This window comes from Schistocerca serialis, chromosome 7, assembly GCF_023864345.2.
Source record: "Schistocerca serialis cubense isolate TAMUIC-IGC-003099 chromosome 7, iqSchSeri2.2, whole genome shotgun sequence".
In the NCBI taxonomy this organism is placed as follows: Eukaryota; Metazoa; Arthropoda; class Insecta; order Orthoptera; family Acrididae; genus Schistocerca; species Schistocerca serialis.
In genome coordinates, this window is record NC_064644.1 from 492,503,163 (window position 1) to 492,791,520 (window position 288,358).

Sequence of the window (288,358 nt, forward strand, 5' to 3'; positions counted from 1 at the left end):
CGCGCCACGGAGATTTCCTTGTTGCTCCACGCCAGCCGACCAACTGGTCGCACACAACACAGCTGGAAACAATAAGCGCCAGGCCAAAGATATTACAAGGTGCGAATATCGATACACACTGCTGGTACCACTTGTGGAGAGAGAGGATAACAGCATAATCGCGATATCCGCGGGAGACCTAAACACAGGATAGCAACCAAGATTTAATCCAATGCGTAACATGAGCCAGCCACTGCTCATACTGTAGGCAGTTTTAACCCGTTAAACTTTTATTGCCAAATTGTGATAACTATACATTGTCAAGTTGGTATACAATGCAAAGACAAACAAAACAAACACAGTAATCAAAATAGTGAATTGTAGAAAGCGACATTTGTGAGACGTGTTTACAGCTGTACTTCTCCGAAATCTCACGATGTTAACAAAAGAAGACAGAATTTTTCGCGTTAAAAACATTTTATAAAAGTGTTAACGAAAGGGGAAGACACTTAAGATCAAAACCTCCGTCTAGTCAAACAGAGTACGACTCACGAGATAGATTTGAAAAACATGTATTTGTTATCGATGCACCAAGATCTGACCTCCCAATAACATTCACAATTGAAGAAAATTAATTTCAGGTATGTTTAGCTGTACCCCAAAGTGCACAAAAATCAACCAGTCTATTACCAACTGCGTTGGATTTGTCGCCAAGGTCAGTGCAAAAATCTTGCACAAACAGAAGTTTAAAGCTTGCATTCCACATTCACGATCTGGGTTACTTGAAGATGATAGGTATCGACGGCTTCAGTTTTGTGAACTGATATTTGGCCAACAGAAACACGATCCTAACCTGTTCAATAAAATTGTGAGGTCTTATGACGCCAATTTTAAGTTAAGTGAACAAGTTAACAGACATAACTGCACTTACTGGTATGCTGAAAATAATCTTTTGCTAGAACAACCACTGAATCAACCTGGTGTGTTTGGGGGGCGATATCATCGTCTGTCATATTTGGGCCATATTTTCTGTAGGTATTGTGACAGGAGATAACTATTTGATTATGCTTCAGAATTATGTGGTGCCAGGACTTATGACGTACGCTGAAAACTTTCAAGAAGTTTACTTTCAGCACGATGGTCCTCGACCACATTATGTCACTGCCGTCCCCGATTATTTAAACGAAACTTTCCAAAGAAAAGTGATTGATTGAAGGACAGATATTGACATGACTCCACGATCACCAGATATCACGCCCACGGATTTTTTCCTATGGGGTGTTGTCACGGTCTCTCTTTATTCTCAAAAGCTTCAGACCATTGCTTAACTAAAGGACTACATAAACGACATATTTCATGATTTGGGCAGTGATACCGCACTATGCCGTAGAGTATGTAGCAGTGCTGCAAAATGACTTCGAAGATGTGTTAATGAAGACAAAATCGTTTGAATATAAAAAATAATTGTAAGCATTGTTTGTATTTGTAGTGAAACATATATTCAATCTTTTATTTATATCAGAGCCCAGCGTCCATTGACTTCTTCGCCACCCTGTATAGGCCTTTAACGATAGCAATTGCCTACATGGCCATATTATGCCATTTAGCTTCTTGCCAGAACCATTGCCGTTTAAGAACATCTTTTCTTTCCTCCTTTCTGGCACAGTGCACCTTTCACCTCTGTCACCACTGATTCGATGAACTTTTTTAAACATCCCATAGGTTTTTCTTCTTCTTTAGTGTGCGACGAGTTGAATTCATTATTTACTTCAACGTTATTCCAGCACCCAGTTTAAGTTTGGCATGCATTGCCTTATCAACCACAAATGCAGCAATGTGTAGTTCTATACCAGTGTTTTTCTTCGACGTATCTGTCTAGCATTATCAGCTAGATGTTTGCATAAAATATGACGATCTTTACATGTAGTGTAATAAAGTGGTCGTACTTGCATACGTTGTGCAGGACATTGCTCAACCTCCGTTGATATGTCTCCCAGCATTCATGTCAAACTACTGTATAGTTTGAGGTTTGCGTTTCCTATTATATAGCAAATTGCGAGTGTTCCCGCAACTGTTGTGCTTTGTGTGCTTTGATGAGAAGATGGGCCATTTCATGAGAACCTTGCATTCAATGTCTTATGATCTTCTCACTGAGGACCACATTCGGTTAAGAGCTTTTCTGTAACTCCACTATGTAAATTATAAATATCTCTGTTGACCAGTTCAATAGGACTTCTCAAACATTGTTTTTATAATGAATGAAACAACAACATTCTCTCATTCGAAAGCAAGTATTGTCGAACAGTTGAACAATATGATCAAAAACTGGATGTAGAAACGATTTAATTTTCACAGAATGTACAAATTGCTAAGCATCCTACCGCAAGTCACTGACGCCTATAATCACACTACTCGGTACACAATTAAGAAGAGACCTATTGATGTCCATGATAATGGACTTCTAAATACAGAATACAACCAAATGAAAATGGTGACTCTGCGAAAGCAGAAGTTGAATATAGCTGATTTTGTAAGTATTTAGAAACAAAAAAACAATGAAACTTACTGGCAGATTGTTTATCCCATATCGTTTCAATACTGCATTCAAATTCCTGCTGTAAAATTCACCTCCATGGTTGGCCCGAAGATTGTTGGGCCTGCGATTCATTCCAGTCTGCGACATTCGTTCAAAAACCACTGAAACATCCTTCCTCATCTTTACTTTCACAGGCAAGATCAAAGCAAATTTGTAATATGTATCTATGACTATTAGAATGTACTTGAAACCGTTTTTCGATTGTGAGGAATCTTGCATATCTATGAGTTCAGCCTGCCATAAATCATCCAGTCCTAGTATGCAGTGATGCGTCTTTCTTGGAGATCTGATATCATTGATAATATTTCTTTTGTGTTACCTGTATTACCCGTGACAGCTCATGAGGTAAGCAGGCGTAATCAGCCTAGCAGTCTATCATTTTATTCAACTCATATATTAGTCATAATGAGTCTATGATTTCATTCAGATGATATATATATACAGGGTGGTCCATTGATAGTGACGGGGCCAAATATTTCACGAAATAAGCATCAAACGAAAAAACTACAAACAACGAAACTCGTCTAGCTTGAAGGGGGAAACCAGATAGCGCTATGGTTGGCCCGCTAGATGGCGCTGCCATAGGTCAAACAGATATCAAGTGCGTTTTTTAAAATGGGAACCCCCATTTTTATTACATATTCGTGTAGAACGTAAAGAAATATGAATGTTTTAGTTGGAACGCTTTTTTCGCTTTGTGATAGATGGCGCTGTAATAGTCACAAACGTATAAGCACGTGGTATCACGTAACATTCCGCCAGTGCGGACGGTATTTGCTTCGTGATACATTACCCGTGCTAAAATGGACCGTTTACCAATTGCGGAAAAGATCGATATCGTGTTGTTGTATGGCTATTGTGATCAAAATGCCCAACGGGCGTGTGCTATGTATGCTGCTCTGTATCCTGGACGACATCAAGTGCCTGGACCGTTCGCCGGATAGTTACGTTGTTTAAGGAAACAGGAAGTGTTCAGCCACATGTGAAACGTCAACCACGACCAGCAACAAATGATGATGCCCAAGTAGGTGTTTTAGCTGTTGTCGCGGCTAATCCGCACATCAGTAGCACACGAACTGCACGAGAATCGGGAATCTCAGAAACGTCGGTGTTGAGAATGTACATCAACATCGATTGCAACCGTACCATATTTCTATGCACATGGCGACGACTTTGAACGTCGTGTACAGTTCTGCCACTGGGCACAAGACAAATAACGGGACGATAACAGATTTTTTGCACGCGTTCTATTTAGCGACGTAGCGTCATTCACCAACAGCGGTAACATAAACCGGTATAATATGCACTATTGGGCAACGGAAAATCCACGATGGCTGCGACAAGTGGAACATCAGTGACCTTGGCGGGTTAATGTATGGTGTGGGATTATGGGAGGAAGGATAATTGGCCCCCATTTTATCGATGGCAATCTAAATGGTGCAATGTATGCTGGTTTCCTACGTAATGTTCTACCGATGTTACTACAAGATGTTTCACTGCATGACAGAATGGCGATGTGCTTCCAACATGATGGATGTCCGCCACATAGCTCGCGTGCGTTGAAGCGGTACTGAATAGCATATTTCATGACAGTTGGATTGGTCGTCGAAGCACCATACCATGGCCCGCACGTTCACCGGATCTGACGTGCCCGGATTTCTTTCTGTGGAGAAAGTTGAAGGATATTTGCTATCGTGATCCACCGACAACGCCTGACAACATGCGTCAGCGCATTGTCAATGCATGTCCGAACATTACGAAAGGCGAACTACTCGCTGTTGAGAGGAATGTCGTTACACGAATTGCCAAATGCACTGAGGTTGGCGGACATAATTTTGAGCATTTATAGCATTAATGTGGTATTTACAGGTAATCCCGCTGTAACAGCATGCGTTCTCAGAAATGATAAGTTCCTAAAGATACATGTATCACATTGGAACAACCGAAATAAAATGTTCGAACGTACCTACGTTCTGTATTTTAAGAAACCTACCTGTTTCCAACTGTTCGTCTAAAATTGTGAGCCATATGTTTGTGACTATTATAGCGCTGTCTACCACAAAACGAAAATTGGTCCAACTTAAGCATTCATATTTCTCTACGTATTACACGAAAATGCAATAAAGATGGGGGTTCCTATTTAAAAAAACGCAGTTGATATCCGTTAGACCTACGGCAGTACCATCTAGCGGGCCAACCATAGCGCCATCTGATTTCCCCCTTCAAGCTAGACGTTTCGTTCTTTGTAGTGTTTTCGTTTGACGCTTATTTCGTGAGATATTTGGCCCGGTCACGATCAATGGACCACCGCGTATTTATTGTCCAATCTAACCTTCACCCACTCTACGTGAAGCTGCTACTAATGGTTTCATGTTTTAATTGTACTCTTGTATTTATCATCCACTGAGGCTTTCATTCATCCTTTCGGGGTTAAATGTGCATCGACCATGTATAATATTTGACTATACGCTTTCAGTATGCTTTCGTATCCTTCAGGGTATACTTTTTTATACTAAGATTTTTTAAAGTATATTAGCTCTAACAAACTACACATTCTTTGAAATTCTTCATCCACAGCCCATATTGCATTCTTGACTAGTATTGGTGCTTACCTAGCACATATGGTTTCATCCTGCTAACACCGTATGTTCTGTCTAATTGAACATTACTGATACGACTGATTGAGTCATTTGCTCCATCATCTCCTTCTACTACTTGTTCTGCTTTTCTACCTCCGTCAGTAGGCTCTAGCAGTCCCTTCAAACTGTAGGTTACTGACTTAAACATTTCTGATAGATGTTGATCTCATTGCAACTCCCCTAACTTCGTATCTTCCGTTGAATAGCCTTCCACACCTCAGTAACTTTACACATTGTTGACGACATGCTGCCGTATATGAAGCTTTTTTTTTTTAGACAGTTTACAATTTATATATACTTTGAGACTACTGTTCATGATGGGAGTCAAGTGCTTGAGCTATCGCCTTGATACATCCATGCATATCAATCAGTTTTGTGTTGAATTCTTGAATTTCTTCATTGACACATAGTTCACATTGCCGTATTCTAGCATTCCAAGCATTTACAGCACTAACTCGATAAGACTTTTCACTTCTGAAGTGCCTCCCTTTTTCCGTCAAACAGATGCATGTGCTTTACACTCTCTGGAGGTCTGTGCGACAAAACCGCAAATCTTCCCGTAGTCTACAGTATATGGATATAGTTTTATCCTGATACAATGCTTTTTATGCAGAGTCTCATTGAAGATTTATCTACATCGATCCTGATGCAATTTCTTAGTTTTATGTGTAACCAAGAAGCCATACTGCAAGTTATTCCAGCAATCCCCCTGTACTGCAACGATTCATTGAGTGACATGTCAATTCCTAAATGTACCTGGTAAATATGGTTTAAATCCAGACTGTTCTACTAGAAAGCGATAATAAGGTTCGCATTATCCTGAACCAACTGCTTCAGGATCCTTGACTATGCCTGGCTCAAGTAAAATATATTGACTTTCGAATGGCGACCTATGCAGAAATATCTGCAGATCTCATCCTGACCTTGCGCTGCGACATCATCAATCACTAGTGCACTGTTTGGTTTTACTTTTCCAGGTGGAAGAAAATCACTGCTTTTGGTATGTTACTCCCTCAGTTCTGTGCAAAATCTCCTGCAATATCTGATATTTTGACTGAAACAGAGTTTCCGAAGAAAAATATGTACTTGCTCGAAGCAGATTCCATTAGGATATGTTGGCAGTGGAAGAACAAGTTTTGTTTTCCCGCAGCTCGAATGTCTAGTAACCAAAGCACGTGTAATATCAGGAAGTAATGATCCATTCGTCTTGTTCTTCTGGTTTCCAGCTTCATCAATGCAGGACCAGTCGCTACTATAATACCCTTGTTGTGAGGTTGTTTCATCCAGTCGGTTACGGTGGTAACTGTTCGTTTACATTAAATGCAGGAGATGTGATAAACACTTGCATACAGATAGGTATATAAATAAGATTGTATTTCAGTGTTCACATCTGGTAGTGTTGGTTCATACGCTTCCACCTACATCGATGCACAAAATGCATTGTAGTGTTGAGCTATAGTTTCTTCCGGTGGATGTATAGTTTGACGCTCTAACTCCACTAGATTACTCTACAGTGTGTCATAGAATCTGTAGACATACGACTGCTACTTTTTATTGCATATCTGAGATTCATTAAACTCTTAAAAGATGTATGCATTCTCTGTTGTTAAATATTGTACCTGTACAGGGGGAGCCTTCTACAGAGATTTTATGTTCACTCAGTATAGTCAAGAGAGAGTAAACGTTTCCGTGAAATAATTACTCTGATGTCACTAAATCGAGGGTTTTCAAATACTACCGCTGGGTAGAGCTCCCCGTTCGATATCATACCGACACTGACACACTTACACCCACTGGTGTTTAAAAAGTAGGTTTGGTCGAACAGTATCATGTTCACATCAAGAGGCTGCCGCTGCAACGACTTCCCCTAGCCTTATTAGTTAAAGTTACTTGCCTTTTTTTTTCTATTCATCACCGCCGGCATTTCTATCACAAGTGGGTGAACTACTTACCACTCTTTTGGTAAACATTTTTGGAAAGCAGTGATCAATTAATTGTTATATTTTGACTAAAGTTCAGTATAAAACATGTGATCAAGACTGAACTTTAGTCAAAATACTTACCACTCGCTGTAAATATATTTTCGCTACCTCTACTAACATTGGTATTATTATCGTATGTATGTCTGTGCTTGTATGGTTAGGACTTTAACGTAGTGTGGCTGATAAGCACATCAGAGCCAGAGGTGACACGCCGACGCTATTCTCATCACAATTTCTAGAATAACACAGAGACAGCAGCAAGTAGCTTCAATATCTTTATCAGCAACACTCCCATCGTATCATACTGTGAACAAAAACAATTTAATTTTATATAGAAAATTGATTACTTATCAATGCGATTTAAGAATGTCGAACTTTTTTAAAAATACTTACAATTGACGTCTTAGTCAGCTGATTTCATTCTTAAGACGCAAATGCAGTGAGAGAATGCTGTGCATAGATATTTAAAAAAAATCTAAAACCTGCTGCTGCTGTTATAGTAGCAAAACATAATGACAATGACAAGTAGATCAATAATTATTCGCTTCTTGCGTGGACAGGCATTTTTAAACAGTTATAAAATATGCAGCACTTCGTACATATTAGCTATAGTACCGTGGCATCAAGGGCATGGAAGAATGAGACGAGCAGAAGCACGGGCGCTCGAAACGTGGGCTACAAGCTGCTTCATGCAAGTTGCTAAGAGAAGGGCACGGGGCAATAGGGCTCCTTGTGGCTGGATACTGCTGTCAGCAAAATACGAATACATGTACAAATGCCTCAACTGTAGAATGACACCATAGAAAGGGTAGCACCGATACTGACGTTAGCGAACTCTCGACCAATACAGACAGTGCCCTGCTATCTATATATGCTAGTTGAGTACCTGGCGTTGTGCGGGTACATATTTATTTCAATCTTCTATTAGCCCCTCCACCCTCTCTCCGTCCACCTCCATTGCCCCCCCCCCCCTTTACTTCTACTTCTACATTTATACTCCATAAGCCACTCAACGGTGTGTGGCGGAGGACACTTTACGTGCCACTGTCATTACCTCCCTTTCTTGTTCCGGTCGCGTATGTTTCGCGGGAAGAACGACTGCCGGAATACCTCCGTGCGCGCTCGAATCTCTCTAATTTTACATTCGTGATCTCCTCGGGAGGTATAAGTAGGGGGAAGCAATATATTCGATACCTCATCCAGAAACGCACCATCTCGAAACCTGCACAGCACGCTACACCGCGATGCAGAGTGCCTCTCTTGCAGAATCTGCCACTTGAGTTTGCTATCACGCTTACCAAATAACCCTGTGACGAAACGCGCCGCTCTTCTTTGAATCTTCTCTGTCTCCTCTGTCAACCCGACCTGGTACGGATCCCACACTGATGAGCAATACTCAAGTATAGGTCGAACGAGTGTTTTGTAAGCCACCTCCTTTGTTCATGGACTACATTTTCTAAGGACTTTCCCAATTAATCTCAACCTGGCACCCGCCTTACCAACAATTAGTTTTATATGATCATTCCACTTCAAATCATTCCGTACGCATACTCCCAGACATTTTACAGAAGTAATTGCTACGAGTGTTTGTTCCGCTATCATACAATCATCCACTCCCTGCACCAAGTGCCTATCCGCTACAGATCTCCCTGCATTTCTCTGCAATTTTCTAATGCTGTAACTTTTCTGTATACTACAGCATCATCCGCGAAAAGCTACATGGAACTTCCGACTCTACCTACTAGGTCATTTATATATATTGTGAAAAGCAATGGTCGCATAACACTCCCCTGTGGCACGCCAGAGGTTACTTTAACGTCTGTAGACGTCTCTTCAATCCAGCCAAACAGCTGGTCTTATATTCCGTAGGGTCTTACTTTGTTCATCAGGCAACAGTGCGGAACTGTATCGAACGCCTTCCGGAAGTCAAGGAAAATGGCACCTACCTGGGAGCCTGTATCTAATATTTTCTGGGTCTCGTGAACAAATAAAGCGAGTTGGAAATAAACAATTTTTTTTTTCAGCCTTCACTTGCAAGGTAATTTTACTCGTTTACCTAGGTTTCGATTCCAGTAATGGAATCTTCCTCAGAACCTATAAATTAAACCACATACGGACATATATTACTCACTAAAATGCATTATCTGTCTAATTATTGAATATTAAAGAAATTGTGATACTTACAAAAAATTAAATTATTTTGTGAGCTAAACCCTGGCCTTGTCACAGATTAAAAATTAAAACAATAACGACGCATAATCATAAGATTATGTCAGTCAAAATTAAAACCATTAAGGCGAACGTAGACGGAGCTACGCCGGCCAGAAATCAGGACCACACGTAAGCGGCTCGAAAACTAGGCGTTGTGAGCAGTTACGCGGCGAGGCTCGGCCGCGGCCAAGCGCATGCGCAAGCGCAAGCGCCGGGGCGAGAGACAAACTGTCTCAAAGTTACTTAGAGCAATATACATATAAACAAAATGTGACTAAAGCCGTCCTGCAATTGGACAAACCTATCTATTGGTATAGCAACATTAAACAATTTACCTGAGGACAAACTACAAAGCCAATATATATTTTTTTTCCTCTTTTAAATATTATAGTAAGAGGGCGTAGCCCCGCTACAGTAACTAAAAATTAGTGTCAAAACCATGCGTGTTAAGCATAAAATGTCTTTAACATAAAAACGCCTTAGCAACTATGTGTCATTACCAAGCATATAACGACATACAAAGACACACATGTACAATCGCATTATAATAAAGGGACAAAGCAGATAAGGAAACAGCATCGGCCATTCGAGGCGGACTTTTGGTCAACTCCACTGGAGTAAAGGTTGAAATCCTTCGAAATAACTTCTATTTTTTAATTGCAGCTGATCATTAAGTAAGTTGTCTCTATCAATACTAAGATGTTTAAAAATTTGCAATTCTTCGAGGGTGTCTAGCCTACATCCCTTTACTTCATTATGCAACAGCTCTGAGTCTTTTAGAGGCTTGGGAGCATACGCCTTTTGGACCAGATGTTCAGCAAATGTAGATCCTCGAGTTTCATCACCGCTTTTTGTCGGCAGATCCTCTTTAAACCTAACAGACGGGGCCCTTCCTGTCTGGCCAATGTAATAAGAAGGACATTCAGCACACGTGATTTTATACACACCTGACAGCGATGATTTATCATTACCTTTATCCAGGGAATGAACTAAGTTCTTTTTGAGGTTGTTGGTGGTAGATTATGAAACATTACACCCTAGGTTTTTTAATAAACGACCTACCTTATAGGATATGTTACCTATAAAGGGAACTGATATGTATTTCGTTGCCTGGTGTTGATTGTGAGTATCTGAACTGGAAAGGGTGGTAGTCTTCTTTCGTGTTTTTTTATTGAACAACTGTCTCACTATATTGGGATTATATCCATTATTCTGAGCGACGTTTTCGAGGATTTTTAATTCGTTCTGTAAGTTGACTGGCGAAAGTGGAATGGAAAGAGCTCGATGGATACTCGAGTGAAAAAAGGCCATTTTTTGGGCCTGAGGATGGGTGGAATCAGCTGGGATGATGATGTCGGAATAGGTTGCTTTCCGAAAAATTTTGAAATCTATTTTGTTGCCAATAATGGATAGAGTCAGATCGAGATAGTCTAAGGTCCTATCAGCTGTCTGATTTTCTTGCGTGAAACTGATTTTTTCATGTAGGTTTTTGAAAGTGGTAAATAACAGTTCTAGCTCTTCATGGGAACCTTCAAACACAAACAGCAAGTCGTCTACATATCTCGCATAGAATATTATATTATTTGCCAAATCTGGATAATTCCGAAAAAACATCTGCTCCATTGAGTTTATAAAAATATCTGACATGATACCAGCTAACGGGCTGCCCATAGCTAGACCACAGGGTTGCGAATATATTTTATTATTGAAAGAGAAATAATTGTACTTGAGGGGGGTGCGTAGTGAATAAGACTAATATTTGTTTCTCCAAAGCTGAGAACGAGCTTTTATGTAAAGGTTTCAAGTTTAATGTTTAACCTAAATGTACTTCTCAAAGTGTAGAAAATTTAATTGTCGACCTCAAAGTTGGGCTTGATTGTTCTAAAATAGCAAAAAATGCGCAAACAAGAATAGCTTATGACGCCTGTAAAATCGTCCACAAAGATTACTCTGTTCAAAATCCTGTTTCTACTGTACATCAAACGTTGGAGAGCATTAATCTTAAGCTTAAAAATAATGAAGCACTAATTACTAAGGCCGACAAAGGCAATTCCCTAATTATCGCCCACAAAAGCGAATACATCCGTAAAACGGAAATGTTTTTTGAGGAAAATGGCATCGTGCCAATCGAGGTGGACCCCACACCCGTGATCCAAAAAGAGATAAGGTCGGCTCTTAGCAGTACAAAAAAGTTAATCGGCGAGTTTTATAAAAAATGCCTTATAAACATGAATCCGAAACCACCTATTTTGAGAAGCCAGTTTAAGGTTCATAAAATTTCCCATCCTATCCGTCCGATCGTTGACAGTACCAAAAGTGCATACCACAAACTAGCTAGGTTCCTACATCGTAAATTGAAAGAGAATTTTGTGTTTGAAAAAAATTTCTCCGTCAAAAATTCGGTAGACGTGGCCAACAAACTTAAAACTTTAGCCTGTTCTGACATCACAAAACTCGTATCATTTGATATCAAAAATTTATACACTAATGTACCCGTTGAACAGACGATGGACATTATAGAAACCAATTTGCGGTACCATAAAAAATTATCGGCCCCTGAGATCGATGAACTAATGGTTCCGTTACGCACCACCCTCAAGTACAATTATTTCTCTTTCAATAATAAAATATATTCGCAACCCTGTGGTCTAGCTATGGGCAGCCCGTTAGCTGGTATCATGTCAGATATTTTTATAAACTCAATGGAGCAGATGTTTTTTCGGAATTATCCAGATTTGGCAAATAATATAATATTCTATGCGAGATATGTAGATGACTTGCTGTTTCTGTTTGAAGGTTCCCATGAAGAGCTAGAACTGTTATTTACCACTTTCAATAACCTACATGAAAAAATCAGTTTCACGCAAGAAAATCAGACAGCTGATAGGACCTTAGACTATCTCGATCTGACTCTATCCATTATTGGCAACAAAATAGATTTCAAAATTTTTCGGAAAGCAACCTATTCCGACATCATCATCCCAGCTGATTCCACCCATCCTCAGGCCCAAAAAATGGCCTTTTTTCACTCGAGTATCCATCGAGCTCTTTCCATTCCACTTTCGCCAGTCAACTTATAGAACGAATTAAAAATCCTCGAAAACATCGCTCAGAATAATGGATATAATCCCAATATAGTGAGACAGTTGTTCAATAAAAAAACACGAAAGAAGACTACCACCCTTTCCAGTTCAGATACTCACAATCAACACCAGGCAACGAAATACATATCAGTTCCCTTTATAGGTAAAATATCCTATAAGGTAGGTCGTTTTTTAAAAAACCTAGGGTGTAATGTTTCATACTCTACCACCAACAACCTCAAAAATAACTTAGTTCATTCCCTGGATAAAGGTAATGATAAATCATCGCTGTCAGGTGTGTATAAAATCACGTGTGCTGAATGTCCTTATTACATTGGCCAGACAGGAAGGGCCCTGTCTGTTAGGTTTAAAGAGGATCTGCCGACAAAAAGCGGTGATGAAACTCGAGGATCTACATTTGCTGAACATCTGGTCCAAAAGGCGTATGCTCCCAAGCCTCTAAAAGACTCAGAGCTGTTGCATAATGAAGTAAAGGGATGTAGGCTAGACACCCTCGAAGAATTGCAAATTTTTAAACATCTTAGTATTGGTAGAGACAACTTACTTAATGATCAGCTGCAGTTAATAAATAGAAGTTATTTCGAAGGATTTCAACCTTTACTCTAATGGAGTTGACCAAAAGTCCGCCTCGAATGGCCGATGCTGTTTCCTTATCTGCTTTGTCCCTTTATTATAATGCGATTGTACATGTGTGTCTTTGTATGTCGTTATATGCTTGGTAATGACACATAGTTGCTAAGGCGTTTTTATGTTAAAGACATTTTATGCTTAGCACGCATGGTTTTGACACTAATTTTTAGTTACTGTAGCGGGGCTACGTCCTCTTACTACAATATTTGAAAGAGGAAAAAAAATATATATTGGCTTTGTAGTTTGTCCTCAGGTAAATTGTTTAATGTTGCTATACCAATAGATAGGTTTGTCCAATTGCAGGACGGCTTTAGTCACATTTTGTTTATATGTATATTGCTCTAAGTAATTTTGAGACAGTTTGTCTCTCGCCCCGGCGCTTGCGCTTGCGCATGCGCTTGGCCGCGGCCGAGCCTCGCCGCGTAACTGCTCACAACGCCTAGTTTTCGAGCCGCTTACGTGTGGTCCTGATTTCTGGCCGGCGTAGCTCCGTCTACGTTCGCCTTAATGGTTTTAATTTTGACTGACATAATCTTATGATTATGCGTCGTTATTGTTTTAATTTTTAATCTGTGACAAGGCCAGGGTTTGGCTCACAAAATAATTTAATTTTTTGTAAGTATCACAATTTCTTTAATATTCAATAATTAGACAGATAATGCATTTTAGTGAGTAATATATGTCCGTATGTGGTTTAATTTATAGGTTCTGAGGAAGATTCCATTACTGGAATCGAAACCTAGGTAAACGAGTAAAATTACCTTGCAACTGAAGGCTGAAAAAAAAATTTGTTTATTTGCTGTACATTTCACAGTTGCTGACACACTGCAATATGTTAAAGATTTGTAAAAGCGAGTTCGGTCTCACACGATCGCTGTTTCCGGAATCCATGTTGATTCCTAAAGAGAAGATTCTGAGTTTCCAGAAATGACATGATACACGAGCAAAAGACATGTTCCAAAATTCTACAACAGATTGATGTCAGAGATATAGGCCTATAGTTTTGCGCATCTGCTCGACGACCCTTCTTGAAAACTGCAAGTACCTGTGCTCTTTTACAAAAATTTGGAACCTTCCGTTCCTCTAGAGACTTGCGGTACACGGCTGTTAGAAGGGGGCCAAGTTCTGACCACCTCCTCTCCCCACTCTCTGTCCATCACCTCCAGCCCCTCTCACTGTCCATCTCTTCCTCTTCCCATTCCCTGTCCCTTTCATTTTCCCCACCTCTCTGTCCATCTCTTCCACCCCCTGTCCCTGCCCAACTCTTTCTTTTTTCTGTCTGTCTCGTCTCCTCCTCTCTCTCTCTCTCTCTCTCTTTCCCCCTCTCCCTCCCTCCCCCCTCACTCTCTCCCTCCCCCCCCCTTCTCTATTTTCCTGTCTCTGCCATCTCCTCCTCCTCCTCCTCCTCCTCTTATATATGCCTATCTTCTCCTTCCCCTCACTGTTTTTTTCCTCATCCTCGTTTCCCTCTCCCCATTGTCACACTCACAATAGGAGGCCAACGGTTCTTACCATTACAGTATTTCTTTCCAGAGTGTAGCTAATATGTCTACCATGTTTGACTGAAACTGCTCCAGGGGTTTATGATGAGATTTTTACTTGTGGCTTTCCCCACATATGCACATGTCAAGTCTTCCATGCGTATTGTAAACTTTTTCACCTATATATCTAGCGAATTTCACCGTGCTATTTCATTTCCATGCAGCTCAATGCTTATGACGACTTACCTTCTGAATTATGTGCTGTACAATGACATACCTTTGCTGTTACATCCAGTGGTATATGTGTCTGCTTTATGTGAAATGTGTTGTGGATAGTATTAGTAGTAAGGAAGCAATAAATTAAAATGTCATGCTTGGTGCAGCAGCGGGCACACTACATTGAATACTATAAATGGCGTGTCAGCACTACCAACAGAGATGTTTGGCGATGCGTTTGTTATCTGTCGATGATCTCAAACGAGTGCGTCCGCACAACACTGAAGGAGTCACAGCTGTGTACGGCCAGCTACCATAAGGGAGAGCGGACAGGTTGGCGCGATCTTGTTGTCACGATGGCAGACACCTCGTCCAACGACTCACCGTGTTTTTGTTCACTGCCAAGTCTCATCAGCCAAAAGAACTCTATAGCAGTCTCTGCATGGAACACGTATTCGTTACAGATACTAGACGCCATTTTGAAGGTTGCATATCACGCCACCATCTATCGGAACTTCATGAAACTGTAAGCGCAGAAACGTGAATATTCCGCGATGTCACACAACAAATTCCGCATTTTTTCAACCGTAATTGGCCGAGAAAAAAAGTGATGCATTACTTATTGAACGCTTCTCGTATTTTCCTAGTTAGATTCAGTGTTGCAAATAGAAGTAGTAGCAAGGAAGTAATACATTTAAACATATTGCTAGATGCAGTAACCTTTCACGTATCTGAGTGTTTCTGATGTCGTATCTCCTGAACTAAGTGTCATATAATGATGTTATTTTCTGGTACATTCAGTGATATATGTTAATCCTGTCCAGAACATATGTCACGAATACAGTTTGCAGTAAAGGAGCAACAAATGAAGACGCCGTGCTTCATTTGGAAGTTTTACTGCATGAATAGCGAAAATGTAGTAAGTGATTAACTTTTTTCCTTTTGTCATTTGGTGGGGATCGTCAGCGAGAAAAAGTTACGTAAAGATTTGAAATTATATGTAAAGTTGGAAGTTTCTAAATGCTCTCATTCTCAGATATTGGGTCACTAATGCATGGGTGTCTCGCGTAGTGGCATACATTGCCCTTTCATCCCCCACCCTCACCCCTTTGACGGATGGATGGTTCTATCCCCACAGTGATTCTTTTCAGACAGTAAATGATATTTGTACGAAGTTGGGTTGAGACTAGTCCAGTGGTTCAGTTCTTCTAATCCTCTATTAGTCCATCTCATGCTCCACCCCCCTCTCTGTCTATGACCTGCTTCCCCCTTCTCTGTCCATCCCTCTCTTCATCCCCCACTGTCCATATACTCCACTCCCTCTTTCTGTCCACCTCCTCCATGCTTCACCCCTGTCGGTTTCCATCACCTCCTCTCTCTGTCCATTTCCTCCTGACCCTCCGTCTGTCTGTCTGTTCCTACTCCTTTTGTCCATCTGCTTCTTCCCCATCTGTCCATGTCCTGCTCCCGTGTAAGCTCATCCCCTCTACCTCTATGTCCATCTCCTCTTCCTTCTTCTCTCCATCCAGTTTCCTGCTGTTTCCCTTTTCTGGCCACCTGCTCCTCTCCTCTTCGTTCGTCTGCTCCTTCCCCCTCTGTCCCTCTCCTCCTCCTCTCTCTCTTTGCCCAGGTCCTCTCCCCTCTCCGTCCATATACTCCTCCATCGTCTCCTATCCACCTCTTCCTCTTCCCTTTCTCTGTTCATTACTACTTTCTCCTGTCTCTGCCGCTCTCTTCCTCTCTTTCCTTATCTGTGTCCATCTCTTCCTCTTTTCAAGTTATCACCCCCACACGAACAGTAGGAAGTTTTCTTGTTGTTGTGGTCTTCAGTCCTGAGACTGGTTTGATACAGCTCTCCATGCTACCCTATCCTGTGCAAGCTTCTTCATCTCCCAGTACTTACTGCAACCTACATCCTTCTGAATCTGCTTAGTGTATTCATCTCTTGGTCTCCCTCTACCATTTTTACCCTCCACACTGCCCTCAAATGCTAAATTTGTGATACCTTGATGCCTCAGAACATGTCCTACCAACCGGTCCCTTCTTCTTGTCAAGTTGTGCCACAAACTTCTCTTCTCCCCAATTCTGTTCAATACCTCCCCTTCAGTTACGTGATCTACCCATCTAATCTTCAGCATTCTTCTGTAGCACCACATTTCGAACCTTCTATTCTCTTCTTGTCCAAACTATTTATCGTCCACCTTTCACTTCCATACATGGCTACACTCCATACAAACACTTTCAGAAACGACTTCCTAATACTTAAATCTATACTTGATGTTAACAAATTTCTCGTCTTCAGAAACGCTTTCCTTGCCATTGCCAGTCTACATTTTATATCCTCTCTACTTCGACCATCATCAGTTATTTTGCTCCCCAAATAGCAAAAATCCTTTACTACTTTAAGTGTCTCATTTCCTAATCTAATACCCTCAACATCACCCGACTTAATTCGACTACATTCGATTATCCTCGTTTTGCTTTTGTTGATGTTCATCTTATATCCTCCCTTCAAGACACCATCCATTCCGTTCAACTGCTCTTCCAAGTCCTTTGCTGTCTCTGACAGAATTACAATGTCATCGGCGAACCTCAAAGTTTTTATTTCTTCTCCGTGGATTTTAATACCTACTCCGAATTTTTCTTTTGTTTCCTTTACTGCTTGCTCAATATACAGATTGAATAACATCGGGGAGAGGCTGCAACCCTGTCTGACTCCCTTCCCAAGCACTGCTTCCCTTTCATGCCCCTCGAATCGTGTAACTGCCATCTGGTTTCTGTACAAATTGTAAATAGCCTTTCGCTCCCTGTATTTTACCCCTGCCACCTTTAGAATTTGAAAGAGAGTATTCCAGTCGGTTCTTACCCCCACAGTATTCCTTTCCATATAGTAAGTGACATGTGTATCAAGTTTGGCTGAAATCGGTCCACTGGTTTAGGATGAGACGTGGAACACACATACATACATATGTACATACACCCAGTTTTGTAATATGGATGGATATATATATGAGGGGCTGAACAGCAAGGTTATCAGTTCCCATATTTGCACCAAATTTACCCGATTGTGGTAAAAATCTATTCAACAGTAATAATAGACTGGAAAATCAAATTGTATGCACACACAAGGACTGAAAAGACCGTCCTGAGATTGTGAGATTAATAAAAGAGCAACAATGTAGGTCAGAAAAAATACACCAGAAGAACTAGATAAAATTAAGTATATAACACCAGCACGAACATGTTTAAAAAGGGAACAGATGACAGTGACAGTGATTTCAAAATAATTTGTGGACGAGCCACTCAGTGACACATCGAAATCCAACACACTTTATTCTGTGAAGAAGTCTGGAAATGACACGAAATCTTAAAACATGAACCATATTCGCTCCAGTGTCAGTTAAAACAGAGGGGCAGAAATCCATTCCAGTACGATTATGCCATAGGTGGTAAATCATTGGAAGCGGTAACGACCGTAAAATACTTGGGAGTTACTATCCGGAGCGATCTGAAGTGGAATGATCACATAAAACAAATAGTGGGAAAAGCAGGCGCCAGGTTGAGATTCATAGGAAGAATTCTAAGAAAATGTGACTCATCGACGAAAGAAGTAGCTTACAAAACGCTTGTTCGTCCGATTCTTGAGTATTGCTCATCAGTATGGGACCCTTACCAGGTTGGATTAATAGAAGAGATAGACATGATCCAGCGAAAAGCAGCGCGATTCGTCATGGGGACATTTAGTCAGCGCGAGAGCGTTACGGAGATGCTGAACAAGCTCCAGTGGCGGACACTTCAAGAAAGGCGTTACGCAATACGGAGAGGTTTATTATCGAAATTACGAGAGAGCACATTCCGGGAAGAGATGGGCAACATATTACTACCGCCCACATATATCTCGCGTAATGATCACAACGAAAAGATCCGAGAAATTAGAGCAAATACGGAGACTTACAAGCAGTCGTTCTTCCCACGCACAATTCGTGAATGGAACAGGGAAGGGGGGATCAGATAGTGGTACAATAAGTACCCTCCGCCACACACCGTAAGGTGGCTCGCGGAGTATAGATGTAGATGTAGATGTAGATGTAGGGGTGAGCGCATGGGAGACGCCCTCAGGCCATCAGCATATAAAACATTCATTTGAAATATGTCGTATAGACAGCTACGTCCCACTTAAGTGGAGGATGCTCGCGACGTGAGAGAAAGCAGTGGGCAGTGTCCCAGTCTGAGCTTCGTAAGAGCTCCTTCTTCAACTCATCGTGGTCGGGTGGAGGTAAGCCACATCCGCACTGAAGGTTTCGGTGACCGTAGCTTATTGCTCCACATTGGCAGCCACTGAGCCTCCCACCAACGCATCGTCTTCCGGGTCACATGTACGATGACCTCCTGCAGAGGGACCGAACACCGAGCAGGAGGAGGAAGGGAGCAAGCCACCTTGGCAGCCGCGTCAGTGAGTTCATTTCTCAAGGTCCCTGTGTGCCCTGGAACCCAGCTAAACATTACATCTTTTTCTTACCTTTGTGAGAGGAGGAGGGCGTCCTGCAATTACTGCACCGTTCCATCCGCTGGATACATCTCACCAATACCACTTTGGTAATCGGAGTAGATGAAGAACTTCTTGCCACGCAGATAACTCATTTGCACCAGTGCCCTCAGGACAGCAAACAATTCCGCATAATAAACTGAAGACTGCTCTGGGGGTCATATCCTGATTACAAAGTCACAGAACAAGACCAACATCTACATCTACATCTAGATGGTTTCTCTGCAATTCACACTTAAGTGCCTGGCAGAGGGTTCATCGAACCATTTTCATACTACTTCTCTACCATTCCACTCTCGAATGGCGCTTGGGAAAAAGGAACACCTAAATCTTTCCGTTCGAGCTCTGATTTATCTTATTTTATTATGATGACATTTCTCCCTACGTAGGTAGGTGTCAAAAAAATATTTTCGCATTCGGAAGAGGAAGTTGGTGATTGAAATTTCGTAAATTGATCTCGCCGCACAGGAAACCGCTTTTGTTTCAGTTACTGCCACCTCAACTCGCGTATCATATCAGTGACACTCTCACCCCTATTGCTCGATAACACGAAACGAGCTGCCCTTCTTTGCATTTTTTTTATGTCCTCCATCAATCCTACCTGGCAAGGATCCCATACCGCGCAGCAATATTCCAGCAGAGGACGGGCAAGTGTAATGTAGGCAGTCTCTTTAGTGGGTTTGTCGCATCTTCTAAGTGTTCTGCCAACAAAGCGCAGTCTTAGTTTCACCTTCCCCACAATATTATGTGTGTGGTTTTTCCAATTTAAATTGCTCTTAATTGTAATTCCTAGGTATTTAGTCGAATTGACAGCTCGATTTATCGTATACCCCAAATTTATCAGATTTCAAAAAATGGTTCAAATGGCTCTGAGCACTATGGGACTTAACATCTGAGGTCATCAGTCCCCTAGAACTTAGAACTAGTTAAACCTAACTAACCTAAGGACATCACACACAGCCACCCCAAAGCAGGATTCCCACCTACGACCGTAGTAGACGCGCGGTTCCGGACTGAAGCGCCTAGAACCGCTCGGCCACCTCGGCCGGCTATCAGATTTCTTTTAGTGCCCATGTGGATGACCACGCACTTGTCTTTGTTGAGTACCAACTGCCACTTTTCGCTCCATACCGAAATTTCTCTCTAGATCATTTTGTAACTTGAACTGATCGTCTGATGATTTTACTAGACGGTAAATTACAGAGTCATCTGCAAACAATCTAAGGGGGCTGCTCAGATTATCACCTAGATCATTTATGTAAATCAGGAACAGCAGAGGTCCTATGACGCTACCTTGCGGAACGCCAGATCTGTTCTACTCGATGATTTACCGTCTATCACTAAGAACTGTGATCTCTCTGAGAGGAAATCACGAATCCAGTCACACAACTAAGACGATACTCCATATGCACGCAATTTGATTAATAATCATTTGTGAGGAACTGTATCAAACGCCTTCTGGAAATTCATGAATATGGAACCGATCTGAGATCCCTTGTCGACAGCAATAATTACTTCATGGGAATTAAGAGCTAGCTGTGTTGCACAAGAACGATATTTTCTGAATCCTTGTTGGTTATGTATCAATAAGTCATTTTTCTTCAAGGTGATTCATAATGTTCGAGTACATTATATGCTCCAAAATCCTACTGCAAATTGAGGTCAGTGATATGGGTCTGTAATTCAATGGGTTACTCCTATTTCTTTCCTTGAATACTGGTGTGACCTGTGCTACTTTCCAGTCTTTAGGAACAGACCTTTCGTCAAGTGAGCGGATGTATATGATTGTTAAGAAAGGCGCTATTGTGTCTGCATACTCTGAAAGGAACCTGATTTGTATACGATCTGCACCGGAAGAAGAGATAAAAATCCCCCTGCTTCGATCCATCCATATAAACACTAACAAAATCCAAGAACCTGTGTAATATCTAGTCAATCTGGTGCACAGGTATTCCAAAATTTTGAGGTACAAAGACTTTCCACATCCATAAATCTGGAGTCCACATTCCAGGCAGGGTTGGGCGAAGGCTTTATAGAGTTGGAGAAGACGTACCCTGTCAGCTAACGGAGTTAAGGATGTTCAAAGCTTTGATGCATCTTCTCCTCAGTTCTTTAAGGTGTGACAACCACTTCAGTCTCTCATCAAAACTAAGGCCTATATGTTTCATTACTTCCCTAAAACTGAGAATAGTACCCCAGATCAAAAACAGGTGAATTAAAAAGAGTGCGGGAGCGATTAAACACACACATAGTTTTCCCCAAACAGAATTTGAAACCTAATGTGTAAGAGCATATCTCGAGCCGCGGGATTAACAAACTCAGCTGCCGTGGAGCCGTTGCAAAGATTTTAAGAGGCACAGAATATGGAGGTCTACAAAAAAGGAACATTGCACAGGACGCCTTACTGTGGACGTAATATGTTAATCCCAATGGCGAGCGCCGTTGCACTTAAAACACTTCCTTGAAGGACGTCGTTCTCCTACTACCGGCGTGACAGGACATTCCCGACCCCGTACCGAAAATACCTTTCTGACAGAGAATACTGTATGTATATTTGGAGACACCATTCGTACAATTGGAACAAAATATTGCCTTCAGGTAGCATCGTAGGTCTTTTCCGAATCAAAGAATACACCGAAAAGCTGTTGCTTACGGAGGAAAGCTTCTTGAATTGCCACTGTGGCAGGGTCAGGCTATTGAGCGTAGAGCGATTCCTCCTGAAGCCACACTGGGAGCGACTGAGTAGTGATCTGGTTTCAAGGACCCACACTAGTCGCTGGTTGACCTTACGCTCCCGTCTTCTTCCTGCGTAGTTTGTCCGGTTAATACTACGATAAATAACTGAGTCAGTCAGATCCTTCCCTTGTTTAAAAATCGGGAGTTGGGAGTGTCTACTGTTATCCCAATTTCATTACGCTGTTGCGTGCCACTGCGCACTTACTAAGTTTCAACGAGGATAGACTGGGTGAATGGGGATTGAACATTATTCATTACAAGAAGAATACTGATTAGACAATTATTTCAAAATACATCTTTCATTCAAACACAGATACGCACAAGTTTTACGACAATAATTATTTTTTTATGCTAAAGATGACAGAAATTAACTTGATTAAGACGCAATAAGAGTATAGGGGCAACCAGTTAAAACTTAAATTGGACAGCAAATCTCAAGAACTGCGCAAAGGCTGACTAATAGATAAGTTCATTTTGGGAAGGGGTGAAACTCACCGAACAGGAATTATTATTAAATACTTTAAATAAGGCATTAAATTTTGAAAACAGTAAATGTCGTACATTCGGGCATTAAATTCCTGTAGTAGCTCCGGAAGTGGTCGTGCCTGAACAACATCGGCTCTTACGTCACTGCGAATTGGGACACTTCACAACAGCCCGCCCCAGCTACTCAGATTATCTACCTCTAAAATGCACATAAAATACAATTTTAAAAACAAGGGGAAAGATACACATAGTCATGCAACAGTGGTATGCCAGCAAAGGAATCTATCTCTCCCTAAAAAAATCCAAAATTGTAACTGTTAAGAGTGCTAAATGACAGTCACAAACAGAACACTTCCTTTATTTAAGAAAAGCAACGGCTACAGGCAATTACTCAGTAAATACTTCCCGTGGAAACAATGACAGACAAGTAGTGAAATTCAGAAGCTAGTTACGAAGGCCATCAATAACCCACGTTAAATTTATAAACCATTAAGTATAACTAACAGCGCTGGGAGAGACATGACATGGTAACTGAATTCTAGCGCATCATTCCAAAATTTGTCACACATCGGGATGTTGCTTGTTTTTTTCCCCTGTATTTAACACTATTCCTTCAAACACATCACAAACTTTACGACCTGATGTTTTCTGCCCATTCGTAATCTGCACCACTAAGTGGACTCCACCTGTCGGTATAGAGTAACCATTTTGCTTCCATGCATCCACATCTCAACAACTGACCTGCTGCCCAAAGGAAAATGAGCATTAGTGGGTTGCTATTGCCACATGGACTTGGAGGTACTACCCAACCTAAAAACATATGACCTGTAATAGGTATAATTATCAGTCTGCAAAAGACGTAAATGCTGATTTCACGGGTTGTCCAGAACACCGTCCTCAGTCACCAACAGAAGTATCTGCAGTTTACCCTTTACGCTCTGCATACACTGTACATAGGATATCCCAGAAAGAATTGCCAATATTAACGGAGATGGCGTCCGCCGCCCATAGATGAGTTGTCAGCGCGACAGACTGTCAATCCTAAGGGCCCATGTTCGATTCCTGGCTGGGTCGGAGATTTTCTCCGTTCAGGGACTAGGTGTTGTGTTGTCTTGATTATCATCATTTCATCCCCGTCGACGCGTACGTCGCCGACGTGGCGTCAAATCGAAAGACTTGCACCCGGCGAACTGTCTACGTGACGGGAGACCCTAGCCACATGACATTTACATTTTACAGATATGACAGGAACGATCATTCTAAGCAAAAGAAGTTCAGTAAACATGCGCTCTGAAAGGCCTTAAGAACTATGAGCACCTCTTTGTCGCTGGGAAACAAATCTCTCCTATTCCAAGTTCTTTGCATTCCATATTTTGTGGGGGTAGTACGGGTTGAAACATAAAATACTGTTTGTTAAACATTGTCTCTAAGACCCATACCTACAGAGCTATGAGTACTGGTTGAGCGGAAGAGATGTTCCACAGTAGCGAAGATGAGCAATTGATCATAGCTCTTAAGCTATACAGTTCAGAATCGCTCTTCGTCTTGTTTTGGTCCGTACTATCTCGTAGCTGTCAGTAGAAAAGATTTGTTTCACATTATCGAAGATGAAGAAGTGCTCAGAGCTCCTCAGGAGTGTATTTTCGAGCCCCTGTATACTAGCCTGTTTCGCTTCGAATGGTCATACCTGCCTTATCCCTAAATGTTTCCCATTACTCCTGGTACGCCATATATACGGTGGCCTTTCCAAATGTGTAGCAAATTAGATAGAGAAGCTGATTTACACAGAAACCAAGACGAACAGAGCTGTCGCTATTTTATTTTAACTCACAAACGATAATTCGGAACGTAAAACTAATTTGGAGGAAAAGTAATCACATTATTAATATATCACGGAGCTACTTAATCTAAACGAAACAGACTGGTCGCAAAATGAATAAAAATTTCATCAACGGAACAAGTACAAAACAGTCAGAAAATATGCAAACACCGCACTTGCTGTGGGCTTGGCTGGTAGGCCTACTCGGTGAATGTCTGTCTGTCGCGAGTGGCATATCCTTGGACGTATTCACTGCATACTATCCACAGGAAACAGAAAAATTACCATACAGTAGATTCTTCTGACATCGTGATGCTGTTGCCTGTCTGGTCACTGGCGCTTTCCGAACGTCATACTTACAAAATAAAAACATTGATGTTACTTCTTGACTAAACTTTTGACCAAACAAAAAATTCTTTGTCTGCATATTAGTTATGCTTCCAGCAGGCTACATTTCTGTGCACATAAAAAATCACAACATAAAACGCCAGTTCGGCGATATCAACTAAACAATCATCATGAAAATTATTGTTTCCATATTTGCGTGGTGGTACATTAACCTTGTTATTGGTACTAATTAGGAGAAAAAACAGGCTCAGACTGCACAGTGTTCTTTATTAACTTAACAACGGCTTCATTCACCCTGACAAGCCATCATGTTAAAAAATCAGAAATATTCTACGAAAGAGCAACTGTCAAAGAAGGTGTAATACCGAATAAAATGTACTAAAAACAAACTCATTGAGATGACGACAGGCATAGCACTACAGAACAGGACCTCGTGAGCAATCTGTAAACACAGCCGTGCGCTAGAAAGGCACTGGAAGCACATTCATATGCGCTTCATTAATACAGTCGGGCCTCTGGCGCTGTTCTAGTGCACGGCTGTGTTTATACACTACTGGCCATTAAAATTGCTACACCAAGAATAAATGCAGATGATAAACGGGTATTCATTGGACAAATATATTATACTAGAACTGGCATCTGATTACATTTTCACCCAATTTCGGTGGATAGATCCTGAGATATCAGTACGCAGAACAACCACCTCTGGCCGTAATAACGGCCTTGATACGCCTGGGCATTGAGTCAAACAGAGCTTGGATGGCGTGTAGAGGTACAGCTGCCCATGCAGCTTCAACATGATACCACAGTTCATCAAGAGTAGTGACTGGCGTATTGTGACGAGCCAGTTGCTTTCAGTTGGTGAGAGATCTGGAGAATGTGCTGGCCAGGACAGCAGTCGAACATTTTCCGTATCCAGAAAGGCCCGTACAGGACCTGCAACATGCGGTCGTGAATTATCCTGCTGAAATGTAGGGTTTCGCAGGGATCGAATGAATGATAGAGCCACGGGTCGTAACATATTTGAAATGTAACGCTCGCTGTTCAAAGTGCCGTCAATGCTAACAAGAGGTGACCGGGACGTGTAACCAACGGCACTCCATACCATCACGCCGGGTGATACGCCAGTATGGCGATGACGAATACACGCTTCCAATGGCTAGAAGACAAATGTAAGGATGTAGAGGCTTATCTCACGAGGGGTAAGATAGATACTGCCTACAAGAAATTAAAAAGACCTTTGGAGAAAAGAGAACCAATTGCATGAATATCAAGAGCTCAGATGGAAACCCAGTTCTAAGCAAAGAAGGGAAAGCAGAAAGATGGAAGGAGTATACAGAGGGTCTATACAGGGGTGATGTTCTTGAGGACAATATTATGGAAATGGAAGAGAATGTAGATGAAGATGACATGGGAGATACGATACTGCGTGAAGATTTTGAGAGAGCACTAAAAGACCTAAGTCGAAACAAGGCTCCGGGAGTAGACAACATTTCATTAGAACTAATGACAGCCTTGGGAGAGCCAGTCCTGACAAAACTCTACCATCTGGTGAGCAAGATGTATGAGACAGGTGAAATTCCCTCAGACTTCAAGAAGAATATAATAATTACAATCCCAAAGAAAACAGGTGTTGACAGATGTGAAAATTACCGAACTATCAGTTTAATAAGTCACAGCTGCAAAATAGTAACGCGAATTCTTTACAGACGAATGGAAAAACTAGTAGAAGCCGACCTCGGGGAAGATCAGTTTGGATTCCGTAGAAACGTTGGAACACGTGAGGCAATACTGGCCCTACGACTTATCTTAGAAGAAAGTTTAAGGAAAGACAAATCTACGTTTCTAGCATTTGTAGACTTAGAGAAAGCTTTTGACAATGTTGACTGGAATACACTCTTTCAAATTCTGAAGGTGGCACGGGTAAAACACAGGGAGCGAAAGGCTATTTACAATTTGTATAGAAAGCAGATGGCAGTTATAAGAGTCGAGGGACATGAAAGGGAAGAAGTGGTTGGGAAGGGAGTGAGACAGGGTTGTAGCCTCTCCCCGATGCTATTCGATCTGACTATTGAGCAAGCAGTAAAGGAAACAAAAGAAAAATTCGGAGTAGGTATTAAAATCCACGGAGAAGAAATAAAAACTTTGAGGTTCGCCGATGACATTGTAATTCTGTCAGAGACAGCAAAGGACATGGAAGAGCAGTTGAACGGAATGGACATTGTCTTGAAAGGAGGATATAAGACGAACATCAACAAAAGAAAAACGAGGATAATGGAATGTAGTCGAATTAAGCTGAGGGAATTAGATTAGGAAATGAGACACTTAAAGTGCTATTTGGGGGCAAAATAACTGATGATGGTCGAAGTAGAGAGGATATAAAATGTAGACTGGCTATGGCAAGGAAAGCCTTTCTGAAGAAGAGAAATTTGTTGACATCGAATATAGATTTAAGTATCAGGAAGTCGTTTCTGAAAGTATTTGTATGGAGTGTAGCCATGTATGGAAGTGAAACATGGACGATTAATAGTTTGGATAAGAAGAGAAGCTTTCTAAATGTGGTGCTACGGAAGAATGCTGAAGATTAGATGGGTAGATCACATAACTAATGAGCAGGTATCGAATACAACTGGGGAGAAGAGGAGTTTGTGCCACAACTTGACTAGAAGAAGGGATCGGTTGGTAGGACATGTTCTGAGACATCAAGGGATCACCAATTTAGTATTGGAGGACAGCGTGGAGGGTAAAAATCGTAGAGGGAGACCAAGAGATGAATATATTAAGCAGATTCAGAAAGATGTAGGCTGAAGTAGGTACTGGGAGATGAAGAAGCTTGTACAGGATAGAGTAGCATGGAGAACAATATCAAACCAGTCTGAGGACTGAAGACCACAACAACAACAACAACAACAATGAGCGTTCACCGCGAAGTCGCCAAACACGGATGCGACCACCATGATGCTGTAAACAGAACCTGGATTCATCTGAAAAAATGACGGTTGGCCATTCTTCCACCCAGGTTCGTCGTGTGTACACGATCGCAGGCGCTCCTGTCTGTGATGCAGCGTCAAGGGTAACCGCAGCCATGCTCTCCGAGCTGATAGTCCATGCTTCTGCAAACGTCGTTGAACTGTCCGTGCAGATGGTTGTTGTCTTGTAAACGTCCCCATCTGTTGACTCAGTGGTCGAGACGTGGCTGCACGATTCGTTACAGCTATGCGGATAAGATGCCAGTCATCTTGACTGCTAGTGATACGAGGCCGTTGGGATCCAGCACGGCGTTCCGTATTACCCTCCCGAACCCACCGTTTCCATATTCTGCTAAGAGTCTTTGGATCTCGACCAACGTGAGCAGCAATTTCGCGATACGATAAACGGCAATTGCGATAGGCTACAATCCTACTTTTATCAAAGTCGGAAACGTGATGTTACGCATTTCTCCTCCTTACACGAGGCATCACAACAACGTTTCACCAGGCAACGCCGGTCAACTGCTGTTTGTGTATGAGAAATCGGTTGGAAACTTTCCTCATGTCAACACGTTGTAGGTGCCGCCACCGGCGCCAACCTCGTGTGAATGCTCTGAAAAGCTATTCATTTGCATATCACAGCATCTTCTTCGCGTCTGTAGCACGTCATCTTCGTGGTGTAGCAATTTTAATGGCCAGTAGTGTACATACATTCGAAGTGTTTCGAATGTTTTCTAGCGCATAAAAATGTGGGAGCCGTCTTCAGATTTGCTTCAAGTTGCAACAGTGTAATTAAGGATGTAAAACACAGGCATAAAATTTCTGTTGTTTCTGTTGTCGGTGGAGGTACCTCTCTTAACAGCTCAGTAACACTTTTGGCCGTGTGTCTACATCAGGAACCCGACGCCGACGCCGGTGGGCGGCGTGACGTGGCAGCCGTACAGCAGCGACGCCGAGCGCAACTACCTGGTCATCGACGCGCCCATGGCGGCCGCCCGGGACGTTTACGGCAGCAGGATGGACTTCATGCACTCGCTGCTGCCTCTCACCTGGCCCTGACGCAGCGTGGGACACTGTTGCTCCGGGACTGATCGACTGCATTCACTTAGAGCTCTTTCTCTCTGTCTCTCAGCAGCACTGTGCAAAACCGTTTTTCTTTCCAGATAAATAAATAATGTGTTGCCTCACTTGTCTATCACATAGCACTCTTAGGTTTCCACACACCAGTTTGTTCGTTTTTATGGCAGCTTACCAGAAACAGTAAAAACGGAACCTTTATGGGATCACTTTGTTCTCTGTCTCTCTGTCTGTCAGAATGTTAAGACTCCGTTCCCTCAGACACGAGTACAGGTATCAAGTTGAAACTTACGGCTTATACTATGTGGTCTAGGGGTAGCGTCTTTGATTCGGTCCCGGGTTCGATCCCCGCCACTGCCTAAATTTTGATAAATAATCAGCATTGGCGGCCGAAGACTTCCAGCATAAGAAGTCAGCCTCATTCTGCCAACGGCATTGTCAAAGAGGGCGGAGGAGCGGATAGAGGTTCAGGGCACTCTCTTGTCTTAGGGATGGGAAATTGCCTCTAAAGGCGGAAGAATCAGCAATGATCAACGACATGAGGATGCAGAAGGCAATGGAAACCACTGCATTAAAGACATGTAACGTGTATCCACAGGACATGTGGCCTGTAATTGAAGAAGTGTCATGATGATCTCTCCATTGGCAAAAGATTTCGGAATAGTCCCCCATTCGGATTTCCAGGAGGGGACTGCCACGGGGGAGGTTACCATGAGAAAAAGATTGAATAATCAACGAAAGGATAACGTTCTACGAGTCGGGGCGTGGAATGTCAGAAGCTTCAACGTGGTAGGGAAACTAGAAAATCTGAAAAGAGAAATGCGAAGGCTCAATCTAGATATAGTAGAGGTCAGTGAAGTGAACTGGAAGGAAGACAAGGATTTCTGGTCAGATGAGTATCGGGTAATATCAACAGCAGCAGAAAATGGTATAACAGGTGTAGGATTCGTTATGAATAGGAAGGTAGGGCAGAGGGTGTGTTACTGTGAACAGTTCAGTGACCGGGTTGTTCTAATCAGAATCGACAGCAGACCAACACCGACAACGATAGTTCAGGTATACATGCCGACGTCGCAAGCTGAAGATGAACAGATAGAGAAAGTGTATGAGTATATTGAAAGGGTAATGCAGTATGTAAAGGGGGACGAAAATCTAATAGTCATGGGCGACTGGAATGCAGTTGTAGGTGAAGGAGTAGAAGGGACGAGGAATGAAAGAGGAGGAAGACTAATTGAGTTCTGTAACAAGTTTCAGCTAGTAATAGCGAATACCCTGTTCAAGAATCACAAGAGCAGGAGGTATACTTGGAAGAGGCCGGGAGATACGGGAAGATTTCAGTTAGATTACATCATGGTCAGACAGAGATTCCGAAATCAGATACTGGATTGTAAGACGTACCCAGGAGCAGATATAGACTCAGATCACAATATAGTAGTGATGAAGAGTAGGCTGAAGTTCAAGACATTAGTCAGGAAGAATCAATACGCAAAGAAGTGGGATACGGAAGTACCAAGGAATGATGAGATACGTTTGAAGTTCTCTAACGCTATAGATACAGCAATAAGGAATAGCGCAGTAGGCAGTACAGTTGAAGAGGAATGGATATCTCTAAAAAGGGCCATCACAGAAGTTGGGAAGGAAAACATAGGTACAAAGAAGGTAGCTGCGAAGAAACCATGGGTAACAGAAGAAATACTTCAGTTGATTGATGAAAGGAGGAAGTTCAAACATATTCCGGGAAAATAAGGAATACAGAAATACAAGTCGCTGAGGAATGAAATAAATAGGAAGTGCAGGGAAGCTAAGACGAAATGGCTGCAGGAAAAACGTGAAGACATCGAAAAAGATATGATTGTCGGAAGGACAGACTCAGCATACAGGAAAGTCAAAACAACCTTTGGTGACATTAAAAGCAACGGTGGTAACATTAGGAGTGCAACGGGAATTCCACTGTTAAATGCAGAGGAGAGAGCAGATAGGTGGAAAGAATACATTGAAAGCCTCTATGAGGGTGAAGATTTGTCTGATGTGATAGAAGATGATTTAGAAGAGATAGGGAGATCCAGTATTTGAATCGGAATTTAAAAGAGCTTTGGAGGACTTACGGTCAAATAAGGCAGAAGGGATAGATAACATTCCATCAGAATTTCTAAAATCACTGGGGGAAGTGGCAACAAAAGGACTATTCACGTTGGTGTGTAGAATATATGAGTCTGGCGACATACCATCTGACTTTCGGAAAAGCATTATCCACACAATTCCGAAGGCGGCAAGAGCTGACAAGTGCGAGAATTATCGCACAATCAGCTTAACAGCTCATGCATCGAAGAATAATATACAGAAGAATGGAAAAGAAAATAATGCGCTAGGTGACGATCAGTTAGGCTTTAGGAAAAGTAAAGGGACGAGAGAGGCAATTCTGACTTTACGGCTAATAATGGAAGCAAGGCTAAAGAAAAATCAAGACACTTTCATAGGATTTGTCGACCTGGAAAAAGCTTTCAACAATATAAAATGGTGCAAGCTGTTCGAGATCCTGAAAAAAGTAGGGGTAAGCTATAGGGAGAGACGGGTCATATACAATATGTACAACAACCAAGAGGGAATAATAAGAGTGGACGATCAAGAACGAAGTGCTCGTATTAAGATGGGTGTAAGACAAGGCTGTAGTCTTTCGCCCCTACTCTTCAATCTGTACATCGAGGAAGCAATGATGCAAATAAAAGAAAAGTTCAGGAGTGGAATTGAAATACAAGGTGAAGGGATATCAATGATACGATTCGCTGATGACATTGCTATCCTGAGTGAAAGTGAAGAAGAATTAAATGATCTGCTGAACGGAATGAACAGTCTAATGAGGACACGGTATGGTTTGAGAGTAAATCGGAGAAAGACGAAGGTAATGAGAAGTAGTAGAAATGAGAACAGCGAGAAACTTAACATCAGGATTGATGGTCACGAAGTCAATGAAGTTAAGGAATTCTGCTACCTAGGCAGTAAAATAACCAATGACGGACGAAGCAAGGAGGACATCAAAAGCAGACTCGCTATGGCAAAGAAGGCATTTCTGGCCAAGAGAAGTCTACTGATATCAAATACCGGCCTTAATTTGAGGAAGAAATTTCTGAGGATGTACGTATGTATGGTAGTGAAACATGGACTGTGGGAAAACCGGAACAGAAGAGAATCGAAGCATTTGAGATGTGGTGCTATAGACGAATGTTGAAAATTAGGTGGACTGATAAGGTAAGAAATGAGGAGGTTCAACGCAGAATCGGAGAGGAAAGGAATATGTGGAAAACACTGATAAGGAGAAGGGACAGGATGATAGGACATCTGCTAAGACTTGAGGGAATGACTTCCATGGTACTAGAGGGAGCTGTAGAGGGCAAAAACTGTAGAGGAAGACAGAGATTGGAATACGTCAAGCAAATAATTGAGGACGTAGGTTGCAAGTGCTACTCTGAGATGAAGAGGTTAACACAGGAAAGGAATTCGTGGCGGGCCGCATCAAACCAGTCAGTAGACTGATGATCAAAAACAAACAAAAAACTACGGCTACAGTGCCAAGGCAATGTAAAAAATTAAGCTTCTAGGTCAAGACAATCAGCAAACACTACCATTTTTTTTTATATTCACAGACTCACTCGTCAAAACCAGCAGGATACTTCCCATTGACCTAGAATTATGAAATTTGGCATGAAGCAAGGTTTCACGGTACAAGTAAACGGAAAAATACCAAAATTGTTGATTTGTAATTATGTCACATAAGAAATAATTTTTTGCCGTTACAAAGTTACATTGGATTCGTAGCCCGTCAAAAATCTTAGGAACGACTCGACGGATTGTCATCAGGTTTCCAGTAATAAGTTGAGTGATTCACAAGGATGGTTTCTGTGTACAATTTATCATACACTCCTGGAAATTGAAATAAGAACACCGTGAATTCATTGTCCCAGGAAGGGGAAACTTTATTGACACATTCCTGGGGTCAGATACATCACATGATCACACTGACAGAACCACAGGCACATAGACACAGGCAACAGAGCATGCACAATGTCGGCACTAGTACAGTGTATATTCACCTTTCGCAGCAATGCAGGCTGCTATTCTCCCATGGAGACGATCGTAGAGATGCTGGATGTAGTCCTGTGGAACGGCTTGCCATGCCATTTCCACCTGGCGCCTCAGTTGGACCAGCGTTCGTGCTGGACGTGCAGACCGCGTGAGACGACGCTTCATCCAGTCCCAAACATGCTCAATGGGGGACAGATCCGGAGATCTTGCTGGCCAGGGTAGTTGACTTACACCTTCTAGAGCACGTTGGGTGGCACGGGATACATGCGGACATGCATTGTCCTGTTGGAACAGCAAGTTCCCTTGCCGGTCTAGGAATGGTAGAACGATGGGTTCGATGACGGTTTGGATGTACCGTGCACTATTCAGTGTCCCCTCGACGATCACCAGTGGTGTACGGCCAGTGTAGGAGATCGCTCCCCACACCATGATGCCGGGTGTTGGCCCTGTGTGCCTCGGTCGTATGCAGTCCTGATTGTGGCGCTCACCTGCACGGCGCCAAACACGCATACGACCATCATTGGCACCAAGGCAGAAGCGACTCTCATCGCTGAAGACGACACGTCTCCATTCGTCCCTCCATTCACGCCTGTCGCGACACCACTGGAGGCGGGCTGCACGATGTTGGGGCGTGAGCGGAAGACGGCCTAACGGTGTGCGGGACCGTAGCCCAGCTTCATGGAGACGGTTGCGAATGGTCCTCGCCGATACCCCAGGAGCAATAGTGTCCCTAATTTGCTGGGAAGTGGCGGTGCGGTCCCCTACGGCACTGCGTAGGATCCTACGGTCTTGGCGTGCATCCGTGCGTCGCTGCGGTCCGGTCCCAGGTCGACGGGCACGTGCACCTTCCGCCGACCACTGGCGACAACATCGATGTACTGTGGAGACCTCACGCCCCACGTGTTGAGCAATTCGGCGGTACGTCCACCCGGCCTCCCGCATGCCCACTATACGCCCTCGCTCAGTCCGTCAACTGCACATACGGTTCACATCCACGCTGTCGCGGCATGCTACCAGTGTTAAAGACTGCGATGGAGCTCCGTATGCCACGGCAAACTGGCTGACACTGACGGCGGTGGTGCACAAATGCTGCGCAGCTAGCGCCATTCGACGGCCAACACCGCGGTTCCTGGTGTGTCCGCTGTGCCGTGCGTGTGATCATTGCTTGTACAGCCCTCTCGTAGTGTCCGGAGCAAGTATGGTGGGTCTGACACACCGGTGTCAATGTGTTCTTTTTTCCATTTCCAGGAGTGTATTTCGTGCTAATTGGCTGAGCAACGATGAACGAAAGTCTCGTGCCGATGTGGAAACGATGCATTTGCCATCTAGCGGTGACAGGGGTAGAGCCATCCGACTACTGTGCATCACAGATCCATTACGAATATCTCATTTTACTTAAGAACTGTCTCTGACGGTCTACGCTTACCATATATACAGCATCTGTAATGTTGCAGATCAAAGTAATGTTGATAGTTGATGGAGGATTGCACTTCCACTGTTTGGAATGAGATTCCGACATCGAGTAAAATATCGGCAGAAGCTTCTCACAGAACAATTGGACACTTGCGCACCAAAAATAACCCTATTGTAAATTGTACCGTCTTCCTCTCTGGAGATTTCCGTCAGATCATATCAGTAATCGCAACAGGGACAAGAGAGCAATCCGTAATTTCCAAGTAGCATATCAAGTTAATATAACTCCAAAATTAATAAAGTAAATAAAAAATTACAGTCGAGGATGCGAAATGACACACAATATTTAATTTTAAAATCAAATCCTTCTCGAAAGGCTTCGAAATCCTAGAATCAAAATCTTTACGGTATCAACGTAACAGGCAAAAATCGCCGAGATTCACGATTCCAGGGAGGGATGAACCATCTATCTACTTGGATACGTTTGCACGGAATCCTCTGAGCGTGGTTCCTATTTGCATTGCATAACATTGAAATGTACATTCTGTTTTGAGGCTTAAAATTTACATAACGTGTAATAACGTTTATTGCAGTAAAACAGTGAAACAATTAGTAATGAATCTCAGAATCCTGTTACTACACTAAACAAAACAAGTAACTTCACTGGACAAAATATCAATCGCCCTGTTGCAAGGTAAAGAGTGCCCACATGTTGCCAACGTTGTTTCGACAACGTTGAATCACTTACACAGCCTTCGTACTGTCTCGAACTCTCTCCACGTAATTTACCCATTTTTTGGAGCCCTGGAGAACGACATTCGGAGCCGTCGAGCAGCCTTCGGACGAACAGGAGCACACCTGGGTACAATAATGGTTCCATAGGTAACCGCAAACATTTCCCCATGAAGACATTGACCGCCTTGCCTCACAGTGGGATAAACGTATTATCGGCTACGACGATTACTTTTGAAATACTAAATAGTTTACTTACTTTTTGCCATCTGTCTTGTTTTCATTTGACTCCCCCTTACAGCTTTAGTGCTTTATTAATTCGGTGGGAACTTACCTCGCAGTCAACAAATTTTTGTTATACCGATGAAAACTGTCTAGGTTACTGTGTTTAGACACGTCTTCGCAGTTTTGGTAGGCAGTACATGTTGAGAAAGCCGTCGGCTTTTTACCTTGATACGCACAAATATTTGCACACACACACACACACACACTTGTCGCAATACACGTTTTGTTCTGATAGTGTTATCCCAGGAACCAATTAACATGGTTGAAATCTACTGTTTATAGCCAAGAATTTCAAATAAGTTTCCCCCGTTATAAATCAAATGTCGGCATTGAACTGTAGGTGATTGTCTATGTCATTCATAAAGAAATCATTGTAATGTTTGTCTTATGTGATGTAGGGAAATTACAGAAAATTTTAAACTGGATGGTTAAAATGGTTCTGAGCACTATGGGACTTAACTCCTGAGGTCACAAGACCCCTAGAACTTAGAACTACTTAAACCTAACTAACCTAAGGACATCACCCACATCCATGCCCGAGTCAGGATTCGAACCTGCGACCTTACCAGTCGCGCAGATCCAGTCTGTAGCGCCTACAACCGGTCGGCCGGCTAAACTGGATGTTTGGAATAATATCGTCACAAACGAGAATCAGGTGCCTTGGAATTGGAAACTTCGATAGATGCCAGTAGAAGAAATAAAATACCGGAAAGTTGCTAACAAGCATGATACTTACCAAGATGCAGCTTCATGGAAAATATCATCATTAAGGAAAATATAAATAAAAACGGTAAGTTGTGATGGTATCCTTGTCAATGCCAGAAATAAACTCAACAAAATCAATTTTTTTTCATTTCACGAACTTAATATTATTCGAAAGAACGAAGAAAGATGTGACTTAAATGTCCCGTTGACAACTAGGCCGTTCGCCCCAAGTTCGGACTGGACAAGAATGACGTAGGGCACTGAGAATGTCCTTTCTGAATTAATCGTCCCAGTTTCTGCTATTATTTACACTGACAGTATACGAAGAGCATACAGTCTACGTCCAGTATCAGTACAGTGTTAACCACTGCACCACCTACATCTAATAATATTAAAATTTTACTCACCAAAAGTTAGTTGCTATTTTGCAAGACTCCAAACAGCTTCTGGATAGCTTCTGATTGTTTATAAAAAAGTTAAATGTATCTCATATCATGCATAATATAAAGGATTCATGACTAACATTACTCGTGAGCATATCAGTGAAATATGTAACTGAAATATACATGAATCAAAACTAGAAAAAATGTCTTATATGCCCGGAAGCAAATACAAAACAGACATTCTGCCCTTTGACAACTACCAGTCAGCTGTGATTGGAGGAGGCTCTCAGTGTAAATATCAATCATTATACTCCATTCCGCCCTCCTCCTGAAAGAAACAATCGTAACTAGCTACGGCACACTATAATAATTCTTTGACCTGTGTAATAAATTAATGAACACAATCTAACTGTAGCAAGACGAATGAAGTTTAGTTGAGCAGAACGCACATTAAGAGCGCAGTGAAAAAATAGAGGCATAACGCAGAAGAATTAAACAGTGGTGAGCCTGAAACACACCTCTAATATTTCAGGAATAGTGAGTACATGTTAACGATGCGACTTGTAACCAGTTCCGATGCAATGGGGTTTTCAAGTCAGTTTCTATGATTAAAACAGTCAAGTATGAAACTGATCAGCCGGCCGGTGTGGCCAAGCGGTTAAAGGCGCTACAGTCTGGAACCGCGTGACCGCTACGGTCGCAGGTTCGAATCCTGCCTCGGGCATGGATGTGTGTGATGTCCTTAGGTTAGTAAGGTTTAAGTGTAGTTCTAAGTTCTAGGGGACTGATGACCTTAGAAGTTAAGTCCCATAGTGCCCAGAGCCATTTGAACCCGTACAGCGTCTCTTCAAGTAGCGACAGCGCGATGAGCTACCTCATTTCCTTCGAAATTCATACAACCAACTGGAAAGCGTAATGTTCAAAATACGGGATAATATTTGTGAGAGGAAAATGTAACTAAATTTACCAAGCGCAACTGTTAGATGATTCAAAGGTAGCGTCTCTTAACACGCGAACATTTAATATTGGCAAGATAAAGGCTGTGTCAAATTCTACTCAGATGTCATATACAGGAGGAATCACCTAAAACTAGCACGTAGATATCACAGAAATGGAAAATGCTACTGATGTACGGTTTTCATAGAATGAATTAGTTGTCAGAGGCTCGTGTTGTTAACCAATCAACAGATTGCAGTAATAGTTAGAATGTATACTTTTTGTGCAAACATGCAATTCTTAAATGGAACAATGCCTATTAAAGCTAAAAATTAAAAATTGGGTGATTTACAATGTTAGTGGTGTTTGTTGCAGGGTTCTAGTGCGAGTCGTTTACTGGATATCGTATTTTGACACTTGTTCGCGTCGTTCGACCAGCGTAGTTGCAAGGTACAATGTTGTCATGTTAGCTTATAGTGTGCTTGTGTGTGCTTTGAGTGCACTGCGACTTGCTAGTCAGTTAGTGTGTGACGGTCTAAGCAGTATGTTGTGAGTGGACGATGAGATTTACGAGAGCAGAAAAAGCCGACGTGTTCATGGTGCATGGAGAGTGTAGAAAGGTTGCAGTTCGTTCTTGTGCGATGTATGCAGCAAGATATCCCAATAGACGTCAACTGTCTCGGTAGTTATTTATCAACCTCTTCAACCAGTTACGCGAACGTGGTAGCATAACACCTAGACAACTAACAGAAGGAAACAAGAAACTTCAAAACAGGGGGAATGTAACGCTCTTGTTACTGATGCAATTGATCGGCACGTTAGCTCCCACGCAATCGCACGAGGAAGTGGCATGAGTCTGCCAGGTGTACTACACATTCTCAATTGACAGAGTTTCCATCACTATCACATCACTCTCCATCAAGAGCTGCATGGAAACGGTGGTGAGAATCGTGTTAACTTCTGTACATGGGCACTGAGACAGGATACTCCAGACGTATCATGTATCTTGTATAGTGATGACACCACATTTACCAACAATGGGCAGGTAAACCGCCGAAACAAGCACTGTTGGTCTGTTGACTATCCCCATTTGTTTCGTCAGCAGGAACGTCATCGTCCATCGAGTGTAAACGTGTGGTATGGGATAGTGAACCACCAGTTGATAGGACGCTTTTCATAGACGGAACACTGAATGCGTACAAGTTCTACAGCCTCCTAAGAGACCATCTTCCACGGATGCTAGAGGTCGTTCCTCTGCAGACTAGGGTGAATAAGATGGCTGTCCAGCCCATAGTGCAAGAAGTACTACGTCTTCACAAATTGTTTCCAAATCGTTGGATTGGAACTCAGCGGACCTGTACCTTTGCCAGCCTATTCTCCGCATTTGACTCCTGTAGAGGTTTTTTTTTTTTTTTTTTTGCGATGGCTGAGGACGTTCTGTACAGGGACACACCAGTTACTCCGATGATATGAAGCGACGTATTACTGCAGCCTCTCGGACATCACCGCTGAAATGTTAGTACGTTTGCAGTAATCGTTTCATATCAGACTGGAAGCGTGTATTGCCACTGACAGTGGTCATTCCCAACACAACCAGTGACGGTCAGTTGTCTCGTTACTGGTCAGACTCCACATGACTAGTGTATGCACTTGTGTTGTTCTTTATTGCGTCTGCCACAGGTATTGTACATGGGTCAGTGTGGGAACTTTTCAAATTACGATATCTCATAGACGACTCGCACTAGAATCCTGCAACAAACACCACTGACATTCTAATATTCCCTACTTTTAGTTTTTTGATGTCAACAGGTCTTTTTCATTTGAAAAAGTATTTTGGCAACAAAAATACACTTTCTAAGTACTATTACAATATGTTGATTGGTTGACAATACGAGCCCATGACTAACAATCCATTCTGTGAAAACCGCACACTAATAGCACTTTCCATTTCTGCAGTATTTACAGCGAAAGTTTTAGGTGATTACCCCATATATGATCAGACAAGTTAAATGAGGACTACTTAAGCTTGTAAATAATACAGTATCAAGTGAATAGAGAAACACATGACTTCATAGCAGTATAAATACATGTGATGTAAGACATTATATAAATCCTGTTCAATTTACAATACAAAATATTTAAAGAGCTAAACTGAATGGAAGAGTGAATGAATTTGTTTTCTGTACTACCCTGTTGCCAACTGATCTCATAAGACGAAGACTTACCAGCAACACGAAGAGTATAAGGAACTGATACCAATTTCGCTGCATAAATCAGTAAAACTTGACACATGAAATTCAAATCCCTCATGAGCGCTTAACAAACTCACTTTGCTGATAGGCGATAGTAGTTTCGTTGATCTGTTTGATAGATTGCCATACTTCGTCCCTTCTCTTTCCTTATGATATTATCAATGACATCATGCATTGTTATCAGATTCCCCCTCCCTCTTCTCTCTGCCGCCACAGAAAAATTTCCTTGTGTGTAAAACGGTGGGAAATTACAAAATTCGTGGAATATTCAAATCAGTCCGATAGTGCTATAGGATTTTCCGCCAACTGTATGATGTCACTAAATTATCCTAAGTGTAAAATGACAGGGAATTCAAAAAATCCAATATGAAGCATTGTCCTGTTAGTCCAGAATACGACAGATTCAAGATTGTGATAACCGGCTGGAGTGACCGAGCGGTTCTAGGTGCTACAGTCCAGAACCGTGCGACCGCTACGGTCGCAGGTTCGAATCCTGCCTCGGGCATGGATGTGTGTGATGTCCTTAGCCTTAGGTTAGTTAGGTTTAAGTAGCTCTAAGTTCTAGGAGACTTATGACCTCAGCAGTTGAGTGCCATAGTGCTTAGAATCATTAGAACCAAGATGGTGATCCAAGATAGCTGACCTGACGATACTGTCAGATTTTTGGGATTTGTCCAGCCCTATGATGTCACATCCCAAGGTGGTAGACCTGAGGATACTGGCACAGCCTACATGGTTGTGATATTTTCCAGTTCAGTGGCACAACCTACATGGTTGCTACGTCACCTGTTTTCGAAATTTAGAATCCAATTCTAAGAATAAATTGGTAAGATATTTAAAAATCATACGTTTTCCCTGATGCTACAGTTATGTTATGTTAAGTTGAAAACAGTATAGCCTGCGTGTTTAAATGATTCCCCCGTCTGTCTTACACGTTTAAACACCCTGTTACAAGCCCACTCATGCAAATTAAATCATTTATGGAACAACCGACCTTACTTCTTCTAATTGAAGTCCACTTATCCTATGCTCATGCATAATGTGTAAGCACTTACAACACTGTAGGAATATTAGGTCTTTATTTAAACAAAAATGCTAGAGAGTCTAAACCACAGATACTGAAGGCTCATATCGGCACCTATTTGCCACCTGTGAGGTCCATGTTACCAGCCACATCATACCGCTGCATTAGCTGCTGCCTATACTGCTGGCAGAGAGGGCCCCTCACATTTTGCCCTGATTATACATTTTTGGAAAACAGTTTGCAGCTGATGTACTTTAACCACAGTTAACATAAGATATTTACATATTCTTGTGAGGCATAATAGCAAAACAAAATACAATCTTCTGGATATTGCCATCAGCAGAGAAACTAAACCTTGCGTGCAGACCATGTATGTAATCTGACTCACAAACATAATGTGCAGTCTAACCAGCATAAATAGTGTGCTCTCACACACAAAGTGTGTAAACAATATAACTTGCTCATATAATATGCAAAACAAACTAGCTCACACAGATAGTGTACAATCTATCTTACGTAGACAATATGACATCTGTCACTCAAACACACATGCTCTGTCATACACACTTACAAATACAGAAATATATACCCCTAAACACATGCTATGATAAGCTGGTCGTACAGTTCCACAAACATACACACATTTCCACTACATATACAACACAAACATACATGCTTATGCCATATCACTCAAGTGGTTCCAATACCAGCCATGCAAATGACACACTTCTCATCATGTCTTGAAGACAGACTCTTAAATGTGATACAGTATGCACTTCATGTCTTTGGTATTGAGTACTGACTTGATGCACCACACATGGAGGGAGCCAGCACCCTTGCTAAGGCACTTGAAGCGATTTTCAACCAGAGCTGCCACTCAGATTGCACACCACACATCCTTAGCTTGTCTAAGGGTGTCACCTGCATCCATGCATTATACATATAACCCATCTGCATTGTCATTCATCAAGCTAGTAACATTGTTGTTAGCCATCTTTATGCCATAAGGATTAACAGATTCATATCTAGATGTGTTGAAGACATCAGAGTGTAGAGTTATTACTTCATATGGATTGCAACCCTTCACCCAATACAAAAATCTGTGTGCGACCCTATGAAATGACTTTGGGTCTGCAAAAGACATTTTTATGAGCGCGTAATGGAACAGGTATATGTAGATTTTAGATGGGTCTAATGCATATATACCTACATAAACAAGTATTAGGAACTCTACTACATGACGTCAAGAATGACGAATTATTTATTTAATACTGTGACTCATTTAAAATTTGACCTATTGACGTCAAAAGCCTAAAAGTAGGTTAAATTAGAATGTGAGTGGTGTTTTGCAGGATTATAGTGCGAGTCGTCTATGAGATATCGTATTTTGAAAAGTTCCCACACTGACCATTGTACAATACCTGTGGCAGACGCAATAAAGAACAACACAAGTGCATACACTAGTCATGTGGAGTCTGACCAGTAACGAGACAATTGACCGTCACTGGTTGTGTTGAAAATGACCACTGTCAGCAGCAATACACGCTTCCAGTCTGGTATCCTGAGGGATAAAGCTCCTTCCAATGGGTGACTAAGCGAATTTCGCAGTGGCCTCTAACATTCTACATAGTTTACCTGAAACATGCATTACTCATATTTATAAAAAAAATTCTAAAATAAACACATCAGGAAACTTAACATTTGGTGTTTACATCAATGTATTCTTCAACCACGGATGCTGATTGAATGAAACAGTGTGGGTGACTCTATGCAGTTTCAACGCAAACTTGAGGCACCGCTGAATATTTCGAAATATACTAACGCAAAAAAAAGGTCATGACACGAAGAAGATATTGCACAACATAAACGAAAGTCGGTCGTCGTCCTACTATGAGGATGCAAATCAGGTTTTCTTAAATCCACGTTCGTGAGCGTTAGTTACCTTTGAGACTGCACATTGTGAATTGATGTTAGAGGATGCCTTTAAGGCTACAAAGACGCCATTGTCGACACCTCACAGTTTAAACGAGGTCGGGTAATAGGGCTATGAGAAGCTGTATGTTCCTTCTGCGATATTGCAGAGAAACTTGACAAAAATGTAGCCACTGTACATGACTGCTGGCACCAGTTGTCACGAAAGTCTATGGCCGCAAGAAGACTAGGCTCTGGATGGCCACGTGGCACTACCTAGAAAGAAGGCCACGTAGCACTACCTAAAAGGAAGACCATCGTGTTCGGTGTATGGCTCTGGCGGATTGTACTTCATCTGCATCAGCAATCTGAGCAGCAGTTGGCACCACACTGACCCAACGAATTGTTAAAAATCGTTTACTTCAAGGACATTTCAGAGCCAGATACCCTGTAGCATGCATTCCATTGACCCCAAACCACCACCATTTTCGACTTCGGTAGTGTCAAGTGAGAGCTCACTGGAGGGCAGTATGGAGGTCTGTTGTGTTTTCTGATGAAAGCTGGTTCTGCCTCTGTGTCAGTGATGTCCATGTGCCGGTTAGGCGGAGGCCAGCTGAGGACCTGCAACCGACCTGGACTTATGCTCTGGGAATCGATTTCGTACAACAGCAGGAACACTCTCGTGGCTATAACTTGGACAGGATTTGTGATTGGTGTAAAGAATGGCAGCTAACTCTAAATATAGATAAATGTAAATTAATGCAGATGAATAGGAAAAAGAATCCTGTAATGTCTGAATACGCCATTAGTAGTGTAGCGCTTGACGCAGTCACGTCGATTAAATATTTGGGTGTAACATTGCAGAGCAATATGAAGTGGGGCAAGCATGTAATGGCAGTTGTGGGGAAGGCGGATGGTCGTCTTCGGTTCATTGGTAGAATTTTGGGAAGATAGGGTTCATCTGTAAAGGAGACCGCTTATAGAACGCTGGTGCGACCTATTCTTTAGTACTGATCGAGCGTTCGGGATCCCTATCAGGTCGGATTGAGGGAGGACATAGAAGCAATTCAGAGGCGGGCTGCTAGATTTGTTACTGGTAGGTTTGATCATCACGCGAGTGTTACGCAAATGCTTCAGGAACTCGGGTGTGAGTCTCTAGAGGAAAGGAGGCTTTCTTTTCGTGAATCACTACTGAGGAAATTTAGAGAACCAGCATTTGATGCTGACTGCAGTACAATTTTACTGCTGCCAACTTATATTTCGCAGAAAGACCACAAAGATTAGATGAGAGAGATTAAAGCTCGTACAGAGGCATATAGGCAGTCATTTTTCCCTCGTTCTGTTTGGGAGTGGAACGCTGAGAGAAGATGCTAGTTGTGGTACGAGGTACCGTCCGCCACGCACTGATGGTGGATTGCGGAGTATGCATGTACATGTAGATAACACGTACCCTGACTGAAAATGTGTTCGTCAGTCTGCTGATTCGACCTGTTGTGCTGCCATTCATGTATAGACTGTGTGATCAAAAGTATCCGTACGCCTGTCTGAAATGACTTACAAGTTCGTGGTACCCTCCATCGGTAATGCTGGAATTAAATATGGTGTTGGCCCACCCTTAGCCTTGATGACAGCTTCCACTCTCGCTGGCAGGTACTGGAAGGTTTCTTGGCGAATGGCAGCCCATTCTTCACAGAGTGCTACAGTGTGGAGAGGTATCTATGTCAGTCGGTGAGGCCTGGCACGAAGTCGGCGTTCCGAAACATACCAAAGGTGTTCTACAGGATTCAGGCCAGGACTCTGTGGAGGCAATTCCATTACAGGGTTGTTGTCGTCGTGTAACCACTTCGCCACAGACCGTGCATTACGAACAGGTGCTCGATCGTGATGAAAGATTCAATCGCCATCCCCAAATTGCTCTTCAACAGTGGGAAGTAAGAAGGTGCTTAAACCATCAGTGTAGGCCAGTGCTGTGATAGCGCCACGCAAAACAACAAGGGGTGCAAGCCCCCTCAATGAAAAAAAACGACCACACCGTAACACCACCGCCTCCGAATTTTACTGTTGGCGCTACACACGCTGGCAGATGACGTTCACCGGGCATTCGCCATTCCCACACACTGCCACCGGATCGCCACATTGTGTACCGTGATTCGTCACTTCACACAACGTTTTTCCACTGTTCAATCGTCCAATTTTTACGCTCATTACACCAAGCGAGGCGTCGTTTGGCAATTACCAGAGTGATGTGTGGCTTATTAGCATCCGCTGGACCATGAAATCCAAGTTTTCTCTCCTCCTGCCTAACTATATTAGTATTTGCAATGGATCCTGATGCAGTTTGGAATTCCTGTGTGATGGTCTGGTTAGATATCTGTCTGTTAAACATTACGACTCTCTTCAACTGTCGACGGTCTCTGTCAGTCAACAGACGAGGTCGGCCTGTACGCTTTTGTGCTGTACGCGTAACTTCACGTTTCCACTTCACTATAACATCGGAAACAGTGGACCTAGGAGTGTGGATATCTCGCTGACAAACGTATGACACAAGTGACAACCAATCACCTGACCACGTTCGAAGTCTGTGAATTTCGCGGAGAGCTCCATTCTGCTCCTTCACGATGTCTAATGAGTACTGAGGTCGCTGATGTGTAGCAGCTGGCAGTAGGTGGCAGCACAATGCACCTAATACGAACACCGTATGTTTTTGGGGATGTCAGAATCCCAGAGGGTATTTTCCAACGGGAAAACGCTAGCCTGTATAACGCTGTTGTAACCCAATGTCACAAATAGCCTTGACCTGCTCGATCACCAAATCTGTCTTCAGTGGAGCACACATGGGATATCATCGGACCACAACTCCAGCTTCATCCAGAGCGAGCATTAACGGTTCCTGTATTGACCGACCAGTTGTAACAGGTATGGAACTCGATTCCACAAACTGACACCCGGCACCTGTGCACGTCTGCGTGCTTGCATTGAACATTCTGGTGGTTAAACTGATTATTAATGTACCATCATTTTACATTTACAATGGTTTATCTCACGATTACATTATCACGTGATCTTGGCATGTTAATCACCTAAATATGTTACCTAGAGAAATGTATTCCTAAAGTGTCATTACTCTCCATAAATCAATTTTTGTGTTGTGATTTTTTCCGTCAGTGTAATATAATGCACCTTGCTTTTCCCTCCAGTGTTGTCAGGAGTTTGGGGTGGGAAGTGTTTTGCAGATTTTTGTACTCTGGACAGAATTTTAAATCACTGTGCACATTATGCAAACTATGAGGATACATTAAAATTACCCCTGAAACGTATCCCACTTCACAGTCGCCTCAACAGATAATAAATCACACTATATGACGATGTCATCATCAGACAGCCTTCCAATTTCTCCAGTAGGTACAGATTGTCGTATGGTATGTCCATATAATTTTTGTTCAGGTAAGTGCGTCATTTAACTTAAATATCTGGAAGCTGAATCGAATTGGTTATGCATTTGTGTTATTTCCCTTCACGTGCCTATGGTCAGATTGACAAAATCGCCCACGAATTCCTTTCTTGAAGAACAATAGCGTATAGACACCAGCTAAGATTTCAATATTGACACATGTGAGTTTCAACATGGCATCCCACCACGTAAGACCTGGTAGTGTCTAGTAAAGTGCAAATTCCAGAGAGAATATATTTCCAGGCTTACACTCTGCAGCCGTTCAAAAATGTCACCAAGTATGCATACGTCTGTTTCCATGTGCTACTATGCATGTTCCCCTAAGTGAGAGACGTTAAACTATTGCCAAACACCGACTTTATGCCATCACTCCGCATCCAATGTGGCCGTTTCTCTAAATTTATTGGGGAATGTGAGTATGCTGGGCAATTTGGTTTTGTTGAGCTTCTCCACTGATTCCAGATATACGTATTGGAACACCCCATTATTCATCATGAGCTGAAACATCACAGGGAAACGCAGCTTGAGTGTGATGTTGTGGTGTCACCGCCAGACATCACACTTGCTAGGTGGTAGCCTTTAAATCGGCCGCGGTCCGCTAGTATACGTCGGACCCGCGTGTCGCCACTGTCAGTGATTGCAGACCGAGCGCCGCCACACGGCAGGTCTAGAGAGACTTCCTAGCACTCACCCAGTTGTACAGACGACTTTGCTAGCGATGCTACACTGACAACTACGCTCTCATTTGCCGAGACGATAGTTAGCATAGCCTTCAGCTACGTCATTTGCTACGACCTAGTAAGGCGCCATGACCAGTTTACATTGAGATTATATAAGTATCAACAAGAGCGATGTTCACCAATTGTGGATTAAAGTTAAGTATTCTTCCAGTTACTCTTGTTTGGCTAGTCTTATTTCTCTGACCTGTTCCAGACCTCACGCCAGCCTGCGTGAGCCTAATCGCGTGCTATTCGGCTACAAGTCATAGTGGATTTGCTGTCGGGTCAGTCCACTACAGATGTAAATCCTCCTGATGCGTTATTCGAGCAATTTTCTGTAGTGGCGTCTGCATGAATCTCATCAAGTCCAGTACGTTCAGCGTAACTTTTCTTGGTGATTCTCTTCGAAAACGAAATATATTTCTCTGTGCTGTCAGGCTGGAACAAACCTGGCTATTGGGTAGAGTGAAATCAGCAAGGGCTCTACACGGAAATGAGTCCCATACCCACATAAAGTGTGGATGAAAATAAGTGTGTGTCGATAGCGTTTGTAATTCACATTGTATTAATTATGTGTAGCAGGATCGAATTTGCTGATTAGATGGCAACGATCACTATACAGTGTTTCAGCTGTATTAGATAATGTCTGCCCACAGACATGGCAATCAACTACATTCTTGTAGAGTGTACTGTTTTCTTGCGCGTAAATTGTAGGAATGCATGTTCAGTAAACTTTCCTTTCAAGCTCGTCATACACAGAGATAACCATCTCGCACGATCATTTCAAATATAGGACCCAAAATTTGTACGACTAGTTTACTGCCCCAAAACATAAGTGCCGTTCTGTAAAAGTAATCTGTGAGACAGTGTCGTCACCCCTACATCCCACCACAAGCGAGAAGGCACTCAAATTTGGTGTGTATAGCAAAGGGTGCTCGCTCCTTATAGAGAAATTTCTTAAACTTTAAGAATTTGGTCAGTGGACATTTATACATATACCAGGACTCGGGAAGTGCGTCCTAGCTGATACTGTACTAATTGAGTCCAGGCATCTAGGACAAATATTTCGTTTGTTTGGTGTGTTTACTGTAAGACCTTCGGTACACACACCATCAGGTTATTTGACTTGTCGCTCTAACGAAGTAGGCGAGTGTCAGCAATATGTCTCGTGGTCTTATCGTGGCGTGTTTATCCTCTGCCGTTAGGTCAGACGATAGAAATGCCACTTACACGCTTAGAGTAGCAGATTGACGGTGACCAACTTTGAACAGAACTTGATTAATTTTCACACACATTTATCAAAATAATAAAGACATAGATATTACGTAACTTGATTCTGGATGCTGTTTACAATTGACAATCTGAAGTTCCTTTGGTCTTGGTACGTTAATCTTATTCTCACATATCTCTGATACTTGACAAAGTGTCTATACATTTCTCTTCATGGCTATGTACAGGAATATGATAATCTTATTAGGCGCAGACTGAAACTTGATTATAAACTGATGCAGACTAACATAGACTGACTAATCGGAGGTCTGTACACTCGTTATAATACCTCGAGCGTTCAGGTATCACTGCGCGAGTGTGATCCGCGAGGAGAAAAGGTTCTACGTTAGCAGCAATCTCATTGGCTGCGTTACATATTAATACACAGATCGGAGGAAGCAGAATTTGGTCCTTCTCTAAGACAGCACCATCTCGTAGTGCGGAGACAGACGAGCGCTGCGCCTGCACTGTTGTGCTTAGCGGGGCGCGCTCTGTTGGGAAAGTTGTGTACGCGCTGACTATGCGGAACTATGTACACAACAGTTTGTAACATGTTTTAATCATTAAGTGGAAAAGAAGGATTCTCATGTTTCTGACCCAGCAGTAGCGTTGTTTCTCATCCCTGGATATCAACAACAAATCTGCCTGTGACACAATCTGTCTAGCTAATATGAAGAAGTGAAAAGATCCAGTAACTTTATACAAAACATTTCCAGCATTTTACTTGCATTCCTTCAGGCTGTCTGTATGAAATGATACATAGGGATTCTCCCTCTCAAATTTACCTATGTCCTTAAGGCTCGTGGGGAATTCAACACCATCATATTTTTAATACTAATGAATATCCACTTAGTATTCATTGTAAGCTTTGTACGTTAGCAGACAAAGCAATATTGTCTATATTTTGGACATTAATAACGCTCTTCCTTGCCGCTACATGCTTTGGGAGAGGGATATCGGAAGACCGCCCATGTATTGGACCAAACACAAGCACATAACGTCCAAATACAGGACTCTCGTAAGATCATTTCCAGCATCACTTTCTTGGCATTCTGAGTCAGCGTGTGATGGTTTCAGGACGAAGTCCTGACTCTCTCGGTAACTAAGCTGCCCCATAATTATTTCGAAATTATCATCTGCTTAATGCAACGGCGGCTTGGAGATACACTCCTTTGGTGGGAGAACAAACACGCAGCATCGTGTTGTACTACATTTAAATACGGCATACCGCAGATTGTTTAAGATCTTGGATATTTCCCTCTCCAAAATGGGCAGGCATGCACTTAGGAAAAGCGTAACGTCATGATGCCAAACCATATTACAGATGTAAGGAAAGAATATCCTTTCCACAAGTACACCGAAACATTTAGTATGGCAATTATGCATGGCATAAATGATCACCTTCCTCCTATCAGGACAGGCAGAGGCGCCTGCATCTGACCGATAGTTAATCATCACTAATGCTATGGAGACTCCACCAGATTGTCCGAGTGTCAGTAATGGTGCTGCTGCTCGCAGTGGTCCAAGTGCTGGCGATGATGCCACAGGCGTTCACATCCCTCACGCTCGCTGCAAACCAGGCCTTGGCTCCAAAGCTGACAGCTGCCGTAGTTCGGGCACGTCATGTGCTGCAGCCGCTGGCGATACCGATGGTATTGTCGACAGTGAACACCAAGGTGATGGTGTAGGCAATGGAAATAGCAGTTCCAATTCGTCCAACATTTCTGAAACAGCACAACAGTTAGTATCGTGCGAAAAAAGTTACACATGAATAGAGAGATAGACATATACATACTTACATAAAAATGCTAACTCGCGAAAATCAGTCATGCGTGCACAATCCTACTATTCCTTCTCTGGTATATTCGTTCATCATCTGTGACATTCGGTTGCCGATCATCAGCATCCAATAAACCACCATGACATGGTGTCAATTGATACTCTGGGATGCAGCGATCCATAACGAAGAGGACCCCTGTTGGAGGTTTCTGGCTCAATAGAACAAACAAAGTAACAACTTGCACACATATATAGAGAGGCAAAGACATATATTACTTGCCATCTTCATCATTAAGCGCTGGAATGGTGCGGCCAACACCAGTATACGTTAAGACATCATTCCTCTGATACTGGAGAAGGCAAGAGCGGAGCTGTTCACACAACAACAACGACACAGGGCAAATGAAATGTGATAAATAGTCATTAACACAGATATGTATATATGACATCTTGAAAGGGTGTTGCCAACATCTCTACGCGCAGATTAATATTGGTGAAGCAGCGTATGGTGTGGGCGGAAAAACCTTGAGATTTTGTGACCATATCCGCAGGGTTTTCCATAAAAATTATCACTATCTAATGTTTCTGAAACAGTAGTAGCCTATAAGTATCAAAAATTGACACTCACACGCACATACATATAAAAAATAACTGCTACTTACGTGCAAGATCCTTATCTGCACACATTCCGTATGTGTATTCATCTAAGAGGAGTGATTGGTTGTTATTATCAGCGTCCCCCTTGATAAGTCAACACTTGTTCTCACTGATGCTGCTGCTGCTCCCGTCTACCTTCATAATTATGCTGTTTCTGATGCTAACGACGTACATGAATGCTATGAAGAAACTGAAGTGCAACATGCCCTACTGGCTGACCACACAAAGCCGATGCAGACAATCAGCTGTATGAGTTGGTTCAAATGGTTCAAATGGCTCTGAGCACTATGGGACGCAACATCTGAGGTCATCAGTCCCCTAGAACTTAGAGCTACTTAAACCTAACTAACCTAAGGACATCACACACATCCATGCCCGAGGCAGGATTCGAACCTGCGACCGTAGCGGTTCCAGACAGTAGCGCCTAGAATCGCTCGGCCACACCGGCAGGGTGTGTGAGTTGTTTTCAATCAGTAGCAGTTTAGCTTTCAGTGCGGACGGACTGAAGTTGCTGCTGCCGCAGGCGAGGTGAAAGCATGTAATGTACATTTGTGAAATGGTAAGATAACGAAGGTTGTTTTTATAATAAAAATTATTTATTTGTCATGTAATTTAATAATAGTTTTATATTATCTAATACCTTTTTCATCCTAAAGAGATGCAGAGAAGATATCCACATCTAGATACCTAACTCTGGCATTCTCGTGAATCTCGTATATCCATAAGGTTGGTTATTTGATTTGGGGGAGGGGAACAAACAGTGAAGTCGTCGGTTTCATCGGATTAGGGAAAGATGGGGAAGGAAGTCGGCCGTGCCCATTCAAAGCAGTCATCCGACATTTGCCTGAGGCGATTTAGGGAAATCACGGAAAACCTAAATCAGGATGGCCAGACGCGAGTTTGAACCCTCGTCCTCCCGAATGCAAGTCCAGTGTGCTAACCATTGCGCCGCCTCGTTCGGTATATCCATAAGGATTTATCACTACCTTTCAACGTAAACTGATGATCAAATCTTCTTAGTGGTGGCATCACATCTTCAAAAGCTAGTCCAGTCATCGTCCCAGTGAAATCCATGAAAATTTCGACTTAACCAACATGTACTTTTATGCGCTTTGATGTGTTTAACGTCTCAGAAAGGTTGTCTCGAAACGACTGTTGTAGAGAAAGTCATGGCAGCTTGCTCATCGTCTGTAAAAGCGATGAAGGTGACTGACTTATATACATATTGCTCATATTCATCGAGCAAGGTCCGGGCATCAGTTACAATGTGCACAGTCTGAGGTGCCATTGTGAAATAGTTTAGTTATTATACTGCGCCTGTTAATCTATACAAACCTCTGAACAGCTCTAACAAGTAGCCTGTAGTTAATGATCATTTAGTGTTACTAATTCGATTGATGCTGTGCTTTCTGAGAAGTTTTTAGAGGCTTCAAAGTCAATATGGACGTCAAGCACCCCAGTCTTCACACTTTCATTCTAGTTTAAGCAATCTTTAACGACAGTTGTAGCTAACTACATAAATTCCTTTCGATTGACCAGGCAATCTCATAGTATGCCAGAAAATCGAGCTGTAAACATTATTACCTCAATCTTGCTACAAATTGTCATATTTCTAGAACTCCGATTTAAGGAAAACTTTTGTATTTGTTAAATTACTGTATCCAGTTCACTCAAAGCACATTTCAGAATCATGTTCCGAGCAGCTCAAAATGCGAGTGTGATAAGCCATGCGTATCTAATTGAACTGATGTGTTAACAATCCATAACTGTAGGGATGAACTTGAATGTAGGGAATATTCATATTTAAGGGTAACTGAATGCGAGAGACAAATATTTTTAAAAGTTGTAAGCATCCTTTGTCAGTTACAGTAACAAAAGGTATTTTTCATATCAATTTCTCAGGCACAATTTTGTTCTCTTTTGAAATGACACCTACTCCCTCGTTATATGTATTAATATCCATTCCACATATTACCGAAATAAGTTCCTGCTTAATATTGTTACGTAGAAGAAGGTGTAACTAGATGAATGACGAACACTAACTTCACTTAACGAAGGCTTATTCAGCACTTGCACATACAAGGGCGCGGAGCGAACTGCCTCCGGTAAGAACACATACAGTACATATACGGCTACAGAACATTCCAGTACAATGATTCTTGACATTCGTGGATACTTCTAGAATGTACTCGAACCGAATATAGAAATTAAGATTGTACAATCTAGGTGAGTTTTGAGCTCACGACCCTCCATGCAACAGTTTAGTATCATAACCACTACACCACGGTGCAGTTCAGCTTCTTCTGCGACATTGCTCCCTCCTTAAGAGAACAGCGTCTCGGTGTTACGTCCTCCTAGTCCGGGAACGAGTCATCCGTCCTGCCTACTCCGACTCCTGATGACTGATTCTCGCCCTGGCGGTGATCTTCTTAGAACTTCTTTTGCCGCTACGCCCTTCGTCACCTTTCCGCTTGTTGCCTGTCGCTGAAGTTTCGAATTTACCCTGGATGGCAGGATCCTTATAGGGCTTCATTCGAAGGACGTGGACTGTATCTCTGATCTTTCTTCGTCTTGTGTCGGGGTCGAAATCTTCAACTTCATAAGTAACATCAGACAACTGTCATACAACCTTGTAAGGTCCAAAGTAGCGCCTGAGGAGCTTCTCAGAGAGACCAACCTTCCGAACAGGAGTGAAGAACCATACGAGGTAACCAGGCTCGTAAACAACAGGGGGGTGGCTCGCGTCATACCTTCGGGGATTGTTTCCTTGAGCCTGTAGCGTGCGGAGTCGAGCTAACTGCCGAGTATCCTCATCTCTGGTTAACACGTGGCCGATGTAGTCGTCGTCCACATCAGGAAGTAACGGAAACACAGTGTCCATCGTCGTAGTCGCCTCAGGAAAACTGGCGTAAATCCTGTGGTGCCTTGTTTCGCGGTGTTGTAGGCAAACGTCACGAAAGGTAGCATCTCATCCCAGTTGCTCTGCTCAACATTGACGAACATTGATAGCATGTCGGCCAAGGTCCTATTAAGGCGTTCACCAAGCCCGTTAGTTTGCGGATGGTAGGTAGTCGTCATGAGATGAGTAATGTTGCACCGACGCTTTACCTCTGTCACAAGATTCGATTGAAAAACTTTCTCTCGATCCATAATTAACGACCTTGGGGCACCGTGTTTAAATACAATGTCTTCCAAAATGAATTTGGCCACCTCGGATGCTTCGGCTGTTTTCACGGGTTTTGTAATGGTATAGCGTGTCAGATAATCAGTGCAAACAATAATCCACCTATTGCCACTAGCAGACGTTGGAAATCGTCTGAGGAGATCAATCCCAACACTCTGAAAAGGCGTTGCGGCTGGTGGAATTGTTATGAGTCGGCCAGGTGGTTTCTGAGGAACTGCCTTTCTCCTCTGGCACTCTCGACAGTGCGACACATAGTGACGGACACTCCTAAATAAACCTGGCCAGAAAAATCTCTTGCGGGTTCTATCGTATGCCTTAATAAATACTAAATGTCTGGCCTCAGTTGTGTCATGGAATTTCTTTAGAATTTCTAAGCGCGTGTGTTTAGGAACCATAACCACCTCTTTCCAAACGGATCAAAGTTTTCCTTGCAAAGTAATCCATTAACAACCTTAAATTGTCCTTTCACATCCTCCGATTTAAGGGAAGTATATTTTGGCGTCCTTCTTCTGCTCATCAGAGAGGTCTTCGAGTGCAGCGAGACAGTCACAATCTTCATCAAAGTCTTGATGGTCGTGTACAGGGTTTCTTGAGAGACAGTCGGGATCTTGGTGTTTTCTTCCACTTTTGTTGTACACTGTTGTAATGTCATACCCTTGAAGACGTAGTGCCCAACTGGCAAGTCGTCTTGTAGGATCCTTAAGACCTGTCAGCCAGCAAAGTGGATGATGGTCTGTAACAACTGTGAATGGCCTTCCATAAAGATACTGTTGAAATCTGCACATGGCCCAGGTCACAGCAAGACATTCTCTTTCTGTAGTTGAGTAGGTTCTCTCGACTTTTGTAAGTTTACTAGAAGTATGGGCTATAACCTTCTCTTTTCCATCCGAAATTTGCACCAGAACATCACCGATCCCATACCCACTGGCATCTGTGTGTAGTTCTGTAGGTGTTCTGTCATCATACAGACCAAGTACAGGGTCAGTCGTCAGAGATTTTCACGCTGCATCGAAAGAATCTTGTTGAGCACTACCCCAGACAAATTTAGCATCAGGTTTTAACTACTCTTGGAGTGGTCTGACTTTGACACAAAAGTCTTTGATAAAACGACAGTAATAAGAACATAATCCGAGGAAGCTTCTCACATCTCTAATGCTTTTAGGAATAGGAAATTCCGTTATAGATCTCACCTTTTCTGGGTCTGGCCGCACACATTCGTTTGACACAAGGTGTTGATTTCTTTTGCTCAAAGAGACACTTTCTTGGATTAAGTTTCAGTCCGAGACAAGAACGGCCCTCAGTCTTCTATATAATAAAGACACATCGTCCACTTCAGGTGATTTAGAAGATTATCCATCATCCGTTCAAAAGTTGCTGGTGCATTACACAAACCAAACAGCATTACCTTAAACCCATACAGACCCTCAGGGGCGACGAATGCAGTTTTCTCACGACCAGCCTCATCTACTTTGATTTGTCAGTATCCCAAGTACATGTCCATGGTTGAGAAAAAATTAGCCCCCCTCAGACAATCTAGTGTATCGTCAATTCATGGAAGAGGGTATACGTCCTTTTTAGTTATATTATTAAGCTTCCTGTAATCAACACAAAAGCGACATCCTTGTTCCTGACGAGGACCACTAGTGACGACCATGGGCTCTGCGAAGGCTGAATGATGTCATTCTTCATCATTTTCTCTACCTCGTCGCGAATTATTTGACTTTCCATTGCTGACACATGGTATGCTCTCTGGCTTACTGGTTGATGGTCTCCAGTGCTAACCCGGTGCTCCACCATCGATTTGTATAATTTGCTCTTCACCTGTGGATTGAAGCATTCAGAGAACTCTTCAAGAATGGCAAGTAGCTTCTTCTGTTGTTCCTTAGTGAGATCTGGTGATAGTCGAGTAAGAGGATCTTGTGTCGTAGTGGTAGGGCTAATTTCGCCCACAGATTTGGCATGGGTGGTTTCTAAGATTATCAGCAGTTCTTTAGTTAACGGCTCAGCGTTTCTTGGCGACAGTTAACTGTCCACAATTCACCAAATCCATTCTTCAATGAGACCACAGAGGCTGGGATGGCCAAGTTATTCTTCAGTGGTATGCTTCTCTTACATTCCATTATAAGATCCATGGGTTGATGCATGGCATGACACGTGACAGTTACCTTTCTGGCGCTGATGGCAGGATTGATCACTTCATCCAGCACACATAGTCTCCACACACTGGGATGCGCATCATGATGTCCACAGTATCTCATCTCGCCTAGTATAATCTTCGAGCGACCACAATCTATAATTGCCTGGGAAGCTTTCAAAAAGTCCCATCCGAGAATGACGTCATGACTGCACTCTTGTAAGACTATGAATTCTAGGGGCTGTGTATGGCCACTTATATCCACACGAATGGTACATCTTCCTGTAGGTTTTACATATTTACCACTAGTCACCCTCAGCAGAGATGTTTTGCTGTCGACGAATACGGTTTTCTGCAACTGGCCACTTGTTTGGATCTTGGCCATCGTCACCAGAGAACCCAGAAGGATGTCTCATGTGGTGGTACACATTTGCTGCCATCGTAATGTCCTCTTCTTCTGTCTCCCATGGACTGCGATGTGTTGAATATGGCTCGAACTCGAGTTTCTCGCCAAGTAAAAGGTGGCTCTGTCGTGGCCTGATGGAAACCACTGTGTTGTCGATAATGTGCGCTATCACAAGTTCCAATACCCAGCGTCTCTACCAGAATAATGTCATGTAGAAGGTGTAATTAGATGAATGACGAACGCATACTTCATTTAACGAAGGTTTATTTAGCACTTGTACATACAAAGGCGCGGAGTGAACTGCCTCTGGCAAGAACACATACAGTATATGTACGGCTACAGAACATTCCAGTACAATGATTCTCGACAGTTGTGGATACTTCTAGAATGTACTCGAACCGAATATAGAAATTAAAATGGTACAGTCCCGTTGAGTTTTGAACTCACGACCCTCCATGCAACAATTTAGTATCATAACCACTAAAACACGGTGGTACTCAGCTTCTTATGCGACAATATTAACCAGAGTACGCTTCATTTTCTTGCAGCATCCCATCAGCATCTTGAAAGGCATGCAAGCACTAAATCCCTTCTATTTGTCTGCTGATGCTGATTTCTCCATAAATGATCCTGCATTTTCTAAACCGTTAGGTCCGATTTTGACATCGAAACTTATGTTTTTAAGTTTGATGTGGTACCTACACTCTTAGTGTAATTAGCTGCAACGTCATTCAGCTCACATTTCCTAAACAGGTTCACAAATGTGTTGAATTTAATATGAGATGTTGCTGTAGGAGCATCATCCTCTTTGATGAATTTCCTTCCAAATATAGGAAACTGTTGCTTGCGATATTCAAAACATCTTGATGTTAGATCACCACCAAGATCTCATCATTGTTCTCAAAGTTCAGTGAAGCAAAAATTCTCTGTGAAACGCATTCTTGATTGGTTTTTAGTTCATCATATTGGACTTGAGGGACGAAATTGTTCTTGGGTGGTTTCAAGCCTAATGATTATTAACACTACAAGTTTCGGTTGTAAAGTGATGTGCTGTTGGCTGCGTGTGCTGGTTTTATATCATACACCCATCCTTCTTTAAACGTAGCTATATAACGATTCCTCATGAAAGTCGATAAGACGATCGTTTTTATAAACAGTCTTCAACTTGAGTTGATCTAGTGCCTAATAGGAGGTGAATGACGTTGCTTGACATATCTACTACTTTATATTCTGGTGCGAATGCAGAGAAGAATCCATAAATTGTTTGAATCCATTCCTCTTTGAGAAATAAATTTGACACATAACTGCACTTGTTTCGAAGTGTGCTAGCTGGAGGTGACTCGTAAAATTTATGCTGATCCTTTTGCAGAATTTGATCCTTTGAGAACCCTAACAGCTATCTTAATGAATTTTCCTTTATAAAATCTGCGATCTTCTTAGCCCATTCTCATTTCCGTTTTAAGTGTATCGCCAGTCGCATATAATTCAAAACTGGTACATCCTATTTCACATTTAAATCATCAAAGTCATATGGCCCATGGGACACTTGCACAACTTTACAGCTTCCCCGGTGACCATTGTAGTAATATCTACTGATATTACGAATAGTGTTGTACATTTCTAATTCAGTCATTTCAAAACTCCAGTCCCCTATGCTCTTTCGATTGGTGGAATGTAAGTAACATTTGGCAGTGTGATCGACCTTTTAAAATCAAAGCATTTGACATTGGTGCTCAAGCCCAATTGATGAACTGATGCGCTTGATTGCTTTTTTGTATATCTTCTGCTTCCTTCTAGCTTTCAGGGTGGTTGTCCACAGAGGTAAGTACTGAAGTTTTAGCAGCACTGGAAATTGTAGAATACATAGATACTGGTACATTAGCATTGCAATTCTGCTAACAGCTGCAAGAGTCCAACTGAATCAAAGTAATTGACGCTGCACTGACAGAAAAACTATTGAAACCCCAAAAAATTATTTAATGTAGTGTAATGAAATTTCGGAAATGTTTTTGTTTGGGTAGATATTTAAGCGGTTAACTTTGCAAGATCTCAGGTTAATGCTTGAGATAAAGTATTGCGAATTTGAAATGCTGATACATTATTAACCAGTGTAACCGCCAGAATGTTCAGCGTGACAATCCAAATGTGTATGGATTGTATTGTACAGGTGCTGGATGTCAGTTTTTGGGATGGAGTTCATTGCCTATTGCGCTTGGTCGGTCTGTATAGTGACGGTTAATGCATTAACTGGATGTGGATGATTCTGGAGTTGTCTTTCGCCGGTTTCACATATACGCTTGATTGCAGACAGATCTAGTGATCGAGCAGGGGAAGACTACATGCTTACGTTCTCTACAGCACGTTGGGTTACAACAGCGTTATGTAGGCGAGCGTTATTCTGTTCGAAAACATCCCATGGAATATTATTCATGAATGTCAGAACAACGGGTCGAATCACCAGACTGACGTACACATTTGTAGTTAGGGCGTGTAGGATAACCACGGGAGTGTGAAAGTATCTAACCAAATTGTTTCCTTTTTAATTCGTGGAAGTATCAATGATAAAATTGTTTCAATTTAATTATTCAACAAACCTGCATCTGACTGTGTCTGCGAACTTGTTTCTTGCACTCCTCCATTTTGCCAGTAATGAAACATGTATTTGACTCTGCAATCAAGTTTAAGAGAATAACGCCGTTTGTGCAATGGCATTAAGATGGTACTGAAAAATTAACTTTTGGCCCTGATGTTTACTTAATGAAATCATATCTTGCCTTGAATAATGCCAGTTGTGCAATGGCATAAAATTTGTTATTTGAAATAACTTTGCTCTGATAACTTCAGTTATACCAAAATCGACTTCAAACCATGAACTGCACATATAGAGCCCTCATTTTCTTAATGTTCTTTCATTTGGTGGGTAATTTTACTTTACTATTCATTTTCATATTCAATACAAGCAAATGATGTGTATTATGATTCAGGCTGTTAGATTTAAACACAATGTTGATCTCAATATACATATTGTTGAAATTTTAAGTCATACACAAAACCTAACATTTCCAACATTTTTGTAGCACGAATCACTCTTACAAAAAATTTTACAAATCGCTTACTGCGTCCAACCTTGGACATGCAAATGCTAACTCTGAACATTATCTAAAAAAAAAAACATTTTGAAATCATTATACCGGGTGATCAAAAGTCTGTATAAATTTGAAAGCTGAATAAATCACGGAATAATGTAGATAGAGAGGTACAAATTGACGCACATGCTTGGAATGACATGGGGTTTTATTAGGACCAAAAAAAGACAAGTTCAAAAAATGTCCGACAGATGGCACTTCATCTGATCAGAATAGCAATAATTAACATAACAAAGTAAGACAAAGCAAAGATGATGTTCTTTACAGGAAATGCACAATATTGCCACCATCATTCCTCAACAATAGCTGTAGTCGAGGAATAATGTTGTGAACAGCAGTGTAAAGCATGTCCGGAGTTATGGTGAGGCATTGGCGTCGGATGTTGTCTTTCAGCATCCCTAAAGATGTAGGTCGATCACGATACACTTGCGACTTTAGGTAACCCCAAAGCCAATAATCGCACGGACTGAGGTCTGGGGACCTGGGAGGCCAAGCATGACGAAAGTGGCGGCTGAGCACACGAACGTCACCAAACGTCGCGCGCAAGAGATCTTTCACGCGTCTTGCAATATAGGGTGTTTTTTGTTTTTTTGTTTTTTTTTTGGTTCTAATAAAACCCCATGTCATTCCAAGCACGTGTGTCAATTTTTACCTCTCTACCTACATTATTCCGTGGTTTATTAAGTTTTCAAATTTATACTGACTTTTTGATCACTCGGTGTATCTTCTCTCATTTACGTGCTAAAGTTTGCTCAAGGTAACAGTGCAGCGAGCGCGAGTTGTCACCACACGTCTGCTTCCTCTGGGCAACTAGCTGCTGCGACTAACGAGTTCTTTACTACGCGCGCCTGGCTATCTTAACCATCAAGGATCCTCCTACTCAAAGATATTATTCCACCTTGCGGTTGGCAACTACCGACTTTATTTTCTAGATCCACCCTGATCAGATCTTAGCAAGTGATCCAGCTGTCATACGAAAAGGAACCGCAGACCATAACTCTATTGTGTTCTACAAACAGACAGGCTGGTTTGAGGCCAAAAAGTGGTCAACTTCTAACTAGCACATGGTAATCACTGGAACCGAGGCACAACCAGGTTTCATCAGAAAAAACAACAGACCTACACCATGCCCTCCAATAAGCTCTCACTAGGCATCACTGAAGTCCCATGTGGCAGGGATTTGGTGTCAGTGGACTGCACGCCACAGGGCGTCTGATTCGGAGCTCTCCTTCAAGTAACCCACTTTTAACAGTTTGTTGTGTGACTGTGGTATTAACTGCTGCTCAGATTGCCGCTGAAAATGCAGTATGATCCGTCAGAGCCAACCGCTGAACATGATGGTTTTACCTCTAGGTAGCGCCGTGTGGGCATCCAGAGCCCAGTCTTCTAGCGACCGTACATTCTCATGACCACCACTGCCAGCAGTTGTGAACAGTGGCTATATTCCTGCCAAGTATTTTTTACGATATCACAGGACAAATATCCAGGTCCTCGTACCCCTGTTACACAGTCTCGTTCAAGCTCAGTGTTTATAATGGGTCTTTATCGCCTTAAAGGCAATCCTTACTACCATCAACTTACTACGTCCAGTCTCGAAGATAATTAACGCTCAAATTGTTACAGCATGTATTTTAAGCTTTGTAATAGTGGTGCTACTAGCAACACTCTTATGCGACAGGTGCGAAATTGAATAGATATCATTCTCACATGTAGCAACAGGCCTACTTTCGTTCATGTTGCACAAATCCTTCTTCATGCTGCGATTTTTTTATCTCACTGTATTTTGGGCTCGTTTTCTTTTGACATATGCGATCCAGCGAGTTCCAGGTTCTTCCTGAATTTCTAAATAAATCTCTTCAGTGCAGATGCACATCAGTCTCGATATCTTACTAGAATGGGCGTGATGTCGCGAGTAATGAAGATAATAGAGAGGGGCACTTCATCAGTAGTGCGTGGATGAACTGACAATTTGGGTCTATCGGCGGGCGTGCTGGGATAGTCCATGCAATGACCACTGCGTCCAGATCGCTTAGTGGTCAGAGCAACTGCCTAGTAAGAACGAGACCAGGTTCGAATCCCAGTCTGGCACCAATTTCTAACTTTCTCCATTGATTTCATTCAATACCCACTTGCTGCCAATGTCTCTAAATCCTTTGCGTCTTAATTCTTAATGGCAGCAATATCAAGATCTGAAAGAACAGACACTGGGTATCTACAGGGTGGTCCATGGATAGTGACCGGGCCAAATATCTCACGAAATAAGCATCAAATGAAAAAACTACAAAGCACGAAACTCGTATAGCTTGAAGGGGGAAACCAGATGGCGCTATGGTTGGCCCGCTAGATGGTGCTGCCATAGATCAAACAGATATCAACTCCGTTTTGTTCTAAATACGAACCCCCATTTTTATTACATATTCGTGTAGTACGTAAAGAAATATGAATGTTTTGGCTGGACCACTTTTTATCGCTTTGTGATAGAAGGCGCAGTAATAGTCACAAAAGGATAAGTACGTGGTATCACGTAACATTCTGCCAGTGCGGACGGTATTTGCTTCGTGATACATTGTTGTTGTTGTTGTGGTCTTCAGTCCTGAGACTGGTTTGATGCAGCTCTCCATGCTACTCTATCCTGTGCAAGCTTTTTCATCTCCCAGTACCTACTGCAACCTACATCCTTCTGAATCTGCTTAGTGTATTCATCTCTTGGTCTCCCTCTACGATTTTTACCCTCCACGCTGCCCTCCAATACTAAATTGGTGATCCCTTGATGCCTCAGAACATGTCCTACCAACCGATCCCTTCTTCTGGTCAAGTTGTGCCACAAACTTCTCTTCTCCCCAATCCTATTCAATACTTCCTCATTAGTTACGTGATCTACCCATCTAATCTTCAGCATTCTTCTGTAGCACCACATTTCGAAAGCTTCTATTCTCTTCTTGTCCAAACTATTTATCGTCCATGTCCATGCTACACTCCATACGAATACTTTCAGAAATGACTTCCTGACACTTAAATCAATACTGGATGTTAACAAATTTCTCTTCTTCAGAAACGCTTTCCTTGCCATTGCCAGCCTACATTTTATATCCTCTCTACTTCGACCATCATCAGTTATTTTGCTCCCCAAATAGCAAAACTCCTTTACTACTTTAAGTGCCTCATTTCCTAATCTAATTCCCTCAGCATCACCCGACTTAATTAGACTACATTCCATTATCCTTGTTTTGCTTTTGTTGATGTTCATCTTATATCCTCCTTTCAAGACACTGTCCATTCCATTCAACTGCTCTTCCAAGTCCATTACCCGTGTTAAAATGGACCGTTTACCAATTGCGGAAAAGGTCGATATCATGTTAATGTATGGCTGTTGAGATCAAAATGCCCAACGGGCGTGTGCTATGTATGCTGCTCGGTATCCTAGACGACATCATCCAAGTGTCCGGACCCTTCACCGGATAGTTACGTTATTTAAGGAAACAGGAAGTGATCAGCCACATGTGAAACGTCAACCACGACCAGCAACGAATGATGATGCCCAAGTAGGTGTCCTAGCTGCTGTCGCGGCTAATCCGCACATCAGTAGCAGACAAATTGCGCGAGAATCGGGAGTCTCAAAAACGTCAGTGTTGAGAATGCTACATAAACATCGATTGCACCCGTACAATATTTCTATGCACCAGGAATTGCGTGGCGACGACTTTGAACGCCATGCACAGTTCTGCCACTGGGCATAAGAGAAATTACGGGACGATGACAGATTTTTTGCACGCGTTCTATTTAGTGACGAAGCGTCATTCACCAACAACGGTTACGTAAACCGGCATAATATGCACTATTGGGCAACGGAAAATCCACGATGGCTGCAACAAGTGGAACATCAGCGACCTTGGCGAGTTAATGTATGGTGCGGCATTATGGGAGGAAGGATAATTGGCCCCCATTTTTATCGATGGCAATCTAAATGGTGCTATGTATGCTGATTTCCTACGTCATGTTCTATCGATGTTAGTACTTGATGTTTCACTGCACGACAAAATGGCGATGTACTTCCAACATGATGGATGTCCGCCACGTAGCTTGCGGGAGGTTGAAGCGGTATTGAATAGCATATATCATGACAGGTGGATTGGTCGTCGACGCACCATACCATGGCCCGCACGCTCACCGGATCTGACGTTCCAGGATTTCTATCTGTGGGGTAAGTTGAAGGATATTTGCTATCGTGATCCACCGACAACGCCTGACAACATGCGTCAGCGCATTGTCAATGCATGTGCGAACATTACGGCAGGCGAACTACTCACTGTTGAGAGGAATGTCGTTACACGTATTGCCAAATGCATTGAGGTTGACGGACATCATTTTGAGCATTTATTGCATTATTGTGGTGTTTACAGGTAATCGCGCTATAACAGTATGCGTTTTCAGAAATGATAAGTTCACAAAGATAAATGTATCACATTGCACCCACAGAAATAAAATGTTCAAACGTACCTACGTTCTGTATTTTAATTTTAAAAAAACCTACCTGTTACCAGCTGTTCGTCTAAAATTATGTGGCATATGTTTGTGACTATTACAACGCCAGCTATCACAAAGCGAAAAAAGTGGTCCAACTAAAACATTCATATGTCTTTACGTACTACACGAATATGTAATAAAAAATGGGGGTTCCTATTTAAGAAAAACGCAGTTGATATCTGTTGGACCTATGGCAGCACCATCTAGCGGGCCAACCATAGCGCCGTCTGGTTTCCCCCTTGAAGCTAGACAAGTTTCGTTCTTTGTAGTTTTTTCGTTTGACGCTTATTTCGTGAGATATTTGGCCCAGTCACGATCAATGGACCACCCTGTATAAATCACCTAAATTAAATTTCTGTTGGCATAGATCTATCATTTCAGTACGACTGTGTACCATGTTTAAGCACTCATTATCATGAAAGTCAACTGGTTTCATTTGTATTTTTCGGTGCACAGTCCAGTTTCAGGCCAGTGATTTGCAGGAGGATAACAGTCCACTTATAATAACTGAAAAGGTTAAAATACATCCACATTTCAGTTTTTATGTTTCAGTTCAAACATTCCAGTATATCTGCCTACATCTGAGAGACTGTGATGTATTCCATATCGTTTCATTACCATCTTGAAATATCTATGATAAACCTCGCCACCACTATCTGTGTGAAGATTGTCTGGGTTGGAACTGGTTGCTGTCTGCAGTAATTGATCAAACACCTATGCTGCTGCCATCACCATCTTTGTTTTCACAGATAGCACCAACACAAATTACATTTATCTCTCAGAGTACTGCTATTCTGTCTTTCTTATACACTTCTGTCTTACGTATATTTGTACATTCTTTGGTGAACAGTCGTCGAGTTTTGTAGTTTATAAAAATATCAGATTCAGTAAACCAGGTGTTCTTTCAAATTCTCCATCACTGATATGTATTGCATTAGTAGCTGAAGTTACAGTACCCGGCATGTGTAGTTTCTCCCTACTTAATCCATTGTTTTATCTGAATATTACTGTACTTTTTAATGAAATCACCAATAGCTTCTTCAGAGTCGTTTGCCTTCGAGAGTTAGTTAATATATTCTGTAACTGGCCAAAAATTTTCCCTGAGTGACTTGTCTCTTTCCAAACACTCTAGCATCAGCAATCATAATTTCTCTTGGGTAGCCTAGCTTGCTTTAACAACTTTGTTGACATGTTGTTGGGTAATAAGCAAACTTTGGATCAGTATCCGCTTATACACACTCTAATTTTCTTCTTCTCAATCATATCAATCCTTGCATTCTATTCACATATTAATCTCAGAATGGCCTGAAGACGAGTATTTGCTTCCTTGATATTTTTGCTGAGTGCTTCATATCTAGCAGTATGGCATTTAATACTATAGTCGAAAGTGTGAAATTTTGCGTCAATGTACAGACAAAGCTGCCTAGTGCTCTCTGACTAATTGTGGGTGGATTTACACACAAATTTGTCCAGAACATGTTGTATAATGATATTATTACCAACTTTTGGATCCTTGAGTGCTTGTACTCCTCTGTGTTGGCATAAACATAAGTATTTTCATATTTGATCTTGATTTACACTACCATATCATCAGATATAAACACAATATCTATATCGACATCCACATGCATACTTCACAAGCCAGTGTATGGTGCATAGCGAAAGGTACTCCGTATCACTTCTACTCATTTTCTTTCCTGTTCCAATGGCAAATAGAATGAGAGAAAAATGACTGCTACATGCCTCCAGCTTATGATTTCAGCCAGGAGGACACAGTAACTTTCAGAGAATGTTTCCTATGTAATAGCAATATCTGGAAGTATGTATGTATGCCCTGTAGTGACTGGTACTTGGACTCTAATAGTGTTTTTGAAGATACATATAGATTCTCAAAGAGAACACCTTCTCGCCGTTTTTTTTTTTTTTTTTTTTTGTGGCATTTTCAGACCAGTCAGTTACCAAAACGTTTTGTGAAGTGGATGTTTCGCCTATCCACTTATGTTGAGGGCTATACAACAACTCTGACCCACATTGCCTTTTATAGGATCAAAAATGGAACATAGATGTGACACAAAAAATTCATTTATTTGTACATGAAGCTGGGGACACATACATACACACTAAGAATGCAATTCCGTACCTACATCAAGTATTGTAAACTCATACATAATTCCATGTATTCTTCTTTTCTGCCTCAAGGTACTTTTCGCCACTGTCACTACTGATTCAGTGCAATCTTTTGAATATCTCATAGGTTTTTTTCTTCTCTTTAGTGTGCGATGACCTGCATTCATTATTGGCTGGCAACGCACATCAAAATATTGGATTAAATCTTCTTCCATGGAATTTGGTACTTACTGCTGAAACGGTAAGAAGTATGGAGGTAGGGTAGTTGAAGGTGCTGGTGGTTTTGCTGGACAAATTTAACTTCATCACTTATTAATAGAAACTAAAACTGAACTTTACACATCACTGCATGAACAAATTCACGCTGACTGACCACAACAATTACATCACAGAATATGTTTATGACACTAGGCTGCAAGACAGCAAATCTTTACACCTATAACATGTATGAAAACATATGCATGTAATCTTTCATACACATTATATTAAAACAACGAATAACAAACTCAGGTATACACATATTTTCAAAACACAGTTATAGACGAATAACAAACTCAGGTATACACATATTTTCAAAACACAGTTATAGAGGAAACAAGATAACTAAGTCCAAATGAGCAATATTAAACCCCAAAAAATTAAGACAAATGTTTCAGCAAATTCTTTAAAGTGATTATCCACACAGAACTTTACATAAAAAGAGACATGGCATGTACATCAGTGCACTTTGGACATCTCAAGATACTGGCACACTCCGGTACAAATGGCGTACTAAACTTAACATGTTCACAGGAAAAGTCTACCTAAGAACATACACAGTATGCACACTAATTAACTTGACACACATAGGTCTTCGCATCTAACCTAAGCATGATAGTTCTTTGCAGCAATTAAACGCCTGGTTACAGGCAGCATACATGACAGCTTGTACCTAACACTAATTTTAATAAACAGGAGCAAACGAGAGCGAAACTTAAAATGCTATAACACGCCCCCCTGGCTTATATGAGAGACCAAAAAACTGAAATACTCAGTTTAACAAGACACAGACTCACGTGCAGCAGGCAACACCAACACAACTCAGTGAACATGACATAGAAGATTGCTAACCCCCTCCCCCCCCCCCCCCCCCCCAACCACCACCAAAAAAAAACATATTTGCAAAGCATAATGACCGACAGCACAAGGTTTCTCATATACATGATCGACCAATAACAGTCTCAGTGTTCTGTACTCCACACACAAAGCAGCTAGAAAATGGGAAGCCCACAGCTTATAGCTATTGCTGATGAATCCATAGCGTCCATCCAGACACAGTATTCAGTACACGGCATTGAGATAACGATAGGCCAACAGCATGCTCCGGATGCCTATTACTCCACGACGTCCACGCTCGCCCTGTCCTCCGTGCGTGACACCAAGAAGTGGCAGACAGACAAATGGCCTGCACTCGATGAGCAGAGCACAAAAATCTCCAGCATGCTCAGCGATCGCGGCCACAAATTCAATAAACAGGCCAGCCGTTACTTAAGGCACTGCCGCTTACCATGCGCTTCCTCCCTCATTCCCAGGCACGCTCGTGAATGAGGCCGCTCACCAGCCAACGCTACTCGACTTCCACCTCGGGCACAGATCACCAGCGGCACACCACACTCGCAGCAAACCGCTGTCAGAGAAGCGCTGGTCCGTTCAGCCATAAAAGGTCTAGGAAGACATAAACATAAGGCTTCCAGAGCGATCTCTGTTCCAGTGCACGCTGTAGGTGTAACTGGTTTAAACAACCCTGTTGGAAGAACATCCGCAACTGAGCATTATAGCAAAATACCGCTTCAGTTGTAAATTACTTTATTTTTACACGACCGGTTTCGGACTGTTATAAGCCCATCCTCGGGTGTCGTAGCTGTGCTGTGGCCCCCGAGCGCTGCGTGTACCAGGCGCGGTGTGCTGCCAATGAGCATAGAACTGTTCTGCGCTCATAGGCAGCACACAAGCTTCCAAGTGCATTCACCGCGATGTCACCAAACACGGATGCGACCATCATGATGCTGTAAACAGAACCTGGATTCATCCGAAAAAATGACGTTTTGCCGTTCGTGCACCCAGGTTCGTCGTTGAGTACACCATCGCAGGCGCTCCTGTCTGTGATGCAGCGTCAAGGGAAAACGCAGCCATGGCCTCCGACCTCATAGTCCATGCTGCTGCAAACGTCGTCGAAGTGTTCGTGCAGATGGTTGCTGTCTTGCAAACGTCCCCACCTGTTGATTCAGGGATCGAGACGTGGCTGCACGATCCGTTACAGCCATGAGGATAAGATGCCTGTCATCTCGACTGCTAGTGATACGAGGCCATTGGGATCCAGCACGACGTTCCGTTTTACCTTCCTGAACCCACCGATTCCATATTCTACTGTCATTGGATCTCGACCAACGCAAGCAGCAACGTCACGATACGATAAACCGCAATCGCGATAGGCTACAATCCGATTTTTATCAAAGTCGGAAACGTGATGGTATTCATTTCTCCTCCTTACACGAGGCAACACAACAACGTTTCACCAGGCAACGCCGGTCAACTGCTGTTTGTATATCAGAAATCGGTTGGAAACTTCCCTCATGTCAGCACGTTGTAGGTGTCGCCACCGGCGCCAACCTTGTGTGAATGCTCTGAAAAGCTAATCATTTGCATATCACAGCATCTTCTTCCTGTCGGTTAAATTTCGCGTCTTTAGCACGTCATCTTCGAGGTGTAGCAATTTTAATGGCCGGTAGTGTATGTTTTACTCAGGTAACATGCAACGACTAGTCCACGTTCGATGTCACCGAGCTGTCCCGACTGATCCATTCTGCTGATACAGCTGCCGATGGTCGTCAGCACGTTTCATACTGGAACATCCGCTTTTTGTGACATCTAGTGGTCCAGGAGTTTCTGGATACTTATGATCAGACAGTGTAATAACAGTCCTTCTTGGTTCTGTAGACAGTCCAAACAGAGGGTACAATGGGTACTTAAGTTCTCGGGCACAGTCACATACAGTCACTTACCTGTTATGTCCTGAAGCCTTTGGACCACGCCACTTGATACAGTATCTGACCGCAGTTTGTTGTACGGTTTCTCCCTTTTAGTACTCGCTCTGGATTGATCTTGTACGCTTATGGTGACGTTGCTCTGCTTTGGACTCCTTTTTCTAGCTAGTAACTCATGGCTTAGCAACCGCTTACAACTGCCACCTGTTCCACCATTTCGTGCTATGTGATAGTGAACTTCTGCCGCATATAATTAGCAGAATAGTAAATTAGTGAAAGAATAGAATGAATTCATCAGTCATCGTTTTTTTGTCGTCTTGGAGATGTCGTTAACTGGGACTCCTGAATAGAATAGCTACCATTGCACACCGTTTGAAGTTCACTAAAGGCCAACATCTTGCGACGTACTCCGCAGCTTTGTGATCTCTGGTATGCCTGACGCACTGTAGGAAAGAATGCATATGTAGTGTGTGCTAATCTGTCGTAAAGGCATAAATTCGTCGTGATACTCTGTACGAAACTTACTGACTGATAGTATGTCCATTGGCTGATTCCACTCTCAATTTTATCAGTTATATGCGTCAGCTTTTGTTCTCAAGAAACCTAGTAGTGAGCATATTGGACCTTTGAAGTTCACTGTCTCTTGTGCTGCTCTCATCTCTGTTTCAAACTATTAACAGTTGCATGTAGCTCAAATCCTTTTACAAATCCTTTTATGTCTGCACTTGAATCGTCAATGTTGCCTAGGAGCCGGGACGTATTACCACAACTTCCTCACTCCATAGATTCTGTCTATTATTTACCTGAGTGACTTATAGCTATGCTGTTGTATGTTTCCAGACCGATCAGTGCTGTACTCCGCTTCCACGTGCTCAGGTCTACTGGTAGAAAGTAGTCTGCTTTTAATTTAGATGAATGTTCTTTTAGAGTTAGAGTGAAAAACATAACATCTCAACCTCAGATGATGCAGTGATGTGCATCCTGCTTATTCATATGCAATTGTCAGGAGAAAAATTAGACAGATATGGACATAGAGGAATGACCTAGACTCCTGGTAGCGTCGAAAATTGTACAACAATCTGTAAAACGACTTAGTCAGTGAAATAACAACACAATTCTTCAGGAGGTCTTAAATCGCTGAACGAGTCAAAGTAGTAAATGGTATTCCGTTTTTTTGTTTTTTTTTTGTTTTTTTTTTGTTGTTTTTTTTGTGACATATGCAATCTAATGAATTGCCTACTCCCCAGAACATCTAAACTGACAATCTCACATTCTTTGGATTTTTGGATTTCCAAATTGCCTCAGACAATGTATCCCACATAAACACGCCGCTAAATCTAGGATTTTGTATTTTCTGACTAGTTTAAACAGATCTATTTTTGTAAATGGTCCATCTGATAGTATCGTTATGAGATTTTTTCTGTTTTTGTACCATATTGTGTTTTGAGCTTCTTTTAATTGCTTCTCAGCATTTTGGGCATTCTTTACTTCTTGAGTTATGGCAGCAACTGGCCTCGCTAATGAACTAACGAGCAAGAGCTCAGAAAACGCAGGGATGAGAAAAGGAACTATTCCGCCAGTTGTCTGTGGTACTGGCAAAATCCTGGGTGTTTAAACACATTTTTCCTTCTTCTTTTCTGCCTCAAGGTACTTTTCGCCACTGTCACTACTGATTCAGTGCAATCTTTTGAATATCTCATAGGTTTTTTTCTTCTTCTTTAGTGTGCGATGACCTGCATTCATTATTTGCTTGAGGGTTAATTCAAAACCCTGTTTAAGTGTGACATGCATTGCCTTTTCGAGCACAAATGCAACATTACGTTTTCAGATACCAACGTCCCTTCTTCAATGTATCTGTCTAGCCTTATCAGCTAATATTTGGTCTGCAGTGCCGTGAGCTTTATTTGTAATGTAAGCGATGTTGTTCTTCTTGTGCGCTTTATCTAGGATATTAATTCCCCTTATCACCACGAGCTAGCCACTGTTTCTGTTTCGTTACAGGTCCACAAAAATTGTATCCAGGGCTATGAAGTCTGAAAGATAGATTCTCAGGAACAACGCCTCCACGTCTGTTGATATATTTCCTAGCACTCATGCCATGTTACTGCGTAGTTTGAGGTTTGTGATTCTGATTATATAGCAAATTGTGAGTGTTCACGCTTTGATGAGAAGCCCAGCCATTTTATCAGTCCCCTGTTCCCTGAATGTGGTATGACGCGTTCTACAAGGAACGCATTTGTTTCAGAGCTTTTCCGTAATTCTTCCATGAAAAAAAAAAAAACTTGCTGCAATTTCTTCAGAGTCACTGTCTTTAAAAGTGTTCTCAGGTTTGTGTGCTGCACCTTGAAAACAGTGAATATATCTGTTGACGAGTTCGGTAGCACCTCATCTTCGTGGTGTAGCAATTTCAATGGCCAGTAGTGCAGATGTTAATCCTGAACCCGCGGGTCGACATGGTTCAAATGATAACAGTTTCTGTAGAACATCCTAATGTACATGTCCTATGAATGTGAGCGCCCTGTCTATAGTGTTTTAAGGTACTTTGTTTTTCCTGGACAAATTTCTTCCTCAGATTAAGACCTATGTTTGATACTACCAGAACAGGAATGTTGTTGTTTCCTGTGTTAGTCTGCTTTTTATGCCGTCCTTGCTTCGTCCGCCAGTGGCTTTTTGCTTCCAAGGCAGCAGATTCTTAATTTTACCTATTTCATGATCACCACTTTTGATATTAAGTTCTAGGTATTCTGTTTTCTTCGGCTTCTAATTAATTTCGTCTTTCTTTTGTTTACTGTCAATCCATATTCTGTACTTATCAAACTGATCATTCTAATCAACAGATCCTTTAATTCTTCTTTACCTTCACTGAGAATAGCAAATGTCAACAGCGAATCTTGTCACTGATATCTTTTCATTCCAAATTTTACTCCCACCCTTGAATATTGCTTATATTTCATTTCTTACTTCTTCGATTTATAGATTGAAAAAAAACACCCCTGTCTTATGCTCTTTTTAATCCGAACGCTTATTTGTTAGTCTTACTGTGCAGTTGTTTACTCTTGGTTCTTTCGCTGTAGCTCACTCCAATTTTTTTCTCAGAACTCCCCAGGCAACGTTAAATAATGGTCACAGAGTTAGGTGCCAACAGGAAAGTTAACCATAGCACATTTCGCATAGAGTAATGACTTAAGTTTGAATCATACTACTGGATATTCATACTTGTATTTGCATAACCACTCTGCACACCGAGAGAAAAATAATGCGATTCATGTTTCTAAAGAGTTTGTTGCGCAACATTCTAGAGTAACTCTTGAAGTGCTCTTGCTGCGTTATACACAACACAATCACATATACGGCACGTTATTCTTCATCGCATTTTGAGAGGAGAGATAACGAAGTTCGGCCCAAATGCTAGTTATCTGCGGTACTCGTCCAGAGAAGCGCGTGACCGCAGGGACTGTGCAAAGATAGTCTGACATGTTCGCACGCTTCGCATTATCCTGTCTCTTGGCTGTATTTTCCGTCTGTGCGGTAAGTGCCAGATCCATCAGAGATGATTTTGGTGCAATAAGTATATCCAGGAGAGGAAGATTTTGCATTAAATTTGCGTCTTAAATCAAATTACTGACATAAAAAATACGTTCCACGCGTAACTGGTTGAAGTATCACTTTGAAAGGTAGAATTTTTGAGTTTCGTACTTCGTCGGGGAATTGGATACCGCAATGGAACGTGGTTTTGTGAGGTGTTAGGTGTAACTCTGTTCTTCTTTCAGTCAAGTAGCCTCTTCATCAGCAGATATGGCCCCAGATTTTGTGTATTCTATAAAAAAAGTCTTTTCTTGAAATTTTGTCTATGGTTTCAATACTTTGTTTGAAAATTGATCGAATTATCACATTTAAATAATTTATAAGGGAATAGTTGTGCCGCTTCTTTTCTGAAAACTATGTAGCTCACAGTTCCTCCCCTTTGAGGTACAACTGTAGACTTGGACGACCCCTACCAGAATACGATGGATCAAATATGAACCCGACGATGATCGCGATTTGGTGGTTAAAGCGACCGTGCATTTATAACCCCCTTACGAGTATGACCAAAATAAGTAAAATATTTCTGATAGAAAAGTAAATTTCAGTTGAGCTATTAATACACAAAGTGTTGCACGATTTTTAAAAACGTTGTAAATAAAAACCTAAAGAAATTGGTAAAATTTAAAACAAAAGTAAAATGATGAAAGGGTAAAAATTGTAAGGCAGTGATGTGATTCTTCAATTCCTCCAGGCGTATTTTATGACGAAATAAATCTCGGGTGAACAGCCGGGTATGAGTGTGCATAGGACACAATATTTCTGCAATCGACCACGTTGCCATCATCAGGTGCGCTGATGTACTGACCGGCGATATAAGCGGGAGGGGGATTGTCCTATATATACATGGCGCCGGCCCTCCGCCGGTCAGTACATCAGCGCACCTGATGATGGCAACGTGGTCGGTTGCAGAAATATTGTGTCCTATGCACACTCATACCAGGCTGTTCACCCGAGATTTATTTCGTTGTAAGGCAGTGATTTGATAGTTATGGACTGTTGATCAGTGACTGAAAAAAGTGTGAAGCAGCCGCAGTGATGCGGATTATAGTATCCAGTCTAAGAATTCGGATGAGAGCCTAAGCCGCACACTACATATACCAGGGTGTTCCACAGTTTCTATTGCAGGCCTCTAGGGGCAGTTGAGTGGATTTAGTAGATAAAGTTTTGACCAGATATCCGTTGTTGGAAATGTACCATATAAAATAAGTTTGAATAGTAGATCACTTCAAAATATGGTGCTTTAAAGTCCACAAACAGCAGAGACAACGAGACGAGACAAGTGTGCTCTACAGGAGCCAATGGCATTGTCAACGTTTCGAGTAACCGCCATTGGATTTTATTCAACTTTTCAATAGCCCCCGGCTGCTGTGTCCGAGCGGCTCTAGGCGCTTCAGTCTGGAACCGCGCTCCTACTCCAGTCACAGGATCGAATCCTGCCTCGAGCAAGGACGTGTGTGATGTCGTTAGGTTAGTTAGGTTTAACTAGTTCTAAGTCTACGGGACTGATGACCTTAGATATTAAGTCCCATAGTGCTTAGACCCATTTGATTTTTTTTTTTCGGAGCCTTCTGGTTGCGAACGTAGTGGTTTCTCACTGCTGTTGTTGTAGTCGGACGAGGATGGTGCGTGATGTCATAAGCAGACAGAGACTGACGACGGCGACTTCTTCTCAGTTTGAGTAAGTACCGTGAGGCGGACTTCTCGAAAGTGATCCACTTTTCAAAATTATTTTATTTCCAGTTAATACGTTTCCGGTTATGGATACCTTAACTTTTATCTACAACCACTAGAAGCCTGTAACAGAGTTTGTGAAACACGCTAAATACACTACTGGCTATTAAAATTGCTACACCAAGAAGAAATACAGATGATAAACGGGTATTCATTGGACAAATATATTATACTAGACAGACATGTGATTACATTTTCACTCAGTTTGGGTGCATAGATACTGAGAAATCAGTACCCAGAACAACCAACTCTGGCCGTAATAACGGCCTTGATACGCCTGGGCATTGAGTCAAACAGAGTTTGGATGGCGTGTACAGGTACAGTTGCCCATGCAGCTTCAACACGATACAACAGTTCACAAACAGTAGTGACTGGCGTATTGTGACGAACCAGTTGCTCAATCACCATTGACCAGACGTTTCCAATTGGTGAGATATCTGGAGAAAGTGCTGGCCAGGGCAGTAGTCGAACATTTTCTGTATCCAGAAAGGTCCGTACTGGAGCTGCAACATGCGGTCGTGCATTATCCTGCTGAAATGTAGGGTTCCGCAGGGATCGAATGAAGGGTAGAGCCACGGGTCGTAACACATCTGAAATATAAAGTCCACTGTTCAAAGTGCCGTCAATGCGAACAAGAGGTGACCGAGACGTGTAACCAATGGCACCCCATACCATCACTCCGGGTGATGCGCCAGTATGACGATGACAAATACACGCTCCCAATGTGCGTTCACCGCGATGTCGCCAAACACGGATCCGACCATCATGATGCTGTAAACTCGATTCATTCGAAAAAATGACGGTTTGCCATTCGTGCACCAAGGTTCGTCGTTGAGTACACCATCGCAGACGCTCCTGTCTCTGATGCAGCGTCAAGTGCACCGCAGCCATGGTCTCCGAGCTGATAGTCCATGCTGCTGCAAACGTCGTCGAACTGTTCGTGCAGATGGTTGTTGTCTTGCAAACATCTCCATCTGTTGACTCATGGATCGAGACGTGGCTGCACGCTTCGTTACAACCATGCGAATAAGATGCCTGTCATCTCGGCTATTAGTGATACGAGGCCGTTGGGATCCAGACCGACGCTCCGTATTATCCTCCTGAACCCACCGATTCCATATTCTGCTAACAGACATTTGATCTCGACCAACGCAAGCAGCAATGTTGCGATACGATAAACCGCAATCGCGATAGGCTATAATCCGACCTTTATCAGAGTCGGAAACGTGATGGTACGCATTTCTCCTCCTAACACGAGGCATCACAACAACGTTTCACCAGGCAACGCCGGTAAACTGGTGTTTGTGTATGAGAAATCGGTTGGAAACTTTCGTCATGTCAACACATTTAAGGTGTCGCCACCGGCGCCAACCTTGTGTGAATGCTCTGAAATGCTAATCATTTGCATATCACACCATCTTCTTCCTGTCGGCTAAATTTCGCGTCTGTAGCACATCATCTTCTTGGTGCAGCATTTTTAATGGCCAGTAGTGTATACTATATCCCCATACCTAACTTGCACGTTGTTGTCCTCATAAGAAAGTTCTCTATATTCTTACTTAAAATGGGTGGAAGTTCGTTTACAAGCGAAAATACTGTCCGGTTTTCGGGATATACATTGAATCGTCTAAAATTTTGCGCGCCGAAAGTAGACTGACGCAACCTGCAGTTCCATCGACTAATGAAACTCAAAGCAAGAGGATGACAACCGCAAAGAGGCTGTAAACCAGAGCAGCAATCCGTGCAGGCCTCACGCCACACCCCTTGGATTTCCCAGGCGCCACAGCCGAGCAGAATTCTAATGAGAAGGCGGCAGTGAACAAGTAGTTCTTGTGTACTGCTCCGTAAGGTAAGGTGAGCTATAGATTGGTGCTGCTGGTTGGCTCTGAGCACTATGGGACTCAACTGCTGTGGTCATAAGTCCCCTAGAACTTAGAACTACGTAAACCTAACTAACCTAAGGACAGCACACAACACCCAGCCATCACGAGGCAGAGAAAATTCCTGACCCCGCCGGGAATCGAACCCGGGAACCCGGGCGTGGGAAGCGAGAACGCTACCGCACGACCACGAGATGCGGGCGATTGGTGCTGCAGCTAATGTCGTAGGAAGCTGGACAGGAGCAGAAATGATCAGCGAACAAGTAAATACATGAAACAGAAGCCTTACTGGTAGCTTTCTCCAAGCGTACGAAGATCTTTTACAAATGAACACGTAGCAGGTAAGTCCAGCGAATTCAATAGCAACAAGGCCGAACGATGGTGTTAGAGTTGCAACTACGCAACGTCTGTGTAGCATGAGGAAACGAAGTGGCTCCGAGTGTGAGTGACCTGTGGAGGTGCCATCAGCCGCCCTACACTAAAGCAGCAGGCGCTAAAGGTACAGAGCCATAGGGGGGGGTGGGGGGGGGGGGGGGGCGTGGGTTCAGCGGGCGTGCTCCATCGGGTCTGCCAGATCCCTCAAGACTGCTATCGCCGTCTGATGGAAACTTGCAGTTCCATTGCCAACTTTAAGATGTCGGTAGGGTCGTATCAATATACCACAGTTATAGTGTATTGGGAATTCACCTCGCTATGGAGTTATGTGTTGAACGCTAGTGTGTTTCTCGAGCGTCAACAATTAGTTAGCATCGTCGAGCCAGTTTCAGAGTACTGTTCTCAGGCTGACGAATGGTATAGGTTCTTGCTGTGCATCGAAAGTAAAGTTCTTAGAAGTGTTCAGTGTACTACTATATGTTACAGTCCTGGCTTCAGAGTATTCGTATTTACTGATTCTGAACTATTCATCCACAGCAGTGGGGTGGACTTGTCTTACCACCCTTACCTCGCAGCAAGGTCATTTGGGGCTTGAAACCGCTTCCTGCAACTTTTGACATGCTGTTGTTCTTTGGCTATAGAGCTTTACGGACAGTTCTCAGACAATGTTTTCCTCCTCCTGTAACTATATTCATTGTGTTCAACAGCTGCTATTCCTTCTATATTACACTACTCGCCATCAAAATTGCTACACCACGAAGATGAGGTGCTACAGACACGAAATTTAACCGACAGGAAGAAGATGCTGTGATATGCAAATGATTAGCTTTTCAGAGCATTCACACAAGGTTGGCGCCGGTGGCGACACCTACAACGTGCTGACATGAGGAAAATTTTCAACCAATTTCTCATACACAAACAGCAGTTGACCGGCGTTGCATGGTGAAATGTTGTTGTGATGCCTCGTCTAAGGAGGAGAAATGCGTACCATCACGTTTCCGACTTTGATAAAGGTCGGATTGTAGACTATCGCGATTTCGGTTTATCGTATCGCGACATTGCTGCTCGCGTTGGCCGAGATCCAATGACTGTTAGCAGAATATGGAATCGGTGGGTTCAGGAGGGTAACACGAAACGCCGTGTTGGATCCCAACGGCCTCGTATCACTATCAGTCGAGATAACAGGCATCTTATCCGCATGGCTGTAACAGATCGTGCAGCCACGTCTCGATCCCTGAATCAACAGATGTGGACGTTTGCAAGACGACAACCATCTGCACGAACAGTTCGACGACGTTTGCAGCAGCATGGACTATCAGCTCGGAGACCATGGCTGCGGTGCACTTGACGCTGCATCAGAGACAGGAGCGTCTGCGATGGTGTACTCAACGACGAACCTGGGTGCACGAATGGCAAACTGTCATTTTTTCGAATGAATCGAGTTTACAGCATCATGATTGTCGCATCCGTGTTTGGCGACATCGCGGTGAACGCACATTGGGAGCGTGTATTCGTCATCGCCATACTGGCGCATCACCTGGCGTGATGGTATGGGGTGGCATTGGTTACATGTATAGGTCACCTCTTGTTCGCATTGACGGCACTTTGAACAGCGGACGTTACATTTCAGATGTGTTACGACCCGTGGTTCTACCCTCCATTCTATCCCTGCGAAACCCTACATTTCAGCAGGATAATGCACGACCGCATGTTGCAGGTCCTGTACGGGCCTTTCTGGATACAGAAAATGTTCGACTACTGCCCTGGCCAGCACATTCTCCAGATCTCTCAACAATTGAAAACGTCTGGCCAATGGTGGCCGAGTAACTGGCTCGTCACAATACGCCAGTCACTACTCTTGATCAACTGTGGTATCGTGTTGAAACTGTATTGGCAGCTGTACCTGTACACGCCACCCAAGCTCTGTTCGATTCAACGCCCAGGCGTATCAAGGCCGTTATTACGGCCAGAGATGGTTGTTCTGGGTACTGATTTCTCAGGATCTATCCACCCAAATTGCGTGAAAATGTAATCACATGTCAGTTCTAGTATAATATATTTGCCCAGTGAATACCCGTTTATCATCTGCATTTCTTCTTGGTGTAGCAATTTTAATGGCCAGTAGTGTAATTACGTTCTTTTTCGGCGCTTTAATGCTATTTGCACTTGATAGATGGTATGTATCAACTGCTGTATCAGTTCGCAGCATTTCCTGTGTATTTCATTTATTACCTATTTTTATACCTCTGTAATTAAGCTTATTTTCTTGTTATAGGAATTTTCATTTAACTGTTTTGTTAATTTGCGCCGTGGTACGGGCCCCTTAGGTGGCGACCGCTGCGCTGTTTGCACGTAGCGGTGTAATCACTTGACGAGTGTTGCCTTTACAATATAACTTTTACTTATTTGACTTGAGCACTGCGGCTAATACAGTTTTGTTACCTCTCCATGCAATGTGAACCTATGTGAGCACTACCAGTTCTGCTTTTAATACTTCTTGTGCTACTTAGGTTTCTGAAACTTTTGTTTTTCTCCTATGTTGATAATTTTTTATAGGTAACTATACTTATTCTGATGCAGATACCCTTAGTCAGTATCGAAACCAGGTGAATGCAGTAAACTTTGTGCAACGGGTTGGCTGTTTTTGCCCGTTGAAACTTTAATACGGTTACTGAGCGCCAGACATGTTCAAGGCTGATTATATTTACCACCGTAACTGACTGATTAGGATAACCGCGTAACATGATGATGCAGAAGACGTAAACCTTTCGACAAAAATTGGGTCTCATGGCTCTTCTCCAGGGACAGATGACAGATGAACCCCATGCCACACTGTATGAATTGAAATCTCCACACATGATGTATGATCGAAGGAAATCTACTATAATGTCGACTAGAGCCCCCAAATCTACATTTCGATGAGAGCGCAGATAGAGGGAACATATTGCGTACTGTTAGCTCGTAAAGGGAAAGAATAGAAGAACCGTATGTACCATTTAAAAATATGGCAGTACCTTTAGCTTTCACCACTGATGACGTCCTTTCTAATCATTAAAATGTGTCTCATGTAGACTTAACCTTTATCTGTGCTGTAATTTTTATTTGTCCACGCTGATCTTCCACTAAAGAAATCATTTGATCGGTGAGGTTCTCCTGCCCTTCCGCCTAGGTGGGTATCCTGCGACGGTGTTGGCTTAGTTGAGGGTCTGGATGGTTCTGGCAGGGATACTTGTTTTCCCTGGTCTTTGCAACGGGACAGTTAGAACCGTAAAACATAAATGGACCTACGTCATATGATAGTTTTTGAGATCTTTTATTCTGCGTCTGCGTCCTCTCCGGATGAGCCAGTGGAACTTTCCCGACACTGGCAATGCTTCCATGTTTCCTTGAGTCTGTCTGTTGGCTGTCAGAAGCTCTATTATGCTGTTGCCCACGATCTCTACGCTCTTCTAGATGTAGAGAGGTGATTATTTTCGAAGCTGCGGTCTTCTCTTTGTATGTTTGAGAATAGTAACATATCACACGCCGGTAATTTTTACTCTATGTCATTGAAAAATACGTATAAAGTTCCTCAACGTGCACGAAAACCCCCACATCTGTTATCATGCAACATTGTCCACGTCAGGACAATTGTGACAGTTTTGTTGTAGGTTACTTCATGATTCGTCACCGCAAGAACAGTATCACTGCTATCTGCTCCTGGCAAGCGTGCGTCGGTCATTCAAGAATAGCGGCCCATTCTGAGTTGGACACTTCTCATGTATAAAGCAAACTGAATGCAATTTTTAACATAGTTCATTATTACAAGTCTGTGTCTATACAGTGTTTGTATCCTATATTACAGTGTCCTGCTGTTTTGTCGATTACAGTTATTGTAGATATTACGAATTTCGTGCGTTGCAGCACACAGGACAAAAAATAGCAATTTCTACTACAAAGATAGTTCATACAGAATTCAGTCTCTTGGCGAAAAGTATTCCTACATTATATAAGCACATTTATGATTCTATGTTTTCGTAAATTGAGTTCTTTAAATTGTATCTAATTGATGGTCCTTATTAAATTATAATTTTGCATTTTGCGTTTTTCTAATAAAACAGTATCAACTTGTTTTTCATTTTCGGTCCTAACTTAAGTACTAAATTTTGCTTGATGGAGGTTCGAATGTCATACTATATTACAGTAAACATATATATATATATATATATATATATATATATATATATATATATATATATATATATATATAGCGTGTTCCACTGAACGTGACCTGGCCAAATACCTCACGAAATAAGCTTCAAACGAAGAAACTACAAACAATTACGAAACTTGTCTAGCTTGAAGAAGGAAGCCAGATGGCGCTATGGTTGGCCCGCTAGATGGCGCTGCCATAGGTCAAACGGATATCAACTGCGTTTTTTTAAATAGGAACTCCCATTTCTTATTACATATTCGTGGAGTACGTAAAGAAATATCAATGTTTTAGTTGGACCACTTTTTTCGCTTTGTGATATATGGCGCTGTAATAGTCACAATTATACGGCTCACAAATTAAGACGAACAGTTGGTAACAGGTAGGTTTTTCAAATTAAAATGCAGAACGTAGGTACGTTTCAACATTTTATTTCGCTTGTTCTAATGCGATACATGTAGCTTTGTGAACTTATCATTTCTGAGAACGCATACTGTTACAGCGTGATTACCTGTAAATACCACAATAATCCAATAAATGCTCAAAATGATGTCCGTCAACCTCAATGCATTTGGCAATACGTGTAACGACATTCCCCTCAACAGCCAGTAGTTAGCCTTCCGAAATGTTCGCACATGAGTTGACAATGCGCTGACGCATGTTGTCAGGCGTTGTCGGTGGATCACGATAGCAAATATCCTTCAACTTTTCCCACAGAAAGAAATCCGGGGACGTCAGATCCGGTGAACGTGCGGGCCATGGTATGCTGCTTCGACGACCAATCCACCTGTCATGATATATGCTATTCAATACCGCTTCAACGGCACGCGAGCTATTTGCCTGACATCCATCATGTTAGAAGTACATCGCCATTCTGTCATACAGTGAAACATCTTGTAGAAACATCGGCAGAACATTACGTGGTAAATCAGCATACATTGCACTATTTAGATTGCCATTGATAAAATGGAGGCAATAATCCTTCCTCCCATAATGCAGCACCATACATTAACCCGCCAAGGTCGCTGATGTTCCACTTGTCGCAGCCATCGTGGATTTTCCGTTGCCCAATAGTGCATATTATGCCGGTTTACGTTACCGCTGTTGGTGAATGACGCTTCGTCGCTAAATAGAACGCGTGCAGAAAATTTGTCGTCGTCCCGTAACTTCTCTTGTGCCCAGTGGCAGAACTGTACACGACGTTCAAAGTCGTCGCCATGCAATTCCTGGTGCATAGAAATATGGTACGGATGCAATCGATGTTTATGTAGCATTATCAACACCGACGTTTTAGAGATTCCAGAATCTCGCGCAATTTGTCTGCTACTGATCTGCGGATTAGCCACGACAGCAGCTAGAATACCTATTTGGGCATCATCATTTGTTGCAGGTCGTGGTTCTGTTTCACATGTGGCTGAACATTTCCTGTTTCCTTAAATAACGTAACTATCCGGCGAACGGTCCGGACACTTGAATGATGTCGTCCAGGACACCGTGCAGCATACATAGTACACGCCCGTTGGTCATTTTGATCACAATCGCCATACATCAACACGATATCGACATTTTCCGCATTTGGTAAACGGTCCATTTTAACACGGGTAATGTAGCACGAAGCAAATACCGTCCGCACTGGCAGAATGTTACGTGATACCACGTACTTATACGTTTGTGACTACTGCAGCGCCATCTATCACAAAGCGAAAATAATGGTAAAACTAAAACATCCATATTTCTTTACGTACTACACGAATGTGTAAAAAAAATGGGGGTTCATATTTTGAACAAAACGCAGTTGATATCCGTTTGACCTACGGCAGTACCATCTAGCGAGCCAACCATGCGCCATCTGGTTTCCCCCTTCAAGCTAGACGAGTTTCGTTCTTTGTAGTGTTTCCGTTTGATGCTTATTTCGTGAGATATTTGACCCGGTCACTGTCAATGGACCACCCTATGTATACAGGGTGAGTCACCTAAGTTACCGCTGGATATATTTCGTAAACCACATCAAATACTGACGAACCGATTCCACAGACCGAACGTGAGGAGAGGGGCTAGTGTAATTGTTTAATACAAACCATACAAAAATGCACGGAAGTATGTTTTTTAACACAAACCTACGTTTTTTTAAATGGTACCACGTTAGTTTTGTTATCACATCTGAACATATAAACAAATACGTAATCAGTGCCGTTTGTTGCATTGTAAAATGTTAATTACATCCGGAGATATTGTAACCTAAAGTTGACGCTTGAAACCTCCGACGTTCAGTTTCGTGTTGTAACAAACACGGGCCACGGTCGGCGAGCAACATCTGCAGCGACATGTTTACGGTGACGACCGCGTTTACGAGTGTGGCTGTAGTGCACTGTTGTGGTTTGGTCTAGCTGTCGCAGTGTCCGCATGTAGCGCTTGCTGCTATTGTTATTCTGCATTCGTCTCCGCACGCAGACCAACTGTAGTACACCGTGTTACCAGACGTCTGTGATAGTGTAGTGTTGTAGGAACTGTGACCATGGTGTAATCGAACTCTGAAAAGGCGGAGATGACACTCATCTATGGCGAGTGTCGACAAAATTCAGCTGTAGCCTACAGGGTGTAATGCAGAATGGTACCCGGACAGAGAGCATCCAACGTACCGCACGTTGCAAAACATCTACCGCCAACAGTATGCAACAGGTATGGTCGTAGCACGCAAACGGGTCCGTAACAGGCCCGTCACAGGAGAAGCGGGTGCAGTTGGTGTGTTAGCTGCTGTTGCCATGAACCCACACATGAGTACACGGGACATTGCGAGAGCCGGTGGACTGAGTCAAAGTAGTGTCATGCGCATACTGCATCGTCACCGCTTTCACCCGTTTCATGTGTCGCTACATCTGCAATTACATGGTGATGACTTTAATCATCGAGTGCAATTCTGTCAATGGGCATTAACAGAGAATGCGTTGCAGTTCTACCTGTTTACCGATGAAGCGGGTTTCACAAACCACGGGGCAGTGAATCTACGGAACATGCATTACTGGTCCGTGGACAATCCTCGCTGGCTCAGACAGGTAGAGCGACAGCGACCGTGGACTGTAAATGTATGGTGCGGAATCATTGGCGACCACCTCATTGGTCCTCACTTCATTGCAGGGGCCCAAACAGCTGCAACATACATCGCGTTTCTACAGAATGATCTGCCAACGTTGCTCGAAAATGTCCCGCTGGAAACGCATCGACGTATGTGGTATCAGCATGATGCTGTACCTGCCAATTCCGCAAATAACACTAGGCTGACCCTTGACAGGATGTTCGACGGGCGTTTCATAGGACGTGGAGGACGCATAAATTGGCCAGCCCGTTCTCCTGATCTTACACCTCTGGACTTCTTTCTGTGGGGGACGTTAAAGGAGAATGTGTACCGTGATGTGCCTACAACCCTAGAGGATATGAAACAACGTATTGTGGCTGCCTGCGGCGACATTACACCAGATGTACGTGTACGACATTTATTACGCCAAAGATTGCAATTGTGTGCAGCAAATGATGGCCACCACATTGAACATCTATTGGTCTGACATGTCGGGACACACTCTATTCCACTCCATAATTGAAAACGGAAACCACGTGTGTACGTGTACCTCACCCTTCATGATAATGTACATGTGCGTCAGTGAAAAAGACCAGTAAAAAGGTGTTTGCATGTGGACGTAATGTGCTGTTCCAGTCTCTTCTGTACCTAAGGTCCATCACCGTTCCCTTTGGATCCCTACGTAATTCGGTGCTCTCCGATATACACGATCGAACAGCGCAGGAGTGGTGCTCAAGCATCAACTTTAGGTTACAATATCTCCGGATGTAATTAACATTTTACAATGCAACAAACGGCACTGATTACGTATTTGTTTATATGTTCAGATGTGCTAACAAAACTAACGGGGTTCCATTTAAAAAAACGTAGGTTTGTGTTAAAAAACATACTTGCGTGCATTTTTTATGGTTTGTATTAAACAATTACACTAGCCCCTCTCCTCACGTACGGTCTGTGGAATCGATTCGTCAGTATTTGATGTGGTTTACGAAATATATCCAGCGCTAATGTTAGGTGACTCATCCTGTATATATATATATATATATATATATATATATATATATATATATATATATATATATATATATATATATATATGAAAAACTTAAAGAACGAATTAGTTAGTACCTAATAATGCTTCACATTCGACGAGAAAAGAACTACATGTCCATATTACCTCTTATAGAATATAATGGAATTTACTGCCAAAAATACTTAATTGAAATTTAAACGAAAGCTTAGGCTACTTCAGTATAGAATTATTTAAGTCGAGTATTGCATTTGCGAGTTGTGTCACCGTTCTTGCCGCGATGTTCTCTTAGTCTCTCTTGAACCTTCCTTTAAACCAAATTTTCTGAATTCATAGTTACATGCGGTCACAGTCTTGAAGAAGGCAGCTAACAGCAACTTTGACTAAACTTCAATTACTAAAGTAACCAGCCAGTCAGTTGCAGGAAGTTTATTTATCTAAACTCGTTTTTGATACTACTTTGAGCATCTTCTTCAAAAGCACATGTAATGCAAACAAATGACATCATGTTGGCTGGTTACTTTGTTAATTGAGGCCTCTAACTTTATTATATGCTACACTGTGGTACGCCCATCCTACCAGGAAGAATTAAATGGACTCATCTCGTTCCCATGAGAAGTCGTGAGAATCAGAAGTTGAATCAAGCAGAATTTGGCATATTTTAGCAATTTTTCGACAACTAAGATGTGGTAGATACTACAGAGGTTGCCCACTAACGACTGTTTCGCTTCAACAGTCATTCCCTCCGTCATGCAGTACACCGTGATGTTGTGAGGTTTGCCCTTATACTGGTTTGTCAAGATTCTCATTCGTTGTGACACACAACGTACCAACGCCTTGCAGTACGGTGGTGGCTGAACCGCGCCCAGAGCTTGCGGTCGTGGCGGACTGATGAAGCTCACCAGTCCCAGTTCAACTGTCCTTTGCTAGCTGGACCAATAGGCTACACAACCAATGAGGACGTAACTCTCTGACATACTCACCGTTTGGCATAACCCAGGAAGGATGATTGGTTTATGAAATTCTGTGTACGTGGCGAGCATCACGTGCATGGCTGCCAATACACCGATGATGTGTTTAATAATTGGGACCTGGGCATAAAAATGGTGAAGTGTACTTAAAATAAGGCAGATTGAGTTTGCATTGTTTGTCAACCAGCTGTTACTGCTGTACACGCGTGCAGATTGCACAGTTTGGCTCCGCAACAGCAAGAGATCTAGTACTTCGTCTAGCCATTCATTTCAGGACAGTTCTCACATACAATCAACGAAAACTTTGTTTCTTTGCAGCAAGACAATAGGACCACCATTTCACTGCCATCTGGTCTGCAGATTGTTGGCTTGAAGACGACAACCGTGAGGGGAGTCCCATACTTCAGCTTTCGTGGGATTCCTTACGCCGTTCCTCCGACTGGAAAATTGCGCTACACCGTAAGTTCTCGCATGTAAGCTGCAATTTCTCTGAGATCTACTGGTAAGCCAATATATTATGAACAGCCTGCTTAAAAGCATGTTCCTCTATCTTTGTAATGCAATAGAGCAAGGATTCAGCGTACCATGGATTCGACAAGCCATTGGTAGGTTTTGGAGCTATGTGGCATCAGATATCTGCGCACAGATCAAGTTACTCCCGTAAGTGCGGGCCGGTGGTTTCATCGGGTACAAAGCAACCAAATTTGGTAGCTGAAGCATCAATTACTACACTTCTTAAACCAGTGTAGTACAGTTCTGGCCTTGTGACACGGACGCTTATCCTCCTGGAAGATGCGTGCGTCACTGGGGAAGACATGAAGCGTAAAGACATGGAAGTGGTCCACAATAATGTTCACAATAGTTCGTACCTGTCATGGTGCCTACGACTACTGCCAAGTCCTCGTGGGAGCCCAGCTGACTGTCTCCCATAGCATAATACTGACCCCAACAGTCCGCGTCCGTGCAGTGCATGCTTTGAGTAGCTGTTCGCCTTAATGACGTCGTATCTGGACATGATCATCGACATGGTATAGCAAGACACATGATTCCTCCAACGAGGGTTCAAGTTTCCGTTGATCCACGGTCCAGCCTCGATACTCCCGTGACCAATGCTGTCGTAATTGGCGATGTCGTTTCATCAAGTTTGAAAATGTTGAGGTCGGCTGCAGTGAAGCCAGATGTTCATCAAGAGAAGGGTCTGATACGTGAGTCACCGACTTTGATCAGTTTTTGTAAGGATGTTTTATACTGAAAATAAAGTGACAAGGGTTTCGACATTTTGCTAGTAACTACCTAATTTTTTAAAAAATTTATGTAAAAGTCGGTGACGAAAAATCGCAGTTTAAATGCAATACATCGAAATATTTTCTGAAAACAGATATTTTTTAATATGCAGTCAGGCCTAAAACTAATAATGTTCGAGGTACTAACGTTTTTGTATTTTATGCTGTAGCTAGGGCATCTGTGATTCTACATCTCTAGTAGATCGAGGCTGGCGGCCGAGTGTTCAATGCGTTACACCACAAAACCGCTGGTCTGTGTTCGAGTCTTCGTCGTAGCACTTTTATTCGACATTTTTTCAGTGTATCTGATAATTATCTTTTGCCTTTTTTGGAGTAAAACTCGGGAGCTATGATTAATAATGAAATACGTATATCTTATTATGAATTGACAGTTATTTGCATCATGATACAAGATGCACTAGATAAAGCTTTATAGATAATGATACTTAAATGACCTGCATTGTGAAACAGATACCACCTAAATGTACCTTTCTTTGCGAATCGTGTGACATTTACTTTTTGAGATATGTAAGGAATTTCATCGCTCAACTTCAAATCATGGAATGCACAGTAGAGCAGAGAATTACAAGATAGGACAGAAGTAGTGGAACACAGAGAGAACTGTGGCAGTTGTAATTTATTCAAGATGGCGGCTCTCCCTGGGGGGGGGGGGGGTCTTCCCTCCTCCCTTTGTGTAGATGTGTGCAAATCACATTGTTGAAATCACCACCCCTAATCCTTCCCCCTCCCCCACTTCCCCACCCCTCACTCCCCATTTCTCCTTCCTACCCCACTTGTGAACTGGTGGGAAAAAGATGTAGTTCTTGCTGAGCTACTGGAGAGGAAGAATGGAACTCACTCTCTTTATTTATTTACTTTAGTTATTTTGAGGGAGTTATCCGATTTGTGAATATTCCTACACGTGCCTCCACTCACCCCACATGTGAATTGGTGGGGAAAAAGACTGAGTCTGTATCGAGCTACCAGACTGAGGGCAAAAAATGGGAGGTAAATTCGAGCAACATATTGTTTATTTATTTAAACATTAATTAATTAAATGGTGGGAAATGTGGGGTTGTGGTTCTATTTATTTGGGCAGTAAAAATGGCACACTCTCATGACATCACAGAACAAATGGGTAGCTGGCACAATAGCAATATCAAAAATGACAGAAAATAGTACATTTGCACTACCCTATCAAATTAACTATTTAACAGTTTACAGGAGACAAGGTAGGTAAAAGAGATCTGGAAGGTATAAGTCAAACAGATCGCTTAAAACACTCACCACCACCTTATGATGATTCATTTTCATGATAAAATATATATGAGTACTTCAACATTTGAGAATCACACACACGCATTCACACATACAGTTTGCAAATTAAGTAATTAAATTCTCACCACAAATAGAAAGTAGCGCTAAATACATCAAAGGTCTTGCATACACCATCGTTTGAGAACACAAGCACCCTCCGCTACACGCTGTCCGACTCACCACCACCAAAACGTTCCCACTTTACATTAATCAAACGTGGGGAAAAAAAAAAAAAATCCGATCGCACACACACGTGATCACGAAGCATCGACTGCAGGAGACTGGGGGGCTACAGCCGCTTTGGCTGGGAGACTACTAGAGGTTTGCACACGTGTTGGCCACACCAGCAGTTGCTCGTGCATCTCACGTTATCCACATACTGGCCGTACCAGGCGAGCAGAGGCCAGAGAGAGTGTCATGGTAACTACCCAGCCGTCAACCGATCAATTTACACGGGGGTAATAATCGTCCACCATATTAAATCGATATTGAATCTTCTGAAATTTGCATGTAAAAATTCGGAGAGTAAACACGAGTCCGCTTCTGTCGCCGCTCAGCCAGCATACTGATTAGTTTTGCTATTCAGCCACGAAGAGGGCACTGCGATCACCGCCGCTAGGTCTTGTCCCCGTGGCTGCAGGCAAGAGCCAACAGGTCATAGCCTTTCTTTATAACTGCCAGTAGCGAGGGGCTGAGCCGTGGCTTCCAGTCACCCAAAGCATCGTCACCACTCCTGCCACTGGCTGCGAATGGGCATGGCTAAACCCCACCGCACTTAAGACAGGTGCAGATTGGACATATAGTTCTAACTGCAATTCCATCTCGATATTGACTCTCCAATTTAAAAATATCTCCTTTAAACAATCCAAAATGAAAATGTTGTCCACACACCTCGAATTTCTCATATGAAGTGTAGATTCCTCATTTTTATACGAGTTATTTTCAAAGACAGAAGAAACTGGAGGATACACACGTTTCCACGTCACTGAAGTATCGTTACTTGTTGTGAAAATCCTCTACTATAGTACAGCATAGGATATATTTCTTCTTAATATTCTTTCATCAGATAAAAAATTTATTCTTATCAGCTTAATATGTTACACCCTGCATCGCGGGACTATAATATTAAACTCATTTTTGACTCTTGACAGAGTGCTAACAGCGTGCCCTACTTGTGTCACAGGATGCCACGTTACTATCGAAATACCCTAAGGTAGCTGAATGCTTGGTCACCTGCGAAATCTCTTAAGGAAACCAAAGAGCAGCATAGAGGAGTTGGAAATAACATGTTCACACAATCACTTCATAAATTAGGTAACGTAGTTGATTTTTTATGATTGCCATCTCCCCCTGTGTAGGTGAACGATTGAAATTTCCTCAAAATACCTCACTGCAATGAAAACACGTCTGATTCTGCTCCAACTCGCGAATCACAGCTGTGATACTGTTGCCCTCACTTCCACCAATCCAGCAGCGCGTCATTGATATCAAATTGATTGACTAATTAATTAAATTAATCATGAGAGTCCCTTTGCAAGATGAGAATCTTTTTCCTGCAGTTGTATTACACTCGCCAGGTTATCATTAGAGACGCTTCTTTGACATCTGTGGGGGCTTCCCACAGGCTAGGTAGTCACTTCCTCTGATGCCAAAACTGGTGGTAACATTCGTTATGTAGCATGTAGATATCCAATACTAATTATGTTCTCTCTGTTATTTGCCTTGAAGTCACCTAGAATTCCACTATACTGCTCCTAAACTAATCCTGCTGAGATGTCAGACTGTGGGGGCAGCCAGATGCTTCACTCTCCTCTACACCATGATGCCTCCACCCCCATTCCCTCCTCCGCCTCCAGGTCGCATGCGAACAGTTGCCACCACCGTCACCGGGTTGCAGACCTCTGCGCACACATTAGGGCTGTATCATTCCTGGCCTACAAGCCACATCTCACCTTGGACAACTGCAAATGACTCCGGACTTAAAAATGTTGTCCTATCCTTCTCAGAAGAATGGGATGCTTAAACGTCGCTGGGGGTAAATACCAAGACATTGAACAATATGCTTCCAATCCTCCCACCTGCAATCCGAAACGTTGTCAGATTTGATTTTGAAATATGCTGGAAAGGTAGACCTATTGAGAAAAAGCAGAATATCTGTTCGCTGACGACCCCATCCCAAATGTGTGTGATCCCTGGGTTTGTCTGAGAATACAGCTCGGAACAAACTTTCTTATTGGTTCTCGCCAAACTAGTGGACGGATGCTTCGAGAACTAAGATAGGAAACCCTGGAGGGAAGGTGATGTTCTTTTCGAGGAACACTATTGAGAACATTTCTAGAACGGACATTTGAAGGTGACTACAGAGGATTGTGAAAATTACCGAACTATCAGTTTAATAAGTCACGGCTGCAAAATACTAACGCGAATTCTTCACAGACGAATGGAAAAACTGGTAGAAGCCGACCTTGTGGAAGATCAGTTTGGATTCCGTAGAAATATGGGGACACGTGAGGCAATACTGACCCTACGACTTATTTTAGAAGCTAGATTAATAAAAGGTAAACCTACGTTTCTAGCATTTGTAGACTTAGAAAAAGCTTTTGACAATGTTGACTGGAATACTCTCTTTCAAATTCTGAAGGTGGCAGGGGTAAAATACAGGGAGTGAAAGGCTATTTACAATTTGTACAGAAACCAGATGGCAGTTATAAGAGTCGAAGGGCATGAAAGGGAAGCAGAGGTTGGGAAGGGAGTGAGGCAGGGTTGTAGCCTCTTCCCGATGTTATTCAATCTGTATATTGAGAAAGCAGTAAAGGAAACAAAAGAAAAATTCGGAGTAGGTATTAAAATCCATGGAGAAGAAATAAAAACTTTAAGGTTCGCCGATGACATTGTAATTCTGTCAGAGACAGCAAAGGACTTGGAAGATCAGTTGAACGGAATGGACAGTGTCTTAAAAGGAGGATATAAGATGAACATCAACAAAAGCAAAACGAGGATAATGGAATGTAGTCGAATTAAGTCGGGTGATGCTGAGGGAATTAGATTAGGAAATGAGATACTTAAAGCAGTAAAGGAGTTTTGCTATTTGGGGAGCAAAATAACTGATAATGGATATAAAATGTAGACTGGCAATGGCAAGGAAAGCGTTTCTGAAGAACAGAAATTTGTTAACATCAGGTATAGATTTAAGTGTCAGGAAGTCGTTTCTGAAAGTATTTGTATGGAGTGTAGCCATGTATGGAAGTGAAACATGGACGATAAATAGTTTGGACAAGAAGAGAACAGAAGCTTTCGAAATGTGGTGCTACAGAAGAATGCTGAAGATTAGATGGGTAGATCACATAACGAATGAGGAGGTACTGAATAGGATTGGGGAGAGGAGGATTTTGTGGCATAACTTGACTAGAAGAAGGGATCAGTTGGTAGGACATGTTCTGAGGCATCAAGGGATCACAAATTTAGTATTGGAGGGCAGCGTGGAGGGTAAAAATCGTAGAGGGAGACCAAGAGATGAATACACTAAGCAGATTCAGAAGGATGTAGGTTGCAGTAGGTACTGGGAGATGAAGAGGCTTGCACAGGATAGAGTAGCGTGGAGAGCTGCATCAAACCAGTCTCAGGACTGAAGACCACAACAACGATTCTACTGCCACCAATACACATTCCGTAAGATATGAGAAATTAGTGCTCATATGTAGGTATATAGACAGTCTTTGTTCCCTTGCTTTATTTGGGCTGGAATAGGAAAGGAAATGACTATTAGTGGGACGGGGTAGTCTCCCCCACGCACCGTACGATGGCTTGGCAAGTACGCATACAGATGTAAGTGCAAATATACGCTACCTATGAAGATGTCGTTTCAACCATTTATAGGCACACAAGACTGACGGATGAATTTGTCTCTTATTTATCGAGAAAATAAGAGACGAAACTTTTGCTACCGATTGTTTTTCGGTGAAAATCTTCGTATTAGCCACTAATTCTTCACTTTGCGAGATCTATGTGAGAGGCCCACAAGACTTGGAAGCGTTATACAGTTCACTTCTAAACTCCCCTTTCCTCAGAGTATTACTTACCTGCCTAATTCTCACGAATCTTCCAGTCTTCGATATATAGCATTTGAATCCACCTCATTTCCACGAGTAACAGATGTCCACCATGTCCTCCCGCTAAGTTAGAAACCCCTACTAATTCTCTCGAAACCCCATGACGTTCCGACAGCACTATTCCGTTAGATAGAAGGCTGTCTAGTTCACCACCAGGCACTAACTAGATAGAGTTCTATCACGACGAGAAAAATAGCACACTAACGTACAAGAGGAAAATCGCAGCCATGTTGGATGTAGGCGGACTCCACAAAGAAATTCAGAAGACTAACACCTACAACTCATTGATATTGTATGGTTGCCTATAAATATCCCCCTGTACATGTCATAATATCCCTTGTCGTATTCCTATGGTTACTACATCAGAAATACGACAGTTTAATGGGGTCAGAGTCTTCGTTGCTAGCATAGTTTTTAGTGAGAAATACATCACCTTTTTTCAGATGGAGCATAACTCCGTAATACGAATCTAACAATATCACAGAGCTTCCAGTACGCTATCCATTGAATGATTTAAATTCGTGCAACAACCTTCCACGCGTATTTCACAACTACAGGGGGAGATTTGGGACTTAATCACAGCATTTCTCAATTTTTAACGATCATGACACTGTATTCTGTCTAGAGATAAGTATATCGAAACGGGTAGTACTCATAAGCGTAATGCTAGTTCTTTATTTAAAAGCACACCCTCTAGTTACGAGCTTATCCAACTACTGTACATCGCGAACCAATTACCCACCAAGAACAAACAGAACAAATCAGGGTCAATGTTTCCACAAGCAGGAGCAATCGCCTTGGTACTTTCTACACCTCCATCTGAATTGTAGTGCAACAATCCGTATTGTGACATACTGATGGGATTCGTGGGCACTCGTCTCCTACATCATTACATCTTAGTAGGCGGATCGCATCCTCCTTAAAAATCCATGCAGATGAGTTTCAGCCTGACATACTCTTCCGAATTAGTTCACCGACCTGTCAGTTGTTAGTGTTTGGATAGCTTCCCTTAAAATTCTGGCAAATGAAACCGAACCCGACATTTGCATCCTACTTCAGTTCGCCCCAGTTGCTTACTACTAGGCGTTTTACGGCAGTTAACGGTTCCAGTGACAATTATGACTAAAACAAATACACTTCAAGCGGATGTTATGCACATGGTAGAGGGTACATCTCACCTATATTAACGATTACTCAGCTATCCCAGTCTCACATGCTGATCGAGTAAAACATTGACTTTACACTCCCATAAATACTCTAATCCATCTCTGCGTTTCCGGGAGAAATACGTCGTCTTTTCCAGAGAATTTCTTCCCATCACATATTAGAATGGAGTATGATGCTCCTTCTGCGGAGATCAGTCACATAACATGAACAGATGTGGGCTCACATGATTGGTAGACAGCGACTATGTAGGATCGAGTTGTTGAATCGATGTTACTGTTCGCCAGTGTGCATCCTTTAACCACAAATGGAACTATGTGTGTTAATGTTGGAATAGGAGCTGACAATGACCTCAGAGCTATAGTGGAAATTAAGAATGTGTAGTGCGGTACGAAGGTGGGCTAGTTCAAATAAAGTGAGGGTAGCTGTGCTCCAAACTGACATACTTATCAAAGTGTATTTGACGGTTGAGAACGACACATCCTATCTCGGCATTCTTGTCTTCGACAGCAGCAGTAATAGTGCATCAGTACTTACCATGCTTGGTGTTGCTACGTTAAAATTAACAGCTGGGGAGTCATTACAGCACTAATTTCTAAAGCAACAAAATTCTGTAAACATACATGGTCTGCAGGAAATGGTATGCGCTGCGGTGGAGCGAGAGTAGATCTGTGGTATTGTAGTGGGACAATCATTCTAAGATCAACATAAGGTCGTTGCAAGATGGTATGCCTACTCCAACAGGTTTTGGTTGAAATAAATGTTCAATATAAAGCGAAAAAAAAACAATTATTTGCGAAATACTGTGGCGTAGTTTAGACACATCGCTCAGTGAAGCTGTGTGAGTAACTCACGCCCGCCATTAACAAATATTCCATTAAAACTATATTATATACATGCAACTATATTATATACATGCATATAGACTCCATCCTGATTTTGAAATGTAATCTGCTGACGATAAAAATACAATCCATCTAGCGAAGGAATGAAATCAAATATCTGTAACATAGTTACCAAACGTCTTTCAGGACTATTTAAGTAACGCTGTGTGTGGTACTCCCTCCCACAATTAGCAAATGTGTTATTACAACTACAGTCTTCCATGGCATAAACGTGTATATCGATACCCTTCTGATTTCGAATTTTCTTAGGAAGAAAACCCAAGTACCCAGTAATGCAGCGATGCAATGGAATTAGATATGTGTAACTTAATCTCCAAACGTCTGTCAGGGGTATTTAAGTACAGTGATTGCTCCATGTTACATACACGCATACAGACTCCTTTCGAATTTCGAAATGTAATTTGCCTATGAAGAAAAAAATATACGGTAATCCTGTGATACATTGCAATCACATGTGTGTAACATAGGTCCAGAAAGACTGTAAGAGCCATTTAAGTACAGTGATACTATGTAGGTTACTCCCTTCCATAATTATTAAATTTTCCATTAAAACTACAGTCTTTCACACTACATACATCCCGTACTGATTTTTCATATGTACTTTCGCATCGTTAACATTCTGACAAAATCGATCTCGAACATTCCATTTCCGTAGATATAAATTAGTTTCTCATATGTACTTCCGCATCGCTAGAATTTTGACAGAATCAGTCTCGAACAGTCCATTTCCTTAGGTATAAATTAGAACTAAAAACCACATTCTTTTTAGCGGAGGAAGATATACATGTTTCCTTCAAACGTTATGTAGCCGCACATATTCATTGTGATTATCTGAGTCCATAAGCCAGTAGTCATCCGTAGAAGGCCATTGCAATAGTATGGTTCATTTCGACGTCTTCAGTTTTGCTTTATATGAATCTTTTATATTCCCGCTGCATCCATACCAATATCTCCTAATATATACCATGCTCCTGACTATGAAATATGGAACAGTTCCTCTAGAATGCATAGCCCTCCCCTATTAAACTACTAATACATGACGACACCCTTCCATCCAGCATATAGTTCATACATTAGGAAAACAAGCTTCTTCTACCACCATTTCCAATTACATCAGCAGTGTAACGTTTTACACTAAAGTAATACGATGCATGGCAGGAGACAGCACTCAGATTTTCTTTTTCTTCTTGCAACACATCACAACACAAAATCTAGTAGTTACTAGTACATATAGCAAAGCATTTGCTACCGAATCATATGGAACTTTATAGCACACATCTTAACAATAGTACTCTGCTGGGGGGATGAAATGATGTTTTTTTAACCCCATGGAAGACAGCATACGTTGACAGAATCATAGTATTGTATGCCAGTTCCATGTTTCGACAAAGATCAGGGGATGTTAAGATCGCGGCTATCATATTAAGAGCAGATCTAAGTGTGATTGATCTAGGAAAAAACTAGAAAAGAGCGCATTTTTACGATAATGCTTCATGCTGCACAATGTGTGTTAACGAAGTATAAAAAGTACATCATAAAAGAACAGTATCTCTTACAGCGTCGTTGCCTTCAGTGATGCTGATGTTCTCAGGACGTTGCTTAATTGCTAATGACCAAGAGATGAATGTGATGCTGATGTTCTCAGGACGTTGCTTAATTGCTAATGACCAATCTTCGAAAGACGCCAGTCTCACACAGTATATTCTGTATTTAGGGTGAGCTAACCTAGTCTCCCAAACGTAACACCTTCAACTGCTTAACGATACTGATTCAAGAGATAAATGTGATTGTATCTCCATTCAGCTCAGGTTACAAGTGTTGTGCTAGATAAACAGTTCGACCCACCGACATATATCCCCAACACCCTCAGACATCCACTATGTTACAGAACGACAAGCTTTCAGAGCTCACTTTATATACATCCAACACTAAAGATCGAAGACGCTGACACTTCGGCTCGTGCGATCATGAAATCACTACTGGCCACATATTCAAAATTTGCTTGTAAATGTAGTACAGTTGACTAAACATAGCGCAACTGCGCTATTTCTGCATGTATGTATTTCAGTTTCACATGGAAAGGCTCCCTAAGCCTACTCCGCACCTACCATTGGTGAATCCACATTCAGACATGCGATCATGAAATCACTACTGGCCACATATTCAAAATTTGCTTGTAAATGTAGATAATACAGGTAGATAATACAGGTCTCTGACACACATCACATCAAGTAAGGGTAGCTCCACATTTAACACGAGCAGCCATATGTCTGCACGGAAAGAATACTACTTTCACGTCTTCTTCGAAGCAGATTTTACACAGGTGAGCATTGTCAGAAATTCTCATAATCACATAGTGTCCAGTTGGTGCTTTCAGGAGATTTAACGGAGTTTAACATCAGCTGCAACTTGTACTGTAATTTTTTGCGTCTCTCTTCTGACAGATATTATTCACAAAACCCTTACCCCTCACAAGAAGCACAAACAAGCGCTTAGGAAACCACACAACATGTTCAAGCCATGGGATATTCGTTTCATCCCAATATTTCAACCCTCCAGCCACAACGGAAATACGTGGCTTCTTCTGCATCACCAACAACCAAAGAATCCAGCTTAGTTTCTCAGGACGTTGCTTAATTGCTAATGACCAATCTTCGAAAGACGCCAGTCTCACACAGTATATTCTGTATTTAGGGTGAGCTAACCTAGTCTCCCAAACGTAACACCTTCAACCGCTTAACGATACTGATTCAAGAGATGAATGTGATTGTATCTCCATTCAGCACAGGTTACAAGTGTTGTGCTAGATAAACAGTTCGACCCACCGTCATATATCCCCAACACCCTCAGACATCCACTATGTTACAGAGCGACAAGCTTTCAGAGCTCACTTTATATACATCCAACACTAAAGATCGAAGACGCTGACACTTCGGGTCGTGCCATCATGAAATCACTACTGGCCACATATTCAAAATTTGCTTGTAAATGTAGTACAGTTGACTAAACCTAGCGCAACTGCGCTATCTTTCTGCATGTATGTATTTCAGTTTCACATGGAAAGGCTCCCTAAACCTACTCCGGACCTACCATTGGTGAATCCACATTCAGACATCATCCCAAGCCGGCCGGTGTGGCCGTGCGGTTCTAGGCGCTTCAGTCTGGAACCGCGTGACCGCTACGGTCGCAGGTTCGAATCCTGCCTCGGGCATGGATCTGTGTGATGTCCGTAGGTTAGTTAGGTTTAAGTAGTTCTAAGTTCTAGGGGACTGATGACCGTAGATGTTAAGTCCCATAGTGCTCAGAGCCATTTGAACCATCATCCCAAACACATTGTCTGTAGGTTCATCTTCGAACCCCATCCCAAACATAACACGTGGTGAATCCACTTATGAGCTCTACCACGATTCTGTCCTGAACGTACCGTTTACCATGGAGGCCCCAAAGTGAAGACAATACACGTACATGTAGAAAAATAGCGCATTTGCGCTAAGTGTTCACAAAATCATTTCGTACCTCTTCAGGGTACTATTGTTAACATCTGTGCTGTAGAATTCCATCTGATCCTATAACAAGTGCTTTTCGACGTGTACACACCACTAAGCTAGTAGCGATTACATTCTGTATTGGGATTTATTGCAGGGAGAAAAAGAAAATATGAGTGCTGCCTATGACCATGCATAATATTACTTTAGTATAAAGCCTTACACAGTAGATGTAACCGGAATTGGTGATTGATGGTGCTGGATTGAAGGATGATGTCATGTATCATTACTTTAATAGGGGGAGTCTACACACTGTAGAGACATTGTAGCATATTCCACTGTCAGAAGGAGAAACTGGTATGGATGTAGTGGGAATATAAAAAAAAAATCATCTAAAGCAGAACAGATGATGCTGAAATGGACCATCACCCGTATTATTGCAGTGGTCTTCTACGAACGATTACTAGTTTATGGATTCAGATAATCAGAAGGGATATGTGTGGCTACATAATGTTTGGGAGAAACATATCTTCCTCCGCTAAAAAGGAACTGGTTTTTAAGCTCTGATTTATAGCTACGGAAATGGACTGATTGAGTGTGATCCTGTCTAAATGCTAGCGATACGGAATTACATTTCAAAAATCCGTATGGGATGTATTTGGTGCGGCAGGTGTAGTTTCAGTGGAACATTTGTTAATTATAGATGGGAGTAACCTCCACAGCGTCACTGTATTTACACAGCTCTGACAGCTGTTTGGGACCAATGTTACATGCATCTGATTCCAATGCACCATAGGATTACTGGGCATTTTTTCTTCAGGCAGATTACATTTCCAAATAATATTGGAGTCTGTAGGCATGTATATGACATGCAACACTCCAGTTTTAATGGAACATTTGTTAATGACGCGAGGGAGTACCACATACAGTGTCACTGTCCTTAAATAACTCTGATGGGGGTTTGGAGATTAAATTACACACATCGCATTCCATCGCCCTGCTGGATTACTTCCTAAGAAAACTACTTTTCAAAATCACATGGGGACGCATATGCGCCACAGAAGACTGTATTTTTAATAGCACATTTGTTAATGTTGGAGGGAGCATCATGCACAACATTACTGTATTTAAATAGCACTGAGTGACGTTTGGAAACTGTGCGACAGTATTTCACAAATAACTGTGTTTGCATGCTTTGAATTCCACAATTATTGCATGCGAAATCTGTTGGAGTAGATATACCATCTTGCAGTTAATTTTCATTGATCCTAATTGAGTGACTGAAATCACTAACGGCACATCCCCATCTCAGTGCTCCCACTATCTTAAGCAAAACAATACCACAGATCTATTCTCGCTCCATTGCAGCAAATAGCACTTCCTGCAGACCATGCGTGTTCACGGCACTTTGGTGGTTTGGAAATACGTCCTGTGATGACTCTCGAGCTGTTAATTTTAACGTAGCAACACCAAGCACAATGAATATTGATGCAATAATACTGCTACTTTGATAAAGAAGGGAGTGCCGAGACAGCCATCAACTGCTCCTCGACAAATATGTCAGTATGCTGCATAGATACCTCCATCTTCTTACCTCACTACATATTCTCAGATTTCACTATAACTTTGAGGTCATCGTCAGTTGCTGTATCAATAGTGATACACGTAGACCCGTTTGTGATTAATAGATACATACTGGTGATCAGTAACGTCTATAAGACAGCTCCACGCTGCGTAGTCTCTGTCTATCAGTCTTGTGAGCCAGATCTGTTCATGTTACGTGGCTGATCTGTGAAGCAGAAGCATCATATGGATGCTGCTAGGATCGTATATTTTGGCATATTCCATTTGAATGCGTGATGGAAAAAAAATCTCTGGAATTTTTCCCGGAAACGTAGCGGTTGTGATTACGATATGTATCGAAGTATACAGGGTGTTACGAAAAGGTACGGCCAAACTTTCAGGAAACATTCCTCACACACAAATAAAGAAAAGATGTTATGTGGACATGTGTCCGAAAACGCTTAATTTCCATGTTAGAGCTCATTTTAGTTTCGTCAGTATGTACTGTACTTCCTCGATTCACCGCCAGTTTGCCCAATCGAAGGAAGGTAATGTTGACTTCGGTGCTTGTGCTGACATGCGACTCGTTGCTCTACAGTACTAGCAGCAAGCACATCAGTACGTAGCATCAACAGGTTAGTGTTCATCACGAACGTGGTTTTGCAGTCAGTGTAATGTGTGGTGTCACCGCCAGACACCACACTTGCTAGGTGGTAGCTTAAATCGGCCGCGGTCCCATTTAGTACATGTCGGACCCGCGTGTCGCCACTGTGTGATCGCAGACCGAGCGCCACCACAAGGCAGGTCTCGCCCCAGTTGTACGACGACTTTGCTAGCGACTACACTGACGAAGCCTTTCTCTCATTTGCCGAGAGACAGTTAGAATAGCCTTCAGCTAAGTCCATGGCAACGACCTAGCAAGGCGCCATTAACCGTATCTGAAGATAGTCTTATTTGTATTATCAAGAGCGATGTACCACAAGGATAGAATAAAGTTAAGTATTCGAGGAGCTGCATACTTTTCTTATTAGAATTCAATACTTATCCTGTTCCAGACTTGACGCCAGTCGGCGTGTGTGTACGCGTGCCTGTCGGCTCCCTTCTCAGTGTGGCGTAGCTAGCTTGTTACACCACAACACAATGTTTACAAATGCGGAGTTGGCAGATGCCCATTTGATGTATGGATTAGCACGAGGCAATAGCCGTGGCACTGTACGTTTGTATCGAGAAAGATTCCCAGAACGAAGGTGTCCCGATAGGAAGACGTTCGAAGCAATTGATCGGCGTCTTAGGGAGCACGGAACATTCCAGCCTATGACTCGCGTCTGGGGAAGACCTAGAAAGACGAGGATACCTCCAATGGACGAGGCAATTCTTCGTGCAGTTGACGATAACCCTAATGTCAGCCGGTTCTAGGCGCGCAGTCCGGAACCGCGCGACTGCTACGGTCGCAGGTTCGAATCCTGCCTCGGGCATGGATGTGTGTGATGTCCTTAGGTTAGTTAGTTTTAAGTAGTTCTAAGTTCTAGGGGACTGATGACGATAGATGTTAAGTCCCATAGTGCTCAGAGCCATTTTTGAACCTAATGTCAGCGTCAGAGAAGTTGCTGCTGTACAAGGTAACGTTGACCACGTCACTGTATGGAGAGTGCTACGGGAGAATCGATTTGTTGTAGGGTTTTAGAACATCTTTTTTGCTCGCGTATCATGTCATTTCTGGAAACCCAGAATCTACTCTGTAGGAATCAACATTGATTCCAGAAACAGCGATCGTGTGAGACGCAACTCGCTTTATTTGTTCATGAGACCCAGAAAATATTAGATACAGACTCCCAGGTAGATGCCATTTTCCTTCACTTCCAGAAGGTGTTCGATACAGTTCCGCACTGTCGCCTGACAAACAAAGCAAGAGCCTACGGAGTAATAGACCAGCTGTGTGGCTGGATTGAAGAGTTTTTAGCAAACAGAATACAGCATGTTATTCTCAATGGAGAGAAGTCTACAGACGTTAAAGTAACCACTGGCGAGCCACAGGGGAGTGTTATGGGACCATTGCTTTTCACAATACGTATAAATGACCTAGTAGATAGTGGTGGAAGTTCCGTGCAGCTTTTCGCTGATGCTGCTGTAGTATACAGAGAAGTTGCAGAACTAGAAAATTGCAGCGAAATGCAGGAAGAACTGCAGCGCATAGGCACTTGGTGCAGGGAGTGCTAACTGACCCTTAACATAGACAAATGCAATGCACTGCAAATACATAGAAAGAAGGATCCTTTATTGTATGGTTATATGATAGCGGAACAAACACTGGGAGCAGTTACTTCTGTAAAATATCTGGGAGTATGCGTACGGAACGATTTGAAGTGGAATGATCATATAAAATTAATTGTTGGTAAGGCGGGTGCCAGGTTGAGATTCATTGGGAGAGTTCTTAGAAAATGTAGTCCAAGGAGGTGACTTACAAAACACTCGTTCGACCTATACTTGAGTATTGCTATCAGTGTGGGATCCGCGTCAGGTCGGGCTGAGAGAGGAGATAGAGAAGATCCAAAGAAGAGCGGCACGATTCGTCACAGGGTTGATTGGTAAGCGAGATAGCGTTACGGAGATGTTTAGCAAACTCAAGTGGCAGACTCTGCAAGAGAGGCGCTCTGCATCGCGGTGTAGCTTACTGTCCAGGTTTCAAGAGGGTGCGTTTCTGGATGAGGTATCGAATATATTGCTTCCGCCTACTTATACCTCCCGAGGAGATCACGAATGTAAAATTAGAGAGATTCGAGTGCGCACTGAGGCTTTCCGGCAGTCGTTCTTCTCGCGGACCATACGCGACTGGAACAGGAAAGGGAGCTAATGACAGTGGCATGTAAAGTGCCCTCCGCCACACACCGTTGGGTGGCTTGCGGAGTATAAATGCAGATGTAGATGTAGAACAGCACATGGAGGTAAAAAAATGAGCAGTGCCGTGATTAAGTGGCGAATCTCCCCCTACTCTTGTAGTAGCAGTGAATTATGCGTGGAGGTGTGAAGCTGTTGCTGCTATGTAAATGATTCAATTGACGGTGTATTTGAAGCTTTGTGACACTGTTAGAATCGTACAATGGAGGTATGCTACATGTGTATACGATAGGATTAGGATACGAGCAGGAGGACATTTATAGACATACAATCCACATCGATAAATTGTAGATGTTATGCTTCAGAACTTCTTTTTGCAGTCCACCTACACTCTACATGGTTGTGATTTTCACCTATTCTCTACATGGTTGTGATTTAGTGTGTTATTTTTCTCGTTGTGATGGCTCTCTGGTCACTGATGGATAGAGGAGTAGATAATCTTCCAGCTAATGAAACAGTGCTCTCGGAAAGTGATGGTATTTCGAAGAATTAGCAAGAGTCTGTGACCTGGCGGGGGACCTCTATTACTCGTCGAAATCAGGTGGTTTCAAATGTCATATATCGAAGACTGAAAGATCGTGAGAATGTGGCAGGTAAGCGATACTCTCATGAAACGAGATTTGAGAGGTGATTTCTATAGCGCTTATTCTGCGTGTTGTGGACAAACATATTACAGTCTCTAACATACGACTTCCGAAGTGACTGTAGTGGGAAAATAAGGGGCTAATACAAAAATTTTCCCCGGAAACAATCAGTACCACAAGTTGTGTCCTTTGTTTTGTCGGTACATAAGAGACAACATTCTTTTATGAGTTTTCTGTGCCTATTAATGGATGGACCGACATATTAATTGTTAAGGTAAATTTATGCCTTCATCTGTTCTCGTACTTGATTAGCCATTGTGTGGTGTGTGGCGGAGGGTTCTCTGTACCGCTATTAGTCATTTCCTTTCCTGTTCCGCTCCAAATAGTGCGACAGAAAAAAGACTATCAATTTGCCTCCATATGAGCACTAATTTCTCATAGTGTATCTTTCTGGTCCTTACGGGCTGGTATCTTCCTTTTGTTCACTGGGTCTACCTCTCTGGCATACTTCGAAAATACATCTCGGAACCTTTCGGTTTGCAATTGGGAGGACTGGAAGCATATTGTTCAACATCTTGGTATTTACCCCCAGCGACATCTAAGTGCCCAGTCCTTCTGAGAAAAACGGTACAATTTTTGTGAGCCTGGAATCGTTAACAGATGTTCTGCACAGGGAGTGGTGGCTTGTTGGCCCTAACGTGCGGGCGGCGGTGTGCGACACAGTGGCAGTGGTTGCAACTGCTTGCAAGCGATCCGGTGGCGGCAGTGGGGATGTGGGTGGAGGTATTGTGGCGGTGGAGGAGGGAGTGAAACATCCTACTGCCCCCGTAGACCGACGGTTCTCAACAGAATTAGTTCGAGAGCAGTACACTGAAATTGTAAGTCCTTGCTTCCACCAGCAAGACAAAGCAACCGACTAACAAAACGTAAGTAGCGTTGTGCATCTTCAGTTATTCGACAATGGTTACTACCCATTTTGGCATCATATCAGTGACATATAGACAGGTTGGTGGAAGCAAGGGCAACAGTATCACAGACTTCGTTCACGAATCGGAGCAGCAACTAGGTGACTTTCGTTGCAGCGAAATCTTTTAACAAAAGTTCAGTCTCCCGTCTACGCAGGGAAAGATGGCCGTCGTAATAAAATCACCTATATTATCGAATTTATACAGTGATGGTTGGTATTAACCTTATAATACAACTCCTGAAATGGTAAGTGCTTACTTCCACCAGCAAGACAAAGCAACCGACTAACAAAACGTAAGTAGCGTTGTACATCTTCAGTTATTCGACAATGGTTACTACCCATTTTGGCATCATATCAGTGATATATAGACAGATGGGTGGAAGCGAGGGCAACAGTATCACAGACTTCGTTCGCGAATCGGAGCAGCAAGTAGGTGACTTTCGTTGCAGCGAAATCTTTTAACAAAAGTTCAGTCTCCCGTCTACGCAGGGAAAGATGGCCGTCGTAATAAAATCACCTATATTATCGAATTTATACAGTGATGGTTGGTATTAACCTTATAATACAACTCCTGAAATGGTAAGTGCTTACTTCCACCAGCAAGACAAAGCAACCGACTAACAAAACGTAAGTAGCGTTGTACATCTTCAGTTATTCGACAATGGTTACTACCCATTTTGGCATCATATCAGTGACATATAGACAGATGGGTGGAAGCGAGGGCAACAGTATCACAGACTTCGTTCGCGAATCGGAGCAGCAAGTAGGTGACTTTCGTTGCAGCGAAATCTTTTAACAAAAGTTCAGTCTCCCGTCTACGCAGGGAAAGATGGCCGTCGTAATAAAATCACCTATATTATCGAATTTATACAGTGATGATTGGTATTAACCTTATAATACAACTCCTGAAATGGTAAGTGCTTACTTCCACCAGCAAGACAAAGCAACCGACTAACAAAACGTAAGTAGCGTTGTACATCTTCAGTTATTCGACAATGGTTACTACCCATTTTGGCATCATATCAGTGACATATAGACAGATGGGTGGAAGCGAGGGCAACAGTATCACAGACTTCGTTCGCGAATCGGAGCAGCAACTAGGTGACTTTCGTTGCAGCGAAATCTTTTAACAAAAGTTCAGTCTCCCGTCTACGCAGGGAAAGATGGCCGTCGTAATAAAATCACCTATATTATCGAATTTATACAGTGATGGTTGGTATTAACCTTATAATACAACTCCTGAAATGGTAAGTGCTTACTTCCACCAGCAAGACAAAGCAACCGACTAACAAAACGTAAGTAGCGTTGTACATCTTCAGTTATTCGACAATGGTTACTACCCATTTTGGCATCATATCAGTGACATATAGACAGATGGGTGGAAGCGAGGGCAACAGTATCACAGACTTTGTTCGCGAATCGGAGCAGCAACTAGGTGACTTTCGTTGCAGCGAAATCTTTTAACAAAAGTTCAGTCTCCCGTCTACGCAGGGAAAGATGGCCGTCGTAATAAAATCACCTATATTATCGAATTTATACAGTGATGGTTGGTATTAACCTTATAATACAACTCCTGAAATGGTAAGTGCTTACTTCCACCAGCAAGACAAAGCAACTGACTAACAAAACGTAAGTAGCGTTGTGCATCTTCAGTTATTCGACAATGGTTACTCCCCATTTTGGCATCATATCAGTGACATATAGACAGATGGGTGGAAGTGAGGGCAACAGTATCACAGACTTCGTTCGGGAATCGGAGCAGCAACTAGGTGACTTTCGTTGCAGCGAAATCTTTTAACAAAAGTTCAGTCTCCCGTCTACACAGGGAAAGATGGCCGTCGTAATAAAATCACCCATATTATCGAATTTATACAGTGATGGTTGGTATTAACCTTATAATACAACTCCTGAAATGGTAAGTGCTTACTTCCACCAGCAAGACAAAGCAACCGACTAACAAAACGTAAGTAGCGTTGCACATCTTCAGTTATTCGACAATGGTTACTACCCATTTTGGCATCATATCAATGACATATAGACAGGTGGGTGGAAGCGAGGGCAACAGTATCACAGACTTCGTTCACGAATTGGAGCAGCAACTAGGTGTTTTTCGTTGCAGCGAAATCTTTTAACAAAAGTTCAGTCCCCCGCCTACGCAGGGAAAGATGGCCATCGTAATAAAATCACCTATATTATCGAATATATACAGTGATGGTTGGTATTAACCTTATAATACAACTCCTCTGCCCTGCTCTTTAGCTAACCTGAGAGATTTCGTAAGTGGTAAGGCATTTGGTTACCTTAAGAGAGTTCGAAAGTGACGAGGTATTCTGTGACAAAGTTAGTGCATGTACTTAGCACTCCATAGTGCGCCAAAAATGAGTTTATTATTCTAGTCTTGTGATGAAGAGCGTAAAAGTATAAAGCTGGTAAGGACAGATCTTTTTACCTGATGATGGAATACTTGGAAGAAATATAAACTATGCTATACTGCAATAGAGAATTTTCACAACAAGTAACGATACTTCAGCGCTGTCTTTGAAAATAAAACGTATAAAAGGGAGGAATCTACATTCCACACGAGAAATTCGAGATGTATGGACAGGAAAATTCACATTTTGGAATGGGTGAAGTGGATTTTTAAACTGCATAGTCAGTATCGGGGGTGGAAGTGTAGCAAGAATACTTTTGAGAAAATGTTTGAAGGTTCTGAGGAAGGTAGAATGAGGCAGCTGATACCTCACTTCTTCGTCACTGTTTCTAATAAGCAGGAAGAAATTTGCATTTTTTGTGCTCCGACAGGAGCATTTTCCGCTGGTTTTGATATCGTCTTGTGCTATCTTCTATAGATTCTGTGTCTCATACTTCGAAGAATGGCACTGAATTTCCCTTCAGTCTTTTGTTGTAGATAAACGATAGGCGGCAGTGGTAAAATACAGGGAGCGAAAAGCTATTTACAATTTGTACAGAAACCAGATGGTAGTTATAAGAGTCGAGGGACATGAAAGGGAAGTAGTGGTTGGGAAGGGAGTGAGACAGGGTTGGAGCCTCTCCCCGATGTTGTTCAATCTGTATATTGAGCAAGCAGTAAAGGAAACAAAAGAAAAATTCGGAGTAGGTATTAAAATCCATGGAGAAGAAATAAAAACTTTAAGATTCGCCGACGACATTGTAATTCTGTCAGAGACAGCAAAGGACTTGGAAGAGCAGTTGAACGGAATGGATAGTGTCTTGGAAGGAGGATATAAGATGAACATCAACAAAAACAAAACGACGATAATGGAATGTAGTCGAATTAAGTCGGGTGATGCTGAGGGAATTAGATTAGGAAATGAGACAAAGTAGTAAAGGAGTTCTGCTATTTGGGGAGCAAAATAACTGATGATGGTCGAAGTAGAGAGGATATAAAATGTGGACAGGCAATGGCAAGGAAAGTGTTTCTGAAGAAGAGAAATTTGTTAACATCGAGTATAGATTTAAGTGTCAGGAAGTCGTTTCTGAAAGTTTTTGTATGGAGTGTAGCCATGTATGGAAGTGAAACGTGGACGATAAATAGTTTAGACAAGGAAACAATAGAAGCTTTCGAAATGTGATGCTACAGAAGAATGCTGAAGATTAGATGGGTAGATCGCATAACTAATGAGGAGGTATTAAATAGAATTGGGGAGAAGAAGAGCTTGTGGCACAACTTGACTAGAAGAAGGGATCGGTTGGTAGGACATGTTCTGAGGCATCAAGGGGTCACCAGTTTAGTATTGGAGGGCAGCGTGGAGGGTAAAAATCGTAGAGGGAGACCAAGAGATGAATACACTAAACAGATGCAGACGGATGTAGGTTGCCGTTGGTACTGGGAGATGAAGAAGCTTGCACAGGATAGAGTAGCATGGAGAGCTGCGTCAAACCATTCTCAGGACTGAAGACCACAACAAACGATAGCCTGTAGGTCATGAGAGCCTCACTTTGCAGTTCAGATGTCCCGACAGAAGCCTGACACGGAAGCAGATCCCCGTTGTGGAATGTGAAATACACACCTTCCGAACCATGTCGAATAATTTCTGTCGATTGTATTTAACCTGACTTTTATAAGATGAGATTGCCCGTTACTAATATCAGATCAGTGGTGCAACTTCCACACAATTGTTCATTCACAATATAATGAATAGATAGTATAGTGTTCTAAAAGTAGCAGTGAGAAACATTTTCGTTAGCACGTCTTTGCCTCCCAGTACCGATAGTATCGCTGGTACGTGGAAAGCACTCTTTATCTGTGATTGATGTGCAGCTGCGTGTTTGACCACAAGAACGCTGGTCGGAAACGGAGATACGTTTAGCGCAGCACATGTGGAGGAAACTCAGATAGAAAGAAAGTGTTGAGACGTATTGCTCAAACGCTGTACCGAGTAAACCCCTGGGAATAAAATTGATGATCGAAAGAAAACAGTTTTTTCTATTCATTTTACATTGCGAAACAAACCCATAAAACGCTCGTAGTGTTTGCAAGTGTTATCACGGATTCTTCTAAAATCTTCGTCGTTATATACAAGCTTACTTCTTTGTGTAATATATTACGCTACACCTCGCATAATTTTGCTGCAAGATTTTTCCGCATTACGTACTTTCATTCGACAGAAGGCTCTCCATTAAACATTAATTGTATTAATACCTAGAAGATTATACAAGTATTGCTGTATAAACATTTACGTCTCTAGTAGTCAGCAAAACCTCAGGCAAATTAGTAGGCTGGTTCACATTGTAGTTAACGTTTTTATAAATTTACTGATTCCTGTCGACAATTTTTACACCAAAATGAAGTGTTCACTATCTTTTCGCAGGGGTGATATGGTGTATCCATCGGACGTATTTAGAACTAATGTTGCATATAGCGTTCGATATTAATTTTTAGTCTCTAAATAGTTGCAGATTATTTTATAGACTATGTAGAGTGCTACTCTAGCCATGGGATCCTTGGCTGTTACTAATCTAGATTATATCCCTTAAGCTTTTTGTGTAAGTCTGACAAGGATCTATCACAGCGCTCTTGTCCCTGATGCAGTGTACTTTTCTCCTAGACAGTCATCCTTATCATTACCTTGAGTATGGTTATGTGAATCCTTGTTTTTGCAACGATAACAAGTTATGACCATGGTTAGTTACTTATCTGTATACATCTCTGTGAGTGACACGCTTAACAAGCCAAGCCCTTAAATTCTGCTCTGCGAGTTAGAAAAGACTCATTATCTTATTTGCTATTCATCCTTGCGGTCTTTTACACGATCTCACATAGGACACCATGCTGCAGTCTTGATATAAATAGGACGCTCATAAAACAGAGAAAGATCTTTTACTCGCTAACGCCAATGTGTGTAGGGAAATGGAGAGGCAAGGTTTCCAGTCGATAACACTTCACAATGTATAAGAAACTTGTAGCGTGCACACGGACATCCAGAGAAAATGACGATGATGGTAAATAAGAGACTAATTGATTTTGGTCTCAAGTGTTTAAATCAGGCAGATTTCCTTTTATTTCAACCAAACCGGCTGGACTTTCGTAAGGCCTGAATAGCCTTTAAAAAATAAGAATAGAAAAGGGTAAATACCTCAGTTCCAATCACATGAGTTGATGGAAGATGACGTTCTTATTGTCCTATCGACGTCTAAGTATCTTTTCCACAAAGTCTCCCTATCAATACAAGAAAATTACGTACTCCTCTGTGCGGTAGACTGTTAGCTGCCGAAACCTCGTTTCAAAACTTTGTTCCTTTCATTTAATATAAATGAAGTCACGTTGTAAGTGACTCGTCCTGTGTATGATTTTCGAATGAGGGATGCGTGTCTTTCTGTTTCGACAGTGGCTGTGCATTAGGCACTGTCAAGCTAGTTTCTAATGCCGCTGTTTCACGTGACGTCTGCAGCACGTAGCTCATGTCGTACGATGTTTTGCGCACGTAGGAAGCAGGCACTCCAGATGTCAAAATTATACAGACGATAGTGTACCTCAGGCTCAGTACTTTGAAATAAGGAGCCATTGGTGAAAATGAATGTTTCAGCCGATAGGAGGTCTTGAATAAGTAGTGCTTTGGAGGCCCTCGTTTGGAACCTGCTCATCTCTCTGCATCGGTTCTCTTCATGTAGTTGTGCTGTCTCTGTAAGCGGAATCAGTATGTACAGTACGTGTTGGCCATATGGATAGAAAGGTGGGAAAATGTTTGTGGAATTGCTAAATTTGTTATGTGTGATCCCACTTCATGTGGATTTCAGACTGTTTCAGAGAATTTACTAACAAACAAAAAACTGACCACTCATTAAAGAGATAACCAATAGTATAAATTTAATTACAGAACAAAATCATTTCCGTTTTGAGAAGAAATATTACTTAAATTATGGTTTCCCAGTGAGCTCTCCACTATCAGGAATATGTTCATAAAACATTTACAACGAAATCATTGCTTAATAACCACAAAAAGACTATAATATTTTCATCTGGTACACACCTGTTGACGATGTAACATGTCTGGCTGGTAAACTTAAAACAGACAAGCTCCATGCAAACATAAGTAGGATATAGAACAACTTTCAAACCACTACAGGCAAAGGAAGACCAAAAAATGTTCATTTCCTGGACACAACAATAATTAGCAATAATGGCAATCACAAGTTTGACATTTACAGATGACCAACAGCAACAGGCACAAAATCAGCCACAAAACCATAAGCTAGCAGCTCTCCAACGCAGGACACATAGACTGAATGAAATCCCACATAACGCACAAAAACATGGAAGACGGGTGGAAACAATTCTACAAATAAACCAAACCAATGGACATAACTCCCATATTGCACTAAAACTCGATAACAGGACCCAGATTCAAATAAAGTTAAAAGATAACATGGAAAAGATAAGAGAACCACAAAAGTCCACAAGGATAACGAATACTGCAGTACACACAGTCACAGAGAACAGAACCACCGATTGAAAGATAGATCAAAATCAGTATATAAATTATCAGACACACACAGATCGTCACACAGATTATTAAATGAACTAAAGAAATAATTATGAGGGTTGGAACTTAAATAGGGGCAACTATTTATTCACAACCGATACAAAAGAGTTACGTAATGAGATATTCACTCTGCAGCTGAGTGTGCGCTGATATGAAACTTCCTGGCAGATTAAAACTGTGTGCCCGACCGAGACTCGAACTCGGGACCTTTGCATTTCGCGGGCAAGCGCTCTACCATCTGAGCTGCCGAAGCACGCCCGGTACTCACAGCTTCACTTCTGCCAGTATCTCGTCTCCTACCTTCCAAACTTTACAGAAGCTCTCCTGCGAACCTTGCAGAACTAGCACTCCTGAAAGAAAGGGTACAGCGGAGACATGGCTTAGCCACAGCCTGGGGGATGTTTCCTTTCTTTCAGGAGCGCTAGTTCTGCAAGGTTCGCAGGAGAGCTTCTGTAAAGTTTGGAAGTTAGGAGACGAGATACTGGCAGAAGTGAAGCTGTGAGTACCGGGCGTGAGTCGTGCTTCGGTTGCTCAGATGGTAGAGCACTTGCCCGCGAAAGGCAAAGGTCCGGAGTTCGAGTCTCGGTCGGGCACACAGTTTTAATCTGCCAGAAAGTTTCAAAAGAGTTACGTGTTTGCACCTGTTACTGTCCTTCAAAGTAGTCACCAGCGTTGTGTAGAACTCGTTGCCAGTGATGTGGATGGCGTAGTATTCCGTTAGCAGTGCCTGTTCTGTTGATGGTGCGAATGGGACGGTCTACTGCCTGTCGAATCTCTGAAACAGTTCTGCAGCGAATGCTGCTAGTGGTTCCTTCATCTTCGGAATCAAATCAAAGTCACAAGGGCTTACGTCCGGGGAGTATGGTGGATGGTACAGTACTTCCCAGTCCCAACGACCAAACAGAGCATCCACAGCTTGGGCTGTATGCGCCCCCGCATTGTTGTGCAAAATAATGGGTGGGTTGCGCAGAATGTGTCGCCGCTTCTTTCGCAAAGCTAGTCTCAGGTGAAGCTCCAAAAACGAACTGCAATACTATGCATTGACAGTCTGCCGTGGAGTAACGCTATCCAAGCAACATATACAGTGTCTATAATAATTAATAGTGAAAAAGACACAGTTGCCATTATCTCACAAACGACTCGTTTGCGAATCTTATTTTATTCGATTATTTTGCTTTTGTTGTATATTTTCACCCATGTCAGTATTCAGTATTAATTACGATACATCCTACACATTCCAGTGAGTGTGTAATCAGTATATCTGGGATCGACAAGCACAAATTATAAGAAATAACGTATAAGAAGCTGAACGTATGAAAATAGACCTTCAACCTTTCCTGTGCCTCTGAAAACGATAGTCCATCAAGCACCAATCCTGCAACAAGGTAAAATTATTATAATAAAGAAATATAACGGAAAGCTGCTAAATATACAGGGAACTTCCATTTACAAGAGGCCTTTAAATGAATAAGAAAGCAATTAACTGCCATATTAATATAAGTAATAACTTAGTCTCCATGTAAGCCAGAGAGACAACATAAAAACCACGAGAAATAGAGCAAAGCTATATGAAACTATAGCTCATACAATCTCACCAACACCACCATCACCTCCTCCACACTTACATAAAAATAAAGCACAGACTACTATAAAACCAATATTATCAGTTCCCAGATTGAGATTTTCACCCTGCAGCTGAGTGTGCGCTGATATGAAACTTCCTGGCAGATTAAAACTATGTGCCGGAACAAGAATCGAACTCGGGACCTTTGCCTTTCGTGGGCAAGTGCTCTACCAACTGAGCTACCCAAGCACTACGCACGCCCCGTCCTCACGGCTTTACTTCTGCCAGTACCTCGTCTCCTACCTTCCAAACTTTACAGAAGCTCTCCTGCGAACCTTGCAGAACTAGCACTCCTGAAAGAAAGTTTCCATCGTCCAAATCCCCCACCTTACCCAATGCGCCCCTCCCGCTAAAACACATAAACAATAAACAAATGAAATAAAGGAACCGTGTACTCCCAGCATTATGCATCGAAAGGCTACAGAGTAACGGTAGTCAGCAGTTGGTAATACTACAGACGGTATACGCACAAACAAACTAAAAGTTTTAGAAATACCTTCGTGGAAAGGAAATATAGATGTGAAACGTGTATGCAGGTGTCAAGAATAGAACATCGTGAACTGTACAGAACAACCAAGTAATAATTCCATAGTGGTGCATATAATTACAAAGGACTATACTAAATCGTAATCGGAACAAAAATCTGTTGAAAGTCTAGCGTAACATGTGCTGAGAAACTTGCTGTTAAAGTACATATAGCCAAACAACTATAATGCAATAACATATTTTGCACTGTTTCATAACATACATAATATTTAAATATAGTGAGAAAACCAATATGTAAAACAGGTTGCTGGAGATGCATAGAAAACAAAAGCAGAGAAACATGTTTGGCAACAAAACAGTAAGCCTTTTAACATACTCATACTGTATTTCACAATAAAAATTATTGTTGAACTCATATTAATTTTGACCAGTTATAGTCCTGAGAATGATTGCCATTTCTTCAATTTATGTGTTTGGTGGATTCCCTTGCTTATTCCATTTTTGATTATGTTGATTCATATATTGGTTTTTAAGAATACACTGACGTGATATCAAATGACATAAGGCTTTCTTTCTACGCCTGGAATTTCTATGTCTTGATCCTCCTATTTTAACCCTGAAATTTTCTAGGTTTTGTTGTTTTCAAAGATGTATATCTTACATAGTATTGTGTGTGTATGTGTGTGTGTGTGTGTGTGTGTGTGTGTGTGTGTGTGTGTGTCTGTGTGTGTATGTGTGTGTGTATATGTGTGTGTGTGTGTGCATGCTCGGTGAAGTTATAGGGTGCAGCATTTCTAAAATTATTGACTGGTCTTAGAGGAATATTTTGTCTCTTTTTATGAACGTGTTTTTGATATTTTTTAGTGTTCGTTGAATGATACTCTGGTATCTTACAGTTGGATCATTGGTCATCTTGGTAACGTAGTTATCAATCAAGAGACCCAGGATTTTGTATGTTTACCACTGTTCTTTCACGACCATCATTACATTATTATTATCTACTTTTTGTCAGTATACATTTGTGTTATTTTAGTGGCTGTTGTACCTTCTTGCATGGTCTTCAAGTATTCTGCTTTCGTTTCTTTTGATTATTCGTTTCATTTCTGCAACAGCTCATTTTGTTGTCATGTTTCCATTAAAATTTGGTGTGCTGAGCCTTTCGTTTCCTTTATATTGTGTTCATATTCCGTTATATATATATATATATATATATATATATATATATATATATATATATATATATATATGTGTGTGTGTGTGTGTGTGTGTGTGTGTGTGTGTGTGTGTGTGTGTGTGTGTTCCCTTGTTTGGCGAGATTTATGTTAGGTGTCGATTCTGTCATGGATATTATGTGATTCATTCTTGACTTTTTTATGATTGTGTTGTGCTTTTGGCTTTGTTTTTCCTGTTTTTGTTACAATTCCACTTACGGTTGTGTGCCTTTACTCTTTCTGTTATTTCGCCATGTTAACTGATATTTCCCACAATTTAGTCTTCAAAAACCGTTGATACTACAGCTTCAAAACAAGACATTGATTGTGTCGAAATTTTTTGTTAGTGTCAGAGATGGAGTTCATACACTATTAAGGTAGTAATAAGGAACGACGGAAGATACATAAATGTATGAAAAAATAGTCTTTGAGTGATTTATGATGCACTTATTTCCGACCAACCTAACCAGGCCCCAGTTTAAGTCTCCTTCGAAAACATGTAGAAATCTTTGCAACATTTTTTCTATACAAACTAAGAAAACATGTGGACAAGATAATAAAGAGTAAAACACAAAGGTTATTTTACCAACATATTTGTTTAAGAAATGGCAATTACATATTTTCTATGGAATGAGATAGTATGAGATTTGGTAGATTCAAGTTACCTGTTATACCATGTTGCGATTGTCCAGTGTGTGATAGCTAAAGAAAACTGTGTATGAAGCTACCAAAATATTGACAGAAAGTTATCATACTGAACCTAAATTCATAGTATGAAGCTGTTTCGTTAGATATCCTAAGACGAAACAATTGTATGTGAGACACTTGTCAAGCCAGGAGCGTTGAATGTCGACACAGACAGATGTACATACGCCACAGTGATTCAGCGTCTTATCAACACTACGAATAACGCTACACGGGCCATTAGCGCTACACATGCTATTGTTTGAAATTTTATGCTATGATGCTCCGCTACCTTCTTGTCGCTACATACGATCCACTTCTGTCTATTACGTTCACGCATACGTCTCCACCGTAACATTAGGCCCTGCAAGAATCAAAATATCACTGTACGGTAAACACATTTTTCTGAGTCCCAGAATTGTTCTGTGTTGGAATTCACTCACAAGCTGAAACTGCACCCTTGGATGTCGACGAGACATAAAAAAAGCACTAGCTTTCACTTCACCACTCCACTTGACTGCGTAGTTGCGTTTGGCTTTTGTTGAACCAAAAGGCCGCTGCAAGGTTTACGACTAAATCAATTAACTTATTACTGTTATACATTCTTTACGCTTCGAGTCATGCGAACAAATCCAGTGTACAGTTTTATGTCAGTACGCCTCGTGATTCAGTTGCTTCTGTTTACGGTAATGGTCTGTGTGATTTCTGCAGGATCCCATACCTTACTCGTCTAATGGCAGCGTGGAGGCACTGGAAGACGCGCCGCACTGCGCCCAAGAGAGCGGCGGAAAGGAGGACTGCCTCTACCTCAACGTCTACACACGGCAGGTCAGTGTCCTGGACGAATCTCTGACAACATAGTGTTTAGTTCAACAACATTTTCGTTCAAAGCACGTGAATGGTGTTATTTGCTAAGTGGTGAGTGCTGAAATCGAAAATGTTTGTTTTTGGCTTTTGAGCTGAATTTTCTTGAGACACACTACTCTCTTCCTATAGAAATCCTCACTAACGTTGCATATTACTTACTCTTCTTTATCTTAACTTAAATATTCTGCAGATTTAATTGCCAAAAAATAATCGCAACACATACAAGCAATTACCACATATGACTTTCAGTTCTGAAATCTACCTCCAAGAAATGAAGGTGGTTTGGCAGCGCTGCCGATGAGTCATGCTTACGCCGTCGGCACACGGACCGTGCTGTCGGACGTTAACGTTGACCGTGCCAAGTTCAACGTGCTGCTGAACGCTCAGGAACGATGTGACTTGTGCATACGGTACGTGGGCCCCAACGTGGTATACGCTATCGCAACGCACTCCTGTGGCAATTGAGGGATGTTTCTAGTTTGTAAATCACACAGTTTACTCAACGGGCGCGCGTAAAATTCCCACGTTAGCTGCATTAAAACGCACATTTCCTCCATCGTCCACGAAAAGGAAAGTACCATGTCCAGTCAATAAGGAAACAGGTTTACAAAAGTTCCATTACAAACAGTGCGTTACAAATTTGGAATACTTCTGCGCGTAAGATAAACATTATTTCATCATTCCCACATTTTAGTAAAGCCCCAAGGTCAGTCTTACTTGATCACTGTTCCTACCCAGTAGCAGAATCTTTGCAACATGTAAATTACGAAGCGTAAAAGAAAAAGGAGCAAAATATCTTTATACAAGTAGCGCAAGCTGTCTTGTAGATTAAGCCAATCGTACAAAGTCACACTTCAAAAAAGGTGAACTGATATTTACATAACATCAAATATTATAGTATAGACTTATATTAAACTAATAATAAAGTATCAGAACCTAATGAAAACGCGAATGTTAGGAAAAAAAAAACCTGCAAAACTCAAGACGCGAACCACAACTCCACCATTCAATTTTTTTACACGATAGTGACGCTACCCATCACGCTAAACCAACATCACGCCTGTAGAATCTAATCATATTATGTTACCTGTCACTGAAAACTTTAATCTTAGATATGTTACTAATTGAAATTTAATTATAAAAAATTGTACGAAGAACAGTGCGTTTTGGGTGGATCGTCAGTGTGTCGCTGCCTTCAAATAGCCTACTCTCATAATACGGAAGTTACAATTATTCTTTTGCCACGAATATGATGTTTCTCAATATTTTACCGTAACGAATCACACAGTTAACAACGGGTTTTCCAGTGATTCTCAGTTTGCTGGTGCTCAGAAACGGCATATATACATATAGGCTTGAAATGAATGCCGTTATGGCGCCTCACAACTCTGTACTGAAGGAGATGGCGTGCTTGTGACGTAGGTGGCGTTGTGGCATCTCATTGGTCAACGCTCAGACGCACTCTCACAATATCTGACACGCCAGATACCGCTCTACACGTTCGGAAAGACCCCCGAGCGTGCTATTCCACGCTATGACGTCAGAAACTCGGCACGCTCAACGCTCATCGTTCGGATGCACGCTCCGTGTGCCGACGGCTTTAGAAACGTATTATCACGTTTGCACTTGCATATCAGCAGCAAGAGTTCGCAGAATTGTTAGAAGTAACTGGCTGCTGTGCTAAATTCGTGAACGTTTGTGTCAACTCAGAAGAAGAAACGCCTTGTAACTGTGTAAATAGCGCAAATTTATTTTATTATATCTGTGGTAGTTAACTCTGAAATTGAAAAAACAGGAAAATCATCTGTTGTAAAAAGGTGCTATGAACTTTATTTCGTTGTAAGGTTTGTTACCTGGACAAGAAATGGGCCATCCCCCTCTCCCCCCTCACCCATGTCCAATTCTGGTGATAATGTGCTACACCCCCTGCTACCGAAGCACGACTCACGCCCGGTCTCACAGCTTTACTTCTGCCAGTATCTCGTCTCTTACCTTCCAAACTTTACAGAAGCTCTCCTGCGAACTTTGCAGAACTAGCACTCCTGAAAGAAAGGATACTGCGGAGACATGGCTTAGCCACAGCCTGGGGGATGTTTCCAGAATGAGATTTTCACTCTGCAGCGGAGTGTGCGCTGATATGAAACTTCCTGGCTGATTAAAACTGTGTGCCCGACCGAGACTCGAACTCGGGACCTTTGCCTTTCGCGGGCATGTGCTGTACTTTGGTAGAGCACTTGCCCGCGAAAGGCGAAGGTGCCGAGTTCGAGTCTCGGTCGGGCACACAGTTTTAATCTGGTAGGAAGTTTCATATCAGCGCACACCCCGCTGCAGAGTGAAAATCTCATTCTGGAACTTCAATTGCTTCTTTCACTGTTGAGTCGCAGAAAGATGTAGTCGAAGCTAAACTTTTGACGTTATCGTACACCATTCAATGCCCAATGTTAATACAGTGCTATCACCGCCGATTTATTAGGTTGTAAGAGCCAGGTGTACCTGCGGTGCTCCGAGCATGCTTCATGCACTTACGGGTCGTCTATTCGATGTATGAACGGCCATACTCGCAAGGAATCTTGTAAGCACCTGGCTTCCGACGCACCAAATCATCTTTAACGGAACCCTGCTGTCTTTGGCGGAGGGTGAAAAATCATTTTCACTTTGTATTTTCTGAGGATCAGTCCTATTTTTGACGATAGGCTACCCATGTATGTTGGAAAAGTCATGGATTTAAAACTTTCCGTGTCTTGTCCAGCATTCCTTATGCCCACTGTTGGTTTCATTCAAGTCTCTTACATGTCTACTGTGGAGAATATCCGATGGCTTCAAAAACTCTTCCCAAATGTAGAAGCTCGTTCTCTAGACCTCGTCAGAAATGACGTGTACTCCGTGTACCAGAGTTATGAGAACACTCATTGCCTGCGAAGGGTGGTAGCAGCTATTTGCAAGCAAATGGAAATCTTTACTGGTCGGTTTCCGATATACAGCATGTCCCAAAGTGTCATCATCTTTGCGTCATACCAAAACATCCAAAAATTGAAGGCATCCTTCTTTTTTGATTTTCATTTTGAACTGAATTTGTCTATGGATGGAATTCAGATGATTTAAAAATTCTTTTAATTTATCTTCACCGTGGGGCCACTCTACGAACGTATCATCAACATACCTTCAAAATACTGTGGGCTTCAAGCTGGCAGATTTCAGCGCCTCTTCCTCGAAGTCCTCCATAAAGCAGTTGCCCACAAAGGTCGACAAAGGATTACCCATGGCGACACCGTCAGTCTGTTCATAAAATTCGTTGTGGAATAAAAGATATGTAGAGGGAATCAATGGATCACACAACGCACTCTTGGCGAAAACGAGGAAAACTGTGAGATACCGTAATTTACTATCTGCTATCAGATCTGTACATCATCATAGTGGAGAATTTCCGATACTAGCGCCGGCCGAAGTGGCCGTGCGGTTAAAGGCGCTGCAGTCTGGAACCGCAAGACCGCTACGGTCGCAGGTTCGAATCCTGCTTCGGGCATGGATGTTTGTGATGTCCTTAGGTTAGTTAGGTTTAACTAGTTCTAAGTTCTAGGGGACTAATGACCTCAGCAGTTAAGTCCCATAGTGCTCAGAGCCATTTGAACCATTTTTTCCGATACTAGCTCCTACTGAGAATGTGACAGGCGAAAGCAGTGACCAAACGTCGAAGAGAGCAAAGGAGATGTGCGTGACGTCCTACGTTTCAGCACCACCGTGAATCAGATGGGTCACACTTCTTGTCTCAATGACCTTGTTTGTGTTCAAACACTGTCGAAGCTACGGGATGAGCTCTTACGTTACTGATTAAAATGGTGGAACCTGCTTCTTCAGAGTTCACTGTAACATCCATGCTGTGTTTCTTCTGAATACTTCTCCAAGAAAGGTGCCGTAGTTCTTTGTAATGTCAGTTACGGAGATTCTTGACCATGATGAGTGGTCCTTTATAGTCAGAAAACGGTACTTCTCCACAGTGGGATCAAGTTCCTTTCTATTCCGATTGTCTTTCGCTTAATGTAGAAGAAACATGACAACTTCAAACAGCTGTTCACACTTATTCAGACTTTGAAGTGCAAACGGGGTGTATATGAAACTCTGAAAGTAACTGCAATTATTCTCGACATTAAACTTGAGCATACAAAGCACTGCTGCAATCTATAAAAACCAACAGCAGAAAAATCACTGTTATGAGAAAATATTGCTTGCTCGAAATTACCTACTCACTGGACTCTCGTTAACTCCAAAAATGTGTATCTAACTCTGCTGCGCATTAAAATTGGGTCTCCTCAAAACAAAACTCGACAAAACCTCACGCGGATTCATGAACTTGGGAGAGAAGATTTCATGGGTCCCTGATGCAAAAATAAAGGAAAGAGTATTTATAACAGCCTAAATTATGGAATAATGTCTCATGATTTATTTCTTGATATGTTGAGTAAAATAATGAGTTAAGTTGAGACAATGGCATGACTGATTTTGAGAAGTGTCTGCCAAAACTTTTTGGGCAAACTTAGGACAAAGAACTGTTACGATATTGTACAATAATTATTGAGATAATACCACCTTATGGGATCTTAAATGTCACTCAAACTACATTTGTTGAATGTTAATTTGCATTTCTTGCCGGACAAACTTGGCGCCGTTAGTGACGAATATGGAGAACTGTTGCACCAGAACATCTCAAACTGGAAAGTGTTATCGAGGCAATTGGAACACCACAATTTTGTCCAGCAAATGCTGGTCCTTACAAAATGACGTTCGTGTAACAAAGTATAACAGGAAGTCAGGAAGGAAACATTTTTAGGTACGATTCTTTTCTTTACTTGTACGTTACTCGTTTCTTAGATTCCTTTACGTAATGCCAATGCTTTTTCTTTCTGTTGGCATTTGCAAGTCTTGTTGCGAGAGTGTCTCATTTTGTTGGATACATGTAATATATATGTTGTCTAAACAAATCCATTATTTCGGAAAACTGAGGCCGATACACAAATTGTGAAATTAGATCCGGATTCAAGAGCGAATTATATACCAAAATGTGTTTATATTGCTCTTGTAAATAAAATAAAAACAGATTTTTTTGTTGACAGTTGATCTTAGAGTATTTGACGGCAAATTGAAGCGAATTTCTTGCTTGAACTGGCTACACGTATGTTCATTCAATCGTTCAAAAGCTTTAATAATACCACCACATTTTGGGGTGGCGACTTCTCGGATAACTTCAGAAGTAGTGAATTTTGAGCATCTCATTCTATAATAACGGCGGATTCACAGGCCGTCAGGTGATAACGTTGGTTCGTAAGTATCATCTAGGCGCATTATATATAGTAAGGAGGACTGCTTCGCTTCTGAACGCCTCCCGTTTTCCGCCAGAAGCTGTGCGGGGATTGAAATAGCCAGCTTCGGTGCAGTGTCGTTGTTCACAAAGGTTCAGATTTCAGCTTTGTTTGAACATGTCTTCACCTTTACATATCTTTTATTCCACAACGAATTTTATGAACAGACTGACGGTGTCGCCATGGGTAATCCTTTGTCGACCTTTGTGGGCAACTGCTTTATGGAGGACTTCGAGGAAGAGGCGCTGAAATCTGCCAGCTTGAAGCCCACAGTATTTTGAAGGTATGTTGATGATACGTTCGTAGAGTGGCCCCACGGTGAAGATAAATTAAAAGAATTTTTAAATCATCTGAATTCCATCCCTAGACAAATTCAGTTCAAAATGAAAATCAAAAAAGAAGGATGCCTTCAATTTTTGGATGTTTTGGTATGACGCAAAGATGATGACACTTTGGGACATGCTGTATATCGGAAACCGACCAGTAAAGATTTCCACTTGCTTGCAAATAGCTGCTACCACCCTTCGCAGGCAATGAGTGTTCTCATAACTCTGGTACACAGAGTACACGTCATTTCTGACGAGGTCTAGAGAACGAGCTTCTACATTTGAGAAGAGTTTTTGAAGCCATCGGATATTCTCCACAGTAGACATGTAAGAGACATGAATGAAACCAACAGTGGGCATAAGGAATGCTGGACAAGACACGGAAAGTTTTAAATCCATGACTTTTCTAACATACATGGGTAGCCTATCGTCAAAAATAGGACTGATCCTCAGAAAATACAAAGTGAAAATCATTTTTCACCCTCCGCCAAAGACAGCAACACTCCTGGGTTCCGTTAAAGATGATTTGGTGCGTCGGAAGCCAGGCGCTTACAAGATTCCTTTCGAGTATGGCCGTTCATACATCGGACAAACGACCCGTAAGTGCATGAAGCATGCTCGGAGCACCGCAGGTACACCAGGCTCTTACAACCTAATAAATCGGCGGTGATAGCACTGTATTAACATTGGGCATTAAATGGTGTACGATAACGTCAAAAGTTTAGCTTCGACTACGTCTTTCTGCGACTCGACAGTGAAAGAAGCAATTGAAGTTCCGTTGGCAACGAATTTAATTAATAGATATAGCGGCTTCAGCACGGACAATTCATGGAATCCGCCACTTTCTGTAATAAACTCACAAAGCTGTTGCAACGGTGCAGCTCGCAGTGATACATTGATACCACTGTGCGCAGCCATAGATCTGATTTCATGCATGTGTTGTACCTCTTTGCCGCCGATCAACGTCCCTGGCACCTTGCATACCTGTGGCCGCATGCGTAGTAACGCGTTCCGCAGGTTTAAACACACGTTGCAAGTGCCGGAGCGGCAGTCACCTCGCCTCACTCTGAAGATGGCTGGACGGTATACAGCCGAAATATCAGAAGATAAAGTGAAATTTATGCGGCTGCACGCCCGAAATTTTATGGAACAGAAAAATTGCCAGTAATTCGACGCGCATATCGCCGAAGTGGCGTCAAATCGAGAGACTTGCACCCGGCGAACGGTCTTCCCGACGGGAGGGCCTCGTCACACGACATTTAAATTTTACCAGTAATGCTATGGAACAATGAATCGGTCCGTTATAAAAGAGTCTTTCCTCAAAACTACTGAAAAAATTATCCGAAAGATAAGACATAGAAAGTCCTAGGCCTAGAATGTAACTGCCACAAAATTACTCATACATCTACACAATTTCTGGATAAAACTTCTTCTGTTGACTCTCTCTGGACAGAAGTGGAAGACAGAGCCCAATTTCATCAAGAAAAAGATTAAAGAATAGGTCGAATGCGAAGTGGTTCAATACCTAGGGACAATACGTCGCGCAAACTGCCCGGAAATGTGTAACGGTTTGAATGAAGTAGTAAGAAGGCAGTGGTACCAACCTAAGACTGTTGCCCATTTGTATGTAGTAATATGACCTATTTTGAAAATGGTATCGGTTTATAGCCTCTTCGTTAATACCCTTCATTTATTTATGCCAATTTCTTTGTTTAACTTTTTTGTTCGTGTATTGTAAAATTATATAACTTGCTTTGTTTTGCGCAAAACAATATCTTAATATATTATAATAAAATCTAGACCATAAGGCTGCTCTAATAATAAAGTGATGGACTGTACTATTTCCAGCACCTACGGCTAACCTTCGAGTTTTGGAGCAAGTTATGGCATGTTTGACGCTAACGCTCGCTTCGAAGAAAGGAAGAAATATAGACTATAGTCCTATGTTCCGTCGACGAAGTGGTCTTAAAGAAGGAGTACAAGCTCATATAAGACAAAAATATGGGAGAAAGTCTACTGTACCGTTTTTGGAGGAACAAGATCAACATAAGCCTTAATCAACTAACGGAAACCACAAAAAAACTGAACCCGGTTGTTTGTATAGGACTTTGAACTCTTCTTCTACGGAATTTGATGACCTAATCACAGTTCCACCTGGCTTAATGTTGACTGAGAGATATGTGAGGTCACTGTAATATCTGAAGAAAGCGATATGATAAGACAGCAGTCGTTCGATCAGTTACTAAGATAGCTGATATCTCTGGGAACTCCACACTGTAATCTCACGACTGTTGACTCCTTTCTGAACGTCGAGTGGCAATCGAAAATTAGAAGACGTCATTCATGAGCAACTGTAGTCTGAGAGGATCGTTACTTCTTCCTCACAGCACGTCGTATCAGTTGGGAAAAGAAAAGAAGGGTGAACAGTGTCAGCCCAAATCGCCCTCAATCGGCCAGACGAAAATTACAGTTATGTATATGGTTTGTATCCCATTAACAACGCAATAATGTGTAGAGTGAATGTCTTTGATGGTCATGGTTTACTGCTAACTCAGACAACCCAGACGGTTATATCTACATAGATCGAGAAACACTAACTTACCGTGTATTTGTGTGTTGTATATGTCCATTATCGTCAAGTCATGCGTATGGCGTAGGCAGGAATCAGCAGAGGTAGATGAAAGGCTCTCCGAGTCATTAGAAATGATTCTTTAATGTGTGTGGGACTACAATGTAAAAAAGTCTCGATAATTAGTACTCAGTTAAGGTGGCAGACAATTATAAACCTGAAATCAGGTAATGTGACAGAGGCAAGAAGCAGCGATGCTAACAGCGTGTTTGCGAGATGTTCCCCGGCACAGAGAAAATGTTGCTAATAGAAGACACCTACCCGTCATCGAAATTAATCCGCATTGCGCCTGGTCACGAATCGAAAGCACCTCAAAACTGCTAACAAGGAAACAAAGTGGTCATGTATGTGACTGGACTATTAAGACCATTATGTAAGCATGTCTTGTAATGCACAAGGTGTGACAAAGGTAGAATGGTACAGACCGTACTGCGATACGAGAATAGGCATGTTACACATAGGGAAAGAATATTGTGTGATGTGTTGAACATGGTACCTGTATCTCAGGAACTGACCACTTGATATGGAACTGTATTCATCAGGGAAACTGACAAAAGTGGGAGAGGGGATCTAGAGGACATTGTATGAAGGACAGCAAAGGCAAAGGAGGCAGAAACCGACAACACAGAGTAGAAATGTAATTGAAATTGGGGGGGGGGGGGTTGGAGGGAACGAGGAGGAACCACATACAGGTATTACGGCTGAATGGCAATAGACGGAACCTCAGTAAGCCTAGAAAGTTTATGTCGGTGCCTTGATGATATCGAAGGAAAACAAATGCAGTGATGGCCTGAAAAACTGATAAGTAAATTGGACACGATAAAAACAAACAATTCCTTCATGACATTCATTCGAAAAAACAATTTCCTTTTTCAATAGGCCTGTCAGAGATGGGAATAAACAAAAGCTGTTTGTCTTGTATGTCATTCCTTGTATCACTTAAGAATGTAAGACGCTCTAAAATGCTAAATTTGGTGGGAAAATAAGTTTCGACGAGAGCAAATATCACATCATAGAATCAGTACATAGAGTACGTAGGAGATGAGGGAGCACGAGTGTCCCTGAGGGTTTTCACAGGATTACAAGACTCTTTCGTTGATACCGGCACGAGACGTTCAGATATGAAGTAGCTAGTACAAAAATATTAAGATGCAAGATTAATGTACTGGTGTAATATTAATTTTAAAAAATCTGTCCCCAGCAGATTTTCCATATCCAATCATTTATTCAGATTAGTTGCTCGTAAAGCTTAGCGTCAGAGAGAGGGAGAGAGAGAGAGAGAGAGGCATACTAGACCATGACCGAATCCGTTGCTACAGAGAGCGTTAATGTGTTCCACCGCCAAACTAGATGTGGTTTCTCGACAGTTTTCTTCTAGAATACCTTTCAGATGAGAGTATACCCAGAAATACAGTACACAAGATTGACACAGACATGGCGCACGTAGCTTAAATACCTTAGAAAGCCTAACAACTTTTATTGTAACTGACGTTTGAAGCACCTAAAACGGCACTCAGCCATAGATTTAAAATAAAGAATGAAGTGTCATCCTGCCCACCATTCTCTGACACAGCCACATCTGGTGTGGACTCTGATTAACAGATGTATTAGTATTTGTCTGACCATCATCTAGAGCGTGTTATAAATTTTTCAGAAACCATTTGGTCCCAGAGAATTTTACTTAGCTATCCACAACAACCCAAGCCGCCTAATTAAAACTCAGAAATATCTTACACTAACAGTCGATCAAAAATTAAGATGAAACTCTCGTCTGCCGATGCTAAAAAAGAAATAAAAACCCAAAACAGACTGGCACTACTAACCGACGAACATGGGTATTACATATAGAACCCTCAACCGTCACAACCTTACCTATGTTAATGTAGCATCAGCTTCCACTCCTCCCAAGACTTATTGGTTCAATCAGATCCTGGAGCGGCATGTACTCCGCCTCGTATCTTTTACAGCCCATAAAGTTCCCATACCTCCTGAAACAACAGAACACCTTCGCCTCTTCAATATCTCCATAAGTTTGAGTCCCAACATCCTGCCGTCCCTCACATCCATGAAAGCTCTGGTTTACTGCTGCACCTCTATCAACACATCCCACCTTTCCCTTCATCAGCAAACACTCCATGACCCTTCCCAGCATAACTCAGTCGCCTTTCCTTCTCAGACGAAGAACTCATCCCTGAAACCTACCATTCCGTTCAACCACAACCTACCATACCCATCCCAAATGAAGTCTAGAACAAACCCTGTGCTTGTCTAGTTCACATCCCACACACATTGAAAACATCAGTTCCTTCACACACAGACACCCCACATCCTTTACCATATAACATCATCTCCAGTGCTTTCTACATCACAATCCCTAGCCACAGTTCAGAGAAACCTCATCATATCATCTTCATAATAAAAAGATTGTACATCACAACATCATCATTTTGTCATAAACACCCTTCCTTTAAACTCTTAAATTAGTGTACCGGGTGATCAAAAAGTCAGTATAAATTTGAAATCTGAATAAATCACGGAATAAAATGGTTCAAATGGCTCTGAGCACTATGGGACTCAACATCTGTGGTCATAAGTCCCCGAGAACTTAGAACTACTTAAACCTAACTAACCTAAGGACATCACACACATCCATGCCCGAGGCAGGATTCGGACCTGTGACCGTAGCGGTCACGCGGTTCCAGACTGAAGCGCCTTTAACCGCACGGCCACACCGGCCGGCAAAAATCACGGAATAATGTAGATAGAGAGGTACAAATTGACGCACATGCTTGGAATGACATGGGGCTTTATTAGAATCAAAAAAATACAAACGTTCAAAAAATGTCCGAGAGATGGCGCTTCATATGATCAGAATAGCTATAATTAGCATAACAAAGTAAGATAAAGCAAAGATGATGATCTTTACAGGAAATGCTCAATATGTCCACCATCATTCCTCAACAATAGCTGTAGTCGAGGAATAATGTTGTGAACAGCACTGTAAAGCATGTCCGGAGTTATGGTGAGGCACTGGCGTCGGATGTTGTCTTTCAGCATCCCTAGAGATGTCGGTCGATCACGGTGCACTTGCGACTTCAGGTAACCCCAAAGCCAATAATCGCACGGACTGAGGTCTGGGGACCTGGGAGGCCAAGCATGACGAAAGTGGCGGCTGAGCACACGATCATCACCAAACGACGAGCGCAAGAGATCTTTCACGAGTCTAGCAATATGGGGTGGAGGGCTATCCTGCATAAACATGGTACGTTCCAACAGGTGTTTATCAGCCAGGCTGGGGATGATGCGATTCTGTAACATATCGGCGTACCTCACACCCGTCACGGTAGCAGTTTTGCTGTCCAGCGCCATCTGTCGGACATTTTGTGAACTTTTTTTTTTTTTTTGTTCTAATAAAACCCCATGTCATTCCAAGCATGTGTGTCAATTTTTACCTCTCTACGTTATTCTGTGGTTTATTAAGTTTTCAAATTTATACTGACTTTTTGGTCACCCTGTATATTAATTCCGACACTGTCCATCTTAAATGCTAGAGGAGCGATTCTGGAGATAAGTGTTCTGGTTGTTTAGCATATACAACAGACACATGTGAGGACCTAATCTACAGCTACACGTTTCCTTAGTCAAGGTCCTTCTTCTCGCTGCCTGTGTTCTACTCTTCACACACTCTCACTTAAAAAAGCACAAAACAGAAGCAAAATCAAAGCAATTAAAGATATTTGGACATCAGGTCCTCGAGTTTCTTTAAAGCAAAAGCCCAAAAGTAATAATCACACTTCGTTTTTGGATCTTTAGGTAAGGCATATAAAATCTTTAGAAAGCGAACAGCGACAGATCTGATTGTTAACGAGTCATGCCACCAGCATATTTATGAAGAAGTGGCCTTCAGAATTTTAGTAAACAGAGCCATTAGTGTACCAGTGAGCTCAGCAGATTAACTGAATTAAACGCTATTAAACATGCTGCAGTAACCAGTGGATATGATATAAGTATCGTGAACCGACTTATCTACAGGAGGAGAGAAACGAGCTAAGTATAAAATGATCATTGCTGTAAAATGTAATCGAAAAATATCAGAAAAATTTGTGAACATATTTAAAACATTCAATGTCCAGTAGGCATTCAGAATGAAAAAAAGTTCTATGTAGTTTAAAGCATGAGATTGGGAGCAAGATAAGTAAATCAGAACAAATGGTTGTACTCGTATATCGAATAGAGTGTACATCCTGTAACACGAAATATGTAGGGCAGGCGGGAACATAATTTACGATTAGGCATAGAGAGTACCACGACGCCTTCAGACTGGGCTGACAGCCTAACTTATACCCTACTAATAGGTTTTATGCAATCCGCATCATCTTCAAATACCACATGCAATGTTTTCATATTCTCTCACTCACTAGGTGCAAAATATTAGTACTACACAAAAAATGAACAGGACATTTATATAGTAAATTTAATACCGCTAAATTTTGTACAGGGATACATTTTCACAAAAGAATCAAAAAATAATCAACCTAATAAAGATTTTGGACACAAAGTTCTTATCTTATTTTAAAATAAAGAAGCCGTAGTTTTCGAATTATTCAAGAAATACGTGCAAAAGTGACCTTATAACGCGTTTTTCTTTAATAACTCGAAAACCGTGGCCTCGAGCGAAAACGTATCACAGTACAAAATCTAACAACGTTAAATTTCCTACAGAAAAGTTCTGTTCATATTATTTTCTGTATGGACAACAGTTTGTGCGTAATGAGCAAGACAGTATGAGATTTTTGCAATTGGTATTAGAAGACGTTGTGGGCTGCATAAAACCCAGCGGAAGGGGCAGCTGAATCCCACCGTGTATTAGGATTTAGAGGTGATGCACTTAAAGAGAAAGAGGAAATAACTTCTTCTAATTGAAAAACTCAAAACTGCAATTCACCAGATAGATTTGATAATGTAGAAACAGAAGAGAACAGTAACGCTCTCTTCCGCAGGTTTATTGATCTTTTTTGAGATCAGCGGTAATATGATAGGCCTATATGTAAGCAATCTGAATATACAGGGTGGTCCATTGATAGTGACCGGGCCAAATATCTCAAGAAGTAAGCATCAAACGAAAAAAATACAAAGACGAAACTCGTGTAGCTTGAAGGGGGAAACCAGATGGGGGTATGGTTGCCCCGCTACATGGCGCTGCCATAGCTCAAACGGATATCAGCTTCGTTTTTTTAAAATAAGAACCCCCATTTTTTATTACATATTCGTGTATTACGTAAAGAATTATGAATGTTTTAGTTGGACCACTTTTTCCGCATTGTGATAGATGGCGCTGTAATAGTCGCAAACCCGTAAGTACGTGGTATCTCGTAACATTCCGCCAGTGCGGACGGTATTTGCTTCTTGATACATTACCCGTGTTAAAATGGACCGTTTAACAATTGCGAAAAAGGTCGATATCGTGTTAATGCATGGCTATTGTGATCAAAAAGCCCAACGGACGTGTGCTATGTATGCTGCTCGGTATTCTGGACGACATCATCCAAGTGTCCGGACCGTTCGCCGGATAGTTACGTTATTTAAGGAAACAGGAAATGTTCAGCCACTTGTGAAACAGGACCACGACCTGCAACAAATGATGATGCCCAAGTAGGTGTTCTAGCTGCTGTCGTGGCTAATCCGCACATCAGTAGCAGACAAACTACGTGAGAATCGGGAGTCTCTAAAACGTCGGTGTTGAGAACGCTACATAAACATCGATTGCACCCGTACCATATTTCTATGCACCAGGAATTGCATGGCGATGACTTTGAACATCGTGTACAGTTCTGCCACTGGGCACAAGAGAAATTATGGGACGGTGACAGATTTTTTGCACGCGTTCTATTTAGCGACGAAGCGTCATTCACCAACAGCGGTAACGTAAACCGGCATAATATGCACTATTGGGCGACGGAAAATCCACGATGGCTGCGACAAGTGGAACATCAGCGACCTTGGCGGGTTAATGTATGGTGCTGCATTATGGGAGGAGGGATTATTGCCCCCATTTTATCGATGGCAATCTAAATGGTGCAATGTATGCTGATTTCCTACGTAATGTTCTACCGATGTTACTACAAGATGTTTCACTGCATGACAGAATGGCGATGTGCTTCCAACATGATGGATGTCCGCCACATAGCTCGCGTGCGTTGAAGCGGTATTGAATAGCATATTTCATGACAGGTGGATTGGTCGTCGAAGCACCATACCATGGCCCGCACGTTCACCAGATCTGACGTCCCCTGATTTCTTTCTGGGGAGAAAGTTGAAGGATATTGGCTATCGTGATCCACCGACAACGCCTGACAACATGCGTCAACGCATTGTCAATGCATATGCGAACATTACGGAAAGCGAACTACTCGCTATTGAGAGGAATGTCGTTACACGTATAGCCAAATGCATTGAGGTTGACGGACATCATTTTAAGCATTTATTGCATTAATGTGGTATTTACAGGTAATCACGCTGTAACATCATGCGTTCTCAGAAATGATAAGTTCACAAAGGTACATGTATCATATTGAAACAACCGAAATAAAATGTTCGAACGTACCTACGTTCTGTATTTTAATTTAAAAAACCTGTTACCAACTGTTCGTCTAAAATTGTGAGCCATATGTTTGTGACTATTACAGCGCCATCTATCACAAAGAGGAAAAAGTGGTCCAACCAAAACATTCATACTTCTTTACGTATTGCAAAAATATGTAATAAAAAAGGGGGGTTCCTATTTTGGAAAACGCAGTTGTTATCCGTTTGACTTACGACAGCGCCATCCAGCGGGCCAACCATAGCGCCACCTGGTTTCTCCCTTCAACCTAGACAAGTTTCGTTCTTTGTAGTTGTTTCGTTTGACGCTTATTTCGTGAGATATTTGGCCCAGTCACAATCAATGGACCACCCTGTATACGTCTGCCCCCGTCAGAGGTTCGAGACCTCCCTCGGGCATGGGTGTGTGTGTTGTCCTTAGCGTAAGTTAGAGTAAGTAGTACTTAAGCCTAGGGACTGATGACCTCAGCAGTTTGGTCCCATAGTCCTTACAACAAATTTCCAAATTTGAATATATACTATTGGTATGTTGTTTTCTTCAAGTCCCCTGAGATTTCTCTGGAATACAGTGGGATGATTGATGACTCAGTGGAGTTACTTGGCCAGTGCATGTATAGGAGCGAGTGTGACTTGCAGCAGATGTAACTGGTGTTACAATTATATGAAAGGAGGACGCTGTTGGTTAACGGCCGGTAGAATAGGGAAGCGAAACAAGGGATCAGCTGTTGCCAATTTTAAAATAAGACAAGAAATTTATGTCCGAAATCTTTTTTGTTTTTGTTTTGATTATTTTGTGATTCTTAAGAGCTTTTGTGTGAAGGGTAGAATACAAATACCCAGATGACTTGAGCGTAACTGTGGATTACATTCCTCACATTTGTGGGTCGTAAGCTAAGTAACGATAACTATTGTATGTAAAGCTTTAGACTGCGGATAATACCCCTTACATTTTTGTGCTGTAGGCTAAATAATGATGACGGTTGTATGTGAAATTTTAAAATTGTACAATAAAGGCCATAAGGCAGCAAATTAGGCGATGTCTGCCCACATGTACGAGGGACACTCCAAAATAAATGCACACTATTTTTTTTTAATCCATCTTTTATTCTACAAGTTTGAAAGTTTTGCAGTGTGTAGATACATCCTTTAGGAATAATATTTTCATTTCTCCATATAATTTCCATCCCTCTCAACTGCCTTACGCCATCTTGGAACCAGCGCCTGTATACCCGCACGGTAAAATTCTGGACTAACCTGTTGGAGGCACTGTTCGGCAGCGTGCACAAGGGAGTCATCATCTTCAAACCTTTTTCCACGAAGGGAGTCTTTCAGTTTCCCAAAGAGATGATAGTCACATGGAGCAAGGTCAGGACTGTAAGGCGGGTGTTTCAGTGTTATCCATCCGATTTTTGTGATCGCTTCCAAGGTTTTTTGACTGACATGTGATCGTGCATTGTCGTGCAACAGCAAAACATCCTGCTTTTGCCGATGTGGTCGAACACGACTCAGTCGAGCTTGAAGTTCCTTCAGTATCGTCACATATGCATCAGAATTTATGGTGGTTCCACTTGGCATGATGTCCTTCGGAATCGAAAAACCCCATAGCCATAACTTTTCCAGCAGAAGTGTGGTTTTGAATTTTTTTTTTTTTCTTGGGTGAATTTGCGTGATGCCTCTCCATTGATTGCCTCTTCGTGTCTGGTGAAAAATGATGGAGTCATGTTTCATCACCTGTCACAATTTTTCCAAGGAATTCATCTCCACCATTCTCGTACTGTTCCAAAAGTTCGCTGCATACCGTTTTTCTTGTTTCTTTGTGAGCCACTGTCAACTTCCTGGGAAGCCACCCGGCACAAACCTTTTTTAACGCCAACACTTTCAGCATTCTGCAAACACTTCCTTCCTCTATCCCAACGTAGCGTGACAATTCGTTCACTGTGCTGCATCTGTCAGCAGTTACCAATTCGTTAACTCTCCGCATATTGTCTGGAGTGTGTGCAGTACGAGACCTGCCGCTGCGAGGACAATCCTCAATATTGCCGTGCCCACTTTCATCACGTAATCTGCTTACCCACCAACTAACTGTACTGCGATCGACAGCAGCATCTCCATACACCTCTTCAACCTTTTGTGGATGTTTCCCACTGTCTCGCATTCACAGCACAGGAATTCTATGAAAGCACGTTGTTTCTGACGAACGTAAGTGTAGCAGCCATTTTGAAGACATGCTGTGACGGCGCCACTCTCGGGAACAGGTTGAACTAAGTTTGAAAACAAGCGGGAAACTTTCACACATGCAGAATGAAAACTGTATTTTTACAAAAATAGTGTGCATTTCTTTTGGAGTGACCCTCGTAGTAAGAGAATATAAAAAACATTTAAATAATAATAATAGCAATAATAATAATAATGAAAAATATATGTCTGTCACATTGTAATACCACAGCTCGACGGGTCGGAGGGAGGTGCAGCTGTAATGGTGTATCTCCATGGGGGTGCACTCACCAGCGGTTCTGGAGATTCGACTGTCTACGGTCCTGATTTCTTCCTCGAAGTGGACGGTATCGTCTTCGTCACCCTCAACTACAGACTCGGCGCATTAGGTACCTATGAAACATTTCTTACGTCATGCAGTTTAACTTAGTTTCAATATTCAACGATCATTGCGCGTTGGGCGTGTTTCCTTCAAAATTTCGCAAGCAAGAATCCCCATGTCTTCGAATATTTTCACTTTATTCAAAATATGGAGAATATTGATATTCACATCCATACTTCAAAATACTGATTTTCACTAGCTGCGACATAGTCGTTTAATATAAACAGTGATCCAGGCATTGTCAAATGTTTTTTTATTCCAGCCTTTGATCACAGTATTCCGCACTTACGTTTAGTGAAAAAAATACGAGCTTACGGAATATCGGACCAGGTTTGTGATTGGATTCAGGATTTCCTAGAAGAAAGAACACAACATGTCATTCTTAACGGTTCAAAATCTGCAGATGTAGAGGTAATTTCGGGAGTACCGCAGGGAAGCGTGATAGGACCTCTATTGTTTACAATATACATAAATGACTTAGTTGACAACATCGGTAGCTCCGTGAGGCTATTTGCAGATGACACGGTTGTCTACAAGAAAGTAGCAACATCAGAAGACTCGTACGTACTCCAGGAGGACCTGCAGAGGATTAATGCATGGTGCGACAGCTGGCAGCTTTCCCTAAACGTAGATAAATGTAATATAATGCGCATACATAGGGGCAGAAATCCATTCCAGTACGATTATGCCATAGGTGGTAAATCATTGGAAGCGGTAACGACCGTAAAATACTTAGGAGTTACTATCCGGAGCGATCTGAAGTGGAATGATCACATAAAACAAATAGTGGGAAAAGCAGGCGCCAGGTTGAGATTCATAGGAAGAATTCTAAGAAAATGTGACTCATCGACGAAAGAAGTAGCTTACAAAACGCTTGTTCGTCCGATTCTTGAGTATTGCTCATCAGTATGGGACCCTTACCAGGTTGGATTAATAGAAGAGATAGACATGATCCAGCGAAAAGCAGCGCGATTCGTCATGGGGACATTTAGTCAGCGCGAGAGCGTTACAGAGATGCTGAACAAGCTCCAGTGGCGGACATTTCAAGAAAGGCGTTACGCAATACGGAGAGGTTTATTATCGAAATTACGAGAGAGCACATTCCGGGAAGAGATGGGCAACATATTACTACCGCCCACATATATCTCGCGTAATGATCACAACGAAAAGATCCGAGAAATTAGAGCAAATACGGAGACTTACAAGCAGTCGTTCTTTCCACGCACAATTCGTGAAGGGGGGATCAGATAGTGGTACAATAAGTACCCTCCGCCACACACCGTAAGGTGGCTCGCGGAGTATAGATGTAGATAGATGTAGAAGTCCTTCGACAATGACCGGTTTTAGGCAGTAATGCCCATCTTCATTACTACATGTTGTACAACAGATCTGAAGATGGTCATTACTGACTGAAACCGGTCATCGTCATCGTCGAAGGACTTCATATTGTGATCAAAGACTGGAATAAAAGATATTTGTACTGATTTTCTTTAGTTGGATAGGGCTCAAATTATGCCTTATTAATATTTCTTGTTGTCACTGTATGTTTTATATACCTGATGTTCAGTTGCTTGAGCAAGGGGTATATCTACAATCTACATCCACATCTTTCCTCTACAAGCCAATTTACTATCTTTTCCGCCTTTCATGTCCCATTCACGGACGATGTTTGGAAAAATGACTCTCAGTAAAACTCCGAATAACATCTAATTTCTCTAATTTTCTTGTCAGTATCCCATCGCAAGACGTATGTGGGAAATGTAATGTGTTGTCCGATCCATCTTGCGACGTACGCACTCGGAACTTCAACTGTAAACCTCTCTGCGATGCACAGCATACCTCTTGCAACGTATGCCATTGGAGTTTGTTGAGCATCCCATACCGCTCTCCAACCGACTAAATGATCCCGTATCAAAACACGCCGCTCTTCGTTGGAACTTCTCGTCTATTGAAACTACTCTCGGTAAGACAACCAGACTGATTAACAGAACAGAAGAATTCCAATGAACGTTTTATCAACCACTTCTTCCACGGGTGAATAACATTCGCTTAAGATCCTCCCAATGAATCTCAATCTGGTATCTGATTCTCCTTCTGTCTATTTGGCCACTCCACATGTTCTGGATGGTTACTTTTGCGACGTAGTAAATTTGGCGCCAGTAGCGTAACCGAACAGTAGTGGATCTCTGCACCTATTTATGAACAATACCTTGCATGTTTTTCCGTTCAGGCTCCACTGGCGATCCCTGCGCTTAACTTCGATCCTCGCTACGGACTTCTGGCGTTACAACCTTCCTATAAACAACGGCATCGTTCGCGAGTATCCTCATAAAGCTTCGAATGTTATCCACTAGATCATTAACATTAACTTCTGTAAGCAGTCCTATAACTCTCCCTCGCGATACTACCTTTGAGGTATCTGTTGAACCGTTTAGCATACTCGTAACGTGGTACAGACCCGATACCTGGTGATCTACTGGAACTGGAAGCTCCGTATAAGATCATGCGAATTTAAGAGAAACAGTTTCATGCAATGAATAACGTCTTCTTAAATCAAAATTGGTAAGAATTGATCTATATTAACGATGTAGGAGACAATCTGAGTAGCCTTCTTAGATTGTGTGCAGATGATCCTGTCATTTACCGTCTTGTAAAGTCATCATATAATCAACACTACTTGCAAAATGATTTAGATAAGATATCTGTATGGTGCGAAAAGTGGCAATTGACCCTGAATAAGGAAAAGTGTGAAGTTATTCACATGCGCACTAAACGAAATCAGCTAAATTTCGATTACGCGATAAGTCACACAAATCTGAAGGCTGTAAATTCAACTAAATACTTAGGGATTACAATTACAAATAACCTAAATTGGAACGATCACATAGATAATATTGTGGGTGGAGCAAACCAAAGACTGCGGTTCATTGGCAGAACACGTAGAAGGTGCAACAGGTCTACTAAAGAGACTGCTCACACTATGCTTGTCCGCCCTATTCTGGAGTACTGCTGTACTGTGTGGGATCCGCATCGGGTGGGATTGACGGATGACATCGCAAAAGTACAAAGAAGGGCAGCTCGTTTTGTGTTATCGCGAAATAGGGAGATAATGTCACAGACATGATACGTGAATTGGAATGGCAATCATTAAAACAAAAGTGTTTTTCGTTGCAACGGAATCTTCTCATGAAATTTCAATCACCAGTTTTCTCGTCCGATTGCGAACACATTCTATTGGAACCCACCTACACAGGGAGAAATGATCATCACGATAAAATAAGAGAAATCAGGCCTCGCACAGAAAAATTTAAGTGCTCGTTTTTCCCGCGTGCCGTGCAACGGTAGAGAGAAAGCTTGAAGGTGGTTCTTTGAACCCTCTGCCAGGCACTTTTTGTCGATAGCAGAGTAATCACGTAGATGTAGCTGAGTTGTGCATGAAAGTACGGGTACCACACATCACATGGATATGCAGCGTGAATATTAATAAAACCTAAACACCCTGGAAAGGATTCCTGACTGTAAATGTAGGAAGAAATGTCTTATGGACATGTACCGGAAACGCGTCGTTGCCACCGTTGATGGCACTGACGAATGACAGTTCCTCTCACCGAATGCCGTGTGTTCCTCGTGTGTTGGAGGTGATAGGGGTAGTAGCGATTGTCACGCAGGATACGCATAATCGTACTTTGGTTTGCACTATGTTGGCTGGCCACTCGCCTGGACCTCCTTCTATTGTTATTCTCAGTATTCTGTAGAGCCCAGTCCTCCAGATCACACTTTCGGCAGACTACTGGCACGACCGTCTGTCTGAAAGAGCCCCTGATCACACTTCTTCTTCTTCTTTTGCTGGTGCCTTGTCCCGCGGTTTCGCAGGGTCGGCACGGTTAGGAACGGATTTGGCAAGGTTAGTTTTAAGGGGTGGCCAGATGCCCTTCCTGCCGCCACCCCGTACCTCCCGGGCCAGAATTAGTGTACTCCAACTATCTGCGTCTAGTGTAATCCATGGAATAATGCGAACGTGTTCAGATGTTTGCGAGTCATGTAACTGAGGCGGAACGTGGGGACCATCCCGGTATTCACCTAGCGGGATGTGGAAAACCGCCTAAAAACCATATCCTGGCTGACGGCTCACCGACACACCGGCGGACGTCGGTAATCCACCGGGCCACCTACCCGAGTCCAGGAAGCAGCGCGTGTCTGTGAGAGCAGTTTCTTTCTTTTTTTTAATTTTTTTTATTTTTTTTTTAGCTTAAAGTACGCTGCGACGATCACACTGCCTGCAACAGACAAGGAACACTGACCACTTTGTCTGAGGAACTGTCATTCGTCAGCGCCATCCATCGTGGCAACGGTGCATTTCCAGGCACGTGTTCATAGGACATTTTTCCTCTATTTCCAGTCAGGAATCCGTCCCTGCAGTTTGTCGGTTTTGTTAACCTTATTGGTCTCCCTCTACGATTTTTACCCTCCGCGTTGCCCCCCCAATACTAAATTGGTGACCCCTTGATGCCTCAGAATATGTCCTACCAATCGATCCCTTCTCCTAGTCAAGTTGTGCCACAGATTCCTCTTCTCACCAATTCTATTCAATATCTCCTCACTAGTTACGTGATCTAACCTTCTAAATTTCAGCATTCTTCTGTAGCATCACATTTCGAAAGTTTCTGTTCTCTTCGTGTCTAAACTATTTATTGTCCACGTTTCACTTCCATACATGGCTACACTCCATACAAATACATTCAGAAAAGACTTCCTGACACCTAAATCTATACTCAATGTTAACAAATTTCTCGTCTTCAGAAACGCCTTCCTTGCCATTGCCAGTCTACATTTGATATCCTCTCTACTTCGACAATTTATTTTGCTCCCCAAATAGCAAACCTCATTTACTACCTTAAGCGTCTCATTTCCTAATCTAATACCCTCAGCATCACCAGATTTAATTCGACTACATTCCATTTTCCTCGTTTTGCTTTTGTTGATGTTCATCTTATATTCTCCTTTCAAGACACTGTCCATTCCGTTCAGCTGCTCTTCCAGGTTCTTTGCTGTCTCCGACAAATTACAATGTCATCGGCGAACCTCAAAGTTTTAATTTCTTATCTTAAGGCTCATGAAATATTTTCGGGATCAGTTTCATTTAGCATATTTTGTACGTAATCCCCCTTCCTTAATCAGAGAAGTAGTCCCTATCGTATGTTCCTCGACTTCTCAGAACAACCGCTACTACTGTCTAGTCCCTATCGTATGTTCCTCGACTTCTCAGAACAACCGCTACTATTGTATACTACACACTGATCAGCCAGAACATTACCACCACCTATCTTGATATGGATACCAGCAGCGACGAGTCGAAACATGGAAGCAATGAGGCATTGTTAGGTCAGCGGAGGGAGTTGGCACCACATCTGCACATACAAGTCACCTACTTCTAGTAAATTCTGGGGAGGGGGCGATGAGCTGTGATGCCTCATTCAGGCATGTCTCAGAAGTGTTAGATCAGGTTCAGATCTGGCGAGTTGGGGGACAGCTCATCAATTGGAAATCGTCACTGAGTTACCCGAACTACTTCATCATGTCCCTAGCCTTGTGACACAGAGCATTATCTCGTTGTAAAATGCCTCTGCTGTTGGGAAACATGATCGTCATGAAGGGGTGCACGTGATCTGCAACGAGTGTCCGATACCCCCTGGCCGTGACGGGGCCTTGCGCGAGCTCACCTGGACCCACAAATGCCCACGTGAATGTTCCCCAGAACGTAAAGGAGACGCCGTCAGCTTGTCTCCGTCTCGCAGTAAAGGCATCAAGGATCTGTTCCCCTGGAAGACGACGGAATCGCGCCCTCCCATCAGCATGATGAAGAAGATATCGGTCTTCACCAGTCTGTGCAACGCTGTCCCATTACGTAAACGTCCAGTGCCGATGGTAACTTGCCCATTTCATTCGTAGATGCCGATGTCGTGGTGTTAACATTGGCACAGGTAATGGGTCAGACTGCAGAAGACCATCGTTGTTCAGCGCACTGCGTGTTCAGACACATTTTTTCTTTGCCAGCATTAAAATCTGAAATTAGTTCCGCCGAATTTCACCACCTGTGTATTTTACCAATCTGCCCAGCCTACGACATCCGAAATGTGTAATGAAGGGTTGCCGCCCAACCCCACAACGTCTCGACGTGGTTTCACGTTGGTTTCGCCACGTTTTGTAGACACTCACCATAGAGACTCACCACAGCACTCTTCAAACACCCGGCAGGTCGCACAGTTTCCGAAATGCTTGAGTCGAGCCTCCGGGACATCGCAATCTGCCCCTGGTCAAACTCAGATAGGACGCGCGCCTTCCCCATGCTACGCACGGACACCACGCTCACTGATACTACACTACTGGCCATTAAAATTGCTACACCACGAAGATGTCGTGCTACAGACGCGAAATTTAACCGACAGGAAGAAGATTCTGTGATATGCAAATAATTAGCTTTTCAGAGCATTCACACAAGGTTGGCGCCGGTGGCGACGCCTACAACGTGCTGACATGAGGAAGGTTCCCAACCGATTTCTCATACACAAACAGCAGTTTACCGGTGTTGCCTGGTGAAACGTTGTTGTGATGCCTCGTGTAAGGAGGAGAAATGCCTATCATCACGTTTCCGACTTCGATAAAGGTCGGATTGTAGCCTATCGCGATTGCGGTTAATCGTATCGCGATATTGCTGCTCGTGTTGGTAGAGATCCAATGACTGTTAGCAGAATATGGAATCGATGGATTCAAGAGGGTAATACGGAACGCCGTGCTGGATCCCAACGGCCTCGTATCACTAACAGTCGAGATGACAGGCATCTTATCCGCATGGCTGTAACGGATCGTACAGCCACGTCTCGATCCCTGAGTCAACAGATGGGGACGTTTCCAAGACAACAACTATCTGCACGAACAGTTCGACGACGTTTGCAGTAGCATGGACCATCAGCTCGGAGACCACGGCTGCGGTTACCCTTGACGCTGCATCACAGACAGGAGCGCCTGCGATGGTGTACTCAACGACGAACATAGGTGCACGAATGGCAAAACGTCATTTTTCGGATGAATCCAGGTTCTGTTTACAGCATCATAATGGTCGCATCCGTGTTTGGCGACATTTCGGGGAACGCACATTGGAAGCGTGTATTCGTCATCGCCATACTGGTGTATCACCTGGCGTGATGGTATGGAGTGCCATTGGTTACACGTCTCGGTCACCTCTTGTTCGCATTGCCGGCACTTTGAACAGTGAACGTTACATTTCAAATGTGTGGCTCTACCCTTCATTCGATCCCTGCGAAACCCTACATTTCAGCAGGATAAAGCACGACCGCATGTTGCAGGTCCTGGACGGGCCTTTCTGGATACAGAAAATGTTCGACTGCTGCCCTAGCCAGCATATTCTCCAGATCTCTTACTAGCTGAAAACGTCTGGTCAATGGTGACCGAACAACTGGCTCGTCACAATACGCCAGTCACTACTCTTGATGAACTGTGGTATCGTGTTGAAGCTGCATGGGCAGCTGTACCTGCACACGCCATCCAAGCTGTGTTTGACTCAATGCCCAGGCGTATCAAGACCGTTATTACGGCCAGAGGTGATTGTTCTGGGTACTGATTTCTCAGGATCTATGCACCCAAATTGCGTGACAATGTAATCACATGGCATTTCTAGTATAATATATTTGCCCAATGAATACCCATTTATGATGTGCATTTCTTCTTGGTGTAGCATTTTTAATGGCCAATAGTGTACATGCACCGTGCGCGTGTCTGACTAGCAGTGATTCCTCGCCAGGTGACGCTGCTATCTCGTCGACTGGTTTAGCTGGTTTATATCGATAGTAGGTCTTCGGTCATAATGTCCCGGCTAGTGATGGTATAGAGACAGATAGCGGAATAGCTCCTGTTCTTGGGGATTAAGAAGCCGCTTCAGCTGTAGTCTTTTTTATTATCAGATCAGAACCTGTTTCGTGACACTGAAAACCACATCCTCGTGTGACATGTAAGTAACGACGGGAGGAAGATAGTCGTGATTTGTTAATATCTTTATTGAAGATCGATTTCAGCTACTGTCTAGTTATCTGTGAAACCGACATTCGTCATCTGTAACGTGAAGTTGCATCATGTGCCGTTTATGAATCGTCATGACTTGGAGAAAACGCACCTAACATAGCTACATGCCGAGCGGTTCTAGGCGGTTCAGTCTGGAACCGCGCGACAGCCACGGTCGCAGGTTCGAATCCTGCCTCGGGCATGGATATGTGTGTTGTCCTTAGGTTAGTTAGGTTTAAGTAGTTCTAAGTTCTAGGGGACTGATGACCTCAGAAGTTAAGTCCCATAGTGCTCAGAGCCATTTGAACCATTTTGAATCTTCAGCTTATAGAATGAAGCTTGGGAAATGTTTCTTTTATACAGCGATTCGGGTGCAACCGTAATGGTTTCGTGCACTTTTTTGAGTGCAGTGTGCTTACCCCTTCCAGAGTTTGTCCAATTTTTGTGATGTAAGTACCCTCAATTAGGTCAGTACCGACTGAGATACGATGTGACCATCCTCGTAACAATCGCCTCGGACAACGTTCCTGCTTGGGGGACAGCCAAAACAGGAATTACTCAATTTGGACTCTCATCTGGAGTACGTTGCCTAAAATTTCATTTGGCTTGATTTCAGCCGTCTTACCTCTTCCTCTCTGCGGATACACTTCGCTTTCGCTTCACTTATCGGGTCAGTACAGCATGCGTAACTTTCTTACTGCTTTGGAAGTAGAGGAACTTTCATAACGGCCAATAAATGTTCTGTCTTTTAAGTGTCCTTCCTCATAGGAAGACAAATGACGCTGTTGGTTGTGTATCAAGTGACGTGCGTCCCTTGCAATTGAGTACCTCGCTACTGCCTGCCTTGTTGGACGCATATCTCTCTAGCTGCAGCTAATACTGTGAGGATTTTTTTTTCGTAATACCATGGCACCTACACGTACCTTACAGTGAGCCTAATGACGCTTCTGCCCTGCACGGCAGGTTTCTTGAGCACCCAGGATTCCGTCATCCGAGGGAACTACGGCTTCAAGGACCAGATCGTCGCCCTGCGGTGGGTGCAGGAGAACATCGCCACTTTCGGCGGGGATCCCGGAAGAGTGACGCTGATTGGGGAGAGTGCGGGCAGCGCGTCCACCTCCCTGCACCTGATGTCGCCTCTCTCTGCAGGTAATCAGTACGTCCACACTTCTTTCCTACTTACCGTCAGATCCTGCTTATAATTAGGAGGTGACCAGCTCGTAGTCGACGGGATAAAAAACGCGTACAATAGCAACATTCAGAGGAAAGCTGAAACAGCTTTCCAAGCTGTATGGCTTGTAAACGAGCCCTCACTACCCTACTCCTAGGGCCGCCCGGTTGGCCGTGCGGTCTAATGCACAGCTTTCCGGAGTGGGAAACAGCGCCGGTCCCCGGCACGAAGCCGCCCGGCGGATTTTTGTCGAGGTCCGGTGAGCCGGCCAGTCTGTGGATGGTTTTTAGGCGGTTTACCACCTGCCTCGGCAAATGTGGGCTGGTTCCCATTTTCCGCCTCAGCTACACTATGTCGGCGATTGCTGCGCAAACAAGTTCTCCACGTACGCGTACATCACCATGGCTCTACCACGCAAACATAGGGGTTACACTCGTCTGGTGTGAGACGTTCCCTGGGAGGATCCACCGGAGGCCGAACCGCACACTAACCCTGGGTTCGGTGTGGGGCGGCGGAGGGGTGGACTGCGGCGGTCGTCGTGGTATTGTGGACCACTGCGGCTGCGGAGGGGGACGGAGCCTCTCCATCATTTCTAGGTCCCCGGTTAACATAACATAACCCTACTCCTCTCCTGACAGTGTCTAAAACATGAAATTCATTTCCTACAACAGGCGATCTTCGCGCTTTTCTTCACAATGACAATGAACTACAACAGATGTAATGATAGATCAAGAACAGAAGGGGCTAGACCAACTCCACGTAAATAGGAATCGCCTACTGACTCAGTAAAATTGGAAAGCTCCGCAGAAATATAAACGATGAAGCTCGCCCTATTGACAGGATAAAATGACACTGAAATACGCGTACGTAAAGACTGGAAAGTTGCGCAGGTCACTCCATCCGATGAATTACAGACCCATACCACTGTCGATTTCCAGTAGGCTTTTCGAACATATACGGTATTTGATCGGTATGAATTACCTCACCGGGAAAACAATCTGTTGACACACCGTCAGCACAGATTCAGAAAATATCCGTTCATGTGGAACACCGCAAGAGGGTCTCAGATTTATTTCATATTTCCTGATTCCCGAAAGGCTTTTGATACCGATCCTCACAAGTGGCTTCTAATCAGATTGCCTGGCCACGGACTATCGTTTAAATTGTGTAATTGGATTCGCGATTTCTTGTGAGAAAGGCGACAGTCCGTAGTAGCTTAAGGAAAGTCATCTAGTTAAACAGAAGTGATACCTGGCCTCCCCCAAGCAATCTTTATAACTGATTTAGAACACACTCTGAGCAACCATCTTAGATTGCTTGCAGATAATGCTGTCATTCACCGTCTAATACAATCATTAGAAAATCAAAACCAATTGCAAAATTATTAAGACAATAATAGGCAATTAACCCTAAGTAACGAAAGTGTAACGTCATCCACGTGAGTACTAAAGGGAATCGCTTAAATTTCGGTTACACCACAAATCTAAAGGATGTCAATTCAATTAAATACCTAGGAATTACATTTACGAAGAACTTAAATTGGAACCTACACATAGATAATGTGCGGTGCAATATGGGATCGTCACCAGATAGAATTGACGGAGGACGTGGAGAAACTTCAAAGAAGTGCAGCTTCTTTTGTGTTTCATGAAACAGGGGAGATACATGGATATAATACATGAGTTTGGTTGGCAATCGTTGAAACACAAGGCGTTTTTCGTTGCGCCGAGATCTGTACACAAAATTTTTGAATCACCAACTTACTCCGAATATTTTATTGGCGCCCAGACGCATAGGGAGAGGCGATCATTGTAATAAAATAAAAAAATCAGATCTCACTCGAAAAGATTTAAACATACGTTTTTACCGCGCGCTGTTGGGAAGTGGAACGGCAGAGAGATAAGAGTGAAAGGCATTTAAAGTTTTCATGTAAAATATTCATGTAAATGTAGATAAAAAGTGCCTAGGAACAAGATAGTTATTTCCGCACTGGGGAACAATAATAGGTCACTCAAGAAAGACAACACTTAAGTTATTTGGGTACACAAAATGAAAGTATAACACACGTAATTGAGGTCGATCAAGAAATGTACTGTATTGGGATGGCACATGACATTCGAATGTGACAGATTACCTTAGCGACAGCACGGGGGCGTCGCTAGTCCGGATGCTTTAGTAAATAAGATTCGCGACCGTAAACCTGGAATGATCTGACAGTCGCAGCTGGGTAGCAACAAGGTCATTAACTGTTCTCCCAGTTAACCGACAACGTTTTATCGACCTTATAGCACCTGTAGCACTCAGTTAAACCGTCTCAACATGGCACCTAAACAGTAGGCCCAAGTGGTCTGAAGACTCACTCTACCAGCTACCGAAAATACGTCTTTATGGCTGAAGAACTCTGAGCTCAGTCAGGCAGATCTCCTGCTGTGGGATTGTTTAAAACCTCCTGTTTCGAAGAAAACAGTCGACTGTGCAGAGGGCATTGCTTTTTACAGCCATTCTAACTCTGTTCATTTGCACTGTTTTGAGCAAGGTGATTACTAACGTAAGGTTAGTAGAGAATGACTTGTTCCAACGGCAAGAACCACTCCTCTGGTGCCTCTGGTGTATCCATACGCGAAGAACCGTTCAAATTCAGACCCTTACAACGTAAAACCCGGTCTTGGTGAAAATTACTAACTTCTGAGTTAATTCCAATTATGGTCAGCAAAAATTCTGGACAATACCTCTATATTGGCGCACCGTTACTGTCATTCGGTACCTCGTCCACCTTAGCAATGCACATAAAATCACGAATCAGATTAAAATCAAAATTAATTACTTCATATAGGACTGTAATTGCTGGGCTCTCTAATTAATCTGATTATGACGTTCTGATAATGATTTGCTGCCTTTGGACGGTGTGGCACCGCAATTATATGTTCAGGTTTTCGTGGAGTACTGCGTGATGTATAAAATAATGAGAAATTATGTCTCCTGTGCTCGCTTTTGAGCTGAAACGTAGGACTGACGGCGCAGCCCTCCCGCTCGTGTTACAAACGCGTTGCGAACACTGCGGCAGCAAATTCACGTGGTTGCCAGAGATGCACACCACTGTCACGCCCCCCTGTAACCGACACCGTGCCACACGGTCTGCTTTATAAACGCTAGGCACTGACGACAGCGATGCTGTACCGTTGCCTTTGAGACCTGTTCCACATTTTATTCAAGTTAAAACAGCTATCACAATTAGGCAAATCGTTCATCACAAGGATTTTGTTGGCTTCCTGAATCACCTAGTTGGATAATGCAGACATTAGCTCATCAACGTTTTAATTTCGTAACAATCACTATCACGCCCTCAACTCCTGTTTGTCTTATAAGTTTACTTGTTCTTCTGTCCCTTTTTGATATGGTCAGCACGCTTCTTTTCATGGCTCGAATGGGGAGTGTCAATCTTTGAACAGTTTGAACATTCAGTGTCAATGTTTCATTTCTTTGTCTTACTCTGGCAGTTTACCGTGGTCAGACACGCTCTTTAAGACACGTAGCGAATTCCAAATCAACTCGAAGACCACTCCTATTTATTCGCAAAGTCTCCATCCTCTTGTTCTTTTTACCTATCCCAAGTATGTTCATTTTTCCACTATTCTTATAACTTTAACAGTAATTTTTTGTTATAGGGAAAGTTGACGAGTTTATATATGCAGGAAAACTGGAAACACAACAACACTTAAATAAGTAAACAAGAGGATAGAAATGGCATGCAATTCATTTGGGAAACTGAATGCACGATTCAGATTTAAATTTCTAAAATGTCTCAAAAGAAAAGTCTTACTGTGTTGGCACATCCAGTTCCTGGAAATTATAAATTAAAGTTACGCGGGGGTAATATTAACAAGAGTACTCGCAAATTTTTCAGAATTCATACAATTCTAGAAATTAAAGAAAAGACTGAGATCTTGTTTTAGTACATATGTGATTAATATGCACACAACTTTTGTTAGTAAGTAGCTACATGGTAGTGCGTAGGGAATTCCTTGGACATAGCTACTTCCTAAAATTACAGGTTACAAGTTGAAGAAAAAATTCATATACACTACTGGCCATTAAAATTGCTACACCACGAAGATGACGTGCTACAGACGCGAAATTTAACAGACAGGAAGAAGATTCTGTGATATGCAAATGATTAGCTTTTCAGAGCATTCGCACTAGGTTGGCGACACCTACAATGTGCTGCCATGAGGAAAGTTTCCAACTGATTTCTCATACACAAACAGCAGTTTACCGGCGTTGCCTGGTGAAACGTTGTTGTGATGCCTCGTGTAAGGAGGAGAAATGCGTACCATCACGTTTCCGACTTTGATAAAGGTCGGATTGTAGCCTATCGTATCGCGACATTGCTGCTCGCGTTGACTGTTAGCAGAATATGGAATCGGTGGGTTCAGGAGGGTAAAATGGAACGCTGTGCTGGATCCCAACGGCCTCGTATCACTAGCAGTCGAGATTACAGACATCTTATCCGCATAGCTGTAACGGATCGTGCAGCCACGTCTCGATCCCTGAGTCAACAGATGGGGATGTTTGCAAGACAACAACCATCTGCACGAACAGTTCGACGACGTTTGCAGCAGCATGGACTATCAGCACGGAGACCATGGCTGCGGTTACCCTTCACGCTGTATCACAGACAGGAGCGCCTGCGATGGTGTACGACGAACCTGCGTGCGCGAATGTCAAACCGCCATTTTTTCGGATGAATCTAGGTTCTGTTTACAGCATCATAATGGTCGCATCCGTGTTTGGCGACATTGCGGTGAACGCACATTGGAAGCGTGTATTCGTCATCGCCATACTGGCGTATCACCCAGTGTGATGGTATGGGGTGCCGTTGGTTACAAGTGTCGGTCACCTCTTGTTCGCATTGCCGGCACTTTGAACAGTGGACGTTACATTTCAGATGTATCACGACCCGTGGCTCTACCCTTCATTCGATCCCTGCGAAACCCTACATTTCAGCAGGATAAAGCACGACCGCATGTTGCACGTCCTGTACTGGCCTTCCTGGATACAGAAAATGTTCGACTGCTGCCCTGGCCAGCACATTCTCCAGATCTCTCACCAGTTGAAAACGACTGGCTCGTCACAATACGCCAGTCACTGCTCTTGATGAACTGTGGTATCGTGTTGAAGCTGCCTGGGCAGCTGTACCTGTGCACGCCATCCAAGCTCTGTTTGACTCAATGTCCAGGCGTATCAAGGCCGTTATTATGGCCAGAGGTGGTTGTTCTGGGTACTGATTTCTCAGGATCTATGCACCCAAATTGCGTGAAAATGTAATAACACGTCAGTTCTAGTATAATATATTTGTCAAATGAATGACCGTCTATCATCTGCATTTCTTCTTGGTGTAGCAATTTTTATGGCCAGTAGTGTAGTTTCATGGTAACATAGCTTTGTGATCGCGATAAATGAGAGTATGTGGCAGTCCTGGTGGTCCTCAGGTCTGTTCCAGAGGGCCATCATGCAGTCGAGCAGCGCCCTCGGTCCGCGGGGAGTGGCCACGACAGCTCGGGACAGAGCCTTCCGGTTGGCGGCCTCCATTGGCTACCGGGGCGACAATCGGTCCTCAGAAGAACTTTTGGCCTTCCTACGGGACGCAGACGTTGCTGACCTTGTCAGAGATGATGACCGTGCTCTCTCGGATGAGGTAAGTCGCGGATCACTACGTTGCTAGCCAATAAATTTGCAGCAGCGACAACGATAACAAATTGCCAAATTTTTTATTTGTTATACCTACACATTGCTATACAGGAAGTACGCATTACAAAGTTTGTAAGTGGGTTTGGGGTATATAGGGTGTATTAGTACACAGAGCTGCCACGTTTGGCAGCGTAAACAGCTCTCACGCAGCTGGGCATCGAGTTGAACAGGGCCTGGATGGCAGTTATCTACGTCACTCGTCACTCAGTCGTAGTGGTTTGTGAGCGGTGGCTTACTAGTTTCTCGGCTCCCTTTGATAACATATTTTCATTTGGTGAAAAATCTGGGGAATGTGCTCGCCTGGGTAACAATCTCTGTATTGAGGTAGGTCAGAACAGTACAGGCAACATTCACTCTTGCGTTATCTTGTTGTAAAATAAAATCACGGAAACCTCGAAGGTAGGCCAGGGCCTTAACACGTCTCAAATGTAACAGCTGCTGTCCAGATTATCGGTTACGGGAGCAAGTGGTGATAGTTTCGTGTACTCTACAGCACCTCATACCATTACACGATGGGCCTGTCTGACGATGAATGGCGTTTGGCAACGCTCGTTCTCTCCAGTGCGTCCACACACAGATATGCGCATCACAATGCTGCACACAGACACTAGACTCGTCTGAAAATACGACGTAATGTTACCTCAGTGTCGAGAGCGGTCGTCGGTTCGTACCCTGTTACCGTGTCAAGGGGACTGACAGTCAGTAGTGTGGCTGAAGGCTGGCTCTTACGATAAATAAAAGGGTGGAACCGACTGACTGAGTTAACTTTGTAGCAGTATCCATTTACTGATAACAGAAAAACAAATGTAATTTGATTTACAGTGACTTACACTACTTAAGCTCGTGAAAATATTAGGCCGAAACAAAAAATGATAACAATGACAGAATAACAGTTGATTAAATATCTGCACTGTCTTCGATATTGCAGCATTAAACGTTCATAGATAGCGTTACTCCAAAATTCAAGACCTAACAAGACGCTTATTAAATTTTTAATTTAAATTCAGCACTGTTTTCAGTATTATAGCATAGGGGACAAACTGGTGCATCAAAGTCACAAGGGGAATTGAACCGAGAGCATCAGTATTCGCTTTGTGTATAATCAACGAATAAAGAAGAATTTTAACCAATTAAGGAGAATAATTACAACAAAGACAATAATTAGGAATGACTCTTCTCTTGGCAGGAGCCCAAATACTTCCAATCAGAATAGCGCCGTCACTTAAGTGTTGGTACTGGAACCTCAGTCCACAAGTAAACACGCACCTAAGGAAAAGTCACAGGCTACCCTGAAACAACGGAATGTTAACAACAGGAAACTAGTACTAGTTTAACAAAAATGGTTCAAATGGCTCTGAGCACTATGGGACTTAACTTCTAAGGTCATCAGTCTCCTAGAACTTAGAACTACTTAAAACTAACTGGCCTAAGGACATCACACACATCCATGCCCGAGGCAGGATTCGAACCTGCGACCGTAGCGGTCGCACGGTTCCAGACTGTGGCGCCTAGAACCGCTCGGCCAACCCGGCAGGCCCTAGTTTAACAAACCAACTGCTCATCAACCATGTGCCATCCCACAAGGCTTCAGTTATAAAATAATTATCGAACAGTTATTGAACAACATCAAAATGTCCGTCCAATTCAAAGACGTTGAAGATAATCGTAAAACTTTTTTGAATAGATGAACAGTCTTGGCTGCAGAACAGGATTCATTATTTTATATTTTGCCAATAACGCGTTTCGCCTTGTTTACGATACACTATGTGATCAAAAGTATCCGGACACCTGGCTGATAATGACTTAAAAGTTCGTAGCGCCCTCCATCGGTAATCCTGGAATTCAATATCGTGTTGGCCCACCCTTAGCCCTGATGACAGTTCCACTCTCGCATGCATACGTTCAATCAGGTGGTGGAAAGTTTCTTGCGGAATGGCAGCCCATTTTTCTAGTAGTGTTATACTGAGGAGAGGTATCGATTTCGGTCGGTGGGGCCTGGCACGAAGTCGGCGTTCCAAAACATCCCAAGGTGTTCTATAGGACTCAGGTCAGGACTCTGTACAGGCCAGTCCAGCACAGGGATGTTATTATCGTGTAACCCCTGCGCCACAAGCCGTGCATTATGAACAAGTTTTCGATCGTGCTGAAAGATGCAATCGCCATCCCCAAATTGCTCTTCAACAGTGGGAAGCAAGAATGTGCTTAAACCATCACTGTAGGCCTGTGCTGTGATAGTGCCACGCAAAACAACAAGGTGTTCAAGTCCCCTCCATGAAAAACACCACCGCCCTCCGAATTTTACTGTTAGCAATACACATGCTGGCAGATGACGTTCACCAAGCATTCGTCGTACGCACGCCCTGCCCGTGGATCTCCACATTGTGTATCGTGATTCGTCACTCTACACAACATTCCACTGCTCAGTCGTCCAATGTTTACGTTCCTTACACCAAGGGAGGTGTCGTTTGGCATTTATCGGCGTGATGTGTAGCTTATGAGCAGCCGCTCGACTATGAAATCCAAGTTTCCTCACCTCCCGCCTAACTGTGATAGTACTTGCAGTGGATCCTGATGCAGTTTGGAATTCCTGAGTGATGGTCTGGATAGAAGTCTGACTATTACACATTACGACCCTCTTCAACTGTCGGAGGTTTCTGTCAGTCAACAGACAAGGTCGGCCTGTACGCTTTTGTGCTGCGCCTGTCCCTTCATGTTTCCATTTCACTATCATATCGGAAACAATGGACCTAGGGATGTTCAGGAGTGTGGAAATCTGGCGTACAGACGTATGGCACAGGTGACATCCAATGACCTGATCACGCTTGAAGTCCGTCAGTTCCGCGGAGCGCCCCATTCTGTTCTCTCACGATGTCTAATGACTACTGAGGTCGCTGGCAGTAGGTGGCAGCACAATGCACCTAATATGAAAAACGTGTGTTTTTTGGGGTGTCCGGATACTTGGATCACATAGTGTAGTTCTGTTTGACTGGCACAACAGGCTTTAAATACATAGGCTGCCGTCCATGAAAATGTCTTAGAAGGCAATCACCTTTGTCAATATCGTAAGAACGATGTGTGGTGCCCTGGTATAAAATAGTGTTGAGTATTTGGAAAGTCACGTTTCAAATACATATAAGACCTCAGTAGATACTTGTCCTTGTCGAGTTTTAAGAGGCTTCGGGCTGTGCAGCCTATGTTTTTAATGCCTGTTGTACCAGGCAATCTGAAGATGCCTTAAACAAGACGAAATGCAATATTGACAAAATATAAAATAATAAAGCATCTTTTGCAGCCAAAACTATTTATCTCTTGAAAATATTTATCGATGATTGATATATCATCCCGCCATGAATTGGAAAATGTTTTAATTATACAACAATCAGGCAAAGTCCGTCGTCGCATATAGAACTCAAGGACAGAATATTTAGTGAAGTCCTCTCGGCGCACGATCTCTGAATAGCAACTAGAAAATGATGCTATACCCACACCAAGACACAATACTTCTTTCAGTCAGGTGCATACATGGATTTAATCCATGCTGCATACCTGAGTAGACGCGCGATAGTCACTGCACAGTAGTCACTGCACCGCCTCCAAGCCCCATACAACTGAAAGGAATGGAAAAAGGTCTTCCTGAGAGAGCAAACAACCACGTTTCGTCTCATGTTCTGTCCACCACCACATTAACACTTCCGCTTCCAGAGAGGGAAGGGACAAACGACTATGAAGTATAGCCAACATACGTCTGCTAATACCAACGTAGGCATCTGTGTCATAGATGGCATAGTGACGCCACAAGATTCGTCACACTGTCCATGTACGTATTTGTTTTGCTGCAAACAAACGCAATTGCTGACACACGGTACGTGACGTCGCTGTATGATTCTACACACATGAGCGAACAGTATATCTGTCCTCTTGGGCGCTAGTTGCACTGGGCTGCTGAGATGGCCTTGAATATGGTCTCCCTAAACCCATCGCTCCAATATCTTCGTGACAGTCCGGTGATCCCGACGAACCCATATAGCAGAATGGTAGGCAACGGATCTGCTGGTAGAGAAGAAGGAAGGGATGTGCAGAGGGTGCAGTCCACACCAGGCACCAGCTCCATGGAAGTGACAAAACTTGCTAGGTTCTGTGGTGAGAGTTGTCAGAATCTTTTAATGGTCATTTCAGTCTTGACCCTTCTGAGAATGAGTGAACAACCAGAGAACATACGAACTGTGCCGCCTGCATGCGCGCATTTTACTGCTAAAATAGCATACATGTCTGGAACAGTGTAACTGGGGTCATTACTGATATTACTGTTTCACATTAAACCGCCATTATTGTGCTTGTGACATGACGCAAGTGCTCACATCATTGTGTTGCTATGCGTGTCTGAATGCGTGCGAGTGTTTTCTTCCGCAAAATATAGCTTACAAAAGATCGAATTAAATATTTATTCCTTTGCTCTTAAGTTGATAGAATTATTTATGAAAATTTTTCTATATATCTGTTTTCTTCTCTTAGTTGTAAGGAAGATAACTAGAGGCCTGAAAATTCTTGGAGAATTACATTGCGACGAGGACGACGATGATCATGAATCTCGGAGGTTTCTCTGATCTTAAACATAATACGCTTTTTAAAAAAGTGAATACGAAACTTGTTCAGATATTATCACCACTCTTGTTGTAGAAATGGTCAATGTGAATAATGGTTCCTTTTTTCTGATCTGAATGGTAAAATCAAATGAAATGAGCAGCCATTTAGCCAAAGGAGCCCCGCTAAAAAACACGATATTATTACCACACATTCACCTGGAGCTAGGGCGACCAAGTGTTCAGATGTGCAAAAGCAAGATACTACCATAAAACTAGTTTAGAATATATTGTACAGGGCAACAACAATGTAGTGAAAATTACAAAAAGTCAAATAGTGGTGTACTTGGTATTTACGTATTATGTATGTGATATGAAATGAAGAAATTTGTCCATTAATTTTAGTCATGTAGACCATCACAGCTGATACTATTTGTCTACTGTTTGCTGTTTGTGAATTTCTTACTCTTATAGTAAAACTAAAACAAATAAAAACATGGAACCGTAATCTCCTACAGAATATCTGACGAGTGAATATTAACTCACTCCATTTCGAAAGCATTGCTGTTTAGGCATTATTTGCCTAAAAAGCCAAAGAAATTCGGAATCAAAGATGGTTGCTATAGTAGACCATAGAAATTTCTATTTGCACGCATTTCAGGGGTACGCAGAAATGCAGTCTGGCGGTTTGTTCAGGCAGTCTAATCGTCTTTCAGGTGTTCTTAAACATCTTGTTACTCACGTAAAAGATTGGAATGGGCAAAGGTCAGAATGGTACAAATAGCATAAAAGTTATTCCAAGAAAAAGGACCTTAAACGTTTCAATGTTAATATAAAGTTACAGATTACACAAAATTAAATAAGAAATTTCACAATGTTTTTCACTTAAAGTACATACAGAAGGTAAGTAGCTGAAGGTCGAGGGTGTAGGGCATCACTGCTTAAAAAATTAATAAAGTTCACTTGAACCATTATGGCTTCAAAATGTCTTCATAAAACGTCACTTTTGTCACTATGCCTTTAATGAATACATCCTTTCGCTTACTCATTTTCATTCATTTGCTAACTTTCGCAGTTATCAGGTTAGCATTCTTCATTACCTGATTGTGCAGAATCATTTGGCTGGGAGATGTACTGCGGAATGTATGAAACATATTGTTGAGATCTACCGTGATACGAGGAAGGTTACAAAGTCCTGGTCGGATCTGTTGAGTTCTGTGTTGCTAATAAATTCTTATAGAAGTTATAGTACACCGGAAGAATAAACCGTAGCAACGACATCAACTCATCAATTTTTTCTTTCTGCAAACGTACTGGTCGATATCGAAGAGGTGGAAGATGTGCAGGCATCATATCAGGCCTACATGGACATTCAAGGTTTGCTTTTCGAAATTTTATGTCTTCATTCAACGTTTTCTTGAAGAAGATATCCCTCCGTTCATCTTTCCCGTACTGCACCCATCTCATTGTCAACCAGTTAACCGTTTGCTTCTCAGTCTATTTATCTGTTGATCAGAAGTTGTGCAATTGGTTCCATAAATATAAGTCCATCTTTAATCATTTTATACACATGAAATGCCGTCCTGGCATTTTTACAAGCTTCATCCAAGACCTGTGGTACAAGTATAAATTGAGTTTTCTTTTTCTTCCTCTCAATGTGAGAAAAATTAGCAACAGTGTCAAGTTAACTATGACGAGGCATGAGGAACTTACGATCAATAGTTTCAATATGCGTATAGCGATTATTTGACTTCTGTTTTGCTCACCGAAGCTATCACTGAAGGCAATAACATGTTTAATTTCAAATGGAAAGATTTTACATACTTCAGTAAGCATGACCCATTTCTGAAGGGGCATGTGAAGCTATATTCTCAGACTACGAGTATATACATATGAAAGTGTGATCTGGGTTACAGTCATGATTCCAAGGTTAAATGTCTACACAGTTGTCTCTTGTTGTAAATAACACAGGACGTTAGCGTTGGAGTTGGCCATTCTTTTTTAAAATCGAAAGTAATTATGTGTGTTGAGCCTCATGCTTGATCATCTCTTCTTAGTTGAAGCTCTCTCTCTCAAGCATTAGACTGTTGTTACCTCCGCTTTGATCAATATTCTCATCTATCACAATTATTACAGTTGTCACTTCTTAGGCTACAGAATGACAGATTAAACTCAGAAAAGAATACCTTACAGTAAATGCAGGTCTTCACTGGCAAAAGATTTTCTTCTTCACACTTATCAGTATAAAGCTTATACATTTTTGAGATATACAGGGTGGTCCATTGATCGTGACAGAGCCAAATATCTCACGAAATAAGCGTCAAATGAAAAAACTGCAAAGAACGAAATTTGTCTAGCTTTAAGGGGGAAACCAGACGGCGCTATGGTTGGCCCGCTAGATGGCGCTGCCATGTATCAAACGGATATCAACTGCGTTTTTTAAAAATAGGAACCCCCATTTTTATTACATATTCGTGCAGTACGTAAAGAAATATGAATGTTTTAGTTGGGCCACTTTTTTCGCTTTGTGATAGATGGCGCAGTAATAGTCACAAACGTATAAGTACGTGGTATTACGTAACATTCCGCCAGTGCGGACGGTATTTGCTTCGTGATACATTACCCGTGTTAAAACTGACCGTTTACGTTACCGCTGTTGGTGGATGACGCTTCGTCGCTAAATAGAACGCATGCTAAAAATCTGTCATCGTCCCGTAATTTCTCTTGTGCCCAGTGGCAGAACTGTACACGCGTTCAAAGTCGTCACCATGCAATTCCTGGTGCATAGAAATATGGTACGGGTGCAATCGATGTTGATGCATTCTCAACACCGACGTTTTTGAGATTCCCGATTCTCGCGCAGTTTGTCTGCTACTAATTTGCGGATTAGCCGCGACAGCAACTAAATCACCTACTTGGGCATCATCGTTAGTTGCAGGTCGTGGCTGATGTTTCACATGTGCCTGAACACTTCCTGTTTCCTTAAATAACGTAACTGTCCAGCGGACGCTACGGACACTTGGATGATGTCGTCCAGGATACCGAGAAGCATACATAGCACAAACCCGTTGGGCATTTTGATCACAATAGCCAAACAGCAACACGATATCGACCTTTTCCGTAATTGGTAAACGGTCCATTTTAACAAGGGTAATGTATCAACCATGGACCTTGCCGTTGGTGGGGAGGCTTGCGTGCCTCAACCATACAGATAGCCGTACCGTAGGTGCAACCACAACGGAGGGGTATCTGTTGAGAGGCCAGACAAACGTGTGGTTCCTGAAGAGGAGCAGCAGCCTTTGCAGTCTGCCGGGCAACAGTCTGGATGATTGACTGATCTGGCCTTGTAACAATAACCAAAACGGCCTTGCTGTGGAATGTCAGATCCCTTAATCGGGCAGGTAGGTTAGAAAATTTAAAAAGGGAAATGGATAGGTTAAAGTTAGATATAGAGGGAATTAGTGAAGTTCGGTGGCAGGAGGAACAAGTCTTTTAGTCAGGTGAATATAGGGTTATAAATACAAAATCAAATAGGGGTAATGCAGGAGTACGTTTAATAATGAATAAAAAAATAGGAGTACAGGTAAGCTACTACAAACAGCATAGTGAACGCATTATTGTGGCCAAGATAGACACGAAGCTCACGCCTACTACAGTAGTACAAGTTTATATGCCAACTAGCTCTGCAGATGAAGTAATTGATTAAATGTATGATGCCGGCCGAAGTGGCTGTGCGGTTAAAGGCGCTGCAGTCTGGAACCGCAAGACCGCTACCGTCGCAGGTTCGAATCCTGCCTCGGGCATGGATGTTTGTGATGTCCTTAGGTTAGTTAGGTTTAACTAGTTCTAAGTTCTAGGGGACTAATGACCTCAGCAGTTGAGTCCCATAGTGCTCAGAGCCATTTGAACCATTTTTTTAAATGTATGATGAGATAAAAGAAATTATTCAGATTGTGAAGGGAGACGAAAATTTAATAGTCATTGGTGACTGGAATTCGAGAGTAGGAAAAGGGAGAGAAGGAAACATAGTAGGTGAATACGGATTGGGACTAAGAAATGAAAGAGGAAGCCGCCTGGTAGAATTTTGCGCAGAGCATAACTTAATCATAGCGAACACTTGGTTCAAGAATTATGAAAGAAGGTTGTATACATAGAAGAACCCTGGAGATACTAAAAGGTATCAGATAGATTATATAATGGTAAGACAGAGGTTTAGGAACCAGGTTTTAAATATTAAGACATTTCCAGGGGCAGATGTGGACTCTGACCACAATCTATTGGTTATGAACTGTAGATTAAAACTGAAGAAACTGCAAAAAGGTGGGAATTTAAGGAGATGGGACCTGGATAAACTGACTAAACCAGGGGTTGTACAGAGTTTCAGGGACAGCATAAGGGAACAATTGACAGGAATGGGGGAAAGAAATACAGTAGAAGAAGAATGGGTAGCTATGAGGGATGAAATAGTGAAGGCAGCAGAGGATCAAATAGGTAAAAAGACGAGGGCTAGTAGAAAACCTTGGGTAACAGAAGAAAAATTGAATTTAATTGATGAAAGGAGAAAATATAAAAATGCAGTAAATGAAGCAGGCAAAAAGGAATACAAACGTCTAAAAATGATATCGACAGGAAGTGTAAAATGGCTAAGCAGGGATGGCTAGAGGACAAATGTAAGGATGTAGAGGCTTCTCTCACGAGAGGTAAGATAGATACTGCCTACAGGTAAATTAAAGAGACCTTTGGAGAAAAGAAAACCACTTGTATGAATATCAAGAGCTCAGATGGAAACCCAGTTGTAAGCAAAGAAGGGAAAGCAGAAAGGTGGAAGGAGTATATAGAGGGTCTATACAAGGGCGATGAACTCGAAGACAATATTATGGAAATGGAAGAGGACGTAGATGAAGATGAAATGGGAGATAGGATACTGCGTGAAGAGTTTGACAGAGCACTGAAAGACCTGAGTCGAAAGAAGGCCCCCGGAGTAGACAACATTCCATTAGAACTACTGACAGCCTTGGGAGAGAAGTCCTGACAAAACTCTACCATCTGGTGAGCAAGATGTATGAGACAGGCGAAATACCATCAGACTTCAAGAAGAATATAACCATTCCAATCCCAAAGAAAGCAGGTGTTAACAGATGTGAAAATTACCGAACAATCAGTTTAATAAGTCACAGCTGTAAAATACTAACGCGAATTCTTTACAGACGAATGGAAAAACTGGTAGAAGCTGACCTTGGAGAAGATCAGTTTGGATTCCGTAGAAATGTTGGAAAACATGAGGCAATACTGACCCTACGACTTATCTTAGAAAATAGATTAAGGGAAGGCAAACCTACATTTTTAGCATTTGTAGAGTTGGAGAAAGCTTTTGACAATGTTCACTGGAATACCCTCTTTCAAATTCTGAAGGTGGCAGGGGTAAAATACAGGGAGCGAAAGGTTATTTACAATTTATACAGAAAGCAGATAGCAGTAATAAGAGTCGAGGGGTATGAAAGGGAAGCAGTGGTTGGGAAGGGAGTGAGACAGGGTTGTAGGCTCTCCCCGATGCTATTCAATCTGTATATTGAGCAAGCAGTAAAGGAAACAAAAGAAAAATTCGGAGTAGGAATTAAAATCCATGGAGAAAAAATAAAAACTTCGAGGTTCACCGATGACATTGTAATTCTGTCAGAGTCAGCAAAGGACATGAAGAAAGTAGCTGAACGGAATGGGCAGTGTCTTGAAAGGAGGGTATAAGATGAACATCAACAAAAGCAAAACGAGGATAATGGAATGTAGTCGAATTAAGTCGGATGATGCTGAGGGAATTAGATTAGGAAATGAGACACTTAAAGTAGTAAAGGAGTTTTGCTATTTGGGGAGCAAAATAATTGATGATGGTCGAAGTAGAGAGGATATAAAATGTAGACTGGCAATGGCAAGGAAAGCGTTTCTGAAGAAGGAAAATTTGTTAACATCGAGTATAGACTTAAATGTAAGGAAGTCGTTTCTGAAAGTATTTGTATGGAGTGTAGCCATGTATGGAAGTGAAACGTGGACGATAAATAGTTTAGGCAAGAAGAGAATAGAAGCTTTCGAAATGTGGTGCTACAGAAGAATGCTGAAGATTAGATGGGTAGATCACAAGAGGAGGTATTGAATAGAATTGGGGAGGTGTTTGTGGCACAACTTGACTAGAAGAGGGGGTCGGTTGGTAGGACATCGAGTGATCACCAATTTAGTATTGGAGGGCAGCGTGGAGGATAAAAATCGTAGACGGAGACCAAGAGATGAATACACTAAGCAGATTCAGAAGGATGTAGGCTGCAGTAGGTACTGGGAGATGAAGAAGCTTGCACAGGATAGAGTAGCCTGGAGAGTTGCATCAAACCAGTCTCAGGACTGAAGACCACAACAACAACAACAATGTATCAAGAAGCAAATACCGTCCGCACTGGCGGAATGTTACGTGATACCATGTACTTATACGTTTGTGACTATTACAGCTCTATCTGTCACAAAGCGAAAAAAGTGGTCCAGCTAAAACATTCATATTTCTTTACGTACTACACGAATATGTAATAAAAAATGGGGGTTCCTATTCAAAAAAACGCTGATATGCGTTTGACCTATGGCAGCGCTATCTAGCGGGCCAACCATAGCGCCATTTGGTCTCCCCCATCAAGCTAGACGAGTTTCGTTCTTTGTATTTTTTCGTTTGATGCTTATTTTGTGAATTATTTGGCCTGATCACTATCAATGGACCACCCTGTATAACTCCAGTGACATGTATTTCCTGTTAGGGTTATGTTTACGTGAGTAGTGACTTGTGTAATAATGTAAGCTTGTTACTCAGTCGCTTACGGTTCTGAGCATGTTTACCACATCTGTCAACAGGAGATACGCCTACCATTCTTGGTTTGGTTAATGCAGATGTGATAAACAGACTATTGCTTATAGGTCCTTGAAAAAAATGGCTCTGAGCACTATGGGACTCAACTGCTGTGGTCATAAGTCCCCTAGAACTTAGAACTACTTAAACCTAACTAACCTAAGGACATCACACACATCCATGCCCGAGGCAGGATTCTAACCTGCGACCGTAGCGGTCGTGCGGTTCCAGACTGAAGCGCCTTTAACCGCGCGGCCACTCCGGCCGGCCTATAGGTCCTAGTTAGTGTCTTAAGGAAGAACTCCTTACACACTCGTTTACCATCCAGATTAATCACAATACTTTGTGTTTTTAACTTATTACTACATTTAGTTTCGAGTTGGTTCGGTAGATGAAACACATGTCACTATGTAGGATGTTTGTTGCTGCAAAGAACGAGGTTTCCAATACTACTCATCGTATTTCTTATGAGGAGGTCTTGTATTCATATCGGCAGGTACGTTGAAATGGCTGAATGACTCTCCTACGCATAATTTTTGCTCCTGTAGATGTATATTCTTGTACAAGAGTCCTTAGCGTTTTCCTTTGTTCACTTTCCAGGACTCACATTTCTGTTTCTTCTTCTTGGAACAATGTTTTCTCCAGTTTCTGAATGACGTGCTTCTAAGCAAAATGTTTCAGCTGTATTGCCATTGTTAGGTTTTGTTTGTCGCTTGCTGTAATCTTCGTTTTGATCTGGAGATGATGCATCTGGATAGAAGACATCTGTTTCACACATAAAACGAACTTCACAATCATGTCATTTTGGTCAGTGTAATTGCTTCAAGCGAATGTTAGCGTACCTTAAAGATGTTAAGCATATCAGTAACACACCAGTGTAAGTGAAAATATTTTCGTAACAATGTTTTTCATGAGGAGCATAATTTTTGTTGGTAATAAGGAGACGTTATTATGCTAATATAAAGTGCGGCAGTAAACTAAAAAATAGTTCATGTCATTTTCATCTTCCACAAAAGTCATTAATATAACGTTACGCAATTGCTAAAATGTTAGACAAAATGCATTAACTTTAATTACCTTGATCAGGAACAAAAACTTTATCTGCGACTGAATAATTATCTAGTAAATCTTCGTCAATAGTTTCTGAACAGCACTAGATATCTTGATAGGTAGAACTACTCATTTTTGTGCGAGAATCCGTTAATAATTGAGAACTTCACTCGTATTTCTTGGGAGCGTCAGCCATTTGTAGCTTGTACCATTGGCTATCCGTCTTGATTCGTTAAATGTAGTTATACCACATGTCGCTAGATGGCAGAAGTTAGCAAGAGGCAGTTGGATCTTTCTGCTACTAAAGCCTAGTTTACACGACGGCACTAGGTTGGAGGCAACTGCGCTACTGCCCACTGCGCATGCACGCCGCGCGTTTGCGCAACTCGTTGGGGAAACTAAACACTTTCAGCGTGTTCCAACTTCGGCGACACTAATTGCATGGGTTTTTGAGGTTTTATGTGTTCGCAGAGTGTAGACAAACTGAAATATAATGTGAGGAACGGAGAATAATGTTCGCTTTTTGGATATCTATGCTTTGCATAGGTGTTTGTAGGATTTCAGTGATGCTGGTTACAAAAATAAGCAACTTGTTGCTGCCGCTGAGACCGTCATGTGAGATCGTAACATAGATGGTTTGACAACATGTGAGCTGCAGAGCAAAAATTATTGAGTTAGAGCACATATACAACTGAATTAAGAAAAATACACGCAAGTATAATTCTAGCTGTGGCAATGCTCTCGTCTACAAGACTGAAATCCCATCGTTCGATTTGTCCAACTCTTTGTTAAGCAATATTGTTGACAGGAGGGAAGGCTAGTGCTCTCCATTCACATGTTAGTATTTTGAAATATTGCAACTGTTCAGATCTATCTTCAAGAGAGTAGTTTGCAAACCATTCTCTTCTAAATGCGGCCTGCTTCGAATAATTATTGCTGTTAATGTTAATAATTATTACTGTTAATGTTAATAATTGTTGGTGTTAATGAAAAAGCGTCATCACCAACTTAAACCACATCTTATAGCATGCCGAGTGTTCTCGATTGTAATGCATGCAGTATGATATGTAATTTCAGCTGTGGCTACAGTGCTTCATGCATTACAGTACCTTTATTCCTTATCGCATAATTAACTCTATTTGGAAGAAACATGAACAGTTCCGGTGACATTCTAAGATAATTAAAAGAACTTCTTGGATCTTCCTTTATAAATTATATCAGCAAGGATGCTGAGCAACCGAGCTGACGTCTTTTCTTCATCCAGTCACGAATCAAAATACGTTTCTTATTTTTTTCTTATGCAGGGATTCCACGAAACAAGCTTTAACTCCATCAAAACTCGTGCGACGTGCAGCTGCCTAAACTTTCATTTCAGACACGACTCAGGAACCCACAAAACGACGAAACTGAAGTGTATACTGGTGTCGCAGTGTCTACAGTCTTATATGAAACCACATGCGTGCAGCTCTTTCCACGGAACGAGTGGCGCAACCCGGTGTCGCAGTGTAAACTAGACTTTACGTGCATCCCTTCGTTCAGGTTTAGAAGTGCACTTCACTTACTTTTTCAAAATATGTTACTTATACCGTAGTGGTTTTCACCCATTCATTTGTGACAAACATAACCACTGATAATTTGCACACCTGCGACCCACTCGCCAGAATCTTGACCGTTGTTGAAGGTATCTTTAGTGAGAGTATTGCCACAGTCTAACATAGCAGTCACGACACACCGTCCCTATTTTGTTACCTACTGCTACGGCAGCCGCAAAGTTATATTGTTGAGTTTGGCGTGATCTTAATGAAAGCTAAAGCGAATCGTAATTGTTTACATTGGTCTGTAAAATGGTTTTTACAAACTGGAGCAACTGTAGGGCAATAAACTGCTGTGACAACAACAACAAGACTCCACATTTGTATTTTTTTAGGTTTCGTAACGATCCTAGGAAGTGTGAACCGCTAGATTGCAGAAACGTTTATTTACGATTTTCTTGCAACGTAGAGAAATTTGCAGTACTGGAGAATGTCGTGTTCTTTAAGGACAAAAAAATTGCTAGTAAATAGCAGAAGAACTGATCTATTGCAGAAAGGCGTCGTACATCTACTCAAAAACGTGAAGTTTTCTCCGCTACAATTCCAGTCAAATCAGTGAATGCTGAACATTGGTAACGTGTGTGGAATGCAATATCTACGTTCTTCAACGTAGCAGATAAGATACCACAACTGTAACTAAATGAAAAATCTCACAGACGAGAAAATAATAGAACAAAAGTAATAAAAGTGCCAGAGGTGGTCACACACCATACTGAGCACATTAACCAGTTGTCAGAATGCGTGTGCAATTCCGCTAAGTTGGAAAAAAAAGAACATTTTTGTCTATCGTTATGCATGTTGCAGCTGATTACGTTCTGTATTCTTTACATTGTTTCTACTTTACTATCAAATGTTCATACTATTTTGTGGCAAAATAAACGCAACCTTGCAAAATTCCCGTTTTTTGCTTTAATTTGGGACACCAATGTAGTCGGTGTATGCATACAGAGAATACGGAAGCATTTGGAAACCAAGGTCAAGCATTTCTGCAGTAGCCGAAAAGAAGTAACGCACTGGTCGTTCCGAAAACAAATATTCTTGATCTACATCTACATCTACATGGATACTCCACAAATCACATTTAAGTGCCTGGCAGAGTGTACATCGAACAATTCTCTATTATTCCAATCTCGTATAGCACGCGGAAAGAATGAACACCTACATCCTTCCGTACGAGCTCTGATTTCGCTTATTTTATCGTGGTCTTCGTTGCTCCCTATGTAGGTCGGTATCAACAAAATATTTTCGCATTCGGAGGAGAAAGTTGGTGATTGGAATTTCGTAAGAAGATTCCGTCGCAACCAAAAACGCCTTTCTTTTAATGATGTCTGGCCCAAACCCTGTATCATTTCTGTGACACTCTCTCCCATATTTCGCGATAATACAATACGTGCTACCGTTCTTTGAACTTTTTCGATGTACTCAGTCATTCCAATCTGGTAAGGACCCCGCACCGCGCAGCAGTATTCTAAAGGAGGACGGACAAGCGTCGTGTAGGCAGGCTCCTTAGTAGGTCTGTTACATTTTCTAAGTGCCCTGCCAAAAAAGCGCAGTCTTTGGTTAGCCTTCCCCACAACACTTTCTATGTGTTCCTTCCAATTTAAGTTGTTCGTAATTGTAATACCTAGGTTGTTGTTGTTGTGGTCTTCAGTCCTGAGACTGGTTTGATGCAGCTCTCCATGCTACTCTATCCTTTGCAAGCTTTTTCATCTCCCAGTACCTACTGCAACCTACATCCTTCTGAATCTGCTTAGTGTATTCATCTCTTGGTCTCCCTCTATGATTTTTACCCTCCACGCTGCCCTCCAATACTAAATTGGTGATCCCTTGATGCCTCAGAACATGTCCTACCAACCGATCCCTTCTTCTGGTCAAGTTGTGCCACAAACTTCTCTTCTCCCCAATCCTAATCAATACTTCCTCATTAGTTATGTGATCTACCCATCTAACCTTCAGCATTGTACTGTAGCACCACATTTCGAAAGCTTCTATTCTCTTCTTGTCCAAACTATTTATCGTCCATGTTTCACTTCCATACATGGCTACACTCCATACGAATACTTTCAGAAATGACTTCCTGACACTTAAATCAATAATGGATGTTAACAAATTTCTCTTCTTCAGAAACGCTTTCCTTGCCATTGCCAGCCTACATTTTATATCCTCTCTACTTCGACCATCATCAGTTATTTTGCTCCCCAAATAGCAAAACTCCTTTACTACTTTAAGTGCCTCATTTCCTAATCTAATTCCCTCAGCATCACCCGACTTAATTAGACTACATTCCATTATCCTTGTTTTGCTTTTGTTGATGTTCATCTTATATCCTCCTTTCAAGACACTGTCCATTCCATTCAACTGCTCTTCCAAGTCCTTTGCTGTCTCTGACAGAATTACAATGTCATCGGCGAACCTCAAAGTTTTTATTTCTTCTCCATGAATTTTAATACCTACTCCTAATTTTTCTTTTGTTTCCTTTACTGCTTGCTCAATATACAGATTGAACAACATCGGGGAGAGGCTACAACCCTGTCTTACTCCCTTCCCAACCACTGCCTCCCTTTCATGTCCCTCGACTCTTATAACTGCCATCTGGTTTCTGTACAAATTGTAAATAGCCTTTCGCTCCCTGTATTTTACCCCTGCCACCTTTAGAATTTGAAAGAGAGTATTCCAGTCAACATTGTCATAAGCTTTCTCTAAGTCTACAAATGCTAGAAACGTAGGTTTGCCTTTCCTTAATCTTTCTTCTAAGATAAGTCGTAAGGTCAGTATTGCCTCACGTGTTCCAGTGTTTCTACGGAATCCAAACTGATCTTCCCCGAGGTTGGCTTCTACTAGTTTTTCCATTCGTCTGTAAAGAATTCGTGTTTGTATTTTGCAGCTGTGACGTATTAAGCTGATAGTTCGGTAATTTTCACATCTGTCAACACCTGCTTTCTTTGGGATTGGAATTATTATATTCTTCTTGAAGTCTGAGGGTATTTCGCCTGTTTCATACATCTTGCTCACCAGATGGTAGAGTTTTGTCAGGACTGGGTCTCCCACGGCCGTCAGTAGTTCCAATGGAATATTGTCTACTCCGGGGGCCTTGTTTCGACTCAGGTCTTTCAGTGCTCTGTCAAACTCTTCACGCAGTATCATATCTCCCATTTCATCTTCATCTACATCCTCTTCCATTTCCATAATATTGTCCTCAAGTACATCGCCCTTGTATAGACCCTCTATATACTCCTTCCACCTTTCTGCTTTCCCTTCTTTGCTTAGAACTGGGTTTCCATCTGAGCTCTTGATATTCATACAAGTCGTTCTCTTATCTCCAAAGGTCTCTTTAATCTTCCTGTAGGCAGTATCTATCTTACCCCTAGTGAGATAAGCCTCTACATTCTTACATTTGTCCTCTAGCCATCCCTGCTTAGCCATTTTGCACTTCCTGTCGATCTCATTTTTGAGACGTTTGTATTCCTTTTTGCCTGTTTCACTTACTGCATTTTTATATTTTCTCCTTTCATCAATTAAATTCAGTATTTCTTCTGTGACCCAAGGATTTCTACTAGCCCTCGTCTTTTTACCTACTTGATCCTCTGCTGCCTTCACTACTTCATCCCTCAAAGCTACCCATTCTTCTTCTACTGTATTTATTTCCCCCATTCCTGTCAATTGCTCCCTTATGCTCTCCCTGAATCTCTGTACAACCTCTGGTTCTTTTAGTTTATCCAGGTCCCATCTCCTTAAATTCCCACCTTTTTGCAGTTTCTTCAGTTTTAATCTACAGGTCATAACCAATAGATTGTGGTCAGAGTCCACATCTGCCCCTGGAAATGTCTTACAATTTAAAACCTGGTTCCTAAATCTCTGTCTTACCATTATATAATCTATCTGATACCTTTTAGTATCTCCAGGGTTCTTCCATGTATACAACCTTCTTTCATGATTCCTCAACCAAGTGTTAGTTATGATTATGTTGTGCTCTGTGCAAAATTCTACAAGGCGGCTTCCTCTTTCATTTCTGTCCCCCAATCCATATTCACCTACTATATTTCCTTCTCTCCCTTTTCCTACACTCGAATTCCAGTCACCCATGACTATTAAATTTTCGTCTCCCTTCACAATCTGAATAATTTCATTTATTTCATCATACATTTCTTCAATTTCTTCGTCATCTGCAGAGCTAGTTGGCATATAAACTTGTACTACTGTAGTAGGTGTGGGCTTCGTATCTATCTTGGCCACAATAATGCGTTCACTATGCTGTTTGTAGTAGCTTACCCACATTCCTATTTTCCTATTCATTATTAAACCTACTCCTGCATTACCCCTATTTGATTTTGTGTTTATAACCCTGTAGTCACCTGACCAGAAGTCTTGTACCTCCTGCCACCGAACTTCACTAATTCCCACTATATCTAACTTCAACCGATCCATTTCCCTTTTTAAATTTTCTAACCTACCTGCCCGATTAAGGGATCTGACATTCCACGCTCCGACCCGTAGAACGCCAGTTTTCTTTCTCCTGATAATAACATCCTCTTGAGTAGTCCCCGCCCGGAGATCCGAATGGGGGACTATTTTACCTCCGGAATATTTTACCCAAGAGGACGCCATCATCATGTAATCATACAGTAAAGCTGCATGCCCTCGGGAAAAGTTGCGGCTGTAGTTTCCCCTTGCTTTCAGCCGTTCGCAGTACCAGCACAGCAAGCCGTTTTGGTTATTGTTACAAGGCCAGATCAGTCAATCATCCAGACTGTTGCCCTTGCAACTACTGAAAAGGCTGCTGCCCCTCTTCAGGAACCACATGTTTGTCTGGCCTCTCAACAGATACCCCTCCATTGTGGTTGCACCTACGGTACGGCTATCTGTATCGCTGAGGCACGCAAGCCTCCCCACCAACGGCAAGGTCCATGGTTTAGTTGAATTTACGGCTTTTAGATTAGACTGATGTATCGTGTAACCGAAGTTTAACGAGTTCCATTCAGCACTCATCTGGATGACCTCACACTTTTCGTTATTTACGATCAACTGCGACTTTTCGCAGCATTTCGATATTTCTTCTAAATAGTTTTGCAGTTTGTTTTGATCTTCTGATGACTTTATTAGTCGATAAACGACAGCGTTATCTGCAAACAACCGAACACGGCTGCTCAGATTGTCTCCCAAATCGTTTATATAGATAAGCAACAGCAAAGGGCCCATAACACTACCTTAGGGAACGCTAGAAATCACTTCTGTTTTACTCGATGACTTTCCGTCAACTACTACGAACTGTGACCTCTCTGACAGGAAATCACAAATCCAGTCACATAACTGAGACGATATTCCATAAGCACGCAATTTAAGCCGCTTGTGTGGTACCGTGTCAAAAACCTCCCGGAAATCCAGAAATACGGAATCGATCTGAAATCCCTTGTCAATAGCACTCAACACTTCAGGTGAATAAAGACCTAGTTGTGTTTCACAGGAACGATGTTTTCTAAACCCATGTTGACTATGTGTCAATAGACCGTTTTCTTCGAGGTAATTCATAATGTTCGAATAAAATATATGTTCCAAAATCCTGCTGCACATCGACGTTAACGATATGAGCCTGTAATTCAGTGGGTTACTCCTACTACCTTTCTTGAATATTGGTGTGACCTGTGCAACTTCCCAGTCTTTGGGTACGGATCTTTCGTCGAACGAACGGTTGTATATGGTTGTTAAGTATGGAGCTAATGCATCAGCATACTCAGAAAGGAACCTAATTGGTATACAGTCTGGACCAGAAGACTTGCTTTTATTAAGTAATTTAAGTTGCTTCACTACTACGAGGACATTTACTTCTACGTTACTCATGTTGGCAGCTGTTCTCGATTCGAATTCTGGAATATTTATTTCGTCTTCCTTTGTGAAGGCATTTTAGAAGGCTGTGTTTAGTAACTCTGCTTTGGCGGCACTGTCTTCGATAGTATCTCCATTGCTATCGCGCAGAGAAGGCATCGGTTGCTTTTTGCCACTAACATACTTCACATACGACCAGAATCTCTTTGGATTTTCTGCCAGGTTTCGCGACAAAGTTTCGTTTTGGAAACTATTATAAGCTTCCCGCATTGAAGTCGGCGCTAAATATCGAGCTTCTGTAAAAGATCGCCAATCTTGGGGATTTTGCGTTTGTTTAAATTTGGCATGTTTGTTTCGTTGTTTCTACAACAGTGTTCTAACCCGTTTTGTGTACCAAAGAGGATCAGCTCCATCGTTTGTTAATTTATTTGGTATAAATCTCTCAATTGCTGTCGACACTATTTCTTTGAATTCAAGCCACATCTGGTCTACACTTATATTATTAATTTGGAATGAGTGGAGATGGTCTCTCAGGAAGGCGTCAAATGAATTTTTAACTGCTTTTTTGAATAGGTGTATTTTTCGTTTATTTTTCAGGATTCAATCTCGCTACGACAACCCTGTGTTCACTAAACCCTGAGTCGATATTGATGCTCTTTATTAACTCAGCATTATTTGTTGCTAAGAGGTCAAGTGTGTTTCCACAACTGTTTACTGTTCGCGTGGGCTCATGAACTAACTGCTCGAAATAATTTTCAGAGAAGGTGTTTAGCACAATTTCGGATGATATTTTATGCGTACCACCGGAATTGAACACGTATTTTCGCCAACATATCGAGGGTAAATTAAAGTCACCACCAACTATTATCGTATAAGCGAGTACGTGTTTGAAATCAAACTCAAGTTTTCTTCGAACCTTTCAGCAACTGATCATCTGAACTGGCCTCTGCCCATAACTACATCAATATCGGGACAAGTCAAACTACTGCTGACAGCAACAAACAAGCCACCGCCAACTGTGTTTAGCCTATCCATTCGGAACACCGTCACGTTCTTCGCAAAAATTTCGGCTGAGCTTATATCCGGCTTTAGCCAGGTTTCAGTGCCTATAACGATTTGCGCATCAGTGCTTTCTATTAGCGCTTGGAGCTCTGGTAGTTTCCCAACACAGCTACGACAATTTACAACTGTTATACCAATGGTTCCTGTATCTACGTTCTTCCTGTGTTCAGCCTGCACCCTTTGTGACTGAAGCCCTTCTTGTGTTTTCCCGAGACCTTCTAACCTAAAAAACTGCCCAGTCCACGCCACACAGCCCCTGCTACCCGTGTAGCCGCCTCCTGCGTATAGTGGACACCTGGCCTATTCAGCAGAACCCGAAACCCAACCACCCTTTGGCGCAAGTCGAGGAATCTGCAGCCTACACGGTCGCAGAACTGTCTGAGTGTCTGATTCAGACCCTCCACTCGGCTCTGTACCAGAGGTCCGCAATCAGTCCTGTCGTTTATGCTGCAAATGGTCAGCTCTGCTTTCATCTTGTAAGCAAAACTGGCACCCTTTACCAATTCTGTTAGCCGCTCGAAACCAGAGAGAATCTCTTCTGATCCAAAGTGACACACATCATTGGTACCAACGTGAGCAATCACCTTGTGCTCTTCATGGCATCCGGGAGGACCCTTTCCACATCTGGAATGACTCTACCCAGTATTCACACAGAGTGAACATTGGTTTATTACCCTTCTTTTCAGCCAAGTCCCTAAGGGGCCCCATAACGCGCCTAACGTTGGAGCTCCCGACTACTAATAATCCCACCCTCTGTGATTGCCCTGATCTTGCAGGCTGGGTGGTTTCCTCTGAAACAGGCTCAGTGACAGTGTCAGCCACAGACAGCACCTGGAACCTGTTTTTCCGACAAACCGGGTAGGCCTTACGTGCGGCCGACTGGGAAGTCTTTCGTCGCCTGCTTCGCCCCAGGGCGACCTCCCACTCGACCACAGGTATCAGCCTAAGTGCGAGCAAAAACTGGGTTGGCCACCGGAGAGGACAGATCGGGAGACTCGGACGTGCTGGAAGTCCATTGGATCCCCACGGCCGGCCCACAACAGTGGTGCCCGCCCGTCCATACAGCCTCAAGCTGTGTAACCGAGCCTGAAGCTGAGAGCGAAGCGTCACCAACTCGGCTCGCATCCGCACACAACAGTCGCACTCCCTGTCCACACTTAAGACCGTGGAAAATTAAACTATGCAGATAAACGGACTATCGGCACGTGCTGTAGACTCTGACGAAAACGCAGTAACTGTGTCTAATAATACGCAGATATTCAAAAACCTAACTTCCGAAGCACTCAGGTGAAACTAAATAATTCGCTCCTGATTAGGATCTTGTAATATGTCACAAAATCGTTTTACTTTCCAAAGCAAACGAAAACGCGAGAACAGTGGCTATTAGATATTAAATTTATCCGCAGAAACTCAAAAAACCAAACTATTAAAGCACACAGATTACATAATAAAATTCACTCCTGGTTAGGAACTCGTAAATGTCACAAATGCTGTTACTTCTCTGTTGCTGCGTCTGTCTCGATCGGCTACTAATACTGCCATATATAAAAACTTTGTAATATAAATGGTATTCTCCGTCAAAACAAGCAGTTGAACTAGTAAAATTAACTAACATAAGCGTGCGTTAGCGTTGGACACGATGTTTTCGTGATGCTGAAAGTGACTTTACGAGAAGATGATGAAGGGCAGATACACTCCTGGAAATTGAAATAAGAACACCGTGAATTCATTGTCCCAGCAAGGGGAAACTTTATTGACGCATTCCTGGGGTCAGATACATCACATGATCACACTGACAGAACCACAGGCACATAGACACAGGCAACAGAGCATGCACAATGTCGGCACTAGTACAGTGTATATCCACCTTTCGCAGCAATGCAGGCTGCTATTCTCCCATGGAGACGATCGTAGAGATGCTGGATGTAGTCCTGTGGAACGGCTTGCCATGCCATTTCCACCTGGCGCCTCAGTTGGACCAGCGTTCGTGTTGGACGTGCAGACCGCGTGAGACGAGGCTTCATCCAGTCCCAAACATGCTCAATGGGGGACAGATCCGGAGATCTTGCTGGCCAGGGTAGTTGACGTACACCTTCTAGAGCACGTTGGGTGGCACGGGATACATGCGGACGTACATTGTCCTGTTGGAACAGCAAGTTCCCTTGCCGGTCTGGGAATGGTAGAACGATGGGTTCGATGACGGTTTGGATGTACCGTGCACTATTCAGTGTCCCCTCGACGATCACCAGTGGTGTACGGTCAGTGTAGGAGATCGCTCCCCACACCATGATGCCGGGTGTTGGCCCTGTGTGCCTCAGTCGTATGCAGTCCTGATTGTGGCGTTCACCTGCACGGCGCCAAACACGCATACGACCATCATTGGCACCAAGGCAGAAGCGACTCTCATCGCTGAAGACGACACGTCTCCATTCGTCCCTCCATTCACGCCTGTCGCGACACCACTGAAGGCGGGCTGCACGATGTTGGGGCGTGAGCGGAAGACGGCCTAACGGTGTGCGGGACCATAGCCCAGCTTCATGGAGACGGTTGCGAATGGTCTTCGCCGATACCCCAGGAGCAACAGTGTCCCTAATTTGCTGGGAAGTGGCGGTGCAGTCCCCTACGGCACTGTGTAGGATCCTACGGTCTTGGCGTGCATCCGTGCGTCGCTGCGGTCCGGTCCCAGGTCGACGGGCACCTGCACCTTCCGCCGACCACTGGCGACAACATCGATGTACTGTGGAGACCTCACGCCCCACATGTTGAGCAATTCGGCGGTACGTCCACCCGGCCTCCCGCATGCCCACTATACGCCCTCGCTCAAAGTCCGTCAACTGCACATACGGTTCACGTCCACGCTGTCGCGGCATGCTACCAGTGTTAAAGACTGCGATGGAGCTCCGTATGCCACGGCAAACTGGCTGACACTGACGGCGGCGGTGCACAAATGCTGCGCAGCTAGCGCCATTCGACGGCCAACACCGCGGTTCCTGGTGTGTCCGCTGTGCCGTGCGTGTGATCATTGCTTGTACAGCCCTCTCGCAGTGTCCGGAGCAAGTATGGTGGGTCTGACACACCGGTGTCAATGTGTTCTTTTTTCCATTTCCAGGAGTGTATATCAACCAGAGATTGAAAATACTGGTCCGGAAACCACTTAGCCGGAAAAAAAATTAAATTTGCATTGAAATGCTGGCGACAGTAAAATTCTAACAATATTCGTACACAATTTCTTCCACATTATTCGACGTGGATCTTCGTCATTTTTTCACGCTTGCCCCCCTAGCACAAGAAGTCATATTCACAACAGTTGTTCGAGTTGACATTCAAAGATTCCAGATTGTCATTCAAAGCCACAGGCAGCGAGAATTTGTACCAGGAAATCTTCTTCAGTAGCAACATGTGTGTCGCACTTAAGACTTCGCATGATACCACAAGAAGATATCAAGTAGGGTCAAATTAGATGAACGTGCTGGCTGTCCTCTCACCATCCACCATTCAGAGTACATCTGACGTAGGTGCTGAGCTACAGTACGTGGGACTCCATCGAGTTGGAACAACTTAGGTGCATGAACATTGACAGAGATATATTCCAACAATGTGTGGAAACTACATACGCAAAGCATCGACCATAGAACGCTCCAACACCCTGTAACGACACGAACGTAAGCAGATGGTCTCAGTGCCAGAAAGTGGGCCACTTACAGCAATACGCACACCCAGAGTTGCTCAACGGGCGTCGCCGGCTGACCTTCACACTTTGGCACACTGTATACGGCACTTTTGCAGCCACAAAGCCACAACGGGACCGTTTCCACACAAAGAAATACTGGCCCTACAGACAGGCTGAGCATGAGTGGAAACAGCGAATCACTGTGTCGTCATAGTGGCGCTGTCCAACGTGAGGTCACAGCCACTCTTCCGTCATCCTGGCAGGACTGCCTGCCAAGCGATCCAGACACCGCCTGATGGGTCGAGGGGTGAAATGAGGCCCTCCCGACAACGGACCCACTGGGTCAGTGGCCAGGTCAGTCGCCGCCTGTCTGCAGCTGATCCGAGGTTCGCTCCCTGAACAACTACGCCCGTCATTTGCCACGGCCAGGAAGAAGTCAGCGTCCCACACTCAGCCGGCCATGTCAGCCTGCCGTGTCAACCATGATGTTGCTCTGTCATGTCTGGGCCGTTTACTACGCCTGGACCGCGCTATGCCGGGACCGCGCTAAGCGTAGCTGTGGCCAAATACAACACTTTGCTGCTGTGTGGTCTGTGGGTCAAAGTCAACCTTCCAGCTCCGCCTGAAGTAGGCTTGAGTTGTACTACGAACTGCCGGGTGTAATAAAGGGATTATATAGACTCGGAGGGGCTTCTGATCCACTCCGACCCATCATCCTCCACTCTACAAACCCTTGGTTCAACACAATGCAGAAATCCCTTCAGCCACTGTCGCTATGGAAGCGTAATAGGCGTTCGAGATAAGTAAGGGAACTTACAAGGAACAGCAAAATACGGCCAGACTGCAAGACAACAGTTTGTAGTTAAGAGGAAAATGGTTCAAATGGCTCTGAGCACTATGGGACTTTACTTCTGAGGTCATCAGTCCCCTAGAACTTAGAACTACTTAAACCTAACTAATCTAAGGACATCACATACATACATGCCCGAGGCAGGATTCGAGCCTGCGACTGTAGCGGTCGCGCGGTTTCAGACTGTAGCGCCTAGAACCGCTCGGCCACTCCCGCTGACCCTAGATTTTATGAAGGGAAATATGCCGCAGCATATCGACCGCCAAGCGTTGGCATTTCTCACATCAGCCAGATTCGACACAAACAAGATCGGAAGCAGGGAAACATTAATCCAGGAATATCATATCGAGATCGGATCCTGTAAAGGGAAGTTTTGTGTGTGGGCTACTGACTGTGCGATAGTAGCTCAGCATTGCACACGGAAGACAAGGTTCCGTGTTTTTGTCTGATTCGAACACACAGTTTTAATCTGTACAGTTGTTTATAAAATTTTTTTCAACTAGCTCAGCCACAATTCACTGCGAGACCTTGGAAACCACAACCGTACACGTTGAAGTTGTTCAGTACTAAAACAGTGACGATACATTGGAGCCAGAGAGCCAGACGTCCATCCATAATTGTGGACGGAGTATCACAACTGCACAAAACCTGCTGCCGAACGTAAGAACACTGACTTGGCCCAGAAAATTGCTAGGGGACCAGATGTACGAAGGTGAAACACTGCATTAATTTGCCCGATCAAGAAAGGAATCTGTCTTAAATTGATTATTGTGAACTGAGTATTATAGATTAGGTTCCGAGACGTGATAGGAAAATATCCAGCCATCTTACCCAAGAGGTAAACCTGCCCGGATAACTGCGCATGTTAGAGTGCGGCTTCTGGGATGAGGAGATCCACTGGTCCCAGATCGAATCCTGCCAGCAGATTAACGACGAGGGTCGGTGTGCCAGGCAGCCAGGATGTGGTTTTTAGGCGGTTCCCCACATAATAATAGGTGAATATCGGGCTGGTAGCCAAGTCTCACCTCAGTTACACGATTCTCAAACACTGCCAGCAGACAGTTGGAGTACACATGACGTGTCCCGGGGGATGACGGGGTGGCTATAGGAACGACATCCGGCCACCTCTTAAACTCACCACGCCACATCCGTTAATAATCGTGCCAACCCTGCGCCTAAGCAGGACAAACGCACAAGAGAAAGAAGAAACAGGAAACCTTAGACAAGCAGTATGGTAGAAGAATTTCATGTTGTTGACGAGCAATGTGAGAACCAGATATTCTGCAAAAGGGTAGCAACAGTTACAAAAAACTGCGACATATGGCGGCGAGTGAAACGTAAATACTCCCGACTTCTGACGAGTTTGTGCCATAAAAGCACGTACATCGAACGAAATTCTGAATATGGATTTTTTTCTTTGGGCTCTTGTCTAAAGAAGATTTTGGATAACAATACATGTTTGTAATGTTCGAAGAAATCTCTGGCTTTCAACCAGTGGCTGTCAACTACACTCCACGATATTTTAGCTGAAACATGCTAATCATCCTCAGGTGAGTTCTCGGAGATTGGCTAATACTTGTATTAGTGGATGGATTTGGCGAGAATGTGAGTCTGTACCTAAATGAACAATTGTGATTATCTGCTGCTGACCACTGAACGGTCACTTCCAAAGTGGTGCTATGGGCACAGGTTTTAAAGCTATGAACGTTACTGCTGAGCGATGATGGCAGCAAGGAGAAATAGACCGCATAGTGATTAGAGGTGTATATATACCAGGTGGATCTGGGGATGAGAGTGGCAGCCACAAAATCTATCATTACACAGTAAAAAGAAACAGAAGATCCTTGTAGCAGTCAGAGGTAAATTTATTCCGGAACTCAAATCATACGACTGTGACGTGCCTTCCCTCACGATTAAATGTTTAAATACACCCTATGGAAAAGTTTCTGACGCGGGTGAAGAGGATAGGTAGACACATTTTCTAATATCCTGCCTCACTGGCGATATGTAGACAGACTCGGTGAATAGCGGCGACACTATTTGTACAGCGCGTAGTTCCGCCTTCGGAAGCTGCGAATCCAGGCGTCGCGGCAAAACGTCTATTGGGAAAGGCTGTTAGCTCTCTATAGAAAAAAAGTACCCACCCCAGCGAGTTTATCGGCAGCTCGAATCTCGTCGTCTAGGCTTCCGTTAAACTGACTCTCTAATGTACGCTAAGGAAAAAGAAAAAGAACTACTGATCATGAAGGTATTATCTGAATGAGACGGAAATCGTATGATGTAATGTACTCGCACTTGTACAAACATACAAATGATTACAGTTTCCTAAAAACTGGATAATTTATTCAAGGAAAAGAGTTTCACAAATAGAGCTAATCAATAACGCGTGGGCCACCTCTGGTCCTTACGCAATGAGTTATTCGGCTTGCCATTGATTCATAGGTTGGTTGGATGTCCTCCTGAGGAATATTATGGCAAACTCTGTCCAAATGGCGCGTTAGATCGTTAACTCCCAAGCTGTTTGTAGGGTACTCCCCGTTCTCAGTTCGGGAGAGATCGTGTGACCTTGCTGGCTAAGTACGATTTAGTAAGCATGAAGACAAGCAGTAAAGATTCTCGTCCTGTGCGAGGGGGTATTATTTTGCTGAAATGTAAGTCCAGAATGATATGCCACGAAGGGTAACCAAACGGCGTGTGGAATACCGTTGGTGTACAGCTGTGCTCTAAGTGTGCAGCGGATAACAACCAAAGGGGTCGTGCTATGAAAAGAAATTTGCATTCCAGACTATTGCTCCCGTTTGTCGGGCCATATGGTGGTTCACAGGTTGGTATTCCACCACTGTCCAGGTCATCTTTAGACACGTCTTCGCTGGTCGTCGGGGCTCAGTTCCACACAAGATGCATCGCTGAAGACAATTCTACCCTGCTCAACAAGATTCTCCCCAATTCAGAACGTATGGAGCATTAGAGGCAACGGAAAAAGCATGCAAAGTTCAGAAGAACGCGAAATCCTGAAGATTGGCTAAAATTTACAGACGCGCGAAATTTGGCACGGATGCCTTTAATAGGCTCCACAACGAAACATTGTCTCGAAATTTGGTAGAAAATCCGAAGAAATTCTGGTTGTATGTAAAGTACACAAGCGGCAAGACGCAGTCAATACCTTCGCTGCGCAGTGCTGATGGTACTGTTACCGACGACTGTGCCGCTAAAGCGGAGTTATTCAATGCAGTTTTCCGAAATTCCTTCACCAGGGAAGGCGAATGGAATATTTCAGAATTTGAAACAAGAATAGCTGATAGCATGAGTTTCTTAGAAGTAAACACCTTAGGGGTTGCGAAGAAACTCAAATCGCTTGATACGGGCAAGTCTCCAGGTCCAGATTGTATACCGATTAGGTTCATTTCAGATTACTCTGATACAATAGTTCCCTACTTAGCAATCATATACAACCGCTCGCTCACCGATAGATCTGTACCTACAGATTGGAAAATTGCGCAGGTCGCATCAGTGTTTAAGAAGGGTAGTAGGAATAATCCATCGAACTACAGACCTATATCATTGACGTCTGTTTGCAGTAGGGTTTTGGAGCATATACTGTATTCAAACATTATGAATCAGCTCGAAGGGAACGATCTATTGATACGTAATCAGCATGGTTTCAGAAAACATCGTTCTTGTGCAACGCAGCTAGCTCTTTATTCGCACGAAGTAAAGGCCGCTATCGACAAGGGATCTCAGGTTGATTCCGTATTTCTAGATTTCCGGAAAGCTTTTGACACCGTTCCTCACAAGCGACTTCTAATAAAGCTGCGGGCCTACGGGGTATCGTCTCAGTTGTGCGACTGGATTCGTGATTTCCTGTCAGGAAGGTCGCAGTTCGTAGTAATAGACGGCAAATCATCGAGTAAAACTGAAGTGTTACAAGGGGTTCCCCAGGGAAGCGTCCTGGGACCTCTGCTGTTCCTGATCTATATAAATGACCTGGGTGACAATCTGAGCAGTTCTCTTGTTCGCAGATGATGCTGTAATTTACCGTCTAGTAAGGGCATCCGAAGACCAGTATCAGTTGCAAAGCGATTTAGAAAAGATTGCTGTATGGTGTGGCAGGTGACAGTTGACGGTAAACAACGAAAAGTGTGAGGTGATCCACATGAGTTCCAAAAGAAATCGGTTGGAATTCGATTAGACGATAAATAGTACAATTCTCAAGGCTGTCAATTCAACTAAGTACCTGGGTGTTAAAATTACGAACAACTTCAGTTGGAAAGACCACATAGATAATATTGTGGGGAAGGCGAGCCAAAGGTTGCGTTTCATTGGCAGGACACTTAGAAGATGCAACAAGTCCACTAAAGAGACAGCTTACACTACACTCGTTCGTGCTCTGTTAGACTATTGCTGCGCGGTGTGGGATCCTTACCAGGTGGGATTGACGCAGGACATCGAAAGGTGCAAAAAAGGGCAGCTCGTTTTGTATTATCACGTAATAGGGGAGAGAGTGTGGCAGATATGATACACGAGTTGGGATGGAAGTCATTAAAGCAAAGACGTTTTTCGTCGCCGCGAGATCTATTTACGAAATTTCAGTCACCAACTTTCTCTTCCGAATACGAAAATATTTTGTTCAGCCCAACCTATATAGGTAGGAATGATCATCAAAATAAAATAAGAGAAATCAGAGTTCGAACGGAAAGGTTTAGGTGTTCGTTTTTCCCGCGCGCTGTTCGGGAGTGGAATGGTAGAGAGACAGTATGATTGTGGTTCGATGAGCCCTCTGCCAAGCACTTAAATGTGAATTGCAGAGTAATCATGTAGATGTAGATGTAGATAGGCAGTACCCTCTAACCAGATCGGAATTTTAACGATCTAACACGAAAGTTGGACAAAATGCGGCATAATATCCTTCAGAAGGACACCTGTCAATTCTGTCAATCAGTGGCAAGGCGAATAACTGAATGCTTAGGGGCGAGAGCTGGGCCAATGCGTTATTGACTTGTAACGCTCTTTCTCTTGAATAAATCTTCCAGTTTTTCTGAAATCGTAATCATTTCTTTGTCTGTATATGTACGTCACATCCACCGTTCTTTTTTTTTTGTGTACAGTTGCTGTCTCATTCTCAAGCCTTTTCAATACAAGGAGTATACAGCCAACCTGCTGGATAAGTTTACTGCAATCGGTTGAATGTATGCTTTGTAATATTGAAAATTTGTTTACAGTTGCTGCTGTCAGCTATGTTTAAAACTGTCTTTCTTATTTACCTAGACTTTTTTGGAACTCGGTTTAATTGAGTGTTGTTGGGAAAGATGATTCCGACTTTGTGTCACTTGTACTTATTTGGGCTCAGGTAAAGTGCAGTCTTGATGTTCACTTCCTACAGTACTCTCGGCCATCGACTTAGCATCCAAATTGGTTTCCACACGCAACGTGATTCTCAGCGGTGACCTTCATTCTTAAGTCGTCGGCAAACGGACCGTGCATCCGAATGTTGAGCATTGAGCGTGCCGCGTTTCTGATGTCATAGTGTGGAATAGCACGTTCGGGAGTCTTTCCGAACGTGCAGAGCAGTATGTGGCATGTCAGATATTCTGAGCATGCGTCTGAGCGTTGAACAATGAGGTGGCACAACGCCATCTACGTCACACGCACGCCGTCTCCCTTCAGTACAGAGTTGTGAGGCGCCATATTGCCATTCATTTCAAGCGTATATGCACATATACCGTTTCTGAGCACCAGCAAACTGAGAATCACTGGAAAACCCATTGTTAATTGTGTGATTCGTTCCAATAAAAGAATGAGAAATAATATATTCGTGGCAAAAGAATTATTGTATCTTGCGTATTATGAGAGTAGGCTATTTGAAGACAGCAACACACTGAAGATTCACACAAAACGCATTGTTCTTGGTACAATTTGTTATAATTAAATTTCAGTTAGTATCAAATCTACGATTAAGGTTTTCAGCAAGGTTAACACACTTTAATTAGATACAGAAGTAGTGTTGTTGCTTTAGCATAATGAGAAGCGTCTCTGTTGTGTATAGAGTTTGTTGGGGCGGTGTTTCGCGTATTGACACTTCTAATTTTTTTCCTAACATTCGCGTTTTTATTACGTTCTGATTCTTTATTATTAGTTTAATACAAGTATATATCATAATATTTGATGTTATGTAAATATAAGTTCACCTTTTTTTGAGGGGTGACTTTGTTCGATTGGCTTAATCGACAGGATAGCTTGCGCTACTTGTATAAAGATATTTTGCTCCTTTTTCTTTTACGTTTCAGAATTCACATGTTGCAAAGATTATGCTACTGGGTAGGAACGGTGATCAAGTAAGACTGAGCTTGGGGTTTTACTAAAATGTGGGAATGATGAAATAACGTTTATCTTATGCGGAAAAGTATTCCACATTTGTAACGCACTGTTGGTAATGGAACTTTTTTAAGCCTCTGTCATGGACATGGTACTTTGCTTTTCGTGGACGGTGGAGGAAATGTGCGTTTTAATAGCGCTAACGTGCGAATTTTACACGCGGCCGTTGAGTAAACAGTGTGATTCACGAACTAGAAACATCCCTCAACTGCCGCTGGAGTGTGTTGCGATCGCGTATACCATGTTGGGGCCCACGTACCGTATGCACAAGTCGCATCGTGTCTGGGTGTTCAGCAACACTTTGAAATCGGCACGCTCAACGTTAACATTCGACAGCACAGTCCGTGTGCCGACAGCTTTAGGCTACGGTAAGAAATGTTGATCAGGTTAGTATACCTCTGAATCTCATTCAGAATGTTCGTCTTCTGCGTTCCAGGACAAGAAACGGTTCAGCACATTTGCTTTCCTGGCCGTCGTGGAGGAGGAATGGGAAGGTGCTTTCATCACGGACATGCCAACTGGAATCCTGGAAAGCGGACACGTCAACCGCGTGCCGCTCATCGCTGGCTTTAATTCTGCCGAGGGTCTGGCCACCGTTAACGGTCGGTACTTATTCCCGTTATCATCGTGCTGCTGATTCAGATATTACGCACAGGATATGTGTAATTTATGGAGTCCGACTGCATCATCTATATATTCTACATATTCCTCAAAATCTGTCCTAGTTATTAATTCGAGTGCGAAAGTTATGCCCCAGTTTCATAAATATTTGTGGGACATACTATATATTGAAAACTCTATGACGGACATCCCACTAGCTACAACGTGACGTGCTGTCTTACCATGAGACACTGTACAACATGCTAAAAGTGATTCACACAAAATATGTTCTAACGTGTTCTGTCTCTTCAATAAGAGTATTTTTGACGCTTCCCATTTTAACCCCTGATGTTGATCTTGATTGCTCCAAAGCCTAACAGACCATAACCAATTCGAGGGTCACCTCTAAACTTGCCCATAACAGTGTACTTGTAGTTGTTGTTGTGGTCTTCAGTCCTGAGACTGGTCTGATGCAGCTCTCCATGCTACTCTATCCTGTGCCAGCTTCTTCATCTCCCTGTACCCACTGCAACCTAAATCCTTCTGGATCTGCTTGGTTTAGTCATCTCTTGGTCTTCCTCTACGATTTTTACCCTCCACGCTGCCCTAAATTGGTGATCCCTTGATGCCTCAGAGCAAGTCCTACCACCCGATCCCTTCTTCTAGTCAAGGTGTGCCACAAATTTCTATTCAGTAACTCCTCATTAGTTATGTGATCTACCGATCTAATACTCAGCATTCTTCTGTAGCACGACATTTCGAAAGCTTCTATTCTTTTCTTGTCCAATCTATTTATCGTCCACGTTTCACTTCCACACATGGCTACACTCCATACAAATACATTCAGAAACGACTTCCTGACGCTTAAATCTATACTCGATGTTAACAAATTTCCCTTCTTCAGAAACGCTTTCCTTTCCATTGCCAGTCTACCTTTTATACCCTCTCTACTTCGACCATCATCAGTTATTTTGCTCCCCAAATAGCAAAACACATTTACTACTTTAAGTGTCTCATTTCCTAATCTAATACACTCAGCATCACCCGATTTGACTACATTCCATTATCTTCGTTTTGCTTTTGTTTATGTTCATCTTATAACCTCCTTTCAAGACACTGCCCATTCCGTTCAGCTACTCCTCCAGGTCCTTTGCTGTCTCTGACAGAATTACAATGTCATCGGGGAACCTCAAAGTTTTTATTTTTTCTCCATGGATTTTAATTCCTACTCCGAATTTTTCTTTTGTTTCCTTTACTGCTTGTTCAATATACAGACTGAATAACATTGGGGAGAGGCTACAACCCTTTCTCACTCCCTTCCCAACCACTGCTTCCCTTTCATGCCCCTCGACTCTTATAACTGCCATCTGCTTTCTGTACAAGTTGTAAATAGCCTTTCGCTCCCTGTATTTTACCCCTGCCACCTTCAGAATTTGAAAGAGAGTATTCCGGTCAACATTGTCAAACGCTTTCCCTAAGTCTACAAATGCTAGAAACGTAGGTTTGCCTTTCCGTAATCTGTTTTTCTAAGATAAGTCGTAGGGTCAGTATTGCTTCACGTGTTCCAACATTTCTACGGAATCCAAACTGATCTTCCCCGAGGTCGGCTTCTACCAGTTTTTCCATTCGCCTGTAAAGAATTCGTCTTAGTATTTTGCAGTCGTGGCTTATTAAACTGATTGTTCGGTAATTTTCACATCCGTCAACACCTGCTTTCTTTGGGATTGGAATTATTATATTCTTCTTGAAGTCTGAGGGTATATCGCCTGTCTCATACATCTTGCCCACCAGATGGTAGAGTTTTGTCAGGGCTGGCTCTCCCAAGGCTATCAGTAGTTCTAATGGAATGTTGTCTATTCCCGGGGCCTTGTTTCGGCTTAGGTCTTTCAGTGCCCTCATAACGTACATTATCCAAACAACTGAGACGCATCGCTCATAAAAAGTTAAGATCCACCTGATAGCACTGTTATGCTCACTATAGTGAGAAAGAATTGGGGGGGGGACTCTGAATGAAATAGTCAGTCTAATGAGCATAGGATACGGGCTGTGGGTAAACCGGAAAAGAACGAAAGTAGTGAGTAGTCGCTGAAATGAGATAAGTGGTAAGCTGAACCTCAAATTTTGGGGGAAACGTCGTATATGAAGTGATGGAATTCTGCTACGTTGGAAACAAATGACCCATGATGAATGAAGAAAGGATGATATGAAAAGCAGACTAGTAACGGCAGAGAGGGCTTTTCTCGCTAAAGTAAGTCGGCTAGCGTCAAAGAGGAAATTTCTGAAAACATACCTCTGGAGCATAACATTGAACAGAAGTGAATCAAGGCCTCTGGGAATACCGACAAAGAAGGTTCTTATATGTGGTGTTACTGAATATGTAAATGAGTCTAAGAACGTTTCTGTTCATCGCTGATTCATTTTTGCTGTCTTTAAATGATTTCGTTATTTAACAGGATTTATAAGACAAGAAATGAGAAACGTATCTACAGGATAGTTAGGTAAGGATTATGTGTAACACACTGACAACAAGAAGGGCAAGGATGATTGGATATGTGTTGAGACATCATGGAATAATTTCCATGGTGGTAGAAGACGAAGCTGCAGAGGGTAAAAACTGTAGAGGAAGTTAAAGATTGGAACACATCCAAGAAATAATTGCGGATGTTGGTTGTAAGTAGTACTCTGAGATGAGGAGATTTGCAGAGAAACGGAAGTTGTGGCCAGCTGCATCAAACCAGTCAGAAAGATCTTCCCCCTCCTATCCCAAAAAAAGTTTTCCTGGGCTTTCTGGTACACCAAATCTACTACCTAAACTTGAGAAATTATGTCTCCGCTATACAGCTGTAAATCCTAACTATACCCGCCTTTATTTCAACCAATCTCCTCTGGTTATAATATGACCACAAAGTAAATTCCATTGCTTATCAGTGGATCAGACACATCTTGCAGATAACAATAAAGAAAAAAAAGCTTACAAATCTCAGGAGTGCTGTGACCTGTTTCTCAAGCTAATGTACATAAAATTGCCACTCGAATGAGAATCCAGAGTGAATAATGAAACACTACGAAAATTTTTCTTCTTCCTTTTATACGGAGATGTTATGATACAAATGGGAATAAATATATGAAATATACTATAATAATACGTTATATTTCATCTCGACCTTGGTGCAGATGAACGCTAAGTCCACTCAGCAGTAACATATTGCAATCTAGTCATCAAAATATTTAGCCTACTCCCACTAGTACACTACTGGCCACTAAAATTGCTATCCCAAGAAGAAATGCAGATGATAAACGGGTATTCAAAAAATGGTTCAAATGGCTCTGAGCACTATGGGGCTTAACATCTATGGTCATCAGTCCCCTAGAACTTAGAACTACTTAAACCTAACTAACCTAAGGACATCACACAACACCCAGCCATCACGAGGCAGAGAAAATCCCTGACCCCGCAGGGAATCGAACCCGGGAACCCGGGTAAACGGGTATTCATTGGACAAATATATTATACTAGAACTGACATGTGATTACATTTTCACGCAATTTGGGTGCATAGATCATAAGAAATCATTACCCAGAACAACCACCTCTGGCCGTAATAACGGCCTTGACACGCCTGGGCATTAAGTCCAACAGAGCTTGGATCGCGTGTACAGGTACAGCTGCCCATGCAGCTTCAACACAATACTACAGTCCATCAAGAGTAGTGACTGGCGTATTGTGACGAGCCAGTTGCACGGCCGCCATTGACCAGACGCTTTCAATTGGTGAGAGATCTGGAGAATATGTTGGCCAGGGCAGCACTCGAACATTTTCTGTATCCAGAAAGGTACGTACAGGACCTGCCACATGCGGTCGTGCATTATCCTGCTGAAATGTAGGGTTTCACAGAGATCGAATGAAGGGTAGAGCCACGGGTCGTAACACACCTCAAATGTAACGTCCACTGTTCAAAGTGCTGGCAATGCGAACAATAGGTGACCGAGACTTGTAACCAATGACACCCCATACCATCACGCCGGGTGATGACAAATACACGCTTCCAATGTTCGTTCATCGCGATGTCGCCAGACACGGATGCGACCATCATGATGCTGTAAACAGAACCTGGATTCATCCGAAAAAATGACGTTTTGCCATTCGTGCACCCAGGTTCGTCGTTGAGTACACTATCGCAGGCGCTCCTGTCTGTGATGCGGCGTCAAGGGTAACGGCAGCCATGGTCTCCGAGCTGATAGTCCATGCTGGTGCAAACGTCGTCAAACTGTTCGTGCATATGGTTATTGTCTTGCAAACGTCCCCATCTGTTGACTCAGGGATCGAGACGTGGCTGCACGATCCGTTACAGCCATGCGGATAAGATGCCTGTCATCTCGACCGCTAGTGATACGAGGCAGTTGGGATCCAGCACGGCGTTCCGTATTACCCTCCTGAATCAACCGATTCCATTTTCTGCTAACAGTCAGCGGATGTCGACCAACGCGAGCACTAATGTCGTGATACGATAAACCGCAATCGCGATAGGCTACAATCCGACCTTTATCAAAGTCGCAAACGTGATGGTACGTGTTTCTCCTCCTACACGAGACATCACAACAACGTTTCAACAGGCAACGCCGGTCAACTGCTGTTTGTGTAAGAGAAATCGGTTGGTAACTTTCCTCATGTCAGCACGTTGTAGGTGTCGCCACCGGCGCCAACCTTGTGTGAATGCTCTGAAAAGCTAATCATTTGCATATCACAGAATCTTCTTCCTGTCGGCTAAATTTCGCGTCTGTAGCACGTCATCTTCGTGGTGTCGCAATTTTAATGGTCAGTAGTGTATATATGAAATACACTGTAATAGTACGTTATATTTCATCTGGACTTTGATGCAGATGAACGCTACGTCCACTCAGCAGAAACACATACATATTGCAATCTCATCATCAAATTATTTCGCCTACTCCCACTAGTAAAAGACAGTCTCAGTGTTAGAATGACGCTTGTGCTTTATGGTATTGTATAATTTTCCAGCAAAAAACGTGTTCTTGGACGAGGAAACGATCGCAGCTTTCGACGCCAGCTTTGTCGATACGATCAGCTTGGACGTCACCGCAGGCGATGAGCAATACCGTCAGGAGGCCGCACTGAAGATCCGCGAATTCTATTTTGGCCGTGACCCAATCAGCAGTGAGGACTTCAACCGTCTTGTTCAAGTGAGTAAAACACGAAGTGTTCACTTAATGATCATGTTGTTGGAAGTCTTTCTTATCAACATTCATGTTGTCACACACGGCACAGTCACATTAATATGACGACCGCGTTCGTTCGACGTAAACGCGTAATGACCACCCACAAACGGCAGGCGGCAGTATTAGCAGTGGAGGTCATGCAAAGCGTGTCTGGGGGACGGATAAATAGTGCAATTGCCTTAACTCTTCGTATTGTGCGTGGATGCTATTTACCGGGTGATCAAAAAGTCAGTATAAATTTGAAAACTTAATAAACCACAGAATAATGTAGATAGAGAGATAAAAATTGACACACATGCTTGGAATGACATGGGGTTTTATTACAACAACAACAAAAAGTTCACAAAATGTCCGACAGATGGCGCTGGACAGCAAAACGTCAGTGACTGCGCATGTCAATCGTGTGTAAAAGGTGCTGTAATGAGAGAGAGAAGCAACACATCTACCGTTATCGGGCCTTTTTTCTTCGAGGAAATGTGTGATTTTGGTTTTGTAACTGCTACCGTGACGGGTGAGAGGTACGCCGATATGTTACAGAATCGCATCATCCCCAGTGTGGCTGATAAACACCTGCTGGAACGTACGATGTTTATGCAGGATGGCGCTCCACCCCATATTGCCATCTAGAGGGTTGGATCCCCTCCTTCGAAAGCGTGAGATTGCAAAGTCTGGGCTACTCTCAGGGTGGAATCTCCGTCTTCGAAGATTGTGTTTGTTTGTCTGTCTGTCTGTCTGTCTGCCCGCCGCTTGCTGCTGTCGCTGTTCGTTCGTCCGTCCGTCCGCCTGCCTGCTCGCTATCCATCGCCGCCGCCGCTGCCTGCTGTTTCGCCCGTCTGTTCGCCGCCGGCCGACGCCGCCGCCGCCTGCTGCACGTCCGTCTGTCCGTCGCCGTTCGTCTGCAATGAGTACTCCCACCTCCACCGTCATCTACACCTCCCCCTCCCCCTCTCCCACAGTCACTTCCTGGAGTGCCGCCCCTGGCCTCCCTCCTTCCACCTCCCCTTCCCTTCCCCCACTTGCCCATCCCCCTATCTCCTCCCCTGCTGTATACCCACACCTCTACACCCTTCCTCCAGCCTCCACACCCTCAACAACTCCCACTAATACCCCCGCCCTCACGTACGCCTCTGTTGCCGCCTCTGCTGCCGCCCCTCAGGTGGTTGGCTTCCCCTCTCTCACCGACCCCATCGCTTCGTCATCTGCATCTCCCGCACGCATCACGTCGCGCCGAGCCACCATCGCCACCACTGAACCAGCTGCTTCTCCCGGTGCCTCCACTACGCCACAGGGATCTGCCACCCGCCACCTCCCTCTCCTCCCCGTCCCTCTCCCCTCCTCCCAGCCTCCAGTCTCCAAAAAACCCCAAAAGCGCGTCCTTACCGACTCTGCTCCTGCCACTTCCCACAAAAAATCAACACCATCTCCCCCTCCCCCTGCCGTCACCATGGACACCACCCCTCCTCCTGCCACCCATACCTTGACCCCCACCCTCCACACCTTTGTCCTGTCGACTCCCGATCCTAAGTTCCTCGACACTCGTACCCTCACCAAGGAAATACGAAAGTACGTACCTGGTGCTCCCATCTCCCAACTCATTCCCCGCAGGGACTCAGTCCTTATCAAGTCCCCGTCCCCATCCTTTCACACAGACCTCCTGCGCAAACTCCCACGAGTAATGTTTGGCCCCCATGCCTCTTTGACATCCTTCCTTCCCGCTTCCACTCCCCATCAGCCCCAGCCCCACCTGTCACCCCCCCACCTACACCGCTGTGATCACCAAGCTCAGACCGGTGATCACAGAGGATGAAGTGTTGGTAGAACTGAACTCCCTTCCGGACTTGGAAATCCGCTCTGCCCGCCGTATCCACAATGCCTCTGGTCCCACCTACCTCATGCGGGTATTCTCTGAGTCCGCCCCATCCATAGACCATCTCCTCACCCAGGGTGCCCTGATATACCACCGTCGCCACCCTGTTGAATCCTCCAAATCCCCTCCCCAATCCTACCGTTGCCAGCGGTGCCTGATGTACAAGGACCACCTGACTCCCAACTGCAAACCCCCCCCCCCCCACCTGTCCCCATTGCAAGGCCTCCCACTTTCTTAAGAACTGCCCCAACCTCGCTGCTCCTCCTTCCTGTAATACCTGCAATGGCCCCCATCCCACATACTCCCACAAGTGTAAAGCTAAACCCCCTCCAGCCACCCTTAACTTACAGTCCCAGTTCGTCCCGTCAATCCCCCTGTCCATCCCAACAGTTCCCTCCGTCCACCCCCCACAGCCGAGGACATCATCCGGTTCATTACCGTTGTACTCCAAAACATTCACCCTTTTCAGTGCCCCCACACCTTCCAACAAATCTCCCTTGCTGCTCGCTCTGTTTTCCACCTGAACACCATCGCCACTTACTCCCACAACCAAGCCCACTTCATCTTCACCCACCTCGACACCCTAGTTTAAGTCTCTTCCGTTCTCTCTCTTCACCCCCCTTCTTCCCGTCATGGCGCGGCACGAGTCTCGCATCCTCTTCCAGAACATTCGCTCCTTCCACTCCAACAAATACCTCCTCATGCACACCCTCTCCCACCACCAGGTCGACGCCTTCCTCTTGAACGAAACCTTTCTCCAGCCCCACCATTCTATCCACACCTCCCCCTATATCCTCCACCGCACTGACGCTCCTGGTCCTCGTGCACAGGGTGGAGTCGCGATTGGCCACCTTAAGCGTATCCCCGTCTGGCCACAACCTCTCCTCAATGACCCCACTGAACACCTTATCCTTAGTGTCTTCTTCCCCTCCCTCACCATTACCTGTGCTACCATCTATGTCCGCTCCACTGCTCCTCTTCCTTATGACTTCATCTCACACATTGACCACACCTTCTCCACCTATGTGATTGCTGCCGACCTCAACATCCATAGCCGCACTCCTGCTGCCCTTCGGCAGTAGCATCAGTTCCTTTCCACAATCCAAGGTGACCTTGTTCCCCTTCCCCAGCACACCCAACCCGAAAGTGACACCACCCCCAATGTTGTCATTGCCTCCGCCAACCTCCTTGGACGTATCGCTGTCGCCGTCCTTGACCCCACAGGTAGCGATCACCTCCTTGTCCTTCTCACCATAACGTCTGCTCACCGCCTCCCTCTGGCTCCGCACCCTGCACCCCCTCCCAAAGTCGCCCATGACTATTGCTGTGCCAACTGGGATGCCTACCGGGATTCCATCTCCACCCAGGTCGAAAGCCACCCTCTTACCTATCGCCATCCTGACGACATCATCCACGCTTCGTCCTTCCTTCAGAAGGTAATTACTGACGCCGTGGAGGCCCATGTTCCTACTAAAACCATCCAACCACACCGTCCCACTCTCCCTCCGCGGGCTGTCCTCCTCCGTGAATCCTGCCGCCTCTATCGCTCCTTCCTGCGCACTCACGACAGGGATACACTCCAACGCCACCGGCAAATACAGCGACATGTACGGAACCTTATTACAGCAACGAAACGCTGCGACTGGCGCCAGACCTGCAGGTGACTCAACGCCACACTCCCTATCAACTCCTCCAAGTACTGGTCCGCCTTCCATCGTCTTACTGGTTCCCTTTCCGCTCCCCACTACCCCCTTCTCCATAACGATCGCCCCCTTCCTGACAACCTCAGTAAGGCCAACCTCTTCGCTTCCCACCTTTCCGAGGTCTTCTCCATCCCCGATGATCCCCACTTTGATTATTCTCTTTCCCCCACAGTCATGGAACGTGCCGATACCTCAGTCGCTCCACTTGCTCCTAGTCTCCAGTACTTGGGGCAGTTGCCCCCTCCGACGTAAACACTCCCATCACAGCACAAGACATTACACTTATCCTCCGGTCCAAACGCAACACAGCCCCTGGTCACGACTGTGTCACCTACCGTCACCTTCGCGAAAGCCCCTATTCCTTCCTGACTGTCCTCGCCCATCTCTATAATATTGTCCTCTCTACTGGCTTCTACCCTAACCTGTGGAAGACCTCCCGCGTCCTCTTATTCCTCAAACCCAACAAACCCCCTTCTGCCGCCTCTTCCTATCATCCCATCTGCCTCACCTCCATCTTCAGTAAGGTCCTTGAATCCATCCTCTCCCACCGTATCCATCAGCACCTTGCTCAACACCACCTCCCCCCCCTTACCCAGTGTGGCTTCTGACCCTCCTTCTCTGCTGACGACCAACTCCTCAACCTTGTTCACCTTCTGTCCCTCCAGCTCAACTCCCGTCGCTGCGCCATTTTTGTTTCCCTTGACCTCCAAAATGCCTATCACCGTGTATGGCATCCCGGTCTCCTCTTTAAACTCCAAACCTACGCCCTGCCTATCAATTTTGTCCATCTGGTCGCTTCCTTCCTCTCGCACCGTCCTTCCTATGTCACCCTCCACAACACCAACTCCCGTATCTTTTATCCCACGATTGGCGTCCCCCAGGGTTCTGTCCTCTCCCCTCTCCTTTATCTCTTGTATACAGCTGATAAATATGCTGATGACACCGCCTTCCTGGCTCTCTATCCTACCCTTCAACGATCTCAACGTACCCTCCAAACCCACCTTAACCAGTTCACCACTTGGTGTAACCAGTGGTTCCTCAGTCTCAACCCCTCCAAAACCCAGGCAATCATCATAGGCCGCACCACTCGCTCCTTTCGCCTCCATGATTTCTACCTCACCCTTTATGGTCGTCCTATCCAACTCACCCCCACACTGAAATACCTTGGCCTCACCCTTCACCGACACCTCACCTGGACCCCTCATCTCCTGACCATCCAGCAGAAAGCCCATTCCCACCTCCGCCTGCTGAAACTCCTGTCTGGTCGGACATGGGGATTGCATCCTTCTACCATCCTCCACACCTACAAATCCCTCATCCGTCCTATCCTCTGTTATGCCAGCGTCGCCTGGATCTCCACCCCCACCTGCTTTTACAAGGCCCTCCAAATCCTTGAACGCCATGCGCTCCGCCTTGCCTTCCATATCCGCCTTCCTTCCCCCACACGACTCCTATATGAATTGCTCCCCTTCCCCCACCTCCTCCTGTTCCTCCAACATCTCCGCATCCTTTACATTGTTCGCAGGCTTGATCCCCCCCACCCTCTGTTTTCCTCCTTCCTCTCCATCCCCCGCCCATTGCCGCGCCTCTATCGCTGTATCCCTCCCTCTCTCCACCTCCACACCCTCCATCTCCTTCATCAGGGCAATTTCCAACGCCTCCCCCTCCCAGATGACGAACTTCGTCGTGACATCTACCCTTCCTTCCAACTATAACCTGGCCTTGTCCCCCCCCCCTCCCCAGGGCCCCCTTTTCCTCTTTCCTCCTTCTCCCAGAGCGGATTTTCCTCCGTCCCCGCCTCCCCTGAGACCCTGCACCCCATACTTGCCTCTCTCCTTCCCACATCCCTCCCTACCTGGCCCTCTTCCACGCGCCCCCTGCTCCCCTCCCCCATCTCTTCCCCTCCCTCCCTTCTTCAGGTCTCCCTCATCTCCTTGCGCCTGGCAGATACTCTGTATTGATCATCATCAGTGTGCCACATCAGTGTTGTGTTTAGTGCTGTTTCTCATGTACGTCAAGAGGTGTGATTTTAATTGTGTACTGCCTTGAGGTTCGCCGTCAGTGTTACATTATGTGCTATGCCATCCGTCGCTACCTTTATGCTCCTGTCGTACTGTGCCTTGTGTTCTTTTAACCATCGCAGTGTGTGGCTTTTTGTGTGTGCTCCTTTTAAACAGTTTTTTATCTCCATTTTACAGTCACCTCGTTTTTTGTCTATTGCCTTCCATGCTGTTCCCCCTTTTTTATATCTATGTTCACCTTATTCTCTCCTTTGCTGTTTTTAAATGTCTTCTGTTGTTTTGTTCTATGTCTTTCGGCTGAAGAGCAGCTCCTATGCTACTGCCAGCCCGCCCCCATGGGTAATTGAAATAAAATAAAGAAAAAAAACCCATATTGCTAGACGCGTGAAAGATCTCTTGCGCGTCGTTTGGTGATGATCGTGTGCTCAGCCGCCATTTTCGTCATGCTTGGCCTCCCAGGTCCCCAGACCTCAGTCCGTGCGATTATTGGCTTTGGGGTTACCTGAAGTCGCAAGTGTATCGTGATCGACCGACATCTCTAGGGATGCTGAAAGACAACATTCGACGCCAATGCCTCACCATAACTCTGGACATGCTTTACCGTGCTGGTCACAACATTATTCCTCTACTACAGCTATTACTGAGGAATGATGGTGGACATATTGAGCATTTCCTATAAAGAACATCATCTTTGCTTTGTCTTACTTTGTTATGCTAATTATTGCTATTCTGATCAGATGAAGCGCCATCTGTCGCGCATTTTTTGAACGTTTGTATTTTTTTGGTTCTTTTAAAACCCCATGTCAAAAAAAATGGTTCAAATGGCTCTGAGCACTATGGGACTTAACATCTATGGTCGTCAGTCCCCTAGAACTTAGAACTACTTAAACCTAACTAACCTAAGGACATCACACAACTCCCAGTCATCACGAGACCCCATGTCATTCCAAGCATGTGTGTCAATTTGTAGCTCTCTATCTGCATTATTCCGTGATTTATTCAGTTTTCAAATGTATACTGACTTTTTGATCATCCGGTATATTCAACGCTCCTACCGTTAGGTTATTAATTCTGGCCACTGTCCCATGCGGCTCGTTGTAGCCTCATGATTACCTCATCAGCTGTCTGTGAAATGGCCGTTTATTGCAGAAATACGTACACAATCAACTGTGTACTGGTGTTCAGCAGTGTATGATTCTGTGTCAGGGTTGCTCCGATTCCGGATAGCGAGGGAGTCAACAACCTGCTTGCGTAGCACCAGTCTGCTGGACCTGGGACTTGGATACCGGGGCAAGAGTGTGGCTGGTGCTGAAAGCCTGCGGATGGCCGATCAGTAGAAAGCCGTCAAGACCAAGGATGTGGTCTTGGTGCTAGAAGATGGTTTAGTGGTGACTTGCCCAAACTCGTGGTGGCTACTGGCTGACCCATATGAGTCTAGTGCCCTGCACAGTCTTCTCATTGTGGTAGGTGCTGCAGGATTATGAATACCTCTGCCAGAATTTACGGTTATTTATACTGGTCAGCAGTTCAGTTGTTGTCGCCAGATGACGAGGGAGTCGATACCCTGTGTGCGTGGCACCAGTCTGCTGGATCTGGGAGGAGTTTTGTCTGCCCGCCCTACCAGCAGAAATCTCGTTAGCTTACCGCACACACCGAGCGAGTTGGCGCAGTGGTAGGACACTGGACTCGCATTCGGGAGGACGACGGTTCAATCCCGCGTCCTGCCCACCTGATTTAGGTTTTCCGTGATTTCCCTAGATCACTCGAGGCAAATGCCGGGATGGTTCCTTTGAAAGGGCACGGCCGACTTCCTTCCCCATCCTTCCCTAATCCGAGCTTGTGCTCCGTCTCTAATGACCACGTTGTCGACGGGACGTTAAACACCAATATCCTCCTCCTCCTCCTCCTCCTCCTCCTTACCGCACAAAGTATTAGCCACCCCCAAAAAGAACTCACTGGTCGCTTTGGAGCAAAGTAGATTTCATGTGAACCTCCACCACTGATTTAGATCGTGCCAGTGAAGTGGTGCATATGTACCAATTGGTTATGTGGTATTGGCATTACGGCTGTGCAGCACATAGTGCACAGCGTACTCAAGATTGTCTCCAGCTACTGTTTCCTAATCGTTGCAGTAGACGAAGGAGACCTGTAAGAAATTGTCCGGGATGAAGAGCCACTTCTGTGTGGACAGGGTGTGGTAGTGAGTCGTGGCCATGGGGCAGGCCGTTGGCAGCGCAAGAGAACAACATCAGAAAGTTAAATATTTCATTAAGATTCATGCTACTACACTCACAGCGCTGCAGCGCGTCGGCCACACCCCTTTATCACCTACCATGGTTTACTCATGGTGTGCAGAGGTGGCCAGCTGTCGGCCAAGAAGCCACCCGTGCACCCATGAAGTCCGTGCCCAGGAGCACTGACGCCCAGAAGCCTGCTGAGCAGTACGTGCCTCAGTTAGGTGCAATGAGGCTGCTCGCAGAAAACGCCAGCGGTGTGGAAGTCTGCTCGAATTCCTGAACGGGATGACAGCCCACAGTTGAGGAACTATACGATCAAAGGCACGAGTCGCCATGTCGCCCTCACCAGCATAGTAGGGCGCCTGTTGTAATGCCCCAGACAATATCGGCTGCCACCAGGGCAGGAGTCTGGATGCTGTTGAGGGTCTGGAGTCATTCCACCAGAGCTAGAAGATGGTCCAGTGCTGCGATACACACTTATCACTAAATTTGAGTCAGATTACAGGAAGTGCCGCAGTTCTCCATACACACAGATTAACGTTTAGATCACTTGCATTTTTTCCTCTACATTCAATCGCTCTCTTCACTAATGGTTCAGAAGAACTTGGCATCAATTACTTCAGCCTACGAGTTACCTATCTTAATCTGTTTCGTGGGTTTCAAGGTCTTTTTATTCCTTATTACCGTACACCATGCCCCTCACATTCGTCTGTCATTCCTGTTGCGACGGGCATTCCCCTGTCATTCAGCTTTACTCTCAATGCACTGTGTAGATTCGTCTATCCCTCTCCAGAGTATCAGGTCACTAAGAGTGCAGACCGATTACCATCGCCGGCCGGTGTGGCCGAGCGGTTCTAGGCGCTTCAGTCTGGAACCGCTCGACCGCTACGGTCGCAGGTTCGAATCCTGCCTCGGGCATGGATGTGTGTGATGTCCTTAGGTTAGTTAGATTTAAGTAGTTCTGAGTTCTAGGGGACTGATGACCATAGATGTTAAGTCCCATAGTGCTCATAGGCATTTGAACCGATGGCCATCGAAGTTTGGTCCCTTCAGTCTCACTCACTAAAATTGCAGGCCAAAGTGTACAGATTTTTACATAGCGCTTAATCTATTCCTATTAAAATCTTTATAATGTTATTGACCGGCTAACGCAGTGCACAATTCCAGCTGCAGGTTTCCTACCTAACGGCTTCCAGTAACAACAAAAATTTCATTTTCTATACTTCGTACAATTAGCGACGTAAATTAAAAATTTAACATCCTGTAAAAATCTGCTCATAACATGTATAATCTTCCTTTAAAGGCCTAACACAATAGTTCAAATATTTAAATCAGTAATTGTGTTATGTGTCTTGAGGCGGTGCAAATCGCGTTTCGCAAGTCACCCAGACTATATTCAGCCAGTGTAAGGAGTGAGAACTCTTAGCGACTGCCAACTAACTTTACGCATCAATTCAAGCTTTTATGAAACTTTTCCTCTATGACGCCACCACAAAATACTGAAAACAAGTTTATCGTTTACTATATTTTCTCGTTCATGCAGTAAATTTCAGCGTCAGGCACGACGTTTTACTTTGTTACTTCTGTACTAGTAGCTCCATTCGCATGAGGTTTTTCAGTCAGTATTAAAGTACACCACTGAATCTACATGCAAAATTATACAGCCCGGTGCAAATAGAAGTGGCTCAGAGAATACAGTTCCAGTCTAAAAAAAAATAAAATTAAAAAAAAGCAGAGTAAACGAAATGCAGCACTAACCTCGGTCTTCTTTTCTAGATTATTTCTATCACTTTTTTTAAATATTTTGATATACACTCCTGGAAATGGAAAAAAGAACACATTGACACCGGTGTGTCAGACCCACCATACTTGCTCCGGACACTGCGAGAGGGCTGTACAAGCAATGATCACACGCACGGCACAGCGGACACACCAGGAACCGCGGTGTTGGCCGTCGAATGGCGCTAGCTGCGCAGCATTTGTGCACCGCCGCCGTCAGTGTCAGCCAGTTTGCCGTGGCATACGGAGCTCCATCGCAGACTTTAACACTGGTAGCATGCCGCGACAGCGTGGACGTGAACCGTATGTGCAGTTGACGGACTTTGAGCGAGGGCGTATAGTGGGCATGCGGGAGGCCGGGTGGACGTACCGCCGAATTGCTCAACACGTGGGGCGTGAGGTCTCCACAGTACATCGATGTTGTCGCCAGTGGTCGGCGGAAGGTGCACGTGCCCGTCGACCTGGGACCGGACCGCAGCGACGCACGGATGCACGACAAGACCGTAGGATCCTACGCAGTGCCGTAGGGGACCGCACCGCCACTTCCCAGCAAATTAGGGACACTGTTGCTCCTGGGGTATCGGCGAGGACCATTCGCAACCGTCTCCATGAAGCTGGGCTACGGTCCCGCACACCGTTAGGCCGTCTTCCGCTCACGCCCCAACATCGTGCAGCCCGCCTCCAGTGGTGTCGCGACAGGCGTGAATGGAGGGACGAATGGAGACATGTCGTCTTCAGCGATGAGAGTCGCTTCTGCCTTGGTGCCAATGATGGTCGTATGCGTGTTTGGCGCCGTGCAGGTGAGCGCCACAATCAGGACTGCATACGACCGAGGCACACAGGGCCAACATCCGGCATCATGGTGTGGGAAGCGATCTCCTACACTGGCCGTACACCATTGGTGATCGTCGAGGGGACACTGAATAGTGCACGGTACATCCAAACCGTCATCGAACCCATCTGTCTACCATTCCTAGAGCGGCAAGGGAACTTGCTGTTCCAACAGGACAATGCACGTCCGCATGTATCCCGTGCCACCCAACGTGCTCTAGAAGGTGTAAGTCAACTACCCTGGCCAGCAAGATCCCCGGATCTGTCCCCCATTGAGCATGTTTGGGACTGGATGAAGCGTCGTCTCACGCGGTCTGCACGTCCAGCACGAACGCTGGTCCAACTGAGGCGCCAGGTGGAAATGGCATGGCAAGCCGTTCCACAGGACTACATCCAGCATCTCTACGATCGTCTCCATGGGAGAATAGCAGCCTGCATTGCTGCGAAAGGTGGATATACACTGTACTAGTGCCGACAATGTGCATGCTCTGTTGCCTGTGTCTATGTGCCTGTGGTTCTGTCAGTGTGATCATGTGATGTATCTGACCCCAGGAATGTGTCAATAAAGTTTCCCCTTCCTGGGACAATGAATTCACGGTGTTCTTATTTCAATTTCCAGGAGTGTATTTCATCCCTGCTTTCAACGTCTGCTATAGTGACAGCAGACGTTGAAAGAGACCAGTGTTCATCTCTTGGCACTTCTGGGCCGTGGTCAGCAATTTGCTGAAGCCGGATCAAAGCTGGACTGCTGAAATTGCTGCAGTCTCATCCGAAACGTTCCGGTGCAGTTCTTGATGACTATGCGAGTTGCTGCGATACGCGTTAGACTTGAGAGTTCCCCATGAAAAGCAATCGCACACTAATAAATCAGGCGACCTGGGTGACCAGCTAGGGCCGCTACCAGACTGACCTCCGTTAACAATTCGGTCAGGGGTAAAGGTTGTGTAAATGTGCTCCAAGGTTCGACCAGCTACGTGGGCAGATGCTCCCTTTGTTGAAAGTAAATGTATGTCTTTTCCTGTTCCGTTAACGCTGTCGCAGATTTCAAAATTTTGCCAATGTAAAGCGCCGAAGTCAGTGCCTGATGAAAAAAGATGGGACCAATATTGCGGCGTGCACACACTGCCCACCACACCCCAAGCTCCTGCTCATGCAGTGGTGTTTCATGGAAGTTACGCCGAGTCGCCGCTGCCCAGAACCTGTGATTATTTGAGTTTACATGCCCATTCAGGTGTTATCATACTTTATCAGACATTAAAAACAGATCCATATCCAAACCATTCATTGTTATCTCAGTGAACAGTCACTCACAAAATGGGAGGCGCTGAGGAGCATCTGATGGTTTTAATACATAAACAACAGACACTCGGTAGGGACGCATCTACAGGTCCAAGTGGAGTATTCGTCGTCACGATCGAAGTGATATGCCGATTTCTTGCGGCAGGCGTTTGGTTGATTTGGTAGGACTCTGAATCATTTTCTTGCGAATTGCAGCCAAATGTTTTGGTGTGTGGGCAGATGTCAGAATGTTGTTTGACTTGTTCGAAAGAGATCCTGTCTGACGCCATTTTCGGGCTAAACGTTGCATGGCACACTTGACTGGCCCTTTGACACCATTAAACTTCTCAGCAAACAACTGACGTCACCGTTTCCACCACTTTGTTGTCACGTAATTTTCCACAACGAACTCCTGCTGCTCCACTGTGAGTGCCATCGTACCCTTTTCAATGCTCCACTTATGCTGACACAGCCCGCACTACGCTCTGAACCGGTGTGGATCACGTGGTGGGAGTACACGTGGTGTGCAGGTCACGGGGTGTGGTTATATGCCTACATTCACGTCCATTCGTGTCCACTCTTCTGGGCCACTTTTATTTGCCCCACCCTGTATAATTGTACGACACCTGTTTTGCTAGATTTGACATTATATACATGAGAGTTCGATTCTTTAAAGATTCGAGGGTGTCCTTTACTTAGATTTCAGCAGCAAGCTGTTAGCTCTTGTAAAATAGTGGAACCCACCGCCGATCCTAGTAACGTACTGAACCGTAAAACCACTCTCATTCAAATTTACTGCTTAGTTACACCAGTTAAATATTTTTCTTTCCGTTCTTGACAGCTAAGGACCACGTGACCACTACTTTCTTCTCATTTCCTCTTTTTTTTCTAGAATTCTCTTCCACATTTTCACTCAATCTCTCTGCCTTTTTTTAGACAACTTCATACCTGTCCTCTTTCTGCCTCTTCCTTGGAATCCTTCTAAATGGAATGTTTCGCATCTGAAAATGTTTCATTCTGCTGCTGCTTCTGGTTTTACGCTGCGTATTTCTGGATCTTTTCTACTTTCTCGAATCAAACGTTAATTACTTTTCCGTGTGCTACTTGAAAAACTGTCTTATCACCTGTTGTCATTCAATCTGTATAAATCTCCAACAAATATCGATCTTCTTTTCTTCATTATTTCTATCAATTTTTTTTAATATTTTGATATATTTCATCGGTGCTTCACAATTTCCAGGCTTCTAGGCTTTTTTGATTCTTATTGAACCTAAGATTTTCTTCACAATTATTCCCTCTAACACTTTCTCGCTTTCCCACGTTTGTATTTCAGTGCTAGGCATTCACCAGCGTTCAGGCGTTATCGTTTCGCTTCTCTATTATAAGGCATTACTTTTACATTCCCTGATGTACACTTTTTATTTCGCATTCCCTTTATTATTTCATTACAAGTGTAATTTTATTTTCGCAGCTAATCAGCGACCTCTACTACAACGAACCTGTCGACATGACTGTACGTTTACTGGTCAATGAATCTGCTGACGTTCCTGTTTACGAATATAAATTCTCATACAAAGGCGAAAACAGCGCATTTCCACAATACGAAGGTAAGATTTAGTACAGAGTATACTGTATAATGATAAGGGACACTATACGCTACTTTGTATCTCATAATTAAAATGAATAAAACGGCAAGATGAACATTTCTCAGACTAGCAGTGAAATTGTCAAAAATGCATCAACGTTTCACTTGTAGTCACTTTGTACATCTCTGTGCTATGTCCGTGTCAGTCCAATGAGTAGATATTTTGACGGTCTGACTCATACCCACCCGCGGCTACCGTGAAGCCTGAATAGGCTCGTTCTTTACAGGCACTGCCCAAAATCTGCTTAATGCAAAGAATGATGCAACAATTCGTAAATTAAAATGATCCATTCCTCCCATTCATAAATTTTGTGAATAGTTTTGCCGTAGCAATGAAAGTTTCTCTCCTTGCGAAATGCGGTAGCTTCTCGCCCTCTTCGTCCAAAAAATTTGCTTGAAATTCCATACAAAAATATTCAGTTTGGTTTCCATTGCAAAAAAATAAAAAATAAAAAAAAATCAGTAGCTGTAATCTTTGCACCATACGAAACCTACTTCAAGATTTTCCACTCCGTTCACTGCTCTTTCGTTTGTGCCGTGAAGTCGTAACTCAACGTACTAAGGACATCGAAAAACACACGCTGGACATTAATTGGATTACTTTTGACCTGGATGTGGAATATTTGCGTATTTGGTACCCACGTCTTACAACGCTTTTTCATGTATAATTCTGGTATTCTTCCTTGTGATATGCGTAAAGCGTCAGCTGTTTCATACACATTCAATCGCCGATTGTCCGATGCCCTGTTGTAAACTTCCTCTACGCTGTGATCTGTGATTGCAGTATTTTGATGTCTGTGTTATGGACGATATTCGAGAGAAGTAAAATCACTTCCGAAAAATGTCCCTCGTTCATTAGCTTGCTGAAAATAAAGGAGCAGCCTCCTTCCAAACATTCGCCTTCTTTTGGAGAATTTCTGATTGCGGAACATCGTCCAAAACCAAGAATTTTATGACGATACGGTATTCCAACTCATCCATTCGATTCCCGGCGGGGTCAGGGATTTTCTCTGCCCCGTGATGACTGGGTGTTGGGTGCTGTCCTTAAGTTAGTTAGGTTTAAGTAGTTCTAAATTCTAGGGGATTGATGACCGTAGATGTTAAGTCCCATAGTGCTCAGAGCCATTTGTTAAACGCGGACGAGAGAGCGGTTAGGTGGAAAGAGTACTTTGAAGGCATCTATGAGGGGGACGACGTGTCTGATGACGTGATAGAAGAAGAAACAAGATACAGAATAGAAAGTGAAACCAGTATAGGGCAAATGGGATAGATAACATTCCATCATAATTCCTAAAATCATTGGGGAAAATGGCAAGAAAACGACTATTCACGTTGGTGTGTAGAATGTATGAGTCTGGCGATATACTGTCTGACTTTCGGAAAAATATCATCCTACTGTTCAAGCTATACATCGAAAAAGCAAATATGGGAATAAAAGAAAGGTTCAAGACCGGAATTGAAATTCAAGATGAAAGATTATTAAGATTGGCTGATGGTATTGTTGTCCTCAGTGAAAGTGAAGAAGAATTAGATGATATGCTGAATGGAATGAACAGTCTAATGTGTACAGATTATGGATTGACAGTGAATCGAAGAAAGACGAAAGCAATGGATAGTTATAGAATAGCGAGAAACTTAATATTAGTACTGACGGCGACAAAGTAGATGTAATTAATGAATTCTGCTACCTAGGCAGCAAAATAAACCATGATGGACGGAGCAAGGAGAACATCAAAAGCACTGGCAAAAATGGAATTCCTGGGCAAGAGAAGTCTAGTAGTATCAAACATAGGCCTTAGCCTGAAGAAGAAATTTCTGGGAATGTCCGTTTGGAGCACAGGATTGTATTATAGTGAAACATGGACTGTGGGAAAGTCGGAACAGAGGAGAATCGAGACATTTGAGATGTGGTGCTACAGACGAACGTTGAAAATTAGGTGCACTGATGACATAAGGAATGAGGAGGTTCTGCGCAAAACCGGAGAGAACTGGAATATACGAAAAACTCTGACAAGAAGAAAGGACAGGGTGATAGAACATCTGTTAAGACATCAGGGGATAACTTCAATGGTGGTAGAGGGTGCTGTAGAGGTTAAAAAGTATGGAGAAACATAGGAATTGGAATAAGTCCAGCAAACAATTGAGGACGTAGGTTGCAAGTCTACTCTGAGATGAAGAGGTTAGCACAGGAGAGGTATTCGTGGTGGGCCGCATCAAACCAGTCACAAGGCCAATGAGTCAAAAAAAAAAAAAAAAAAAAACTAAGAACAGGGGACGGGACTAGAGTTATCTACTAGTGAGCACAGCATGAAACTACGGAGCGTAGTTAAACTGCTTAGCCGACGAGTAACTCACAACAGTGCTACAGTGCTACTGGTATTAATAGACAGTAGAACAATGGCAACGATAAACAACGCAAGCATTGCATTACATCCACAGTAACAGTTGTCAAAGTTGACATTTCATCGTAAAGGAACCCAAGGAATTAAACAGAGTGAGAAAGAAGTGCCAGATGAAATATTAGCGTTTCTGCAAGATGAGTCAGTGGAATGTGTGGTGTCTCATATGTTTGACTGTGTGGATAATGTACATGGGAATACAATGATAACGATATGTGTTTAACAAGTGGAAGTGATATTAAAATAGGTGTCGAGCCACGTAGCTCATCATCATTGTCGGACAAGGAGCCACAAACCCAGTCTCTAGTGAAACGTAGTATAGGACAATCGTTGCCCAAAGGGCGCGTACTAAACGTAATTACATACCGGGAAGATCAGCCGTAGTATGGTAAGAAAACAATTACGAACAGATTTCGAATATGTCTGTAGAAGAATTATAGTATCTATTGAATAGAATGAACGGTCTAATGAGTACAGACTATGGACTGACAGCAAATCGAAGAAAGTCTAAAGTAATGAAAAGAAGTAGAAATGAGAACAGCGAGAAATTAACATTATGCTTGTCGGTCACGAAGTAGATGAAATTAAGAAAACGTTATGCATATAAAACTGCGCGCGATGGATTACAGCGATTTCCAGGGAAGCAGAGGATGGTTGCATAACTTCAAACAGTGCTACAGAATTGGAAGACGTAAGATAACGAAATTTCAAACGAAGTATCAACTTGACGATGCACTGCAAACTGGGAAATCGGACCGAAAAATTGTAGATGATGTAAACAAACTTATCCCAGCGTTCAGTGAGGGATTTGTTTTCAGCTCCGACCAATCGGGATTTGAACAGGAAATGCGTATGAAAGGAACCCTGGAAATCTGAGGTACCAAGAAATTCGTTTCAAGATCAGCTAAAATCAATGCCTTAACGCGTTCATATACCGGTATGCCGACTGTTAATCTGCTTGGTAAATTGACTGGAAGTTTATTTATTGTCCTACGAGAAGTTGGAGGTGCTCTACCCTCTAAGAATCTTTCTCGAGTGCGTGATCTTCCAGATGCAGCAAGCACAGCAAGCAAAAGGGGAAATGGACGTAATGGAACTGCAACTATGGTATGAGCACTGCTTTTGGCCACTAGCTGGCCAGAATAACTTGCTTTTTCCTGATTTCTGGTCTATGTATAAAAAACCATAATCCCTTAGAAATTGTCAGTCATACCACCTGGAATCACTGGACAAATTGAACCACTGGATGTTTGTTTCTTTTTCCATGCGTATGTATCATATCATTGCACCATCTGCAGCTACGCTTTAAAGGATAGCCAGTTTCACGATAAGCTCCTCGAAAAACTGTTTCGCATGCGATTGCATGCCGTCACATCCCATTTCTCACCACTCCGTTACAGGAATATGATTCTATACGCATTCTTTAAGAGTGGATGCCTAGCTGAACGCACTGGCGGATACAGAAAAAATTCAAAGAGGGGGTGCGTTATGATATCTTATGCTACCTTTACTTTTACCATAATAAACAAATAATACCTACTGTGAAAGTGACAAATCAATATGTATGTTACGACGTATAACATAAGGGCGAGTTTCCAATGATGACGTCACCTGGCAATTTATCCGTATGTAGTACGAGTTAGGTATAGGAAACTATTGTTACATTTTCAGTAAAAACATTGTTACGAGTCTCGTAACAATATTTTTACTGAGAAATTACTATGAGTTACTGTTATTAATACTTCACAAACAACTAATCACACTTACCCTTGACTACTCTTCACGCTTGCACTTGCTACCGATAGGATTTTTAATACCGGGCGAGGTGACGCAGTGGTTAGTACACTGGACTCGCATTCGGGAGAAAGACAGTTCAATCCCGCGTCCGGCCATCCTGATTTAGGTTTTCGGTGATTTCCCTAAATCGCTTCAGGTAAATTCCGGCATGGTACCCATGAAAGGGCACGGCTGACTTCCTTCCCCACCCTTCCCTAATCCAATGAGACCGATGACCTCGCTGTTTGGTCTCTTCCCCAAACAACCCAACCCCAAACCAACTTAATCATTCTTCAGTCTTAATACACTACTGGCCATTACAATCGCTACACCACGAAGATGATGTGCTACAGACGCGAAATTTAACCGACAGGAAGAAGATGCTGTGATATGCAAATGATTAGCTTTTCAGAGCATTCACACAAGGTTGGCGACACCTACAATGTGCTGACATGAAGAAAGTTTCCAACCGATTTCTCATACACAAACAACAGTTGACCGGCGTTGCCTGGTGAAACGTTGTTGTGATGCCTCGTGTAAGGAGGAGAAATGCGTACCATCACGTTTCCGACTTTGATAAAGGTCGGATTGTAGCCTATCGCGATTGCGGTTTATCATATCGCGACATTGTTGCTCGCGTTGGTCGACATCCGCTGACTGTTAACAGAATATGGAATCGGTGGGTTCAGGAGGGTAATACGGAACGCCGTGCTGGATCCCAACGGCCTAGTATCACTAGCAGTCGAGATGACAGGCATCTCATACGCATGGCTGTAACGGATTGTGCAACCACGTCTCGATCCCTGAGTCAACACATGGAGACGTTTGCATGACAATAACCATATGCACGAACAGTTCGACGACGTTTGCAGCAGCATGGACTATCAGCTCAGAGAGCATGGCTGCGGTTACCCTTGACGCTGCATCACAGACAGGAGCGCCTGCGATGGTGTACTCGACGACGACGAACATGGGTGCACGAATGGCGGAACGTCATTTTTTCGGATGAATCCAGGTTCTGTTTACAGCATCATGATAGTCACATCCGTGTTTGGCGACATCGCAGTGAACGCACATTGGAAGCGTGTATTCGTCATCGCCACACTGGCGTATCACCCGGCGTGATGCTATGGGGATTGGTTACACGTCTCGGTCAGCTCTTTTTCGCATTGACGGCACTTTGAACAGTGGACGTTACATTTCAGATGTGTTACGACCCGTGGCTCTACCGTTCATTCGATCCCTGCGAAACCCTACATTTCAGCAGGATAATGCACGACCGCATGTTTCAGGTCCTGTACGGGCCGTTCTGGATACAGAAAATGTTCGACTACTACCCTGGCCAGCACATTCTCCAGATCTCTCACCAACTGAAAACGTCTGGTCAACGGTGGCCGAACTACAGACATGCGGATAAGATGCCTGTCTAGTATTACTCTTCTGAACCCATCGATTCCATATTCTGCTAACAGTCATTGGATCTCGACCGACGCGAGCAGCAATGTTGCGATACGATAAACCGCATTCGCGATAGGCTACAATCCGACCTTTATCAAAGTCGGAAACGTGATGATACGCATTTCTCCTCCTTACACGAGGCGTCACAACAACGTTTCACCAGGCAACGTCGGTCAACTGCTGTTTGTGTATGAGAAATCGGTTGGAAACGTTAATCATGTCAGAACGTTGTAGGTGTCACCACCGGCTCAAAACGTGTGTGAATGCTCTGAAAAGCTAATCATTTGCATAGCACAGCATCTTCTTCCTGTCGGTTAAACTTCGCGTTTGTAGCACGTCATCTTCGTGGTGTAGCAATTTTAATGGCCAGTAGTGTATTGTGCTACCCTCAGGAGATTGAAGAAACGGCTAGAACATGTCAATGCGAAAGAACTTCTCCTTCTCCATGACAACACGTAAGGCGTCGCACAAGCCTGCGGACCGATAGGAGCTCATAAAACTTCATCGGACTGTTCTTCCTCGTCCACCCTACAGCCCGGGTCTCGCACCTTCCGACTTCCACCTGTTTGGTCCAACGGAGGATGCACTCCGCGGGAAGCAGTACGTGGATGATTGGGAAGTTATTGATTCAGCAAGACATTGGCTCCGACTTCGACCAATAGAGTGTTACCACGCGGGCAAGCAGGCTGTCCCAGTCAGGTGGCGTTAGACTGTCGCATCGAAAGGTTTTTTAGCCAATAGAATGGATAATAATGTGGCATATTGGAATCCTCAGTATAACCAACATGACAAAAATGTCTTGCATTACTTATTGAACGCCCTCGTAATTTTTTTCCAGAGAGGACAGGAGTTGTAAGTAGTGGAGAAATCGGTAGCTAAGCTAAAGACAACTGTGGAACTCAGGTCCCTACCTCAATCTGTGGAACTGGGACCCATTACCAAGAACGGTGAATCGAGCGTCTTTACACCAACGTGAAATGTGCCACACGACTCGTGGACATTACTTCAATGTGTAAACCGACGTATGCTATAATATTGTGTTGTATTGCAGGTGTTACGCATGCAGACGAACTGAAGCTGCTATTCTACATTCCAAAGATGAAACAAAACCTGACAGAAACTTCCGAAGAGGACATCACGAGAAGAAAGATGATTGATCTTTGGACAAATTTTGCTAAATCTGGGTAAGATAGGGATGCTCTTTATATTGCAATACGCTTCTGCGCTTACGTGGAAAACAAATCAAACTGCCCCATGCAGATTAACATTTATCCTTCTTTGCCTTATTTCTTTTCTTTTTTTTTTTTACTTTCTCTATATATTTCTTTGCCTCCGTCTCAGGTAAGTTCTGCAAGTCAGTTAGTACTACACTGAATCACTGATCTTTGTGTTCTGTACCTTACATATGTTTCAACCAATTTACAATGACGATACATCTATTAGCGGAAATATTGTTACCTGCTAAAGATTGCACACACACACACACACACACACACACACACACACACACACACACACACACACACACACACATCATATCACATACATAAAAGAAGAATTACGGAGACTGATAAATGATAATTACGGATTTTAATGTGAAACAGAGGCAAAAACTATAAAATTATTCATCATTGCAAATCTTCGGTAATGATACTACGTTAGTAGGACTTGCCGATGAAGAATGTGTTTGTCCACAGAACATTCTTTCAGAACAAAACAAATAGAAAATGGACTTCGCATGGACCAAATACAAATAAAAATGAAACTCAATAGCATTATCAAACAATAAAGTGATTGTACATGAGGTGACGATGCTAAATTGCTTCAGAATTTCAAGCGATCCTATGCTAGTAAGATTCAGAATGAAAAGAGGCGCGTAACTAGGAAGAAATACCAATCAAGCAGCAAGTCACAAAAGCAAATGATGAAAATTTATTTATAAGTATAGAATTATTCCAGGTCAAACGAAGTAACATCTTCAAAATCTCAGAAAATGAAGAGGGACTAAAACGGTAATCATGTAGACAAACAGCAAAAGATGCAGATATAAAGAAGTCAAGGGAAAAGTAAACCTCAAAACGAATTCAGTAACTATTAAACACACGACGAGACTTTCGAGTACATGACAGTAGAAACGTAGAATATACATATCTAAACAAAATTATTCCGAAAAATTTCCGCGAGGATGTGAAAAGGTACAATGAAGACCTTATGAGAGAAGCCACTGAGAGCAGTGAGAACATGAAAAAAAAACTTTGTTCATTCCATTCTTTCTTTAAATGTGCTTATAGTTCACAAATTAAATAGAATCACAGATATTTATTATTGGATATAATGAGTTTTCCAAAATAATACAAGATGTGGTGTACGAAGCCACTAGAAGTACGGAGGAAGAAAATGCTCTGGGAGTCGGTGGGGTTCAGCATTAGTGATTAAAGAAAAATTATACCACAAAAAATTCTAAAATATCTTATACAATGTCTGCGAAAAAGACAGTTCTCAAAAAAAGGGACAACTTTTAATTATCCTAGCTTACTAGAAACGAAATAGATTACACATAAAAGCGAAAAGCATATCTACCTCCTCTGTGAATTTTCGAGGTAGTCAATATAATCATTACGAATTGTGTAAAAAAATTGTTGGATTTTAATCAAGCAAAGGAACAAACTTTCATTGGAATAGGGATGTTATAGGAAAGAGCAATGAATTTCCATTCTACTCCGGCTTCAGAGATACTGAGAAAGATTTTGACTCACTATCACTGAAACCTTATGGAACAAGACGTTGATTCAACCTATATTAGTATATCGGAGAATACTGCTCTGTCAACTAGAATCCAAACTCCCGAATTTAAAGATAAGTCAGGCAAACAGATTCCACAACACAAAACCCATTCGCAGTAAGTCTAAAAGAAGTTTTCAGAGATCCAAACGGCGTAAACGAAGAATGATTATGTGCTAATGGAACATATATTGACCATATCCACTGTTCTGGAAACACTGTGTACTGTTTGTCTCTAGAGCAGAAAGTTTCATAAACGTTTAGAAGAACTTTGGAGAGAAAGTTTCCAAGTAGACCTAAAAGTGCGTTACAAGAACACTCAAGTATGTTATACTGAACTAGCGGAAAGAAAGCTGCACTAAGTTGAGAAGTGATACACCCACTTGATGACTTGAGATAGTTGATAAAATCGATTGGGAGTACAGTAAAATACACAAACATTTCCCTGTATACGTAAATTCAAGTCATCTCCTTGCATTCGTCTGTATGTGTGAGGTAAACTCAGGAATTTCTGTAGGGATTTTGACGTTTTGATATTAAACTGATATGCTGATTAATTAAATTTACCAGTTAAACCACCCCTCCTCCTCCACTTAACCTATTCTTCTGCTAAGTGGTTTATGTCCCCCTGGGAATGATTTATGACCCCCTGGGGATACTCCATCCTTCTAAGAAATCCCTCGCCACTCCCCCTTCTCCTACCCTCCCTCTGGGAAAGGTACTCTTTTTGTCACCTCTTTCTACTACAGTTCTGAGCAACTTTTCTCCTTCCAGGGAAATCCCCTCAGCACTTCTTTCCCTTTCCTCACTTCCCCCTCCCCACCGCCCTCCCCTCCCCCATCAGGAAATTAGCAGGAAAAAGACTCAGTCTGTGCCGAGCTGCTAGAGAGGAAGGATCTCTCAACACAACATTCAAATCAGTGTCATTTACACTGCAGAGTACATAGTAATATATTGTTCATTTATGAAATTCACTTTGCGTATTCTTTGTGTAACGTGTTTGCAGGAGATATGGCTCCTCCCCTTCTCTCCCTCACTTGTCAATTGGTGAGAAAAAGACTGTCTGTACTGAGCTGACAGACTGGGAGGACACGAAATGGCCAGTAAATTCAAAAAACGTATTGCTTATTTCTGCAAACATTAATTTAATTAATTAACTAAATTGGTGGGAAATGTTAGGCTGTGGTCTCTTTATTTGGGCGGGAAAAATAGCCCACTCTCTTGACTTCACAAATGTGATATCGAAAGTGTCGGGAAAGAGTCCTGTCAAACTAACTGGTTAACAATTTACAGGAGACAACGTAGGTAAAAAAGCTCTGAAAGTTATATGTAAAATATATCGTTTAAACCATTCACAATCAACTTCTTCTTCATAAAAAAACACATTTTCAACGCTTAAGATTCACACACAGACATTTTACAAATTAAGTAATTAAATTTGCGCCACAGATACATAGTAGCACTAAATATATCCGACGTCCCGCTGCCCATAAACTACAAGACACACGCCATCGCTAACACAGCCCAGTGCATAGTGAGTAGTAATTCAGAACACATAACTGCCCAGAGGGCGCCTCGACAGCGGACGCAAGCTGTTTTCCTTGTGACCACCTACCCGGCAAGGCCGTGACTTAATCCCCCTGAGGAAAGCGTGATACCGGATGTCGGCTTTCTTGGATCTCGTGGCCCTGAAAAATGCATCAGATGGCGGCATCCCATTGAAATTTGATACCTGGGAAATACATGTTTGTTTGTGGTCTCGGAACACGCGCACATCTCAAGCGGTTGCTTCCCGTCGAGGAAAGCAGGGGATGGCGGCATCCCTTTGATGTTCGATACCTGAGAAATTCGCACCAAATCACGTCCGCTCTCTCTCATGTGGTTACTTCCTTTATAACACCTGCACCTCAAACCCATCGACCAAGTGTTCTCCCCCACCTCCTCTCTTCCTCTTCCCCTCCCCTCCCTCGCCTGTGAATTGACGAGATAATGACTCAGTCGGCTCTGAGCTGCTGCATGATGCTAATTTCTCCATCTCTGTCACGGGAGATCACCTCAGGTTCGAACTCTCTTAAGGCTGTTAAATTCCTCGTCACTTACGAAGCCCCTCAAGGTACTCAAACAGCTGCGCAGAGTAGTTATAAATATCAGCTTAGTGCTACGGTAATATAGCTGATTTTACGAGGCGTGTCTTTTAAGTAAGTACCGTTTTGAAATTTAAAAAAGGCATGCTAAGATACCTCAATAATTTTATTTTTACATGAAAGCCTGTACGTTAATCTACTTTTCTACATAATTTCCGTCAGTATTGAGGCACCTGTCATAACGTTGTACCAGTTTTTGAATACCCTCCTCATAGAAGTCTGCCGCCTGACTTGTTAACCATTGCAACACCACTGTTTTGACTTCATCGTTTTGAAGACGCTCGCCGACCAGGTGTTTCTTCAGGTGCATGAACAGATGGTAGTCACTGGGCGAAAGATTGGGGCTGTACGGAGGATGATCTAGAGTTTCCCATCGAAAAGATGTGATGAGATCTTTGGTCTGATTCGCCTCATGCGGACGGGCATTGTCTTGTAGCATAACGATGCCCTTGCTCAACTTCCATGGACTATTGCTTTGATTCTGGTGTGACGTAGGCCACCCATGTTTCATCGCCCGTAACAATTTGGCTTAAGAAATCATCACCGTCGTTGTGGTACCGCTCAAGGAAAGTCAATGCTCTGTCTAAACGTTTGGTTTTGTGCACGTCCATCAACATTTTCGGTACCCAACGTGCGCACAATTTTCGGTAATGCAAGTGCTCGGTCACAATGTCATACAAAACACTAAGAGAAACATTAGGAATGTCATCCGTCAAGGAGGAAATCGTAAAGTGTCTGTTTTCTCTCACCTTGTTGTCCATTTCCTGCACCAAACTTTCATTAACGACTGAAGGACGCCCACTCCGTTGTTCATCATACACGTTTGTGCGCCCGTCTTTGAATACTCTCACCCACTTTCTTACCATTCGATCAGTCATAGTATTTCTCCGTAAACTAAACAGATCTCACGATGAATATTTTTAGGCCTTTATCACTAAGAAATCTTATAACAGGCCATACTTCACAGTCGGTGGGACTCACGATTATCGGAGGCATATTAAAAACTCAGTACACAACGTAAAAAAGAAAGAATCAGACTGTAATGGCGTCAGTGCGTAGATTAAGGTACAGGTTTTCATGTAAAAATAAAATTATTGAGATATCTTAGCACGTCTTTTTTTTAATTTCAAAACGGTGCTTACTTAAAAAACACACCTCGTACTATGTTCGTCACCTCTCCCTGTATAGGTGGGAGATTGAAATTTCATTAAAAGGTCTCATAGCAACGAAAAACCGCCTGATATCCGCCCCAACTCGCAAATCATACCTGTGGCACTGTCGTGCTCGCTTCCAATCGCCCGGTGGCACGTCATTGGTATCAAATTGACTGACTAATCAATTAAACTGATCACAAGAGTCCCTTGGCATGGTGAATATTTTTTTTTTCTTCCTGCAGTCTGGTTAACTTGCCAAGTAATTCAAATGGGAATCCCTGGAGGGAAGGCGATGTTCTTTTCGAGGAACGCTATTGTGTGCCGACATCTGAAGCTGACTGCGGAAAGACTCTGCTGCCGCCCACATACATTTCGCGCAAGGACTGCGAAGATAAGATATCAGAGAAAAGCGCTCACAAGAAGGCATATAGATAGTCTTTCTTCCATTGCTCTATTTGCGTGTCGAATAGGAAAGGAAATGACTATTAGTGGTACAGGGAATCCTATACCAAGCACGGTATGATAGCTTGTGATGTATACATATAGATGAAGATGCAGATTTAGTTTCCCTATTAAGATGTAAGTCCGTCCATTTATAGATGCGCAAAACTCACGGAAGAATGCTGTCTCTTATTTACCGAGAAACAAAAGGTGGAACTTTGGCTGCAGATTGTTTCTCAATGAAAAAACCTTCATGCTATCCTCTAAGTTTTCCATTGAAGTCACTTCGCGAGACATATGTGAAACGCTAAAACATATTTTCCCACAACGTTTAGGAGAAGTGGTATAGAACTCATCTCTCAACTTACATTCTCGCTTACCCACCATACTCTCAAGAGTCTTTCAGTCACTGATATATAACATCTGAGTACACTTAATTTTTATAAGAGTTGTCCTCCACCAAGGAATAGACTCCTGCTAATTCTTTCGAAATCCCATCACGCTCCGACAGCACTGTTTCATTAGCCAGAAAGCTATATATTCGCCCACCCATCACTGACTAGGTACGGAGCTATCACAACGAGGAAAATAGCGCATCATATTTTTTTTTCGCACTAGTTCTTTATCCCTACCTATTTAACTCGTACCTTTATGTAACCGTATTATCTTCTTTCTGTGAACATTTTTAAACTTACTCGATCAATTGAGGTATAGCCACTAATTTTCTCACTGCGGTCAGTTCACGAGATGTAATGGGAGGGAGTAATGTGTTTATTCACAACGGTTAGAAGAAGCAGCAAAGAGTTTCCATATTAGCGCGAATCTTCCGACCTTCGAACATGAGACGTATGTGGCAGAGAGTAATATGTTTACTCACAACGGTTAGATGAAGTGGTAAAGAGATCACCTCTCAGCGTCGCTTTTGCCAGAATATCGCTTACTCTCCATATTCACACGAATGTTCCAGTCTTCGATATGTAGCGATATACACCCCCAGCCGAACTACAGACCCCTGATAATTCGAATTCCCATCACGTTACGACAGAAGTTTTCCGTTAATTAAAAGGCTTTCTAGCCCTATACCCGTCACTGGCTATGTGGAGAGCTATCACAACGAGAAGAAATAGTACACTAACGTTCATGGAGAAATTCACCACCATCCGGATGTTTGCCACCAGATATTTCGTACGATTCCTACTGTTTCTAATGATTTGTAATCAATGACGTAATATACGACTAGTAGCTCTCTTCTTCTATTTTAGACACAACAGTTACATTTATCTACATTCAGCTCCAAAGCACACCAATCCTCTAAACCTTTGCGTATCACTATAACTCATCGGTGTCGCAACTGTGCTTTAGACAAGTGACTACATCTAAATACGTATTCTGCAAACCACTGTACTGTACGTTCCTTTTCCAGTCATATACGTAATAATCAAGTGAACATGAACGTCTGTTTGATTCTGTATACACCCTAATCTTCTAATGATTGCTACGCCAGATATAGGAGTTTTTAATGACCAATGAAGCCTTACTACTTCACCTTTACTATGCGAGCACTGCACAAGGAAAATCTGATACATCTGCAATTCATCAATATCGAATGCTTAGTTATAAATATGTGAATTTAATTTAAAAAAACAACTGCCCGAAGCTCCGGTGTTAACTTCACGGAGAATAATTTGAACGATACGTTGATATCTGTATTGGGTAAAGGACACAATTCTGAATCTACGTGAAGTGCACTACCTTTGATTATTTTGTGCATGGTGTTGTGGAATCTGTATGACGGCTTCCTATGGATCCTGCCGAAGAAATAAGAAGGGAAACTCCCTGTGCTTTGTTGAAAGCTCCTCCCCAACGCAGTAATATAACCTCTGAAGAAAGGGCTGCACTACGAAACCTCCGAGAGGATCCCGACATAGTGATGCTGAAGGCGAATTAAGGTAGCTCAACTGTTTTGTTGCCTCGTAGTTTGTCTTTGGCCTGCTTCGTGATACTGTGTACAGGAAGATTGAACAAGATTTAAAAAAAAAGGAAAAAAAACACGTATGCAACGAAAGAGTGAACACTCCTTAACTCTTCCTCGTTATCTCCAGAGATCATCAAGCGGCTTAGACCTCATGGCAAAGTACCACCAAGACTGTATGGACTTCCGAAAGTGCACAAAGAAGGCCATCCTCTACGACCTATAGCAAGCAATATTGACACCCCCACGCATGATTTAGTCAAACATCTTGCTTTCTTGCTCAGACCATTGGTTTGCAAATGTCCACACGGAACTCAGTCAATTTCATCAACAGACTGGGGACTACTCTAAAGTAGCTCGGATCTTTCAGTGCCTTTTGATATAGCATCTCTTTTCACCAAGGTATCTCTTGGTGATTTCTTGGTAATAAGTGGTAAATAGTTTCAGTCGGACATCACTGCTTTGTTTCGGCACGCTCTTCCATCGACCTATATTTTGTTCAACCAAAAATATTTTGAAAAGATTGACGGCATCGCCATGGGCAGTCCCTTGTCTTCCCTGGTGGCTAACTTTTTACGAAATATTTTGAGGAAAGTGCACTTGAATCAGCGGTTTTAAACCGTTTTTTGGAGGTACGTGGATGATACTTTCATCGTGTGGTCCCACGGAGAAGATAAGTTAACGGATTTTTTACATCATCTTAACCCCATTCATGAGAACATTCGATTTATTATGGAATTATAGAAAGATGATTGTTACCATTCCTGGATATTTTGGGACATTCCGTTTATCGTAAGCCCACTCACACTGATTTTTACTTGCACTCTTCAAGTTGCCATCACCCATCCCAAACCATGATAGTGCTTAAAATCCTTGTACAGAGGTCCCATGCAGTATCGGATGTAGATAGTTTGCCTAAAGAGCTTGCACCTTTAAGGACAGTGTTCAGAGACAATGGATACTCGATCATGCTAATTAATAGGGCATTCTCAGCTAAAACCAAGAACTGAGAAGCGGATAAAGAGGAGAACGCGCCAGCAAAGCCCCTAGCTTTTGTTCCCTTCGTTGGAAATATTTACTTCAAAAATAGCAAGAATCCTCAGTAATTTTCAGGCGAAAGTGATTTTCCGCCCGCCATCTAAGATTTCAGACGTGCTGGGATCAGTGAAGGATAATTTGTTATTACGGAAGGTGAGAATTTACAAAGTACCTTGCCAGTTCGGTATGGTCTATATGGGGCAAACAATACGCACAGTGGAAGAATGTTGCACAGAACAAAAACGTTGCACCTGCCAGCACGTCTGCGTCTGCGAAACATTGTATCTCCAACAGACATTCAAAGTAGTATGACAAAACATTAATTTTGGCCACAGCAACATCTTTTTGGAAGTCCATTGTAAAAGAATCCGTTGAAACAGACATCGCGGAAAATCTGACGATCCCTAACAGCGGATACCAGTTGGATTATGCGTGGAATCTCGTCAACCTCCAAGATTTGCTACAGAAGAAGACGCCAGAATACTCCGATGACCGCTGCGAGCGGGAACGCCGAAGACAGCTGATCTGTGCAGTTCCACCAGCGAGAGCGCTTCTGCCGGGCTGTGTGATCTGTCACCGCGAGTGACGCATGCGCGGCAACGCTATATAAGGCGGAGCGGAGAACGTTTTTGTCTGTGTCCGATAGCTCACCTGATGATGACTGGCAGTTGTCCAGTCGAAATATTGTGGAGTGAAGTTTACGACGATCGGCTGCAATCCTGAAATCTCTCTGAACATGGTTACAAATATGTCCCTGTACGTGTCCTAATCTCCTTCATCGTATTTCTAAGATTACTGCGCTAGAAATACGACAGCGCAATGGTACCAGAGTCTCCGTTGACGCATAATGTTTCGTGAGAAATAAATCTCCGCCGGCCGGAGTGGCCGTGCGGTTCTAGGCGCTACAGTGTGGAGCCGAGCGACCGCTACGGTCGCAGGTTCGAATCCTGCCTCGGGCATGGATGTGTGTGATATCCTTAGGTTAGTTAGGTTTAATTAGTTCTAAGTTCTAGGTGACTGAGGACCTCAGACGTTACATCCCATAGTGCTCAGAGCCATTTGAACCATTTTTGAACCAAATCACCTTTTCTTCATATGGAGCATACCTCCATCATACATATCTAAAAGTATCACAGTGCTTCCAACACATCACCCATTGAAGCATTTACATTTGATGCAACAGCCTCACAACTCAACTCATAACTCTACTGAAAAAGCAGGAGGATATTCGGAACTTAATCACAACATTGCTCATTTCTTAATCCACGCGCTGTTTGATAGTGGACCGACCATGATACTTTATCCCGTGCAGAGAAGAGTATATCCACATGGGTAGTACGCACATATGTAGTGCAGTTATTTATTTAGAGGCAAACCCAGTACGTAGACGCTTATACAACTATCATTTTTCGAGAAACAACAAGCAAACACAAGCCGGACCAAATCGATGTCAATGTTTCCTCCAGCAGCGGCAGTCATCATACTATTACTTACACTTCGATCGGAAGTGTAGTGCCACAGTCTCTAGAAGATATACCAACGGGGTTTGCAGTCATTCGCCTTCTACACCGTCACTTCTTAGTGATTTGATCACACCCCCGCTACACCGTCACTTCTTAGTGATTGGATCACACGCCCGTTAAAAATCTATGAAAATGAATTTGAGTCTGACATATTCTTCTGCTTTAGTTCACCGACTTGTCACTTCCTAGATTTGGGATTGCTTCCCTTAAGATTCCTTCAAATTAATCGGAACCGATACATGCATTCCACTTCAGCTCGTTCCAGACGCTCACTGCGGCAGTTATCTATTCCAACGACAGTATACGGGATTTGCTATTAATGGGCAGTAGATTTAGTAACGTTCAGGTCAACAACCAGCTCCATCACAGGTCTTCCCGCCTCCTTGCAGACAACTCCACCACCCACGAACATCTCACATCTAAAGCAAATACACTACAAGCGGCTGTACGGTGCATGTTGGAGGGTACATCGCGCCATCATTATCGATTATTCCTCTATCCTAACCACACACGCTAACCAAGTACAAAATAGGCTATATACTTCCGTACATACCTTAATTTACCCCTATATTTCCTGGAGAAACACGTCGTTTTTCCCAGAGATTTTTTTTCCATCACATACTCGAATGTAGTATGTTAACCTACACGATTCTAGCAGCAGCTACATGATGCTTTTTCCTCGCAGATCACTGACATAACACGAACATACATAGGCTCACAGGATTGGTAGAAGGCGACTATGTAGTGTCGAGCAGTCGAATTAACGTTACTATTCACCAGTACGTATCACTTAACACAAATGGGTTTACGGGTGTTAATGTCGGGATAGCAGCTGACAATGGGCTCAAAGTTATCCTGATAATTTAGAACGTACAGTGAGGTCCGAAGGTGGGGCTCTTTCAAATAGAGTGGAAGAAGCTGTGCGCGATACACAGTAGATATCGAAGGACAGTTGACGGCTAAGTACGATACATTCTGTCTCAGCGTTATGGATGTCCTTCTGAAGCAGTAAAGTGCTGTGAACGCAGGAAGTGGTATGTGCTGTGTTGGAGAGAGAATAGATCCATGGTGTTGTTTTGTTTAAGCTAGTGAGGACATTGAGATGGAGATGTGCTGCTCGTGATTTTGGTCACTCAATCATTGTAAGCTCAACAAATATTCATTGCAAGATCGTATACCTATCCCAGCAGGGTTTGCATGCAATAAAAGTAGAATTCAAAGAATGCAAAAGAGAGCTGTTTTTGCGAATTTTTTTGCGAAATTCGTCTCGTAATTTTCAAACGCCAATCAGCGCTATTTAAGTACTGTGATTCTGTGTATGTGGTACACCCTCCCATGGCACACCCTCCCACCATTAATAAATGTTCCTTGAAAACTAGAGTCTTCCATGGTATATACTTATATATAGAGTCCATCCTGGTTTGGGAATGTAATCTGCTTACGATGAAAACACAGCAAATCCAGCGAAGCAATGGTATCAGCTGCCTGTAACATAGTTACCAAACGTCTGCCAGCACTATTTAAGTAAATTGATGCTTTGTGTGTTACTCATACTCACATTAACAAATGCCCCATTAAAACTACGCTCTTCATGTCTCCTAAATGCAATTTGCTTGTGAGGAAACCAATACCCAGTAACCCAACTGCACAATGGAATGAGATGCGTGTAACCTAATCTCCAAACGTCTTTCGGGGATATTTGATTATAGTAATGTGTGTAGAGTACTCCCTTCCATGATTAACAAATGTTCCATGAAAACTACAGTCTTCCGCACCATGTACATCGCATACTGATTTTTGAAATTTACTTCCGTATCAATAGCGGTCGAGGGGCTCAGACACAAACATTAGATTTACATAGTTATAAATGAGAGTTTAGAAACCAGGATTCTTTTAGAGAAGGAAGATGTAAACGTTTCTTCCAAACGTTCTGTAGTCGCACGTATCCATTCTGATTATCCGAATCCATAAGCTAGTAAGCATCTATAGAAAGCCATTGCAATAGCGCAGGCTGATGAGCCATTTCAACGCCATACAACTCTGCTTTAGATCGAAACTTTATATTTCCGTTGCATCCATACCAACTTCCTAATATACACCACGCTCCTGAGTACGGAATATGGTACAGTGTTTCTAGAATGCATGCCTATTAAGGCACTGATATATGACATCATGCCTTCATCTGCCTACATTATGAAATGATTTATACTACACTGATATGACTCACAATCGTAAGTAGCACTAGGATTCTCTTTTTGAGCCTGTAATACTCCCCAATGCAGAATCTAGTCGCTACTAATTTATTGACGTGTACATGTCGCAAAGCACTTGTTACTGGATCATATGGAACCCTGTAGCAGAGGTCTTAACAATAGTACTTTGCTGTGAGGAGAAATGATGTTTTTTAACAGCTTACGTTGGCCGAACGATGGTATTGTATGTCCGTTCGATGCTTTGACACTAAAAAATCACGATTCTTCAAAACAGATCAGGAGATGTTAAGATCACTGCGTCATCACAGCTATCATATTGAGAGAAGACAAGAAAAGGAAGCGTTTTAACGATAATACTTTGTTCTTCGCAATGTGTATTAACAAAGCATAAAAAATACATTATAAAATAGTAGTATCTCTTGTATCCTTACCTTCGTCAAAAATACTGCTATGGTAGCTAGAACAGGTTTCTGATATACAGAACATGAGGAAAGGGTAGGTTTACATTTAACATAGGCACCAATATCTCTGCAGGGAAACAACAGCGCTCCCACTTCTTCCTGGAAGCAGAATTTACACAGATGAGCATTTTCAGAAGCTCTCACAGTCACGTGGTGTTCAGATATCGCTTGCAGAAGACTGTTAGTATTAGTTGCAACCTTTGCAGTAATTTTACATCTCTTTTCTGACAGATATTATCAACAAACCCTTACCCCTCGCAAGGAGTATAAACAGGCATTTGGAAAACACATTCAGAGTGTTCAGCACAGGGGTTATTCGTTTGATCCTAATATTTCAACCCTCCACCACAATGGAAACACACGGCTTCATCTCCATCACCTCTATAAAAGAATATAGCTTCACTTAGTCTGTCAGCACATTGTTCAATAGCTTAAAGATGCCAGCCTCGGATCATATGTTCCGTATTTCGTGGGAGCTAATCTGATCTCCCACACACCACACCTTGAAAGGCATAATGATGCTGACGCATGAGGTTGGAGTACCTCCATTCTGCACAGATTACAAGCATCACTGTGTTCAAATAGCCCGATCAGATGACTGGAGATCAGATTACGCACATCTCATTCCATTGTACCGCTGGATTACTGGGTATATCTTTCATCATCAGCAAATTAAATTTAGAAAACATGAGAGCGTAGTTTTCACGTCACATTTGCTAACGGTGGGTGGAACTACCACACACAGTATCACCTTACTTAAATAGCCCTGACAGACGTTTGGTAACTATGTCACAGACAGCTGATTCCATAGCTTCGCTGGATTTGCTTTGTTTTCATCTTAAGCAGATTACATTTCCAAATCAGGATAGGCTCTATATACAAGTATATAGCATGGAAGACTCTAGTTTTAAAGGAACATTTGTTAATGGTGGTAGGGTGTGCCACACACACATCATCACTATACTTAAATAGCGCTGACTGGCGTTTGGAAGCAATGAGACAGTATTTGGCAAAGGACTCTCTTTAGTATGCTTTGAATTCTACATCTGTTGTATGCAAAGCCTGCTGAAATAGGTATACGACCTTGCAACGAACTTTCGTTGATCTTAAAATGATTGAGCGACCGAAATCACGAACAGCACATCTTCATCTCAATGCCCTCACTATCTTCCGCAAAACAACACCATAGATCTACTCTCTCTCCACCACAGCACATACCGCTTCCTGCGAACCATGTGTGTTCACAGCACTTTACTGCTTCAGGAGGACATCCATAACGCCGAGACAGAATGTGTCGTACTTAGCCGTCAACTGTCCCTCGATATATACGTGTGTATCGCGCACAGCTTCTTCCACTCTATTTGAAAGAGCCCCACCTTCGTACCCCACTGCACATTCTAAATTATCACGATAATTTTGAGCCCATTGTCAGCTGCTATTCCGACATTAACACGCGTAAACCCATTTGTGGTGAAATGATACGTACTGGTGAATAGTAACGTTAACTCGACAGCTCGACACTACATAGTCGCCCTCCACCAATCCTGTGAGCCTACATATGTTCGTGTTACGCGACTGATCTGCGAAGAAAAAGCATCATGTAGGTGTTGCTAGAATCGTATAGGTTAACATACTACATTCGTCTATGTGATGGATAAAAAATCTCTGGGAAAAACGACGTATTTCTCCGGGAAACATAGGGATAGATTAAGGTATATACGGAAGTGTATAGGCAATATTGTACTTGATCATCGTGTGTGGTTGGAGTATAGGGGTAATCGATAATAATGGCATGATGTACGTACTCTCCAACATGCACTGTACAGCCGCTTGCAGTGTATTTGTTTTATATGTGAGATGTTCGTAGGTGATGGAGTTGTCTGCAACCAGGCAGAAAGAACGGTGCTGGAGCTGGTTGTTGACCTGAACGTTCCGCCTCGTTTGCTCGAATTTTAAGGAAAGCAATCCAAACGCTAGGACGTGACAAGGTGGTGCGCTAAAGTAGAAGAATACTTCAGGATAAAATTCATTTGCTTAGATTTTTCAGGGGAGTGTGAGCCACCCATTAAGAAATGACGGTGTAAAAGGCGATTGACTGCAAACCCCGGTGTATATCTCCTGGAGACTGTGGCACTACAATTCCGATCGAAGTGTGAGAGGTAGTAAGGTGACTGCTGTTGCAGGAAGAAACATTGACATTGATTTGGTCCGGCCTGTACTTGTTTGTTGTCTCTCGAAGTATGATAGTTGAATAAGCGTCTAAGTACTGGGTTTGCTTCTAAATAAATGACTACACTAAGTATGTGCATGGAATAAAGTATCATGGTCAGTCCACTATCGAACAGCGCGTAGGAGTAAAAAATGAGCAATGCTGTGATTAAGTTCTGAATATCCTCCTACTTGTGCAGTAGCTCCGCGTTATAAGTAAAGTTGTGAGGCGGTTCCAACAAATGTAAATGCTTCAATGGATAGTGTGATAGAAGATCTGTGAAATTGTTATTACAGGAGGTAGTCTCACCTTGAAGAAAAAGTGATTTATTTCTCATGAAATATTATGCGTCAATGGAGAATCTGACACCGTTACTCCGTCGTAATTCTAGCACAGTAATCACAGAAATGCGATAAAAGAGAATAGAATACGTACAGGGACATATTTATAAGCAATCATTCGATATCTATGAATTGCAGATGTATCAGATTTTCTTTGTTCAGTCATCGTAGAATAAAGGTGAAGCAGTAAGGCTTTATTGGTCATTAAAAAACGTATATCTGGCGTAAAGGTCATAGAGGATATTTTAGGATATATGCAGAAGCTACAGATACGCTATTTTAATTGATCACTATGTATGTGACTGGACAAAGAACGAAGAAATCGATAATATTGTTACGACATACTCCACACCGTGCAGTGGTTTGCAGAATACGTATTTAGATGTTGGCTCCTGTCTACAGCACGGTTGCGACACCGATGTATGATAGTGTTTTCCAGAGGATTTAGGATATGTGTGCGTTGATGCTGAATGTAGATAAATCCAGTTATTGCGTCTAAAATAGCCGAAGAGGCATGCTACTGTTCTACTACGACTATTTTCTACAAATCTCTGGAAGCAGTACCAGTAGTAAGAAATATATGGTTGCGAGCATCCGCATGGTGGTGAATTTTTCTCTTAGCGTTAGTGTACTATTTTTCCTCATTGTGATATCTCTGTACATGGCCAGTGACGGGTAAAGGGCTATACAGCCTTGTAAGTAACGAAAAACTGCTGTAGCAACGAGATGTTACTTCATGAGAATTAGCACGGATCTGTGATTTCGCTGGGGTAAATATCGGTACATCTCGAAGACCGGAATATTCGTGTGAATATGGAGGGTAAGCGATATTCTGGCAAAAGGGAAGCTGAGAGGTGATCTCTTTACCGCTTCTTCTAATCGTTGTGAGCAAACATATTACTATCTCCCACATACGTGTCGTGTAGTGACTGCAATTAGAAAATTAGTGGCTATACTTCGACTGATCGAGGAAGTATAAAAATGTTCATGGAAACAAGGTAATACGACAATGTAAATAGCTTAGGAAGGAGATAAATATTAAGTGCAGAGTAGCCACGGTGATACGGCTACGGGAACAATTTGTGATGTGCTGTTTTTTCTCGTTGCGACAGCTCCCTACCTTGTCGGTGATGGGTGGGGGACTATACAGCCCTTAACTAATGAAACAGTGCTGTTGGAGCGTGATGGGATTTCGTGAGAATTAGCAGGAGTCTGTCTGTAACTTACCGAGGTACAACTCTTACTTGCAAAAATTAAGTGGACACAAATGTTATATATCAGTGACTGGAATATGCGTAAGAATAAGACGGGTAAGCGAGACTGTGAGTTGACACATGAGCTACATACCCCTTCTTCTAAGTGTTGTGGGCAAACATTATAGCATCCCACATACGTCGCACGAAGTGATTGCAGTAGGAAAATTAGAGGCTAATACGATGTTGTTTACTGAGAGAAAATCTGCAGCAAAAGTTCTGTCTTTCATTTTCTCGGTAAATAACACAGAACGTGAAACTTCCTGGCAGATTAAAACTGTGTGCCCGACCGAGACTCGAACTCGGGAGTTCGAGTCTCGGTCGGGCACACAGTTTTAATCTGCCAGGAAGTTTCATATCAGCGCACACTCCGCTGCAGATTGAAAATCTCATTCTGGACTCGGGAGTTCGAGTCTCGGTCGGGCACACAGTTTTAATCTGCCAGGAAGTTTCATATCAGCGCACACTCCGCTGCAGAGTGAAAATCTCATTCTGAAGACAGAACGTTCTTCCATGAGTTTTATGTGTCTATAAATGGACGGACTGGTAGAATAAATTTACATTTACGTCTATATGCATCGTACGGCGTGTGGCAGAGGGTACTCTGTAGCACTAACAATCATTTGCTTTCCTATTCCCCTCGCAAATGGCGTGATGGAGGAAAAGACTTTCTCTATGCCTCTGTACTAGCGCTAATTTCTCGTATCTTACCTTCGTTGCCCTTACGCGAAACGTACGTATGTTGACATTAGAATCCTTCTGCAGTCATCTTCAAATGTCGGTTCTCAATAGTAATCGTCGAAAAGAACATCGCCTTCCCGATAGGTATTCCCATTTGAGGTACCCTTCGAGTGCAATCCGATTGCAGGAAGAAAAAAATTACTCACCATGCAAAGGGACTCTCATGATCAATTTAATTAATTAGTCAGTCAATTTGATATTCATTACGTGGCGCAAGGCAGTTGAAAGTGAGAATGAGATTGCCCCGGATATGATTCGCGAGTTGGAGCGGTAATCAGGCTGTTTTTGGTTGATGTGAGACCTTTTAATAGAATTTCTACCTCCCACCTACGCAGGAAGAGATGGACATAGTAATAAAAACAACTAAATTGAGGTGATATGTAGCGTTAATCTCATATTTACAACTCTTCTGTGTAACTGTTTGATGACTTACCAGATTTCGTTGGTGACGAGGGATTTGTCTGCTTTAAGAGAGTTCGAACGTGTGGAGACATCCTGCGACAGGCACACAGCATGTTAGCAGTATGCACCAGCTCAGAATAGTCTGGGTCTTTCTCAAGCCAATTCACTGGTGGGGGAGGGCTTGGGGAGCGGAAGTGGAGAAGGGGAATGGAAGACAACTGACTGGCGCCCTCTCATTGGCATGATGAAGAAGGTATCAGGATTCATCAGACCATGTAACACTGTGCCAGTGCACCAACATGCAATGCCAGGGGCCCTGTCCCCATTTCAGTCATAGCTGCTGAAGTCGTGTTAACGTGGCCGGGAGTGTTCGGTGCAATGTGTGTTCAGGTACCCTTGTACTCTGCCCAGCATTAACGTCTGATGTTAGTTCCACCACAGTTCGCCGCCTGTGCTGTTTATCAGTCTGTCCAGTCTGCAATGTCCGACATCTGTAATGATGGGTGGCTACCCAACCCCTCCCCTCCCCACCCCCACCATCTGGTCGTGGTTTCACCATATGATGAAGACACTCAAAACACCACTCCCCGAACACCCAATAAGTCGCACAGTTTCCGAAATGTCCATTCCAAGCCTCTGAGCCATCACAATCTGCCCTCGATCAAATTCAGATAGATCGCACATCTTCCCCATTCTACACAAGAAGAGCACACCCACTGACACTACGTGTACCAAGCACGTGTCTGACTAGCAGTCTTTCTCCACCAGGTGACGCTGCTATCACCTAAATGGATTAATATCAATAGCATGTTGGTGGTCGTAATGTTCTGGCTGATCAGTGTGTATCTCAGTATGCATTGGGGTGCCTTCACATTCGACTGTCTTGCGTGGATCGCAGGCTGCACTGCAGGATGGTACTTGTGTTATGAAATATCGGTGCATACGAGACCAAAGATATATTTAATTACCTGATTTGCAAAATGTATGTGTTTGATCTCCAATCGCTGAAAATATGTTTTATTACGAAGAAGAAGCATTGTAAGGTATGGTGAGTGGTTTAAGCGATCTATTTGATTTACACCTTCCAGAGCTTTTTTATCTACGTTGTCTGCTGTAAACTGTTAAACAATTAATTTGATAGTGTAGTGTAAATAGACTATTTTCCATCATTTTTAATGTCACATTTGCGATGTCAAGAGAGTGGGCTATTATTCCTGCCCAAATGAAGAGAACCACATCCCAGCATTTCCCACCAATTTAATTAATGAATTTAAATATTAATTAATTGATTAATTTAGATATTAATTCATTATTAATTAATCTAAATAACTAAACAATATATTGCTCGAATTAACCGCCCAATTTGTATTTCCCCCCCCCCCCCCCCCAGTCTGGCAGCTCAGCACAGACTGAGTCCTTTTCCCACCAGTTCACAAGAGTGGGAGACGATGTGAGAAGCACTGTCTTCCACAAACTGATTTAATAAAGAACATGCACAGTGAATTGTGTACATAAACATTATATTATTATGTCCTCTGCAATGTAATTGACATTGATTTGAATTTTGTGTCGTGAGATCCTTTCTCTCCAACAGCTCAGCATAGACTGAGTATTTTCCCCGCCAATTTCCAGATGGTGGAGAAGAGGGTGAAGGGAAGGGGAGGGGCAAATGAGGAAAGGGAGAGGAGTGTTGTGGGAATTTCCCAGGATGGAGAAAATTGGCTCTGAACTGCATTGGGGAGGAATGACAGAAAGTGTACTTTTCCCAGAGAGGTGGTGAAGGAAGGAGGGCAGTAGAGGTTTCTCAGATGGATGGCTGACACCCAGGGGGCCATAAATTAATCCCACAGAGACATAAACCACTTAGCAGAACATAGGTTAAGGGGAAGGGGAGGGGCATTTTAACTGATCAATTAATTAATAAGTACACCAATTTCATATCTAAAGTGAGCCAGGATTTTCTTTGCCCCACTACTTTCACTACAACATACACTGAGAGCCAAAGCTTTTTATGTGCTATATATACAGGATGTTATAAAGAGTGTCAAATTTCTTGAGAGGTGGTAATACTCATCCAAACAAGAAAAATAAGTTTAATAAATAAGGGCCCAGAAACGCACATTTTCTAAATCCAAAAAACATGGGCTCAGAAATGCATACTTTCTGTGATACCCACGTGTTTACAGAAGGTGTTCAACCTGGCGTCCATTGATGACAATACACCTTTCTGCCCTCCAGCATATGGAACGACACACCCTTCGAAGTATACCCAGTTGTTGATGTACCTGCTGGCACACATTGAAGATGTGACCTTGTAGTGCCTGCATATCGTTGATTCTCATGGCGTAGACCAATTCCTTCAAGTGTCCCCATAGCCAAAAGTATAGGGGATTGAGGTCTGGGGAATGAGCAGGCCAAGATGTGGGGCCCTCCAACCAATCCAGCGGTCTGGAAATGTCTGCGTCAGACGTTCACGCACATTGCGACAAAAGTGAGCTGGTCGCCATCATGCACGAACCACATTTGTATTCGTTGCTGCGATGGTACAGCCTCCAGCAAGGTAGGCAATACATCAATGAGAAAGTCCAGATAATGAGCCCTAGTTAACCTTTGCGGTAGCATATGTGGCTCTGTTACTCTATCAGCAAATACACCTGCTCATACATTGATTGATAATTGATGTTGCTGTCCTCTTTCCTGAACTGCTTGGGGATTTATATCTGCTCATACATGCTGCTTACAGAAATTCACAACACCATCTCTTGTGAATCCTGCCTCATTGGTAAATAAAATCTTGGATGTGAACAGTGGATCTGAGGCACAGTTCTGCAACATCCATTGGCAGAACCTCTGTCTGCCATGATGATCCTGTGGCCCTAGGGCCTGAAAGCGCTGTAGATGGTATGCGTACAGCAAGTGTTCATGAAGTACCCCCCAGATAAGAGAGTGAGACACGCCTTCTACTGCTTCCAATCGTCGCACACTGGTCCCAGAGGCTTCTCCCACCGAACGTAGCACACGCTCCTTCATGTCAGGCGTGCGGACTGTGTGGGGCTTTCTGCTGTCAGTCTTCCGAGGTGTAAGGGTACTTGTGTCCCTCAGACGCCGAAAAAGTGTACCGAACAGCTTATCAGAGGGCACTCTGCAGCGTAGAGGGCTCGGGCTCGCAGGCTACGTCCATTTGCTAAACCATAGCAGAATATCATATCCGCCATTTCACTTGTCGAGTAGTAGGCTTCCCGTGCTAACAAGTGGTATGTACAAACAGGGCGTTTGGAACAAGGTAAAACACCGTGAGTGGTATGTACCCAGGGTTGACAGTACTGTACAGTAAGTAACTAACGTAGCCTACAACACGACTCGAACATCACAAATGACAGCAGACCACCTATTGATAGGTGGAGTATTGTGAATAAAACATCATAATACCCTGCCGACACATTTCACGGAGCGACAATGCAACGACTGTGCTAATATACGCAACCAAGCGTCGAGCAGCCCTTCCTACAAGCATGTGTTTATCCAGGAAAGTATGGGTTTCAGGGCCCATGTTTACTGGACTTATTTTTCTTGTTTCGATAAGTATAATCACGTCTTAAAGTATTCGATACTTGTTCCAACATTCTGTGTGTGCAATAATTTGTAGATTCGCCAGAATCGAAACGTCACTTGGTTTACACATTACACTATAGCCATCCTTTCCCTGTTGGATAAACTGGCTAGGGGACATATAAGTCCCCTAAGTGACACCCAATTTGACACCTCAACTTTTCCCGGCGAATTGAATGTTCAAATAACTTACGGGTTTGCTGCCGTCGTCGACCACCGCTGATATTTCGACAGGAGCACAACCACCCATTCTCAAGGCACAACTGCAAGGAGGAAGCAATGTGCAAGAGAATTTAATACCTCGGTTCACAGACGAGAAAAACAAGGAAGATACCACACACAGAACAAGCAACCGCAGAGACGACACCAAATCAAAGATAACCAACATCAGAAATATCGATAGTGACTATTAATCAACAGGTGAGATAGCACTAATTCTGTCCCTCTGTTTTTTGATGTGGTTCCCCTTTTCACTAGCGTTCCGCTCTCTGATTCGTTGCAGCTAAATGAGGTTAAGTTTGGTGCCGAGTTAACAAATTTGTTTTGACATGTGCTGAATGGTTCAAATGGCTCTGAGCACTATGGGACTCAACTGCTGTGGTCATAAGTCCCCTAGAACTTAGAACTACTGAAACCTAACTAACCTAAGGACATCACACACATCCATGCCCGAGGCAGGATTCGAACCTGCGACCGTAGCGGTCGTGCGATTCCAGACTGTAGCGCCTTTAACCGCTCGGCCACTCCGGCCGGCGACATGTGCTGAGTCCCACTTACTTTTTATTCAATGGTCAGTACTACGAACAGACTGATGGAGTTGCAATTGGGAGCCCGTTGTCACCTACTCGTATTGTGGCCAATTTGTTTATGGAGAACTTTGAGGAACGTGCATTGGAGTCAGCGACCTTGAAACCTGCGTTTTTTTCAGATATTTAGACGATACTTTTGTTGTTTGGCCTCATGGTAGTGAGAATTTAAACCGGTTTTTGAAACACTTGAATTCAATCCACCCGAATATTCAGTTCACTATTGAGGTGGAAAAGAATGGATGCCTTCCCTTCCTTTGTGTGTTGGTCAGAAGGAAGACTGATGGCGTGTTGGGACATTCTGTTTATGGGAAGCCTACTCACACTGACTTGTATCTGCGCGCTGATAGTTGTCACCATCCTCTCAGCGTGAAGGATTACTTCGTACCTTGGTTCACAGGACCCACGTTATCTCAGACCCTGAAAGTTTGGCAGCTGAGCTGTCACATCTCGAAGTCACCTTTCATCAGAATGGTTATAGTGAGAGGCAGATCAAACGTGCGTTGCCCTATCAGCCTTCTGTGCAACGGGTGAGTGGCGATAGCAACGAAGTGGCACCTAAGTCTACGGCCTTTTTGCCTTACGCAGGAAGCATTTTCAACAGGATTGGCCGTATTTTGCGGAAATATTATGTGAAATGTGTTTTTCGACCACCTTCTAAGATTAAGGCCCTGTTGGCGTCCGTAAAAGATGATCTTGGTTTGCATAAGGCTGGTGTCTATCGTATTGCTTGCAGTTGTGGCATGCATATATTGGTCAGACAATCAGGACTGTGGAAGACCAGTGTATTGAACATAAGCGTCACCCACGATTACAACAGCCGAGCAAATCCGCTATTGCAGAACATTGCCTTGACACCGGTCATCCTATGGAATACAACAGCATGGAGATTCTGGCTTGCACGTCTAGCTATTGGGATAGTGTTATTACAGAATCTGTTGAAATCAAAGTATCAAGCAACCTTATAAGCAGAGATGATGGACTTTGTTTAAATGCTGCTTGGAATCCGGCTCTGTCTCTCATCAAAAAGCAGAGGGACAGAATTAGTACTACCTCACCTGTTGATTAATAGTCACTATCGATATTTCTGATGTTGGTTATCTTTGGTTGGGTGTCGACTTTGCGGTTACTTGTTCTGTGTGTGGTATCTTCGTTGTTTTTCTCCACTGTGAACTGAGGTATTAAATTCCCTTGCACATTGCTTCCTCCTTGCAGTTGTGCCTTGAGAATGGAAGGGTGTGCTCCTGTCGAAATATCGGCGGTGGTCGACGACGTCACCCGGTAGCAAACCCATAAGTTATTTGACATCCAATTGATTGCTATCGTTTCAGAACAAGTGCATAAAGAAAAAGTATGTGAGTCCACCACCTGTGTTTTTCACTTATTCATGCAACGAGTAAACGTAGCATCGGATGCAGCTTTATTTCATTTATATAAGGAAGTTTTACAGCAGCTCAGCAGGTGACTCAGCTTTCAGCTTTCTGGTTTCCGAGAGTCAAACATGGGTGCGAACACGATCCTCTGCGTCGTGGAGTGAAATACATTATTTGACTGGACACTTTCAAATTATACAGGAGACTGGTAAACAAACCTCCACTGGTGAGAAAGAGATTTAGGAATTTTGAAGATCATAAAGACATGGGCACGATATTCTTCAATGGAATTCAGAAATTTCTTGCGTATGAATACACGAGATTTCAAAATAATTCCTCAGATGTCTGAGGAACGCATTTCGCAAAATCACGACAATTTGTGCTGACCTCAGATTACCAGGCGCGATTCACCGTCTTAATTCACTGAAAATTTTCGAAAAGAGGGCGATACTCATATGACCAATAACGAAAGATTAACCACCTCATCATCAGACTGGGATATGAGAGTTACAATTTTAAATAATCTAATATTCTAACCAATGTTTCCCGGCAATCGTTTAAGAACAATTCCAGAGCCAAAAACATCCGAATCCAAAAAATCTGGGGTTTTAATTTTATGCTTCCAGTAAAACGATTTTCCGAAGAAGTATTTCAGCAACTTTGATTCATTTACATAATTGTATAGTACGTTCTTTCAGCAGCGCCGCAGATGACTCATCTTACAGCTTTCTGCTTTCCTTGAATCAAACCTAGATGTGGAAACGATTTTTTGCGAGGTACAGCGAAGAAGCCTTAAACGATCCACGACAAAGAATTGTAGTAATGAATCTCAGCAATTCATCACAGTGCAAGCTAAGCTTCACAAGAGCAGTGTTTTTCTGTGTGCCACCTCAGTCAGCCTCCGATACATATTGAAACATTTACAGAATTGAAAATGGCCACACAGTGACGGACATCTAGACCTGCAGTAAACTTTCCTTGCGGCTGGTAGCTGTACCCTTTACTACTTGACATCCCCCCACGATTCGCGTACGGTATTTACATTGGCTGTACTCATACTGCTTGGATCACGATGTGCTCCCATCACTGCCATGGCATGTCACGCCAAACACCATTTCCATATGGAACACATAACGTCGGTGCCTCCACATAGTTTACCTGGCGCGAGCTGCCTACATCACGTAAGTCATAGTTATATGAAGGTGATGGCATTCACTTTCTTATCGTTGTTGTCTGATTTTTATTCGTACCCCCCCCCCCCAAAAAAAAAAAAATACACTACACCAGTCAAGCAATCTGGCCATAGTTACTTAATGCTACCAGTGATACTACATATACAGGGTGGTCCATTGATAGTGACCGGGACAAATATCTCACGAAATAAGCATCAAACGAAAAAGCTACAAAGAAGAAATTCATATAGCTTGAAGGGGGAAACCAGATGGCACTGTGGTTGGCCCGCTATATGGCACTGCCATAGGTCAAACGGATATCAACTGCGTTTTTTAAAATAGGAACCCCCATTTTTTATCACATATACGTGTAGTTTGTAAAGAAATATGAATGTTTTATTTGGACCACTTTTTTCGCTTTGTAATAGATGGAGCTGTAACAGTCACAAACGTATTTGTGGTATCACGTAACATTCCTCCAGTGGAGACGGTATTTGCTTCGTGATACATTACCTGTGTTAAAATGGACCGTTTACCAATTGCGGAAAAGGTCGATATCGTGTTGATGTATGGCTATTGTGATCAAAATGCCTGACGGGCGTGTGCTATGTATGCTGCTCGGTATCCTGGACGACATCATCCAAGTGTCCGGATAGTTACGTTACTTAAGGAAACAGGAAGTGTACAGCCACATGTGAAACGTCAACCACGACCTGCAACAAATGATGATGCCCAAGTAGGTGTTTTAGCTGCTGTCGCGCCTAACCCGCACATCCGTAGGAGACAAATTGCGCGAGAATCGGGAATCTCAAAAACGTCGGTGTTGAGAATGCTACATCAACATCGATTGCACCCTACCATGTTTCTATGCACCAGGAATTGCATGACTTTGAACGTCGTGCATAGTTCTGCCACTGGGCAAAAGAGAAATTACGGAACGAAGACAGATTTTTTGCACGCGTTCTATTTAGCGACGAAGCGTCAGTCACCAACAGCGGTAACGTAAACTGGAATAATACGCATTACTGGGCAACGGAAAATCCACGATGGCTGCGACAAAAAAAATGGTTCAAATGGCTCTGAGCACTATGGGACTTAACATCTGAGGTCATCAGTCCCCTAGAACTTAGAACTACTTAAACCTAACTAACCTAAGGACATCACACACATCCATGCCCGAGGCAGGATTCGAACCTGCGACCGTAGCGGTCGCGCGGCTGCGACAAGAGGAACATCAGCGACCTTGGCGGGATAATGTATGGTGCGGCATTATGGGAGGAAGGATAATTGGCCCCCCATTTTATCGATGGAAATCTAAATGGTGCAATGTATGCTGATTTCCTACGATATTTTCTACCGATGTTACTGCAAGCTGTTTCACTGCATGACAGAATGGCGATGTACTTCTAACATGATGGATGTCCGGCACATAGCTCGCGTGCAGTTGAAGCGGTATGGAATAGCATATTTCATGACAGGTGGATTGGTCGTCGAAGCACCATACCATGGCCCGCACGTTCACCGGATCTGATGTCGCCGGATTTCTTTCTGTGGGGAAAGTTGAAGGATGTTTGCTATCGTGATCCACCGACAACGCCTGACAACACGTGTCAGCGCATTGTCAATGCATGTGCGAACATTACGGAAGGCGAACTACTCGCTGTTGAGAGGAATGTCGTTACACGCATTGCCAAATGCTTTGAGGTTGACGGACATCATTTTGAGCAATTATTGCATTAATGTTGTATTTACAGGTAATCACGCTGTAACAGCATGCGTTCTCAGAAATGATAAGTTCACAAAGGTACATGTATCACACTGGAACAACCTAAGTAAAATGTTCAAACGTACCTACGATCTGTATTTTAATTAAAGAAACCTACCTGTTACCAACTGTTCGTCTAAAATTGTGAGCCATATGTTTGTGACTATTACAGCGCCATCTATCACAAAGCAAAAAAAGTGGTCCAACTAAAACATTCATATTTCTGTACGTACTACACGAACTTGTAATAAAAAATGGGGGTTCCTATCTAAAAAAAACGCAGTTGATATCCGTTTGACCTATGGCAGCGCCATCTAGCGGGCCAACCGTAGCCCCCTTCAAGCTAGACAAGTTTCGTTCCTTGTAGTTTTTTCGTTTGACGCTTATTTCGTGAAATATTTGTCCCGGTCACGATCAATGGACCACCCTGTATACCGTATTCTCATACGACAAAATTGTGTGGCATTCACGATGTGAAGTACGATCTGGCCAGTTGAGCATCAGTCCTTTCTACAGGAAAGATACATCTCATACAGGGAAATACCGAAACGTGTAGACTACTTTCGGAGAAGAAGAAGAGTTCGAGAAAAACATTCTATATAATTTGCTCGCGGCTAAGAAACGCCGGGACTGGCGACAGACATGCACCCGTTTAAATGCTACCCTCCATATTAACTCGTCCAAGTTCTGGTCTGCCTTCCGTCGCCTTACCGGAACTAAGCCCTCCCCCTACTATCCTCTTCTCCATGATGATCACCCCTTCCCTGACGCCCTTAGTAAGGCCAATCACTTTGCCTCCTACCTGTCCGATGTGTTTTCCATCCCCGATGATCGCCAGTTCGACTACTCCCTCTTCCCGGATATCCGCGATCGAACTGACACCTCTGTCCCTCCCCTCGCCCCTGGTTTCCAGTACTTGGACAACAGTGCACACACGGACCTCAATACTCCTATCACTACACAGGATCTCATTGCTACACTCCGCACAAAACGCAACACCACTCCTGGTCACGATCGTGTCACCTACCGTCACCTTCGTGAAGCTCCTGTCTCTTTTCTCTCCGCCCTGGCCAGGCTCTACAATGTAGTCCTGTCCACCGGTTACTATCCCGACCTGTGGAAAACCTCCCGTATCCTCATGTTCCTTAAACCCGGCAAACCGCCGTCCGCCGTCTCCTCCTACCGTCCCATCAGCCTTACCTCGGTCTTCAGCAAGGTCCTGGAATCTATCCTCACCCAACGCATTCACCAGCATCTCCGCCAGCACCGCCTCCTTCCCGTTACCCAGTGTGGCTTTCGGCCGTCCTTCTCTTCCGACGATCTCCTCCTTCACCTCACTCATCTCCTTTCCGAACAGCTCAATTCCCGTCGCTCCGCAATCTTCCTCTCTCTTGACCTCGAACGCACTTATGACCGCATATGGCATTCCGGTCTCCTCTTCAAGCTCCAAACCTTCGCCCTTCCCATTAACTACTTCCGTCTGATCGGTTCCTTTCTCTCGCGCCGTCCTTCCTATGTCACCATCCATAACACCGATTCCTACACCTTTTTCCCCTCCGCCGGTGTGCCCCAAGGCTCCGTCCTCTCCCCCCTTCTGTACCTGTTGTACACGGCGGACATGCCACCGCCGTCACCCCCCGTCCAACTTCTCCAGTTTGCCGATGACACCGCCTTCCTTGCCCTTGCCCGCACCCTGCAACGCTCCCAACGCCTTCTCCAATCCCATCTTGACCGGTTCACCGCTTGGTGCAACCAGTGGTTGCTCAAGGTCAGTCCTTCCAAAACCCAGGCGATCCTTGTAGGCAAAACCACCCCTTCCTTCCGCCTCCTTGATTTCTATCTCACCGTCTGTGGCCGTCCCATCGCCCTCACTCCCACACTTAAGTACCTTGGCGTCACCCTCGACCGTCGCCTCTCCTGGACTCCCCATCTCCAGACAATCCAAGCCAAGGCACTTTCCCGACTCCATCTCCTCAAGCTCCTTTCCGGCCGTACGTGGGGTCTGGACCCCTCCACCATCCTCCACACCTATAAATCCCTCATCCACCCTATCCTTTGTTATTCCCATCCAGCATGGATCTCCGCTCCCCCTACCATTTATAAATCCCTCCAAATCCTTGAACGCCATGCTCTCCGCCTCGCCTATCGCATCCGTCTCCCCTCCCCCATGCGGATCCTGTATGATCTCATCCCCTTCCCCCACCTCCTCCTTTTCCTTGAAAGGATACGGATCCTGTACACCTCCCGTAAACTTGATCCTCCTCACCCGCTCGTATCCCCAATCCTCTCCCATCCTCGCCCACTGCCGCGCCTGTATTCCCATGTCCCGCCCGGTCTCCATCTCTCCACCCTCCTTACCCTCTCCCAAGGTGGCTTCCGCCAGCTCCCTCTCCCTGATGATGTCCTCGTCCCCTCTATCTACCCCTCCTATCAACTTTGACCCTGCTCCGCCCCCCACTTCTGGTGTCCCTTCCTTTCGGCACCCTCCCTCCCTTCTCTTCTCTTCCCTTCTTTTTCCTTTTCCCCGTCCCCTCCCTCCCCACTCTTCCCCCGGGCTTCCTCTCCCCCTTCCTCCCTCCCCCCCCTCTCTCCCCTGCCCGTGGCTTCTCTGCTCCCCTTCCTCCTCCTCCTCTCTTGGCAGGTCCCCGGACTCGCACAAGCATATTGAACATTCGCGCGCCAGAGATCATCGCCTTCTGTGTCTTGTGTGTGTGACGTCGTTTAGTGTTTTTTGGTGTCCGCCGTCCCACTACTACGTTCACTTGTGCCGTCGGATTCATCAGTGTTCTGTGCGCCGTGCCAATGTGTTTTCAGTGTTGTTATCGTCACGTGTGAACGACTCCGTGTTTTTGTGTCTCTGAGACCTCTCTCTTTTGCCCGTCACTTTGTTCACTTTCATTCTCCGTTATTATACTCTTGTAAACGCTATGGCTGAAGAGCGGCGTAGTGTGCCGCTGCCTGCCTACCTGATTTGTACAGGTTTTAAAATAACAATAAAGTAAAAAAAAAACATTCTATATTATTGTATGTAGAATGTGGTTAACTTTAATTTCCATTTGAAATAAGTGAAATAAAGCGTGTGGGGCATGGACCAAACATGTAATCTCTGACCCAAGGGTCTGATACATTAGTATCTAACGTAGGCAGCCAACAAGTCGAATACGCAACAAAGTTCTCTGTGGTAAAGTTTTTGAAATTAGTACCTATTACACTATCGGGCTGAAACGTCTTTTTATTGAATCAGTTTATCTTCTAATGATACAGCAGATCAAAATATTGAAAACTGACTAGCGATCTACAAATGGATACCCAGACTCAGTATCATGGAGTAATCTACACTTTGTACTTTGCATACAAAGGACTGCCCTTAAGATTTGACATTACAGTTTAGAGCTAGTAACCATTTCTTCATAAAAAATTATCTGTCTACCTGCTGTAAGCCAAGTTTTGTAATGTGAAAACAGATTTCATTAAATTCTTCAGCAGAAAGATGTAGAAAAATAATTACTGGAAAAATGGCTACCTCAACTGTCGAAACTAAATCAATTGCTTTAAAATCAGGAACTCGTACAGAAAAGACGTAATTAATCATAACAAGTTCGCAGTCACAAACCACTTACGAACTTATGCTTCCGAAGTTCTTGATACGTAACAAACTATAGTGCAAGCATCTGTCCATACTCTCCATCGACAAAACTTTGGGAATATCATATTTTTTAACGCATATGACAAGGTGGACATGAATGAAACAAGCTTTTTATACAAGGACACACATACATCAACAATACAGGAGCGAGACGTACGGGAAAATACGTACAGCAATCTACAGTCTTTTTTCTAGATATGCGCGTGACTTTATACAATGAGCACACAGTAAGAATGATTTCTACAATAAATTCAGTAATTGTGTAGTTTTTAAAACCGTACGCGAACTCTCTCGCTTTGAAAACAACTGCAAAATGGTCACGTAAGATACTGGGCCAGCCTGGAACTGCTGTGAGTGCTGAATAACGTGCAAGAGCGTCTTGTTTATTCTCTATTTCTTTGGTACACACAGAAGAGAGATAAAGAACAGAGATAGCTGTATGCGTGTGACGTTTGTGGTTGCAGGAACCCAACACCGAGCCCTGTGGACGGCGTGACGTGGCAGCCGTACGGAAGCGACGCCCAGCGCCACTACCTCATCATCGACACGACGCTGGTCGCCGCCAACGACGTCTACAGCGCCAGGATGGACTTCATGCACTCGGTCATGCACCCTCCTGCAGATGCGCCAGCAAGCACGTCGGCAGCACTGTATAAGAGGGACATAGCGACTTTTATGCTGCAGTTAGTAATATTGCTGTGTATTTCGCATTAACGCAATAAAGGCAAATGACACGAGCCTAATAATTTATGATTTAAGTCCATAAGTTATGTTCAGTATCATCCACGAATTTATACAGTAAATGTGAGCCACTGTTTCATTACTGTCTATTGTCGACTAAAACTTCCTGATACTTTTTCCTCGTTAAAATATGTCACGAGGGATAATAGTTCTCCTTCCATGTTGTCTTTCGCGGAGGTACCTGAAATATTTTTAAAATTCTTGATGACTTTCTACTATTAAACTTTAATTTGTCGTGCGACCAGTACGTAAGTTTGTTGACAGATGATGCTGCATCATTGGAATGTATAAAAAGCTGTGAAATGAACCTCAAAATAATTTGCCAACATTGCATTAAACACCGAGAAAATAACCCCTGAATTACACGAAACATTGACACAAAAGTAGTCAGTTTAATAGCCTCATGCACTGAACATCCTTCAAACAAAAATGCGTGAGGATATGGGAGTTACACGCTCTCAAGTGTTCTTGCACGCCAAGGTGCGCTTATCACGAGGACGCGTATTGACTCGTCTTTTTGAACTGAAAGATGAGGTAAAATATTTACACACGCAACTCTGGTGTAATATTCTACAATATTTATTACTTATGTCACAACCCACTTTTCGGCTGCTAAGCCATCATTAGATACAAAGATAAGTATATGGGGCAGTGAAATTTTGCTGGATAAAACATTTTAAACTAGTGCATCTACAGAGTGTCTCCATTTCCAGAGACGAAAATGTTAAGTTTAAGTTTAGGAATAAAACAAGAGGGATTATTTCAGGTTAAATGCGATGTAAGATTATTTAACTAAGATAAAAAAAGTGACACAGTAACTAATGAACTATACAGAAGATAGCAACAGTTGTTCATAGAATAAAAGAAATTGAACAATAAACTTCGGTGGCCTGATCCAAAGGTTTGGCTGAACAAAATAATTTTTTCTTTAATAGGTCTCAGATTCCGAACAGATAAAATATACTAGCGAGATTAAACAGGTAATTGAAGCAGCTGTAATTACACAAAGTAAAATTTTTAATACAACAAGAGAAATTATACCAACGGAAACAAAGCAAAATGGAGCATGTCAGTGAGAGGGGTAATTTGACTCATGGTTGGCTGGGATTGTGAGTAATATCTGCAGTTATAAGTGGCGAGTAAGGAAGCTGTGTCTGGTCATTCAGTACTAAGCTTGGGCTGCAGGACACTTCCTTCAATTTTTCATTGTATCAAGATTTCATCTTCCTTCCGTTATGGATATGATGTAATACTTAATGTTTCACCACGTAACTATAGCCTCTTTTGAGCAGGTGGTGTGAAAAAGTAGGGTCTCCTTTTTCAAGTTTCTTCTGGCGCGGCAATATGCATCAGCTACCACGGAAGTTGTTAACTAATGCATCACTGATGCTTTAATCAGTACACCTGGAAATACGTCGATTTTGATCCGATGGCACATGCCAGAAGGGAAATGGTAGATGCACTGATAATGATTTCAACGTCGTCCGCCTATAGATAGCGTAGTGGCGTAGCTACCAGAGCACCAGCTGTGCCTACCCTTTAATAAGGAATGCTCACAGCCAGAGGGCTCATCGCGAGGCAAACGTGTGAAGCAAGCGGGCAACCATGCCGCGGAGGCACTCTCGTCCTTCTACAGCCAGCTGAACGAGTTTGAAAGGGGTCGGATTGTGGCCTTCCGAGTGGCAGGATGGTCCTTTCGGAGAAATTCCAAACTAGTTGGGCATGCTGAAACAGTTGCGCAACGATGCTGGAATTAGTGGTCATGTGAACTTTCTCACACCCATGGACGAGGTTCTGGACGTCCACTCAGTATAGACGCCTGCCAGCATCGCCGTATTGCAAGTGCAGCTGTAAAAGATCGTACAGCTACCACAGCACAGGTAAGGGGCTTGTAAACCCCGACGTGTCATCACAAATAGTTGCGAAATGGTTATGAGCACTAGGATTAAAGACACCCACATCTTTAGACCGTCTGCTACTCACGCCACAGCTTCGACGTACACGTACATTGCTCGACTGGGACCGTCAGACGATCACTTGAAAGATGAAATGCCGCGTCCTGGGCTTCAGCGATGAAAGCAGATTCTGCCTGCATGCAAGTGATGGTCGTTTGTGCGTTCAATGTAGACCTGGTGAAACTTCCTGGCAGATTAAAACTGTGTGCCGGACCGAGACTCGAGCACTTGCCCGCGAAAGGCAAAGGTCCAGAGTTCGAGCCTCGGTCTGACACACAGTTTTAATCTGCCAGGAAGTTCCATATTAGCGCACACTCTGCTGCAGAGTGAAAATCTCATTCTAGACCTGGTGAGCCTGTCTCGTAGAGTACATTCGTCCAAGGCACACTGGTCCCACCCGAGGCTTTACGGTCTGGGGTGCCATAAGCGAAAACTCTCCTTCACTTGTGGTGTTTGTGGATGGGCGCTAAACAGCGCTAGCTAAATGCAGAATGTTGTCATACTGGTTATTTTGCCATCATTGTCAAGATGATGTGTTGCTCCAACAGGATAATGTTCGCCCTCACACTGTGGTTGAAACTGTAAGATGGCAAGAACTATGCCCCTTACATGAAGTCATTAAAGATCACCAAACTCACGTTGAGTGAACAGTAGGGCTGAACAAAAATGACTGACAAGGTATAATGAATCTTGTAGAGGGTATAGTATGGACGTATTGGGTGATGGTTTTAAAGTAATCCACGAGACATGAAAACATCGTGGAAACGTGTCGATTTACTGAAGGCTAGTTTATCCCAAGGAAGTATTCATAGTTGAATGCGGCCGGGCTGGGGAGCGGCGAAGGGAAGTGACAATAGGCAGCTTAGGATGACTCAAACTCTGAGAAAGCGGTAACGGGGCGCGGCCTCCAGATGCCTTAAGATGAGTGACAGTGATTGGGGGGGGGGGGGGGGGGATGGTTGACCCCATGCTGGTGTACCGGGAAGCAGACGGAGAACTTGTACGCCTGTTGATAAACGTCCGTCGTCCCGTTTTCAGTGAAACATGCGAGAAAGCCGCGCAAAGCTACGGTGGAGCGGTCAACAGAGGCCAAAATATGCGTATTTGTGACTATAGCAACTTCACGCTGAATTCACGGTCTGCAGAGTCTGAAGTAAATCAGGTGAAGAGCGAAAGAATGAAATACGCTGGCCTCCGATGGGAACATAGGACCAAGGAATTTGAAGTACTCTCCTGTGAGTCAGAATCCCGAAAAATTGGTGTTTTGTGCAGACGCTAACCTTGATGGGGGGCCTGGGAGGAGCTAAATAGCAGAAGTTTAGAGGCAGGGAAATGTTGTGGGAATTTGTTCACTTCCCAGAGCAGGCATTGGTCGGCGCTGGGAAGCGACGTATAATTAACGCGACTTGCGCTGCAATTGGCGTAAGTGATTTTGCTGGAGGGGAAACTGAGGCGAAGAGCGGACTGGCAGAAGTCTCCGTAGAAGTTTTTTGTTCCCAGCTTTCCTAGAGTGCAGAAGTGGCGTTCTTTACTCAGCTTGCCTGAGAGAGAGTGAGCATCTCTGCAGTTTAGGACTTAGCAAATGGAACGATTGAGCTTGGACATAGGAATTTTCCGTTCAACTACGTACTGAGCAAGATAGCTAGGAGTGAATAGGTGAGCGCAACCTTGCAGCACCACGAGGTCGGCCGACGTCCACACAACGACGCCGCGCCGCCACGCTGAATTCGGTGATATTGCGTCCCCTCTGGCTTGAGTTAGGCCACTGATTAATTTGTTGGATCACGTCGGCAAAGCTTCCACGAGGGTTTCATGGGTCGTGTATTGTAGAATTCTTCTCGTACTTCGCATTACGCCTGGATCAGTCGATAGGAATTAATTTTGATTTATCGAGCTTTACTCCACGCAAACGCAATTTATTACCACTGCCTGTTACGAGAGTCATGTAATGTGATGATTGAAGGTCGTGAGTTAAAATAAATTTGTGCTAATCGACTGCATCTGTTTTCAATCAAGTAGTTGAAATCCCAAGTCACTTTCTTAATTAATTTTATGTTCAACATTTGCATCTGGTGTTCAATAGCTGAATATAACATCAATGTGCATCCCTTTTTAATTAAAAGGGATCAATTCTGAATCAATTAATGTCAACACTGCCACCGCAGTTCAATCTGGAGTCACAGGGCCTTATTAATTTCTTTGCGTTATCCGACATTGCGGCAGTTTTGCACTCTCTGTTGACCTGTTAGTCAATTACCTGGGGTGAACACACGCCAAAACCAGATAAGTTATGGGTGGGGTGTTACAAAACTCATCGTGCTCTGCAAGACATGCAGCAACTTTCCTGGTCAGCACGATCTCGTAACTTGCCTGCAATCGAGCAGCTGTGGGATATGAAGGGACGAGATGTGCGTCGTCAAGCGACAACTCTTACAGAACTTCGTGAACAAATCGAGAAGGTGTGCCATAACGTATCGCAGGGCAGTATTCACTATTTGTGTGATCGACTGGATGCCAGAGTCAGCGCGTACTGCTGGCTGTGGAGGCTACACCTCGTACTAATACGGGTGGTTCAGCATCGGTCGATTCGTAGCACCTCAGAACCGCTTGTGCTACTGGTCTGTAAATGTTATCCTTTCATGTAGTCCGTATACACTGTTACAACAATAACTCTTGAGTGAATCGAAAACTTCTAAAACGGTGTACTAATTTTTTTCCCGACAGCATAGTCAATGACAGTCCACCGGGGGCCGAACCACATAGTAACCCTGGGTTCGGTGTGGGGCGGCGGAAGGGAGAAGTGGACTGCGGTGGTCGTCGTGGGGTTGTGGACCACTACGGCTGCGGCGGGGATGGAGCCTCTCCGTCGTTTCTAGGTCCCCGGTTAACGTACAATACAATACAAGTTATAGGGATACTGACTGAAAATGCCGACGCATTTGGTAAAATGTGGTGGCCTGTCCTGTTCAAAAGACTGAAACTGATAGACTGTCCAAGGTGTCCCTGTAACAGTCTACGAGATTATGTCACAGACAGCCAGGTGCAATTAGAATATCCTGGGAAAAAATTGTGAAATATGTCACCAAATGCTGCCCACAGTGCTCCGTCTGTGGTACAGAGTTCTGGGTTGTTGTAATAGAGTCATTACTGAACCAACTTCAGAATATAACAAACACTAGAGGCTGGATCGCCTCCGCAGACGATCTTCTAATTCTAGTATGTACTAACACTAGGGTTAAGTTTGGAGGAAAACAGTAGCGTACTTCTTGAAAGTCTAAGTAATTGGTGCGTAGAAAACAAACTAACGACAGCAGCACGCAAAACATTCTATATGTCACTAAAAGGAACATTATCAAGAACAAGAAATCCCACGATCAGTATAAATGACCAAGAAGTACATAGGAACCGTGGAATTAACATCGACGAAGAGCAAAGCTTCCTTGTTCATGTAGAAATCGTCTGCCAGAGAGGCATTAAAATTTTAAATGAACTAGCAACAACTGACCAAAGAAGTTTTCAAGTGCCACTAGGTGCAATAAGAACGTGCCACAACGCAATCTTACTCGCTGTTGTGGGCGACAGGTCGGCGTTTGGGCTCATAGAGCCAGAAAGGTGAGGACAGCACAGGCTCTACGGAGAGCACAGAGGAGTATACTCCTGCGGCTGACGGAGCGGATAGAGCAACACCGACTGAGGCGCTGCTGGCGATATTAGGCTTCCTATCTTTAGACCTAGCAGTAAAAAATAAAGCTGCACAATATGGGCTCAAAAAATGCGAATATAACAAAGTAATGGAGATACTTGGCACAAGAGCCATATAGAACAAGGAAATAAAAGCAAGCATTGATAGACAACGTCCAAAAGTCTCAGTCAGGGCAGAAACCGGGAGAAGAACATATCAGTTCGTTCCTAACACAGAAGAAAGAATAAGAATGACATACTTCGTTCCGACCAATGGAGCTATACACCACCTGTCCGGACATGGTACGTATGCCAGTTGTTGTTGTTGTGGTCTTCAGTCCCTGCTTGTTAAAAACACGACAGCCCACGGACACTTGTGATTGTGGAGCAATCAGTACCACAGATCATATTGTCTGGGAGTGTACCGTAAGACAAGATGTAACAGACCACGACAGGAACGTGTTTGAAAATGCAACAGTCTATAATATACACTACTGGCCATTACAATTGCTACACCAAGAAGAAATGCAGATGATAAACGGGTATTCATTGCACAAATATATTATACTAGGACTGACATGTAATTATATTTTCACGCAGTTTGGGTGCATAGATCATGAGAAATCAGTACCCAGGACAACCACCTTTGGCCATAATAACGGCCTTGATACGCCTAGGAATTGAGTCAAACAGAGCTTGGATGGTGTGTACAGGTACAGCGGCCCATGCAGCTTCAACACGATATCACAGTTCATCAAGAGTAGTGACTGGCGTATTGTGACGAGCCAGTTGCTCGGCCACCATTGACCAGACGTTTTCAATTGGTGAGAGATCTGGTGAATGTCCTGGCCAGGGCAGCAGTAGAACATTTTCTGTAACCAGTAAGGCCCTTACAGGACCTGCAACATGCGGTCGTACATTATCCTGCTGAAATGTAGGGTTTCGCAGGGATCGAATGGAGGGTGGAGCCACGGGTCGTAACACATCTGAAATGTAAAGCCCACTGTTCAAAGTGCCGTCAATGCCAATAAGAGGTGACCGAAACGTGTAACCAATGGAACCCTATACCATCACGCTGGGTGATACGCCAGTATGGCGATGACGAATACACGCTTTCAATGTGCGTTCACTGCGATGTCGCCAAACACGGATGCGACCATCATGATGCTGTAAACAGAACCTGGATTCGTCCGAAAAAATGACGTTTTGCCAATCGTGCACCGAGGTTCGTCGTTGAGTACACCATCGCAGGCGCTTCTGTGTGTGATGCAGCGTCAAAGGTAAGCGCAGCCATGGTCTCCGAGCTGATATTCCATGCTGCTGCAAACGTCGTCGAACTGTTCGTGCAGATGGTTGTTGTCTTGCAAACGTCCCCATCTGTTGACTCAGGGATCGAGACGTGGCTGCACGATCCGTTACAGCCATGCAGGTAAGATGCCTGTCATCTCGACTGATAGTGATACGAGGCCGTTGGGATCCAGCACGGCGTTCCGTATTACCCTCCTGAACCCACCGATTCCATATTCTGCTAACAGTCATTGAATCTCGACCAACGCGAGCAGCAATGTCGCGATACCATAAACCGCAATCGCGATAGGCTACAATCCGACCTTTATCAAAGTCGGAAACGTGATGGTACGCATTTCTCCTCCTTACACGAGGCATCACAACAAGGTTTCACCAGGCAACGCCGGTCAACTGCTGTTTGTGTATGAGAAATGGGTTGGAAACTTTCCTCATGTCAGCACATTGTCGGTGTCGCCACCGGCGCCAGCCTTGTGTGAATGCTCTGAAAAGCTATTATTTGCTTATCACAGTCTACCGTATCTTCCTTCGCCGTCGGCGTTGTCGTGGTTACCGTGAGATACCGTTATACCAAGAGGAAAGGCGCGTCGATCTTAGAGCATGAGATATGATGACCTTAAGCCATTGACAACACACAACGGTCACGGTAGCACCTGATTCCAGAATAGCTGCAGTAGTTAAGATCTACGAACTATCCCCTGTTGACCAGGTCCCCAAAACTTAACTCGTAACGAGATCCCTTCAAAGCAAATTGTCATAACGATCGTCTATAAAGGCTTCGTACAACGAGAAGAAATGTTACGGTTTATGGAATAATAACAGATACGACCAAACTGTCTTGTCTCTTCTGCTTTATTTAACATAACTTCGTTCACAGTTTCATTTCACATTCACCACTCATTCACCGAAACCCTTTGATGAACAGTTTTGGTTGCTTAACACCAACAGTCAATGATAATGATACAGCTTTTCTCCTTTTTATAAATTGAAGCCCGCTCTCCGTGATATAATTAAAAAAAAAAAACGGGTCTCAATACCGCGTCCCTCGTGAGATGCGAATAGACTTATCCCGGAATTGACCGCCCTGTAGGTGTACTCAATTTAATGACCACACTTCGCTGTCCGCTATTTCGCGTAACTGAATGTCCATTTGTTAGTCTGATTATACACTGTAGCTATTTAAAATTCACCCCTATATTTTTCACAACGCACAATTAGCACTTCGTTACTTGTTTGTTTTTTTTCTAAGAGTAAACGGAAAAAAAGACGCCGTATCATCGGCTTAGTCGACATAAAGCAAAACACCTTAATGTGCCCAATTTCACCTCTTCGTATAGGATCGGCTACCTTACTCATTAATTTACTACATATTATGTCCAATAACACTAAACAGGTATCGCCGTTATATTTTAATTGTATTCAAAAGCATGTTACTACTATTATGACCAACCAAATCGTCACAAATCGCGCGGCGTGCGTTTTTAATGATAACTTTACGCTATTCAATTTCCATTACAGCTATCTTGACTCGTAATGTTACAACAGCATCTTCTTCCTGCCAGTTAAATTTCGCGTCTGTAGCACGTCATCTTCGTGGTGTAGGAATTTTAATGGCCAGTAGTGTAATAAAGAATGAGGAACTATGGCATAAGCTGAACTCACACCCAAGAGATCAGCTTATGAACTGCAAGCCTACACGAAGACAACCAAGAAGAGGCGTTACATCGTGACAACGAGACGCCTCACAGCAGAACACACACCTACAATAACCTTCTGGGAACAGTGAGGAGATGAGCCTCGGGGAGGACCAGGAAGGACTTCGTGAGACCTTGACAGCCATTTCCCAATCTCGACACTTCGGGTGGCGGTCCTTGTGAATCCTGAGTTGCATCTCAGCGCGCCAGGAGCTAGCTATCCAGACAAATACAGTCTGGTTGTAGTACTAAGTACAGTAGTGTAGTGAACAGTTGTGTAACGTAATACTGTGTAGTATAGTCTTGTAGTAGTATAGTCTTGTAGTAACATAGTACAGAATTATAAATTACAAAATTAAATGATTCAAATGGCTCTGAGCACTATGGGACTCAACTGCTGAGGTCATTAGTCCCCTAGAACTTAGAACTAGTTAAACCTAACTAACCTAAGGACATCACAAACATCCATGCCCGAGGCAGGATTCGAACCTGCGACCGTAGCGGTCTTGCGGTTCCAGACTGCAGCGCCTTTAACCGCACGGCCACTTCGGCCGGCAATTAAATGATTCCCGGAAACATTTTTATCTACGATAATGATCGAAGCACAAATTTTAATTCATTTCGTCTGCTTCGATTATTATCGTAGATAACAAAAAGAGCCTCAAATGTCTCAGGGAATCATTTAATTATAAGATCTATAAGATCACCAAATGGTACAAGGATGTCCCATTAGGTCCAATGCTGGGGTGCTTGCCAATATCGGAGAGCCCTGGCAGCAGTAACAATATGTAAGGGGAAAATGAATTGAAGTTTGTGTTGGGGAGGGCACTCAGCTTAGGTAGTTCGTGCAGCAATGTTGACCATCGTCCTGCAGTGGTGTAATGGTTAGCATTTCTGCCTCGCAAGCAAGCCACAGCACAAATTTTAATTCATTTCGTCTGCTTCTATCAGTATGTATTCTTGTTAAATGAAACCTGATGTTCTAATTGTTTTTTCCCTTTTTAACATTGTTATTAAGGGTGTCTGAACTCTTAGCATAAACATGGGTGTAATGTGGTGTATCCCAATCTGTAAGTAGAGGGCGGCAGGCTGTCACTGATCTTGTGGTAATGGCAGTTACGAATAATTGCTACTAACATGCTTTTATGGTAAGGCTTTAACAGCTATTCCTGTTCACCGTTCACTAAATCAACAGGTGAAGTTTCATTCCATTTGACATATAAATGATTAATTGATTCTTACTCTGTGTGTTCTACTGACAACTTTTCCCCTTAATTCCAGTACTAATGAGTGATGTGTTTCCAGCTCTTTATCGCTACAACAACATTACTGGAGACATTGAATGATGCAAGACAAAATGATTACAAAAAACTCCAATCCCTTCCCATTAACATATGACATCCTAACTTCTATTACAAATGATTGCCAATACTTATGGATACCTACAAATAACATGGACAACTTTAATGAATACATTGCAATGACGGCGGTTTCCCGTCATTTAATTCTTTTGCTTCACTAAAGACTTTTCAAATTAAATACATGGCATGCTGGACCTAGTCCCTGGATCGTAATCCATAGGGGTGTTTTGACCTTAGAGCATATCTAGGTCGCGCTTTAGGCGGTTGCACTACTTTCTTTCTTGTCTTCTTGGCTGGGGCTACTTGTGTAGCAGGCTCTGCTTCACTGTCAAGCGGAGGTGGTTCGGAACCCTTATACAACTTTAACCTGTCAAAACAAACGATCACTGTCCGTTCTGCTAACTGAATTTCTGCATTTACCGGCGAAGTAAGCCGCATGATGGGGTATGGACCTTCATACATAGGAGTAAACTTCTTCGTCCACCCCTTCTTAACTACTGGATTGCGCAACATCACTAAATCTCCTACCTTGCACTCGGGCATTATTCCTCTCTCATTATTCCTTTTTAACTGCTGAGCCATAGCTTTTGCATTGTTTCCTCTTACTTTCTTCCAAATAGCTTTTAAACGGCGTGCCAAACCTTTCACGTCCGTGGATCTAATCCCTGAGGGCAGTTTGTCAGTCTCAAAATGTGAATTCACGGGTCGGCCATATACTGCTTCATAGGGGGAGGCCGGCCGCGGTGGTCTCGCGGTTAAGGCGCTCAGTCCGGAATCGCGCGACCGCTACGGTCGCAGGTTCGAATCCTGCCTCGGGCATGGATGTGTGTGATGTCCTTAGGTTAGTTAGATTCAAGTAGTTCTAAGTTCTAGGGGACTGATGACCACAGATGTTAAGTCCCATAGTGCTCAGAGCCATAGGGGGAGTATCCAGTGGCCTCATGGACACGGCTATTATATGTGACGTGACGTATTGGACGTACCTGTCCCAATCAGAATGCTTTTTATTGATATAAAAGAAAGCATACGCGTAACTCGGCTGTGGACTGTTTCTAAGTATCCGTTAGCCTTAGGGTGAAACGAGGTCGTTCTCCACTTTTTGATTCGCAATAGTCGACAAACCTCTGTAAATAATGCTGACATAAAGTTCGTGCCTTGATCTGTAATTACAGCTTCAGGACTTCCATACGGTAATACCAAGTGGGTGACAAATGCTCAGGCTACAATTTCTGCTGACATGTCCGGTATGCGGTCAAGAATTAGGAATCTGGAAAAATGATCTATAATTGACAATATGTACCTGTTATTCTGTGGACTCAAAGGGAAAGGACTGACAATATCTGCTGCTACTAAGGCAAAGGGGTAAGTGGCTTCTGGCACTTGTTGTAAAGGCACCTTCGTTTGAGGCGGCAATGACCTCCTAACGCAGGGCAAACAATTTTGCATTTACTTTTGCACGTCTCGCTGTCTGCCTTCCCAGAAATAACGGGCGGCTATTCGACAGTTGGTGGTGTAAGGACCATTATGACACGCTTGCAAGCTATCATGACATTGTGCTATTATCTTAGGACATAATTCTTTCGGGATTACTACTCGTTTACCCAGTGGAGTTTTTTGATACAAAATTCCATCTTCGACAGAAAATTCGGGCAAAGTTTCATACCTCTGGCACTCAACATCTCTTTGCTGCGCTTCCCTCAATTCTTCAATAGAAATATCAATCGCAACAATTACTCTAACCTACCGGCTTAACGCATCGTCGTTTTGATGCAATTTGCCTGGCTTATGTTTTACCTCGTATTGGCTCAAATGGCTCTGAGCACTATGGGACTCAACTGCTGAGGTCATTAGTCCCCTAGAACTTAGAACTAGTTAAACCTAACTAACCTAAGGACATCACAAACATCCATGCCCGAGGCAGGATTCGAACCTGCGACCGTAGCGGTCTTGCGGTTCCAGACTGCAGCGCCTTTAACCGCACGGCCACTTCGGCCGGCTTACCTCGTATTCAAATTCGCTCAATTTTAAAGCCCAATGAGCTAACCTGCTGCTGGGATCTTTCAAGCTTAGTATCCAGTGTAATGCGGTGTGATCCATAATGACAGTAAACTTTCTCCCGTACAAATAGTATCGAAAGTAGGTTACACCAAACATGAGCACTAAAAGTTCCTTCTCAGTCGTACTGTAATTTAGTTCCTCTTTGTTAAGCTGTCGAGACGTATAACCAGTTGGTCACTCTTCTCCATCCATTTCTTGTGACAAAATGGCTCCTACGGCATAATCTGAGCCATCTATCAACAGAATAAATGGTTTTTCAAAATCTAGGTAGGCTAGTACAGGGGCTCCAGTGAAAGCATGTTTAATTTGTTGCATCGCTTCATCACATTCCCTGGTCCAGGTGAAACTATCTCCTTTCTTCTGGGGCTTAGCAATAGTAGCATAATTGTTCACAAAACCTCTATAATAATTTTTAAGGCCTAAGAATGACTATAATTCTTTGGTACTCATTGGTGTTGGAAAGTCCTTTACTGCTTTGGGCAAAAGGGGATCCGGTTTGACACCTTCCTCACTTATTATATGTCCTAAATATTGTACATGCGATTGGGCAAAGGCACATTTCTCCGGTTTCACACTCAGGTGGACTCCTTTCCACCTTTACATCCCTCAATCTCTCTGCATGTTCCTTTATGTTCTTAGAAAAAATGACGTCATCTAAATATACTAAACATGTCGTGGGTTTCAGTCCGCGTAACAAGTCGGCTAGTTTTTGAAAAGTGGCGGGTGCATTCCTCAAACCAAATAGCATTCCTACAAATTCATATAGTCCCGTAGGTACAACGAAAGCAGTTTTATTGTGGTCCTGAGGTGCAACAGGGGATCTGTTGATATCCAGAGCGCAAATCAAGGGTGGTAAAAAACCTGCAGTTGCTTAGTCAGTCCAAGGTTTCATCGATATGCGGTAGGGGGTATGTGTCTGGGAGTAGTTACTCGGATCACCACCCTCATATCTACACACCATTTACTGACTTCTTCGACACGACGACCAAGGGAGACGCCCATGAGCTTGAGGAAGGCTGAATAATTCCTGTTGCTAACTGCTGCTGAATCGTATCTGCGACTACTGATTGCAAATGATACAGTAAACGATATGGCTTTTGCGCAATCGGCCCAGCTTCACCAGTTGGAATTTCGTGCTGAACCAAATCCTTTGCTGGTAGAAACTGCCTCTCTTCAAACAACCAAGAAAACTCCTCTAACACTGGCTGTAAAATCTTTTTCTCCTCAATACATAAAATACTTAACTGACAACTGATTCCGTAATGACCAGTTCTACATAACACACTTCTCTGACTATAAAGTTCTTTTTCTTCCATTCTTTCTAGTCTTTACCTTTCGGTATTATAATATTTTTCACGCCAAAATTATCTATACTCACAGGTATTGCAAAATCTCTCTGTTTTCTTTCTGGTCGATAAATACTTCTCCTAATATGAACTTGTTGATGATCTAACACACCATTCTGGGTGAGAGGATCCACCAGAATGTTTGTCTTCGGCTGCCTCCGATTCTTGACATGTTTTTGTTGTTGTTGTTGTTGTTGTTGTTGTGGTCTTCAGTCCAGAGACTGGTTTGATGCAGCTCTCCATGTTACTCTATCCTGTGCAAGGTTCTTCATCTGCCAGTACCTACTGCAACCTACATCCTTCTGAATCTGTTTAGTGTATTCATCTCTTGGTCTCCCTCTACGATTTTTACCCTCCACGCTGTCCTCCAATACTAAATTGGTGATCCCTTGATGCCTCAGAATATGCCCTACTAACCGATCCCTTCTTCTAGTCAAGTTGTGCCACAAATTTCTCTTCTCTCCAATTATATTCAATACCTCCTCATTAGTTACGTGATCTACCCATCTATCTTCACCATTCTTCTGTAGCACCACATTTCGAAAGCTTCTATTCTCTTCTTGAGACTTGACATATATCCAAAGAATTTTTCCACTTCCGGCTCTTATCCTTACAGGGTCGGTGGTTCTTATCACCCGTATTCACGGTTTTATGGGAGACTGTGAATGGCGCCTTACAGCTTCCTCACATCTGATGGGTTGGTGCACTGCCGAAACGATGAATTGCTTCACCTAACTGCACAGTTTGAATTTGATAATTCACTATCCTCTGATAACGGTGCGGGAATTCATTCGCTAATATGATGTCGAAATCGCGTTTCTTTAGCCACCTACTTCCATCTCCTGACTATAACTATTCTCACTTGTTTGCAGGTTCACCACACACGTACCTGCATGGACAATTGTTTCTTCTCCAAGACCACTAATATGAAATCGGGGTGGCTGCAGCACCCTTCGATCACTTTTATCTACAAATATACAAATAACACACTAACTTCTGCACCAGTATCGATTAGAATCTTAACTAAATTGTTCCCAACTATGCCGCTTACACTAATATGTTCCACCTCTCACCGGGATTATTATTCTACACTACTGGCATTAAAATTGCTACACCACGAAGATGATGTGCTACAGACGCGAAAATTAACCGACACGAAGAAGATGCTGTGATATGCAAATGATTAACCTGTGGCGACACATACAACGTGCTGACATGAGGAAAGCTTCCAACCGATTTCTCATACACAAACAGCAGTTGACCGGCGTTGCATGGTGAAACCTTGTTGTGATGCCTCGTGTAAAGAGGAGAAATAAGTACCATCACGTTTCCGACTTTGATAAAGGTCGGATTGTAGCCTATTGAGATTGCGGTTTATGGTATAGCAACATTGCTGCTCGCGTTGGTCGAGATCCAATGACTATTAGCAAAATATGGAATCGGTGGGTTCAGGAGGGTAATACGGAACGCCGTGCTGGATCGCAACGGCCTCGTATCACTAGCAGTCGAGATGACATGCATCTTATCCACATTGCTGTAACGGATCGTGCAGCCACGTCTCGATCCCTGAGTCAACAGATGGGGACGTTTGCAAGACAACAACCATCTGTACGAACAGTAGACGACGCTTGCAGCAGCATGGACTATCAGCTCGGAGACCATGGCTGCGGTTAGCCTTCACACCTCATCACAGACAGGAGCACCTCCGATGGTGTACTCAACGACGAACATGGGTGCACGAATGGCAAAACGTCATTTTTTCGGATGAATCCAGGTTCTGCTTACAGCATCATGACGGTCGCATCCGTGTTTGGCGACATCGCGGTGAACGCACATTGGAAGCGTGTATTCGTCATCTCCATACTGGCGTAACACCCGGCGTGATGGTATGGGGTGCCATTGGTTACACGTCTGGGTCACCTCTTGTTCGCATTGACGGCACTTTGAACAGTGGACGTTACATTTCAGATGTGTTACGAATCGTGGCTCTGCCCTTCATTCGATCCCTGCGAAACCCTACATTTCAGCAGGATAATGTACGACCGCATGTTGCAGGTCCTGTACGGGCTTTCCTGGATACAGAAAATGTTCGACTGCTGCCCCGGCCAGCACATTCTCCAGATCTCTCATCAATTGAAAACGTCTGGTCAATGGTGGCCGAGCAACTGGCTCGTCACAATACGCCAGTCACTACTCTTGATGAACTGTGTTATCATGTTCAAGCTGCATGAGCAGCCATCCAAGCTCTATTTGACTCAATGGCCAGGCGTATCAAGGCCGTTATTACGGCCAGAGGTGGTTGTTCTCGGTACTGATTTCTCAGTATCTATGCAACCAAATTGCGTGAAAATGTAATGACATGTCAGTTCTAGTATAATATATTTGTCCATTGAATACCCGTTTATCATCTGCATTTCTTCTTGGTGTAGCAATTTTAATGGCCTGTAGTGTAGTTGAGAGCGAGGGTGGATGACGGAGCGTGCCCCCAGCTCATTTACCTGATTTGACCTCGCGTTGCGGCGGTGGCCGCGCATGTGATAAGAAAATAGCTACTTTGTTGGAAAACATTATTGAGATGGTCTACAGTCTGCGGAATGGTGCAGAGAGGTGAGCGACAGCGCATTGCCGCGTAGTTAGGTCTTCCACAAGGCTGAAAAATTACTTCCCTTGCTAATACTGGTAATGGTTCTGGCGGATGTGGTGTGGCAGCACAGAAGCACAATACATCTTCGCGTACTACTGCCAAACGAACGGCATCAAACAGAGAGGTTGGGGAGGCCGCTTTAACTTCTCCACCAATTCAGGGGTCGATACAGCGAATAAACACATCAATAGCATGAGTTTCTTCTTCCGAGTCCGAAATCCTATTCTTACTGGCGCTTTCGCCGAGCTTGTAGGTACGGCAAGATACGGTTTGTAAGCGATCTGCAAAAGCATCAAAATACTCGTTAGGCTTCTGTCTAAGAGTTGATAACTGATCTCAATAATATCCGATACCTCTGGTGTCGGAATAACGGGTAAGTAATCCGCGGGCCAAAACTTCAAAATCATGCGTCTGACGCAATTCGTCCACTGTCTCTATGAACATTCTTGCTTTCCCTGTCAATTTCAATCTGGCTGCGTTTACCAATAGATAATCCGGCCAAGCACAAGTACAACTCACATCACGAATATTCTGTACGAACATAATCACATTTTCAGGGGACTTCCCAGAAAAGATGGAAGTGAAAGAAGCATCAGGAAAATTGGTTGCACTTGCCATATTAGCTGAGGTTGTGTTAGTTGTATTAGTGACAAAATTAGTATTAGCTGTCACAGGTTGTACAGTTGTTACGGGTGTGGAGCTAGCCACAGGTACAGATGTTTGCATGATGGCTTCGACCGTCTGTTTCAAGACACGGTTTTGCTCCATTAACTCTTGATTTTGTACGAATGATTGGTTCATTCTAGTATTGATAGCCTCGAGTGGGGCTTGTGAGGCAACTGCCTATCCAAGTGTATCCCGTTCCATTGTTTGAGTTCCTATCGCCCGGAATGTTTACTGAATCAGGGGGCTCCAGTGACCATGAAATGAATGTTACAAAGAAAAGAGGGGCCACAAAATAACCAAATCCAGTGGTGGACAGCCCACGATGTTAAGGTTTGAAGCGACGCTGCAACTTATGTTGAAGTTGAGTCGGCACTACGTGCTGGCAGCGACGACAGCATGATGAAGTGGCGGTCGGCACGTTCGTCGGCGGCTGTCATAGATACAGGCTGGCTGCTACTGAACCCTCGGGCGGCGGCGGATGTGCTGGTGACTGATGATGGTGGCTCACCCGGCACTCGGCTGCATGCCCCTCACCCGGCGGCGGAGGGCGCGATGACGTCCGTCTCACATCACTGGTTCTCTCGGACTCAAGTGGCTGCGCCACCGCAGCGTGCGCCCTCTGTGTTTCTACTGACACAGCCATGTCCCGGGCAGTGCGAACGTGGCTGATGGCTGGCACATTCTATAAGCGCGAAATGCTCGGCGCTAAAATCGTAATGAAGTGGAAGCGTCCCGCCACGGCGGACCGCTCATTGTCCATAGAAAACTGCTAATGATGTTATGGCATGGGGCTAGTGGCAAGTCGCTATGGGAACGAATTCCGATTCTGACACCAGTTAGTGCGGAAACGGCTCTGTTAGCAGCCGCTAAGGCGGTGGGAGTATGTGTCGAAAGAAATTGTTCTGATACCCTTTCTTGAGATGTGGCCATTTATTGGCAGAAAAACCAACAGATGTGAATTCAAATTGGCAACATGAGTCAGGCCTAGGGATGCGAGGGTGAGCCAAGACGTAGTGGTGGGCGAAACACAGTTCGCAGCAAACGTAGGCGAAGTTAGGCGTGGCGGCTACAGAAACAAAGTCCTTGGCGCCGCAGCACTGGGAAGGGAAGATAATGTTCACAGCCACCGGGCGCGAGGCAGAGAGAGAGAGCGTTTTCGGCCGACGGGCGGCACGGTACGTCCAGCATGGCCACGCGATTTCCTCCGCCCTGATTGGCCAGGAGCCAAGAAAACCACAGGGGTGGCATGGAAAGTTCCGAAAGGTAGCCTGGTCACCTTCGCCTAAGCGGCGTTATCTCGTTAGTACACAAAGGAGGCGCGTGATCGAGATTGCCCACTTCGGTGCTGACTTGCTGCTGCCAGACCATGGGACGAGAAAATTACAGGCAGCTGAAGCTACTGAATAATGCCTGACCATAACAAGGAAATGACATAAACCTTTTGAAAAAACAATGAAGCTAGTATCCCCTACTATCTGGCTCAACCTTACATTAGTGCAATGATAAACTATGAAGTGTATTGTATTACACTCAGGAAACTGAAGAAACGACTTCAGCTTGTTGTTGTTGTTGTTGTTGGGGTCTTCAGTCCTGAGACTGGTTTGATGCAGCTCTCCATGCTACCCTATCCTGTGCAAGTTTCTTCATCTCCCAGTACCTACTGCTATCTACATCCTTCTGAATCTGCTTAGTGTATTCATCTCTTGGTCTCCTTCTATGATTTTTACCCTCCACACTGACCTCCAATGCTAAATTTCTGATCCCTTGATGCCTTAGAACATGTCCTACCAACCAGTCCCTTCTTCTCATTAAGTTGTGCCACAAACTCCTCTTCTCCCCAATTCTATTCAATACCTCCTCATTAGTTATGTGATCTACCCATCTAATCTTCAGCATTCTTCTGTAGCACCACATTTCGAAAGCTTCTATTCTCTTCCTGTCCAAACTATTTATCATCCATGTTTCACTTCCATACATGGCTACACTCCATACGAATACATTCAGAAACGACTTCCTGACACCTAAAGCTATACTCGATGTTAACAAATTTTTCTTCTTCAGAAACGATTTCCTTGCCGTTGCCAGTCTACATTTTATATCCTCTCTACTTCGACCATCATCAGTCATTTTGCTCCCCAAATAACAAAACTCATTTACTACTTTAAGCCTCACATTTCCTAATCTAATTCCCGCAGCATCACCCGATTTAATTCGACTACATTCCATTATCCTCGTTTTGCTTTTGTTGGTGTTCATCTTATATCCTCCTTTCAAGACACTGTCTATTCCGTTCAACTGCTCTTTCAAGTCCTTTGCTGTCTCTGACAGAATTACAATGTCATCGGCGAACCTCAAAGTTTTTATTTCTTCTCCATGGATTTTAATACCTAATCCGAACATTTCTTTTGTTTCCTTTACTGCTTACTCAATATACAGATTGAATAACATTGGGGAGAGGCTACAACCCTGTCTCACTCCCTTCCCAACCACTGCTTCCCTTTCATGCCCCCCGACTCTTATAACTGCCATCTGGTTTCTGTACAAATTGTAAATAGCCTTTCGCTCCCTGTATTTTACCCTCGCCACCTTTAGAATTTGAAACAGAGTATTCCAGTCTACATTGTCAAAAGCTTTCTCTAAGTCTACAAATGCTAGAAATGTTTGCCTTTCCTTAATCTTTCTTCTAAGATAAGTCGTAAGGTCAGTATTGCCTCACGTGTTCCAATATTTCTACAGAATCCAAATTGATCTTCCCCGAGGTCGGCTTCTTGGTCGCCACAAAAATTCAAACGAACTTCTCCTTCTCCATGACAATCCAAGGCTTCACACAAGTCTGTGCACCAGAGAGAAGTGCACAAAACTTCACTGGACTGTTCCTCCTCATCCAGCCTACAGCCCAGATCTGACATTTTACAACTTCCATCCCTTTGGCCCGATGAGGGAATCACTCTGCAGGAAGTAGTATGTGGATGATGGTGATGTTACTGATACAGCAAGGCGTTGGTTCCAACGTCGACCAGCAGAGTGGTACGATGCAGGCATACAGGTGCTCCCAGTGAAGTGGCATAAGGTCATCTCACTGAATGGAAATTACATTGTAAAATAGTGTATATTGGAATCCTGAATAAAATCAATCTGCTCTTAGAAGCAAGAAATTTGCAATACTTACTGAACGCCCCTTGTATATCACCAACATGGAATTTTAAAGTTTTCTCCCAAAGCCCTGAAAATCTGATAAATATTCTTACATATCAGCAAAAATACAATTTATCTTTGAAATTGTAATTTTAAATGTGACTGTGCTAAACAACAACTGATTATTCTGTTTTTGTTTTGTAAGTGGAGGTATCACAGCCACTGCATATGTAGGCACTAGACGTGTAAATGGATCTGAAACAACTGACCACATATTTATCAACAAGAATAGATGTGAACATATCACGCCGGCCGATGTGGCCGAGCGGTTCTAGGCGCTTCAATCTGGAACCGCACGACCACTACGGTCGCAGGTTCGAATCCTGCCTCGGGCATGGATGTGTGTGATGTCCTTAGGTTAGTTAGGGTCAAGTAGTTCTAAGTTCTAGGGGACTGATGACCTCAGATGTTAAGTCCCACAGTGCTCAGAGCCATTTTCTTAACATATCACTGAAGTAATAGACAAAGGATTCTCTGATTGTAAAACAGTTATATTGTGCTTAACACTATATCTAGTATGGATCAACTAGTCAGTGATAGATATGTAGGATGGTAATTATTGATGAAGATAACATAATGACTCTTAACACATGATAAAAATTTAATTTTTAGTAGGGATCAACTTTTAATGTAACTAAAAAGTTTCAGACAATTCTTGCAAGTTAGAAGCGTTGTCATGTCGTTTCATTACCTGTTAAATAAGTCGAAATTAAAATTAAAACTAACACATAGGAACCCCAGGGAAGAATGGAACTGGCAGAAACCCTCAGAAAGTTGAAACTATATCCAAGTAATATCATACTGAAACTGCATTTGAAGATTGAGAGAAAACTGCAAAGGAAATTTATAACTCGAGCTAGAAAACTTGATAATGACTCATGTATCAGGAAAGGCAGTAAGGAAGTAAAATCTATATAGGAGGTAATGACCATAGAAAAATTAGAAAAAATACTTTATTATTAAAAAGGGATATAAAACTCTGATGAACCCACTGCAGATAGCTAACATGTTCAATAAACATTACATAAACAAAGCAATAAATGTATTTCAAACTAAATGTAATTCCACTGTGAGAACACAGCTCCACATTAACTAAAGGACCATATTTCTATATCTTATAGTAACATTATAACTACAAAAAGCTGTAAATAAAGTTAATAATAAAATGTCATGGGGCAATAATTGGATTACAGAAAAAGCAATAAAATATAGAGCACATTTTGCCAAAGTTGTTTCGACTGTGCTGCATACTTTCATTGTGAAATCATTCCACATCCTCCGTACAGTCCTAATCTCTCCCTATGGGATATCTATATTTTTGAAGGTCTGAAGAAAGACACCCATAGCTGTCGATTTGCTTTGGATAAAGAGGCAGACACATCGGTACAATCATGTTTCTGTAGACAACCACATTTTGCCATGAAGGCATTGATCATCTTGTTTCACAGTGGAATTCATACATAACAGTTACAGCTATTAAATTTTAAATAATAAATTGCTCTTTTCCCTCCTCTCGTTTTCATTTTACTCTCTCTTCTAGATGGATTTCAAATTTTATGCCAAAATATTAGAGAAAGGTAGATCTCAATCTCCATAGCTTCCAAATACCTTTTAAAGAAAATGACAAAAATAAGTTGAGTAATGCTTTCAAATCAGGCTTCATGGGATTAGTTTCTGCAAGTTATGTCTCAAAAATATGTTATATCGTTGTAAATAAAAGATGCTTCTGATTACCATTAAACAGAAGTAACATTGTGAATAATTCCCTAAAAGTAGACTAAAAGCAATAGCTCATATAATACAGTGAGATAAGATAATGTAAATTTAAGTATAATTTCTGGTATTAAAAGAGATTTCACTTAGTTCTAAGTTTTAGCCAAAAGTGTCTGTTCTGTTCCATTAGAATTAACTTTTACTATGTGAAAGCCTTGATTATGATAAACAAGAAGCTTTCCATACGAAGAACTTGATTAGATGTCTTGTATTTGTGCGCTACATAAAAACCCCCACTCACCAATTCGCAAAATGTGTCATAAGTGACAGGCTCAAAACTTTTCAAAACCATTTCGTTAATCTAGTAAACGATAGTTAAAAATTAACAACAAATTAGTTATACTGGCAAAAGAGATAAAACTGCAGTATTATAATTAAATATTAATAAAATGGAAAAACAGTAGTTTCACTTCTGCCCTAACATTTTGATAAATATATGTAACATATGATAGAGAAATTTTGATAAATTTCAGTTAACAAATATCAGTTGTACTGCAAATGGTAGCTACATAAACATTATTATGTGATATTAAGGCATATACATTGTTAATAATGTTACTCTAATCCAAAAACTGTACATGCTATCATGCAAACATTTTTGTGTCATATCCAACAGAAAATAAAATAAAACTACTGATGATAGTAAAACTTTTGTGAGTATTAAACAAGACAATTATGTTTAATCAAGTGGAATCCTATTTCCACAATATTATATTGGAAAGACAATGCAGACAAAAAATGAGCTTCAACCACTCACCTACAGTGATGCAACAAATGTAGTGTTTCATTTTGTTTCGTAATATGACAGAAAATTTATCGGCAGAAAACAGTTCATGAAATATTGTAAACATTAATTATAATCTTACTTTATTGCACATCTTCTGGGATGTATTAGAGAACCTTCAATTAGTGTTGTGAATTACATAGAAGGTCACAACATTTAATGGCATATCTGTATGATTCTGATTTAAACTAAACTCACGATTTCTACCCATTCAGTAGAATTTCCCAACAGCCCAGTCTCAATTACCCATATTCTGTCCATTATTTATGATGACAGTCAATTCTTACATATAGCATTATGTACATGGAAGTTCGTTGTTTGTACTGTACTGATAAGATCACAATTCAGATGTGCCTTATAGGTCAAAAGATTACAAGATGATGCTCTTGTAATGCTTAATAATTATAAAATTTGTTAGGGTAAAGTTTCAGTGTTTTTCTCAGTTGGAAAATGGTTATTTAATCCATATGTAATCAGTTTGTATATCACCACCAACAGTGTAACCCCCCGGGAGCATATTTTACTTTCTCAAAAATCTGATATCATTGAAATTTTTCTTCCCTGTCCTATATTTCAGTTTAGTGGTTTGTATCCCAATCATTTTAAAGAAATGAATGCCAATAATGCCACGGAGAATCCATAACTGATGGCAGTTATTTTCTGAGAACAACTGTTGTTTAATGTGCTATTGAAAATATCAACAATTGAATTTTGATTTGATTTAAAACATTTTGATTTAGAGAAGAAAACTGGCTAAGAGCTGTAGATGAACAAATTTTGTTGAAATCTTTTCCACATCAGCACATCGTTGGGTTGCCTAGCTCTCTAAGAAGTTATTAATAAAAATGTTTCTAAACAAAAACTCCGCCCAAACAGGTCACAAAGGCCCAAGGGTACTGACCAGCAGCAGTGTTATCCTCAGCCCACAGGTGTCACTGGATGCAGATATGGAGGGGCATGTGGTCAGTGCACCACTCTCCCGACCATATGTCAGTTTATGAGAACAGAGCCGCTACTTCTAGATCAAGTAGTTCTTCAGTTTGCCTCACAAGGCCTGAGTGCATCTCACTTGCCAACAGCACTCGACAGACAGGATGGCTACCCACCCAAGGGCTAGCCCAGCCTGACAGCGCTTAACTTTAATGATATGATAGGAACCGGTGTTACCACTGTGACAAGGCCATTGGCTAATAAATATGCTTCATAGCTGTAATTATTCTGCTCAGTTCAATTGTGATTTTATCTTGCCTATCGCCTGTAATTATCTTGTTAGAAAATGTTTCATACAGAAATAAAATACTTGTTTTATTAAATTTTGAATAGTAAGCATAGTTATATATCGTCAACAATAATTTCTAAGAAGTTTGGTCGTATTTATTGGCCAGCCGAAGTGGCCATGAGGTTCTAGGCGCTGCAGTCTGGAACCGCAAGACCGCTACAGTCGCAGGTTCGAATCCTGCCTCGGGCATGGATGTGTGTGATGTCCTTAAGTTAGTTAGGTTTAACTAGTTCTAAGTTCTAGGGGACTAAGAACCTCAGAAGTTGAGTCCCTTAGTGCTCAGAGCCATTTTTTTGTATTTATTCTATGCATGTAAAGTACGGTGTATGCTTACTCTTTTCAACATACAAGTTTGGTCTTCCCTTAGAAGATACTTGAATCAGACTATTGTTTTTACAAACTTTTTTATAGCTCAAATAAAAGATCTTCATTATCAAAGGATGTCTATGGTGTGGGTGCCATTGCCGAGCAGGATTAGCCGAGCGGTCTAATGCTCTGCAGTCATGGACTGTATGGCTGGTCCTGGCAGAGGAGTCCCCCTCAGGCATGGGTGTGTGTGTTTGTCCTTAGGATAATTTAGGTTAAGTAGTATGTAAGCTTAGGGACTTAGCAGTTAAGTCCCATATGATTTCACACACATTTGAACATTTTTATTTGTGGCTGCCATTACTGGTTACTCACATGTTCTATACCATGTATCCTGACTTGACCAGCAAGGCTCTGCCAAAGCTTAGAGTGCAAATAATACAAGACCATGGAGATAGGCAAAGTCCTGTGGTTGCCTGATGCCTGGACCCTATCACTCAACTTGCTAAAAAGTCTGTTAAAAAGTTATTTTAATCAAGTTATATTTCCTCACTAACTAGCCCACTGAGAAGCTATTTTCAAATAATGACACAAATATACAATTGTACACAAAACCGCACAATTGGAGTGTCATGTCCTGTCAATTTCATCCCACTATAGATCTAAAACATTATTTTTACAGTCTTTTGTATGAATTTATTTCCTTATGCAGCTTATGGCCTTCTTGTTTATTCCAGTTGGGTTAATATCAAGTGTCATTTGTAACTACCTTAACTGGATATCTGTTGAATATGTCTGTAGAGTATACTCACAGCCTTTATAGTTAATGCCGTTTGGAGGGCTTGCATGTCAAGTGTTTAAATCTAGCTTTATTTTTTACATGACTATTGAGTCTGTGTACAGTGCATTGTTACTGCTAAAGGAAGAGTAGGTAAGTGATTATTCTAACTGAAAGCTGCAGTGATAGTTCTCAAGGAAATGGTTTGATGTGCCCTATCAAAAGTAGACACAATTTGTTTTTATATTTGTAGCTAATATCAAATAAAGCCCACATGCAAAATTTTACCTAGTGTTATTAATTAGAATTTAGTATAATTCATGATAAGAAAAACAAAAATGAAGTAACATAATATAATAGAGATTATTGCAGAATTACTGCAAAAATAACACCTATTTACAATGTAAATGTGACAAGTATTATTTACAAAATTATTCAAACAATGATGATATTTCATCTACAATTTTAGTGCTGAAATTGTATTTGATATTTATCTTTTCACTTAATAAACCTTGATCATTACTTATGAAATAAACATTAGAGCTCTACATGAGGGCATTTTATGAACTATTTTGTGTGATATTTTAATGTCTATGTAGAAATTTATTTTGACTTTGGATGGTTTAAACGATTTTGCAAGTTGACATAAGATGTTACCAAGGAAAGTCATAGACGTGTATTTAGTTTGTTCTGCTATTGAGGAGTGTGTTATTGATGTTGATTACTGCTTCTTATTTTTCAATTAATTGTCTACTATGAATTGGTCATCAGCATTGTTGTGGGTTATTGTTTTGAAAATGTTAAGTTCTTTGGTTTTCACTTCGTGTTAACCATAAATTTTGCCTACACAGTTCAGTGTTGATCTAAAAACGTTACTTTGTGTTTATTCGATGACATGCTGTGATCAGGATGAGATTTTCACTCTGCATCGGAGTGTGTGCTGATATGAAACTTCCTGGCAGATTAAAACTGTGTGCCAGACCGAGACTCGAACTTGGGTCCCGAGTTCGAGTCTCGGTCCAGCACACAGTTTTAATCTGCCAGGAAGTTTCGACATGCTGTGATGTTTTCAAACCTCACAAAGTCTAAATATGTTTGTGCACAAACAACAAAATACAAAACAAAACAGTTCATAACACTAGCACAGCCACCCCACATTTTCACAAATCGGTAGATGTTATAATAACCTGTGGCAGATGCTCCTGTCACTACACAGATCATGCAGTAAGAAACTCTCAAATTCGATGCATCCAGCATAAAACTGTCATTCAACAAGAGACATTAAAACAAATCACAATAACCTACACACTGCAGACAAAGGAATAAACATGAATCTCCTGGAAAAATTAGAGATTTGTATTCATAGCACTAAATTATACCACGCCATCTTAAATGAAACAACTGAGTTAGCAAATAACCCATTTTGTGATAATTTCAAAGAATCTTTAAGCTTGAAAAAATAAACAAACCCTACATAGAAACTCAGACACACACACACACACACACACACACAAAATTAATTCCCCATATACTGTCCTTCAAAACGCTTATAAAATTTAATGTTACATTTAAAATACAAAAGAAACCTCAAGCAAAGCTCTAATAATTATTTAATGAGTGTTGATCAACATTTATTAAGTGAAAAGATAAAATCGGTACTAAAACTGTAGATGGAATATCATAATTGCTGGATAGATTTTGTAAATGATGCATGTCAAATTTGTAATGTAAGTATATTTTATTTTTGCACATAATAGATTATATTTATATATCAGCCGACCGCAACATACGCAGCAACAGATAAGTAACCGCATTTGTCATTTACGAGTTCCTAACCACAAGCGAATTTTATTATATCATCTGTGTGCTTTAATTGTTTAGTTTCTTGAGTTTCTGCGTGTAAATTTAACGTCTAATAGCCACAGTTCTCGCGTTTTCTTTTGCGTCTGAAAGTAAACAGATTTTGTGACATATTACAAGTTCCAAATCAGGGTCAAATTATTTGGTTTCACCTGAGTGCTTCGGTTTTAGGTTTTTAAATAGCTGCATATTATTAGACACAGTTCCTGCGTTTTCGTCAGGGTCTGCAGTAGAATTGCGCAGCACGTGCCAATAGTCTTTTTTTTCTGTATAGTTTAATTTTCCATGGTCTTTAGTATTGACAGGTAGTACGATTGTTGTGTGCAGATGCGAGCCGAGTTGGTGACACTTCGCTCTCAGCTTCAGGCTGTGATGGCTTTGGTTACACAGCTTGAGGCTGCAGTGGAGGGCACCACAGTTGTGGGCCAGCCGTGAGGTTCCAACGAACGTCCAGCGCGTGAGAGTCCTCCAATCGGTCCTCACCGGTGGCCAACCCAGTTACTGCTCGCACTGAGACTGACCCCTCACCTGTGGTCGAGTGGGAGGTCGCCCTGAGGCGAAGCAGGTGGCGAAAGACTTCCCAGGCGGCCACACACAAGACCTCCCTGGTTTGTCTGTGACTGACACTGTCGCTGAGCCAGATGCTGTCGCCTGTCCTGTTTCAGAGGAAACCACTCAGTCTGCAAGATCCAGGCAATCGCAGAGGGTGGGATTATTTGTAGTTGGGAGCTCCAACGTTAAGCTTGCTATGGGGCCCCTTGACTTTGCTGACAAGAAGTGTAAGAAATCCAATGTGGACTCCGTGTACATACCGGATGGAGTCATTCCAGATGTGGAAAGGGTCCTCCCAGAAGTCACGAAGAGCACAGGGTGCAGCCAACTGCAGCTGGTGGCTCACGTCGGTACCAATGATGTGTGTCACTTTGGATTAGATGGTTCTGTGACCGTGTAGGCTGCACATTCCTCGACTTGCGCCAAAGGGTGGTTGGGTTTCGGGTTGCACTGAATAGGTCAGGTGTCCACTATACGCAGGAGGTGGCTGCATGGGTAGCAGGGGCTGTGTGGTGTGGACTGGGCGGTTTTTTAAGTTAGAGTGTCTCGGGAAAACACAAGAAGTGCTTCAGTCACAAAAGGTGCAGGCTGAACACAGGAGGGCCATAGATACAGGAACCATTGATATAACAGTTGTAAACTGTCGTAACTGTGTTGGGAAAGTACCAGATCTCCAACCGCTAATAGAAAGCACTGATGCTCAAATCGTTATAGGCACTGAAAGCTGTCTAAAGCCGGATATAAGCTCAGCCGAAATTTTTGCGAAGAACCTAACGGTGTTCCGAAAGAATAGGCTAAACACAGTTGGCGGAGGCGTGTTTGTTGCTGTCAGAAGTAGTTTAACTTCTGGCGAAATTTAAGTAGATACATCCTGTGAGTCAGTATGGGCAGAGGTCATTGTTGGTAACCGGAATAAAATAATAATTGGATCCTTTTGCCGACTTCCCAATTCAGATGATACATTTGCTGAAAGCTTCACGGAAAACTTCAGTTTGATTTCAAACACGTAGCCGAATCATACGATAATAGTTGGTGGTGACTTTAATTTACCCTCGATATGTTGCCGAAAATACATGTTTATTTCCGGAGGTACGCATAAAATATCATCCGAAATTGTCCCAAACGCATTCTCCGAAAATTATCTCGAGCAGTTAGTTCATATGAGCCCACGCGAATAGTAAACGGTTGTGAAAACAAAATTGAACTCTTAGCAACAAATAATCCTGAGTTAATAACGAGCATCAAAATCGATTCAGGTATTAGTGAACACAGGGCTGTCGTAGCAAAATTGAATATTGTAATCCCCAAATCCTCGAAAAATAAGCGAAAAATATACCTGTTCAAAAAAGCAGATAAAAATTTACTTGACGCCTTCCTGAGTGACAATCTCCATACATTTCAAATTAATAAGTGTAGACCAAATGTGGCTTCAATTCAAAGTAATAGTAGCGGCAGCAATTGAGAGATTTATACCAATAAATTAACAAACGACGGAGCTGATCCTCCTTGGTACACAAAACGGGTTAGAACACTATTGCAGAAACAACAAAACAAACATGCCAAATTTAAACAGACGTAAAATCCCCAAGATTGGCGATCTTTTACAGAAGCTCGAAATTTAGCGTGGACTTCAATGCTAGATGCGTATAACAGTTTCCACAACGAAACTTTGTCTCGAAACCTGGCAGAAAATCCAAGGAGATTCTGGTCGTATGTGAGGTATGTTAGCGGCAAGACACAATCAATGCTTTCTCTGCACAATAGCAGTGGGGATACTATCGAAGACAGTGCCGCCAAAGCAGAGTTACTAAACACAGCCATCTAAAATGCCTTCACAAAAGAAGACGAAGTAAATATTTCTGAATTCGAATCAAGAACAGTTGCAAACATGAGTAACATAAAAATAGATATTCTCCAAGAAGTGAAGCAACTTAAATCACTTAACAAAAGCAAGTTTTCCTGTCCAGTCCGCATACCAGTTAGGTTACTGCAATCGAGAACAGTTACCAAAATGAGTAACGTAGAAGTAAATATCCTCGGAGTAGTGAAGCAACTTAAATCACTTAATAAAAGCAAGTCTTCTGGTCCAGACTGTATACCAATTAGGTTCCTTTCGGAGTATGCTGATGCAGTAGCTCCATACTTAACAATCATATACAACCATTCGCTCGACGAAAGAGCCATACCCAAAGACAAGAAAGTTGCACAGGTCACACCAATATTCAAGAAAGGTAGTAGGAGTAAACCACTAAATTACAGGCCCATATCGTTAACGTCGATATGCAGCAGGATTTTAGAACATATATTGTGTTCGAACGTAATGAATTACCTCAAAGAAAACAGTCTATTGACACAGAGTCAACATGGGTTTGGAAAACATCGTTCTTGTGAAACACAGCTAGCTCTTTATTCATATGAAGTGGTGAGTGCTATTGACAAGGGATTTCAGATCGATTCCGTATTTCTGGATTTCCGGAAACCTTTCGACACTGTACCACATAAGCAGCTCGTAGGAAATTGCTTGCTTATGGAATATCGTCTCAGTTATGTGACTGGATCTGTGATTTCCTGTCAGAGAGGTCAAAGTTCGTTGCAATTGACGGAAAGTCATCGAGTAAAACAAAAGTGATTCCTGGCGTTCCCCAAGGTAGTGTTATAGGCCCTTTGCTGTTCCTAATCTATATAAACGATTTGGGAGACAATCTGAGCACCCGTCTTCGGTTGTTTGCAGATGATGCTGTCATTTATCGATTAATAAAGTCACCAGAAAATCAAAACAAACAGCAAAACGATTTAGAAGAAATATCGAAATGCTGCGAAAAGTGGCAGTTGACCCTAAATAACGAAAAGTGTGATGTCATTCACATGAATGCTGAAAGGAACTCGTTAAACTGCGGTTACACGATAAGTCAGTCTAATCTAAAAGCCATAAATTCATCTAGATACCTAGTTATTACAATTATTAACAACTTAAATTGAAAGGAGCACATAGTTTTATTGGCAGGACACTTAGAAAATGTAACAGACCTACTAAGGAGACTGCCTACACTACGCTAGTCCGTCCTCTTTTAGAATATTGTTGTGTGGTGTGGAATCCTTAGCAGATTGGAACGACTGAGTATATCGAAAAAGTACAAAGAAAGGCAGCACGTTTTGTTTTATCGCGAAATATGGGAGAGAGTGGCACAGAAATGATACAGCATTTGGGCTGGACATCATTAAAAGAAAGGCGTTTTTCGTTGCGATGGAATCTTCTCGCGAAATTCCAATCACCAACTTTCTCCTCCGAATGCGAAAATATTTTGTTGACACCGACTTACATAGGGAGGAACGATCACAAAGATAAAATAAGGGAAATCAGAGCTCGTACAGAAAGATATAGGTGTACGAGATTGGTATAATAGAGAATTGTGAAGGTGGTTTGATGAACCCTCTGCCAGGCACTTAAATGTGATTTTTATTCATGTAGATCTAGATGTAGATGTAGATCCATAATGTGCAAAAATAAAATGTATTTACATTGCAAATTTGACAGTTGTCATTTACAAAATCTATCAAGCAATTATATAATTACTATCATCAATGTGTGAGTGCTGACCGAGGAAACTCTCTGCTCCAATAGAAACGCTTTGAAAATAATTTCAGTCATTCTGTTTGGGTTGTTCATGTTATGTAAAGCATGTGGAAGTTTTTACATGTGGCAAAGTTTGTGAAGTGCTATAAAATTAATGCCACTGAACAACATACATTATGCACATACATGCATACCAAGAACAAACGAAGACATGCTAGTAAGTGTAAGTAATGCATCTAAAGGCCTGGCCACACGTAACGCTGTCTGCCAGCAAGGTCTGCGACCTCGAACTGAGGTGTGCTGTCCACGTCATTGTAACGCATAGTACTCCTTCGTGTCGGTCACACAAAGGACGATCTTGCCGCCATGGTGACCGGCGAGCCGCAGCAGGCAGCGCCAATCTGTCTCTAAATTCAGAATCGTTGCTGCGGTCGGCAGCTGTGCTTGCATGCAAGTGCATGTTTGGCTGTGCTCTCACACTGACAGCTAAGCCAGCAGCAGTAGGAGACAGATTTGTCGTATCGGCGAGCATGCAGTGCACTCAGGGGAAATCATGCAAACACAAAAACTTAGTAAATAGGTGAGCAAGAAGCACTTCTTGTATGATACAGGTGATGCAGATAACAAGAACACTTTGAAGAAGGCCGAAGCATGAAGATAGCTACTAAATTTGTTTAAAATGGTAAATGTTTCTGCAAAAATTTTAATTTTCACACATGCAATATGTTACACAAAATGAAATACAATATTAAGTGCTGGAAATCAGTTGGTGTGTATTACATCTTAAAGCATCTGAAAGATAGCAAGTATGTAAGCAACCATGTGATGAAAATGGACAGCAATACATATAAAATCAAAACTTCATACAAGCAAATTATTCTCATTCAAACAAAAATTAATTGTCTAGATGAACACGGTGTTTCTTATCTCAAAACGAATTATTTCTATCCTTGTTTCTAACTATCGAGGATGTTATTCTATACACTTGTTTTATAACTCAGTTTAAAGTAATACTTTCTGTCTTATGAGAAATTGTATACTTAACATTTGCTGTCAGTGAAGAGTTTACCCATTCGCTAAAACTGAACAAAGCCCAGAATCAAATAGCAGCCCTATGAAATTCTCCATTGTGGCTGAGTTAGCTCTTCTGTTGATTATAATCTGTCGCAGATCCTGCAAACAAAAATCCATGCCCAGTAGGTGGAATAAAGTACAGGTCACATTCATCTATAAGAAAGGTGGCAGTAGTGATCCTCAAAATTACTGTCCCATATCCTTCACATAAATTTGTTTTGTAGTATCTTAGAACACATTCTGAGGTCAAACATAATGAGGTATCTTGAAGGGAATGACCTCCCACCCACCAACCAGCATGAAACTGAAAACTTCGATTTTGTGAAAAATGACTCACATTTTTCTCACATGATATACTGAAAGTCACAAATAAAATCAGTCATGTAGATGCAGTATTTCTCGATTTCCGCAAAGTATTTGACTCAGTACCACACCTATTTATACTATCAAAAATGTGGGGTATCAAATGGAATTAGTGATTGGATTTACGAATTTTTGTTAGGGAGGATGCAGGACACCATCTTCGATGGAGATTCACCAACAGATGTCAGCGTAGCTTCTGGTGTAGCCCAGGAAGTGTGTTGAGACCCTTGCTGTTCATTTTGTGCATTTATGACCTTACAGACAATATTAGTAATAACTTCAGATTTTTGCAGCTCAGGCAATTGTCGGTTGTGTTGCGTTGACCGAAACAATCGGCGTAAATATTCATTCAGATATTGCTAAGATTTCAATGTGGTGCACACATTAGCAACTTCCTTTAAATGTTCAGAAGTATAAAATTGTGCCCTTAACAAAACGAAAAAATGTATCCCATGACTGCAATATCAATAACTCACAGATGGAATCACCCAACTTGTACAAATACATGGATGTTAACACTTTGCAGGGATATGAAATGGAACGATCATATAGGCTCAGTCATGAATATTGGGCTTTGGTTTGTTGGTAGAATACTGGGGAAATGCAATCAGTCCACAAAGGCGATTGCTCACAAATCACTCATTTGACCCATACTGGAATATTGCTCAAGTGTGAGGAACCCATGCCCAACAGAACAAGGGAGATTGAAGATATAGGCTACATAGAAGGGCAGCACAAATGGTCACAGGTGCGTCTGACTTGAGGAAGAGTGTCGCTGAGATGTTGAAAGACGACTAATTACAGCACACACAGAGGCATTTAAACAATCATTTTTCCCACAATCCATACGTGAATAGAACGGGAAACGTCCCTCACTACTGGTACAACAGGACATACCCACTTCCACGCACCTCACAATGATTTGCAGATTATAGATGTAGATGTAGACTTATATCTAGATACACAAAATAGAAATTAGATCTTAAACACAGTTTTGCAGAGGTTTCGCTTGGTTCTCTTTCCTTTAAAGGTATTTATTTATTCAAATGTAATATTGTAGTAGCTTACGAAACTGCCCTTTACTGAAAATGTGTGTGTGTGTGTGTGTGTGTGTGTGTGTGGTTTGAGGTTTTCGGGCGCTAAACAGCGTGGTCATCAGCGCCCAAACGCATAGAAACAGGAACGCATGCGGTGAAGGGACGAAGACGGACAGTGAACAGGGAGAACGGCTAAAAGACACAGACCTGACGCAGTTCCAAATCCTCACATACAGAGGCAAAACAAGAGGAGAAGAAACGCACTAAAAAAGGAAAGGAAACACACGGAAAAGAGAACAGAAATCGAAGTGAAACAAGTAGGTAATCGTGACTGGCGGACCTCTTACCTAAAGCATGGGTGAGCCAGTGACCCAGCAGCACATTAAAATCCTCTCCCTAAAATCTGAGGCAACAAATTGGACAGGACACAAAACCGTAAGACCTTAACCACAGTCGTTGCGTCGTCTTGCAAAATAGAGGGCAAATCCGGTGGCAAGAAAATGCAACATAGCTAGTTCTTCAGTTAACAGCGTTATGAGATACTGTAGAGAATGCATCTCTGACTACGACAGGCCCAGCTCGATAATTGTTGACACAGTTCAGATAACTTCTTATGCACTTGAGCAAAACGTACCACACTTTGATACAAACTTGCTTATGCGGTAGAATGCTCTACCAGAAGTGAAAATCCAGCTGCCTGGCTTTTGTTTATATTTACCAGAAGAAAAACACCATTTACAACAAAATAAATGATACACAAACCACTGTAGACTTCCAAGTATTTTGACTGTGCTTATTTTAGTGTTACAGCCAAATTCGCGTCAGGTGTTATTGGATACAAATACCTATTTGATGAATTCTTCCGAAAAACATCTTAGACCTGATCTAGGAAATAGTTAAACTGAGAAACATTTACCCTGAACAACTCACAGAACCTTGTCTTCGTTCAATAAATGACGACTGACAAGTGTCGTAAACGAAACTTTTGTCAAGTCTTGTCTTAAAGATAGGACATGTTTCAACTTTTCGATTATGCAACTGTACAAGTACCAGAAATTGACCTTGATCACGAGATGTCAGTCTTGGATTCTCAAATGATTCAAGAGTGAACAACCACAACAATAAAGTGCAATCTTCTCCACCTCCACATAGTAATACTACCACTGCAGCCTGAGAGATAATAGAATACATTATGTAATGGAGCCAGGACTGCCTCCCATACAAAATTCGCAGTAAAAAGATAATGGACAACCTGAATTTAACAAAAGAAAGTGAGACAACAAATGGTATTACTTAGGATATTATGGAAATATAAATGGCCACCAAACTAACAATAACAACAACAGATGGGATTCTCCTACAGGGGACCATGACCAACTGCAAATCTATAACCATAATAACAGTAATAAAACGCATGAGGCGCCAGTACATATCCATACTACTAAAGGTGACTGTCGAACGCAAGACTTGATAGTAGATATAACTGAGGTGGTAGATAAGCCACGCCACTCCAATATTGAGTCAACAAACTAGATTTGGGCACATTAAGCCTTTAAATGCTGACCACTGCATAGGTTGGTGGCAATGTAGGAACTCCAATAACTATACTACACTATTCGCCATTAAAATTGCTCACCACGAAGATGACGTGCTACAGACGCGAAATTTAACCGACAGGAAGAACATACTGTGATATGCAAATGATTAGCTTTTCAGAGCATTCGCACAAGGTTGGCGCCGATGGCGACACCTACAACGTACTGACATGAGGAAAGTTTTCAACCGATTTCTCATACACAAACAGTAGTTGACCGGCGTTGCCTGGTAAAACGTTGTTGTGATGCCTCGTGTAAGAAGGAGAAATGCGTACCATCACGTTTCTGACTTTGATAAAGGTCGGATTGTAGCCTATCATGATTGCGGTTTATCGTATCGCGACATTGCTGCTCGCGTTGGTCGAGATCCAACGACTGTTAGCAGAATATGGAATCGGTGGGTTCAGGAGGGTAATACGGAATGCCATGCTGGGTCCCAATGGCCTCGTGTCACTAGCAGTCGAGATGACAGGGATCTTATCCGCATGGCTGTAACGGATCGTGCAGCCACGTCTCGATCCCTGAGTCAACTGATGGGGATGTTTGCAAGACAACAATCATCTGCACGAACAGTTCGACGACGTTTGCATCAGCATGGAATATCAGCTCGGAGACAATGGCTGCGATTAGCCTTGACGCTGCATCACAGACAAGAGCGCCTGCGATCGTGTACTCATGACGAACCTGGGCGCACGAATGGTAAAACGTAATTTTTTCGGATTAATCCAGGTTCTGTTTACAGCGTAATGATAGCCGCATCTGTGTTTGGCGACATCGCGGTGAACGCACATTGGAAGCATGTATTCGTCATCGCCATACTGGCGTAACACCTGGCGTGATGGTATGGGGTGCCATTGGTTACACGTCTCGGTCACCTCTTGTTCGCATTGACGGCACTTTGAACAGTGGACGTTACATTTCAGATGTGTTATGACTCATGGCTCTACCCTTCATTCGATCCCTGCAAAACCCTACGTTTCAGCAGGATAATGCACGATAGCAAGTTGCAGGTCCTGTACGGGCATTTCTGGATACGGAAAATTTTCCACTGCTGCCCTGGCCAGCACATTCTCCAGATGAACTGTGGTATCGCGTTGAAACTGCATGGGCAGCTGTACCTGTACATGCCATCCAAAATCTGTCTGACTCAATGCCCAGGCGTATCAAGGCCGTTATTACGACCAGAGGTGTTTGTTCTGGGTGCTGATTTCTCAGGATCTATGCACCCAAATTGTGTGAAAATGTAATCACATGTCAGTTGTAGTATAATATATTTGTCCAATGAACACCCGTTTATCATCTGCATTTGTTCTTGGTGTAGCAATTTTAATGGCCAGTAGTGTATGTTATAATGATGATACAGATATCAGGGTTGAATTAGCCACAGATCAATTTAAATACAATAAGAAAAGTAAAGAAATGTATAGTAGCTTGTATCTACTATACACAAATTGGTAGGAGGTATACTGACTGCGATTTTGATTGAAACAGTTGCTATAATAAGCATTATGTAAACAAATAGATACAATAAAATACACAAAGCTGGAAAGATACCTAAGTATCTCATCCACAACTGTAGAATCATAAGAGCTGTTGTTGTTAAATTGTGTAGTGTCAAGATACGTAAATAGTTAGAAGTAAGGCTGGGAAATGGAGTGATAAAATGCCCATTCTTATTCAGCGACGTAATTCTGTGCATACGACTCAAATGATGTTTTACAGTTACGTTCAAGAACCATTCTGAGACAATTTAAAAAGAATATAAATAATTTTGAAGTGTGTTGTAACTGACGTAGGTGATGAAGTCTACACATGGTCATATGTCAAAAGAAAATCATTTATAAAAAAACTTTTGTCGTTACACTACACCGTGGCGACCTTAGAAACAGGACTTGTGTGCAACTAAGGCACACAGGTACGAAACAATTAAAACATCAAGAGTCCTTTGGAAGTCAACGCGAGTCTTCGTGGAGACTTCACCAGCCAGCGGCGACTTCGCGGGTGTGGGCAGCTGACGGATCGCAGCCAAGCAGTATGGTCACGCAGTTATTCCACGAGAAGGCGCATCTATTGGGCAGCAGCTGAACGCTGCAAACCCCGACAACCCTTTTCTCCCTAAACTAACAGGCCCAGTGCGTCAGCTGAGGAGCGTTCCTCCAACTGGTATTAGAGGTGTTGCTGAGGCTTTCGCCTGTCAACGGTGGGCCGGGCGTGGTTGCAGTCAGTGACGCCTCCGGTGTTCGACTCGGCGTCCTGCCGGTTGCGGAAGCGGGGTCACAGCATCTCATCGGCGGCATCGACGGCTGTTACTTCTGCAGCCCATAGCAGATCACCGAGAACTACAAACTACAATATTAGTGTCCGGTGAGTCTGTTTTAAGTTGGAAGTGGAGTGTGCTTTTAATAGGATTGTTGATTACAAGTCTGCGTGTGTAACTAGTTAATATCTTACAGTAATGTCGGGAAGTGAAATGTCAGATTAAGAGCAATCTGTGTCCGATAGAAGCATGAGATCCCTTTTTAGGGCGATCGCTAAATTAAAACACTCTAAGGAAGAATCTATTGCTAGATTAAAAGAGGAACTAAAACAGGAATTAAAACAATCTAACGAAGAATATATTGCTAGATTAAAAGAGGAACTAGAACAGGAATTAAAACAATCTAACGAAGAATCTATTACTAGATTAAAAGAGGAACTTAAGGGGGAACTAACAAAATCGACAGACAGGTTACAGGAACATCTTAATGAAACCAGTCGAGAATTAAGTGATAAAATAGAGGCTTCTAAAGTTGAAATGCAGGAAAAACTAGTAGGACTTAGTAATAAGATTGCTGATAATTTTAAAAGGTTAGAAGAACATATCCAGGAATCACGCGAGGAAAAAGCTCGCTTGCGAAATGATATTATTGACTTAACCAAGAGACTGGATAATGTCAATGTCTTAGTTGTAAATGAAATAGAGAAAAGTAACGATAAGTTACGAGATGAATTTTCTATGCAAACAGAAACTGTTCATAGAGAATTACTAGAATCTATTAAAGAGGTTTCTACCAAACCTGTAGAGATTTCTTCAATAGATAATGTAGAATTAGAGATATTAACTCATCGAGTAGAAAAAGATCATATTGAAATAGAAAACATGAAATTTTCAATTACCGAAATATGCAGTAACCTTGAGACTTCCAAAGATAATAACATTGACGAAGGTACAGAGCATTCACTTCGTGAACACAGAGAAGAATCGATATTAGCTAATCGCGTATCCAATACAGAAATGCGAATACAGGAAATTACTAAACGGTTATTGGAATTAGATAATAATGAAAACATTTCAAGTAGTAGAAGTAATAATGTAATCAGAGACAACAGTCGCATCGTGTTTGCTAGCTCAGATGACAACAACACAAATAAAGAAATCGCAGCAAGCAAATCCGACGCAACTCCGTCTCTGCAATCTAAACAAAATCCAACTATGTCTCTCACAGAATGTTGGGATGATATAACAACAAATTCAAATGCAGCAAGTCGATTTCCTGTATTCAAACCTGGAGGCGAACTTCACCCTATAATCTTTATAAAAGCTTTTGAAACTTCATTATCTCCTAAATGGAGTAATGAAAAACGGATTCAATTTGTAATAGGACATTTAGAATAGAAGCGGAATGGGCAGTACTGCATAGAACTGAATTTAGGGACTGGGATGATTTTGTTAAGCAGTTTAAACAAAATTATTGGTCAAGAGGAAAACAACAACACTTAACTTTAGAGTTGTTAGACCCTCCTCCATATTCTAAACAGTGGGGACGTTATAGGAATTATTTCGAATGGCATTTAAACAGTGCTAAATTAATTGAAGAACCAATTATTGAAAGTCATCTAATACGAGTCCTAATTAGTAGGTTGCCATATTATGTAAAGGAGAGAATGATAGAAAGGGAATGGTCACAACCTTGCAAATTATTAGGATATTTAGAACAGTTAGATGTACTTAATAGAGGAAGGGAAGACGAGAAATTTAGATTTGGTAGAAATGACAATCCTCGAAATAATAATAATTCAGAACAACGAAAATTTAACAACAACAATCATAGCCAGTTTTGTTATATAAAACATCAATCCAAAGATAAAGAGAGCCAACAAAATCGTGGAAATAACTCCAAAATGCGGAAATTACACAGTTACGATAATGAGATAAATCATCCTCAAGTAATTAATGAAGTTCAAGTTGTAGGTGACGTTATCATAGAAAGTTCGGAAAACTAGTAAAGTTCTTTAGTACGGGTCAACTAAAGGGAACTGTTAGTCAAAATTATACAAGACCCAATTGCAATTTATCATTAAGCTGCCAAAAGGAAGGTGATTGGCAACAAGATTTACTTCAGGAAAACAATCAGATAAGGGAGAATATAACTTATAAACCCGTTATTAAAGGTTATATTAAAGATACCGAAGTAAATGTTATAATCGATTTGGGTAGCGAAGTAAGTATTTTATCTAAAGAATTATTTCAGCTTAAAAGAAAATATTGGAATTTCCCAACCTTACCTGTAACTGCGGTGAAAATTATAGGAGTTACTGGTAAAAGAAGTCAAAATATTACTGAGGAAGTTTATTTAACTTTTGAAATTTCTAAACAATTAATTGCTCACTCTGTACTTGTGGTAGCCAACTTAAATGTGGCCATAATTTTAGGTATAGATTGGCTGTGTAAATATAAAGCTATATTAGATTTTAAAGACTCTTCCTTAACCATCCATAAGGAGGCATGTGCTTTTAAAGTGAGGTTTTCTAATAATCAAGTACCTGAAAATTGCTACGAATCCTTACAGATTAAGTACACACAGACCATGAACCTATTAACAAATTTTAGTGATCTTGAATATGAAGTATACCAATGTGAGGCTAGTAATAGTATCGAAACTGAAGTGAAAGAAAAATGTTATTCTACGAATTGTCTATCCGAACGAGAAAAGGAAGAGTTGGAATCTTTATTGTTAAAATTTAGAGCTGTCTTATCAGATGAACTGGGGAGAATCAAAGATTACGTTTGTAAACTTAAGATTAAAGATCAAAAACCATTCTTTAAGAAACCTTATCCTATTCCAGTACAATTCAAAGAACCGGCTAGTAGAGAAATAAGTAAGATGCAAGAACAAAATATTATCGAACGATCATGTAGTGCTTTTAACAGTCCTTTGTGGGTAGTTGAGAAAGCTACTGGTGGGGTACGACTGGTTCTGGATGCTCGTGAATTAAACAAAATTATAGAGATGGAAAGAGACAGACCTATTCCTATGGAGGATGTACTTCTTAAGATTGCAGGTTCTCGTTATATGAGTACAATGGATTTAACTGCTAGCTACCACCAAGTAATATTATACCCGGATTCACGGCAATATACGGCTTTTTTTAAAGGCAGATCATATCAGTTCCGAGTTTTACCCTTTGGACTTGATATATCAGTGTCAACTTTCATTAGGGCATTAATTCTGCTTTGGGTCAGCAATTATTACAAAAGATTATTTTATATGTAGATCATAATTTGGTAGCCACCAAAACGTGAGAAGAACACGTAACGATATTACGGGAATTGTTTAACCATTTAATTGACAGAGGAATTACTTTAAAATTATCTAAGTCTTACTTTGGAAAGGAGGAAGTGAGATTTTTGGGGCATATAGTGGACAGTAAAGGTATTAGGCCAGACCCAGCATGTATTGAAGCTATTGCTCGATGCCTGAGTTCTAGAAATCGGAAACAACTGAAATCATTCTTAGGAATGGTAGGATTTCTGAGAAGATTTCTTTCAGGGCAGGATATTGTTAATCCTAAATTACTGGATTTACTAAAAGAGAAGTCAGTATGGCTCTGGGGAAAAGAGGAAGAGGAAGTTTTTAATAAGATAAAGGGAGCATTAACAGAAGCTAAAATGTTATACCATCCAGATTTCAATCAGGACTTTCGTATTTGCACGGATGCCTCTAATTATGGTGTGTCTTGTGTAATATTCCAAGGTGATCTGACCAATGAAAAGGGATTATATCAGCCTATCGGATTCGCTAGTAGAACTTTAAATAAACATGAAAGAAATTATTTTGTAACCGAGAAGGAGGCTCTCACAGTGGTATGGGGTTTTCAAAGATTTAGAGGATTATTAATGGGAAGAAAAACATTTGTATATACTGATCATCAGGCTTTAACCTTTTTGAACAATTGTCGGTTACTTCACAGTAGATTATTACATTGGGTATTATGCTTCCAAGAATTTCAGTACGAAATTAGGTATATAAAAGGATCTCAAAATGTAGTTTCGGATGCTTTGTCGAGACTTCCAGTAGGAATGGAGAATATTAATATTGCAGAAGAACCAGAAACAAATTACCATGTTTATTTCCTTTTAACTCAGGAGAACGAACGTAAGGTTAAACGGATAGTAACTGCTGTTAGATGCAATCAAAGAAATGGCGATCAATATAGGGACCTTATACAAAACATTAATAATGGGGACGAAACAGTTAACACCCGGGGTGTATGGTTATATTTCAATGACTTGCTGTATTGGAAAGCACAGAGGGAACACCAGAGATGGAAAATCTGCATCCCGGAAACTGTTGTGTACGAATTAATTACTTATATTCATGAAGGTTACAGGCATTTTGGAATTCATAAATGTATTAAACACCTAATGAAGTATTATTATTTCAGAAATATGTCCCGTATTGTGAGAAGTATTATTAGGACTTGTGAAACCTGTCAAAAGGTTAAAGTTAATAACAAATCTAAGCGTTATAAATTATATGCTGTAATTCCTCGAGGTCTGTGGGATCTACTGTCATTAGATTTTTTTGGCCCTTTGCCTCATAGTTCAGGAGGATTTACTTATGTGTTTGTTGTAATGGAATGTTGGCCCAAACATGTGAAGCTATATACTTTCAAATGAGCGAACACAGCAAGCGTTATACGCTGTCTTACTCGAAATTACTTTGTTAACTGGGGCATTCCTAAACGACTTATGTCTAACAACAGTAGTGCCTTTATTAGTCAAAAGTTTCAAGATATGATAAAACAATATGGAATCAAAAGTATCTTAATTTCGAAGCATCACCCTCAAAGTAATTTAGTAGAAAGAGTCATGAAAGAATTAGGACAATTATGTAGAACTTATATAAACATACTCGGTGGGCCAAACTAATGCCTGAATTCGAAAAGATATTACATGAATTGCCTCATCTAACGACAGGATTATCACCTATAGAAATTTTAGGCAAACGAATTATAGGTGAGCCTTTACTAGCTGCTCTACCTTGGCCACCAGTAAATGAGATCCAACAATGCATTCCAAACGAAAAAATTTGCGAACAGATTGTTAACAATGCTAAATGGAGAATTAAAAGTTATAATCAACATGCTATAGAACCCTCATTTCAGGTAGGAGATCTTGCATTAGTACGATCTCATCCTAAAAGTTCGAAGATCAATAAGGAATGTAGAAAATTCTTCTTTATCTTTGAAGGTCCATATGTTATACATAAGATTGTACATCCCAAAGCGTTACTTCTTATGGAACCTTCATCAGGTGTAATTAAAGGATTATATAGTGTCGATCAAATGAAACCCTTCATTCCTAAATAAGTTAATATTTAGTATATGTTACATACGGAAGAGCGTTCATAGTTTATTCATGTGAAGTTTTCGTGATAGTTACGTGTTATTTTAAAGAAATAACAGAAAGCTTAAACAAGTGTTCTACAATAATCTACCGGTACTTCAAAAAGAGAAAGATAACCAAAAGGGGATTTATATGGAGGAAATTTTGTTATTAGGTCAGAAGGAATTTTGTATATTTTATACAAGGTGATTCAAAAAGAATACCACAACTTTAAAAATGTGTATTTAATGAAAGAAACATAATATAACCTTCTGTTATACATCATTACAAAGAGTATATAAAAAAAGGTTTTTTTTCACTCAAAAACAAGTTCAGAGATGTTCAATATGGCCCACTCCAGACACTCGAGCAATATCAACCCGATACTCCAACCTGACAAACTGAGCTTGTGGGTGGGGTATGTAGTGGGACGCGAAATTGAAGCGTCACCCATCCACCAGTGTCAGCCCAGTTTGCAGGTGAATATAAGTTTAGTTTTTGTTTATGTATTTTGTAATATTTGTAATGGTTGTGAATTGTCTAAAGTTTTTGTATTTATTTTTTATGTTTCATGTATGGAGAGGGCGGCGCAACGAACGGAGACAGCATCTTCACTGCCGGGACCAGAGAGAAAATTGCTGGCCACTATACGTCGCGGGTCGACAGCCAAAGAGCAACAGAAGATCCTGAAACCGAGTTATTGCGTCGTGCTTCTAAAAAATGAAAAAAAATAAGAATTTGTAATGTTTGTACAACAATGATATCATAGAAAGTTAATCATTTTGTAAATGTTCAGTCCAATCTTGTCGAGGCTCAGGTACACGTCTATATGTAGGAAGATAATAAACTAGTGGATGCTACAAAAGTTTAAATACGTGTTCCGAGAATTTATTTATGAAGAATTATGTGAATGAATTAATAATATATTTGACAAGATTATTAATTTTTGACAACGTTCATTGCGAGTTTGAATCTCGAAAGTTTATTCAATGTGGTTCTAATATTTATTAAATCACATAACGTGCATTAATATAATTTCTGAGGAGAAACAAACGACATCTAAATTAAAAAAAAGTTTGCGCAAACCAATTGGACTGAGTGACGTAATTCTGTGCGACTCAAATGATGTTTTACAGTTTCGTTCAAGAGCCATTCTGAGACAATTTAAAAAGAATATAAATAATTTTGAAGTGTGTTGTAACTGACGTAGGTGACGAAGTCTACACATGGTCATATGTCAAAAGAAAAACATTTATAAAAAACTTACATCGTTACACTACAGAGGGTTAAGTTTATTGTTCACATAATTATCTCTACTGGAATAACACCTGGCCCAGATACTGCTAATGCCATCAGTAATTTCTCACATCCTTGTACAAAGAAACAGCTTATATCGTTTTTTGGTTGATGCTCATTATTTCGTCGACTTGTACTCAATCAGCTTTTAAACAGCACAATCTTGCCATATCTTTTAAAGAAAAATGAACCTTCAGTCTAAATGAGTGACTGTGAGAATGATTTTAATACAATAAACAGGCCTTAGTAGATCTGACATGTGGTACCATACTGATATGGCTAAGGATTTCTGTTTAGTTGATGTATGATGCGAAGGATTTCTGTTTAGTTACTGATGTATCATTTTTTGGACCAGGAGCTTGTTTATTTCAGATGCATAAAGAAGAAAGAAAACGAAATATTCGAGGCATAAGTTTTGCTAGATCTACCTTATCTGAATGCAAACACTCATTCTCTGCTACTGAGTTAAAAACATTAGCGGTGGTTTGGACCTTCAGAAAATTCAACTATTACTTTTATAAAGGGAATATTAAAGACCATTAGGTTTGAGCTTCTTTCTTAAGGCGTGCACCCTCATTTGGTGTCCTGGGCTTTGTTCCTTCAGTAATACGAGACAGCTTTCTAGCAGACACACTTTCATGATTACCATAAGGTTTGTCAGAATACACAGACCTAACAGACTATTGAGAATTATTAGTGTAAGATTGTAATTATCGGCAGTATTACTTAGACATGTCAGGAATGCAGCTGATTTACAAAATGCAGACAATCGTTAGCAGACGGTAAAGATTCATTAGATGTACTGAAATAACAGTATATGATACAGAATGATGTTCTATTCTATATACAGTGTCCTAATTCTGACACTTGGTGTGTTTGCATTCCTGCCCTAATCACGTATATGCACAATGCTTGAGGGCATTATGGTGCATATAAGTGAATACAGAAGATTAATCTATATCATTATTTGCCAAATACATGGAAATGAACACAACAACTCCTAAAACTGCCCTATTTTCAAAAATCTAGACCCACCAATAAATTCTGTCACACAGAGTTAAATTCCATCGTACTGACACAAGCACTTCCAATAGTCTGTAGGGATATTGCAGGATTCCTCCCCTCTGAAAAAGGTGGAGTTAAGTATCTCAAAGCCTTATATGATATATTCACCAAGTATGTTAAGTTATATGGTACAAACCCTGCAGCAGAAGCTCCCACTATCTAGAGAATACTAAACCATTACATCACAACAGTTGGCAAATCTGCTGCACTGTAATCCAACAACACATCTGGCTTTACTTGTTACACTTGGAAAATAGTTTTACATGAAGATGACATAAAACATATATTAATCACACGTTCCATACAGATGGAAATCCATGCAGAAGTGTCTACAGAGTGTTCAACAGATTCAACAGAATTTATGCATATGCAAGTAATCATGGAACGAAATGAATGGAGGATCTATAATTCTTCAAACAGGTAGTAAACAACCTTCCTCTACGTAACTCACACTTCACACCAGAAGCCCTCATAAGTAAATGCAAAGAGAAGGATGAATGGATAAATCCACTTCTACAGTTATGCAGAGAAGAGTCTTTCTTGGTGGAGAAGGTAAGGAAAGTATTAGTTACACTCACACAAAACGCACAGTTACATGCTATGATAGGAAGCTACAACTGTTGCAAAAATACTAGGTGCAGGATTCACCTGAAGTCACCACTCCTGCAGAAGAGAAATTGTAAACAGTAACTTTTATAGACTGTTCTTTATAAGATTGAGATGAAACCTCATGACGTATCATAAGAGTGATAAGGTAAAGGTATTTGAATAAGTATTTCCACAAATAACTGATCTTATTTTCTTATACATAAGGGAAAATGCTATTATGTCACAGAACCTAATATTCAGGTTCTCCCAAGAATACTTAAGCGGATTTAGTTCTGATTATTTCTTTGCTATGCATCTTTAACCATTTGTCAATTCATGTACATGTATGTCAATATATGTACAAGTAAGTCAATAGTAGTTATAAGGATTATCAGTTAAGAGACACTGTAGCACTAGTCTGAGCATCAAATGAACAAATGCTCTATCAAAAACTAGATCAGCAGATTATGATGCTATGGGGGATGAAATATTGAGTTAAAAGTTAAGTGAGGATTATCGCCATTTCTTTATATGTGCTTACAAGGGAATTATACCCCATGGAAACTTACTATATCTATGAACTGAGGAGTTAACAGATATCAACAACCACGTGTGGGCTGACCTTTCACAGTTCAAGCTGTGTATAGTAAAATTTGTTGTACTAAGCAATTAGATTGATGACTCACACTCTTGTAAATATTTTTTGGTACTTCTGAGACAACTCAGTGGCAAGACTCACCAATAAAAGAAGAAGTGTCTTAACTATCTAGATTTACACATACTAAATATTACTAGTGTTACTCAAATCAAAGCTATATATATATATATATATATATATATATATATATATATATATATATATATATATATATATGTATGTATGTATATATATTGATATGAGAATAAGAGAGTAAGCAGGCTTTGAATGAGTACCACATTTCAAGCTTTTGTGTGTTATATATTCTGTTCAGCTTTGAGTATTGTTTCGTTATATATCTTGTTTTTTTTTTAAGTCTGCTTGTGGTTTGATCTAACAATCTAAGCTAATGTTGAGTTTTACCCAGTAATATAGCGTGCTACTCAATTACATGACAGTCTTCGGACTCAGTAGGCAAAAGTTAATGGCGTTATTACACTGTTATTTCATGCAAAACGTGGGTTACAGTCCTTCTTGCTACCCAACTTCTTCTTCTTCCTCTTCTGTCTATAAACGTCAATTTGTGTCTCGAAATTAATTGTGAATATTAATGTTGATATTCGATTAAAGTTAGTTATTATGTTATTAGGCATGTACCTTAACCATCACTAATTTGCTGTACAGACATATTTTATGTTTCAGCATCTTAATTCCACTGGAAAGATTGCTGATATGACAGTTATGTGGCATCTTGTCTATTACAGGCATGATTGCATCTTTCCTATTACAACTTGCAGTTTATATTATTTTATATATGAATTCCATTTATTCATGATGTACAGAGCAACACATTTTGTTGCATTGTACTGCATATAAACACAGTACACCATCACCCAAATTATTGCTCTTCTACAGTGATATCTGTCCCTGCTTTCATCATAACAGGAAATTTAACAGGTAAGAAAGCACAGATTCATTTTGAGTGTATGGTGTTGTTTGACTACAATCCTAGCTGCAAACTAACCTTGATTATTTTCACTCCTGCTGCACCCTTTATCTCATCTTTGTTATGGTTCCTATGGTATAAAATCACACTATGAAAAATTATAAGTTGCATCTCGATTTGTCCTGATTAGAATGAGAATTTTTCTGGCAGTAAAAAGCATTTTACAGAACATTCACAGAAATGACAGATCACTATTTTTTCAACTCTAATGTGTCCCAACATTCCTAAATTCAGTTCAGTAGAGCATTATGAGTATTCAACTACTCAGCTTAAAAATTTAATCAGATATGCTTACCATTCTTCAAAACGCATAGACATGTGGATAGACTGATACCCAGCTCCAGCCTAATTTTTTGAGACAATACAGAAGTGTTCAAGGACTCATACGCCTGTGAAACATGGCGTTCATTGTATGTTCATAGTGTATAAGAAGTACATGCATCAAACAATGTATCAATATTTCACATTCTTGTTATAGTTACAAAGGATAAATATTGAGATGTTGGTAATATTTTATTTATTGTATATATTTCTCACTAAATTGGAATAAGCATCATAGAAACAATGCAGGTTTTATTTATCTAAGAAAATTTAGTAGTCTATCAATTATTCCAATTTAATGAATTCAAAGCTTCTCCTTAAAAACAAAAGAATATATATATATATATATATATATATATATATATATATATATATATATATATATATGTGTGTGTGTGTGTGTGTGTGTGTGTGTGTGTGTGTGTGTGTGTGTGTGTGTGTTTGTGTGTTTGTGTGTTAAGTGATTTAGAATAAGCATTTGCAGCAATACATAAAATATTTTAGTCCTGAAATGAAGTGAATAATAGTTTCCAGCTCATGTTAATAACTAAAGTTTGTATAGGGAATGTCCTCAAATGTAATGACTTGGGAGAAAAGCTAAATTTCGATTTGACTGGTTGGGCAACAGCTTTGTCGGTATCATGAGAGCAGTTACGTAACATAACTGGCCATATATTGTTACTAGAGAAGATACCCATTATGAAGCAGTTGTTTTACAGCTACCTTGAGATTTATCTACAAAAATATTATGAGTCATGTTTCATATTGTTAATCTATATGCAGTACTGTAGCCATGTACCTTACACCAGTAATGCTCCTTGAGAGACTTGTTAAGATGAACATAACCCACAAATGGTGGTTACCAGAGTGGATGATAAGGAAAAGAAGCACGTTTATAAATTAAACTGATGAACACGAATAGTCATTCGTTATTATAATCAAATTTTAAGCTATTATACTTCTTGCATTCATTAATTATGTGAATAAGCGCACAGTAACGAAATGTTGACTTTTATACCCAAATAACAAGGGCATAAGTCGAACTGAATCATCTACTGTACCTCTTGTCACATGAATTTATAGACCTTTTATTGCTTTTATGGTCATATTGTACTATCATTACAAGAAGTGATTCACTTGCATATGTTCTCATTTAAGGTAGATTTTTTTTACGCTTTTGGAATGAACTAGACTCGAAAACTTACAAGAGGCTCTCTGTATTAATAAGTCAATTACAGTTATTTATCTGCTAGGTTATTAATATCCAACAAATACTGTCAGTAGATTGTATGATATGAACCACATACAAATTTAGCATATAAAACCATCATAATGTTTTCGTAAGAGTAATTAATGCACTTGTAACTGTCAGAAAGTTTATAAATAGAATGAAGAATGAGCATATCATGCATTGGATAATAATTTTGTTGGCATTATTAATGGATTATTATCACACAATAAGAAACACTCATCTTTTTATGTATCAGGGTTATAGTAATAACCAATGAAACATTCATTCACTTCACAGAAATTACTTGATTGTATTTTAATAATTTTTAATACACATGGAAGGAAGGGTGTGAGATATACATTTCTAAAAGCATAATTTGTTCTGTGGAGAACTGCCTGAACAAACTGAATAAATCGAGTCTCATACTATTCTGAATAAATAATTCTTTCTGTTGTCGGTTGTGACTTACTATTAAAACCAAGATAGATTGACTGTGTTTCGAAACACAACCACCTAGCAGCAGTCAATAGCAAGAACAAGGTATGCTGCATTGTTTATGAAGCTGCCATGAATAAATGAATGAATGGACGAATGGACGGTATGAAAGGCTGTGTTCAAAATAAATTTTTGTTCTGTGACATGATAACTGCAGTGAAGTGGCCCATAGTTCATAGTATGTCAAGTGATGAGGCCTCTGACAAATTTCTAAGAAGTTTTGTAGACATATTCAATTAATCATTCCAACCTAAGATCTGCACAATAAAGGCAGTAGCAAACATAAAAAGCATCTAGTGAGAGAAAAATAGAATTACATAGGGAAATGAAATGTAATAAACATCCAGACTTTGATGACTATAAGATACATTATAAATTGTTATGAACTCTTCCAAAAAGGTTAAATAATGGGTTTATTTTATGACACAATGAAATGCATTGTGACCACTTCTTAAATCAGAATTAGTTGCAACAGTTAACTAATAAGAAATTTAAATAATTATATAAAATAAGAACACTACCATTATCCCTCCCCATATATCACAGTTTTTCTTTAACATTTTCAGAAATGTTACAAAATCTAATGCAGAAGTGTTCACTTATCGTAACAGCATAAATTTATTTGTAACAAACCAGAATAATTTCATAGAGTTTCCACTGAAAATGTAAGACAATAATATTTTGCCATTGAAAACTATCATGAAGAAATGGAATACTCACCAAGATAATTAAGATTATGCATGATAAAACAACACATCCTTTGTCTTTAATAATGAATCCATCATTTGAACAAGTAAATTTACATGACATATGTAGGTATGCAGAGGTGAAACCATCATACAAAAAAAATGATCAAAAGAGGATGTGGCAATTATGACCCAGTCTCTATCGTCTCATACTTGCCTGATGTGTTTAAAAGTGAAAGTAAAAAACTATTACCAAGTATGATGTTTTCAAAAACCAACATGGATTTCAAAACAGGAAAAATCACCTGGAGTGTGACCAACCAATTTATTTTTAAAAAAATTCAACTCCTCAGTGGACGAAACCAATAAAATTGATGGCAACTTCTGTAACCATATGTAAGCATTGCATTCAATGAAACATTCTATACTCCCCTACAGACTGTTCATAGATGTAGTGCACTGAAGTGGCTCACGCCTTACCTGAGAAAAAGGTACCAAAGAGTAATCACAACAACTAATGCTATTAATTATGCAAAACGAATCCCTCAAGGCTTTTTATCTACCTCTCGTTATCAGTAGTGAAAAAGAAACTAAGAAGATAGTTTTGGTGATACCACAATCACACTAAATAATCTAGAAGCATGGCTCCAATGACTGCTGCTTACATAGCATAAGTGAACAGGCAAAACTAACAACTCTGGTATCAAGCATAAAAATCGTGATTCTTGGAGCCGAATTTGGACGAAAGTGTAAGCCGTCAGATACACATTTCTTATTCAGTCACTAAACTAAGAAGTCTTACATTTGCATTGATTGTAATATTTGAGGTAACAGATATGAACAGCTAGATAACTGTATACCACAGTTTCTTTGAATCTGCAATTAGATATGATTTAGGTTTTGGCGTAAATTCAAGACATATGTCATGATTCATGCTACTATAAAAAGTAATCATTAGGAAAATATGTGCAGCACCTCAAAGAAAACAGTCTTTTCCATTATTCCAGAACTCAAACTTATTACTTTCTCCTGAACTGCACCTCTTTGTAATTATAACCATTTTGTGCCATAAAGTTGAGCTAACTGATGAAGCTCATTTCGAACATATGTATGTACAATAAAAGTCATGCTTTTAAAATAGCCCTTAAAATTGTAGAAATAACTTTCTACTATAGGGGAATGAAAATTTACAAAAATTGACAAGTACAGACACACTGATCATGCAAATAGATTCACTGAAGAGATAAGTACATCAACTAGTAGAAAAATGCTGTTCCTGAAGGACGAATTCATGAATGAGGAAACGATCATTTGAACATGGTGATTGATCTATCTTCAACAATATTGCAATGTCAAATTAACACTGTGTTTATAAAATAATGTTTAGAAAATTTAGAAAATATGTACATTGCAAGAAAAACAGTTTCATAATATTGTTGTTGTTGTTGTTGTGGTCTTCAGTCTTGAGACTGGTTTGATGCATCTCTCCATGCTACTCTACCTTGTGCAAGCTTCATCTCCGAGTAACTACCGAAACCTACATTGTACTGAATCTGCTTAGTGCATTCATCT

General features: G+C 42.5%; 1 protein-coding gene across 1 annotated transcript; it reads left to right on the forward strand.

Moving 5' to 3' along the window:
* Nucleotides 1-49,478: 49,478 nt before the first annotated feature.
* LOC126413174 (cholinesterase 1-like) lies at nt 49,479-236,906 on the forward strand. The gene is made up of 10 exons (XM_050083069.1): nt 49,479-49,631; nt 115,789-115,905; nt 133,300-133,456; nt 142,489-142,674; nt 148,186-148,391; nt 180,754-180,919; nt 185,937-186,118; nt 199,342-199,477; nt 206,200-206,332; nt 236,657-236,906. The coding sequence occupies exons 1-10, from the start codon at nt 49,479-49,481 to the stop codon at nt 236,904-236,906; spliced, it is 1,686 nt and encodes a 561-aa protein (XP_049939026.1).
* The last annotated feature ends 51,452 nt before the right edge of the window (nt 236,907-288,358 follow it).

What these genes read in the sequence shown, in the direction of transcription:
- LOC126413174 (XM_050083069.1), top strand. Translation starts at nt 49,479, where the DNA reads ATGGTGCTGCTGCTCGCAGTGGTCCAAGTGCTGGCGATGATGCCACAG. An exon ending in CTACAGACTCGGCGCATTAG is followed by an intron (nt 133,457 to 142,488) that starts GTACCTATGAAA and finishes CCTGCACGGCAG; the next exon opens with GTTTCTTGAGCACCCAGGAT. An exon ending in ACTTCAACCGTCTTGTTCAA is followed by an intron (nt 186,119 to 199,341) that starts GTGAGTAAAACA and finishes TTATTTTCGCAG; the next exon opens with CTAATCAGCGACCTCTACTA.